This window comes from Ooceraea biroi, chromosome 4 (genome assembly GCF_003672135.1).
Source record: "Ooceraea biroi isolate clonal line C1 chromosome 4, Obir_v5.4, whole genome shotgun sequence".
In the NCBI taxonomy this organism is placed as follows: domain Eukaryota; kingdom Metazoa; phylum Arthropoda; class Insecta; order Hymenoptera; family Formicidae; genus Ooceraea; species Ooceraea biroi.
The window spans coordinates 12,598,351-12,886,708 of NC_039509.1; the positions used below are offsets into that span (position 1 = coordinate 12,598,351).

Genomic DNA, 288,358 nt, shown 5'->3' on the forward strand with positions numbered 1-288,358 from the left:
GACTTCTTCATAAGCCTTAAATGAATCTTCCGCGTCTAGGCTTCCGGCCGCCTCGCTTACTTTACGCCGCCGTATATTCTTCCAGTTGGATCTTATCGCGCGACGTAACTGGGATTACTTCCTGCGGGAAAATTCCCCGAGATCTCGCATGTCGTTGCCGGTGGATGCGCGGGATGTGGTTCGCGCGTCGGCATAATTTCGACCGTGACTATTCTGCGCTATTCGCACGTATCGCCTGCAAACGCTGATATAGGAACACGTATAAAATAGCTTCTCACCACCAGTGATGTTTGTTACCATTAAGCGAAGTCGAAGAGTCATTATTACCCTAATTATATCGTGTCTTCATCTCCGACTGACTTTCGTGGAAATAATTTGCAGAATTAAATAGATTTTATATAAATATTTCCGTGGGCAACGCGGCTAACCGGATAAAATGTGATCGACTTAAACTAGAGTGGAGAGTTATCAATTTCAAAGTTATCGAACTTAAAATTATCGACATGATTGATGTTGATACATGGATGAATGCGCTACATGCAATATTAGAAGCTGCATATACATAGAGTGATTCACGGATGAGTGCTTCATGCGCAATATTGGATCTTATATGCAGTGGTATCTAATATCGTACATCGAGTATTCACCCATGCACCAGTTTCATTAAATATTAAGCAAAATATGTATACATGTATAAATTTAAAATGTATGTATACCCAAATAGGAAATAATTTATTTTTATTTATTTTTGTTATATCTCACTGCACTGTCACGTTAATCGTCTAATATCCAAAGCGGTTACCTTGCTATTAAAATAAAGTCTCATATTTTTGTAATGTTTGGAAATTGGGAGAATTAAATTTTGGTAACTAAGCTGTAAATTAATATTTGCCTAAAATATAATGTACCCAAACATAAAAAAATGGCTACATATAATTTTACGATGTATAGTCTCATCTCCACGTGTAATTACGTAAATTACATCTATAAATTACTATTATAATCTGAAACACATTCTTCTCTTTCCTTGCCTGGCAAGCGACAGGCTAATTTCTCGGAAAAATTCCGGGCATGATATATCGTTTTAAGATACATCCGTGGAAATTGCGGCGCGACGCGTTCCGGTGCACTCGACGCATACCGAGTGAAATCAGTTGAATCCGCCATCGGAAGTCGCTAACTTTATTACTCTCCAGACAAAGGAAGATGGAACGGGTGGGAATGGATAAGTCACCGGTAAGGAAAAAGGAAAGAAAGAGAGAAAAAGATCGATTCAAGGGAGGCACGAACCAAGTCGAGGTAGGAGTCCTTCAAGAGGCGTTGATTGAAAAAAATCACTTTGAGGAAAGTTTGAATTTGCCTGAGTATCCCCGAAAGCCCCGCGCGGTTGTGGCGTCGGATTCAGCCGGAAAGCATTGCATGAGAAAGAGAGAGGAAAAAAGAAAGAGAAATAGGATAGAGAGAAGAGAAAAGGCAGCGGATAGAAGTAGGCGGAACTGAATATTATGCATAATTTTGCATCTTTACCACGCTCTATTCTCACTCCTCGTGCGTTGACTCATCGAAAAAAATACTTCTCTGTGTCGCATAAGAATCGTCACTTTGTCATCAGATTAGAAATTGAACAGTTAATTTACTTACTATTTGCGGTTTAAGACTTGACCACTGATCAGAAAAATTAAGTTCAGCACTGTTGCGGTAAAGTTTTATCGAGATAGAAATTATTTTATTTTATCACACTTTTCAGGATTATTCCTTGGTATATATTCTTTATTCTGTATAAGTGTGTGTGTGTGTGTGTGTGTGCAGCAAATATAATTACTCTTATATAATAATATAATATAATAGCTCATTACTCTTGACATAATAAGTCATAGAAAATTTATATAAATTTCTCTTTATCTGATTTTCTCTTTTTCTTAATTTTCAATTTGCAATAGATTACGACTGTGAAAGAAAAAATAATCATATTAATTACAAATTTATAATCTAAATGTTACTTTTAGAATCTTGATAAATCATCATTAATATGATTGAATGAATTACACATTCTCGGTAACGTTCTCAATTTTCCGTTAATATCAGATACGAAATTATTAATGGCTGCTGCAAACAACGACAATGATAAATGTAATCGATGTCACCGCAAACGTGTTATTCGCGTAGTATTTATCTGATCACATATCGATGACACAATTATGAGAATAAAGCAAGTGAAGGAAATCGTATTAAAGCCGAATTATCTTTGAAGAAGAAACTCCAGGAGAGAGAAAATAGAACTAAACAAACTTATTAGCTTGAGATGAGCAGTCTGAAATCTGGAACCTATATTTAATGATAAGCACCTCCGGGCAGAATCGCATATTCATCGGATCCGCGAGTAAAGTTATTCGGCGCTACCAATCGTGCACTCGGCTGCATTTCCCTCGGCTTTTTCTGTCTTGGCGTCTCTCGAGTTCCCGTCCATCCCTCGTTGCGCGTGACGTCGACAAATCCGCGGAGGACTCGTCGGGATTCGGGCTTTGCGGATTTGCGGCGCGCCACATCGAAGTGGAACACGCTCCTGAGAGGCGCGCGTGCAGTAGTCGAAACCCGCCGCGTCGGATCAGGCAGATTCGTTACTACTTCGTCTTTCCTTTCATCCCCGCGCCGCGCTTGCCAAGATTCCAAATGGGAAGGGTGAGTTCGGATGAAATCGCTGAAGGAGTTTTCTTTGATCGGCTCTTGTCCCCGCCGGAGCATGTATTTCCGGCATGCTAGAGGAGGGAAAGAAGGGATCGGGAAACGAGGGACAAAACTTTGCGAGACGACTGAAGTTCCTTTAATTTAAAACGTCGCTATCGATCGCTAAAATTGCGCGTATTAAAATATTCTCGATCTCGCTCGGTCGCCGAACGAAAGAAATTGCAGTCGACAATTAATCGCCGTCCAGTAAAGGGAGCCCTTATTTTACCCTTCCACCTCTTTACCTACTCGCCGAACGGGTCAATGCGTTCGGTGAATTAATCGCAGTTATACCGAAAGGTGAAACTCCCTGACGGCTTTCATTTTTATGGCGCGAGAAAAGCGCAGAAATGAATAAATTATTGATGGAAAAAGTATAAGTGAAAATGAAACAACTTTACTGATTGTGAGAGCAAATGCGACTCGTTTACTTTCGTAATACATTCTTTACGATACTCTCTCTCTCCTTTGTAGTATTTTTCAGTTGGTCTTTTTTCTCTCTGTCTGTATCAGTTTTAGATTATTAAAATCTGATTTATTATAATTTCATAATTGATCTGTGCACACATTAATAATAACTTAATCTTAAAGATATAATTTTCTTTTTCTTCTCTCTCTCTCTCTCTCTCTCTTTAAATTTATGATATAATTTTACAATTTTTACATCTTCAATGATACGTATGCCTTCAGACTGGATCGTAATCCGCGCTGATCGTATCATGTTTGCAAGACCAAACTTTGCCGGCAAAATTTTGCGTGCGAATTTTCTACCCAGTAGCGTGCACTAAAAATGTGATTGGTGGGCATGCAGGAGAGAATACGCTGTGTTTTCCAGATTTTTTTCTGCCGCGGCATGGCCGGTTTATTTCGGTTCGATCGAAATTCCACGCGATACTGTAGATACTCAGACAGCGGCATTCACGTTTTCGACCAAGAATTGTATCCGAAAATTTCGATACGTTTTTTTGCCCGAGATGGATAGTGGGAGGAATTTCGAGCTTTCCAACATTTTTTCAGGCGAGAGTTCAATTTCGGGCTTTAATAGCGAGAAGCAGTCGAACAATGCCGGTGCGGCGCGGTTTTTTTTGCCGGTCATTCTTGAAATAATTTCCGCATGACTGCCGCATATATCGGTTCGCATGCAAGCAAACATGCTTACGCAAATTCATCATACGCGAATTCGGCGTAAATTAGCCGATGGAAATGCAATACTTAAATACATTATGTTGCACTAAAGGCGGCACCGCAGCATCAAACTGTGTAGGGCAGAGATTTGTTTTTCCGAATCTAAACATTTTGAAAAAAACTTCGATGTCTCTATTCACGTATCAACATGCGTGGTATGTTTCCCTTCATTCGAGATAAATACCGGATGCATGCACCATTTATCCCAATAGCGACATATCGACATTCAGTGAACATGTTTATCGCAATCGTACGTAAAGAGACCGATTAAGCGTAACGTTTGAGCATTTAAAACATTACATTTCCTGTTACATAGTATACTTTTAACGTTTTCGTTATCAAAAGTTAAGTAAACTTGTTATTTTCTGATAGAGAAAGAAGTTTTCTCTTTTCCTCTTTTTCACGTATTTCATTAAAAATGTGCAACTTCTAATTAAATTAATTAGAATGAATTAGTTAAAGTTCACAAATCAAACTCTAAATTTTATGAGACTGATGTTAGTAATCTTATTTGCTTCTTATCTATCTTTGTATAGGAGAATTCTATATAGTATGTATTAGGAGTGTGATTTAGTTTTGAGGGTTTTGCAACAGATGGCTGTAGTGTCAGTTTGTTCCAATAGCTGTTTCCGATAACTGTTGTTTCTTACAGTGTTGACATTATCCATGACATTTAGTAGCATTATAGCAATAGATGCAATAACAGTCGTGTTTATATCATCGTAAAAATGCAACTTCCGAAAGAGCATTTTCGACATGCGTTGCTTTTGTTTTTTAATCAAAACAAAACTGCGGCTGACGGTTATAGAATTCTTGTGGAAACTTATGGTGATTCTGCCCCATCAATTAAGACGTGTGAAGGACAAAGAACGCTCGGGACAACCAAGAAAGCTTGAAAATGCAGATTTGCAAGCATTATTGGACGAAAATCCAACAGAATCCACTTCAGAACTTGCCAGAGCATTAAATGTTGATCGTACAACAGTTACCAAACATTTACATGAAATGGGAAAAATTCAGAAAGAAGGGAAATGGGTTCCACATCAATTATCGGAAAGTGCCATTGCGAACCGGTTGAACATTTGCATTTCGTTGATCTCCAGGCAAAAAAAAGAAGAGTCTTTTGTCTCGGATTGTTACTGGGGAAGAAAAGTGGATCTATTTTGATAATCCGAAACGCAGAAAATCATGGGTGGATCCAGGCGAACCATCAACATCCACTCCGAGACGCAATATTCACGGTTGAAAAGTAATGCTCTGTATTTGGTGGGATAGTGTACTATGAGCTGTTAAATCCGCACGAGACTGTCACGGCTGATCGTTATCGACACCAATTGTACAAGTTGAAGCAAGCATTGGACCAAAAACGACCACCAATTGCGAGTAAACGACGGAAAGTGATTCTTCTTCGTGACAACGCTCGACCTCACGTTGCGTTATCAGTGAAACAAACACTATTAGAGCTTGAATGGCAAGTCTTACCGCACCCCGCGTATTCTCCGGACATTGCTCCATGCGATTATTATTTGTTCCGGTCGATGCAACACGCTTTAGAGGATACACACTTTCATAATTTGGAAGAAGTGCGAAAATTCGTCGACGAATGGATCAACTGAAAAGAAGAGTGATTTTATCGTGGTGGAATCCATCTCTTGCCAGAAAGATGGGAAAAAGTTATAGAAAACGAAGGAAAATATTTTGATTAAGGTATTCATTCATTATCATATTTAAATACATGCGTTTTTGAGCAAAAAAACCCTCAAAACTAAATCACACCCCTAATATAATATTTTATCATTTTCTAAAAAATCTTTGCACTATAATTTATACTTTGCTATGCCTGCAACAAAGATAATACGTACATACATACAAGTACTGTAACTTGTATAAAGTTACTACTTCGAAAGAGATCCGTTATTGGTCACTTGGGCTATGTAACATATCTACCGCGGTTAATAACCTAAATGCGGTACAAGCATTTCCCTTTAATTAAACGCAGAAGCGTCTCGCAAATGAAGGATAATTATATTGTCTCGATGCACAGTGAACGATCGGCCACAAAGGCACGATCTCGGTCATGAATAATGCAGGACGCTCGGAACGGTTTTAATGAAACAGTCTTTAATTCGTCTCTAATAAGAAGAAGCTGATGATGTAACTCAAATTACGTAGCTATCTTTATTACTTGATCGCGAATACTTGAATAGAATTCATATCTAAATACGTTACATCTAGCATTTATTGTAATAAAATAGGTAGTGAGTACAAATAGATAGTCAGATTAAGTAAAATGACATTTCTTCCTCTTGAAGTTTATTTAAATGTCATAAAAAATGGATACATAAAATTAGATACTTGTATTTGTAACATAAGAAACGAAAAGATAAGAAACGAATAAGATAAAAAACAGGGATATGAAGTATGTTTCGATCTTAATTAAAGCATTTAATTAAGTTAAGTTAAAACATTTAAGTATTCCTAATTATTAATTGTGATTGACTTTATATCTTCAACTGCACTGAATAATAGTTTCTCTTAACCAAAAAGAAACCGAAAGAGAAACATTAATGAACCTTAATTAAATAATATCAAAGTAATAAATTTTTTTATGCGAATTTTTCTTTATTTTTTTAAATAATAGATTGTATAAAGGTTTTAGGCATTATCAGGGAAAATTTCGAGTGCTTAGTTACATATTAATTTCCCATGTTTTATAACAAAGTAATTCTGTTCATCGAAGTTACTGTTAGACCACGTTATAATTCTTTCAGCCCTCTGGGCGACTTACCCTCCCCCCTCCCCGTCATGTCGGAATGCTGCAGTCTGCATGTCTTGCAGATCTGCCTGGGAGCTCTTTACATATTTTAACGAAATGTCTTCCGCCATACGGCAACGCCATATGGCTCATGTATTTAATTATTTATTATCCGAGAGTACTTTTGCCTTTGAAGTTTCTCGAGGCAGAATACTCTGGCGGGTACACCGGAGGATAGAAATACTTTCGTATGCCTTATATTCCGCGGATATGTGTAGACGCTGCACCAAAATACATAATGTGTGTAATGAAAAATGCATATTGTAATTGATGAGACGTTGTCGAAGAGGACGATGCACGTGGAAAATTTGCAAAAGCTATCGTTCCTGGTATGTTATCAGGTAATTACGCACGATACCTGATATATTTCCAGATATCTCACGCAGAAGACTGCGGGATCAAATGGTATCACGTAAAATAATAATTACCACGCTAAATCGATATATATTATTTGTATGCGCGCGTGCGTCAGTGCGCTGTTAAAAAATCAATTCCATATATTTCGGTTTATAACGAAATAAAGACAGCTATGCGTTTGCTATCATTTTTCAATTACAACTCTCGTACATTGCACCGACGAATTCAACGTTAAACGAGTAAAATAAAACCATATAATTGAAATATTGATTTCCGTGAGAGAGGGAGGGAGGGAGGGAGGGAGGGAGAGAGAGAGAGAGAGAGAGAGAGAGAGAGAGAGAGAGAGAGAATTTCGTGAAAGCGGTTTTATTAATGCCTATGCGTTTATGCGAGATAAAACTAGTTGGGCAATATCAAAATATTTGGAAGTTACGTTTTATCTATCTTTCATAAAAGAATATTGATTGTTATATTTACGATTATTGATATTACAATTTCGCATTTTAAAGAAATTTCCGTTTGCCTACCGCCCTAATTTTATTATATTCGTCAGATGTATAAATTTTTGAATTAAATAATTACATAAAAAATGCTTTAAATTATTTATATTAATTGAAACCTTTACAATTTTTTTCATTTACATTGTCAAATATTTTATGTACTTTTTAACTATTTTTTTATGAATATTTCCATTAATGAAATTGAAACTTATCTATGCTTTTTTGAATTATACCATCTCTTTGGCGCAAAGTAGACACTGTAAAATAAGTACTATAATACTATACTAAAATTAAATAAGAAAATAGTTATAAGTTATTTGAAATGACGGAATGCTCTTCTCCTCTTACGAATGATAAAGTTTGGCGTATGTGAAGCTCGAAAATCCCCGACTGCGATCCCGATTTATGTGATAAGTCGTGCGCGATGGACATTTTTCTGTTATCGGCAATATCGCGGCCGGGTGTTTTAATCGACGTTCGGTGAATGCACACGCCTGTTTTCAATGTCACAATTTCACACCTTGCGCGAGAATTTTCTGAAAAACAATCGGCATGGATTTCCCGGGGACAACTGCATGAAAATCCCACATTCAACCCTCTGGCTTTTGCATGAGCAAACGTTTCATCGTGGATGTAGAATGAGTCATGGGATCGAGGGTGAGTCGTAATTCCGTTTGCATTTCGGGGCTCGTTCGGGAACGAAAACAATAAAAAAAAGGCTCCTATAAACATGGCTCCGGAAATGCGCAGCTCTGCCGGGAACAGGAGGGGTGAGGTGGATAGACAAAGAGAGTGAGAGATAAAAAATTGCTCTCGTCGCTTTTGACGTTGCGTATAATTCTCCAAAAAAAAATCCAAGCCATTATGCAATACGTATGCCTCTTAACACGTTACAGTTCGGAGTGCAGTGCCGCTCGGCATACTTTATCGTGATATATTTTTATCCGGGAACAAGAATTATGATCGTAAATAATCGTCACGTATCGTGTAAAGAGCAGTACTTGAATCCGTCGAGAGGCAAAATAATGTTTGCCTTTTAATAGCGCCCGTTGTTTATGTTTACGCTGCTGTCTAATTTAATGAATGAAAATTTTATCGAATTTCAACTAATCACACTGTTGATTTAAATCACAGGAATTTGAAATATCTTTAATGTGTGTGTATATTTTAATGCATTACGCACACATCCAACCTATCATGTTTTAACATACTTAATGCGATTATAATTAATGATGGCAATATCTTACATGAGACCGATGACATTAACAGCATTAGCATTTTATATAATGTTCTTTATTTCCGTCAAAACCGAGCACACCACGATGGGTCTCGCGATCGTTGTCCCTTGCGTGTTGCATAACCGCGGCCCTGCGATCGGCATCGCAGAAATCCCATAGCTCGCGGCAGCGATTGTACGTCAAGAACCACAGGGAGCTGTCCGTGGGAGATCGGTTGATTCCCCGGGAGGCATCCAACCCCCGGTTAGGTACCACTTCCCCGGAATAGCACGGCCCCGCAAGCCCCACTCCCGATTTCAACTTCGACTCTCCACCTTCGACGGAGGTTCTTCTTCCCTCCTGGTATCCGACCAAGAGCCATTTCCATTCTGCGAGAGCACCGCGCACCATGCACGCCACTTGCTCAGAATTTACAGTCCTACAGATTGCGGGGAAACAAACGGTGCCTCTCGGTGCTTCTCGCTCTTGCGAAGCGAACCGCTTCCGTCGAGGACCGTGCGTAGTGGAGATGCAACGTGCACGATCGAGAGAGACTCTGAAGACAAAGAGACTCGATGTGAAAGACGCCATCGAGCACGAGCCAGTAAAATTCGAAGGTCGGAGCTGACGTCTCCCAACATTCGGCGGTCGCTTCGTGTCATCGCTAGGTCGCATCGATGATACAATCTGCAGTAAAAACGGCGAAGTCGGTAACCGACTGAGTTATCTTACGGCTCTGGGATTTGTCGTGTTGCCCGAACGTTGGATCGTTCCGCCCGCCTTTCTCGTCATGGTGAAGGGAAAAATAGATCTTTCTCTTTTATTGGCGACTTCGCCTCGCTTACCCAGTGGTTGCGGGAAATCGAGAAGGAGAGCGGGAGAGAGAGAGAGAGAGAGAGGAGAAAGCGCGCGCGCACGCTGTCGGGCGGCCTTTGGGAAAAGAGCAATCTCGAGTGAAGTTGCAGGAGGGATTAGAAAGAGGGGGCGGAAGTACACGAAGAAGCTTCGCGAAATTTACAGAAACTGCCAGAGGTCCATCGAGTCGAGAGCGAACAAACGGGAGCGATTGTCAATTAAAAGGGTGGAGTTTCCGAGAGTAGCAGTCGGACGCATTTCCTATATAACGCGCGATTCCTGCAGTTACTCTTCGAGAACGGTATATTCCACCTCGAAATGGTACGGGCGAGCACGAACGAACGCTCGATTTCGTCGCGGACGGTGGAACGGGCGAGAGACGACGAGTGGAGGATGAAACGCGGCGTTTCTCCTTTTTACTGTTGAATCTCTTATATTTACCGAATTTACGGCGCTGCAGATTGCAGAAAACAAACGGTCGCTCCGCGCGCTTTCAGTGCTACAGACAGAAAGCTAACCGGGTGTCCTTTGGGAGGACTAAAACTCGATACCGGCTCGAGAAGCGAGCGCGCACGGCAGCGTCTGCGGCAGAATCGCGCGAAAAAGAGTGTAGGACCGAGATATAGATGGATGTATCGGCTTTATGGAATTCAGCGAAGAAATGGAATCAGGAACGAAGGATATCGCAGGCACCTTTCTATTTTTTCCCTTTAACGTAACTCTTCTTTGCCATCTACATTCACATAATTCACGAGACTTGTGTTCAAAATAACTTTTATCTTCAAAGACCTGTAATATGTATTTTAAATGTGCTATAAGATTAAGACAATATAAAAATCTCAACAGATTATAAAGAAAATTTTATTTTGCAGGCAGTTTTGAGTGAGACCTGCTTTAATTATTATTTGGACTCTGATGGCAGAAATAACAATCCTAAATTTAATAAAAGTTTTCTATAATGATATTATTTGTTATCGCGTATACTTTGTATTATATTTGCTTTTATTTTAACTTACGTCGCGATGAAACTGGCACTGCGTTCGTTAAATAGTATTATTTGCATTCATATCTTGAATCTTTACCCTCATTGACTCGGAGTCTGTTTCATCCTCTGTGACGCGCCCTTTAGCTTCGATCTTCCTGCACCTTTCCACCTTGAAACGAAGTTGTCGAGATAGTTCGGCCGATAAGAGTTTTAACTTCGAAGGCGAGAGTATTAAAGTATTTGGTTATCAGGCTCGTCTGGGAACTTTCGAGTACCGAAGACTTAGCCTTACCAATCTACAGTTTAGACGCCTCGCTGCCGTTTTCTCATTCGGCCGTCTCGAAAATTGTGATACGCCCGGAAGTACTCCCAGCGAACGGTCTCGTTACATTGCAGATTCGGAAGTCTTCGTTTAGCGCCCAGCCCCGGAAATTGCGCGAGCGCGGAAACGTCGTTGCATTCGAATGGTAGAATTTTCCGATCCACAAGCGAAGTATTCAGCTGACGCGAAATATATTTAACGGAATAACGAAATACGGTATGGACGGAGGAGAAAGGAGAACGCAAAATATTTCGTTGTTTTTCGACGTGTCCTAAGATCAACAGTTTTGGTCTGCAAAAGTCGAACAAAACTGCTGACGGTTCTGTGGCACATTTATCAAGCAACAAAATTAATTTCGCCGTCCGTCAAAAAGGATTGATGTATTAGCAACAAAATACGCGAGATACGAAATAAACAATTAATCATTGGCAATAACGCAGTTAGGCGTGACAATGTATTGTTTTCCAATAGCCAATCAAGCGGCGTGCAGAACGTCCGGAATTCGCTATCAGTCCATCCAATTAGCGAACAATTGCCCGACGTTTCTTGTTAACGTACCGTCACTGAAATCCTCAAAAACTGACGAGTCTGACGAGAAGCACATTTTGCTCGACGTTCAAAACCAAATCAATCCATAACGATATGCTCGCACGAACGTTCGATTTACTTACGTTATGTATATTATCATTATATTTTAAGTATCATAAATCATTAAGAACTTGTATCGATATATACACGTACATATACGTATAATACAAAATAGTATACTTTATATTTTTTTTTAAATGAGAAAAATCATGAAAAAAGTTGTATCTTCGAGATTTTAACATTTTTTTTTATTCTTCTTTAAAGTCATTTGCGTTAACGGCGTTGTTGTACTTTAGATTCGTATCCGTTTGCATACAGACGATTCGGACGCGTTATTTAATATTGCCTGAAAATGGATTTTTAAATTGCTGAAGGCGCTCGCTCCGTGCCATCTCGCGTGTGCATGCGCTCGTGCCTCTTGGGAATATAAGAATAATGTATGTACGAGGTAAGGCGGTGGATATTATGCCCGTGCACCTCCGTATTAATTCATAAATGGTCGCGGCGCGACGGAACTGCCCGGCAGTCTCGAACGAAAGAACGTACCGACGCGCTTTGTGTCTCCGCCTGTTGTATTAACCCTCCCGGTGTTATGTCACTCGAGAGTATACTTCCGGCGAGTACGGCACGATGGTGAAATTCGCGAGGATCCTCTCAACGAACCGTGTAACATTGCTCTCAGGAATGCGCGAATATTAAAGCATAAATTGTGAACCGCGTGCGAGATGCGTGAGGAAGAGAAATGCATCTCGTTACAGTGTATTCTACATTATGCAATCGCGCGTTTGCGTAATACTGTAACATTGGAACCACTCGTGACTGTAATTTCCATTTATCCTCAGAAATGATAAAGATACAATAATCTTATAATTACATGACATATCCAGTCACGAGAGTCTTTTCAACAACATTCGCAACAAAGCGAGATTTAACGTGCAATTTTATTTAGTTATTAAAGACAAAATAAATGTTTCATATGCATATGTATCTCGTGAACTCTTGGTAAATTTCTTATAAATTTATAATCAGCTTTCTTCTAACTTGTTTCTGTCTTTAATAATGAATTACTTGTGCAGTGAATGTCTTAATAACCGAAAACTCATATAATTCCGTATAGATAATACACATACGCGTTAGATCGAAGTATGAGAAGTCCGGAAGGACGGGAAACTGTCCAGATTATTACGCGAGATTGTAATATGGCTTAGCCATCACGGCTATCCTGGTGTCCGCCACAATTCCATCATATTAACTTCTATCACGATCTCAACTCACAGGTGAACTGTTGTGTCAGGTAAGAGAGATAGCAGAGCATCTGTCACGGTGTATACATGATAGTAGTGTCTTACAAACCCAGAGGGAAGTGTCACTCCCATCGCGTCAAAGGCCGATTCCTATCAGAATTTCATAATTGCATACTCAAAGTGCAATATTATTATTAACCGTATAATTGATATTGCGCAATTACGATATTGCTTTCCAACAAGACATAGATTCACTATCTAGCAACATTTTATACTCCGACATATGTATATTTATTGAAATCGTAATAATAACTCTTCCGTATAACGATAAATTTTATAACACGTTTTTTTTTATTTTTTGCAATAACCAATGTAACTTTGATTTATTTTCTAAAATTGTATTGTAAGCAAAAATTTCAAAACGCAGTGAGATATATATTTATTAACAACACAAGAGAGAGAAGGAATCTCTGATCATTATTTGTAAATTCCCGTGATCGTTAAATGTGCCGGAACTAATTATCTCCTGCCGCTAATCGTGCAAATGTTGCGAGAGGAAAAGCATCGCGAGCAGTGCATACGGAATGTACGTTACGTTGATCAACGGCAAAAGATCGGTCATTTGACGAGGAAATAACGCGCAGCTAGGTTGCGTCATCAGACAGGGCATTCGCCCGGCCGTCGTTATGGCGCATAATATTTCATCGAGCTCGTTACCTCCCAATTTGCCGTCGCAATTAATGAAATCCTACTGGCGCCGCGCCGCTTCCCAAACCAATCTAGACAATAGCGTACATCCGATCTAAATGTAAGCGAGTCACGTTTGCGGCTGACCCGCGTCTGTACATGTATATAATATTCTGGCAATTGCGACTTTGATGCATCGAGCGTCGATTAATTCCGGTACCCGTCTCGGGATAGACCACGATCTTCATACCCAGCCACTCGCTGGTACTTACCGTAAATACACGGGCGTGCTTCACAGCGTGATCGGTTGCGCGAAGAAAATTTATGTTGCTACACTTAATCATGGAAGTTAGTTAGTTAGTGCTAAAGTGAAAGCAATTTCATCACGAAAGACGTACCTAACGAAGGCGCATTTGACTTTTTGTTGTACGGGAAAATTTTCAGCTGCGCGAGATTGACGAAAATCGTGCGAAAGCGCGAAAACGATTATTTTAAATTTACTTATCGTAAATACAGCGGCGGATTATAAATTAGAAGATCGTAATGAGAAAGGTGTAAAATACGACGTTTACAAAGACGAGGCGACCGTAATTTACGATCCGGGAAATTTATCTAAATTGCTGCGCAAAGCGCGTTCTGCGTTGTGCCATTTTTCATACACACCACGGCATTATGGTAATGCGGCAATAAGCGAGCAGATTTAAACTTGGTGTAACGGGTGTAGTTCGATGCATCCGCGGATAACACGGCCAACAAAGTAACATTATCTCTAGCTTTCTTATGCTAATGAAATTTCGAGATTACAGCTGACGAAGGGAGTGGTGAGGTACTAAAAGCTCGTTAAAAACTGGTCGTATCATCGTTAATCAGGCTCTCGAGCAATGCATTAGACATGATAAACAAAGATTTAACATTATGCATATTAAGTGTATCTCACATATAATAAATAAATAATGTCCGTCAATAAAATGTCAAAATGGTCGAATAATCTTTTCTTGACGTTAATGAATAAAATTATTTACAATACCAGAGTAGATTAAACATTGCTATTTAACGTCAATAATGAATTTAACATGCAATAAATACGTACGTTAATTTCTCTGTGCATTATATAAATTGTATAATAAATTAACCGCATTAACGTCATCTCATGACGATGGTAAAAATCAGACAAGCGATCCTATTAGAAAGCCGATTTAAACTCGCGTGGTACCATAGTCGATTTACATTATTATGTAATTTTATATTGAATGTATGAATAATAAACCAATGCGGAGCAGTAGCGAATGAATTATGTAAGCCGAACAGGAATGTACAACTCAAGTATGAAGCCGAAGACCTTATATTTAAATTAAGTAACAACCCAAATATGAAGATTCCAATCATCGTGTATATCTCGGTGGTCTATGCGTTGCAACAGAAAAGAAAGCGCAGTAAAAGCGCGTCAAGTGAAGAACGCGCACTAGAAATCCGTTAATGGAAAACCGGAAGTGGAAGGGCGTAATGCACACTAGTTGACTGTAGATAGAGTAAAGGCTGTTGGACGACGTGCACCCTTTTCTAGGCGGTTTTCTCGTGGAGCAGGTACACGTTGCAGCTGCAACCATGGCGAGTACGTTGGATTAGTCGTGGCTCGCAACGAATGAGCTGTGCACAGTACGATTCATCCGTCAGCGACGGCAATACGGTCCTTCGTAAGCTTTAGATCGCTTTGTGCCATGAAATTTTTGGAATCTCGCAACGGGAATAATTTTACCGACTGAGAGGCACAGAGAGAACTGCAGCAACGTTTAAAAATTTTAAATTGCCATTAATAGATTACATAAGATGACCGGAATATAACTCGGCGTGTTTTAAGTTTATTCACGCAATATAACGTAGTATTATACTTTGAAGCCATGCCTCTGTTGCGAACTTTGTGCGCATATAGAGTTACGAGGGGCGCGCTTCCATCATCATAATTACGGTCATTAAACAGGATTATTCATAACGATGTACGCGTATATACGCTTGTAGCTTCATATCGCCGTTGAAATTCCCCAAATGCAAATTACACGATTTTATGCGCAATCTTTCCTACCTTTGACTCACTGCGCTGCCCTGACATTACGCATCCTGACGAGGTAATCGGTCATCGTGCGCGCGAGCAAATTTAGAATTTATTTTTAGTCTGAATTGCGGACTTCGTGGCTAAGCTATTAACTATTTGCGGTGGCGTGGTTAATTTATGTGTACAATACATATTAATTAGCGTATCGTGACGCGGTGGAGGCAATTAATGTAACAAAGTGAAACGTTACGTATGCGGCATTCCGAGTTAATTTCGGTGAAATTATACATTTCCTTTAAACTTTAATTAGACGCCATACAGCGACGTGGAAAATACGAGGAAGTCGGGAGTCGCACGCGCGCTTGCTCACTCGCTCTCTAGCAGAGAATTAGAGGACGAAGCCATTTCTCCCAAAATGCGATGGAGAGAAATGCTTTCGGTGAGTGGAGCCGGTGTGGCATGCCGGTAAACGAGGAGGATTCTCGAAATACACTGTACGGGAGCATTAAGAAAACTCTGGAAAGCAATAGCAAGTTGCAAACAGTTGGTCTGCGTGTACGTTTCAGAAACGTTGGAATTTGGTAAACGGTATAACACTAAATAAACAAAACATGGGAGAGAGCTCATGGTCTTTTGCACAGCGCCGCTCATTTGCAAATCTCTGCGTGGCAATGCAATTTACGAAATAGAACGGCAAAAGGAACCAAGGAGAAATTTGGAAAGAATAAAACGGATTAAAGTATTAGGTTGCGGTAAATACCTATATACAGCATTCGTTTAAGGTTTGCTAATGTAATCTACAAACATATAACACGTAGATATTTCTGATTTATTTTCAACTTATGATCACATTTCGCGCAAAATGACAATTTGTATATTCAAGGGATAAGCTACGCGTAAGCGGTCGGTTCCTTCGAAGCATCATGGATCGTGGGCTGCATGCTATTCACGTGCGAGGGGTCGATTGTTCGCGCGGACAATGCATCATGAGCGGAAAAATTGGGTCAGCTGTGTCGGAAAGAGCGCGGTTCTCGCAGACACGCTAACCCTGGGATAGGGGTTTATTCGCGTACACGTAGCCAAGAAAATAAAAGGCTTGAATGGACGGTCAGAGCGAAAACTCGCCCGGGGTGTTGCGCACAGCCCGGGCCATCGGTCCGTACGTGTGCAGTTGCTCTGCAGCCTGCAGCCCGCGCGTAGGAACAGCGCGAGTACGAAGAGGGAGGTCGGGCAATGCACAGAAGGGTGGCGTGTATAAAGTGCAATGGCCTCGTTCGGGAGTAGGCACTCGGTCGGGCCGGTTCCTCCATCTTCTTATACGGGTCCAAGAACATTTCTCCGCGATCGCGCTCCGAATCGCCGGATTCGCAAAGAGGCCTTTTCTTAAGAAACGACAGTCACTTTTAGCCTGGGAGTTGGTCTGCTGACACAAGTGGTCTTATGGAAATTTGTCGAAATAAACTTCCCCGTCGACAGCACCGAGAGGGGATTTCAAGAGGAATTGTCTCGTATCTGCACGTTACATATGCCAGGATGAAATTTTAATATCAAATTTTTTGCGTTTAGGTTCCGTGTTTTTTTATGGGAATTCCGAAAGAAAGTCCTTCCTCAAGCTTTTCCAAGCTTTGCTATTGATTATCCTTGCGATTAACATACCTTTCTATTTTCTGAAATACTTTTTCTTAGTGAAACATTGATGGTTCGTTTCCTCACGCTAGTCATTAAAATTCGGTCTAGCGATGTTAGTACTCTTTGCAGTCAATTTAGTTGGTGAGATTGAAGAAAAGATATATCAAAGAGCTATTCTACTGAAAATCCTGCGATTTTAATCGCGTCTAGGGAATTCCACATTGTTGATTTCCCTCTTCGGTTATCAGCCCCGCACGCATAAGTAATCTAATCTAGTCAGCGTGACTTTTTATTTTCGCGTGCACGTTCCGTAAAGTGGAGCATTATTTGAATATCTAGGAGACGTCTTGGGACTTAATCGCGCGAATTCTTCCACGCGCCTGTCGTAAAGCCGAGCCTTCTCCGTCACCCCTATTATTCCAGTTAATAAGGGGAATATTAAATTTTTTACTCGTCCTAGTTTTTCACGTTCGTTCCACCGAACTGAATATCGCCGCGTTAATTCTTTAGACGTTATGCCATCGACGACGCTTACAGAAAAGCTGTGCTCTTCGTTATCCACCAGCGAGATTAAATCGCGTATCAGCTATAATCTCACGTTTCGGTCAGATTCACAACGCGTTACGACATCATTTTCGGTATAGAGAAGAAATTATCTTCTATTCTGGTAGCAACGTCAAAGAAGGATTTATCTGAATGATACTATATCTATACGCACACGTAAAACGGTTGGGCTTCTTTAAAAGTCGCGCGCGATGGAGGGAAAGCCGCAAATCGTCTTTTTGTCGCGCGCAATCACGCCGCGATGGCGAGCGAACACACGCACACGTATGTGTGCATACGCGCGAGGGTAAGTGTGTGCATACTTTGTATACGTTTTCCCGCGCGAACTCACGGAAAAGTGGGAAAACGACTGCGAAAACCCGGCAGGGGACTAAGAGAGAAAGAGAAAAAAGGTGGAGGGGCTAATGCGACGAGGGATGATGGAATTTGCAAATCACCCGGCACTTCACTTTTCTCTCCCTTGGTCTCGCGATTTCCCCGACCCTCCTCCAAATCCTCATCTTCCCATTCGTCCCTCTCTCATCTGTGTAAGCCCGGTGCGCTGCACTTTCCTCGCGCCTAACTTAAGAGAACCGCGCTTTTCACACTCGCGCGAACGGTTCTTGTTAACCCCGGATTGGTTTTAATAAAAAGTTCAACAGCCGACGCGCCGCCGCTCTCAGCGCACTCGACAATCATCGATCAGCGCACTGAAGCCTACAATTTGGTATCTGTAACATGCGGCTGAAACGTGCACATAACGAGCATTCATGTTCGTGAAAACTGAATGTATGGAAAATGTATGGAATAAGGAAGTTAACTTTCATGAAAAAACAGCGGAAAATCGATATAAAATACCTGTACTGTTAATGGTTTATTTTTGCCATCAATTTGTGGTGTGTTAAACTATAACAAATTATTATCGAATCTTAAATTGTATTGCACGATATACGAAAAAAGCTAGTCTTAGTTCTTATAGCTGTCATCAATATCGGAATTTACGATAATTATTCAGAAATATTTTTTTCCGAAGGATACGTAAGAAACTGTGCGAGAATTTATCAGAGTAAGCTGTAATTCGCGGGTGATATAAGGCGTGAGTAAAATTGGTAGCTCGTAAATTACGTCTTTACAGAAAACCTGCGCGTCTTTCTACAGCGTAAGAGAAGACATGGATGAGATGTAATGACCTAAGAAATGAGGCAGCGAGGAAGTATTATACCCATCAAAGAACCTATAATCTTATCCGACCCTTTCAAGGGACTAGCCGCTATCTCCCTTAATCATTTCATACGTAGCCTATTCAAGTCTTTCTATCCTGATGCTCCTTTCAAGAGAGGATAGTTCTTGGTCGTTTTCGTTGGTTCAAGTCTTTAATAAATGGACCGATGAAGCGTGGAGTTGGCGCGAGATATATTTCGCGTAATCGACTTTTATCTGGCTACCTTAACTACGCCCGCGCGTGCATTGCTCATTCGTCTGAAAATTTAAATTTAATAAGTGTTTCCGTTCTACGGTCGATATTGACAATGATAAATATGCGTGGAAATTCGAGGAAAGCGATGGAAGAATTTCTTACGAAATCAGTGCTTTATTTACAGAATAATCGTTTTCCATCAATTTCAACGATGTCTAGCCACATTTATCTGATAGAATCCTTTTGCACTCTCTTTGCTTGTTGATTGTTTTAATCCGATGAAACAGTTAAGCATTCTTCTTCGACGTTACATGAGTCGTTACATACATGTTACATTCGTTACTTCACTCAGTTCCGCGCGGTAGTTACATTCTATTCTCATCGAGCAAAAACGGCAGAGACATTTCCAATTAACGCGGCGCTAATGATGAATTAATTCTTTCCCGCCATACGTCATCTCGGGTGGATGTTCATTAACGAAGAGCACGGGATTCTTCGACTCGCGTGAAGGAGGATCCGCCGCAAAACGCGCAAGGTGTTGACTCGGCGTTAATTCCGCACGCTCACTTCCCTGTAATAGGTCGTATGCGGGCTCGAGCACGAATTGATTTCGAGATCGCCGAATCAGCCATTAATCACGCCGTTTGCCGCAATAGCTGAAGGGAAGATAACTAGTTCACTAGTTGGCATGCAAGTCGATCGCTTACCGGTCAGTATACGTAGGTATGTTTCCGAGTGGCATTGCAATTGTAAGGCGTCGCGATAATTGGTCGCTAACCAAACTGTTTTGTCTTCGCACTTTCTCTGCACGCACTTTTTCGGTGAGAGTTGGAGTCCGCGCGATCTAAATGCAGATTCATAAAAAGTAAGGCGTACCTCGCAGGAAACTGTGTAAGATAGATAAAAGGAAATATATATAAGATAAAAAGAAGACTGAAAAGTAAAATCTTGATAGACAACTTTTTTCCGTTAAGAGGAAAAACTCTGAAGATGCAATACAACAATCCTACGAATCTTGGCTACGCAACAAGCGGAAAATGTGCGCGCAGTAAATTGCAATATGATAGAGCTGATGAAGTAAACAACTACGGAAACTTGATGAATTGCAAGGCGATTCACGTGGTTCATGTAGAGAGAGTCGCTAAAGCATGATCTCTCTCAAGGAAGAAAACAGGGTGACTTTTCCCAATTATGCATCGAGCGGGACGCAACACATCATCCCCCGCAAAGTTTCCAAGTTTCAAAGCTCGCCGACTCGGTCGTTTATTCCCTTTTTTATGCCGCATCGTCCGAGAAAAAGCACCATAAAACATCGGAAGGAAGCACTTGAAGCAAACGTTTCGCAAATGTGTCACGGTCTTTAATTCGCCGTCGCCGGGCGACGTATATATCTTCCCTTTCGAGGGAAGTCGATCGGTGTCGTTGCAAAGTCAGCCCCTTGATGGCTAAAAAGTTTATCGTTAGCACGCGATCAATTAATCGCCGCGACATCGCGGGATTTTAATGGATGCCCCTCAACAAAATACGTTACGCGTTTATTAACAAGAGAAATGGCCGTTGTATAATTATCTATTGTCTGATAATTATGAAGGAAATCTGAGATAAACTTGATTGGTTCATTGATACGAAGTATAAGGCTGCACAATTTCCATCGCATATTTATATGGGATGAGATCTCTGATGTACCGTAAAAAGAGTCAGGGGAAAATGGTGGCACTGTGTAAAAACGTGAATAATAAAGACAAAATTGGTAAGAATAACACAGTTTATTGAAATTATTTATTTTAATATCCGTGACGATTTGATAAATTATGTCATTTATTTATTGTTATATTATTTTTGCATTACATTTTACTTTGTCGTCATATTACTATTTAATGTAATATCTCTCTCATACATTGCAGATATTAATTGACTTTGCACGATGAATATTAATGGTACAATATAAAGAACAGTAATGCCAAAATACTTTCAAAAATTGTTGTTGTTATATCTACATATTTGCATTTTACAGTTTAATTATTATTATGAAATTTATTCGGATTTTAATAATATTGACAACGCGCGACAGAAAACAAAAGCTTTTAAACAATCTCATATCATAAACATTATAAAATTTATAGCAGCCTGGTTCATAATGGTATAATTAATCATTGATGCAAATGGTTTTCCATCGCATCCAGCATAATATAGCGTCGCAATATTCACGCCATTTGTCGCGTTTATATGCCGTTAATCCGATTGGTCGAGGGTCCACGACAGAACTGGGATTAAATCGCGCAACGCTCCGCGTATTTTCGTCCAAATTCGATAAAAGTTTTCCCAATCGCGAATGTGCATCGACGTCGGTTGACTCCTATCGGCACATCGAGTTTAGCTGCAATCACAGCGGATTCCGCTCGACGCTCTACACAAAGATCGCATTTAACTCTCAGGAATGCTAACATGAATTGATTGGCAATTAACAGTAATATGCTTCCACGCAGTATGAGAAGGTTGTCACTCAGTGTGCGGTGATAGTATATATTCAATATATTAATAAATATTAATGTGGATCTTACCATCACGTAAATGCGTAGATTCGCAGAACTTAATCCTCTTATATACGATTAATTTTATCTTATCCCTCTTTCGAGAAATGAATTTCATAGAAAAATCCAGGAACTGTAGCCTTGCGCGTTTATGTAGCACTCATGCAACGACTCATGAGAAATCCGGTTTTCTTTCTTAAGCAAACGCTACGCCTGGCACCGAAAGGATTAAGACGCACGACGCGCTTTCGCATTCGCGTATACAGACTTTTACTGCGCTCTCGTAATTGCCCCTCGTAATGCCTCTACGCGCACATACACACACATACGTGGTGGGTGCATTCAATAATGCCGAGCATTGAAAAGCGACTCCCCGGAGTCGCTAAGAGAACGGGGTGGTTTATTTTCGTGGCGGGCGACGCTCGTCGAGTTGCGCGGACCACGTTAAAACTTGTAATAGAGTGAAACTCGAATGCGTGTTCGCCGTGTAATACTCGAGACTGCACCCAGTTCTGCGCATTTGCAGGGCTCGCGATGTGAGAATGCGTCGTATATACAGTACGCTCGCAATGAAAGCGACCCAGGCACCAAAAACCCGCGTTCGAGATGATTTACTCTTAATTTCGCCGGCGAGTTATGTACCTCGTGTAACATACTTTGCCTGTGTCGTTGTACAGATTTCTCAGACATGGTATCAGCTCGATGGCCAACGTGTTATTGATACGAAATGCTAGTTTCGGGTAGTACTTTTATTTAAAAAAATATACTTTGCCTCCCAGCTCCACCTTGTGTGTTTGTAAGTCTGAAGCTTTTGATACGGTTGTAAAGCATCTTTACTTAACGATAACTAATGTATAGAACATTTTTAATGCATTCTATTACTGCATTGATGCGCTTATATAAATGCAGCTTTTAGGTTGATTGATTTACTTATTAACGTCACTCGATCTCGCAAGGCTGACTCTGGACGTTAACAATTGTTCGGGTTATCCTGCCGTGACCAAAATGTCATGTCACGCGAAAGCGAACTCCAGTCGGACTTTTTCGGTCGTTTTGTTCCTCGTCGCCGTCATACCGGTCATAAAACGCGCCACAGCCCGTTGAAATTGGTTTTAATAAAGAGCGCCTGGAAAACAGCGTCCGGGGGAGAGATCCATCTTCCCTATCGATAAAAGTATCAGGTTGCGAGAGCAGAGAGAGAAAAAGAGGAGAAGAGAGGCGCGTACTCGACACTCACGTTCAATCAATGCCAACCGGGATCGAAATGCAGACGATCGAGACACGTGAAGCCCGCACCTATCGTCACCCCCGAAAGAGAGGAGGCGGGATGAGCCATGGGTACAGGTGGCCGAGAATCCACGAACGGCGAAAAAATGCTAAAGTCAGCGACCGTAGTGACCGTAATAAATTCGCTTGGCGAGCCAACGAGCCAAGCCAGCCAGCCAACCAGCCAGCCGCGCTCGATCTCGCACCGTCTCCTCCGCAGCCGCAATTTCCCGTCGAGTGTACCACAGCTCCAAAGGGTAGGTACCAAGCGGAATTAGAGCAATCCTCTCTAATGGTAATTAATGCGGCGACACGGTCGACGTAACTCACGTTCGAAAGAACGTGGTTGCTGCCGGCTGGGTCCAGGTCGATCCGGGTCCGGTTCGCCTCGAATCGAAAAGGGCTCGTCGGTGGAACCGGTCCGGCGAGTAAGGGGTGAAAACCACCGCGTTCGGGCGACGGGGTGACATGCTCGCCGCTCGTTACACGGAGAATGGTACACGGTGAGCGGTGTGTGGTGGTACCACGGCTAGCACTTTTAAACAATGAAAGCTGATTGAATCGGGAGACGAGGGGGAGACAGGCTCCCCGACGACGTGTCAGCCGCGCGTTTTCGTCGGACCTCGGGGGAAACCTGAGCGTTCTACGCGGCGAGACCGTTTCACCCTCGACCGACGACGGGAACGAGGACTCTTCGAAGCTCGACGACGATGAGATTGGCGGTGGCACGAGCGAAAACACTGGCGTATATTTATCCAGCGCCGTCGCTTCACCGTTTATCTTTACCAACGAAGCGTTCGGAGAAAAGCGCATAACCGCTTGTTATCCTCCAACAGAAGGCGATGGCGAGGAGGTAGTTACCCAGTATAAAACGGTGTTACCGTTCATCGTGCGGACACGATTACGTTGGACTAGCAAACGGTTCTTTTCTTTTCGTTTTGTATCATTCGATGATATGCTTAATCTCATCATCAATGAGTATTTCGTTTTGTGTCACACGAAGTGTCGATATGTTTCGAATCCCATCGTCATAAAAGATAGATAAAACTAAGACTGTTATCAAATTTTTATTATCTGTTTATGTAACAGAATTTTATAAAAGAGACTAATCAATGATCTAGTTTTAATAGCTTTATATTATAAATAACAATAGTTCTTTATAAAGAATTAACAGTTAAAAAGAAAGGAGGAATTAGTCTCATATGTATGAAATACATCCTTTCTCGAAAGAGCGATTTAAAAAACGATATCATATCGTTGCTGGAATAATGCGACGTTAAGTGTTAATGCAATCTCGGAAACTATAGCACGCCTCGTAAGAAAGATATAGCGGGAGAATGGAATAGGTACAAACTGCGGTTCACTTAAAAGCTCTCTTTAACATCTCGCGGTGCTCAGCAACATCCCTTTCTTCTCATCGTATGCTTCTTCTAAAACACTCTGAACTTCCACCGTATTAACAGCGACCTGTACGCGGAAGCAGCGTGAACGAATTCGTAACATTTCTTCAGGTAAAACTTTACACACGGGAACGGCATGTTTCTTTCTGAAGATTCTAAACTGGTCTATCATAAAGAAATAACAACCAGAAAAAACCAGAAAGTAGGAAATGTAGCAGTCACTCATTATAAACCGGATTTAGACAAGCAAGAAAAATGTATTCTGTGGTGAAATGCCTTATTTGAGGGTATTAATTTCCGCGAGTCGACTTCTCCGTATCGGCTAATAAAGTTACATTTCAGAAGAGGCAAACGGAAAAAAAAGATCGATTAGTGATATTAAATTGATTTTTTAAGCAATTGCTCGAGAGTATATCCTGATTCCCTAAATCTCTCAAAGTTGTCAGCTATTGGCGAGTTAAAAAAATATCATAATAAGAATTATATAGTTAGCAATTTAGATAAATAATCACGCTTGTGAGAATTCGTTTCGCGCACGTGATTTCTCTACTAGCGAGTTAAATTATGACGAAATCCGGCGATCAGTATGCGTTATGCGCGTATTAATTAATGGGAAAGTGGCAGCTTTAATAGGGCGACAGCCTGATAATAATATACCACACGGCGCTTACTTGCTAATGGTTTTCTCTATCGCGAGTGAGAGAATAATTAACTCATTACAAGCGATCGCGCATTGATTAAAGTCTATAAGCAGCGGACGAATTTAAACGATACATAATTTGCAAAATTACTGGCTTATGATTGCCTTTAAAAATACAAATCAAAGGTAATAATGTGCTAAAGTTACCTGTGCCAGATGCAAAGTATTTTGTTGGATTGTTGTAATTGTTATTTGAAGCGCGAAGCTTATACTTAACGCATCATTAAATCGCGTGCTACCATAAGCAAATGCGATTATACATGAAATACATATCTGCGTAACATAATAAATAAAATGATACGATTGATTGCATACGTACAGCCCTTAGACACTGTTTAACGACTGTTTCGCGTAATTAGGAAATTTAATAAAGAATACGTAAAAAATATAGGGAATTTATATTCATGATCAATTCTCTCACTTCATAACTAACAATTCCTAAGTAAAAAATACTTGCTCTAATCACTATGCTTTACAAAGCTCTTTACATATACACAAATAAAATAAATATGTAAATCTGGTAATTAAACAATATGAAAGATACATACGTATTCTCAATGTGTAATATTTTCTGCCACTATAAATTCAAACCTGCAACACGTCTTGATTGTGAAAAATGCGATCTCGGAGGCAACAATTTCCTTTAATCGGCACGGGAGCGCGCATAATTGCGCCCGCTCACCCTCTGCACTCATATTGTATACATCCGCTCAATCGACGGCTGCATATACTAGGTGATCCAGGAGTATCATATGTGCTCCGATTATTAAATTATTAAATTATAAAAGTTAACGATAATTTCAATGTCGAAATAATATTATCAAATTTGATCAAAAACAAAGATTTTTGGCAAACAGAATCTCGTAAAGGTAAAATATTAAAATTTTGAAAAGCGTAATCTCTAATTTGTTAATTTGAATAAACTTTCAAGAGACTGAAGTTTTTAATTAAAAAAAATTAAAATTAATACGAGTTGGAATTTCTTTCAAGTCACGACACCTGTCTTTCTTAGTTGATTAACAGGTGAAGAGAAAGCGGTCTCACGTTTGACCACGAAACCGCGCGGCTACATGCCGAGCATATGACACCAAATTCCGGGACACTCCGTATACGCGCGCGTTCCGCACGAGGAGCCACGTAAATGCCTTCGCCCAGTTGATTGAAATTTATGTTTTAATTCATAGCCGAATAGACGGGAACGGCAAACAACGGAGCGCGCGCGTTCCGCGTGTCGACGATGCACGACGATGGCGAGAGGGTGCACGAGTGGTAGTCGAAGAAGGACAGAACGAGGAGGACGGTTGCGAACGAGAGGGACCGTGAATGAACGAGGAAAGGGTGCGAGGGCAGATCATTTCGTTTCTCTGTTTGCTGTTAATTTACAGTGACGCGCCGCGGCTGAGTGCGTCCGGTGCTAATAAATTTCTAGAGCCATCCTGGCAACTCTGCACTCTCCCCCATACACTTTTTTTCCGCGTGTCGCACACATACACCCCCGATACTTTTTTCCCTCCCTTTCTACCCTGCACGATCTACCGCAGCGACGAGATATCGCGGCCACATCGAACAGCCCTTCGTCGATGTAACGGCTCAGAGAAAAAGAGGCCTGTAAACGTGACGGACGATTACACGCGTAGATTTTGCGTACTTGATTAAATTGTAACCATTATTGCTCATACATTATGAGAAGCACTTTTCCTTTCATTCGCGACACATGTAACGTTGAACGTTGAAAACGCGTAAACTGAAACTGCAGGATGCGCCGCACGCCGTCTGGATTATCGATCTGTCCAAGACAAGTTGCTGTTACAGAAGAAATTATTCAGAAGAAATCAATTTTAATTATTTTAAGTCGAAGGGTACTTCAAGTCTGAGAAGTGTAAGATAAGATATCGATAGGAGTGTCCAGCAGGGAATTAATAATTTTGTACGAGTAAATAATTAAAAAGTAGAGAGAGCTCTTCGCGAGCCTGGCTGAAACGATGGAAATGCGCTCGTTCATCCTGGATGATTATAAGTTTCTAGAGTTCTCGGTGCTAAAGCGCTATCCTCGCTATAAACTTGTTTCCTGTAATTTTTCTATTCTATTTTCTTCATACGTGGTTTTAACGAGGCTCTAAAACTACGCCATTATTATTGAGATAAAGCAAAGTTATTGTTATAATTTTTGCGTAACGTAACGTAATGCAACCTGTATTTTCTCGAGAACGGATTTCGTGTGAGGAAACTGAAAATGATATACTTTTTCTCTCATAAATTCATGAATAGATTCATAGAACTTCTGCATTTCCTAATAGAGAAAAGTAAGAGAAAAGTAAGTTCAACTCAATAATTATTTCGAAATGCGTAAAATGCCTAGTAAAATACCTGTTGCGTGAAGTCGTTCGATTTACTCCGAAAATTTTCTTCTCAACGCAATTTATCGCCGCGTGAGAGTGTATGAAAACGTTCTAAAGTTTCTCTAATACGATTCTCTTACTACCTAATATCTGTGCAATTTCGCTATACTAAATCAAAGTCCCCATAAAACTTTCCACCTTATTTACTCGCGTCGTAATATCGTGTGATGATGTAAAATCTGCTGGCTTGCATAGCAGAACGTATCAGAGTTTGAGAAAGAAAAGTAGCAAAAAGGCCGACAAACAAAGTGCGAGCCGCTAAGGGACTGTAAATTTTCATCGATATACAACGCATAGCACCGTGAGAAATGGCGTTGCAAGCAAATTGTACTAGCAGTCAGTATTTTTGCGCGACAGAGATTTATGACGATCGACATGTTTCGCGAATTTCAGGCAGCCCGCTTGCGTACGCTTCGGCAGAGTCCTCGAAATGGACGTTACGGGCTCGTCTCTTCAACGCTGAGGACATTTTAAAATGGTTACAAAGTTCTATATTTTCGAATACATCGAAAATAAAATATTTCGTCATCGAGAAATATTTTATTCGGTATAGATGTAACAAAGTTACGGCGAACTTTGCGAGATTTTCGAATCGAGTTTGTTACTGAAGTTTTACAGTATCCAACAATTACCTGTGAATTAATGTAGATTATAATATACTGTTTATATCAATTGGTTAATTGATATAAATTTATTGCCATATATATATAATGCACCTTTCAAGACATAATTAAGAATCCAAGACTCTAAGTAGTTAAGAGTTTAAGACGTAGTTAAGAGTAGTAAACGTAATTTCTCGATGCAATCGTATGGAATCTCACTCAGTTTTATCGTCGGTTTAAGAGCGTTCGATCATGTTTAAATTTGCACAGGAAAGGAGCAACCGACAATTTTGCGTGGAAGTTTAACCGCTTTCAAATATCTCATTAATTTCTGCCAATGGCAGACGCAAGTTCCGCCGTTCTGCTGCAGCTTCGAAACTCCCGAGAGATCATACTCCGGGGCAAAATAAAGAAATGTCGGGAACTTTACTTGAGCCATCCCACTGCAGACCAACTCGGGACGTACAGGAAAGAAATAAGGGCAACAAGTATTTCTTGCTTCTCTTGGAACAGAGATATACACGGGCGTGTACGAATCGTCATCCACGATGAAATGAAACTAATTTTCCAGCGCAGGACTGACGTTCGACTAGCGAAATGTACGAAATACACGAAATGTGTGTCAATGAAAACATCTGTATGCTTTTCAGAAATTTAAATACGTTAGAGCCGATAAATCAATATAGTTAATAATGACTAATTAGACAAAAGTCAGTTTGTAAATTTCAAACACTACAGTCTGCTTTTGCCAAAAAGAGACAGAGATGCAGATTTCGTTTATAGAGAGCTAAATTTACTGTGAAATAGTAGCGAGCGGCACACGTTCATATACATGAAATATCATTCATGCACCTGTGTCAGTATATAACTTTCGTACATATTCTACGTGTTACTCTATACGCAGAATGCAAGGCAGGGAACGGAAGAATACGTTAGAATTGCGAATATGCCGATTTCACTTCAATACGGCTCGTATTTCATTGTATGTCGTGAAACTACCTACAAACATTGCTTCCAGTTTTTGAGACAATTGTAGTGGTTTTTGTTTGTGACTACTCGCCAAATACACACGTCGCTTCTGTTCAGTCGGTTCTCAATTTGTGCAAGCACACGTTTGTTCTAGTAAAAAGTATCTGACGAGCAAGCGGACTATGGTCTGCGCTAAAAAATCTTTCTCTTTGGTCAGCAACCAAAAATGTCACAGATTCACTGATTATGAAGGACAATATTGAAAGTGACACACCCGAAATGGTTTTCGGACGACTTTTTCTCCTCTTATTCGAAATGTCATATAATTGACTTGGAAAAAAGAAAATTACGAGACATTTCCGATCGTGCTGAGCGATCTAAATGACTCGATTCTTCCATTTCTTCATCATTCCCCCGGAGATAACGTTCGATAATAGAGTAGTCTCAAAGGACGAGTCGGAGAGCAATCGAATTGATCGAACGCTCATTACGGAAAGACAAATTTGTCCAGGAGCTATAAATTCGTGAGTCGGTCGTGCGGCGAAAAGTTCCTGGGATCGAAGTTCTACCATAGAAACGTAGGGGACCGCGCAGAATCGGAGCGGTAGATCAGCAGCGGGTACTTTATCAGCTAAAAGTCGGACATGGCTCGGTCGGAAGTGCGACAGGGAGAGGAGCAGATTTACATGCGAACGGCGCATTCGAGTCTGCGACCTCTCGCATTCGAAGGACATATCGCCCCTTATGGATACGCGCGATAACTCGCATAACTTATGCAATCTCGGCTATGCCTCACCATGCAAAGTGGGTTAGTCCGTTATTTCAATGAAAGCGACGTGGCCACCGGACCGGTGAAGCTATAAAGGATATGAGAATATGAGAGGAATCTTCATCGCGCATTACTAAAAATGACTATGTGTTAGCGAAGGACTATAATATTTCAAAAACTAAATACATATTTCTTTGTACATTATCTTACAGTAGGGATAATATATAAAGCAATATTAGATAGCAGACATCTTTCACATTTAATTCTCCTCATTATCAATTTTTAAACACAAATTTCAAAACATAGTATTACTACGACTCGATTTCCGTGCAATATTGAAACAAATAATGCGAATAAATAATAGCTATTTCTTTTCGAGCATTCTGCGCGGTCTTTCACCGTTTTAATAATGTCTTTTCCCCGACGCCTCTTAGTTCGTATCAAATGTGCGTCAGCGATTCGATCCAGGAAGACAATTAACGACGAAGATCGAAGTAGCTCGTCTTCATCGTCTCTCGCCGACATTTCCAATCGGCGGCGATGACTTCGAATCGCCTGTAGCCTTTGCGAACGGAATTTAATTAACTCTCGCTAAGGAAAGTAATAGCGCGTTTTACGTAAACTCGCAATCGGACGAGCCGAGGAGTGTCACCTGGGATCATTGATTTATCCGAGAAATGCGAATTCGTGTCGTTCCCCTGTGTGCGAGATAACAAAGCACAGCTGCGATATAACCGTCTGAAACAGTCGCGAGTTCTCTGCTGCGAGTTCTCTCGCGAGATTATCGGACGTATAATAACTCCATCGTACTCTCCCGGCGTCTACTATCTCGTCGATTGCAGGCGGCAGCGACGGTCGAAGTTTTAAGAGGGTGCCGCCAAAGTTTCGTAAAACGAAACTCGCGATCTCGTATCTGTTCCAGCTCTACCACCGCTAATATATTCGCTGATCCCTTATTGAATACAACAGTGAATTCCGCCAAGCGTGACTTTTGAATTTGCAGCACGAGCTTCCTTCTTCTTTCCCATTCCCGGGAGATGTGCTCCGATATAGTACATGTTATATATAAATATAACGTTGCTATACTGCCAGGTACTCGATTGCTGTTCAAGTAGTGGCCATTTGCTCCTCACAAGACGATGACATTAAAGAATCACGCGCGTTTTCCGTTACCGTCTTAACGATCACGTATCCGGCAATTACGGGATCCGTGTGTGGCCGAGAAAAATCTGCGCGTTCATCGACGCGCGGACGCGTCGCGGCGCGTCCAGTTTGATTAAGTGGCGGCAGTTATCCGCTCGCGCTCGCGCCAGTATTAGCGAAACTTGCCGGGAACTTGTTCATTAATGGATCGAAGCTCTCACGAACGCCTTGGGTAAATCCACGATGTAATCCGACGGGCGGGCACGTTGGACGGCAATTGAAACTGCCAGCGGTAGCCGAACTGCCCGTCCCGGGTCGCCCACAAGTAATATACGCGCGTATAATTAGTTGCGTCGCGCACTCGATAGCGCCGCTCCGTCGGAGTGATTTGTTGGACATGGTAATTTTATCGCTCGCGCATGTCCGCGCGGCGTGTTCCCGGCCTCAAAGCTGCACCGGAATTGCAAACGCTCACTACAGCTCAATACTATTTGAATTATCGATATCTCGCCTTTGATTCTTGCATTGATGCCCGATATCTCCCCCGCGCTTGATTCGTGATTAAACTCGTTTTATGCTTGAGCAAAGGAAAAATGAGCACGTTGCGTACATATCTATCATTTGTGAAGAGAATCGTTTGTTTAGAATGTTTGGAAATATTTGGAGAACTTTTAAGTAATTAACAATACATCAAGAAACAGATGTATTGGCGTCTTACGGATTATTTCATTGTAGCGTATATTGGAAAATGTTTCCTTTCGGAACATTGACATGTCGAGTAAGAAGTATCGAAAGTTCAGTACTATTGCAGTATCGTTAGTGTCGCAAACGGTACCGTCCGAAATACGGTGGGTCGGCAGCTCCAACAGGGCAGAAATTGATGATGATAGAAGAGCGAGAACTTCACCGGAAATTAGTGACTCGAAGTAGAGCGAGGAGCAGGTGCGCTTGATAAAAATATTAGGGTAAACCCTGCTGTTATTGCCTACCCGCACGGTTATCGGGCACTTAGGCTTGTGACTTTATTTGGTGCAATTTTTGAGCGTTGCAATTTTTGATACGTTAGCCTTCACTACACAGTGCATATATCTTCGTTGATCAAGTACATAATTATAAATTATGTCTAAGATAATTATGTGCATGGAGTAAAGTTGACTTACCTTTATACATATCGGATAATTCCGTGTATAGAGTAAAATTTACTTACCTTATGATTTCCGTACAGCGCGTACTTTCTTCCTTCATTAATCTCGAACGAAGCTACGTAAATCATAATAGCTACCAGAATAGCGCGTTATTAAAACTGTGCAAAATAATTCTGACAAACAAAATCGTGTGCACTGTTAAACGAGAATCAAAAACATGGCAAAAACGAAAACAGTTATGCAATCATCTCGATAATTGAGAATTTGAAATGCGTTCTGCAAACATTGATCACCGGAGCCGGGATGAGAGGAGTCAATTGATCAATTAAAAAAAAACAAACTTGTTAAAAAAACATTTACATATTTATATATATAAAATATAATACAATTTGTGTTACAGTGTAGAGATGATAGTGTAGCGTTTAGATGTTAATATCGAGTGTAAATCGGGTAGGTATAAATCTAAGAGCATTATGGGAAGGATAGGGCGCTCGGTGTGTATGTATATTATAAAGATATAAGATGCTGATCCTTTTTCAGCCACGCCTATCCGAAATAGGTATCGAAGTGTGTGTAGTAGGTGCCTACGAGGTTTCTCCCCGGACATCGTTTAAATCTAAAACTATATACAGGACATTCTATATACACGCACACGCTATATTCGCTCGATCTTCTTATGTGCACTCGCGCGCTTACACATTACTGCTCCGATCGCCACGCGCGTCTGCCTCTATTTTAACATGGAGTGCGAAATTCTCGAGCCGGGCGATCGCTAATCCTCTACGTACAGTACATACATTTTCGATTTCCCAGCCTTCACCACCATTTTCGTCGAGCCCGCGGCGACGTTGACATCGACCGACTTTCCGCGCGTTCGAAAACGCGGAGAGTCGTATCCGCTCGAATTCGGTTCCGTACTCCCGATGGAATAAACATTTTTGTTGGAAATAGCGGAAGCTGGAGGGCGTCGCCACTTGGAGACGTTACGAAATTCGATTTTCCGGCGTCGCGACGAGGATTTTGCTTCCGAGAAAAGAGGAAAGATATCCCGTTGAATTTGCAGCTATTTCGCGCACATTTCATATGACTAATTTACGTTTGCTGCTGTCGAAGGAAATAGTCATCGGTTGAATAATCAATTCTTCGTGCATTATTACAAATTAAACGAAATCTGATTTCAAGAGATTTTAATTGGTGAAAAAATATAATAGTGATAGAAACACAAAGAGAAACTGAACAATTGAACGGATATTTTTTACGGATATTTTTCTCAAATGGAAAGTATAAATCAGTTATTAAAGCGAATATACAAAAGAGAAATATTATTTTTAAATGAAAACTAATGATTAGACAAATTAATTCGCAAATTAATTAGTAGGCAAGGAATACGCGCGCCCGGCAACGCACAGAAAAGTAAAGAAATTCTTTATAAATAAACAATATTATCGTATATACATTAAATGAAAGATCGATATTGAGAACATTTCTTTTGTTACCTCGGATGTTGCGAAAGAGATGGTGAACGCCAGTAAACGTGACAAGAAAAGATGATCGCCTAACATATCTACGTACGATACATGATCATCGAGTATAAATGGCGCAGTACCACGTCGCTCTACGTTATCTATAACGTAATAATTATCCCAGTTTATCAAAGAACATTTATTCGTGACTCTTCGCTTGATTGTTCTATTCATATCACCGGCGGTTCTTTAGCACCCACCCACGTCGCCGGCAATCCATGACGGAGGATCCTTAGGATCCTCGACTGTCGTTGATCGCCGACGATGGGTATCAACTCCTCAACCACGAGGACGATACGTCGCGTCGTCCTCGCTCATCACACAACGATTATTACAAATCCGTTCGACATAGCTAAAAATCGTTCAATATTCAGCGGATTCTAACATGCGTGTTTAAGCGATGAAGAGAGAAGGAGAAGAAGAGCGAAAGAGAGATAGAATCGAAAGGGGGAAAAGAAAGCATAACGGAATTGATTGAATTGATTAGTCGGAATTTCCGAATGTGACCAATGTGCTTTATCGGGGTGATCCTGTTGCGCATGCGACTTTCTTCGAGAAGACTACACCGACGTGCCGGACAATAACACGACAAAATCAGATATCACTGGTAATCAACATTTAGCAAACTTCAATGAATATTAAATTCGCCGATAAACGCTTTACTTCGAAAGCTTTAATCCAAAGCACTTGTAACCGCGCGTTTGATCGCGAGAACGACTCTACTGTGTATTTGCATTTCTCGAATAAACGTAATAGCTGATGCTGCAAACCGTATCGTAATATTATTTAGCGTTCGTTGAATTAACGGTCGTTGCACAGAAGACTCGTTCTAGACGATCAAACACGCCGAAAATACCCGTGCAACTTCGTGGAGAAAACTCCGCGGAGAGAAAATTATCGGATTATCGAGAGGAAAAAAACGCCGTGGTACCGGTCTCTTTGCGTAATAATTGTCCAGTGCGCCGTCGTGAGTTATCGAAAATAGTTGGCCGAACAGCCACGTACAGTCGAGTACCGTTGGGAAGCAACGTCATGCACGGATTTATCGTCCGGCAATGCCGATCCTCTTTCCATCGGCGAGATATGTCTCCCGCCATTCTTGCCGTTGCACCGGGTCCAATCGGAGCACAATATTTGTAAAGCAATATATACTGGTAGTTCTCTCAACAATTTTGATTCGACAAGTATAGCGTGGTTACGAACGAATGACCAGCGCCGCTGCTCGCGACCCTTAAGTAGTCGATGGCGATCGGAATCCGCGTTTCTCATAACGCGAACATTTTTTTACAGGCTTAACATAGAAATTACATTTTAGCGAAACACGCTATAAGTGAAAAATCAGAGTAATCGCACATAAGCCGTTCATTATTAGGCAATTTTTTTGTTAATTTAATTTCAATGAGACAATTGACTATATTACGTTGCAACTAAATGGACGTGTGTGAGACTTGAGAGGGTTTTGTCGCGACTGCTTAAGGGTTAAAATACGGCCACTCGGTTGCCCTACTAATGTCTTTCCTACACACACACAGATTTCTCTATGACATTTATGAATTACCAGTTAAATTGTGAAACTCAGCTACGTGTCCGATACCGATTAGTCGCGCCTACTTTGAGATTTTGCTATACTAGAAGGGATAGCAGGTGGAGTGGAGATCTTCACTCCGATCTAACACATCAAAAAGACAAAAACGTTGTCAAAAATGTGATTTCAATGAAATAATCCGAAAGCGATTTTGTCTAACAAAGCTATCCGTTTTTTCTCTTCTGCTAATATCGGGGCAAAATTGAAGTCAGTAACAGCGCGTGTTTAGAGACATTTCCGTTTTGTTTGATTCTGTAGTGAGATAGAGGTGAAGGATAAATCCGAGTCGAGAGTCATTTAAATGGAAATTATTGGGAAAAGCTTTCGAATCGAATGCAAATCGTAATGCAGATTGTATCGATCAAATCGTTCGTTCAGTCCTTGAAAATGTTCGCGAGTTTACTAGGCACGTTATATGTATTTATTTGCATCGTGAAACTGATTAAACTATGCGATTAATAATAACGGCAATTACAATATAACGCTAATGATAAACTCATAAGCTCAGATAAACAGAACTTTGGTAGCATCGGATAGTTTCGTTTACATCGCAAACGCATTACAAGTCAAGAAATCGCCAAACAATTTACAGTACTACATTTGTTAACTTGGTTCAACATTGAGCAATCGCACATAATCGCACAATCAAGCGCATATTCCTGGCCGACGTAATAAATAAAATCAACAATGAACGTCACCTAATTTGTCGGAGAATCGAATGTCCCTACATTTCGAAATCGTTCAAAATCTTAAAAGTGCGAAAGTGTACGTGTGTATGCATGTGTATGTAATAGTGAGAGATGCATCGAATCGCAAGTAATCGCTTTATACATTAAATAAAGAATAAATAATCGCCCATGTACGATAACGAGCGTTGACAAGCGTGTGAATAACGTTACAATAATAGTAATAAACTGTACAGAATGTTACAAAGAGTTTCGTCGGGTATTTATAATATATATATCGTATCTATTTATATATATATATTTATATATATAAACGTTGGTTAAGTAACACCTTTGCGAAATGCTCAACAAAAGAGAGTATGGATACCTTCTTGTAACGAGAATAAGATTCTCGCACAAAATTGCTATCGCGTGTAAATCAACCAATGCTTATACAATCTTCATAAAAAACGCGTTTCTATCATTATGATCTAATTAACAAAATATACAGACTTTGGCGAGAACCGTGCGAGCGTGATATATCGAACACCGAAGCATTCGACTTGTTTGATAAATACCGAAACCGTTAGGATAGCATTTCCCAAGTATTACTCTAAGAAATCTCAGAGTAAACGAAAGAAAATTATTCTAAACTAAAATTCTGTAAACAATTTTCAATCAAGAAATATTAGAAGAAATGGAAACACTTCATTTCCATTTTTGCGTCCATCTTCTGTTGCAATTCTGTTGCAATTCTTAAGTGAAAAACAATCCACGTCATTCTTCTGGGATTCTCCATTAATTAATCGTTTAAACCAGTGTGAGAAGAATTAATGAAGTTTTAAATTAAAATGTCGCGGTGAAAATGTCAATCTCTCGCGACTTTACTCATTTATTCTTCTTTGTTTGATTTGATTTTGCATTTTTCACTCTACGAGAGAACAAAAGAAAATCCCGACATTTGTTACCGAATGAATTTGTGACACAATGAATTACCTTGGGAAGAACTACGCTGGCGATTTCGGGATCACGTCGTACCCTGAAAAATAGAATCCGCGAAACGTTCTTGCGCAAAGATCGCGCCACCGCGCGGTTCTCAGCCGGCAAATAAACAGCCAACAATTAAACTCTCGCTGGTATCTCAAAGGAAGCTACAAAATAATTCCGCTCTCTTAAGAACAAGAATTATGATAATATTTGAGGGTATCTCTCGTTCGGTAGCATCGGTTGACATTTATTGATGAGACAAAAAGGCGTTCAGACATTCTCTGCGCCTTCATTATCAAACGTTGCCTCGAAGTGAACCAAATAGCATTTATACTATTTAAGAACAGCTTCGATTCGCGTATTAATCGGATAGTTATCTCGAAATCAATAATGACAGAATAGCTGACACTAGAGGATGACAGTGAATGGCAGTTTTATCGGGCAGTGTAATCACGGGACGAACTAATTACCTTAAACTGTAAATGAAAAGAGAAAGCAGAATGCAGTCACCAGCAATATTATTTGCTGCACGCACATGGAACGAATCTGCGATTGTTATCACTTCAATCCAATCGCGATTCATATAACATTAAGAATTAAGGTAAGTGACCCAGTAATCGTCACGTTAAGCAAAACGCTTGACTTTACAAATTTATATCGCTCAGATTGAGAAGTGAACGACTGTTATGTTAAGTTATTCTAAATCAGTTTTTTGTTACGAATAAGAACGTCTCTGTAAAATTCTCGTACCTCTTACCTTTCTCGAGAAAATTCTTCGTAAAGGTTAGAAAGCGCAAATGTACGAGTCATCGCCATACCGCAATAATTTGCAATGTTGTACGTAAAACTGAGATCTGCCTTTATAACTTGAAGCTCAAAAATACTAAAATATCAGTGAGCCGCACGATTGACAGAAAACTTTAAAATACGTTGTTAATACGTAAACATGACGATTACTGGTATCATGACGATTACTGGGTCACTTACCTTATATAGATTATTATATAAATGATAATATTTCATTATAAAGCTTGATTCATTGATCACGGGTTAGTAAAAGTGAAATGCTATCTAATAGCAGTTTCTCTCTTAACGTTTTATTCATGATTATGATTACTCCGGATATAATAATGATAAGATTATCAAGGTTTCATATAAAAAATAATTTTGCATGGAATGAAGACTGATTTGTCCTTCCATAAATGTTTTTTAATAATTTCTTTAAATTTTTGATGAATAATCAACGCTTCAACATATCGAGATAGCGAACTACATATCAAAGAGTTCTTAACGTTATTTATTCTCATCGAGATGCAACTTGCACTGTCTTCTGTGTGTAAAGACATACATATTTGATAGCCGATGGGCTCGTATCCGAGAGATACCCTGTACGATCGTTCCGTGCGAGCACGAGGGATATTGCAGACTTTCTGCGACAGCGCGATTTTCAAACATAGTGAATGCAAATGTCGCAGGTATAAATAATAACGTAAATCTCAGGCATTGAACATTGTCATCGGCAATTTATAGGTATTTCGCGTCGAACGCCGGATTTCCGCGCGCGCGCGCGCGTTCACCGCGCTCGAAGTGCCATATCGCAAAAACCCTCTATTACATAACAATGGTGCGTACGAGCGGAAATCGAGAAAGAGGAAAGCCGATTGCGAAATGAGGACGCGAATAGATCCGATCTCCCATGCTCGGTTTCACCGCGGATGAAATTAACGCACTCTACGTCCACATCCGCTTCCGTCCAGCAAAGCGTCATTAACTCTCTCGTTCCTGGACGATTCTCAAACACCGAGACGAATATTTGATTTAGCGTCATCCCGCAAGCTCCAAGATCGCATATGCCCAAAATTATAGACGGGATTGAAGACTTGATGAACAAAGAAGCTTGCAAGTACCACAAATAAAACTAGGAGATAACTTTTCTCTAATTATGCGCAGCAAAAATATTCTGTACACACACATTCATTTGGTACTTTATGTTCTTAAAAATAGCACTTATAACTTTTATAGGATTTTCTAGCTCGATGTATGGCTAAAATGGACGATTATAGCCTTTTCTTGGATCAAGTCTTCAAATATCACAAAGGGGACAGCTATCTCCGCAAGAAATGTCTAATTCGATTAAATAATATTTTGAAAATCGAAATATTCTAAACTGTTTTATGAAATGGTTTAGTTCTATATCGTAGTTTAGACATCTCTTTCGTTATCAGCTATTAGAGACACACATGCGCTGAGAAAGAGAAAGTTAAGATTTCCTGCTGGTAAAACCGAGCACTATATATGGCAGATGAGATATTTTCAATGACGCCATCGTAAAATTATCATAATATTATTTCAACACCTATAAGTCGAGATAACGTGGATCCGGTAATTTCCATTACATTTTCTATGATATATGTATGTATATAGGTCGCATCTACACCAATCTAATGGTGATCGCAATTGTCTTTTTCCACTCGCGAAAATTCCCGACTGAAAGCTGGCGAGATTCTTCGCGATAGACGCGCGCGCGTATGTGTTTATGCGTGTGTATATGCGCAACTTGAATTTCTACGAGCTGCTCATTTTGCAAGTAACGTAAATCCGAACTGTCACAATGCATCAGTTTAATCGCCAAGATACTCGATACCAAAGTTACGCCGTTCGCAAATCGAACACCTCGTATCATTCTCCAACCGTTTCGATCACCGCGCCGTCACGTCCGAGCGTTTCATTATCCACTATCGGAATAACGAGGGTCAAAGGTGACGGCATGGGGCTCCATTATCGGATAGAAACGCGATATGGTTCACGACGAAGACCGCGTCAGCTGCCAGTTGGGAAAAAGAAAACCCAGGTCCACCCGCGTCCCGGAAAGGAAAACGAAAACCGCCGATCGAGCGATTCCTTACGAGTTCCGGGCGCGCTCGATCGGTCGGGGAACGATGATGACACCTACCTAAGCCTAAGATTTCCGCATCGCTGAGATTGGCATGTACTTACGCAAACGTACGCACGCTCCAGCTGTCGCCTCCGCTCGCTCCGTCGCGGATTCGATCGCGATCGGTAACCACTGGGACGATCCTGACGATCCGAGTGGACTCGTACGACCGGTCGACCGATGGCGACGTTCACCTGAACGCGGCACCTGCGACTACGGTGAAGGCGGCCAGGACCACTGCCGTCGATATCGTACGGCCGCAGGAGTTTCCGGCGGTGGGACCGGCGTCGCTACTGCGAGATACCTTGCTACGCACCAACTGACCCCGCTCGACCGCGTTGGACTCGTCGCTGTCGGGATCGACCGGCGCACCGATGTCGTCGTCCTCGCTGAGCAGCATCGACAGCTTGTTCCGCAGCGGTTTCTTCGCGCAGGGCATACTCGCCTCCTCGTAAGGCCTAAGGATGCGCGGATAGTGCGCCTCGAGGTTCTCCGTGCCAGGCAAGGCGCCCTTGCTGCTGCCGCAGAGCGGCTTGAATGTGCCGCTGCGGGTCGCCTCCTGGAAAGTCTGAAAGTTGGACGCCCAGTTGTAGGAAATGAGCCGTTCCTCCAGCGTCATGCCCGCCAACTCTTTTGGCTCTTGGATCAGCACTGGGCTGGAACCCCTGTAACAAAACCGCACGTTGTCATCAGGTCGTCGTGCTCGTCTCTCGTTCAAGTTTCATCTTGCATCTTTTTTGGATATATTTCGATTTCTCGTTCATTGTGGCAAACGTAGTTTCATCTCATTATTTATCTGCTTCAATATTTTTCTGTTGTTTGTTTTATGAAAGTTCTTGTGTTGTTTGCAATATAATCTGTACATTTTGATGTTATTTATTCATGAGTAATTTTTAGACACAAACAATAGGGGAATAAATCATGTCATGTTTTAACCGAAGAGAAACATACGTGCATATTTATATATACTACTTATTTATGTTAAAAAATATTAAAAAATTTTATATATTAAAGTTATTTATGATTCTGACAGTTACTATGTAATATAACAATGGATAATATATCTAATATAGCGTAATTGTTGCTCGTTGAGTTGATGATAGCCGGCGTTTTCACTTACAAATTGTTCCTAATAGCTAATTTAGAGCAATCAAAGAGCAACACGTTGGATGAGCATCGTTCGCGCGGCAGAATACAAAGCAATAATGTGCGACTTTCGTCTCATCTTGATATTTAATTATTTAATATTTCTCTTGCGGCCGTTGATCTTAGAAACACGTGTCGATGTAAAATTGATGTCAGAGATTTAAACTTACTGTACTAATTTCTGGATTCCCAAACTATGCAGTACCGTTGGTAGCGATGGTAAGGAATAGCAGAGAGATAACTCAATGCGAGGATAATACAGGGCGGACACCAGGCAAGTTTCTTCTCTCGTTGCCAAGCCGCCCAACGTAATGGCCGTGCGGGATTCGGACGAGTACGTGCATTCGGCGACCAAGTGATCACCCTGTAATACAAAAAGAATCGCCTAACGTGAGCAGCACTCAAACGGGAAACCTCAAAAGTTTGAAGAGCCGTATCAATAATTCGTAAGAGAACGCGATCCACGTTTTATCCCATTTTTTAACAACACATTGTTTTTCAATAAGTATACATCACTTATTTTTTTATAAATAAGACAATATTTATACCGTGTGTAAAAAGATACAATTTTTAAATTATGAGATGTATATTGATATTTTATTTCGAAAAATTTACGTAAATTCAATTTTCTCACTATTACGATGTATTTTTGGTCTATGCTAATACGTAAATACAACGTTTAAGCTCTCCCGTTCGAGCTGCTTCAAACAATTAAACTCAGGTTCATGCTCTGCATCTGTAGCATGTCGGCACTTTACGTGATCAAAGCTATACTTATTGCACGTTAATAAACTTTGTAACAAGCTCATAAACTTTCTGATACGTGCTACGAGTTATAATGAAACGAAAAGTACGTTCGCAGCAACACAAACGAAACGCGTGCAATGTAGCGGACGCAAAATGGAAAAATGAATATATCAAGGAGAATTCACAAAGCGTTTAAGAATAAATCTCGGATTACTTAGGAAAAACATCTTGGCGGATAGAGTGCCAGATACCTTTTACAAAGAAGAAGAAGAATCTCCGATTCTTCGCGATTCTCTTTGTGTTATCGGAAATATCTCATAATTGCGTTACCCGTCGCTACAGAGAGAAAGTGAAGCCCGATCAGAATCGACAAATAATTCAGATGCTCGATATGACGATATCGACCAACTGAAATCTAACTTAATCCCGACATTCGAAAGCTCTCCCCCGGAATAGTTATTCTGTTTCAAACTTAGTTACGTTTGAACATGCGGATAAGCTACTGAATGGGAGATATCCGTATCATATATAGTATCTTGTATTTTTATGTTATATATTCTGTACATGTATATACACAAATTTTATAGTATTTTATGATACATAATTTTATACGAGACTTACCGGGTACACTTTAATCGGCCTCTGCAGCCTCCGATATTCCTGATAATTGGGATCGTAGTTGGTGTCGGCGGCGATCGGCGGCAGCTCTTCGCCGCCGCGGATCTGCCGCAGGCGAACTTTCCTGCCGAGCTGGTGGGTGTGCATGATCACGGCGAACATGTTGATACCACTGTTTGGTACCGTTTGGCCAGTGCAATCGGCGATGCAGTGGCCCTCGGAGATCACTTCGGGCTGACCTGGTGGTATTATGTGCCGCCAATTCGGGTCGATGCCGACGCTGAGGATGCCGGCATCGTGGGCGCGCAACCGATCCGTGTAGAGGAGTCGCAAACCGCTGCTGTCACTGATGAAGGCGTCCAGCTGCGGGTTCGTGTAGTGGGTCTCCAGCATGAAGTAGCGCGGCCCTGAGTACGGATTGAGCGCGTATCCAGCCTCCGGCGGATAATTAAAGCCCTGCGCACGCAGAAGGAAGCGATGGATTATGCAGAAGTTGGCAGTAAATAAAAACAGAACCGGCAGTGAGTACGCGCGGATCCGGTCCGGTTCTGATCGGGAGAGCCGTTCTCCTCCGATCTGGTCCGACCTGATCTTTCTCATCTCCCTACCTCGGTCTACGTAATCCGGCCCGTGATCGGTGCACGCCTCGATCCATCAACGGCGGGCCCCCCGATGAAAATTGTCGCTCATGAAATTCGTTTCCTTATTGGTGGTGTATACGCGTACGACTAATTTTAATTTTTAGCTATCGAGGCAGGCGGAATAATGATCGGGCCAGATTCGAGGAAATCGCGTGGCAATTACTGCCTTAATAAGCGCACCGAATCTAGATTTATTGACGCGGCCCGAATAATCTTGATGATGTGCCTCGGACCACGCCATTTTGCATTATTAATAAGATTTTTCTTTAGCACGAGCTGCCTAATTTAGTGGAGATTCAATAAAATTTTCTCATCTCGCTGAAATTTCTACGATCTCGAATGTAAATACCATATTCTCATCATAGATTTCATTTAATATTTAATTACATTTCGTTTGACGTTCAAAATTAGAATCGTACGTGATAATAGGGATAGTGATTTAAGCATTAATATTAGTTTCTGAAAATATCCAATATTATTGACGCGCTTTAAGAGGAATAGATTAAAATCTGAAGATAAAGATATAAAAAAAGAAAATTTCAATATGCACAAATTATTATAACAAATATTTAATTATATATTATGCGCATTAATATTAACATGAATATTACTTGTTATCAAGTACTCTAGAAATTATATACGAGATCTCGACACATCTCACGATCAGTTGCAATTTCACAAGACATTCATATTACCGATAACCACGAGGAAACAAGCTTGCGGTATTCCCTCTCACATTGGTATGCATTACATCGTATTCAGAATTATCACGAAACTGCGAACATGTCTTGCGCGATCGCGCGTAATATTTGACGATGAAAAATGTGATTTACATATCGAAAATCGGTGAATAGTTCCAACAATCAAAATTGCAAACGAAGAAAAAAAACCGCGATGTCGAATTTGGGAAAAATTCGTTCGTACATCGTTCCGCAAGAGATTCCGCTAGAATATCCTTTCCAAAAAAGATAAATTGCAGTTTAACCGGTTATTGCGTTGCAATAACGTTAAAAACTTATTTTATTGATTCGTTTTACTATTTAACAATTGAAAAAACTTCTCGACGCAATAACTAAATAATTTCTTTTTTAACAGAATTGGGTATTATTAAATAGGAACTTTTAATGAATAATTAATTAACAATAAAAATAAAAAGCGTATATAATAAACAATAAATAAATTTTCAAATTTGTATGCTGTAGCATACATTCGGGATTCCGAATTTTCGAATTCTTTTGTCATTTCCCTCGAATTTGCCAATATGGAAATACTCGATGTTCACATCGAAGTCCCTCGTGTGTGTATGCGCGTGAGTGAAGTTTTCGATGTACCTCAGAACCGAGACTCCAAGTGGCCGCGATCGTGTTGCACTGGAATGCCGGTTTATCAGGGACGTAACAGACACTCCCGTCCGTTTTGGCTGCAGATTCCAATTCGGCTTGATCTCCACGGCACTCGTACAGGGTCATATGGTGCAGGTATTCGTGGCTTCCCGGCTGAATAACCGGCTCGTACTGAAATACAGAACAGTCGTAACGAGGATTAATGTCGAGCGCAATTTCAATTGTCTTCGTGGCTTGTAACTCCCGGGATTGTGCACGTCGTGATGCTCTTATTACGGAGGAATCAATGCCGAATTGATCGTGGAAGTCGGAACAGTAAATTTCGAAATGAAGATAATTCGATCATTTACGTAACACGATTAATAAAAATAAACACGTACTTTGTAACCTTCCTTGATTTTCTTGAAATTTAAACTATTTTCTTTAAAGTACATATTACTTTACGATTACTGATTTAATTATGAAACTGTCTATCTGCTGTTTCAGCCTAAAACAAAACAGAAACTTGATTGGTCACTAATTATGTGTAATATAATACCTAATAAAATATTGATATCGATAGGAAAAAGAAAACATTTCGTGTTCCGATAGGTTTCGTCGTTTCCCGCAGTTTAAAGAAAACTACTTCGGTAGGGAATTCAGAAGGCACGCTTCGAAGAGCCGATACGGTATCTCTCGCGCTCCCACGTCGGAGAGAACGTGCCGTTTCAATTCGTACTCAATAGGAACAACAAATTAAGGGTCCGCCGATACTTCGGTTAAGAGCCGTTCGCTCGACCGTTAACCACTCGGAATGCTCCGTCAGTAAAAGTTCCGTAAAACGCGAGGGGCGGTTGAGTCTGCGTTTTAAGAGCTTGAGTTATCGCAATCGGGACGCTAATCGTCTCTCTCTCTCTCTCTCTTTCTCTTCATCCTCGATGCTACTGCACCGGAGCACGGTGCAATCGCATCGTGTAGTTAGGTCACGTCCGATCGAGTTCGAGATTCAGGTGTCGGTCGGTCGAGCGATGCTAGATAGAGCGAACTATATCAGCCAGTTCTCCTCTCACGCTCTGTTCGGAAACTCCCGGGTGCGGATATGAACATCAACGTGTGTGTGATGTATTGCATCAAGAAGTGGGAAAGCAGAATACAAGGAATGAGATGCCAGATGTAACAATGTGAATAAGATGATAGGGATACAACGCAATGTTTCATTCAATATTTTTCGCCTGAATAAATCGATATGATAATCGTCACTCATTTACTTCTTTCGGTTTTCCAACAGCTGTCGCTAAGCTTCACATTGCGCTGGTCAATGAGCGAATAATTTGGGCTAAAATGAAGTTATGCGTTTAACTGTAACTTTATCGAGTTATCATAACTCGATAGTGACGTAAAACAGTAAATCACTCGCACTATCTCTCAGGTAAATTATTCGCGAACGTAAAGCTTAGGAATAAACGCTGAATGAGAAATTCAGCAAAAACTCGATAATGTAAATTTTAAAATTTTCGTTTAATATCGTGAAGTTCGTTTTATATAAAAGTTTTCCAAGAATTCATACGATATCTTTACGAAATTTTGTTCCAGTTTTTCAAAATCAAGTTTTCTTCAGCGTAAATGTGCTTTCGATGTTATTGTACTACGTCCATTAGCCGTGATCTATAGACCGTTAATATGAAGGGAATTGAATCTAGGACATCCTGTATGTGTCACATTAAATGTGCCGTAAAAGCTAAAAACTTTTAATCTCGTATAAAAGTATAATAAAGCCGGTAATGTGACAAAATGGCGTTTTATTTGCCTTAGCTTTCGTTCCTGTGACGGGAAGAGCAATATACATCGAAAAATATTAGCATATAATGTTTGATAACGCACGTTTTCGTCTATCGGTAATAAAATATTTCACGTAGCACAGGAAAAAAATCAGCAAACACATTCTATTGTTTGCTTTGTGCTTTACTGGCAATTCGGCTTCAATTTTTAGCATGCAATTGGCTGAATCGCGCATTTCTGCATCGAAATGGAACTTATTACCGACAGTGAATCGATACGCGGTAGTAATACGAGGTTTACGACCGGCTGCTTCGTCACTGTCGCATTTATCGATGATATCTCGTGCATCGATCTGTCATCGTTGGCGGCGGAAACCTGCGGCCGGAACGACGAAACGATCTCGCGTTCCGCATTGATCCTGCCGTCGTATATAGATCCGCCCAGTCATACGTTTACGATGTAATTTCATAGTCGAATTAATTAATCGACTTGTACGACGCGCAAATCGCGACGGAACGTTCCATAATCGGTCACGTAATATAATGCAGCAGCACGAGATTATCCCTTCATTTACTGCATCCGCCATAAAAAGATACGTTAAAAAATATATTTTAAGATTTCTGATCGTAATTTGCAATAATATCGCACAATTATAATACCTACTCAAAATTAATCGAATTAAAGATAGAGTCAAAAAGAGATCAAATCAGCAAGATATTAAAGTTTTTAAGAAATGTTACATCTGCGACATCAAAGTATTGTTCAAAAATCCGTTTAGGAGAATGTGAAATTGCGAATTGATACTTTCTTCCAACGGCGCCAAAACATTAGCGAGAGAGAAATCGTCGGCAATGATTAATCACTCGATATAAAACATCGTAATGTTCAGATTATCATTATGCGCGGAATATTTATCGAGCGGCTACCTGAAGACGTTGCATCTCCAGACACGAAAACACGCGAGGCAGAAGAGTACCGGAGATACTCTTCCCATATAGGAAAGAGGGGTCAGGGGGGAGGTGGAGACGAGGAGATACGAGGGACGAGTCGGCAAACTTGACGTGCAGTTTCTTCGGCATTACAAGAGCATCCACCTTCGCTTTAATCAAGTCGGAGAGCGGCGGGCGCGCGCGAGCTACCGTAAACGGGTTATATACCTGGAGGAACTCACCTTCACGACGTGGTGTTTGTGATTAATGCTCGGCATCCTCAGGACACGGCACCAGAGCAGCGTGTCTTGCCCCATGGGTAAACGAACCTGCACAGCAATTCGAATGGTACTTCGTTAAGCAAGCATAATTCCACGCGAAACTAACGGATAGAGTTACTACGTCGAGACAAAGTATCGATACTTCGTATGTCGCGAGTAAAAATCAGGACGATATCATCTCTATGTCTACAGTTGAGGAGGAAATATACGATCGGGGTACCTGCAATTATCCTCTTTGACTTATACCTAAAGTCCTTTCGCTTAAAGCTACGAGCATGATCGCTACCTAAAAAATTCGAGTTTATAACGAGAGAGTTCTTAGGACTTTAATAAGAACATTGCGGAGCGTTGAATTAAAAGCTGGCTTTCAACAGAATGTTGATTATATTATATCACTAAACACGAATTAAAATTATTATTACATTTAATCGCGATGTTGGTTTTGAACACGATTAATAGTGTCATAATATATAATATAGTATTACATTATATAATATAGTTGAACGTCAACATCTCTTGAGTTGTCTCTCAAAGAGAACTTCCCCGCGTGCGAGCGCATCTAGCACAACGCAAAATTGAATTTTATCCCGCACACGTTGCGATATGACGTAACGCCGTAATTCTCGTCCCGAAGACGGGCGCCGCCGTATCTCGAGAATAATTGCCACTTCGCAAGTATAAGGAACTCTTTCGCCGGAACGAGAGGCAAGAAGTAGAGAGCAAAATTCGGGGAACCACCGCTACTTAATGTATACGCCGGGTTAATGGTTTGTTACAGCGGCGTAAGAGCAGTTAAACGCAAATATATACGTGAAATTCATTACCATATTTTCCGACGCCGCGTGCAACTTACGTAACAAGGTTGCGAGTTGCTTTTGTGATATACGGGCACATTTCGCTCTGTCTCAAAGGGGCGGCGGCACTTTTCGACGCCACGCGATTATTTCGCGCAGTTCTCATGCACACGCCCGGCGCTGCACGAGCATGTCACAAGTTTTTCGGTACGTAACAGAATAAGAACCCCATATACACCGCTGTTAGTTGCATTACTCTCTCAGTGTTTCGCTCGATACGCGAACCGTATCGTACGTACGTGTAAACTCGTTTCGTCCGATTTCAAAACGGAGCAATATCGCAGACATTGCTCAGTCGCTGCAACATTTCAGCCCGCTGTTACGTTACGCACCAATGTTTCCCCGAGTGCCTCGATGTACGAAACAAGGCATTTCGCTGTTGAAATCTTAAATACTACCCTGGTTTCGTTTTCTTTCCCGTGCTACTTTTAGCCCTTACTCGCGCGCGTGAAGTTTTCCTGGAAATCATTAATTAATTTGAGAAAAAGGTCGCGTGTACGTGAATGAATGCTTCAATGTTGAATCTGTACGCTCTCGTATATTTCGCGAATAAACGCGAAAACAGCGCTATTGTTGTAATTTCATTCAGAATTTACAACGCTCGTACGGGCTTTGCATCCGATTTGCTCAATTAGATCTCTCGTTCTCTGCAACGGGGTAAGAATTACATGCAGCAGCTTTAGGTCATGCCACGTATATGTCTCATCTACAAGTCAGATTCATAGTTCAGCTGAATTACTCAAGGTGTGCAGGCTTTGTGCATCAACAGAGACACATCATGACGCTCGATATGTATGTATGTGTTGTTATTGTTGCAATATATCTCGATAAATATTGTAACATATATCTGTCCCGTTTTATTAGTGTTTTTAATAATGTGGATTGTAACATATATTCATTATTAAAAACACTAACAAAACAGGACTGATATATGTTACAACACAACATAAAGAACCACGCCAGAGATAGAAAAGAATGGGCAGTGGAGGATTACACGTTGAATCGTTATAAACTATTCGCCGCGGGGCGTATGGGCAATTGTACAGCTTTCGAGAAAATTGCGATTCTTTTTTCGCGTATCCGATTCGACTGTGACTATGATGATGATGACGCGATTGCTTCCATTGATCAATAGCAAATTAATCATGAAAAATTGGTAGGTATACGCACGATCTTTAATCGAAAATGTGATAATAGAGTCACAATTATGCACGTTGAATAAGAAGCATGAAAACCGTAGCGGCACTCGTAAATATACTCCGACAATGTAAAACTTAACGAAGCAGTAGCAATTTCTAATACCGGGAAATATCACAAGAAGAGCGACGTAATGCGAACCCGCTCGTTTCAACACCGGAGACTTCTTTGTGCCTATTCTATTCATATTCATCATGGCGCGATACAAAAGTTATTCGGCCGCTTGGCAACTTCCGTGTGCCAAGTTAGAGGAGGAACTTGCTCGTGATGATCGCGCGAAAAAGAAGCGAAAAATACGGAAACGCAAAGCGGCGATGGTCTGTTGCTAAAAAGGTATTCTTATTTATTATTTCAATATCTTGGAATGAACATAGAGACAGAGCCAACAATTTTTATTTAATTTTGATGATTTCGATTCGTAATATAATGAGATGTTCTCTTTATTATTTTAATTAAATATGTACATGTGTATAAATAACTAAAATAAGTAAGTTCTTCATATGCAGATAAAAGTTCTCTTTAGTCTTTCCTTACACTGTCCGAATTTAAAAGCAAACTGCAAGCATGTGCAGTTGAACGAAAAAGGGAAAGAAGCAAACGTACAACATAGCTCAAGAGAATGAGACTATTTTCCCGATTATTTCGCTACAACGATTGCATTCTTTGTAATGCAACCAGCAAGAGTTTCGTCAAAACTGAGCGAAATGTACGTGTATATTCGCCAGACTGAAAATATATTCGAAGAACGCGAAGAACGCTTTTGCTCGTTTTGAACGATATTACATCGTCAATACTTCCGGCTCGTTTCCGTTTCAGCGGCGAGTGATCTTGTACTTTTTCGCGCGAGCCAACACGCGGAATATGCGAATGCGAACGCGGATTCCAGACCCGATTCCAGCCTACGATATAAACCATAAACAGCACCGGCAGAATTAGCATTGTCCGATTCCTGGCGATAACGCTCGGTCTCGTAATCTATGAGCCGGCGACGCTAATGAACGAATAGTTTTTGCCGGATGTGACCCGGTTAGGATTTATGACGTCATAAATTCGGCACACAATGCTTCCTCTCCCTTTCTCTCGCTCTTTCTCTCGAACACGCACACGTGGTTCCGCTCGGTGCTCACGTCCGATAAAAATCCAGTCGCGCGCGACTCGCGCCGAACGGGCTGTACGCGTTCGAGCATTCATCTCACGCGCGTGTAGCACGTACACGCGATCTCATGCACGCGTGTCTGCACGCGAGTACGACAGCTACGAAACCATCCGACGAAGAGAATTTCGAAAAATCTCGCTCACGCCTCGGATAAACGAATGATCCGCCACGTCGTTCCCGTCGTTATCGAAACGCGAGATCAGGTGTCCGTTTCGCTCGTGAACATTTTCGGCTTTCTCCGTTTCTTCGTCTGCTATCTCGCGAAAACGTCGACGTGAGATAATTGCCAACACTCTGCATGCTTCTCGTATGAGAAAAAAACAAATGGCAAATTTTCCCGAGTAACTTCACGTGTTTTAGATCGGAAATTTCGAAAATTTTGCCAGTAGTTTCTGCGAATCTCTCGAGTACGAAGCCTAAAATTAATGTCGAGTTAATAATGAGTCGCAGTGCCGACGATGATTCTTCAGCAGAGCCTGAATAAAGTAACTTTGGTTACCTTAAATACTTTCGTGGGACCCAGGCTTGAATCTGCCATCCGCGCGAATCGGGTCCAATATTGCAACGTCGATGGTACTAGGCGGCAGATCCACTTTCGTGAACTCTAATTAAAACTCTTTAATCGTCTTTGTTCGCGCTCGCGAATTTCGCCGCGGTCGGGATGAATATTAACTTTGTTCTTGTTTCTTGTCACGTGCCGTCGTAATAACGTGAATCGTAATAAATGCAAGGTGCACCAACTGCTTCCTCTCTTTCTCTCGGCTTTTAATTATATCAAGCACGAAACGAAATATTTCTTTCCTCATCTAGTTGAGCTCGTTCGTTAAGTATTTATCCTGACAGCGTCCTTTTTATTTGTTGTACTTCCTATTAATTTTCCTCCCATAGTGCTCGTCTTCCGTTTTGAATACGCGAGAATTCAGAAACTGAACAGACTCGGAACTCACTTTATTCGACAATTTTTATCATCATCTTTAATATCATGTTTATTATATCTAACATCTATTATAATAGTCTATATTTATCTATTATAATATCTATTATAATAGCTTATAAATTAAAAAATAAGACACTTTTGTATTGAATGATAAAGGATAAACGTGTTACCACGTAGTGTATAATCAACTTGATTCAATCGTTCGAGTTGATTCACCTATCTCTTTATTGTTTTCTCGCAATTTGTGAAAATGCGAATGAGTGGAAGTGAGGAAAATAAAAGCGACACTTACTTGCTTGTTCAAAATATCCCAGGTCTTCAGTGGTGGCTCCGTTTCCTGATTACGCGAGTTTCGTCTGGGCTGCGCGTCTCTCTGCACCAGATACAACGGTCTCGATCCTCGTACTGCGCCATGATCAGGCAGGACTCCGGCTGCTGATACCGGCTCCTCGACGTGATATTGCCAAACCACTTGCATCGTGTCGTTCTGAAACACAAAGGGCAGCCCGAAGTCAGAACGGGTGGTCTCGTTCTCCGCTTTTTGCTGTCGAAAAATATCGATAGAGAAAACAGGGCTACAAAGGGTTATGCCTTTATGCCCGAGTCGCCATAAAAATCGCTGCTTCCCCGGGAACACAGAGGCACCTCATACGACGCGAATAAACGGGAAGGGTGCTCCGCCGAAGATTGCGCGCTCGGTTGAGCCTTTTAATGAAAGTTCTCGTAAAAATTTACGATCGGAAATAGTACCTGACGAACCGTTGCGAGTCACTTCCAAAAAAGTTCGGAAAATAGATAGAAAAATATATATTGCTTTTGATCGCTGATCAGATATCAAGAAATTTGAACCAGTATCGTTTCTGGAGGAAAGAATTTATACGATATATATATATATATATATATATATATATATATATATCCAACATGAATTATGAGACGTATAATATATTGTATATTTGTATGAGAGAATACTTCAAGGACTAGCCGAGCAGTGAGCAAAAGAATAATATGCACATATATTTCATATATTTCATATGTAATATGATATTAAAAATTTCAAATTGAATCTTTAGACTGCCTCATTTTTTCGGTTATACTGGCCTAAGCCCTTTAAGCGACGATAAGTCCGAGAATGAATTTTGCTTGGTGCGCGTCGGCGATCTACGGGAATATGCGATTCACCCTCGAGAAGAAAGGCAACCATCGAGGGTGGCCGCGCGATATACCAGATACAAGCGAGGTGTTCCCCAGTTCCGCGCTTGTCGCGGTTGCCCGCGAAGCATACACGTGTCCAACCGCACCAAACTTGGGGTCGCTTTTACACGAACAAGCCACTTATACATTTCAGGACAATCGCGCCTGATTGGGTCAAACCGGCCACGTACCGGACTCGTTAACTGATTCATTCTGAAAGAATGTCACTCATTGATATTGCTCAGACAACGTAAATGAAAATTGTGCACGGTTATCGGTCCAATCGAATTTACGATCAGGACACTTTTGCACTTCTATTAATATTTTCCCAACGTTTATTCTCTGCAGTAGCGATCGATTTTTTATTTAATTCCTAGATAATCGATCTACGTTATTAAAGAAACATTAAGTTTCGTTACTTTTATATTGCTCGATTCTGCTCATTATCAGTTATATATATAGAAGATAGAATAATATGTCTAAACGAGAATATAAGAGAATAAAACAGATCATAAGGAGAATCAGTAGCTATATCTGTATCAGTAATATGTTTAAACGTTGCAAGGACAGGTGTATACGTATATCGTGTTAGATATGCAAATCATGTATTAAAACATTTGCGACGGCAATTCGCCGAATCATTACCAAACACCGCTCCAGATCGTGCGAATTCGCATCCATCATGCCCTAGATCGCAATCGATCACTGTCCGCCACCATTAACGTATCTCGAATACCCAGATTAGGAACGTGCTTCGCCACTTTGGACACGTTTCTCCCTCTCTCTTTCTCCCTCTCTCTCTCTCTCTCTCTCTCTCTCTCTCTCTCTCTCCCCTTCTGAATTCGAAAGAAAAAAGTCGTGGCGACGGAATCACGGAAGTCTCGGCGGGCGGACGCGGATTTGCAAGCCGCTCACGTGTTAACCATTCACGTTCCTCGATAATCGCCATGTCCGCATCGTGTTTGGTCCCCTGCCTCTCTTTCTCTCGGCGAGGAGGACCCTTCAAGTTGGTTTCGCCCCGTATAATCGTCGGTACACCTACGGTTCGTACGCTGTTTCAGGAGCCTGAGACAATCGGGCGCCGTTCTCGCCCGAATCGCCGAGACGAGCGGGGATAGGTACGACGTGCCGACCCAGATCCGGCAGATCGAAAGATTCCTGGAGCCAAGATGGAAGGTCGATCGGAGGAAATGGGCACTGCGCCGCGGAGGAAGGCCAGGAGCGAGGTGGGAATTACGCGATTTACCCTCGATCGATTCTGGTGACGCCCTTCGACTACGTTATGCACTCTCGTTGTTCTCTCCTCGATCATCCGCGGTTCTTAGGGACGTTTTACATAATGTGATTTTAACGTAGAGAGTAAAATCCGAAAATGCTTAAAACTAATAGTATCTTATTCTTTATAGTTAATTTTGAATAAGGTTTATGTTGAAAGAGTCTCATTTTGGTTCCCATTATCCGATTAGGTATTATTCTGAATAATTATATGACAAAAGAGGACCATTTGATACCGATCGATTACTATGAATAAATCTAGATTAATCGGAATACTTCTGAAGCTAAATGTTCTCCTTCAAGCTTTTGTAAATTTTACGCTTTACGCTCAGTTAAGTTTCTATTGTATTATATCATTAAAGGTTCTTATCGTTGTATTTGTATTTTCTTGACCCTTGGAAACCCTGGTTGGGGAGCGATAATAAATGCGATCTCTCCCGTTCTTCCTGCTCCTGTGTTTTCTTCGTACACAAAGTTTGTAATTAATTCGAGAACTTCTGATATTTCATATTTCATTTTGACAGTTTTGACATAACTCCATATTTCATCTTTCGCAATGATGAACATCACAATTCTTCAATGCATAAATGTTTTCTTATTTTCTTGATCATTCCAAGTCTCTCTATTAGTCCTAATTAAATTCCTACATAATTAGCAGTCTAATTTAAAGTCTGATCTAATTTATCCTGCATGATGAGTATTCTCTGCTAGTCGATTTCGATAGAACTTTACTATCTTCCGTGGAAATCTTACGGAAAATAGTAACTCAGGAGAGTATTCTTGACCATTGAGTTTAAAGAATTCCGTGCTATTGCGAGATCCAAGTATACTATTTGCCATGAGACTAAGCCACGCGCGCGATCTCAGAAATCCTGATTCAAAAGCCCCATCTAACCCATTGCATCGTCAAGTAGGTCGGCAAGATAGGAACGATGTGAAAAGAAAATTCTCCCGGAAGTGAGAACGATCCCAACGCTCGTAGAGATCATTAAGAATAATTGAGGAAGAATATAATCCATAAAAAATTTAAGAATGCGTTAATTATTATGACAATGCTTATTACAAACGCTCATGAAAGACAAGAAACTGCAGCAGAATAAAAACAGGATGTGTGTAATATAATAAAATTATATTACAAGAACGTAACAAGAACGTAAAATGAGGAAGCAACATCATGAGAACTTGGAGGAATTTCTGAATAACATAGAGAATAACTGTCTGCACGCAACACGTAAGCAAGAAGACAAACCGAACGGATTGGTAGATCGAGAATATCCTCTGCTAACTCGAGCGACGCTTCTTTCGCGGCGCAACTTTGTTGTTCGTTGTTCTTCAGTCGTAAATCTCTTTCACGTGTTCGTTTTGCACGTCGATGTCTTTTCCTTCGCCTGCGTATCTATGTTGGAAAAGGTCGTAGCTCGCAATTATCCGTTCCAATAATCGTTAGGTCGAAGGCAGGAGAGACAGAAAGAGGAACGGGAGGAAGATCCCATTTCGCAAGTTAAAGATGTCAGTCGCGATGTGAGCAAATGGCGCGCGAGCGCTCCTCTGGAAACCGTAGCATAAAAGATTTGGGCCACGTGCACCGTGGAATCCCAAAGTTGAGTGCGAAGAGAAGGAGAGGGGGCCAACGGAAGGCTGGATCGAAGAGAAGGCGGTTCTATAATGGCGCCTAATAGAGTTCCCCCTATTACGCGAAAATCGGGCAAGATTATTGTTGTTGTAGACTGCGTGTTCGCGAAGCGAATCTCTCCCCCGTTTTCTTAGAACATTAAGACGAAATCTGCCGGACGACGACGATAAGCCGGGCAACGTTTATCTTTATGTGTAATCTCTGAGCAATCTCTGCACTTGACTATGATTCGGAAACTTCCAGCGGGTAAAAAAACGCAGTTATCTTCGTCTGGTCCAGTGCTAAAAATCTGGATTAAGGAGGTCGATGTCGGGAGTTTGAGAATCAATGTAATATTGACGTTTACTACAAAGGGAGTTGCAATAAAGGAATAACGAATGGGAATCATCCGCTGCGTCGCTGAGCACGCGAGCTGGTCTATCCACCGAAATTGAAAATCCACTTCTTTCTCCTGCTGGTGCCCCCTTCTCCTTCTGCCTCCGTATTACACGAGAAATCGTATCTCACACGGCTAACGTCGCGCGGCAGTCGTTGAATTTAAGGGGCGTACCCCAATTTCGGGGTTGAGAGATATCGCTTGCTATGTGAGCAAATGACGCGCTTTTCCTTCCATGGAGAATTCTCGTTTTAGGAGCTCGATAGTGCCCGTTGCCCCCGCTTTCAAATCATCGCTTAGAGCGGCAAATCACGAGAAAAAGGGATCGCAAAGGGACGACCCTTGCAAGATGGCCTCGAGTCAGATGGATTTTATAATGATACGCTAAACGTATTCGAGGAACGACATAGGATTCTTACAAAATTTATGACTCTCTCGACGATAAAGCATCTCGAGATACATCGAAGCCGTAATAATTTTCCAATAAGGAGTTGATGCAAATAACATCTAGTTCTTTGAGAACTAGTTGATTCGAACAACTTCCGTCGCTTTCCCGGAAGTGCAAAATAATCGGACGGGGGTGCACTGCTTCGTCGCAACAGATTCCAGCTAATTGCGAACGTAAACAGCCATCCTTCTCCCTTATAGAACAACTCGGGAGTCAACATTGGCGACAATCGTTCCGCTTTGACGCGGTGGAAGCAAGCGTCTCGCTTCTCCTTCGGACCAACTTTCAAGAGTGTTGAAAGTATCTTCCTTCCCGTGAAAAGAAAAGGATGAGTTGGGGTAACACCACGAAACTTCAACGAGCGGCGACCGGTTTGCTTCTCACCGAAAGAAAGGGCAAGTCTCCCCTCGGGGATACACAAACCGATACCATAGAGTAGCTTTCTCTCTCTCGAGGGCAACGTTAATTGCTCGGAGTGCAAAAACCTCGACGGCCAGTTATCGACGGCTCGCCACCCCGCGCCGTTTCCACCCTCTGCCTCTGGCGCCCGTCTTGTTCGCCTGTCGTCTTAGCCGAACGCGCGTTCACCACCCTGATAGGGAAAACTAATATTGAACATTCCTAAGTAGAATGCAAAGGGTGCGACCGAGAAGAGGGGGTGGCGACGAAGGCTACCCGTCCGTCAGGTGGGTGAGAGGGGCCCCGAACTCGAACTTGAAAGTTTTAAAAAGCAATTAAGGGCTTCAAACTCTCGACACACTCGCTTCTCGCCTGCCTACGAGCGCGTTCGTGTCGCTCAACCCCTTGCAGTTCTCTGTCTCTTCCTCTCGTCCCGTTCGCGCGTCCTTTCTCTTTCTTCCTTCCCCCATTATTCGCAGCGAGCATTCGGGGGCGAATTCGTTGTTATCAGTCAGAATTGAATTATTTTGTTACCCTTGAGGGAGATAATCTTTTTTCAGAGAGTGTTCTTCTCTTGATAAAAAAACATTTTTGATTAACCGCAATAGTAATTTGGGGAGAACGATATCATCACCCTCAATCTCGATTAAACCATACTTTCTTAAAATAAAGTTTTATTTAATGACAAGTCCAACATAGAGTTACGAAGAAATTTGTCGTTAAAGTTAAGAGTGAAATAAATGCACTTTTAAATGCTTGAGAAAAAGATCGGTCGTTTCACCAAATTCGTCGGCTTGTTACAAATACTTAAAAATACGTACTATAAATAAGCACAGTTTGCCATAAAGTAGAGTATAGGAGTTTGCCTGTGTACTCGCCACCTGGGAACGGCGGAGGTGCCGAATCGATAATCTCAGTCTCGCGAGATCCAGCCGTGGTATCTCGAATTCAAGTACTCCCGCGAGCGTGAGCGCAATTTGCAATAAAGCAATACGCGGCTTCTACATATTTATTACTGTGAAACGTAAGGAGAAATCGATAATCGCGCCGGGGCAACCGAACCAGTCGGTGGGATCGCATCGGTTTGCCAGCAGCCGACAGTCTTGATGCGTCGTAACGAACACGCGTAAATCTCGCCGGGCTCTTTACCGCAATCCTATTGGGTGTCTTAAACTTTGCAGAAAATATTAAGAGAACGTGAGGCATCGAAGCAATCGATAAATCTTTTGCAAACAATTTAAGCTTCAAAGATTTCACTTCCATTAAATTTCAAGCAATAAAGACCTAATTTCAATTAATATCTACTTCGAAATCAATTTCAAATAGCTTTAAGTGGTTCAACACAAATTTAATTTGGAGTGTACAGTAAATAATATATATCTATTAACTTTAACGAAAATCTCTCGAAAAACTGCGACGGACAATCGAATCTTCGCTAGAGAAGATCGACACTGAACACGGCGAGAAACGAGTGGAAAGCATGACGATGAAACAGGGACACCCTGTGTACGGGGTGGCATATTATCCACCTCGACTGGAACACGATATGCATGCTGTACGTGGGTGCAGTCATCTGTAACGCCAATGTCGCTGAAAGTGTCGCGAGCCCGGTTACCACAGCCTGGCACACCTACGTCGATTAGATTCAAATACGTATCAGTGTTTCGCGTGCACGCGAGAAGAATACTTTACGCGCGCATTGATTTTCCCGCGCGGTGCGTGCAGACCAAACTCCACATCCCTATCTCACGTTTAAGCGCTAAAAAAAAAGTAGTTGTTTGATCTCCTCTCGAATTGATACGGAACGTGGTGCTCGTATCGCCAGGACAAAATCAAGATCAGAAATTGAGATTGCTCTAAATTTAACTGTCAGATTTTTATATACTTCATCGGTATTAAACTTTTTGTTCAAATCAGGTGATTTATATTATATAATCTATTAAATATATTAAATATATTAAGTCTATACATAAATATAAATTGGATATGCGATAATAAAATTAGAGAATCTAAAGTTGAAGAATCGTTTCATATTTTGAGAAACGTCTAAGGAAATCCCTTTTAATACGTAATAAATTCTATCTGAGTTCTAATTGATTTTCGACAATTAAATCAAGGAGGGGAAGCGCCGCGTTAGAAGAAGTCCCTTCTTCGCATAATGTCGCTGGAGATACGGGCAAATTAAGTCAGCCGTGTCTTTCGGCTTGATAAAGGTCGCGTAACATTTTCTTTAATTGGACGGGCGCGATATTCAGGAGTCCCTGAAGATTTCTGCCGCTTCTCGCGTCGACCTGCGAACTTCGAAGGATCCCGAGTAGGGCCGCCACGTAGTGTCAAGTGCGAGTGAAATCGCTTTATCACGGCGACGCGAGGCAATTCCTTTCCCTCGGTTCCTAGTGAAGTTCCTCTACCTACGTCGGCTAGATAATTTTGGAATCGCGTGATTAAAGTTCGCGCGATTAAAGTTCCCCGTTTGAATAATGACGCGAAAACGCGCGCACGCGGCGAAGATACACAAGCCATTGGCGCTTGTTGTGTTAGTTTTCGTACCCGGACGGGCGGTGCACAGACGGCGATAAAACAAGCGCGATCTCATACGGATATCTAACTGCAACGGATAAGACGGCACGATTCTCGCGCTGAACGTTTAATGAAGTTTAACGGGATTAAAGCCGGCAGCACTTCGGATTGGCAATGCGCGTAAGACGAGTCTCTGCAGATCAATAATGGCTCTTCTAAGACACTTCCACGTTGAACTTTAAATTATTCATTCGTTATTTCATTTAAATGATAATCGCGGAAAGAGATATGAATCGTAAAGTCTATCAAAAAGTGAAAGGAGACTGAAAGGATTTACGTGAGTAATTATCGTTAGATTCTTCATTCCATGAGAAACTGATTCAGATTAAAAAAATAATTTATAGTAATGTACATTTTTTTATGTTAATAGTTACCTAATTACACATGCATACACAGACATATTTTGCAAACAAAAACGCACATTAGGAATCACGCGTTAAGAACGACAGGATGTTCGGAATTAAAATATCGGGAAAAAATATCTTCTAGTTATCTGATTCGATTCCTTCAATTACCTACTCTCTTATAGAAGCGTATTCAACACAGGTACCGGTTATTGTCGCGACGTGTTCACGACGTGCTTTATTTTTGGAAAACTCACGGAGAGGCGAATATCGAATCTTAATCACGTATACTCCAGCAGACTTGGTCCAAAAGCATTGATTGGGTGTACGTCCGCGTAGTCCGCGTTGAAAAAGGGAGGGCTTCGCTAACAAGATTCTATCACTTTGCTTGGTGTATCGTTGGTGCCCTCTTCATCAACGTGAAGCCGATGAGCCAACATCGGCGAATACGTGGCCACCGGCGTACCTGAGCACATCCTCTGGTATGTACCCAGTCATTAACGGGTAAACTCAGTCCAAACTTCCCGGCGGATCCTGTCAAGGACCCCGAGCAATACTCGCGAGCGTTGTTGCAACGTAACTAAGTGTTCGCAGAATTCGCCCACCGATGCTAAACTTCAGTGCTCGATACGCGAAGATTAATGGTCGATCGTTTCGAGTAGGTTCTGCATAAACTACGCGTTTATCCATTGCACGAGTCAAAAATGCAATTCTAAAGTATTTTTTGTCGCGCTCGATCGATGAAAAGCACGACTGATCAGTGAAAACACGTAATTACGGAAACGTATTAAAATACGTCTCTGTATGAACTATGAACCAATCTGTAGACGTATGCTTATTTCACGAAGCAATTAACTATTTTCATTGGCAAATTATTGGTCATTAATTAATGTTACGATTGTTTAATGGAGCGATGATAAATAAAACATACAACTCCGTTCTGCGTCTCCCGTATATTCGTAATTTACACATACAGACATTAAAACACCGATGTCAACTCGTGGCTCTAAATTATTGATTAGTTTATTACGCTGACCACATGGTAAACGCGTACTAAAATTTTTGTCAGGCACATTGCACATGACAATGACATATTATGATGCGATTTCATGCTAATTCATGAGCAATTGCACACAATCACGTGTATTTATGAAAGAATAAACATTTCAAAAATTACCGTGTAGTCAAAATCACAAGAATAACTTAACAGCAAATCTTAATAGTAAGAGCGTGAGACAGCGCGCGCTTCCTCAAGATGCTACAATTTCCGATCGTTTTTCACTCATTCGTCGCATAAACGCGCATCGATGAACCGGGCCGATAAAAATAGTCGATCGAGCCGATGGAGCGTCGGAATTGAAAGGCGGAAACCACCCTTATCGCTTATCGACGCGTCGGCAACAAAGCGACGCGAGCAATGCGCGAGTACTCGCGTCAGCAAGCCGCGCCGAGGTGAGCACGAACGGCGTTTGTATAATTAACGAGCCTGCGGCAGGGCTCTCTTCCGCCTCGCGGGAAGGTTCTTGCGGGTTCACCCCCCTGGCAGAATCGCATGTGTTCGTTCCGTGGCGCGCGCGCCACTTATGCCGAGAATACTGAATTATTCCACAGCCGTGCACACATGCGGAGCTACCACCCCTCGTAATTCTTCGGCCATCGATTTCGCGTTACACCCCTGACTATGTATCTCTGTTTCTTTCCCTTTTTTCTTCTCTGTCATTTCTTTTTTTATTTCACCCAACGCGGAAGATACCGCTTATCGAACTAAATGACCAAGCATCGACATTCGCATTCGCGCCGCACATCGATATGAAAATCGTCACGAGAAGACGCTAAGAATAGATGTGCTAAGTCTCGATGGCTTTTCATCCGCGCGCGTATTATGACGCACGTATACCTGCCTTCGCGGAGTACATCTCTTTTCGCTGATAGCGGGACGCGGGAAACGCGATATAAATAAGTGCGAGGCGAGGCGACGTAAGCACGAGAGATGTAGGAAAGGCTGCACCTGCGAAATCGCTCGTAATGTGAGAGTAAAGCAGCGCAACGCGATTTCCTTTAAAGAAATATGCGCCATATACCGACGAGCAATACAGTGAAGCGACGTAAGTAGAAAAATTGCTCGAAAATCCGAACGACATGTAAAACCATCCGCCAGTTCATGATTGTGCGAGTTCACCGCAGTCGTTCACAATAATCGCATTGGAAAACGCGAAGAGGATAGAAGGGACCATTGATGCATCTGTTCTCCCCGCCGTCGTACACGTGCGATATACGGAATTCTAATTTAATCCGAAGCGCACAGTACTCGGCGAGGATACTTGACATTGCTCAGCTGCATCGCGGCAGAACGAGACATCATCCCCTGGCTTATGACGCTGACTGTCGTGTCAACGAACCGGGAGATCTCTAGGGAGATCCCATCGTTGCCAGGGCAGACAGGAGGGCACTAAACTTCGCGTAATTTGGGTACGTCGCAGAGAGAACGTCTATCTGCGGCATAGCCGCGTCAATATTAATCATCGTCGTCGACGTCGGCAGCGACGACGCCGAGGCGCAGCAAAACGTCCGGCAACGCGGAAAATCAGAAACAATGAGCGGTCATATCCTCGCAAATGCCAGCGGAGAGGCACGGGCGACTGATGTTTGCCGGAAGTAAACGCTCAGGCTCAGAGTCGAACCGTTATGAATCGTCCGGATCTTCTCCGGGGGTATATATTCGACGAAGTGGATCGGTCTACATCCGCAACGCCGTTTCCTGTTTTAAGAGCGCCGTTGCTACTGATTGCACGCCGTATTGCACGTATTACTTTGCTTTAATACCACGATACTGCGTGCGTGCTCGACAAATGCGCGAGACATTCTTATAATTTCATGTAGAGATGGAAGAGATCGCGTAGAATAGAATGTACAAGCTAGCCCAAGTTATCATCTATAAAATAACTTCATTGTGAAAATATTAACGCTGCGATAAGCGTTAAATGCAACACGCTCCGTATTTGTCGTACGCGTATTGCGTGTAAGATAAAATCTTACTCGCGATTCTCTCAGTTTCGAATCAGCTTTGAATTAACGACTTTTATATGGACTTGATTAGAGAACTGTAAAAATCGTAAAGGAGATTTTACGAGGTCATACTGTAACTTCAAGTCCACTTCCTCCGTTCTGCCAAGTTTCGGCTTAATTTACGTGAATCTGAAAACAGAGATGCGTTGCCAAGAGTCTAAGGTTTATACATGTTTCTGGTGAATGAAAGACAGAGAAGGGATGGTATTCAGCTCTCGTGGTAACGGCTGGCCTCAGCGGTGGCGCGTCTTCTCACAACCCTCGCGAGCTTAATGCGCACGGAAGTAGAAAGGGTGGGACTGAAAGAGGAACTGCGGAGATAGGATTGTAAGAGAGAGATGAGACAAGCGAGACGAGATAGGAGAGACAGAGACAGAGAGAAGCGTACTATACGTCAAGACAATAAGTGCCATTAAGATAACAGCGGTGGGGATGCTTAGATAACCCGCATGAACCTGCTCCGCGAATCCGGTAATGATTCTGGAGGATTCCGTTTTATTCCGACGTTATTTTTGGCGTATCCGCCGGGAACTTACGAGTGTCCTTACTTTTCGGTAACGATCCAATCTTACTCGGCGCGCGCGATCGACCATTCGTGACTCCAGATAAACGCGATAAGCCCTCTTCATTTGATAATGTCTCCTCATCATCAATCCTCACAAATAAATCTGTTTTTCATCACGATTTCTCGCGAAATGTCATAACTTGGCGCTCAAATTTGTTTCTATCAAAATATTCTAATATATAATTATCTTAAAATACTACTCAACAGAAAGTAATGAGACATAACAACTATAAGTAGCTTCAATCACTTCATTTCTCAGTGATTTGATCTATAGCTCGGATTGTTGCTTCATAAATCAATATCATCTAGATCGAGTTCACTTCGATTCCCCTGAGATCTCGTTTTTACTGCCTGTATCTCTCTTCGTGCAATATACGTGATGTGGTTTCTGATTTAGAAGATACTTCTCCGCAGAAAGCAACAGATAGAGAAAAAAAATATTTTCTTATATAGAAATATGTCTTAAATACATCCGCATGTATTACCGCACCATACCATTTTACACGACTTGTCCTGATCAGTAATTAATTCGAACGTTTATCGGGAGTCAAGGGACCGATCGCTGATTGGTATTAAAGGTACTGCTGATTGGATGAAATCGATGCTACCACGGTGAACGGGCTTTTTCTAAGACGGGCATTATTTCCGCCCCGCCGTTTTCTTTGTCCTCATTTTGCTTCGTTCTTCCTGCTCTTCCTTCCGGAAATACGGCGGAAAATAATCTGGACGCCTTCGGCAGATTACGCGGAAATGTCGCGTGGATTACGCAATCATGTTTCATTAGACACATAAAATGAAGTTTATTAATGATATATTATGCTTTCCAATTCATTACTTCACCAGAAACATATAAATTAAATATGTTGCATAATACATTACTTATAAATTTCGTATAAAGTCTTCCGTCAGCTTTATCACATTCATTATCACTGATAAATTGTTAATTACTGTACCGTCGGCACTCGTATAAGAATATATGCTTTATTTATAGCAAGCCTTGCTCTTCTCCCATGTGCAGGAAAATCACTGATTCGAGAAACCACCTAGAAGAAAAGTACATGACTTCTCGAACGCTCCGTAGATCTTCTCCTGCATTTTCAATCCTCTCGCGGGAAACGCGTCGGGAAGAGCAAATGACGCAAGCACGCTGAATATGCTTTACGAAGCGCGAATCCGCGCATTGCACCGAGGTTTGAGGAAGGGATGATGCTTGCGAAGGGGTGACGAAACGTGCAGCCTTACAGATACTTGAGGAACGAGAGTGGGTTGCGTGCGAAGAGGGCGGACTTGACGGGACGAAGGGCGAGGAGAAAATGCCATCCGGGTTGGTGGAAAAAGAGCGCGGAATAGCGCGGATCAGGGGGGCGAAATTGAAGATCGAGTGGCGAACGCCATACGAGTGGTTGCGCCACTCGACAGCGATGCAAACCGAGGCTCATTCTATCGCGCGGGGGTGGAAAATGGAGGGACGCGTGTGCAGCCGCACGCACAGGAGAGGCCGGGAGATTGGCGCGACGAATAAGCCGCGCGCGATAGGAAGTCCCTCGAGCGCTCGCGTTCTCAGCCGCGGATTCGTCTGCTCTGGGATTCGTATATATTTCAGCCGTTGAATTCAGCCGGGTCGAGTGCGCGCGCGACTCGATCCGATAAACGGATCATCGACTTTCGATCGTCGACTGGGAGGTCCTGAGCCGACGTTCGCGCCGACGATGGATAAACCCATCCGCGATCCGCATTTTCGCGCGGATTAAGTAAATATCAACGCTCCTGCGAAGAATGGACTTGCCGCTGCAGGCGGAAAGGCGACAGAAGGTTGAAAGGGCGTCGAACTGAAAATCATGAGGCGGCGAGCCCGGCGCGCAGCCGGCTTCGTTTTAAAGCGAATTAAACAAGCATAGAGCTGTCACGGGGACAGACATTGAGAAGCAGGAGTATCGAGGAGACGTCAGCTTCGACACGGAGGGCGCGAGCCCGCGGGGATGCAAATTGGCTTTCATTTTCACACAAATTAAGGACATGCCAGGGACATGAGGAATAAGGCTCGTGCACGAGAAATTCGAAGCGCGAGGGCCAGGAGGACATTCGACGGAGATTTCTCTTCTTATTCCTGCTCATTCAATTTTATGGGCACGAACAAATGGGACCTCTCGTAAAAATGGATCAAGTATAGAGCGATCCTCGCGCAAACTTCTCTGAAAAATCTCCTCTTCAAACGCAGATTAAATCAATACCCGTTGGAACAGGAATAATCAAAGTCATTCCGCTCTGAAAAAAGGAAGGAGGCATGTACGCACGATTTGCTCTCCATCAAATATTTTTTTATAGTACCATACAAGTATCGAAAGACAGCGCTTATAAAGTAACCCTTCACGCGAAATAAAATACGAGGATTGAGGAATCTGCGAAGGGAAGATTTTTCTTCGCGCACTTCTCATTCGACTTGGCAGACACAGACAGCAAATTCATCGGAGAAATGGAGAAAAGTGGGTGCAAAATGCCGTGTGATATTCTTACAAGATCGAGCGATCGCTTGAAAATAAAATCCTGTCGAACATCGGTTATAGAAAAATGGATACATACGAGCGCTCCATTTTTCCGATCAATGCATATATGCCTACCATAACCTTTCAATGATGAAAGAGAAACTCAGAAATCAGAGAGAGATCAGTAACTATGCAAGCATATAAGATGATATTCTCGCAAAATATAAATTTACATTATCGAGAGAAGTCGCGGTAACTTGATCGGAAGGTACGTTCGCCTGTTGGCTTGCTGCGTTGTCGATCGCGTTATTAACACCCGTATTTAGTTTCTTCCGCGATGCGGAATAATCGATCCTTTTCCCCGCAACGATTTAAATGCCACGACTGCGCCAGACATCGTTCAGCTATCGGCCCTTCCAGTTTTCACGGCGTTATTTTCCGCCCAGTGTGATGCACTGCACAAAAGGTACATAAAAGGCTCGTCGCTTGTGTCGGTGCAGAGTACTGCACGGTCGAGAGACGCGTCGCACGATAACCACCGGCGTTTATAGTTTATCTGCAAAAGCGACGACGCATATTAACGTAACGTGCCGTGACGGCCTGTCCCAGATACGATTTCCACGTTTCTGTAGTTTGAGCCGCCAACGCCGTTGCTACTCTACTCGCACCGTAAAACTGCATTCGGAATTTCTGGTAACTGGTAATATCATTCGCGCGCTATTAAACCGTCACAGCACGAACGAGTTTCGAGCGAGCGTTTTCCGTAGTTCGCGCAGTCGAGAAAGTTAACGTCCACGTCGCCGGGAATGTATTATATAAACGGCGAACAATGTTAAAGCCGCGTAGCGAGAATGGATTATTATTCCGCAGTCTTTTTTTCTGTGTCTGCGGTGGCTTCGGCATTAGAGAGGGTTTTAGCGCTAAACGTGCCCTGAATGGTCTGTACAAACGCGCTAAAGTCCCGTGTCGGGTACGCGAAACGATCGTGAGGTATCACGGCAATTTTCGTCTTGAACTTACCATTATACGCGATATGAGCGCCATTTACCGTATCCGAAACACGCTCCGGCGCTCTTGGCACGCCGTTAAGTTAACAAATTCCGAAGTTCGTTGTCACGTATCGCGAGTTTCGCGCGCTCGATTAAGGATTTTAATAGCGGCGATGATGATATCGGTGAACGATCCACTTGGCGAACTTCGATTGAAACTGCACTCACCTCTGCACGAGGTGAACGTACGGTTCACATAATCCTTCCTACGTCTCGGAGACAATAGCCCGTATTCTGGCCGCACATTTAGCGTCAGACGCGGTCATCTGATTTCAAGTTTAACTCGGTCAATATGAAAGTCATATCCGATATCAACGTTCAATTAGAATCCAAGATTTGTACCCAGATTAAATTATGTTTTAATTGCATATCGCAACCAATGCGACACTTTCATTCTATCAGATTCCCAATAACGTTCAAATAATAAACTAGAAATTACAATGCTAAATCTATATTAATAAGATTTAAAATAAATACATGCGCTTCTTAGCGGTCGAAACTTAGAATTCTATCTAAATGAAACAATCATGTAACTAACAATTGTATTGATCACTCTATACTCTGTAGCTTATCGAGTAAATGATGTTCTCCATTAATCAAAAATAGAGAAACGGAGAGAGCAGCTGACGAAATTGGATTACTTCACTTTTCCAATTTTCGGCGATGCGCAAGAGACATTAGAAATCGCGTTAGGTCAATGGATTAATTATTTCACGATAGTGATCGCTCCGCGAATACTCGATATCCGGCACTTCAACTGACGTAATTTCGGATCGCAGCGCGAGATGGATTTCCCGCTACTCGTTTCCGCCGTATGGCGCGGGATTGCACGTACGGAAGATACGTAGGTCGGCTGCAGATGCAGAGAAGCACACGCGTGCACGTGCACATGCGCCGGCACGAACACGAGAAGACGCGGACACGGTATGCGATATGCAACTTGGCTGCACCATCTCTTTTCACGCGGAATCCAATCGACGGCCCAGATTTCCGAACGATATTCGTCACCAGATCACATTACACGCTCGGGAATGTACAGGATGATTCACAAAGACGCGTAATACGGATCGATCTTGGAAGTAATCTTGACTGAGGAGATCCATGTAGAATCCGCGCGATTGCGGAGCCTTATATCTGCTTAAATCTTATAAAAAAGAAGCAAAGAATTTGAACGAAATGAGAAACAAAAATGACGCGGAAATATAATTATTTAAAATGAAAATATAATTACGTTAATTTACGACAACTGCAACGACGTCGTGTCGTTACATTACGAAATTTGCGTAATTGCTCCGACTCGAAAGCACGTTTTCGCGCAGAACTTTTTATTCGCATGACAAGAATAGCGGAAGACCAAATCATAGAACTACGTCGCTGTGCATAACGCTGTATAATTTCCCTACGCTCGCTAGATACGAGCTCGTAGATGGACGAGAAAAACCTATCGGACGAGTACTGTTTGCGAAAATTTCATTCTGAACAAATTCCCACTTCTGCATATACCGCTATGTACCAATGGCGTTTTCCTTCGCAAAGTGCGTTCTCACTCGACGTTATTTCTGCGGTCTCTGTGTGCGCGCACGCCATGCATATTCGGGGGACGTAAATATTTCGTAAAAATAGGGAAGTGGCGAGTTGAGTCAACGTATCGACTACAGCCTTTAAATTCATATTTGCCTTGGACAAGCATCCTTATATGCATGCAAATGCAAGTTTTCTTAGAAATCCATATGCCGAAGATGCACAGCTTCTCTTTACATTCTCGAATCAGTTGGTTCTTTAAGTCAACATATCCCTAATTGAGCAAGCACGTATATTCTTGAAAATACATCTCTGTCATGTCTGCATAACTCTTATTTATTATGAAAATTATTTCGTTCAATTTAACATGCGAAAATATATTGTATATAAAAAATATATCGTTATCTATTTTTCAACAAATTGTCCGTGAACGTGAATGTTCTTTACGCGAAATCCGAGCTTCTCAAGGAGAACTTGTGCTCTTCTTGTTTATGCCATTTGCATCGTCCTGACTGTTCATCTGGCATCAGAGACAAAATGAGCAAATGCTTAAAGCCCGCGGATCACGGTTTTTTAAAGTGTGCACGATGGGGAAATTTTCGGCTTTGTTCCAGTTTGCGGCGCGTCGAGAGTGCGGCCGCGACACGATATTCCACTCGGCGGACAATATATTATGCGCGATAACCCGAGCGTAGAAACGAGAAAGAGTTGTTCGCCCGTAAGTTACTGGAACTATCGCTGATTCCGAGATATTTGCACGGGATTACCTCTTCGTTTAACTCCCGGGTGCAGCCGCGAAGAGATGTAGACGCGATCCGCAGCGAAATGGGGAAGAAAAGATGAGAGAAAGAACTACTCCTGTTTGAAATTAGATACAGATATTTATTTTATTTTAAAAATATATTAAATGTTTCTATGAAAACGGTAATAAATACAAAATAAACAGAAAAAGTTTATTATTATTGAGGTGAAACAATAAGAGGCATTTTAATCATTTAATAAAAAATAATTGGCAAGAAAGTAAAAGAAAACTATAAAAGAAGAAAAATATATTATCAAGAAGTTGATCAAGAAGTTGTTTGAGAGGGATCGGCAAATAACGAGTCCGTTGTGGAGGATGAGGAACAGTGCAAAGAGTCCCTTGAATACGACGTGACGTTCCACAAGTGAGCGCAGTCATACATCACGAGGCCTAGACGAGAGAAACGAGGGGGTAAATTTAAGGACACACAAAAGAGAGGAAAAGAAAGAGAGAGTCGAGAATCGAAAAGCAGCGAAACTTCAACGCAAACTCCAGAACAATGTCTCTACGGATAAGTGAGCGAAGTGCCGGCGTTTTGGAACGCGAGAGGAGGATCGAGTACAGCGATAACTCTCGCAGTCTGTTCTCCGATCAGGTGTCTCTTCTGGGGTACGTGTGTTACCTGACCGGAACTCAAACATCGGTTACAGTTCTGCTAGCGATCCCGGAATCGAGTGACGCTCCGTTATAATGGGTCAAATGTCTCGTGACGTCTCCTCTCCGTTGTCGCACTATGTGTGCCAATCGCTATTATTTGCACAGCCTCCTAACTACTAAAGATATGTACACGAGGATGCCCTAGTTACAAACTGAAAATCGAACGCTCTACCGACAGATAATTCTAAATGTGTATCTTATATATAATTCAGAAAGAATAATGATTTATTCTGCAGGATAAGTGTTGACGTTTTTATTCACGTTTAACTCCCACGTTAAAATGTGACCCAGTTCTGCGTTTTGTAGACATCTGTCAATATACATTTTTAGATTAATTAGTCCTTTTGTGATCTTACATGGAAAAATAACGACATTTCGCAGAATATCTCTGAAAGGTTGGAAGACGAGCTACAACTTTAGCAGGATTAGCGCAAGGAGGCGAAATATCGTCCTTTTCATTTCAATTAGCTTGAAAGTCGTCCGAGGATAAGTATCTGAAGAATTATGCCCGATGATACGTAGAGACGATGAACCTCCGATAGCAAGTCGGGCTAGATGCTCTATCTAGAAACACGACGCGGAGTGTCGTCACGCGAGCAGGACACGATTCTTTCAAGCAAATGAAACTCGAAGTCACTCGATGAATATAATCGAGCTTCCAGAAAGAGAAAGAGGGAAGAGAGAGAAAAAACGTGCAACGAGAAAAATGCAGCCGATTTTAATATAGCCATGACGAACATGTCGCGGCTATAGCGAGTTATAGAATTCAATCCAATTAAAAAGCAACACACTGCTATCTGGTCGACACGCTCTCAGGTAACTCTCCTGGGACGCGGGCTACCTGACCGGAACTCGAACAGCCGCGGTCGTCCCTCTGATATGACGTGGACTCGGTAATGGAAGCAAATTCCGAAAACGGAAACTCGAAACTATGCGTCGCCATGCCGATCGCGGCCCAAATTGAGCAGCATTGTATGAAGTTGCCGAACACGTTGAACGCACCACATCCGCAAATAACGCGGAAACAAAAGTCGCACACTGCGATATTATGAATCGAGAGAATCGTGTATTTGTGTTAGAAAAAACGGCAGTTAAAAAAATTAAATTGCCGACTACATGGAGACGAATTTTACGGTTACGAAACAATACTATTGTCTACGTAACGTTTTATAATAGAGTCCATGAACGACGAGGAAATTTTCGCGCAACGGTCGTGATTCGTATACGCAAGATTTTCAAGCGTTGCTCGTTCGACGGTGATAAAGTAATTTTCTCTGGGAGCTTACGACAATTCTGAGTCATCAGAGCCGGGAAACTCGGAAGCTGCTACCGCGGCGGACTTCTCCGTTACAACGTCTTCAGCACGAGCACGGTCTAGGCATAAATCTTGAGGCTTCGTCCAAGTTGGTCGTGTGCGCTTACACGAACTCGTTAAAAAGCATTATACCCGTCGGGCGAAATGAATTTAACGGAGAACGAACATACGCGTGACGCGCGAGCGAGACGGGGATATAAATCCGCTCGAGCTTTAAAAGCGTCGTGGAAATAACGCGACCAAAACCCGCTCGCTCTCGCGCGCAAGCTAGCGAGATTCTCCGCGTCGCTCGCGGTCGTACAATTTCGCATCTCTCGTTATTATGCAATAAACGCGGAATCCCGTCGAGGTATGAGGACCATAATTCAATAAACCACCCCCGAGTTCATGGCCAATAAAAGATGGCCGGTATGTAAATACGGCAATGGTCAACTAATTATTCAAATATGGTTTTTACTGATCGTGATTGATAACCGGAATGTTTATAGAGATCAAGCGCGGGTGTCTGATATGTTTAAATCATAAGCTGTCGCTGCATCATTAGTCAAATTCCGTTCGCCTAATGATGCGGTCTGATCTTATCTACTGCACGTAACGTGAGAAGAAATGTAATACTGATCGAATTAATTAATTCATTAATATTTCCCGATAAATTCTATGATAAAAATGACGTTATCATGTTCAATTTGGCGCAAGGAAATTGCACCTATTAACATCGTTCATCATGGAGAACAATCTGCGATTCCTTTGATCATATTCGTAGATTTTTAATTTGGAAAGATCTCAGAGGAGAAGTTCGTAACTTAAGAAACCGTTCGAATTTGTTTGCGTCTTTTCGCGGGTGTTCCTCGCGCGCGAAATTAATTCGTCAACTTCTCGTACCTGTTAATCGCGTCGGTTCCGATTCGAGGGATAACCGCGGACATAATAGTTGCATTATCGCCGCCGACGGGCATTTCCTGTTGGCATTCACGGCCGAGACGATCGGACAGTTTAAACGGCCGGACTGTGGCCCGATCGATACGCGCGCGCGGGCGAAGCTTATCAAAGCCGCAACTATATTCGAAGCGGGATCAAGCACGAGTTTCGTTTAGCATTTCACAACCGAGCGACACAAGGCAGGCCTCACGTGTCAAAGCCTTCGTGCATACTGTATAATCTCGCCATTAATGCGCACGTTCATCACCGCAAATGCAAACAGCGTAACCGGAGTGTGATCAGAATAATGTCGCGTGGGAATTTCGATTAAGGGAATAAAAGAAAAATAAAAAAAACGATTATTGAAAATTAAATGTATACATGTATGTATACATTTTTGCTGTAACGCAAGAATAGATTTTCTGCATATTCTTCTGAGAAATTACTGTTCCCCAATTTTTCTTACAGCATTCCTTATCTCATGCGAGCGCAATTAAATATTAATGATGAATTGACGAAAAGTCAAACATTCTAATTTTATTCACTTGAAAATATTTATCAAAAACAAGGCATTTATGTAAATCCAGTAATTGCTTAAATCAGGATAATCAAAACGGATAAGTCGTATGCATTTCATAGCTCCAGGCCTCATTTATGTCACCATTATGCATAATATGCAGTGTGTTAATGCATTTGTCATCAGTGCCGCAAATAGCGAAATTCAAACCGACGAGAGTAATCCGGATGCAGATTAATTGTAGAATCTCCGAACTTTTTCGTGACCACTTCCCTCATGAATTGTCTGAAAATCAATAATAAGGACACACACATACATACATTGTCATAATAAATGAAGAATTCGTTACATTTAGTCGCAATTGTAGTAGAATTACAACAATATCAACGTGATGAGAATAGCGATTAAACTCGCGTGCATTAACATTGCATTCGATAAATATTGCTGTACAACACGATCGCTATTATTGCCACGCGATAGATCCAAAATCCCTGGACGTGGGGCGCGGGCGTATGGCAGGTAAACGATTACACGCCATAAATTGCTGTTTGCGCAGCTGTAAAAGAAGGAAACGATTTTTGAGTATCACCTTGCCCCTGCCGTGCCATAAATCACGTGCTTATTCCGCACGTGGACGCGTATAAATCTCGTTATAAATAACTGTAAACTATCGTGCACGGCCACGATGTAATTCCGCGGAGCACGGGGTGCTCAATCGCTCGCTGAAATCGTATGTCGGATCTACTTTATTAATGGATCCCCTTGATCGCGATCGACGAGACTACGGCACACTTGTCGACTTGGGAGAGATTAATTGCACTTTGTTGCATGCGAGTGCGCGGGCGAGAGCACCCCACGCGAATCCGATACTTCACTCGGCTCTAAAAAATCTCATGATTGACATCAAATGGTAATTTCGCGTTAAAACCCTGGCACACGATATAATAGGAATAGAATGATTCTGATTACTCCCCGCGCGCGTCACATTTCTTTAATATATACATCAAATTTATTATCAATTTACTAGAACACCGCACATGGTAGAAATATTACTACAAAGTTTAGAAGTTTAGAAGACTAATAAATCACATTTTAATCCATTAAACAATTATAACGCTCTTGTTATTTCGAAGCATAGCTCGATCATCATATCGGAGATAATAATTCAATCGCATTCCCGCACTCATTAGCGAGGATCTGTATTTATCAAAGTCGATTATTATTAACGCAACTATAAATTCAAGCGTTACTACCGTGGTGCTTAATCCTTCGTTATTATAGTCGATTAATGAAATTTCGCTCATATTAAAATCTGTCCTGGTAATTCCCTTACTTACAACTTGAGCAATCTCGTTCTAAGCCTTAAGATCGCTACTTAGGACTATGTAAACGCGGCCACCTTGGATTCGACGCGCGGCTATATGCGGAGCAGTTGGTCATTAAACCCGTGTTTCGGATTACCCTTAATTCCTCGCGGGCGCCGCGCGGAGGAAGTCCGGATTAGTTAAAGATTAAACTGTTGGACACGTTACTGCCCGTGGTTCGACCTCGAGGAAGCCTCTCGACCACAAAGGTCCGCTTCCTCATCGCAAGACAAGGCTACTCACATTCGCATGTTGCTGATTACTTCTTGACAGAATTGCTCGTGACAGATACCAATGAAGAAGATATAGAAACGATATGTCCAGTTAATAATATAATGCATAAACTTAAAAGTTGATTAAGCTACATATCGATATAAAAATAGAAATAGTAAAATTGAAATTAAAGAGATATGAATAAAAAAAAGATATAAAGGTTTCACAGTTATTTCAAGATATTTAAAAATTACTATTTTACAATTTATAAATTGCGGTTTGTAGATCGATACTATATTATTACGTATCTATTTACTAGTTATCGATTTATCTGTTCATTTCTGAAAATTAAATAATTTTGTGCGAAAAATAGCGGAAACGAGTGATAGCTCGTTCATCAAAACAGGATATAAGTATTCGAGTAATGTGGAAAAGGCTGATTGACGCTCACAAATGTCGTTATGCAAGATTGCAGGAGTGAATTTGAAATGGCGGAGGTCGAATGCACTATACGCTGCAACGTATCTTGTCACTAACGTTGCGTTCCAATATATCGGAACAAACTGGCGCACGGTCTATGAAATCTCGCGCCGCACGAAATCGATTATTCCGATTTAACCGTTAACCGCATACAGGATTTTACCACATCAAACGTACCGACGCCACCGTTGATAAAAGCCATTGTTTCAATTAAACGAATTTTACTGACTCTCCATCATGTACCGTTCCTCGTAATCTAATTTATTAAAATCCGGCGTTCTCCGACGTTAATGATTTAATTCATTAACGTCCACGATGGAATGGCATTCAAGCGACACGTCGTATAGACGTAAAATTGAGCTGCTAGACTGATCTCATATTTTCAATATAAATCGTACTTTTTTTAGATTTCAAAAAAAATGAAATAAATTGCAATGTTCTTCTCTTGTGCTAGAAAAAAAGTATAAAGCAAAAATTTTAATAGTTCTTGTTGCTAAAATAATGATGTACTCCTGTGCCTTGTAAAATATGTTTGATTGGTTATTATTAAGCTGTGTATTATTAGGTCAATCAAGAGATCAATTATGATCAATAATTTCTAGCTAAGTTATATTTAATTCGCATTCGCCGGAAGCTCCATAAAAGCGTCTCTACATTTTTACGAAAGAACAATCAAGGAAAAAACGTGAAAAGAAGAAAAATGTCTGGTCACTGCACTGCAGTAGATCGATAGTGGGCACTTTCGATGTACCTATTGCATCTCGCCCATAGAGAAAATGCACGACCGATCGTGTACATGTTAGGATAGAAAAAAAACTGTTACAACTATCGAATAAATATTTCCCGATAAATGTGTAGAGTCACTATGCACACGCGTATCGGCGGTATTTGTAATTCAGGATAGCAAAGAGTGCTGTCATGCTTTTAGCAAGTGTTTATTTCAACGTGCATTGCAAAATGTTATCTTTTCACAAGGAGACTATACATTTTTCATATATCTCTGAATGTTTGAACCGTGATTTCAAAACAAATATGAGTTTTCGGGGGCGGAATACAAAATTAAGTTCTACGGTGTCAAAAAGATAAAAAAAAGATATAAATTGCACTCTAAAATAGAAAAAAAGCACATGAAACTAGATGCAGCAAAAAATTTTTTCTCAAATTTAGATATTTATTTTCTTGTCGGCGTACTGTGAATGTTTCAAATTGGAGATACCTATTTAAAAAAATCCTATGCTTGCGAAATGTTTTTAAAATGTTTTTACATTTTTAATAATTGATTCAACTGCGTGTAATACTTTTAACTATTCACCATAGCACTAGTTCTTGCATAAGAGAATACTTTCTCCACATATTTCACCCATGGTTATACACCACGTTACAAATATACACACCCGCATATACATACTTCAAGTTACACTCCGATGAAACAAATGCCGTGAAATAGGTGCCCTCATTTTCGCCGATTGACTTCCCGCGCGAGTGAGCCAATATCGATATCCTTCAAGATAACATTCGGGCGATTCCAGGCGCACGAAAACAATTTCGATCGCCGCCTTCCCACATCCTCCCGATTATTGCGAACGAGGCCGAACTGCGACCTCCCGCAGACTTTATCGTGTCGCTTTAGCTTAAAGAAAGATTCGATAAGACAGCGGAGAACGGAGTCGAACGCCCCGGGATGATTGGAAAGCGTTCCCGAACGTCGGCGGTCGCGCTAGAAAAAAGAGTCGCCGATAACAGAGATGGAACGAAGGAAAGAGAGAGAGAAAGAAGGGAGGAGAAGGCGGTTCTGGTATATCGCAAAGTAAATCCTCCTAGGTAAATGTCAGTTTGCGAGTTTTTGGCCGATTGGAAAACTTAGGAAAGGGCAGTGGTGCGAGGAGTAAGGCAAACTTCTCCGAACTGTCATTAGTTACCGAAGAGCGTATTCCAACCCCCCCCCCCCTGGGTGATCTTCTGCTTCTGCTTTTCTTCCCTCCCTCCTCTCGCTCTTAGTGTCTCTACTTTCCGCCCACTGTCTCTCTTTAACAAACATGTTGACAAGAGGTAGATTGCTCATGCGAAAAAAGCAGAGAAAAGACAGTTCCTTTCCATTCTCTTTCTCTCCCCGCCCTTCTCTCTCTTCTCTTTCTATTTCCTTCATGGCGCAGTTCGTGGTCGTTACTGCGCGCGGTTAGTTTTCCCTTTGTGCGAAGTTCCGGGTGAATTTCACGAACGAGCGCTCCCGTTACCTGTGCACCGCACCCTCTCGATCGACGCCAAGGGCACCCTTGTGCATGAACGACGCGGGATGCGGTGAAACGTACGAGCGACAACTAACATTCGAGGAATAAGGACTCCCCATGGATAATAAAGTGGAGAGACTGAAAGTTCGAATGAGGGCAAATCATTAAGAAATGCCTTCTCTCGGGTCAACCGAGAGGTATTAGCGGTTCACTTGATTAAACCGTTGATTAAATTTCTATTTCCTTCTATTTCTTCGCGATCATTTCACCTGAATGAGTTCAGCCTATTGAAAAATGAAAAGAGAGAGAGAGAGACTTTCTGCCAAGAAAAGAACTTGGTACGATTCGCTTTCTGCAAAACCAGCGGCTGTTGGCTGATATAAAACAGAATTCCGTGTAACAAGAGTGTCCTTAAGAAAATTTGGCAGTGATTGATGATTTGAGCTCGATAACATCTGCATTTAACGTTCCGATGCTCCAAATTAAAAGCAATGTCGGTGAGGCCCACTATCACTACTATAGCAGAAGTGATCCATCGAAGAGTTTAATCCTGTAATGCACTTAGCTCTGTTGTCTGCAGTAAAAAGGTTGTGAAGTACCTTTTAACAATTTAAATTGTGTGTGCCCTGCCGGCACCATTTCGCCGGAACACGGCTGGGAAAAGTGTCAAGGTACGTGCTCGAGAAAAAGTCTTATTTCCGCAGCAAATCACTTCTGTGCGCGCGCTCGCTCGCGTGGATTACGAGGCTTTACGGCGTTCTTATCGCAGCCGGCTGTGCAACAATGTCGAGGAGATCTCGCTGCGACTTTGAAGAGAGGCTTTGATCGACAAGAGCAGGCTTCCTCCCACGGGGCGTAATGGGCGAGCGGAGAATCGAATCGGCCTGTGACGATAATTGTCTTCAAACGTACGTAATCTCACCCTGCCTGTCTCCGCGCCGTGGAATTTCTCGGTCTTCGTCTCGTTGACTCGATTTTCCGTCGCGCCGAATAGTTCCTTCCTTCCTTCCTTCCGGTGAGAACCTCGCCCTTTCTCCGGTTGCCCTTATTTCCACCGACGAACAGGGTACGTATCCCCGATAAGTCCGTCGTCCGTGCCACACCTGAGCGACCACGCCACTCTCTCCTCTCTTTCTTTCTCTCTCCCTCTGTCGTTCTCTTCTTCCTTTGCGTCTTTTCTCTCCCAACGGCATCGGTCAAATTCGATTTTCCTTTTACATTCAGTCAAGCCATTCGGAATAGCGATCAGTTCTACCGCCGAGGAGGGACTCACAGTCAGACTCGAGCTGGCTGGCTTGCTCGCTCTTTTTCTCTTTCTTCTGCGCATCACACACCCTCTTCCTACATAAACCCGTCTTTCTCCTTGCAACCCTCTCCTCACGATTTCTCTGTCTGTTCGTCCCCCTTTCTCGTGTTCGTCCTCTCTATAGCGAGGCGTGCTATTCGGGAGCGAAGTAGTAAACTAGATAGGGCTATGGATAGGAGCGGAATAGAAGCAGAACCGGGTCACAGCTAGCCAATCCCCTCTGTAAGGCATCGCCAATCTATCCACTAGTCACATGTACGCACGTATGTACACATGCGCGTTGCACGTGAGGACTCTTCGCTACCATCTCTTCCTCGGATTCCTCTGATGAGAAATTTTCTCGCTTCCTCTTTTTCCTTCTCTCTATACCTGTTCTCTCTCTCTCTCTCTCTCTCTCTCTCTCTCTCTCTCTCTCCCTGCTTCTCAACCACCATTTTCGTCGTACACGAAATTTGTGATTAATACGTGATTCCTCACGCTTCATATATCATCTTTGCAATTTTCACGTAACTCCAGGTTTCATAACCCACGTTTGTTCATTATTCTTGCTTACGTTGTGCATCTCGCGTTTCCCGTTTACGTAGATTGTTTGTTATTTGTCACGATTCTTCCATGCGCAGGAAGTTCCCAAGTTAGCCGCTCCGAACTACGCACAGTTTCATTTTTAATGGTTCGTAATATTATTAACTCGATATCTCCTACTTTATATATAACTTTACACCTTTACTATTATAAAACTTTTATATTAACTGCTACTTGTTATTTTTGTAATATTGAATTGTTTATTTTAGTCTTGGCTTCTAGTTTCAAAAATACCGCGTCCGTTAACCTTATTTTCGATGAAACTTGGAAATTAATTTCCTGACATTATATGACGTTCTCTATACTTGGATAATCAAACGCACGTTTTAGATTCGAGTTACTGCCTTCATTTTCTATCTTATCCTTTTTAATTTACAAGAATATTTGCTCAATATCTGGATATTACTCTGAAGTAATTAATTAAGCACGGTAGAGTACAATAATTAAGCATGGAAATAAATCTTCTTCTTATATTTAGGCAGTTTATCTATGTTATTCTGGCTTAGAGAGCCATGAAGATAAATCGTATTATAAAATCAGATCATCGAGATATATGCAGAAATTAAGTTTTCTTTCTCTCTATCTCTTCTTTCTTTTGTGCATTCGCTTCTGAAACATCCGTTCCTAATATAGCTCTCATGTGTTCTCATCCATTCTGCGGCGCATCTTCCTCGGGAGAATTTCGCACGAGCGAGCCTCGTAAGAAACTCGTGGACCGCGGCAGCATGCATGTACGTGCGGCACCACGAGTGTCTCGCAAAGTGGAAATTCCCAGTGACGTCGATTCGGGGTTGAATAATGCCGCGCCGTCGCGTGAAATTCCCGCCCAGCCTGCACGCCAGCACCTCAAAGGAAAATCCGCGACGAGGAACTTGCTTGGCTTCCCGCGTTACAGTTCCGTACTGTTCTGAACGTGTCGAGACGCCTCGGATCGCCGAACTATTCGGACGCGGCAGAGAACAATGTTTTTCAACGCTCTTCCCTCTCGAATGATGGAATATTTTCGAATAAAGTAGGAACATGTGCGGCATGTGCAATCCGCCTCGCTATGCGAAGTGAACGCACCACGCACGCTATATGGATCCGTGATTCGTCCGTCTCTGATTTGATTCATCAGTAACTTCGAGCCACTGTTGTACAATCATTTATTATTAAATCGTCGTTTAGCTCCTCTCCGCTCTGAAAATACACGGTAACTACATCAACAGTGCGTTCTGCCAGGTTTGTTTAAAACATTCTCTTTGTCTGATTGATAAATTGTTTAAAATCGGAACACATAAATATGCAAGACTGGATCTTTTATAAATCAATTTTATAAATCAATTAGGCCAAATACCCAGACTAATATCGAAAAGTTTTATCAGTTTTGGATAATATATATATATATATATATAGTACCTATATATAAATTATATATATAAATAAATAGATAAAAAGGTACTATATATCGAAGTTATTTATGTCACAACGCGAAGAATACTCTTTCGTACATCGTCCGTATAGCACACAATCGTTTGACGATGCCTTTCGGTAACTATGTAAGTTGGAAATAGTAATTTGCAAATAATCGTGCCTAATTTAATACCCAATGCGATTAATTGAGTAAAGTTAAAAATTTTACATATTATCCCTGACAACACGCATATGTGAGAGTCGAGAAAAATATCGAGACTCCAGTAATCAAGGCCGGAAATCGAATTCAGATCTTCCGTTTGCCGGATGACTGCTCTACTTTTGACCTACTTAGATCTTTTACATCTATGATATATCTTTTCATTCGGCTAAATACATATTTATCTCCAGGCTACCTACACATACCTATAATTGCATGCTGTATCGTGGCAAAATGGGCATCAGACGTCTCTGGTATCAACGTAAAATTTATCCAACACATTGGTCTCTCTCTGTTTATTAGCGCGAAATGCAATCTATCGTTAAATGTCCCGCAGTCGTAATACGATCAAGCATATCGTGCCACTTCTGTCGTATCGAAAGTCGTGACGACCGATCGTGCGATCGACCGACAATCGCACGACGAAGGGCCAGTCCACGAATTGACACGGCAATAAAAGTAACTGAGTGCGGCGATCGCGCGGTACACTGTTCGTGAAATTCCGTCCGAACGGTGCCGGCATCGCTATAAATCCACCGGGCAGATCTATCGTCGCGATACCCAACGTAAGTGGAGTGGTCGGGGCCGAGTAACTCCATACCGTTACAAGTCGCCGCGCGATGGCCGGGTACGAAAACGTACGAGCGCCGTGAAATTGAAAAAATTGATTAATTCCGCTCGCGAGGGGAAGTTTGAATTACTGCCGCGGATCGGTGTTGTACCTATATTTGCTCGTGCGTGTCCGCGCACACGTACACGGTGCGACTCGCGGGGGGTGCGGAACGCTTTCCGTGCTTTGCGTTCAAACTTCGAAGCGTACCTATAGACAAATTCCAGACAAACTTCTTCCTCAAAAAAAAATAAATTTTTTTAAACGAACGATAATTACGGAGTTATCGAAATTTGAAGTTCCGTCAAATTAAACTTTGGCAAAATACACGCACACAGTACACGCAGTATGGAATAAATGCACGTTGATTAACTACACGACGTGAAACCTCAGAAATCTCGTTTCTGCCGGGAAAAGCATCTACTTCTGAAACTTTCAATTTACATTTTGTTCAGCACAAATGGGTTTTCTATAGCCTTTAAACATTACGCGTAAATATACAAATTTTATCCTATATATTATTAGAAAAGTATTTAAATTCACGGAATTTATTTATAATTTTATATTAATATATTTTATATTAATATATTAATAAACAGATCTTATGTTGTTATCGTTAATTTCGTTATTGTTGATTTCATCTATATTGATGGAATCTTATGAATTGACGATAAACAGTAAAGTATTTAATATCAAAACTTCAAAGGATTACACGCAATTAAATTAAAATTCTCGAGAGAGCGTCGTCTCGAAGTTAATCGGAAAACAGGCTTTTAACGTTTGATGCTACGAAGCATCCCATCGTATATACTAGAATACTGAAATACCACGATACCATCGATACATCTAATGCAGCAGCGTGGTATGTATTACGTGGTAGCATCGTATTCGCGCCGTTATATCGTAGCAAACGGTGCCGCGGGGTCACGAACCGGGGCGGTTTAACGCATCGGCCCATTGTAGCTTTCCGGCACCGACCCGCCATTGTTTCCGTTCTGTGGGTATTCGCTGATATTACTAATTAATTCATTCCCAAATACGGCAGTACTCCCAAAAACCTGTGCTTACCATGGAGAACAGCATGAACGCGTAACGAGAAGGGTGTGCTTTACCTAGAGATAAATTCATGAATTGTCTGAATAACTAGAATTAAAAATTTTCAGTTTCGCATGAGTTCACATGTAGTAAACGCCGAGCTGTACAAACGCTATTGAAGCAAATTTGATCATTTCTCTGCTGCCATTACATGAAATAGATTCTAAAAATATGGCGCTTCTTAAGAACAATGAATTTTCTTCATGACTCTTAGCACTGCGTGAAACTGCCGGAAAAATGGGGGACATTGGGGGATAAATTAGAAAAATTAATCGGGAGCACCTGCTGCGTATCCTGTTGCCAGTTGCGCTGCTATATCTTGCGGGAAGGCGCGCGGAATTGGGTTACGAGTGTAACGACGAGTTAACCCTTTATGACGCTATTCCAACTTCGCAGTTCGCACAACGGCATTGTTCTTATTTCCTATATAGTGTATATAGTGTCATGCGGTCTCCATGTCCTTCGTGGCACATGGAGCCCCGTAGTTTTAAGACGATGGAACATTAAGGATGAGATTACGGTGTGATTTTATAGTCATAGTTCTATTAAATTTAACGATGTCATTAGGGAAAATGCGAGAAATCTGCGATAATTTCTGTGAGAAAATTTAGATAAATCATCACGACGATTCCTGTCCGCTCAGTAATAAAACTTAGTATACTGTGAATATTAAATAATACTATTTCCAGCAATTAAGGTAATAGTTTATTTATTAATTATTAACTATATTAATATGTTATTATATTTATTAATAACTATTATATATATTGATAATTAATAATATTAATTATATTATATTGATAATAATAAATCAAATTGTCGTAAATATTTTTCTTGCCTTTTCCCTTATATAACAACCGGGAATATAACCATGTCAACGATACTATGCTTGAAGCGCTGAAAATACAAGCGCACAAGAAGAACCAAGAAGAACTCAAGAACCGAAAAGCTTTTCAAAGAAAACGAAGTAAAAGTTAGTACCTTAAAAAAGTACACACAACAAAAAATGAAGCAATTTATCCAAACTGTACTTGGTCTACTTGTACTTTCAGTTATTAAACTCATATAATGAACATGGCTATTTCAAGTTTCCGATACATAAGAGCTGAAAGCAAGAAGAAAGTTACATACTTTCTATGTATTCGCATATAAGCTACTGCAAGCAGTCTTTCTGTTAAAATAAGGAATATATGTGGCCAATGAAAAATTTGAGTGCTATAATCCACTTTTAAATCTAATATCTCCTAATCCTCTCCTTTGTTTATTCCCCAGTCATTTCAGATCGATGACGATTTGCATCGCTCCCTCGGTTGAGATATTACGAGCGCTATTAGAAACAGGACGCACAGAACGCATGGCGAATGTTCACTGCTCGTGCTCGGAACTGCATTGGAAATCGAGAAGAGGTGGAGAAGGAAAAAATTGCCGAACTGCACGTAAGCGATCGCAGAAATCTCCGGGCTCCTAAATTCGAGACGGGGGAAAACTCGAGATAAGCGCCGCAATAAAGCACGAGCGGGAAGACGAAACTCGAGAAGTAACAACTCCCCGAGGCGATCTCAATATTTGATTTCCATCGATGACGCAAACGCGACGGGTTTCCTGATACCGTCGGCGCTACACATCTCGCCGACGTATTTCTGGAACAAACACGTCGCTGTATATCCCGTCGTGATAGCAAGCAAGCATCCATCTTCGTATAATGTTACGATGGCGCGAGAATCGCGGATCGGGGAAAACAGCGACGCGAAAAAACACGCTTGAATTCTAATTGAGGTGTTTAAAATACGTGAAAATACGCGCGTAAGCTCGCGCGCGATATGTTCGCGTAATTCATTCCATTCTGCCGGCGCATTCCGCGATCCGATCCACGAAGTCGTTTTATGCATCGAGCGTGAAAACGCAGCGAGCTTGCTCTTGAGAAACGCAATTCAATGAGAGAGAACGCGCTCGTAAATCCGCGCGGTCTCAGCGAGAGCTATACATTCGAAATAATATCAACAATTGTCTAAACAAATGACGCGTATCATCCTGCGTTCTATCTGGACTTATTATCCTTCTCTTTCACCCTGGGATATCGGGAGTTGCAAACACGTCCCCTCGCAGCATCCTGCTGCACCCACGATTGTATTCGCTCACGGCGAGATAGACGTGGTAAAAATGTTACATCGGGTATCGATAGGTCGCACGCGATCAGATAAGGGCCCCAAGTGGTGGGCCCCGCTGACTCGGTCGTTTTTCGTCGCGATGGAATCGCGGTCCGCTTTTATTTTCGCGGCCAAGCATTTCGATGACTCAACCGTCAGACGGACAATCTCGCCGGAGAGGAAGTCGCACCGTCGTCGTTGTCGTCGTCTTTCTGCATTTACTCTCCTCTCCTTATAGAGAGGAGCGGCACTCGAGATGATCGGGACCGCGAGGAATTTCTCGGGCGTTCCCGAGGTGACGAAGTAGATCGCGCTGGCTTAGATTGGCGATTCTGCTTCCTGTTATCTCGAATTCTCATCGACATGAAACTCTTGTAGCTCGAAGAGCAATCATTGCCGCGTATATTTATACCGCGCATGTGTTTCATAATAATATTAATATAAATAAGATGCATGGATAATGCAAACGTTTGTTTCGTACTTTTAAGATGTTACTATTGTATTATAAAACTTAATTCTCTACGGATCTTTTTAAAATCAAAATAACAAACATCTGTACTTTAACAACGCGTATCTGTATTAATTATACTCCATTCTTCTGTTACATGGTACATAAAAACGGCAGATGGAAAGAAATAATCGCGTATTGAGAAAGCGGAGCTTTTTTGCTTCTTAAACGAGAATCCATTAACCGAAAATATCACTTAATTCGACATTACGTAACGCAGGGGAATTCGATTTACCGCGGGCGAATATTTATGAACACGTATGCCATTTATCCACGTGGCATCGAGCGGCAACCTCGATACCGACGTGGCTGCAGCGAATTATGCACGCGCGGGCAGACGATGAGATCGCATCGAAACGAGCCCGGCCGAAATTGATGCGCGATAATAATACGATCACGTGGAAAATCGAGCCCCGACGATTGTGTGTTAAGCGCTGATGGTCGATAACAGGCCACGCGCGATTCCGTAGACGTGATAACCAAGTGACGATAATAGAGGCTAATAAGTAGTCGGGGAAAACGTCGGTCAAGCGAAAAAATGCCTGCTTATCTTCCAAATAACTGTATACGGCATGTGCCCGAAAGGTATAGTGAATTTCAGGATCTGCAATATGTACATTGCCTCGCTTAGACGCATTTTTCACCTCTGCAAAAAGCTGAAAAGAGAATTTCTGATTTTTCATGTAAATTTATTGTCTTCTGTTAGATGATTAATCAGAAAATTCAAAGTAAACAATTACATCAAGAAAATTGTCAAAATAGTTTTTGTAATTTAAACATCAATGTGTTTCCGCGACGTCGAGAACAAACGAGACATGTTGCAGTAGCAATATTTTCAGCGTACTTCTCTCTACTGGTATCGAGCATACAAAGGGATTTCATACCGAAACGAATTTACGCCACGACTCAGAGGCTGCTCTCCTTGCGGACGAGGTAGAACTGCGCAACAATAAAATTTCTTCCTCGGAGATCCGAGCTGCTACATTTGCGAGAAGTTTAAAACCGCGCGATAAAACAATATGCTTTAATTTATTTAAATATCATGTAATTCATTTCAGTCGAAAAGAAAATAGTTATTAGCATGATTATGTGCGAAATTCCTCTTTCGACCGTTGACTTTATTCTGAGATCTAGGAGTGATATCCTGCAATAATTTAACCTTTGAAAAGCACATACAGGTTCCGTGTTTAAAAGACTTAGCTTTGTAAATCAATCACGTAAATCCAAGTTTAATTAAAAGAAATCTACCTCGTCGTAATTTGTAGTTTTATTTGAATCTTTTGATTTCTTTCTCTCAGATTATTATTGCTATTATTGTAATCTATTGTAACCTATCAGACTGCCAAATTTTATATTAATCTAGTATCTACTAATTTAATATTGTACTAGAGAGATTTTTCTCATTAAATTTTATTAAATTAAAACGATTTAAAAAATTAAATTAAAAGCTGCTCCAAGTTAAAAATGCGCAATTTTTGCGAATGCCTGCACATTTCTTATCTAACGTGAAGCGTGTGCGAGTCGCATTATTGCTTCCCTTTATCCTCCCTGGAATCGTTTCTTGCGGAATGCGTTCGGTCAGTTTGAATGCACGGATGCAGTTAAAAATCGCGCAAGTTCGCGCTGACCAGTTTCCTCTGAAACGAAGCTCTATTTCGCGGATTACCGAGGAACATAACTGCATATCGATGGTGTTATTAGTGGAAGCAAGCGGGGTTCTAACGCAGGGGCGAGCCGCGGGAGGGATGCGGGGGAGGATTTAGAATTTAGATCTTTACACGACCTCGTCGGTCGCCATAAATTTGATGTTGCACGGCTTAAAGCGGATCGCGCAACACCCGGCGCGTAATCTCTTTTCTTCTGCGGGTTAAACCCGCGCCGTGCCCCGTCGTCGCGCAGCGCGGGCACGGCTCTATCGCGCGCGATCTATTTCCGAGTTAATTACCAGCGAAATAAAGAAGTAGGTCGGCCTGTCCTCCGGCGAGCGCGATGGAATACCTCGCGCGGGTGAATCGCGATAACGAACCGCCGAATTTAATTCGTGGCCCGGCCTCAGAACGCGAGCGGTGTTCGCAACACTTTTGCTACCGCGGGTGTAATAATTAAATGAAGTAATTAACCATATACCGGTACACTGCAACTGTGCGTGCTCTTTAAAGCTGCCATGTATTATTTCGACAATCAAGTTTTAGTTTTAGTTTTAACATACGCGTACACAAAGGGGATACAGAGAAATTTTGTCTCTTTTCCGGTACAAACGAATTTCCCATCTTTGTCAAGCAAACAAAACGAGCGCGCGCGAGTATGTATGCGTTTGTGTGTGTAATCGCATTTTGATGAAATAAGCCTGGCCACCCTGGCGAGATATTTAATACGAAATTTGCACGGGGAGATAGATCCGTTTAACTGATTCCATCACTAAATAAATTCCGCATTAACCCTCCTCCAGGGAGACGCGGGTGCGTTTATCTCGGCAAAAATAGTGCAGGATAAGCGTGGCGTGTAAATCTCGCGCGCGCGCGCTTTGTGTGTACTTCGCAGGAAATTGTCCTGCGCCTTCCGTGCTGCATAAATCGCATCACCTACCGTGATCTTCAGGTCCCGCGGGTCGCATGTGTCGTATCGTCTGCTGAAGCGGAGCACTGTGTGCGTCTTGTTCTCGTAACCCAGTAACAGCCGGTAGTCCTGGCTCGAATCCATCTGCGGGTCTCTGCTGGCGTCCTTCACATGCCGGTCCTGGAAACAAGCGAAGACTTAACGTTAAACCCGCGCCAGCAGGGCCATAAAGCATAATGCATCGTCGAGATGCTCGACACACTCGCTCGCTTGCACTCGCGACACCCCTTCTCCGAAAAGCTGGGTCGATCGTTGCAGAAAGGACACATGTTAGCACAGAAAAAATCCCTAGTAACGAAGAGACGCTCTTACGGATATTTATTGTTGCGTATAAATTTTTTAAAACATTTTCGTGTTGTATGAATTAAATAATAGGTAGATAACGGGATAAAGCTACAGAGGAAGCTGATGGATATGGTTTCTCGGTGCCGATAATTCTCCGGCAAGGTAATATCGACAATATCGGATATTCCAATATTGCAGCGTTATATAACGAATGGATTAATATTGCTTGACGTTTTTCCGACGAATTTTCGTTGAAAATTTTAATATTGGACAACGTGTCAGTCGTCAGAAGGAGGAGAAAGATATTAGCCGTTACTTAACGAATCGCGACGGCGAACGTATCAGCACTCGCAGCGGGATCATCAAGCTCAATTTCAGGCGTAAGCCCGATGTATACGGGAAAAAGACAGGCTGTCCTTCCTCTCGAGATGCGAAGCCGCGCGATCGTCGACAGGCGGAAACGCGTCATCGCGCCCGCTGCGATTATCCCGTTCTATTCGTTTTAAAATCCATCCGCGATGCCGGCTCGTTACCGTTAGCAGTTAACGACTGATCGGTCGTCGACTCGTACGTACGTAAATGAATAGACCCGTGCACCGTAATTTGCCCGATAGCATCCGCGTTCGCGCACGTCTTTAACAGCTGCCTCATTCTGTCTGGCGCGCGAATGACGCGAAATTGGATACACCTCTCGTAATAATAATCGATCCTTGCGACGTACGATCGTGAGACCGGCGAGTGGCCAATTCCCATGCGTGACTTACGTGCGCACTTACAGTTAGCCCCGGAACATTTCCAAGGACCGGCAACGCGCTCCTTCCGCGAGATCTCGCGTGAAATATGAATTATTACTCGACCCTGCTCGACGACACGCGGCCACATCTGCGGTTTTTTCCTCTCCTCGCTAATTTTCGCTCCACTTCGGCGAGCGCGCGCTCGCCGCGATTAACATTCTACGGCTCGGCCAGGGGTGGCACAGCGCTAACTTGGCATTTAAATCGCTAAGTTCTTCCCGGTGATTTATATGCCAAGTTAGCACTACTACCAGCGGAATTGCAGTGCCAACGTTTTTCTCTTTTCTTTTCTTTGCCTCTTTAGATTTCTTTCGAGCAAGCCGACTGCAACAGAAGCATGGAGTCCTCGCAGCAATTTTTTCTACCTATTTAGGCACTTATCTTGATCCAACTTCCACGTTTATCTTTTCACGATTCATGCGGTCGTCTGTCTGTTTTGTCTTAGCGTCATGTCGATAAGAGATCTCGTCGGTGTGCAAAGTTCGCACGTACGTGGTTTACGTTTTACGTGTGCTGCGAAATTTTATGCATGCGTATTACCGTGCGAGACTTAACGCGCCGTGTCTAAGAAAAAACGTCAACCAGAACGCCGGTACTAGCGACGCAACGTACATTGTAAGAATATTTACTAGGTTGTCGGAACTTTACGGGGCTGCATGTACTAGATACACGACATGCTCGACTAGAGTCTAAAAGGGTGTTCAAAAATGCTTCGATAAGGAGATGCAACGAATTTATAATGACACTTTTATGGGTCTCCTTCAAGTTTAATCCGCGTTTGCGATTCTTACTTCTTTATACGCGCTTGACCTCTCTCAGGCACACTTTATTTTCCCGTGATTTTAACATTAAAAACGCTCAATGATCACAGCAGCAACTAAGTTTTTTCGTTAACTGTGTAACGTTCGTTCATTTCGCTCGGAATACGCCATCGGTCTTTTTATCGCTCGTGCGCCGATTTCTTGCACGATGCCGATATTAGAATGCCATTCTATCGCCTTACAAAGAAACAGCCCTCGCCGGCAAAAACCGGCGCCTGCTTCGCCCTTTCCCTCGCCGATCGAGTTTCTCGTTCACGACGGCCATCGTCGAACCGAGACGATCCCTCTCTTGAACGTAAGGGAGACAAAGGGCGAGGACTCGTGGAGGCACAAGTTAAGGCGAATTTGCACGGTAGATTCACGATGGTGATATTGTTTCGCAGGAATCCTTGAAAAAGCGGAAGCAGAATGAATATTATCTTCCGTGATTGGAACGATAAAAGAAACGGATGCTCTTGTCCGCTTTCGTGTTCACGTTGCATCATTAGGAAGTGAATCATGCGAAATGGAGATGGGAGAAATGGGATTCCATCCCGCTTCTGAGAACGAGACCGTAGCAGCTACCAACGTTCGAGATACTCGCACCTTGCGAGCTGCACGACGGCGTTTCCTCGTTTGAGCTTCTTTATTGCTATTTGGACTAATCACGTGCAATAACAACACAAATTGCGAGTTTCGCGTTCGAAGTGAGAAATTGCGGGTTGCGAAACGCGTGATGAGAGTTGAAAGTTGGAAGTTGAGAGAACTCGGAGCTGCGAGTTTAGACCGACAGTTTACAGCCGAGAATTGGGAGTTTATAGTTGACTGTTTACTTGCACGGACTTACATTCGATATTAGTGTACGTATTGCTGGAATAATTTGTAATTGGATTATTATCTAAATTGTAAATAATTTTTTAAATTCCCTCTACCGCTCTCTCTTTCATCTCTCTCTTTCTCTTTTTCTCTATCTCCCGCGTTGAGCTTTTCGAGGAATATCGAGCATTCGATCGGCCGCGATCAGGTAGCCCACTTTTGGCGCGATCCGCGCGATCCGCACAAAAACTCGCTCATCCAATTTATTTCGGGTGATTCATTCGAGGCAATCATTGGGAGCGAACCGTGTAAATTCGGCTTTAGCTGGGCAACTCGTCGATCCCTTAAGGATCGAAGACAAGTTTTTACTGCACGAGATTCCGCGCCGCCGCCTCGATATAATTATCGCGGCACGTCTGCTCTCCTCGGAAGAAGCGCGCCGACGCCTTCGGTCACTCTCAGAAGCCATTGTTCTATTGTAAAATATGTTTCCATCGTCCCGTAGATCCGCCGTCTTGTGCGACTTTCCGACGCAGCTTTATTAAAATTTCATTTGGTCGCGCAGCCGCGTACCTGCGCGTGCTGCGTGATTCCCGACGAGTCACGCGTGTTATGTCGCCCGCCCGGGTACCCGACACTCCTCATTCTTGTCTTTTATTCTTTGTTTCTTTTTTCCTTCCGGCTGACGTTCTCACCTGGGACGTCGCCTTTGCGGTCGTCAAGATGTGCCAAGAAAGAGAGAACAGAAACTCGACTCGCGTTCAGTTTCAGAAAAGCAAAGGCGCGAAAATACCTTATTCTAAGAAAGGGAAGCGAGGAATGAACAAAACCGGGATAAAAAAGAAAGAATAAAAGAAAGAAACCATAAAAGAAAGGTACTAAAATGATGAATCAGCGAATCAATTCAGAACGTGCACAGTGTGATATTATTAGGATCGACTTTTTTTTGTTTCTAAAACAAACATGAAGTTAATTGCTTTATTAAGAGTTAAAAAATATTTTAGCATCATTTTCACACGACCGTGCTCTTATGATTGTAATTTATTCATGTTCTTATCTGGCTTATAGACCGTGTGTGCCCGGCGGTCCAGGTTCCTTCTTGGTGCAACTGCCTGCGGATGGTATGCGGTTACTCAAAGGTAAGAAGACCGTCTCTGACGAAGGATTCGAATTCTTGCACGAGGAAGGGCTTTACCACCGGCGACGACAAGGCTTTGAACCCTAGACAAGCCGGTATTGCTTCCAAGTTTGGCGTTCTGATGAAAAATTGGAAGAGATGCGCACGCGTCCATGCTTAGATGCCTCTCTTGTCTCGTAGCCGCCATATCGAAGCCGTATTTTATCGCGATGATGGCGTACGGCAAAGAAATATGTTGTATCTCGAGAAAATTGCTGGATCGATCGAGAACAATGACGACACTGTGTAAGATCGTCACGATGATGAGCGATAACACTTTTCCAGATAAACTGCGCAAGTATCACGTCGTTCGAAAAATGTCGCTTTTCTCTTCGAGAATATCGGATATCGTTCGATATTAATTAGACTCCACCGCGTTAGCGACGTCTCGAGTTTCGCCTCGGTCTTTATTATCACGGAATTTCGTTGGAATTCCCTTGCGAGAGACAAATTCCAGCGACGCCATCCATCGGCATCGCGAATCGCGTTATCATCGATCGCGCTCGTGAAAAATTACACGAGACGGACTAGGCGCGGCGCGCGTCGCGACGCCTCGTCTCGCGTCGCGACGCGATACGCACGAACTCGCGCGAAACGATGGAGTAATAAATAATTTGCGGACTCGTCTCCCTTTTTCTCTGTCTCTTTCTTCCTTCGTTCTTGCGCGTAACTTGTTCAATTTCCGCCCCCCGCCGTCGGAAGTGGAGAGCATATTTTTTCCACCCTCCGGCGCTCTTTCCGACCCGCCCAAGACATGAGCGATCGAAAAGCCAGACCGCCCACCTACGGTAGTCCACCATCATCCACCTCCAGACTTTTCCACAGCTCTCCTTCGACACTCTTGACATCCCGCGAAAACGCTCAACCCTTTTCTATCTTTTCCATCAAGAATCACGAGAGCCAGCATGCGTCATCAATTTCGCGGGAGTCCAATGCAAGAATCGTATGTAGATAGGATCGTTCCGAGACTTGCATGAGTTCTTAAAAGCTTCGCTTGCGAAGAAATATCGGATCGATCATAGATCGTGTGAAACACATTAAACTTTTAACATCATTTAACATTTAACATTACCGAAAAAATGTTTTTCTTCGTTTTCATCAGGTTCTCTTTAACGACAAATCATCGTCGTGCTGTCAACAATTGTCTCTTGTTTTTTATTATTCACGTGTCCGTTAGAGAATGCGGAATGCAATCGGAGCGGATGAACTCTCGGGCTAGTTACGCCGGCCGAAATTGCTCGTTACTTGCGATTGGACCTCCCCTGCATGTTCGTCACGACGCGAATCCGCGGTCGACGGCCGATAAAAGGAAATCGGATCGGGACACGTACGGCTGTAAACTCGCGCAATGTACGATTCTCCATTTCGCGTCGAACGGGCACGTGGGATGCGAATTTTCGCTCGAACCAACAGCGGAGCGGTGACAGCAATCGCGTTCCCTCTCGCACCGCGTAATAGTTTCGCCGGAGCGTTATACCGTATCGAGCGGAAAGCACAGTCATATTCTATTCCATTGTCATTCGCCGAACTTGCTGGAGGAAAGCCGCGTCTCCAGGTTTGCCGATAAATATGCCGTCGTTGCAACGGCAAAGTCGCGCCAAGCTGCACTTTCGGCGGATACGATTCTCTTCAGGCGAGGCTCATACGCATCGAAGAGAGATAGAAAATGGGGCAACATTGACGATGATTATTTCGATAGAAATTTGCACGAATTTTAATACGCCGCGTCGATCGCATTCAAAGAGGTCCGCGCACAGTATACACGTGATATCGATCCTTGCTTCCATGCTCGTCCATGTACAATAATTGCGCGTGCTCGGCCAGCCGTTTATACAAATATGTGAAATAAAGAAAATAAGTATAATAACGATAATAATGGAGGATATAACATCGGCTAGCTATGCTTTATGATATCAGCTATTGATATTCATATGCCGGATTAGTCCGTAATCGCGAAACATCAGTGACATCAACAGACATTATCGGTATCCAATTACGCCGCTTTGTGCATACTGGGAGCTTTGTTTCCGCGAATGTCCGTCTTTCCGTTCTATCGAGCACACCACGCGAGCGCACGATCAATGTGTTACACAGAGGATGCAAGAGAGAGAGAGAGAGAGAGAGAGAGAGAGAAAGGGGGGAGGGAGAAATAGAGAGACAGATACCTGTACTCTCTCTATTCCACGCAGGTCATCGCACGCATGCAGCACGCACGTACGCATTCAGTAACCGATTCCGCATGCCAGACAATTATAGCAATTATGCCGACCCAATTCACCGCGCGCATTATTACTTCGCTGCGACGTCGTCGATGCCGAAGCGTCCCGTTGCGCCGATCAGACGGCTCCTTGTGCAAATGACACAAGGCTAAAAGCGAATTACACAAATCCACGACTTAATCTCCGATGATAGTCACGCTGCTGTAATCATTCATGAAAACAGACGAACGAAACTATCATTCGCGTTAAATAATTAAAAATTTTTCTTTATGCCATTTGCTTAAAATATATGCGAAACTGAATTGCCTATATATGATTAACTTGATTTCTTAGGAAATAACGTGAATATTTTCTTCTTAAGCATAACTTTGATCATTTTTATAATTTAGTCATGGAATAATGTTTCGAAAGAAACTAATTAACCTTTGATACCTCGTACATTAAAACATGTTCGGTCGAGACATAATTTCTGACAATTCTCGCATTTAATGCCTCGAATTAAAGTTACTTGAAGCGGAGGCAGTTAACGTTAAACGAGCCTGAACACAGGTTAAAACGCGAAATAGCGGATCCATATTTAACAGGAAAGCACGAAACGAGCGGGCACACGAGCCCGAGTCATACGATCCATCGTCAATCTTTCGTGCTGCCTTTCGATTGAGGTGACTATTTGATCCTGTGAGTGTGTGCACATTACAGAATTTAATAATTATAGGCGTTCCAATTCTCCAGTGACAGCCTCTAATGACGACGCTAACGACAGCACGACAGTAAAATGAATTCTCTGAAAAATCGCGCAGACGAGTAAATCGCTCGATCATAGTCCACGTCGATCGCACACGCGAGAACGCGGCTCCGTTTCTTCGGTAAACGTTACGACCATAATTAGACCGCGAATACCACGGCGAAAAATCGATTTCGCGGTGCATCACGATTCTTCCACACAAAATAGTCCTCAATTTCGTGGATATCGACATTCCAAAGGTCTGTAAATCGACTTTTATCGCGAGCGGTTGGCCTTCCGTGTCTTCGAAGTAGCGCAAGACACGAAACGTCTCGTCTATCACAGAATTCCGACTGCTGCAAACATTTTCCGATTTATTTAGCGACCCTCGTCGAAATTGGAGTGCTCGTTTAGTCCGTTGTCCTCTCTCACAGATCTCATGAATTCTCCAATGTTGCGCTTTCTCGTTCGCGACGCGAAGTACATACTTCGCTCGATAAATACGCATAACGAGAATGACAAAAATGGATGAAAAAGGTCCCATCGCCGAAGGGGAAAAGGGAGAGAACTGGTCGTGCCTTGTTAGAAAGTGCGCACAATCGCGCTCGAAAATCGCCGGGATTTCATTATCGCGCCGGGTTGACGGCGGGAAAAGAGCGGGCGAGTCTCCTCCAGTCTCCTCAGCATTTAAAAGTAATCCGAAGTCCGGAGGGCAGTGTAAATTGCTTTTCACGGCGTGAGGTTGCGGACGGCAAGGGATCGGAAGATAGATCCCGATGTGCCGCCGACTCCTTTGAGTGATGTGCAAATAGTCTGCCCCCTTCCAGGTCCCTTTCGCTCTCCTTGTCCTCCACGAGGCGGGCGCCTCGTCAATGACCGCGGCACCCGAGGAGATAAAACCTGGTTCGAGTACCCGGTCCTTGAGGAGATAAGAGCCGGAGCACTCTCGCGAACTCGCCTATACTTATATACGAGAAATTCCAGGGTTAATGACGAAATCGGGAACTAACGAGGAAAATCTTTAGGATCATCCAAGCCGACACTTGCGTGTGCAAGTCTCGTCGATATTGTAAGATTGTAAGAATGTTTCGATATTTAACAATCACTTGCGAAATCGCATTCTATTAGAGAAGCGTTTCATATAGAAATACATGAAGCGATAGGAAACATGTATCTCTTAATTGGAAACGTACATCTTGCTAGGAAAATCATATCTCTTTCCTAGCACGAATAAAAAGATGATGTCAAATACGTTCTATGTTAAATTTTTATATTAGCCGTTTCTCTCGCGCGTATTTTCGGATTAGAGTAAATCTTAGAGGAGAGGGGCTGTAGCCGACGTGCGGCCAGGAAAGATCGACGATACATTTGGAATAAATATTTTATTCAAGAAGGGCCATGTTGCCTCGGAATTTCAAGCAGCAGCTTTAGACGAACCGTTCCAACGAACGAAAACAATTACTGATACGCGAGATAAGCAGAAAATTTCATGAATATCAAGAAGCGCGTGGTTGCGAATTTCATTCAGGTTCACGCTACACTCTCGCATGAAAATGTAACTCGCCATTTATTAGAATGCCCCACGCTCTCGATCATCTCCCCGCCTTGCGTTTTTTATGAATTTCATTAAGCAGGCATATTGTACATAATACATTTTGATAAAAATCTACATAAATAATATAAAATTACGTTCCTTACGTGCATGTACGATCGACAATTAAATAGATGCTATCGTGCATTCTTGTATAAAGTTTGAATGAAAAATGTTTAATTATCGTGCGTAATGAACACGAGCAGATCTTAACTGTCGCCGGCGGCATCGAAATTTTAAGAATCAACCGGCAGCGGGAACGTATTTCTCAATAGACGGAATTTATGCTATCGCACAAATGCATTAGGCGGAAATATCGCGACAAAACACGCGATCACGAATGGCACGTGACTGCGAGAGACCGTCTCGTATTTCGCTCGCACATGTGGATAGTGCGCTTTTACAGGCCGCGAATCGAAACGGTGCGGCTTTCGAAATTTGTGCGGTGGTATAAAAAATATAAAGGGTGAAATCATGCGTTCGCGCAGCGTGTGTATCGCGACGGCTTTTTGTCTTCCGCGCTACAGTTGATTCGAGGCAGCATTCACCCGGCACCGCTCGACAAAACATGTCATGCTTCGCGGATGCAGAGTGTTCATTCAACTGGTGCACGCACGCGAATCATCTTTGTCCGTATATGATGCTGCGTATTGAAATCGCATTGCACTCGCTGGATCTTGAAGTTCGATAAATCTTGAAGGTACGAGCATGACGACGATCACAAATTGCTCCATTCGAGAAACCTTCCTCTGCGGATACGCGAAAAGCGTGTGTTCTAACAAAACAAAATTAAAATACGAACATTTTTTAGTGCTTCAGTGCGCATCATTCAGCTTGAAAAATATAGACGCGTCAGGAAAACCGCGCCAAGTATCGATGATACTCAATCCCGACCTCCGTCCAATCCGCCTCCAATTCTGACCGTATAATACGGCCTTTACATTTTCCACGTCGCTCTCGACTTTCCCACGACGAAGAATGGATGAGTGAGAGGAAGAGAGCGATGCGAGCGAGCCCGGTCGTCGCGACGCCGTGCCGCGGCTCGCCTCGAAAGAAGTCATCAGCGCGCGACGCCATTATTCTTCCCGCCCCGTGCAGCAGCCGCTTTTTCTGGATCGCGAGTCGATCCCGGGCCCCGGGGGCGTGCAACGCCCCCGCCCTTTCCCACCGCGCGCCTGCATTAATCACGAGACACCGGGGATATTATCGCGGCAATGCGAAACGTCCGTCATCCCGGGGGCCGCCTCCTGCCCCCTGTCTTTTTTTTATCCCCTGCGCCATTCTGAGAGCGCTCCGAAGCGTAATGCTGCTCTCCCTCACACACGCACGACTTTATTCCTCCTAACTCGCACCACGTGCCTCGTCATGTTAACGACCACCATGAGCCGAGCGGAGATTCGCGAAACCGCAAGCTCGACGAGTGCACCTCTTCTTTGAAATTAGGGTAACCGAATTACGATGAGTTATCATAGAGCATCGAATCTGAATAGAACGAAGATTTTCATCAACTTCGAGAGATTGCGAGAGATTGCGTGACTTGATTCATACCATTCGCTTGATTTATGCCGCTTGCAAAGCGAACGATTCGATCGTATTATTACATTGTTGGCTATTTAATAAAAAGTCACGACGATTCCTTCGGTTAAGTCACATATTCTCCTCAACGATTGTTACAAGGGTTGAAAACCGCCACGGTATCCGCTAAGTACACGGCTTAAATACACGCGGAGAAACGCGCGGGAAAGAAAAACAAAGAGAAATATGCATGCAAGATATCTCTTCGTACAACGTTGCGCCTCGCGACAGCTAACAGGATAATAGCAGCTCGGCTTTCTCCTCTTCCGGTTAAAACTTTGAAACGCGTGCTACCATTCAAAGGCAGCGCTCGCTCCCGCCTCGCCTTCGCCGTAAATGAATTCTAGAATAGAAGCATTTTCAGCTCTCGGCCGTACATAAAACCGCATGAAGTAGGTTCGCGAAGCGCTAAATGAACCAAAACGAAAGGAAAGAGGGAAGGAAGATTAATTGGATCGCCGGGAGAAACGCCGTCGTCTCTCCCATCGACTGCGCCCCCATTGAAATTCGTGGCACGCATCCGCGAGATAATCAAAAGGCCCGAGTTTTACGAGAGACCATCGTGACATCCGAGACGGTTTCGCCGATAGAGCAGTCCGCGAGGCTTCGTTACTCCATGGTCGACCACAAATTGTTCGAACGCGATATCTCGATCCGCATCTAGCGACGGGAGAGGACTCGGGGGCGAGGAGAACCCGGCGTTCTCCCCTCGCCTTTGACCGTAAATCGCGTTTCGTCGCTTTCCTGTATACGCCGTCGTGACCGAGGCAGTGTTTAATAGTATCGCGATGCGATATCGAATAACACACGGTACATAGATACCGTTGTTAACTCGATGCTCCCTCCAAAATCCTCCGTTAGTTACATTACATTAACTTTCGATTAATAAATCTCTCATTTTGTTTCTGCTTCATTACGTGCTTTTCAATAGTTATCATGAGAGCTTTGATGACGTGTTTGGATACCGTGATTTATTGATTTTTCTTCCTTTCATGTTCACGCAAACCCTCATTTGCTTGATGTCGCATCTGTATTATACATTGTCCGTTCGCTATAAAGATTTAAATTTCAGAGGATGATAAATGTGTCTGTCTACCAGAAAAACGAAAAGGAATCGATACCGTTCGATGTCTATTTTAATATTATTCTATAAATATCTGAAGGAAATATACTAGACATTATTTTCAGCGAGAAAGGAGTACTGTACATACGTATTTACAATGTTATCAGTTTCATAATTTTATATGTACCTGTGTATTGCTCTCATGCGTATCAGAGAGAGAGAGAAAGAGAGAGAGAGAGAGAGAGAGAGAGAGAGAGAGTTCAAAACGCAATAAATCGTTTATCTATCTGTCATTCTGAAACTTCATCCGACAGCGTCGGCGACGGGCTTTTTCCATTTATTCTCCCCCGGATGGAGGAGTTATACGACTGAATTAGAGCAAGTCGATCCAGCCCGTCGTCTTCGACTTTCCAATCCTGACAATCCAATGTCGCGTTTTTCTCTGCAGCGAATTTCAATCCGCGGTCTCTATCGATATTGAATATTGCGTGAAACAGGCTATTGTCGAGTCCGTAATAACCGACTGTAGCGTTCCTCGCAAAATTAACATGCACGAAATGACCCAAAAAAAAGGAAAAATGAAAAGAATAGCGCTTTACGCGTTCTACCTAAGTAATTACTGTTAACGATCTGTATCTACGATTATCTCCAACGCATTATTAGCATACGCGCAAAGTTAACAAGAATCAAAATTCAACTAGCGTGTTCTGCTGTATAAAACACTCTTACGGTACGTTTATGGAACTTGCAATGAATAATAATGGTAGAATGGTCAACGAACAATTTGCATATTCCTTTGTGTAGATAGCATCTGTAGTAATATATATTACCATCATTATTTTCGTTAATTTTCATTTTAATTTACAGCTACGGAAACTCGCGCTCTTCATCACGAACGTGATTGCAAACTATCGAATGTCGCAATATCATATTTTAAAAGCAATTACAGGAAGTTACGGCATGATAGCGGCGCGCTGTGGAAACAATAAAAGGGTCGATTAAATCACCCTGTAAGTCGAAGCAGACCTAATCTGCGGTAGGTAGCAAAGAATTCGGGAATCATTTGTCATCCGGCCGATGCCCGCGGCGGATATGATTTTGTGCGCGACACACAAACGAGGCCTTACGCATTAAGTAGCGTACTCGGGAAGAGGACGCAAGAGCGGGCCCGCGGTAGGCGGTGAAAAATCCGGGAGCCGTTCCTCATCCGCGCGGCTGCGCCCGTCATGTGGGTCCGATGCCCGGTGCCCTCCGGCGAACGCCACCCGCATCAGATAATATTGAAATTGATGATAAACATTTACGGGAGCGTTTTGTTGCCCAGAAAACATATTTGGATCATTGTGCGCGGTCGTATAACCGCGCCGACGCGCGCCAGATTATGAATTCGAGAGGGGTCCGGTCGGGCCCCCGAGTGGCATTGTCTGGTGGTCCTCTCATCTCCATAACGGGTCCGGTCTCCCCCCTTCCGTTACCTTCCTCCTCATTGCCCTTGTATTTCCTCTCTCTCCTTTTCTCTCTCTTTCTCTTTCTCTCTCGTTGTCCAAGAAGGGAACCGAGGGGCCTTAACTCGGTTCCCTTTCCAACGACGGTATCTCGCTGCGCGATGGACTCCACCCTTCCCACCACTCCTCCTTCCTGCTTGAAATCCCGGGCTACCGCAAGTTGCTCGAGTGCGATCGCGTTGCTCTTTGTGAGTCCAAACTCGACTCGATCCCGATCGCCGATTGTTTTCTCCTTGGCTTAAATCGCATCCGAAGGGACACGAAGGGGACTACTTACAGTATGTGTGTGCGCGCGCGTGTGTGTATGTGTGGCTGCACGTTAAACGTCGACGATATTAATCCTTCGGTCGCTTATTCAGGGCTACAAAAGAGACTGAAATACGTTGTAAATCACTTCGAGTTCTGAATAGAGTTTCCTGCGCCGCGCGCGTTATCCTTCATCTTTGACTTCTTCAGGAATGCATTATACATTATACATTTCTTGTCATATCGTCTAGATTTTATTCTCCGAGATTGGGTTACTCCTCTTTCTTTTTCATTAAATTTCTCACGTGTTTTCCGCCGTCGCATTTCTATCGAATTGGTTCTCACGAGAGTCTCGCGGCGCCATCGCGCCATTGTCGTGTCCGTCTTATCGCGCCATCGTTCGCGTTTTCACGGCCAACTGAGCCGGATCTCTCGCCGGGGCCGCCGCTAATATTTATCCACGGAATGACACCGAGGAACGTGTCCCTCGACAGGACGGGACTTTTATTTTCCCGTCGCGACGCGAGGTCGTATCCCAGGGTGGCCGCGCGCGCCTCCGCCTCAAATTGCTTCGACGGATGCAGTGACTCGGTCCAGCCAAATAAAACACACGAGCGGTCTCGTCCCCCGGCTAGGCCGTTCCACGTAATTCATCGGGGGTAAATCCGCCTTGTTCTCTCGCTCCCGGGCTCCGTCATCATCGAGCGATCGCAAAAACCTATCGTATCGTGGGACAGAACGGTGAGCGAGCAAGCGAGTGGAAGTCACGATCGCACAGACAGGGAGCAGGAAAATTGCCGGACAGGATAATCGAAGTGGCGAGGTGGCGAGCTCCGAGTACCTGCAAATCAGATTCGCACCCGCGCTCTGATGCTATAATGTCCGGTGCTACACTTTGTCTTATTCCCCACCGGGATACCGAATGCATCTCGTAACACCGGCGTGCTACATCATAACTACCGACTACCACCTAGGAAACAGTTACGCGTAATGGGTTCCATGACGCGCGTACCTTGTACTTTGGTGAATTTATTGCGTAACACCTCGCGCGAGAGCATCTTTCCCGCGCTCTGATGCGTTCGTCGGCAAGCTGGAAAAGGAGCAATGTGCCTCGCTCGGGTCGAGGGTTAATCGACTCGTGGACGGTGGTCCGCTTAGAAGCCGTCCAGACGATCGCAACAAATGTTTCAATCTTATTCGTCGCTGGACGATCGTATCGTATCGTCGCGAGCTATCGCGCGCCATGATCTCCCCGGACTGGTCGTAATCCTCGAGACGAAGTTCTCGGATTTCTACGCTTTTTACGGCGTCCGTGCACGCGTTCTCGCTCTTTTGACGCGCACCGATGTAGCCGCGTCGACACCTTCATGGTAGAACGTATATGTGTACATTATGTCCAGGGACATATAAAGCGGGAAGCGTGAATCCCGTTGGTTTCACTCCTCCACCATCTCTTTCTCTACTCCCTTTTTGTCCCTCTCGGCCCTCCTCCTCCTCTGCTTCAAGATCCTTGCCGTGAACCGACGCGGTGCGTCCGTGGGATTAAGGGACTTATATTCGCCGTGGCAGACCAGAAATAAGATTAATCCCTCCGCGCGGTTTAAATGCCCTGCAGCAGTGTGCGGTTTACCGTGACAACTGTAGTTCCCCCTAATGCAATGTAATTCTTGGGGCAAACTGAGAACGGTTTTTGTTCGTCATGTATTTCTTGATCGTTTTAGAAATAATTATTACTCACGCACGTGGCTGTCCCTTTAATTAAAAAATTGTTTATATAAGCATTTCACTTCATATCCAGTAATTTTAATTTTTCTAAACTTTCTTCATTTCAAAGATTATTCCAACATCGCGTTGAATTAAAGATTCAGCGTTCAGCATTAAGCTGGCATTTGTTTTAATAATAATACTACTTCAGCAGACTGAAGACCATATTATAATAATAACAACAGTATTACTCCGATATTACATTCGTCTGATTTTCGCTAAAGAAAAATTCTTTTTGCGTTAAATTCTCTTCTTGCTCCCATCTCTCATTATATTCGGCTACAAAAATAATTGACAGTGCTTCAAAGTAGCCAGCAAAAATTCCCAACAATTGTTATCGCAAAATTTCATTATAATCCCATTTTAACGGTTTGAGCTTATTTAATTATAATTTGATCCCGTGCTAATTAATACCCACTGCGTGCGGATACCGCAAGTATCCGCCGCGCGCCATATTCAGCCGGGGGAGCAAACTGCGCCGGAGGTCCCGTCGCGGGACGTTGCTCAAGCAAGCGCGCCGTACGTTATTAATAAATTACTCTACACCCGGGACGTTAATTACCGGCGCAGCCTCCGCGCATACACAGCCGAGCGCCCGGAAGAGGAGAAACGGGGGAGGATATACAATTCCTAATTACTCGCACGCCAGGCGTCGCCCGCGCGTGATTAGAAAACGACGGCGAGAGTCACGCAAAAAAAATCGCGAGCAAGCCAGAGACGTGCGTTCACAATTTGATCCCCCTTTCCGCAAATTGAGGACGCAGGAGTGCCAAGGCGAAAGCTGTACGTGCGCCATAAATCTGTGTAATAAACGTGGAGGAGAGAGAATGTTTATTGCGCTCCAGGGTGAAGTCCTTTCCGTGCAGTTAAATTAGAGCAGGATATGTAGTGTAACAGGCAGTAATGTCATGGGTAACATTTAAGATGTCGACTATCGACTAGTCGATGGGGAGAAATCTTGCAGAGGGATTTCCGAGAATATGATAGATAAATGTGGAAAAATCAATGTCGCTATAATACGTGAGAAGGTAAGGGGGAAAATTCTAAGACACTGAGACATTGACAATGTTATGCCGTAAACGCAAAATAAATTGCCAGTTAATATCAACGTCGAGTAAATATTGTGTTATTTTTATTATAAGCAAGAGAACAAAACTTCATCTCTCCCCCCCCCCCTCTCTCTCTCTCTCGAGCAAATTTAAAGCGGCCTCTCGCTAAGAATTTTAATTTCAAATTCCGCTGCTCAAATATTTAATATCGGAAAAAAACAATAAAATAGTACGCAATCAAATTTCCGCTGAAGCGCTGTTCCGTCCATGGGTTTCATCGAAGGGCCCAACGCTCGGGATGACTCGCAGGCTGGTCGCGGAGCCGCGCAGAGTCGCGCAGCGACGCGTCACCATCTTACCGTCTCGCGCGGAAAACTTTCGCCGCGCGCGGCAGGAGAAAAAGAAGACGCGACGGTACGAAGGCAATCCCTAATAACTCGCGAGACAAATCCCGCGAGACAAAGCCGACGGATGAAAAAGCGCAAGGGTCGGGACAAATCGCGTGCAACCGCACAACGCGCCTTCCCGCTTCCGATTCTCCGTCTTCCTCGCGCTGGCCGCTTTCTCTCTTTCTCCGTTCCTCTATCTTTCGCGACGTCGCTGCAGCTTCTGCAGTCGCTGACTTATCGCTTCCTGCGACATGAAGATCAACGGCCCTCGCGATGCACGAGACAAACGATTCGCGTTTCTTCTTTTTTTTTCCATACCCACTCCTACCCGCTCACCGTCGCAATTTCCTTTTTCCAGCGAAATCGTTTCCACGGCGGAGAGCAACGAACTGAATAGGGTAAACAGTATGATACCGTGCAACTCGTCTCTGTGTGACTCGAAGGGGTTGCGATAAAACGTCACGGTACGTGACGTTTCGGATAACGAAATATTTGTGCGCGCGAATGACAAAGAGTTTTAAGTCGAAATAACATTTTAAATGCTAAATCTCTCCGACAATACAATGCCATGCAACGCGACGCAACGCGATGCAACAATGCAGCTGGGCAACAGTACGAAAGAGATATTTTTATTTTCCGTTGTCATTTTCATTTATCAATCGCGCAGACATGAAAAGCTCTCTAAACGCGCGTCGCATTGTTGTTACAGATTGTTACTACGAAACAGGAATATAAAAATAGCATCGCCGGGATTCAAAAGTTCTGAAAAGCAGAGTTCTGAAAAAAAACTACTGAACAACAAGTACTAAATACTGTATATTGACTACTGCACACTAGTACTAAATACTAGATCGGGACAAGAATACGCTACGTATTCATGCGTTAATTCCGAACAAGGATTTCAATTTATTAATAACTTCGCATACATACCGCGAGAGTTTCGTTAACGTTGAATTATCCAGGACACTATTTCAGGAATAATTCCAGTCGATAACTGTAGTTATTCGTATCCAGTATCCGCGATAATAAACTTCTCGCATACTGTTTAGTCTAATTCGCGAGCAGCTCCCGCGAGAGGCACGCGGCTACAACTTGTCGACTTGGGGTATGCACCGGTTTCGAGAAACTCGATGCCTTCGCGCGCTGTTCCCGCGGGAGGAGACATACACGCGCAGAGCGTGGCACCACTGCACAAGCCCGCTGCAACGATCTTAAACTCCGCTTTAATCAACGTGCGATCGCGAATTACGAGTCCTCGGTGGGCCATGCGACGAAAATTTCTTCTGGTAATTCTCGCGCGTGCCGTTGCCCCGTGCAAACTGCCGTTTAACGATCGTTCCCTCCCTTTATAACGCGTATCCTGCCACGCGATCGGACCGAGTGCACAGCAGCACGTTTATGCTGCGACGATACGGAAAAATACATTGTATTTGTTGTATGCATTTTACCTGTTCCATATTAATTACTCTAATAATTTCGCGTGAACAACTTGCACCTTTGCGCCAGCATTGCTGGTATAATATAATTTATTATGATTTCGTATATTCGCAAATTCTTCGGACGCGAAATAATTAGCGAATTGTGAACTTTATTGTATAATATGTATTGCGAATGTGGCAGAAATGTATCATCAAAATACTGAAGCTGGTAGCGTTAAAATAATGAAGTATTTCCTTCAAGTAGAAAATTTATTATATTATAAAATAAGTGATATTTGCGACAAAAAGAATTAAACACAAATTTCGTCGGAATAATTATGATATTAATTTTTCTTTTGAATCTCATAGCGAGAGTTCTTAAAGCAAGGGAGGAATTAGGCTCGCGTTAACATTCGCCTTAACTAACAAGTATCACGATCTCGGGATATTGACGTCCAGCGCGATTGCGATACGCGTTCTGTGTCTTACGATTAAACGATCTGTTGAGCGATGGCCCGATGTCACGAATTTCCGGAGGTGAACACCCGACCAAGCATTTTTCCCTCTATCGCCTTCGCGATAGCACTTGGCGGTGCGCAGCGGCGAGCAATTATTGAAAAACGATTTGCCGGGCCGCGGAATATTCCGCAATTCCGGTATTGCTGATACGCATTTCAGGCTTCGTTTCTGCCGACTGATCGTACCTGACGGAATCGAGCTCCGGGAGATCGCGCATGACGATCGTAAAACGCTTTAACGAGAGACCGCCAGCCGGTGGGTGAAATTGGCATCTTTTTCACGATACTAATATATTTCAGATCGGTGATGTTTCACGCATGGGGCAGTGTGTTATAAAACTACGGTAAAACGCCCGAAAAGTTGGCCCTCGTGATTATCCGCAAGAATGATTGATGCAATCTTTATTTTCTTCCATTCTAAAACTGTTCACCTCAAATGATCTTATTCAGCAAATTTCAACACTTTTTCATATTACTACTTTATAGTAACAATTGCAATTATTATCAGAGCAGTTTTAGTAGACACTGAAAAATTTAATTGAAAGTTTATATTTGCGTTTTTCTTTGTCGATAGAATTCTACGATATTGATCGTAAAATTAAACGACCGATCGAGCGACAAACACGCGTTTAGAGATGTAATATCATTTCGCATAGTGAGATTGTAATATATTCAGAGACCGTAATGCGTCCAGAAATTCTATTAAGCCTTTTACCGTCGTTTAACTTTTTTTCCCGTGCTCTTATAGAAAACTTTAAATATGATGATTAAAAGTCTGATAGTCCGTGTAATTTCAGTCGGGAGCGGAGCAAATAGAAAAAAGGGCAGTACAAAACTAGAAGGATAGGCACTCATAAAAAGGGCGCTTCTTTTAGGCCTTCAAACTGGTAGGACAACCTGGCGCATTGGCTTCCCATGCGAGCCGATAAAATTAGCGGCTGGATCGACATTGCTTCTCTCGAGGCATCGTAAAGTCGCCCGTTCGTGGTCTCATCCGCATGCGGTCCATCGTCCAATGTCAAATCGATATATCGATATATCGCGGTTAAAATACAACTAGCAATCGAGATCGACAAAATGTTATACGACGTGTAGATGTACGCACGTGTATCGCGTAAGTCAACCGAACGCGTCATAAAATCATTTCTACATGACTAAATGAGAACACGTTTCTTGATGCAATACTTGATCAGCGAGCTTCTAATTGGTCCGATATCTGCGTTTTTAATATTTAATATTTCACGGAATTTTTGATAGTCGCAATATTCAGGGAAAATAAAAAATCAACGATGACGTGCAATTATTATCGTTGATATTTCAGAATCTGATCGATTAATTGATTACTTCGGTTCCTGCTCTCTTGTTGTTGTTCGATTTGGTCACCCGCTTTCACTATATTAAGAGATATCACGAGCGCAAGACTAATATGAGGATGCATTTCCTTAAAACCGCGTGTGAGTAGATATATACATATGACTAAGTCTCCCTCTTCCCCTCTTGGTACTAAAGGATGAGAGTATCATCGCGATTGCAAACTGGAATACATCCTTCAAAATATTGCCGCGATGAAATACATGTAAATGGATCGAGGACAGTATAAACTCCCAAGAGAAAAATTCCACGAGAGTTACACCACCATCGAAAACAGCAGTCAAGCAGCGGACTACGTCCGTATTTCGCGAATTAATTTTATGCCAGGAAATTACTTGGAGAATCGTTTCATCCATCTGAAGATAAGATAATTTCGATACAAAGACGTGTGATAAATCGGGCCCCGTTCCACTAATTCCTGGTCGAATGTCTGGAAGGGTTTCTTGATAACTTATTTACCCGCTTCCCAACGGTTGGACGGATGACGTCCATTTAAGCTGTTCCCCCCTTTCTCCTATCCCGTCGTTCCATCAGCCGCGTCTCTTTTTCCATCTGTCTCGGGGGAAATGCCGTTCTTCCAGTCAGTCCGACGTCCTCCCGCCAATTTCTGCCGCGCTCGAAAACGCGCGTAGGATCGCGCGAAAGTGAATTCCCCCCACGGCGGAATCCCGTCTGAATGTATTAAGGCGAATTTGCGCGGTTCACTTTGGAACGAACGAGTTCCGGATGAGCGGCCCAGAATAAGGGAAAGGTAAATGTAAAGTGAATGCAAACAATGTCTTCGCGAGAATAATTGTGGGCAAGAGGAAGTACACACCCTTTTTCTGCTTTTCGGTCTGGACTTGTAAATTGGATGTAATAAAATATATAAACAATTTCACCCTTCTCATTTATAATATTAATGAATAAATATTTTAATATTAATTAATAATATTGATATAAAATAAAATTAATAACTTGTTATATAAAATTATATAGAAGATTTTTGTATTAATTCAATATTGTCACTACTTATTGTTAGAATGTTTTCATTAATTATAGATAATCATCTATTACATTCGATTAACTTAATTAAACTGAATGACATGTACGGCATATCAAAAATATCTCTAAATATAGCAAGCAAAGTCCTTTTCTATTGAATTGAAGGAGAAAGATTCGTGTAATTCACGAGAATACAAATGTTCTGAAAAGTTCAGGTGAAACTTGTGTCTCGCGACTACGTCGAAGACATATCAGCCACCATTATTTCTCCACTCGCATTAACGGAAGAAACGACGTATTATTCGCTCGAGTGCAATTTTCCCCTGTGGGAAAGTGTACACGCGAGCGCGTAATTCGCAGTCATACGTCAAACGTAGTTCGAGCTGTCGTTCATTGTTCATCCTTTAAGGAGATGAACGTTAGAGTGGTGAAGATCAACGATCGCAGCTCAATACCTCGTTAAAGTTTCGCATCACCGTGCCATCAGTTCATGTGACTGTTTCAAAGCGAATCATTTTCACGCTTCGTGCCACAAGCATGTAAATCTCGAAAGATAACGTAAAAGTTTAGACACTGCAAAATCGTGAAAAGCTAATGCAATTTCTCAAACATAATACTTTTATGCTTGTAAAACTTTCATAAACTTTTTTTTACGTCAATTCGAGAAAATCGCTTCTGCTATTATCATTAAAATAAAATTTAAAAAATGTGTATATAATAATATGGATATAGAAAAAGATCAATTATGAAAAAGAATAATGCAGAATAAAATTCCTAATTTTTATTCTGAAATGTGTCTCCAATTTTCGTGCGGAGATGTCGATATGTTCACCATATCCTCCGCGTTCTGTCATCGCTTGCTCGGCAAGGGAGAAACAGTGTACAGGAAACGTCTCGCAGACATTCTCTTGCTTGGTTTCCATCAGCAACGAATCGGATCTCGGCGCGAAATTCGTCGAGGGTCTTTCTTTGAAAGCGGATTCGCGCTTTTCGCGAGCACACGATTGTCGTTAGAGAGAAGGAGCCCTTGTCACTTCCAGTCCTCTTCGCGCTTTATCTCGGCGCGGATACCACTACCGCGTATGTCACGCCGACTCGGTCAATGCGCGAGAGCTCCAATGCCGACGTTCGTGTAGCAAAACTGTCAGCGACACCAGAGAGAAAAACACTGCCGTCTTGCCGACTCAGAAATACACATCTTGGTACCGGGCGAGAGGGTCGGACGTGAAAAGGGGAGGAAGTGACAAAGTACCCCGGTATCACGCTACGTTTCCTCCTACGTCGCCACGGTTCGACGTTGCTCTTTTCGGCGCGCTTCTTGCCCTCGTCTTGACGTAGGGAATATAGACGAAGCTCGCTCCCTCTTTCCTCTTGCAGCTTTCGTTTTTCTTCCTCCGTCTCGTCTCCTCATCGCGGCTCATTACCGCACGCGGTATACTCTTCTCGAAAACGACGCAGCTGCCGGACACGCGGAGAGGAATCTCGGGCTCCGACCAGCATCGACCATTACGGAAACGACAAGCAGTATTTCATTTTACGGTCTCTGTCGTCAACCACGATTATTGATCTGCCAGATGATTTACAACCACGAGAGAAATGAAGAAATAATCTTGTTTTCAAAATAAACTTCGCCATGTCCGAACTGCTTGGCAAAGAAGGAAATTGAATGAAAATAACAGAAGGAGAAAACATCCACAAGGATTCATAGCAATTGTACTGTAGAGATGCACTTATTTGTAAAAACTCGTAAAATTTTATCTATGCTTGGAATCCAGTGATTAAAAAATTTCTGAAACTTGGCTTTAAATTTAAATTTCGAAAATTCAGCATTGAGAAAGAGGAAGGACTAGACATGAGAAATCGTTTATATATATTCACAAGGGTTGAGTAAGATGGATGGTGGGATCCGTAACAGGCCGCGTGTACACATCGCAATTCCGAGCCGCGATAAATCGTATCAACGATTAATCCGTGCCTTAAGAATAGCAGGGTGTTCCCCGCGGCCTAATTTCGGGCGTTAATTGGACGCGGGGGCCGGACACTGAACCGCGGGCGGAGTTCCACGGAGTTAGAAATGAAAGCGCCGTTAAAACGAGCCATTAAACGGACGGGGCCGTTACACCAATTAGCCGTAATACGAGTTAAGTAGCCGAATAGCCGGAATTTATCCCCGGGCGACGAAAACCGCTGGTCTGTGGTTTGCTGCGGGACTGATAATCTTAACAAGGCGAGAGCTCGCGCGGCCGTATCCCGTCTCAGCGCAATGTGTCCTACACACGACACTAACAGAGTGCTCGTGTGCGCGAGCGATACGCCTCGATAATTTGTCGAATTCACGAATAATTCGTTCTCGCCGCAGCACAGGAATTCAGAGATTCTTAAGATGTTATCGCGCCTGGAATTCCCCGCCGGAATCCCTCCTCCTCGCCGGAATCTCTCCTAGCCTGGACCGAGGGACGAGCGGGCGTTGAATCGATTAATTCGTGGCGCGTGTAATCACGTCCATATCGATGACATAACGAATCGAGGTGTCCACATTACGAGGAGTGACATACAGAATCTAAAGATCAATACGGATTCATGTAACTTGTGCACAGAGATTCTGATTAAACGATTTTAGTGAGACATCCTGTTTATCAGAATTACGTATGTTAAATTTCATTATGTTAAATGAGAAAGTGTGTATTCTGTTCATAGCTAGTAATTATTGCAATCCGTTATTCGCATGTCGAGTCTTCTCGTCAGCTTCTGCAGTGACGTGGAATCTAGCATGATTCTCGCATGCCATGTTGATCCCTTCTCTCCATTACGTGCTCAAAGAGAATTTCTCAAGACGTTCTTCGAACGTTCGAAAGCTAGTTAATCTTAGCTAACGCATAATTTTCTACGAGAACAAGCCACAGAATAAAATGGAGAAGTACGAATCCAATGATGCACTGAAAATCGCGTTAAACCGGTAGAACAGGTAAACGCTCTGGAATTATTGTCAATGGTATCGCCGGTGAAATCGCGGAAGCTTCCACGATTAGCTCTCATAATAATCACGGTGAAAGCGAACCAGCACTCGTCTGAACGACGATTCCTTGTTACAGATAATGCGGCGCCACTGCACGAGTTATTTAGCCTGTTTAAAGTGAGCAGCCGTCCCATTATGCGACGTATGCGCGCGCGGTCACCCGCTCGCACACAACTGCAGAGCGGAGATTGCGAGAGACGCGCGGATAACAGTCGGGTCCCGGTGAACAATAAGGCGTAAAAAGGTGCGTGAGCGGTCCCGGGGATCATCGCCATACGAAGGCAGAGCGAAGGTAGAGTCAAGCGAGACAAGAAAAGGACGATGATAGAGAAGGGCAGGGAGAAAGAGAGAAAGAGAGCGAGAGCGAAGTTGGAGCGAACGGCTGAGCTATCATTGCATCTCCTCATTACCATAACTAGTTCCTCCCCTTCGTCTCTGGAGTGCCCTTCTGGACCTCCTCCTCCGCTTCTTCCCGCACCCCGTTCTCCTTCGGCCCCCCTTCCGTCTGCCTCCTTCTGATCTCGGTCCCCATGCATCATTCCTGATACACATTTACGCACGCGGTCCTGCGGAGTGCTCCGCAGAAGAATGAGAGGCAGTCGGAGACGGGAAAGAAGGGACAGAGTGAGAGAGAGGTCCGAGGGACCCACGTTCCTCGGAAGGCCAACCGCGCCAACGTTCGTTGAAGGTCCAGAGATATGGACGTTCGCCTTATAAGATGAGACAGAACTCGAGCGGGAGAAACAGATCGAGAATGAGAAAAGAAGAAGGAGAGACGTCTCGGTCGTACGGAGAGGATTTTACGCGCGTTTTTACGCGGTTCCGTCGCGAGTCGTTCGCGATGCCGCATCACGCGATTTGCCTCGAAATGTAGGTAATGCACCGCAATGAGCGCAATCAACGACGAACGAAACATTACAACCGCATAACTGTCGGCGGGATATAATGTTGTTGAAGGTTGCGTTAATACCCGAGAGAAAGTATTGCGGACTCGTAACGAGTCCTATAATCATAAAATTGATGTTTTTACGGAATCAAAGTGCTGTATAACGTTGCGAATGTAAGTTTGCATATATGTAGGTACGTACGGGCGTATAGTCTCTCGGGCTCTCAGGTTTTATTTGAATCATGAAGCGTGCATATTTGCAGAGTCTACACAATCCAAAACTGCGATATATACATGTTACAGTATTTATTTTCTGGTCGTGATAAATCACCAAAATTCGTAAATCGTGATACACGTATTTTCACCAAAAACCACAGTAAATATATAGCTTTTACTGAGATGCGTGTGTATGTGTGTGGATCCTATCTTTATGAATGAGGATTCATCGTGCGCCGTGCTTTTCCTTCTCCGTTTCTTTTCTTCAGTTTCGTCTCATAAATGTTTGCTCCGAACTATGCGACGTACAAAGACAAACGGCGTCTTATGACCCTCCGTAACATAACTTACGATTTTATTGTGACGTTACGTATATCACGACGTACATTCCCGATCTTGACGCGGAAAGGAATATAAAGACAAGAGTCGCATCGTTTAAAAGGAAGGTAGATAATGAATGCAGATGACGAATTGACATCCATATTCTCCGAGATATCTTCCGAAAGAGAAAGAACAGAGAAAGACAGCAGGACTGAAATAAAAAATCTGAGAAAAGTGAAACGAGAATCCTCTGCGGAATTCTTCGTTAGAACTGCAAGAACGCGCAGCTGTCTCTCCGGATTTAGGACGGTCGATCGCCTCGAAAAGCGACAATTTCGCTCTATCGCTATTCATTATAACGGAATTGGTCCATAAGGCGAATATTTTGACAGGCAAGAACGCGCCGAGGAAACTGACCGGGTGAAAAGATTCGCGCGAGATTGCCGGCGTCGGCTGGCTGCAACCGCAACAACGGCAGCTACAGCCGTGCTCCGAGATATGGACGTTCGCCTTATAAGATGAGACAGAGCCCGCAGGGCGGCATGAGACGTGAGGGAGAAGCGTCGGGACGATGAGAATCGTGATACAGACGGCGCGCACATTCCGCATGACCCGCACACCTACCGCGAGTCTCATTGTCCCGGAACAATACGGCGAATTTTAACAACTTTCACCGCCTTTCTGAGAGTATGAGTTTTGTCAGACTACACCCTAAAATTCTTCGTTATTTTGTCAATTTTGCCTTCTGGTTTCGCCTGGTACCGCCTCATCTTACTACTATCATCAAATGCTGTGTTGCATTCTATTCTTTCTCTGGCTTTTTTTTCTTATTAATATCAAGTATGACTATATGCATGTTTATTTATTATTACATATTATATACACTTTTATGTTTTCAATATTAACATTTTTTGTCACTCTCTGCACTTATTAAATTTTGTTCTTACATTAAAATTGTTGTAAATTCGAATTTGCGTTTTACTTTTGGCACCGCAATCTAGAAACCCCATACCGTCAAGTTGAAATTAACTATCGACTCAAGAAGATCTTGTTTGTTTCTAGCTAGCGTGTAAATTTGATGATGTGCTTTATCTCCGGGTCTCTAAGGGAACGTCCCGGATTTCACGAATCGTATATATCTTCCCGTTTCATTCCCTGTTCCTCCAAAAATGTCTACTGAGACTGCTAAGACTACATTCTAACAATCATTAAGTATGTCCGCACGAGTGTATTCTCGATGATTACAGGGACCGCAACTGGGATAATTGGCAGAGAGAAGAGAAGGTAGAAATATGATACAACCATTACGTTTTTAACCCATAAAATTGCACGTTTGCTTTCGCGTATTATATTCATCTCTCACGTTTGAAAACGTTCCACTCATGTGGATCCAACGATGATTCTCATGTGAAAGAAGTCAAAGTCATATCTCGACGTCTCAATTTTCTTTATAATATATATTCTATGTACCTCTCTCTCCTCTATACGAAGGCCACGATATCTTCAGAAGAATATCAAAATTCTTCTCGTTCTGATTGAAAATGAACTGATGGTACGCTGATATTCCCGCGTACGCGATTCAATCAGATACTGCATCGCGCTGCGCGAGCGAGATCGGCGCGCAGTGTCAGTCTCGCAGAATGAGGAATCTCATCGTCAACCGGATCGCCGGAGGCGTAAAAACGTGTCACGCACACTTCACGCATGAGAGCAACGAGAAGAAGGTAGCCGGTTTCTGAAATCTCGCCGCGGCGATCTCGTTTCGTTCGCCAAGCGTTAACCTCGACATTACGTGGCCGCAGTTGTCCGAAGAAAAAAGAAAAGAAAGAAAAGAAGAAAAAGAAGTAAAAAAAAGAATGAAGAGAAAGGAGAGTACACCACGAGAGGAATATAATGAGCCGTACGTGACTTTAATAAGGGAACGAGGCGACTCGACCGGTTCCCCTAGTCTCGACGCAATCGTGCTACCGAGAAATATTATTTAATCTCGTCGCGGATTTAACGAGCATCGCTCATTAAGGGATTAATTAATGGAATTCGCCGCGCGCGAACGAAGGCTGCCGGGCGGAAGTTCATTCGCGAACGAAAATAATGGGGGATCGTTGAAACTTCAAACGGCGGCGGGCGTATCTGCACGGTTCCCACACGCGAAACTTGGGCGTGCGCGCGGTTTCTATCCGGCATGTGAAGTTACTCGTGCGAAGACTATAGTACACGTACATGTATATCGAGTCACGCGGTATCCGCATATTACGCTCTCTTGTTCCCTTCGATCGCCGTACGTCGCCGGATTATTAGATCGGAACGGCTAAGGGAATTAAATTTCGCCGATAACGAACCTTCCACGACTATTCTTGATTTATTTAATATCAATCAGACGCGAGTTAGCTGAGAAACGTTTGGATTTGATCAGCCTACGTCTTGTAATATAGCTAAATCCGGCACAGGAAGCTCCGTCTCAAAGCTGCGCTTCGATCACGTCGATCGCATTAGCGGCACCGACCGATCGATCCCTTTTCCGGTTCCCGAAACGAGGAACTTCGCGGACCAATTGCTCGCCAGTCGTCACCAATTGGAGAATCTCTCGGCTTCTCCTTTGGTGGAGACGAGTGCATCGCCTTTGAAGAGCGACCAAGCATTTTTGCCTGGTCTCGAGAGCGAACGAGCGAGCGACGGCTCCCGGGAATTTCGATACAATGCGAAAGTCACAGAGGATGTGGGACGGCACACGAAGCCGGCAAGAGGCGGAGAACTGGCGGGGCGGGCACGGGGGAGAACGGCAGGAAAGGGTTGCACGAAGCCGTAGGAGAGGAGGTAAAACTACACGGCTGCACCGTGGCTGAGTCAGCCGAAGTCGACTTTACACTGGCGCTTGTTACAGCCGGAGATACGGCAGACGAGCAAGGATAAGAGGGGTAGAAGGCGAGGGGGTTGACGGGGTGACGGGGATAGAAGAGAGAACGAGGTTCCCGCAATCCTTCTCTATCCGCCGACTAAAACTCTAAGTCTCTATCTATCTGTTACCTCTCGCTGCAACGACATCTTCCTTCCCCTCCCTCGCTCACCTCCCAGGAGAGATGACCCCTCTGGCCTACTCCAGCGGTGTAAGCTAGTTTCGCCCCGAGGATTCGCGTCCTAAGCCGGGGTTCGTTAAGAGCTGGCAGATTTGATCCTTTGTATCGTTCCTGCAACCCGCTCCTAGGGCCGTCCGGTAGGAAAGTCGTCCCTTGCCTCGTCCCTCTTGCTTTTCCGCGCGTCACCCACCTATCCTCCCTTCGTGGACTCTCATTCAGCCTTACGGATATAACGGAAAATAACGGAAACAATTATTAAGGATTTCCCGCCGTCGTCGTTATCCGAGTACTGGTGGAAGAGCATCGAGAGGCGAGAGAGGAAGAGGGAAGTGGAGGAAACAAATGTATGTCCTCTCATCGCGCTGGATTAAGTTCCGGGACGGTTATGGATCGCGTGAGCGCGGAACAGGACGATACCATAAAAAGGCGGATTAATCGTGACGTGCGTTTCAAGCGGCCTCTTCTTGTGCGAGCTCCTTGCCACGATGTAACAGCACGGTGCTACGATAGCTACGATTAATTTCTTTTTGTCGTGAGCTGTGCCGTGGCCGCGCCCGAAGTGTCCGAGGAGCGTCGTTCTACACGGACGACACCACGGACGCACGTAAGATTTTCCTCGAGGGCTCGATAAAACTTCCTCCTGGCGCTCTTCTTTTTCGCAAGAACCACAACCGCAATTAATTCCCCATCCGTTGGGTTCCGATAAAACCACCCTGCTAGTGCTAATAACTATTGTCCTCTAACTCGGCTCATGATTGAACGAAAAGACGAAAGAAACTCGAAATTTCTCATATTAAAACCTGAGAAATGCGATCAAAATTATTAATAATGTGTATAATTATAATCTTAAATAACTATAGTTACTCATCTCTGTCCCTTGAATCTTTCTATTTATCATTACCATACCGTATAATTTACGTTAATAAATGTGATTATGAGCAATCAATCCCCTTATCCATTATCACGCAATTACAAAAATGCCCCCGCGACTGCGTTTTTTGTTTCCGCCTGGTGATTGGCACGAGGCTACGTCGGTTTCATCGGATTCGGCCGTCATAACGAGTCTATCAATAACGATCGGAATAACTCGCGGCGATAATAGGGGGCGAGGGAGTATCTGGCTGACGGCATGGCACGATAAACGTCAGTCCCGGGCCACTTGAGCGATGTCGACACTCGCGTGGCTTCCCACACGCTAGCGTGAAAGCGACGGACAGCCACCGACGGTATTTAAAGTGCCTCGCATCGACAAGTGCAGCGGCACGGCGTCGACCGGCTGCTGCCGGGGGTTTCCTTCGATTATCGACGAGGAAACTTCACACGACCGGCGTTTCCGCTTTCTCACGGCGCGGTATTCGCCGTCGATCGCGCGGATCTCGCGCGTTTTCACTCATGCACGTGTTCGCTGCAACGTCGGGCACGCAAAGTCCCGCATCTCATAAAAGAAGAGCTATCATGATGTTATTCATAATTCATAAATATTCATAAGTACAGAAATTTCCGTAGAAATTACGCCGTACGAAAGATTAAATTAGAAATTAGAACGTTGCTCGAGAGAAAGGATCACTCGGGAGGGGATCGCAGAAATTTAGACGCGACAGAAACATCGGTAAAAGGTAATTGCGGATTTACATGATGGAATACGGTGGCGTATCTAATATCGCGCTAGAGTGAAGTAAATCAAATCTCGATGCCATAAAATGATGCCGACAGCGAAATACGAATGCGAAGCGGATTACTGCTGACGCATGATCAGCAAAAAGCGCTCGCGGTGTAGTTACCACGAAGCTCATGTTACGCCGCGACGTAGGAAGGCATACATTAAAGACCGGTTGAGCTTCTTCTAGTCAATTTATATGACGGTTAAGCTCATCACGGCGAGCCAATTATAATGTACTATTCGCATTCGGAGCATGCACTACGATCGCTCTACTGGTGGTTAAGTGTACCGGTAGACATGAGCCTGGAAGCGCATATTGAACATTCGCGCAATGCTCTTTCTACGGAACTTGAATAAATTAGCTGAATAAATTAGCTCGGATTAATCAGAATCGATCATTCTTTGCACAGAAAATAATCGCATTTAACCACGCGACAGTCCATTTACGAGTACACGTGTATTGGAGGAAGTTATTAATAATCTGGAAAATTAGTGGAAATTTTGTAAGAAGCGCACATTGCTGTGGAAACGAGATTATTGAATAAATAATCGAGTCTTCCGATTGTGGGTTGGTCCCGAAATAGACAAACGTACTTTTATTTGTATCCATCGAGAAACTTAAGAGTGCAAGAATGAATAACGACATTAAAAATTGAAAGACGATCGTCTTTATTTATCACGCCAGCCACATTAAAGGGACACCCAGCGTGGATAGAGCCGAAAGACAAAGCCGGTGTAGCGGTAATTGGCTTAGCCGCAACACGATCGATGAGTCGTACCGTCGTCGCACGAAACAGCCAATAGAAGTTGAACCCAATTTGGCGGACCTCGGTAACTTTCCCTCCCTCGCGCACCCGGCAGCCACGTTTCAGCAAATTCTCGTCTCGCCCGCGGAAACTTATCCTCTGCTGCGTCTAATTCCGATTAATTACGAATTAATGGAAACTGCGCTGCAGCTCTGGGTCTCCATAAAATATTGCTGTGCCGGCAGACCTGATTTGTCCGCGCCATATTTTAGTTAAACTTTTCTTGTCGATAGTCTACCATCAATCTAACGGTTGAACCTCGCGCTCCGTCCAAGGACGATTTGTGCGAGCAAGATGCTCATGCCGATCCAATCTCGATCGTTAACAGAAACGAATAAAATGAAAAAAAAATACTTTGGAAGTATTATCTAACATAGTAAGTGTTCTCGAATTACATTGGTTTCGATGCAAGGCAAGGCAGAATTGCAGAATCACGGCCGTCCGAATCTATCGCAATTTTCGTTCGCCTGACGATGGTCGGCGAAATATCGCGCAGCATGCAATTCCGCTCGAGCGTATTTCGCGCGTCCGCCGTCACTCTGCCGGCCATTCGCCGATTTATCGATGTCGCTCAGCCGACGTCTCGCTTTAAATTGCCATAAAGCGACAATCAATTACAGTTACGTGTTGTATCTACGTTCTCGGATGCGTGCGACCATCGGCTTGCCCCGTTTTGGCATAATCGCTAGTAGCCAGCGTTATTTATCGATAGATCGTATTTCACGGCCCAACGACTGCACTCTCGCGCGCGCTACGCTACGTGAATTTGCATGCGTATCGGATCGCTTGTCATGGACATATCAGCTCACGATAGCGGACCGGCATATTTGAAGGGATCTGCGATTTTCGCGCGACGCCTCCCACGATATTAATCTCCCTAACGAATTGATCCACCTTTCCCTCTTTTCCTCTCTTCTCTTGCTCCATCCTTCCAGGTAAATGGTTGATTTTTACGCGGGTCGCGCGCACGTGCGACTTCGGCGTGAAAGGACTCTGTTAAATAATCGTGATAATTGAGCGAAATTATGTATGCCAGAATCATTTGCCAATGCGTTGACTCACGGCTGACTGGTAATGTGCGAGTATGTTCATTTTTAATCGCGTTTCATCGGTCGCATAGACCGCTTCTCGATATTCTACGTTAAAACGGTGTCCTCACGGTTTTAAACAAGTGTTTCAATTATTTCACGGGAAAATTCTGTTATTTCAAAATGAAGATCATTAACGAAACCGTGCTGTGAAATTTAAACGATAGATATTGCACACAGATATATGCGCGCACGCGCTTTTTATAATATGCTAAATATACCATTTAATAATTACCACGCCATGTCATCGGATATGTGTGTCATTCACTAATATGATCTCTCACACAGCAAATATCAATTTTCATTTGGAAAAGATGACATCTATTCCTGGATAAACTTGTTTCCAGTAAGCCGTCATCATTCTCGCGATTTATGTTCTTCACAGGCCTGCGAACGCTTTGTCGAGCACTTGTCGCTTCACTTTCCTCTTCACACATGTGTAATCCATTAGCCTCGAAGACACCGACTAAAGAACCCGTGGTTCTTGTAGTTGACTTCAAAAAAAAAGAGTTAAGACACGGACTCTGACACGGACAGTTGTCGGTACAAAACTACCATCTGCTGTTCTCGGAGGAAGTGGTAAAGAAACGCTTCCGGCGTATTTGCATCACCGTTCATCGCAACAGCCAGGAGGAACAGGAGACGCACGCAGATCGATCGAGATTATCTGCCTTGAATCTATGTAATAACACATTCGACACTGTGAAACTTATTAGTGCTGACAGAATGAGGTGAAGACCAAGTAAAACGGAGAACGAGTAACACAAATATTATATTACATGATAATTGTTTAAAAGTCATATTAAATTATTATTATTACGCCTAGAGAAATTGACTTACTATATAAAAAGTGCTTTTAATTCTAATACAAATAGTTTGTAAAATAAAAACGCGATATCTTGTTAAAAAATTATTGAATATTTACCGAAGAAAAGATTAAAGATTCATCCTGATTAATTGACCGATTAACTGATCAAAGTTAGCAAATTACTTCTCACAATTTATTTCACCAAAGAAAACTAATTGAACAATCGATATCTTTCGCAAGTTCTCAATGTGTCTCCTCAACGTGACGCGTCTCGATTCAGGACCGAGACTGAATGAAGAGGACCTCGTTAAAAAATCTTGGAGCGCACGTGCGTCTCCCCCTCGGAGGCAATCGAGAGATAATAATTCCAGTGGTCCCAACAGAGCGCTCGTTCACGCCCCGCAGTATGGGAATTTTGACATTATCGGGCCCGCCGATCGCCGGAATCTGACCTACCGGGAAAGTAGCTCTCTCTCTCTCTGAATCTTTCTTTTTCTAGACTCGTTCAACCGACCAATGCGTTATAAGTGCCGATCTATATTCACGAAACGAGGAGCGATCTATCACCCGCGAGCACAGCTTGCTTGGCCCGCTCTGCCCGACTCGTTCTCATTCCTTTTGGTCCGCCTATTGTTTGCTCGTGTTGTTTCTCGCACGATTGCCTCCCCGGACGTCGGTTCAGCCCAGTGGTACCGGCTTCGAGAACCACCCCCCGACATTCGTCTTGATCCATTTGCGTCGCGACACAGCACGATGAATGATCAGTGATATTAATAGTGAATCGCAGAGTTCAACGAAACGGTGGATTAATCAATCTTTCCGAGAAATTATGAAAAATTATTAATCAATTAGTTTGCTCAACATGAAGACTGACTTTCTCAAATTTTTAGAAACAATAGACTATGTTCAAACTTTCAATTGCCGTGGCTTCTGTCAAGTGCGCTTTACAGTAGCTATAGCATCCAGTGGCTATACATATCATAGGTTGTATTAGGTTGGATAATAGATGATATCATTTCTGAATAGACGCAATTGTACTACTACGTCGGTAATTATCCTCCATTAAGGCTTCGAATAAAACGCGACATTACGGCAATATACGTAACTTGCGACCTGCACAGCCGCGCAATGAGGAAGACGCGATTGAACGATTCGGACTAATGGAGTATATATGCGCAATCTTGTGGAGATGCACAACTATACCGCACTCTTTAAAGAATTTTAATGGTAGTTGAAGGAAAACGTATACCACGTATGGCCGCTATAAAGCCACTCCTAGCATCGCGAAATGTGTAATGTTATTACGTGACATTAAGACATTCAGGTGCTGACGCGAATCGGCATCAGATTCTACCTGATAATACAAGGAAACAATAACGTCGTAATTGATAATTATATCAAGAAGATTCTAACTGCATATGTGCGATAAGCGACGTGTTAAAGCAGTTGTCAATGTCTCGTCGACACGTGAGAGCGCGACAACGAGAAAGAGAGGAAGAGTAACTCCAGGATGTTGTCCCGGGATTCCTTCCGGCCATACGAGGCGCGAGGCGATCACGGGAGTTCATTCCGAGTCCCATAACACCGGGAACCGAGTTCTGACCCGGTAAGTACTCGGCGCGAACTCCGACGAGGATGGAATCAACTTGGCCGGAGGCTCATCGCGGGAACGGCGATCCTCAGCCGCCGTAATTTCGCGCATTCGCTCTGCCACGGATTTCCATTGCGCCAAGCTGCGGGCGGAAGGAAGGACGACGAGTGCGCCCCGGGAGGGTACAGCGGAGGCAGAAGGGCTCAAACGGTGCCGCGACAGCGCTCGCGAACGCCCATGCATTGCACACAGACACGTATTGCATGCGCGCGTACATACACGTGACTGCATTTACGCTGAATCCTATTTGCCTCGGCTAAAATCGCATCGGGGGAAGAAAGGAAAGAGAGAAAGAGAGGCAGAGAGAGATAGAAAATCCCATGGCAGGAGTGCCTTGGGAATAGCCTTCCGCGCGCGCAGTCATTTCACCCCGCTGCGCTTTCGTCCCCCGTTACTCCGCGTTCGCTATCCTACCACTGCTTCCTCCTCCTCCTCCTCCTCCTCATCACCCCGTGGCTCCCCGCAACGGTGCATCGCCGCCGTATGCAGATGCATCGTTAGCATTTTTACGCAAGGACGTCGCGCCGGCGGGCTTTTATCGTTTCCTCGTTTTTCCTACGCCGCACGGCCCCCCTGTCGCGCCGGCAAAAGGTGATTTAACCCTTCGCGCCCCGCGGACGACGGTCTGCGGGGAGCGGATAATAATGTCCGCGGGCTCGCTCGAATTACCCAGCCTAGAGAGAGAGAGAGAGAGAGAGAGAGAGAGAGTTGGAAGGCCGGTTTTGCCGACGTTGATTGGAGTTACCACCGGTAACTTGCTAAATCCGCCGTTTCTGCGCATTGTATAATCATAAAGGCGAAAGAGTTGGAAGTGTAAGCGACTAACTGGAACTTGTTATCGCAGCTGCGATCGAAAGAGATAAGTACAGCTGACCGAACTTTGTTAGTGAGACTATGATCTGAAAGGGGAAAAGGTGAAAAGCAGAACCGAATGATGGCTTTTTATTATGGGTATAATCTAAAGAGAGAGAAAGGGAGACATTCTCTCCCTCTCGTCCGCGGCTATACTCTCGCAGCTATGATCTAGATAAGAGGGTGCGACTAAGCGCGTTTCGTTATTATAGCTATGATTCAGTATAAGAAACGGTTAACTAACGCTGCACGTTATAGCCGTGATCCACAAAGCGATAACCACAGTCATTGACCAAGCATGTGACACGCGTCCGCTGTCCAAGGCGACACGTGTCCAGCTCTGTGTCTAACTTGTAACCGTTCGCGATCTACGTCAGCTATACGCACTTCTGATGTTTTAATATAGCACAGGTGCTAGCTCTTCCGGTTGTTTTAACAAGACGCACGAGCTCGTTCAGGATAGTACGAAATACTCGAGATTTCACCTCGGCGTCATAAATCGAGCCTCAAATGATAACTCGACGTCGGAGCGGAGAACGCGGAAGAATGCATTAATCCGGCTCACGTCGATTCTTATCGGCCGGCGTTATTAAAACGCGACACGGCGGAGATCGCGCGGAGCGCGAAGATGAAGAGGGTCGTTGGCGGACTAATGCGCGTGGAGGCGGGCCCGTGAGGGAAAACCGCGCGAGATATTTTAATAAAGCCGTCGGCGAATGTCGCGCGAGCGCGTAGCCACGCGGCATTCGACAAGCCGCAAAACAATACGCGAGGAACGTAACGTATTAAACATCTCGCAATTGGACGCAATTATTTGCCCTCGTTGAAAATGCAATCTGCCGGCGCATTACGGGGGATTAGCGAGTGAGGGTCCACGCGCGCGTTCAGCGCAGCGAATGCGCAATTCGCACTTTATTTCGCGCGAGCGAGCGGTTAATCCCATGAGTCTTCTATGATTTAGCGATACCTCCCTGTTGCGCCGACTTTATTAATTCATCCAGTTGTTTGCTGCATTCTCTTCCCCCTCGTTGTCTCTCTCTCTCTCTCTCTCTCTCTCTCTCTCTCTCTCTCTTCCATCTGTTGTTATTTCTGTTATGCGCACGAATTTCACGAGTAGCGGCGCTGCGACTACTGGTATTACTGGCTGTATCATTTATTCAGCAAACAGTCAGCGCACTGGACGTATATCTGGCCGCGGTCAGAGATTTACCATGCAAAACAATACAGTTGAATAACACCATCCAATATATTCATCCGAAGGGGGATTTTCGACCTCGACGTATTCCCGATTGCGTATTCACAAGATTCCCGTTCACTCACCGCCTAGTCTTTCGTTACTGTTCTCCCGCATCTCCCGGAAGTGCAAGACGCCTACACAGGAAACGTCGCGACGATCTCGCGGCGATTAAAATTCGCGCCTCACCCGAGTGATACGCACGACCACGCGCAATCGGAGCGGTTCTGTTCATTGCCACGCCGCTCCCCCGCGAAGACCGGACCAAGACTCGATGGTGATCTCGACGCGGCGTGCATATTGAATTGCTGCAGGAGGACGTCGTCCTCCGTTGGTCGCCCACGCGAGCGGCGAATTAAAGTCGCGGTATCGACCGAAGGGTCGGCCGCGAGGCGAGTGAGAAACCGAGCGGTGCTCGGTCCGGCTGCTCCGGATGCTCGCGGCCGGTCTGGTTCTAAGATTACGATCACAACGAAAAAGCTTCGCGCTGCCATTGGACGCCAGCCTCCTTTTCTCGGTCCTTCTCCTCCTCCTCTTATTCTCTCTCTTTCTTTATCCCTCTCTTTCTCCCTACGCTGGGCTGCTCTCTGTCGGCCTCGCCTCCTTTCTCACTTTCATCCCACTCTCCCAGCCTCCTGGCTCTCTATCCGCTCCTCTCCTTTACGACATACGAGAACGTCCGGCGACGCGGCCGCATCGCATGGAGCATTGCGCGGCGGTATGCATTATGGAACGAGCGCGAGCAACGATTCCGCCGGAAAAATTGCAGACACGCGAGACGGACGCGATCTGCAGGCCGATCCTACCTCGCCCCCGGTCTCTATATGCTCAGCCGTATGTGGTGCACAGTGTTTCCCAATTTATTACACGGCGGCCGAATTCTTTGGAATGCGATCAGACGTCGTGAGGCGACTTCGTCGTCATCGAGCCGAGGTACCCGAGCAGTTCTCTCTTTTCCGATATTGTTCTCCGTGACACGTGCACGTGTTCCAAATTCATCGACTTGCGACCATTCGTATTCAAAATGTTCCTACCGTTGCAGAGGAACGACGTACTGAAAAACGCGCGAACACTAAATTTTGACAATCAATCACTCGTTAAATTCCCTTACGCGTTCATTTGACTTGATATTTTATCGATTTCTTTTGCGTGTAATAACAGTAACGTGTACCTCTGACGTTGGATCGCCATATTACTCGCTTTCCCTCTATCAGAATTCCATGTATCCAGCTTGCGAGGTGGAAGCGATATTGGAAAGTGCAAAAATAACTGGAACGAGTGATAAAAATTAGATAACTAAAATCATGATACGGAGCGATCGAATATTACATTTTCCGCTTGTATTTCATCTTGGATTCCACGGGGAGCGCCATTTGGGAAACACTGTTGCGGGGATACCTATGTAGGTGCCGATCTATGGAGGTGCGTTACCGACATAACCATCCTCGATCGACCCCCGTGGTTCTCGTCGTGGAAAATTGCTTTCCTATATCGCGTCCTCTCGGCTGTACGGCTGCTTTCCATTTTGTAAAGAACGGGTGGTCGCGGTAATGTAGACGCGATGCGATCGACCAATCACGAACGAATAAGCAACTCGTTTACAAAAGCTGGAAAATCTGAATCGCAAAATGAAGATTGTAAATTGTACTCTCTGCTAAATACTTTGTTTTAAAAAGTATTTAGATACACTTTATATTTTATAATCATTGTGTCGTTATCGTATATTAAACGCATGTTTATTCGGGTAAACATTTTCTATATTATTCGATATAAAAAATGTTTGTTAAAATCTTTTATCACAATATTCCTCGGCTTTAAAAGGATCTACTCGGTATATCCTATTATAATCCCAACGAGGAAATGAATAACTCAACGGCGTTATCAACAACGTTGCTCAAGATAAAAATGGATGGAAGCAGCGTTGGCGCGGTTTCTTTAATGCGCAGCGAAAAGCCGAGCGCAAAGTAGCCGCTGATAAATCTATGTGGGATAACTGGCGAATAATGGTGAAGCGAAATGAATGTTTCGCGACGTGGCCGTTATAAAAATACACCAAAAAGCTTGCGCGACGCGACGCAAAGCGCAGCTTGGCATCCTTCCCTCTGCCGTTGATTCACTTCGCTCGTCTCCCGAAAGAGATACTCCCGAAAGAGAACGGAAAAAGAAAGGCGAGAAAGAAACGACATACGTATCCTCCCAAAGCCGCGTTGTAAAGAACCAGGTCACAGAAACTGTCAACGGTCGCGTAACGCCGATGAAAGGGTGGATAGCGTGTAATCCCCCTTGCGTCCGGTCCCCGAGGAGGAACTCTTCCCTAGATGCGCCGCGGCTCTAACGACGTTTTAAATTTAAAAACGCTCGAAAATAACCCGCGTCTCGCCACAAAATTCCCGTGGAAATCGCGCGAACTGGATTACGATTCGGTCCGGAGGAGTCCTTTCTCTCTTCGGCGAGACCGCGTCGCGTCCCTTTTGGATGACATCTCGTTATTTCAAAGGCTCATCCCCGCGGGCAATCGCGTCGCACTCGCACATGTGCGGTGTTAACTCCGAACTATCGCGGCGGGGTTGGATCTAACCGCGATGCGGACAGTTCGTGTGATGTATCCGGCGGAAGTTCGTGGACCTCGGTTCCGCTGTCGCACGAAATTAAATGGCGGAACGAAAGTTGTAGACGCGCGATCGTTAACGCATTTTCCTCGGTAAACTCGGCGATAAATGTGTTCGTCGTAGAGGCTACGTAATGTACATTGAATTGGACAAGATCATCATAAAATAACTGAGAGTCACTATTAGTTCTCTTTCTATTGGAGTAGCGCGCTTTCATTGGACTTTCCTATTTGCCAAAGTCCATAATTTCTTCGCACGTAGCACCGTGTAATAATATTATGACTAAAAACTAAATATACCTTGGAAAAGAAAGTTAGACACACAATTAAATATGCTCGCTTTTTAGAGAAAGGGACCACGTATAGGTATAGCGTGATTAACTAATTCAAACAATGTGTGAGTAGATTTATCTTAAACTCTTCCTCATCGCGATGAAACATCGCGTTAACGAGCGAGTTACGAGTTACGAGTACGCGGAATTTTCTTGCGGAAAAATTACGTTAGGCAGTAATCGTCTCTGCAGGCGAGTCCTCGATGTACCGAGTGTCGTGCAAAATGAGAAGAACGAGTAATGACAGGTTGCCGGCTTTAGTGGGCATGATTGATAACTATCCGATGCGCCGATCGAAACGGGAGAGCCATTACTTATCTCCCGAATGACTACCATTAAGCGCGTTCCATCGCCGATGTTGGCGTGCCGGGGCGGACTTTACAATATTCAAAGAGGGAACTCCACTCGATCAGTAGCACGGAAATAATTATTCTCGATTACTCTCACTCCCCCCGGCACTTCGCACACACAAGCGGGACAAGCCGGCGCGGTTGATTTAAATATCAGCGAGCTTTAATGCGGACCGCTCTGCCCGGTAACTATTTCCATTTGTGGCTCTCTGCACATCCGAAATGACGGAACTCGGCAATAGGAAAATGCATCGCTGATGTTTTGCGTGCATCAAAATCATAAATAGCGGTGAGTAATATATTTTACCGGCGGTTTTCGTTATAAAGTATTGCTTCACGATAAACATTCAAATCTTCTCAATTGGTTTCGAACATACAAATGCATAAATAAAGTCATGTCATTTAAAAAATCATTTAATACGTAAATGATTTCTTCGCAAAGGACCATTTAACAGAAATTCAATTCCTGATTATTATCGATTATTATTACCGATGAAATTCAAACTTGATAGGTTTTAGAAGTCATAGAAATCAAAATGCACTTCTTCATGCGGTTTATCATAGAAACGTATAATGCCAAACGCTATCTCTGCGAGTGCAGTTAGTGCATTTTCGTCGTTACTAATGACGACGTGCAGGCGGGTCTACATTCTATCAGACAGACGAGACGACCGAAAGGGTTCACCGGTGACCGCAAGAAACCAGATATTACTCGGTACTCCGCTCCCAGTAAAAAGAGACTCACCTGAAGGTGGACCTGGCCGTTGTTATCGACCCAACCGATGACCATGTCAGCCCCGGCGCGGCCGTCGTCCTTCGTGAAACCGAGCCCAACATAGCCGAGGGTCTTCACTTGGATCTCGAATGTAACGTCCCTCTCGCCAGGCGTCCAGAGCACCAAGAAATTGTTGTCCAGGACGGCGCTGTGTTTCCACTCGACGGACACGGCGCCGCTGACGAGAAGGAGGAAGAGCGAACCAACCGCGATCTTCATCTTTCTTGAGCGATGCTGCTCAAAACATCTGAAACAGGAAAAGATATACGATGTCTGAAACGACTGTCTTATTTGCAAAAGTAATTTGTGCTATTTAGGCTGTCTAATAAAAAAATAAGGATAGGGGGAGTAACGTTTACTTGCATAATATATCTCACATTAGCGGGTGGAGATACTTTGGATTTCCGCGCACTCGTGCATTGAACGAACATTGAACGAACGCAAGTAACGTCGAACATATCATTTATCGATAATACGACGCTACGATCGTTACAACGTAATTTACCATAATTTATCATTGATCAAAAGATTCAACCAGCAGTTCGAGAGCCCTCGCGGTAGAACGACGGGAGATATTCGAGGTAACGCGGTGTGTTCCATCCCAGGGATATAATTTCGCAACAAGTGGACAGTCCTCTCGGAAACGGTCGCACGCGGTAACGTAATAAAACGCTAAACGGAGGAGGAGCAGGGTCCAAAGCGACTCGGCGCGGTTGGTTGCATTTTCAAAGACAACAAAACGGTTGAAGTTGGAGAGCGAGTAGCATTGAGCGCGCTGCCGATATTTTCCTTCGATATTACGACGATCGTGTGTGTTTCGCGTCACCATTGCTCGCCCATTATCCACGAAACGAGTGGTTTCGAAGCCGTACGCTGCGTTTAAAGCGCAAACGATCGCCAGTGCACACACGATCGGTCGTGTGTTTGTGCACGCATATCCACCGCTGCAATGCTCGTCCTCTCACGATTCTCGCACGACAGCCGTACGCATCGTGTTTTATCGTCCTTAAGGACCACCGGGCAACGCAACGGCTATTTACACTCGCGTTCCATTTGGAATCGTTTCAACTTCTTTACGATCGGCTCTCCGTTCTTCTCCTCGCACACAAATACCATGCATCGTGCGCCACGCGGAAAATAGAACCGCTTGAATGAATCTCGAGAATATCCGCTGCTCAGAGTACTACCTTACTTTGTGCGAAATAAATTTAATAATATTTACTTCGAGACCGAGCGCACAATCATTTCAAATGATTCCGCCAACTGCAATCACTGGTGAATAACGGAAAATAGTGAAACAGTCCAGATAAAGGTAATGGAGAACCTCCATCAATTTAGAAATGGCAAGCTGAATGATATTAAATTAAGTATAATTGAAAAAAGGTCACCAACAATATTTTACGATGTTTGGCACGTTTCAGTCGTTAAGGGAGCGATATTCGCAGCACGAAAACATATCCGACGAGCGGGCCGATCACCATCACTGCCTCTACCTTCTCGCAGGCAGAAATACTCATAAATAACGATCAACGTCACGGTTAATTTATCCTCACGCCGACGCGATAGTCGCCGCTCGCTATGCATTTTCAAGAATCAAACGGGCTTAATGGACCGCCATTCAACGAAGACATTATCGCCGATTCCCCGGCGCGAAATCGGTATTGACCTCTTTATCAGCGATAGCGCTTTGTTTCCCCGCGGGTGTAACGATGTTAGGACGGACTGAAAAAGAGCTGCGAGAAGCGTGCGGAATAACGGAGCTCTTCGAGGGGGAAACGCGGTAAAATTAAGTTTCCGGCGGGATGAATCTCGCGAACAAAGAGAAATCCCCGTTTCATGGCGCGCGTGTCTCGAAAAAGGGATGGGCCTGAATTGAGGTCGCCGGGATGGCCGCGCCACCGTTTATTTTGCATTTTCAGCAATCAGGCACGTCCCGCGCGGCGGGGGAGAAGGAGGAAAAAAAAGTCAATTTGTACTTGCGGAGTAAGCGCTTCGCGCCTCGAGCACGGCCGAGTTAAGGGCCGAGATTGCTGCGGAAGCAGCGCAACTGCGAGTGCGCCGCCGTCGTTCTACGAGATCGCAGATGTAGCTGAAATACGCGCGCCGGGATTTTTCCGCGGCGAAATTTATTCGATTGAAAATATCGGGAACGCCGGCGTGGACGTTTCAATAAATTGGTAAAAATGGGAGATACCGATGGCGCGCCCAACTCGCGCGGATGGTTCAATACAGGTTTTCGCTCCCGGCAACTGAAGAACAGAAATTCTAATGACATTTTCTTTCTAATCGCCGATTTCGATATGGAATAAAAATGGCGCTTTTTATTTGACGCAGTGAAATGAAGGATGCAAGCGATTGACTACACGAAGGATGATTGAAGTTATCATCTAGAATATTAACATAAAAGCGGAGCAAAAACCATTTCATTCAAGCTATTGATAAAAATAAACGGAATCGGTCCACGTGAAACATTTTTTTCCCATCGAGCGGCATCGCGAATGTTCTATCAATGTTTGTTACTTGTAACTCATTCTCTGCATTCAACTGTTTCAACGCTTTTTCGAGTTGCGACCGCGAGAGCGGCCGCACATGCACCATTCAAATCATCGATCAATCCAAGTGCGGTCGCGGAAATGCAGAATGCCGCTCGCGTGCACCTGCGTGTAACGACACACACGTGCGGCGGGGGTGACAGAGGAGGAGGAGGAGGAGGAGGAGAACGAGTGAAGAGAGGTAGGAGAGAGAAAGGGTTAAAGCCCCGACCAGAGATCGACCGCGGATCTGCAAACGATCGTTTCAATTAACGGCGACAATGGCGCGGCGCGCATTGGCAACCGATGCGCCGCAAATAGTAAGTCAATCCGGCGTGTACACGCGCCGAAATCATCGACGAGTTCGGCGTCAAGCATCCGGCCGTGCCGGTTTAATCCCTTGCGATCGCGCGGCCCGGAACCGATGTTTGCCGTGGCGGATGGTATTTGCGACGTATGTAATTGCGCCAATGAGATTAACAAGGTGCATTTTGCGCGCACGAATCTGCGCCCCAAACAACGCGGCTGCCCAATAATAACGATGCTCTCTTTTAATATTGCATTGCCAATGACATCACGACACACAGTGCGCAATAAGCGCTTACAGAATCCATGGTGAATCGACAGATCTGGGTCACTCAGAGCAACGATTCGTCTCTGATAACGATCATCATTTATTTCGATATCCAAACTGATGATAAATTCGTGAATAAATGTGTTCGTGGCTTAAAATTTTTGTTTACGTAATTGAAAGTGATAAATCTTGAATCTCCAAAGAAATTGCAAGATGCAATGTTCAGGTCTATTGGATTATCGTGAGGAGTATCGTGTAATTTAACAGGGGTCAAGGTGCGGCATCACAATCGGCTTGATTCACGGTATCGGCGCGGTAACCGCGAAATTAAAACCGATCGATTCAATCAGCAATAACGGGATATGCAATGCGCGGGATGCGCGTATCAGGAGCGCGACGTTACGTGGAAATAATTGGTCGGGACGAACTTGCATACAAAGGAGAAGCAGCTGAGCTAATCCCGCCGATTAACAAAACCGATGTATCCGCAATTGGATGCGTAACACAGGCTTACGCAAATTCCAACTAGCTGACATGAATTAAACATCCGCGAGCTTGCGAGATATGCATTAATTTTAAAAGCAAATCGCAAGGCACGAACGGATAAAATAAAAATTACATTGATGTGCATTATTGCAATTACAATATAATTTCAATACTAAATTACGCAATCATAACATCACAATTTATTATTCATTTTTAACAAGAGAAATTAAGATCTAAATTAATCCGGATAGCTAGAACAGCGAGATCCTTTTCCCGATAAACATTTCATGCGCTGTGCGCGCATTGTTCCACAAACCGCCGGTTAAAAAACGCTGCTGCAAAATGGCTCGCATTTATCTCCACTGTGGAGGACTGTAAACCTACGGTACAGTAACCCCGTGGTTGCGCAACTTCTCCCCTGTTTAATCCCCTTCGACTCGGCCAACGACTATTCGCTGCAGCCGAACGAGCGAATGGCAGCCGAAAACAATCGATGCAATTAACAGTAGCGGCACGTGCAACGCGCGAAACGTCCCGGCGCGCGATGATGCATCATCGGTCGCAGCAGCTGCCGGAAACCGTTCGAGCGCACCGGAGGAGCGTTGACTCAAATTGAGAGGACGGACGCAGCGGAGGTGCATCCGAAAGGGTGGCGAACACCCCCAGCTCGGGGTGAGGAGGCGGACGACACGGCGCGGACCGAGGAGGGTGGAGCTGCACGCGAGTACAGTTTGATTTGCGGCGTGTCGTTCAGTCGATTGCTCTCCAATTGCACCCCGCCACCGGTGGCATCAACCTGCCACGGTTTATCCTATACGGGGTGCCGCTTCGAGACTCGAATACGCGTGGTGGACGCGAGTTCCACGATGAATCCCCTCGCTACCTTTGAAGCTTTTTGATATCGAATGTGCGAGTTACGTTAATCGAGACTTTGTTAATGCGAATTCGAACTCAATTTAGTTCGAAATCGAGAGAGCGGCGAAGTTTGTTATCCGTTGCACTTCTGATGTTCAATTCTCATTGAAATATCTGGATTTTATATTTTAATTATCTTTTACAATCCTTTGCGCTAATTTATATATGAATTATATATGAATTAATTATTTCCTGAAATCCCTGTAATTTAATAATGTTATTTTTTATTTGATACATATAGCAATATTAAATTATTGAATTGCAATAATGACAATTATGAGATACAAATGCACAACAAGACAATTCTTCTAACTATTGTAAAAATTAATATACGAAAAGTCAAATGAATAACTCATTTCCCTATCACGTTAGTCGCCCCAGAGAGAGACAATTAATGCCGCGAATGTTGAATTTTATTTTTTTAATTCTTGTGGCGAGGAGTACGTGGCTCTAGCTTGATACGATCTGTATGAAACACCGTGCATACAACATACCGACGCCAGCGCGACGAGATACGATGGCATGGAGGGCTGGTCACACGGGGATGACAAACCGTCCTTTCAGCCGCCCCGCGGCGCGAAACTTCTCCCTAAGATAAATAAATCGAGGACCACATACACCCGCGAAAACGACGCGAATCGAAATGTTGATCGCCCGGTAAATTGACGTGTCGCGTGTACGGAGGCGTGAATAGGTGAGTTGGCAAATAATGAGCGTTCAGGCGGTTGCAGGAGACCCATGGGGGGAGATCAAGGGTCTCTAGCGTGCACAAATTTACGATGGCGATGGTCCATGCACGTTCGTAACACGCGTGTATACGTATGCGTTGGCGCACGAATGCAATACATCGATCGAATGTGCTCCAGCTTCATATCGTTTTCCCTTAGCCCCGGATCTGGAAAATGCAATGGTTCAAATTCCCATCTCTATTTTCTGGCGCGTTCTACGATGAAAGACTTTTACGCGATGAAGTTGATCCGTTTATCAGTATTTTCCCTTGAATTCTTCTAGATAAAAATTTTAAAACGCATATTATTCTCTCATTCTTTTGCTTCTGTTGCTTTCAGTTCATTCAAAATACGAAAATATAGAACACTGTGGAAAGTCATGGAGTGCTAAAAGCGAGACTGATATTAAACAATGAAGTATTTAAACCAGAAATTCTAAAACATTCATAAAAGATCTCTACGTGTATTTTTACATTACGTAACATTACTTCATCTGTCACACATGATTATTCGATTTCGGAAAAATCTCGGGTTGCCAGAATTTTATTCCAAGACGCCACCGCGTTACGGGACACGCGTATACGTTAAGCTAAATCACATTCTCACGGAACGTTCGAGGCGTGAGAGTGCAATCGACGGATCGGCGCGATTCCATGTCGCGCGTCGTTACCTCTCGTTGATTTACTTGTTTACTATCGCAGCGGCATATTGATTTAGCCGAAAGAAAGCGCATCGCGCCGTCGGTCCCCGAAGTCATCGGTACATGGAAAAACGGCGGCCGCGCGATGTATGCGGCGGCACCGGGAAACAAATAAAGCAAGATATCGCCGACAAACGTCAAAAGCAAAACTTGGACTCGGTCGCGCGTGCATGTGCCACGTACGTGTACGTATGCGGAGGAGAGAGAGACGCCTCGCTCGGAATTTCACATAAATTTCAACGCGCCCGAATCTCTCGCCCAGTCTACTACTACTGGAAATATCGTTCCGCCGACGTATTTACGCGATCGATAAGTGTCTCCAAACATTGTACGTAAGAACCGATGCATCCAACATTTTGCAATCTTCAAACAAATTTATTAATCAGTGAAGAAAATGTTAGAAATGTTTCTACGTAAGTTATAAATTTCATGGCTTGATAATTTATTGCTTAATCTCAGGTTTAAAATAATTAATTTAGCTATTACACAAACTATAATATTTTGAAGATAAGTAATTAAGTAGTAAATAAATAATTCAAATTGGATGAGAATTTCATATAAAATTTGTTCCTTTCGCTGTCAACAACATAATTGGTATGCATCGTATGGCATCGGTACCTGTAAAATTTTATTTTACACTGAGTGACCATCGATGGCTTATCGAATTTAAGTATTTCCTCGACTATCCTAAGCGGTGGATGAGGTCGACGAACTAATATCGAGCGCGTCCCCGAGCATGCACACGACTGCATCCCATCCATCAGGGCTGACATCGGTGCTCTTCAGATGTCGAGGAAAAAAAAGGGGAAAGGGAATAGGGAAGGATATACAAGCCGACATCGCAGGCACCGAACGTACCAATTAACGCCCGTAAAATCATGCGATGTGGCGTGAAGATGTCTGGGACGCGATCCAAATTGCGTTATTATCGCGAGCCGGCATCCGGAGTCTGAACAGGCGTTGTGGACGATGATTGAGGCGAACGACAAACGGAGAGATGGCGGATTAACAGAACGAACGCATATCATCATCTACGTGAATGTAACGGGATCGCGAAGAGTCGAACGCGTCTCAATACGGACGAGTGATCCAGGCATGTGATGAAGCCTCCTTTTAATTTAATTTAAGAATTGCGCGTCTGACAAGGCCCTCAATATTCATCGCTGTAGTATGTGATATAACAGCCTAATTTTAATTTCAATTGCAACGTGATGTCGCGAAATAAGGGTATCTAGAAAAAAGGATGTGCTCGCTTGATTTAAAATATCACCAACGAAACGTGGCGTTGCTGCTGCTGCTGCTGTTGAAAAATTGTTTTTCGCGGGAAGATATATCCGTTTCGCAATTACCAATTCAAATTTCTGCAACGTCAAGCTGACGAGCAAGAGAGAAAGAGAGGGAGAGGATGTACAATGTACGTTGTGGTATTTTCTTCTTTTCCTCGGGATACGCATCTCGCGCGATGAGAATGAGACATTAATTCCTGACGTGCTGATACGCGCGACACACTTCTTTTCCCGCCCGACTAGTTAACGAAAAATTCCAACAATGTCCCGAAATGCAAAAAAAGAGAAAAAGAAAAGAAAGAGAAAGAAACGAGCGGTCTTATCCGCATGGTCGGGACAGCTACAAATGAGTGTATGCACGTGAGGCTTCGCGCAAGGACCGCGCTGGAACTTCAGTGCACCGTTTAATGCCACGATACCCTCGCTAATCGCGACGGTGCACGTTACTCTAACGATGCACGCGACGTCGGAAGGAGTTACGTGAGCGATATCGCGGGACCCCGACGATCCATCGAACGCATTAATGAAATGGACTTTTTACCGTCCAAACGCACGGAAACGCCCTCAGATTCCGGGGATGAGGGTGGAGTTACCTCTAGCAGCCCTAATCAATTTCCGTCGCGACTGAAAGTCGACTCCGCCGGTGCGGCCGGTGCTGATGTAACTAGCATTAACCGATCAGTCGAATTGTTTTACTTATATTCGGAAACGAAAATTATTCTTAGCAGTAAACACTGAAATAACGCGATAATGAAGATTTCATGAAAATCTAAATCCATTTTGCTAGGAATCAAACTGCAATTTTCACATACGTATATGTATTTGTGTGTGTCTATCTATGAATATCATTGATGAAATTAGCGCTCCCAGAAAAACAGAACCGAGTCAGTTAATCCAGACAATCAGAAATATCTGTGAGCAGACGTGTGTATCAGGAAAATCCAGTGATTTCCATTCTTCACTTTTTTATCATGAATACCTTACTAAGTAAACTACGCAAAACTAAAAACGAGAAAGTAGCAGGTTTACGACAGTTCCATTAAAAAGACATTTCTGCATTATCGTTTGCATCATGCACGAAGATTAATAGTCCTGCGCAATAAATGGAAAGTTAAAAATCATGAACAAATAGATGTCATACGTCATGCACCTACAAGATAACAAGGCCGTGAGATTCCAAGAGAAATTTTGATTTTAAGAGAAAGAGATTTTCATCCATAAATTAAAAATTACGCTGAGCTGCGTATATTTATTACAATTCGTGCCAATCTGTCCGCTTAATCGTCGTGATTGTTTAAGAGACTAATGAAAGCCTGAAGTAAATATATACGAATGTTGAAATAGATCGATGTTAATACGATGCTCAACATCGTTACGCGCGATGAATAATCCACCCGGCTATTCTAATTGCAAATGAGAATGTACCTGTGTATGATCGCCGAGGCGAGTTAGTGACTTAGTTGATACAACGGTTTGTTAATTGGCCCTGAACACGTCACTGTATTGAACCAACGAATCGTGGAGTAACACGGACGACGTCGGAAAGTCAAGCTCTTTGCAAGTCTTCATCGATTGACAAGGTAACGCTTACACCTCGAATCACGTAATACTATTTAGCAATGAGATTTAGTAATTTTGGCGTCAACGATAATTTCGCGATTACGGCTGCGTCAACTGTCAAATAAAACTCTTAAGATAGACACTGTCGCTGAATTTCAAATTTCAAATTTCGGTATAAGAACAAAGTACTCTTCCAGCCGAAAATACGCCATAATGAATTAAGAATAATGACAAGTCCTGTCGTGATAAATATTGCGCCATCAATCTTCGAAGATATACTGAGAGACGGAGTCCCTTATTTCGTTCAGTTTTAAGTAAACTCCATCTCGGGCAAATTTTAATTAATCATTTTAGAATAACAAATAAGAAATTTTTGATGAGACTTAAGATCCAATCAAATTCTCGTCGAGAAAGGATTATCAGCGCGGCTGTAGAGCCAGGATTATAACACCGATAACGCAATCCGCTGTGATTTAAGGGAAGAATGGAACAGCTCGACTGTATCAATTGCGAGGAAGAACATGTATCACTTTACGATTGCTGCGACAAGTTAGTGCGGTCGTTGCAACAGTACGCCGCTAATTGCGGCTGGACACGTAATCCTATCGAGCGAAGCAATTCGCGGGGCAGGTGACCAGTCGACAACGATGTTATCATAGAATATTTCACCTAAGCTGACGTAAATAAATGCTATATATGCCTTCATCATCGATGAAAAATCAGAGATAGAAATGTTAAAAATGTCGCGCATTTATATTCGTTAATTAAAATTTGAACGCATTGTGTGTGCAATTGGAATTACCACAAAAAGTTAAAATGCCGATTGTTGATCGCGTAGTTATTTTATGTTGTGATTGTAATTCTATTTTTCTCGATCGCTTTTAGAATGTTTAATTATATTACTTATTTAAACTCAAATAAACATGATATTTTACATAATTCATAACTATAATACATTATACAAATTATAAGATTTTATATATCTTTACTGAAAATATATCTTTATTGAAATTATTCCGTATTATATTACATTCCATGTGCCCGGAAAATCCTCATTTTAATAAATCTGATAACAAATTCAGAATTTGTTTATGCAATGTAAATTCTCTCTCTCTGCAGTATCCAGCAATTTAAATAACCTTCACAGAAAAGAGAAGTAACAAACGATCAGGTCTCTTATATGATATATTCGCGTTGTTTTTTGTTCTTGTTTTAGAAATGGCTACGCCGAATAAGTTCGCGAAATTGCGGTATTCATAATGCACTAAGTGTAAAGTTTGTATCGAAGCCGCCAGTTGCCTTCATAGCAAGAGACGAGCAAGCCGAGAGCGGCGCGCGCACAGAAAGATAAACTTCGAAAGTTAAAAGTAACTCGAAGAAAGAAAGATATGAAGCATAGGAAGCTAGAAATGAGAAAAAGAATAGCGCTCCACAAAAGAAGGAGACAGAGAGAACGAAAAAAATGGAGAGTTTATGGTACCAGAAGAATACTCTTGTCCAAGACAAATAGGACCGTACAATATCGACGTAAAATAAATGAAAGAACATTTATATATATATTGTATATAAAATTGAGTGTGGTAATGTGATACATATATAGTAATAAAGCGTCAAACTCGTAGCCACAGGGAACTATATTCGAATCCACTTGATTATAGGAATTTGATTCCAAGCTACCCACTCTCTGTGTACTGATTAAAGTGAAGAGACTCGTGTATGGAAAAACTAAAAAGCCTCTATCTTTCGGAAGAAACAGTTAAACCGTTGGTCCAGCCGGTCTGTGAACCCCTCCACTATTAGATGATACTTCTTGACAATGTTAATTCAAAGAAATTTTAATCTGGATATGTTTAAAACAGTTCTGGTGATTAGGCTTATGAGCTGTGCCAGGCTTGACGTCTAAAGGGTTGCTTTAATTAAAAAAATATATATATTATAATTGAGACATGTGCATAAATAATGATCATGCTATACATTTCAATCGAAAAAGGAAGAAAATGCCAAGACGGCCCCCGCGTTCACTCACTTGTCAACTTGTCAGTTAACGCAGATGCGATAGCATATTCTACTTGTCATTTCGCATTCTGCTTGTCACTCTATATTCTACTTGTCATTCCCGGAGCGCCCGGATATCGATCGCGATATCCCCGAGGAAAATGCGATCGGCCGAGTTTCTCTTGCCGCGGTGGACTGCCAACTCGCCAATTACGGCGCTTAGCCAATTAGTCCACCCTGAAAAGTGACGAACCTCGATCTCCGGGTGGTTTTCCCTCCCATCCCCACGCGATTAGCGCGAGCTTTAAAGTGCGCGAGAATTCTGCGATCCATTTCCTCCCCCTCTTCCCTCTCAAGATCACGACTTTCCCACGACTCGCCTCACTCTGAGAATTTAATTACGTTCCTATGGACCCGCGGCAAATGAGGGAATAATGAGCGAGAGCCCGTCATCGACGATGGCTCTCTTCGGGTTTCAAGAACGTCCTCGACAACATCCGAGATCGCAGCTCGACTTGCGTCCGCAAATGCGCTTGGTTACTCGTAATTGGTTATTTCACTCGCGGAACGCCGTAAGGATAATCCAACCCTTCTTGATCTACCGAGGGACAAGACGAGAGGAGAGAGATGAATCTCGCTCATTTGCGTGCAAAATGACCAATAATTTCACAAGTGCGGAACCGCGAGTTCGAAAGTTAATCAAAAATTTTCCGAGTGTTCGTCATGCGCGCACACGAAGGCAGTTGACGAAAAATTTAGATTACTCCTAAAGTGAAGGTCCGAGGTGCCGAAACTGTTGCACGCTGCGCAGCGCCGAGTTGCAGAATGAAGCCGATAGATCCAGGTCAAAAATGTATAAAGCGAATAACGCTTGCGCTCGCGCATGCGAGAGCACATCGTCTTCGGAATGCATAATACATCGGCCGGGCGAGGAGGGACAGTGCAGAGCGGCAATGGAGGGATAATATATAGCCGTCGTAACGTCACTATAAATATATTATGAGATAAGTCTCCGAACGCGTTATCCCTTTAAAGTGAGGTCGCGAGAGCACCCTAGAACCTTGCGAAACGGCCGATGATGACGGCACTACCGGCGGACGCTGATGGCCGGAAACTTCAGCAAATATTTCTCGCACACCCTCGGTCGTATGAGATACCTTGCGACTCCAAGTTTACACGATGATTCATTCGCATCTTACGTAATATGTGGCGGAATCGTGGAAATCACATGAGATACGTGTTTTCGGGATGATCAATGCATTTTGCAAAGTGGCGTTCATCTTTTCGAAACGTGCGTGATCTCAAAGAAAAAAGATTAATTTTACGTTTAGTAAGGAGAAGTTGAAACGATGTAAATTATTTCATTTTGTCCTTGCTTCTCCCAAGTTATCATTATAGCCGTGTGAACAAACTTTATCGCCGTGAGCTGTTTCTCGTAGGATATCGTTCGCATGCACTTATGTATGATTTTTGCAGCTGTCGGCTACGTTCTCGGAAGGTCTGCCTCCACTTATGCACAATCAGCACGTGTAATGGATCTTGTCGACGTAGTAATCGTATCGCTTACGGTCATTCACCCAATGCCTGCTTTAATTTTCATTAATCATTCACTACGAGTCTCAAACAATCTAAAACTCAATTTCTTCTTTTTTACAACATAAAATCTTCACGTTGGAATTAGAATCGTAAGAATTTATTGAAAAGATCGCACAAGAAATTGAATTTTACAAAGTGAGTTCATCAGAAAAAAACAAAACCTCCCTTCAGGAGTATCATAAGAAAATCTCGCTTGCGTTTCCACTTGAAAATACCCACAGAAACTCAAATTAGCTTTTCCCTCGCAAGTGCTCAGATCACGCACATTCGTGGACGCATCGCTGTTAGTAACGCATCGCCGGCTGCGCTCCGGTGCGTGTCTGACGAAGAAATGGCGTCACGCCGAGGATCACGATTGGGCGAGGAGGCAGGCCCGGTGTGCGTGATGTCTGTGCGGGTACGCATTTTAGGCACCTTTGCCCCGTAGTACCGCGATGGCTGCTGCCGCAAGACGTGTGCGCACCTGCGGGAACGGAAGCGCAAAGTCACGCGCTCCTTCTAGTCCTCGTCGTCGTCGTCGACGACGACGAAGCATTCAACGAAGGGCGAGGTCTGCGGACGATTTATCGCTCTCTCGCGATGCTTCTCGACGATGGACACGTACGCAAGCGGCGCCGAGACAATGGGCGCAAAAAGTGCCGACGTTCCTTCGCAGGATCGGCATCGGATCGCCGGACGATTCCGGTTATGGGCGGGCGGCGGATCGCGCGAGATGATCGCGCGCGAAGAACAAATAGTCGCGTCGATTGTGAGACCGACCGATCGAACGGCCGATCGACCGGCCGGTGGAACTTGTTGCAAAGCATTGCGAAGATCCCCTTTCCTCTCCGTTACATTGCGCTGCAGCTGAACGGGGTGCGCGGGGGGTCGCCGTCTCTAAATACGCGGCATTAAACGTTGCGTCGCCGCACAATGCGCAAAGCGATGCGTTTACCATGCGTTGTACCAGACGTCTAATTATGGCCGCATTGTGCCGGAGTGTGCGAGAGAACAAAAGGCACGCTGCGATATGGAATTAACTCGTTCCCGCTCGCGTTCATTTCCTAGTCCCGTCTCTCGTGTTTGGTCTGGCGTTTTTCCCTGTACCTCCAATTTTTATTCGGCCGCTCTTATAAGCGACGTTGCTTACGCGCGTACGTACAGCAAGAATTATCGTCGTGCCGCTCCGATCCGGACACGGCATATCGCCAAACATATCGCGGCATATCAGATATACAGAATTGTGACGTTGCTGTGGAAATCAGTGAAAAATTGTTTCTCTTTTCTTTTCTGCCAATCAGTTTTCGTTCCCGACGAGGCTACCGTAAATATTTGTTTGCGAACAATTTAATATACACCGTCGAGCAGAAGCGAACAAACTTGCAGCAATTCACTCCAGACCTCGAGTACGCCTTCTGCTCTCGCTGAAGTCAAATACAGACAAATGTACATTACTTTTCAGACAATTTCGGGTAATTCTGAACTTCAGCTCGAAACGCTTCCCGACATTTTCTTCCGCAAGTTCTCTCGTTTCTCGACTTGATCGTGGGCACATTTAATTCCATTTAATTTAAGTGGATCGACTTTGTCCATAAATTCGCGAAAACCTCTCCCTAACGGCCGGGATAATTCATAGGCCAGACCCGAAGCAACTTGGCCTAGTCGAAAAAAGGTCTTGTTGGGTCCAGGCAGGAAGAAAGCATGCGGCGTAATTACTGTGGAAAAATAAACAGCAGTGAACGTGGCTCGGAGCGGTTTCATTATTGGAATTGTGAACAGCCGTAGCGACGGAGCGCATAACTTTCGATTCACATTCGGAAAATACAGCTAAAAGCGATTTTCCCTCCGCCGCGCACCCTGCGATTCGCAATCTCGCCGATCGTTTTTCTCTTGGCGGTCCGTCTCCTTCCTCTTCCTCTCTTTCTCATCACCCTCTTCTCCTACCCCTTTCTCTCTTCCGTCTCTACGCCGCGGGGCAAATTAAATTAACGGCAGCCTTCGGGGGCGAATAATTGCACGCTTAATTGTGGCGATTCGTTTCAGAAGGGCGACTGCTTCCCGCCCTTTCGCCTTCACCGAGGGCCCATTCAATGGTATCCTCATCATCGACTTCCAATCGCGTAGATGCGGAATCATTAAAGCGGCTACCCGCGATTATCGCCGGGATCTTCGATACGATTTCTCAGCGAAGCGAGATGAAGCGAGCGGCAAGCATTGGTGATGATTTTCGGTGAACTAACTTTTTCCGGAAGCGACGGACCACAAATTGAAGCAATCAAATCACACGTTATCTCGGAAACGGATGTATCGCGTATGGTATTACATGAACTGATTCTTGTTAAAACTTGAGTATCACACAAATCGATATGTTTCAGAAAAGAACACGCCACCTCTCGGAAATACATTCTGAATGCACCCTATATCATTTTAAAAGCAACGCATCCTCCATGTCTTTCCTCCCAACTGCCGCGAGGAAATCGCTCTGGGAGAGCCGAGATCGATCCATAATCGCGATCGGTGATCTATTTACGTCACTTCTGTGTAAGTACGAGGGAACTCGCACTCCGTGCGCCGATAGGGATGCATACAAAGTGCAAGCTCGCGGCGATCGGCAGCGTACGGGGATGCCGACGATTTCCTCGCTCACCGCGAGCCTCGTTATCACGTGCTTCGGGGCGAGTTGCAAATCGGCAAATAACTGCGACGGTGGACCGCGATGAAGAAGCCGCGAAGGGGGCCGGGGGGGGGGCTCGCGGGATCGGCCGAGAGAAAATCGCGCGATGTGAGCGCGTTCCTGCCGCGAACGAATCGCACGTAATGAGGGATAAACCGCAGACCACTCTCGCCGCAGATGTGGATAGATGCAGGACCGGTTCGGGACAGTTCGGAGCTCTCGGCGATGCGGGGACTTGTGGAATATTAATCCTCACGCGGAAATAAGGGCTTCATTCAGATTGGAATGTAAATTAAAATTAAGAAAGAGAGTTAGACGATAGAGTAAAATTCCAAGATTCCTTGTGCCTGATCTTTTCAAAAAGAGATATAAAATTACGCAACGATCCATACGATTTCTTTTGTGACTATGTTAATTTGTGTTTGAACATACCCGAGAATGACACGAATTTCCAAAATGCGATAAACTTCACAAATATAACTCACAAAATTCCACGTTAAATTTTGTACGTAAAAACTGTATCTTTTTTCAAATTGCACTTGCATTGCGTAATAATAACCGTAAAGTATTTCTCTCTGTACGATATTATACAATTGTATAAAATGTGCAGTTAAACATGTGTTATTCTCGAGCAGGTCTGTTATAGAAAATTATATCGTGGTCCCCACGGCTACATTATCCTTGCATCGGTCCTGGATAGATGTATCGAAGCCGGAGGTGGTTCGTTACGTACAACCAGATCCGTGCGACGTCGATCCGTCTGAGATTCTCGAAGCACTTCGAGGAACACCGTGCCCCACGATCGATGATCGGAATCGTTGCGGCGAGATGCATCCGATTACCGATGTTGAACGAGGCGGCACACGCGGAAGTGCATATACACATATATAATAACATATGTTATACGACAAATCGTTTGCTAGAAGTATATTATTTCACTACGGAATTAGCATATTTGAAAATTCATGTAAAACATGGTGGGCGTATAATAAACAGAGATTAGTAATCGTGGAGATTTATAGAAGTTCGAAGCTACATAAATACGATGTTCATTGCGCCAGCAGCGAACTGCCCGCGTGTGCGAAATTTATTTTCATTTCGCTACGTAATGGCAATATAATTTCACACACAAGCGCGTTAACATTAATTATAACTGTAAACGTAAATTCTAAACACACATGTAAAGCGATATAAACGTGACATAATAAATTATTGATAAATGCATCAAAATCAATCGAACAGGCCTGGTAAACAATTATAAAATGTTTACCGGGCTTAATGAAAAACGTGCAATAAAGCAAAATATTTGATACACGAGATAAATCCGCCGAGTAATTGATTTTATTCAATTTTATTCGGATAATTTCGGCAATATATATTGATACATGTAAAACACTTTTGCTAAATTCCCCAGAGCTTCGGAGTAATCTACCTTATAAAGCCGTAATTGAATTCAAGCGGCTTATGATCTCAAACAGCTACATCCTGCACGCTTCCGTGTTGGAAACCGTTCAACAACACCTGACCGAACAGCGGAATATGCGTATATGAGAGGCGGTATCTTCAAAGAGATTATTTCCTAACAATGATCAGGCTTTCGACAAATTTCTGCCGTAACTCGACTTAACATTGCGATTGGAAAATGCTAATGATCTGCTTCAAAACGAAGATACCTCACGTGTTATCATTCGATAACGCGGTAATTGGTAAAATAAGAAGTAGGATCTAAGCTGTAAATATTATTTATGAATTGGGAAAAATGTATGTATTCTCGAGCGTCATTAAACTTTACGCTTTCGTAGGACTTTTTAGTATTTCACATAAATTTATTTTCGCATTCATGGAAATTTTTATTTTAGCGCACGGAAATACCATCAGAAAGCTCGTAGTGACTTCTTGAAATTATCGAAGTTATGTATACATCGATTGTAATGAAAAAACCGAAAGGGAAATGACGGAAGGAATGAAGGAATAGGCGCTAATTATTAATTTAATACGCTCGCAAGTGCAAAGTGTGCAATTTGGTTACGACGAGGCTTCTCATCGGAGCAAAAGAGTACTTCACTCTTTTTTTGCTAATGATTTATAGTATAAATTTTATACTCAATATGTATCACATCGCGATAAATTCTATCATGAAATTTAGCGCGCAATGCGGAGCTCTCGTTTCCGTTTTAATCAGAATCTGTTTTATGCACGCGCGCGACACCCGAAATGCGATTGTGTATCCTTTTACGCATTCCCTCCTTTTTTGTTAATAAAGTATTCATCGCAAATTCTTCCGAGTTTTACGTTCCTGTCACACGAAACTTCTATTTTGTTTTAGGGCTGGTATCGTGCGGAATTTATAAGGAAAGTTTCGCAGTCGCTCGCTCGAGTATCGCCCCTTTAAAGATACGTCGTCAACTTTATGACGGACACCTTCGTCTTCCCCAGACACGGTCGGTTATCTATACTATCGTTCCTCGAGAAGAGAAAAGAACGGAGCAGATGTCTCATCGCCACGAAAAAGTACCCGAATGGCATTTGAAATTTTTTTTCGAGAATCAACTTTAGATATATGAGGAAAGTTGCCTCTGGAAAGATTCCTCGTGAGAGGAAGGCGGTCCCTCTTATCGTAGCGTAAATACACATTAACTCATACGCACGGGATGAATTTCTCTCTCTTTCTCTCTCTTCTTGATTCTCAGCTACACCGCATGTTTTACGCAATCCCGAGATAAAATAACAAAGCTCTACAAGTAGACGAGTTCGCGTTATCGATACCGTATTAAGACAGCAGTGGTGCACGCATAATTATTTCAATTAGTATTGAAATTCAGCCGCGGAGACCAACTCGGTACCGTGGTACCATTTGCGGGTAAACATACGTGTACACGCACACATACATGTGGAGGTACTCGCCGAGGACGGGCTACTCTCTCAAAGAGAGGTGAGACGCTTGCTCGCCGAAGGCGACATTGGCTTAATTGCTGTTGCAGCCACGACGGTAAACATTATGCTGCACTCCTCTATGTTAACGTTCATCGACGCTAAATGGGAATTCGGTCGACCGACAAAACGCGCAACGGTCAGCTATGGTTTGCATTCCCATGACAGCGACGAAGAAGACGACGACGCGACGTCGTCGACATACAGCGAGACCCGCGTCTTCTACATGTTGTTAGCAAACGGTACTTGCGCCGGGTAATTGCATAAATCACCGCCAGCGTGACAAACGACTCCGCGCGCACGCGACTCGGACAACACGCCGGGGCATTCCGCTTTTACAAGCGAAAAAGATCTCTTTCTCGCGTTCGCTGACGCGCTTAATCTCTTTGGACTCATTTTGCCGACAAGTAATTGAATATCGTTGGACGTATAAGAAAAATCACGCAATACTTTTTCCCGAGAAACTCGAGGGTTGATTTTGCTAGATCTTCTTGAAAAATCGACCGAGCGCGAGCGAATGAGCAATGGCTAAAAATTTGTACGTGTTTCAATCTGTTTGTACCACCGTTTGCTCTCATTCGAGCCTCGTAGTGTCAGGGATGTATCGAATATACGGAAAATAATAGACGGTTCCATCTGGCAGGACCATCGCAACGTCCCGAATGAGGTTCCGGCTAAACTGGATTTCGTCGCAATGTCGAGCTGCTGCCGAGGCGAGGTGGCGTATCGATCAATCGCGCTATATTATCGAGGAAATTCAATCGATAACCAGAGATTCTTTTACTGTAAAGAAAGGAAGAGAGAGAGAGAGAGAGAAAGACAGAGACAGAGAGACCTGTCGACTCTTGCGCGCCGGTATGCGCGACATGTAGCCCACGGAAAATCAATTTCCGGCAGGCGACGAGGATGCCTCGACGAACTTAGCACATCCTCGCGAGAGTGCAGCTGCTGGTTGATCGATGCTTTGATTTCACGCGCCGACTCCCAAAACATTCGTCGATATTATTTCAGAAAGACGGGGGAGGCATGTACTTTCATACAGGCGCGTCATTAAATATTATACCCATGCGAAAAAAACGTCGCATAATTTTTACGCTATAAACATTACGTGACACCGCGTGATTCTTAGCGATGCATGCGATTTTCGTATTAAGGCGGCTGCTCTAGAACGACGTCAAGCCGATACACACACCGATACTCGAATAGGGTAATTCGGATCGACGTGGTCGCATGCAGTAAAACGCGCGACCGATAGTACGTGAGGATGCAGTAAAATTCGTCGCAAATTCGGATTCGCGACACATTCGGTTTTATCGGACACAAATCGAACATTTGTATCCGAGCGGATACATCAGAATTTTATGCGTGAACGTCTCGATGTAGCGGTCAATATCATTGTAAATGCAAGACAGAATAAGAGAAGCGCGATCCATGTGTGTGAATCCTTTTAGTCCCCTAGTGATTCTCCCATTGAACAGACGGGACTCAAATCTCAAAATTTAAAAGACGATCGCGTTTAGCTCCTTGTGACGCAACGTAAGCACGAATCCTCATGCACTTCCGTATCCACGTGAGTGATGGTGATCATTAAGCTGTTGCATGCCAGCCTCGCGTTAGACAAGAAGGACTCGGAATCAGGCGATCGCATTTATCGTTAATGCGTACTCTGAACACGGATGTCTACGTGCGCTGTACTCTGCATCCACGTGACCATTTGCGATCGCATGCTGCTTTCGCATTAGATGAACGCAGAAACGGGCAATCGTGTTTAACGTTAAACGTATCGCGCGATACGCAAAGGCGAGACCTAACGTTACGCAACGCGTAAAAATCGAAAATGAAAAACCGAACAAGATAATCTAATGATCTCGCACTCCGGTTTCTACAAGACTTTTGCGCGACAATATCACTTTTATGAAACTCTCGAAAGTACTACCAAGAGTGTAATAAAATGTTCTTCAGTGATTTTCTCATCGCCGCGCATTTACTGTATAAATGATCGCTGCTCGATAACAAGTTTAACTTATTCACGGGAGTAATGGCTTTTAAATATCAGGGTAGATTAAGTGTCCCGTTCGATTAATTTTATTTTCGATTTTTATTAGGTTTTATTCACCAAGAAAAAAGCTTATAGGAGTATTATTGAAGTAATCACATTTTTTATATTCTACGTGTGACATTAATTATGCTACATTTATGTTTTGAGCGGAGAGAAAGAGAGGAAAGAGAATTTGCAAAATGATTTTAAAAGAGTAGTTGGAAAACACAGAAATCTAATTCAATAATTGTAATTCAATTTCGATAGTAAGTCCTTTTACTTTGTTTAAAATGTCCATCGTAAAAGATATAATTATCCTGCCAAGTAAAGAAAATTATAAGCACCCTCCTCTAGGTTGTCAAATTAATTAGACATGCCTTTTACCTTCAAACTACCAACGGCAGCGTATAATGTAGTCCCGGGACAACGATGCATGATAAGTAAGACACGCTAAGACGCTCGACGCGAGAATACAATGAAAATTCATGAACGCACCTTTTTTACGGCATTACTTTGCTGCCGGAAGAAGCGTTCGTAATTGCAAAATTTCTTGCGTGCCGATCATCGATGCGTCTTCCTGCGAATCTGCGAGAAGCAATTTGCCGCGCTAAAGAGACAATGAATGATGAAAAATTCATGCAAAGCCGAGGATCTACTTAACAACAAGTGGTCAAAGGAAGCTTTCCCGCGATCTCATCGTGAACTTCCGTGTCATTCTCGCGTACTCCGACCACTTCCTACATAGCTGTGAAGAATTTTGCCTGTTTGGAATGTTTAGATCGAATATTGAAACACGCATACTCACTCTCAATGTGATGCAACGTGCAAGTTTTAGCGCATCTCAGCGAATTTCATCGTAATTATCTCTTAAAAAACATTTATCTTTGTTTGTTACCTTTAACAATACTCTAACAATAATCATTCCTTTTAAAAAAGATTGAAATAAAATATGAGATTTATATGTATCATATAAATAGTAACTTTTGCGAATTCTATGTGTACTAGTAATCAATTTAGCGTTAAAATGAATAAAATAAAAAAAAATGAGACTAATTAAAATGCGTCGGTATACATCCCGTGTGAATCCCACGGACCTTCGTATCATCCTATATGTTCCGAGGGAAGCTGAAACAAAGTTGCTGGTTGCAGATATCGCCTGTCGACTATCGCGAGTCGCGGGCGTTCCCTGCAATTTTGACGCTCGTCCCTTCGGCAAGAATACCCTTCCAGTCGCAGGAATGCACGATTTACATTCGAAATCAGGCCGGCTATCGTCGACAGGGTGTCGATCGCGAAGGACCTATCCCGGTCGCGGTCCCTCAGGCGACGGTTGCGGCCGCTGCTACGAAAATTGCGAGCTACCGCTCGCGATATCTTGCGTTCGTGGTGTATTACGTGCAGCAAAAAAATAAAAAGGGAAAGAGAGAGGGAGAGAGGGAAAGAGGGGGGGGAGAGAGAGAGAGAGAGAGCAAAAGAACATCAGAGCTATAACCTGCAGCAGCAATTTCGTTCGACCGGCGGCCTCCACGCGTTGCACACAAAAATCGTATTACAAAGAGACAGGCTTCGTGACGGTTGAAAATAACGAAACGGACATGTTTGACCGAGTGAGCGCGGGATTGAAAACGTTGCCTCTTTCGGGGATTTTGTTAACAAAACTTTTCGGGACACTCCTTCGATTCTTTCACTACATTTCAAATGAAGGTACTTAATTTGTGATAATCAACGTAATCTGAGACTCACCCGGTACCGTTAGTATAGTTTTATTCAGAGAATATCTCGTTTTTCAATAAATATAAGTAAATCATAGTAGATAAATAAACCTATAACAGGAAAATATTTTTTAGATATTTTTAGCTGGTTTCTCCATTTATTATAGCAATATTCACTGTTAACGTGCATTGTATTGTAAAACAATTACGATTCCGCAAAACTACTGAAAACGAATTGTAATGCAGAGAAAAGTTAGAACATTCTATGTTTGCACACATGAGAATTGAAGGACTATTTCCTTCTCGCGAGATGGAATATTTAAAAACTCACAACTCTTCTGAAAATAAATGTGCAAGCAAAGTCAAATTATAGAAATTTTCAACTTTCTATAATTACTCTCGTTCTTTTATTCATTTAACAAAAGGAATATCTACAGTAAAAAATGTAATTTTGTAATTTGTTAGATAATTTGATATAACATACTTTGAGTCGGACAATTCCTTTGTTGAACTTAATTCGACATGTTTCTTTTTGCTGTACTTTCTTCAAGTCAAGCAGAGCGAGCAAAATGTCTCTTCTTCTTTTGAAGGTAACTCCCTAATTCGTTGTCGCTAAAGTACCTTTCATTTTTCTCAAAAAGATCTTTTTTCGAATAACAAGCCCTTCGACTGTGGTAAAGTGCCCAGCAACCCAGAAGAGCGTCGCTAATTCATTTACTTCTCCAGACCAATCTCAGCGAAATCGTGTTACACGAATGGCAGAAAGGAATTGTCGACAACGGAATCGCCGGCCATGATTATCCGTTTAGCTTGATCAAAGCAGGTTAATTGATCGCTTTTTGATCGCAGATCCGAGTTAATGTGATCCTCTAAGATCCGAAATTCGCTGTTACGCTTCACTACCAGACTTCTGTCGTCTTGCGACTGAATGAAGTACATGTTCTTCAATATGTTCAAAGCCTAGTTAAATTCATTCAATGCAATATGTTTAAACAAACGTTTGCTGTTGCTAACATCTTTGGTGACACAATTTTTGTGCACGTTGAGGAAGAGTATTCTTCTGAAAATTGTCTCATAGTATTTTGAAAAAAATAATTATCTCGATACTAATTAATAAAAATTTATTTTCCTTATCTTATTTACGTTTAAAATTTTATTTTATTATGGAAGTAAAGATTTTCGCTTATTTTACATGTATATTGAAACCTTTGAAGATTGAGTTATAAAACATAAAATATGTATTTTTTCGGGAAGATTCAACTCGAAAAATATTTTTCAATATAGAAGTAGAGTCGCGTAGTAGAGTCAATTTCCATCTTAATTTGACACATTATTGAAGACTGTCGCAATGGCACACTAAAAGCATTACTCCGTCCCATGCGAAACTATGCCCGCTCATTAGAATTTCGCCTATGAGCACTCAATATCACGACGCGCCACTCCGAGCATAGACGTTCTCTTTTGTGTAGTTCTATTTAATTAGCCTCCGTATCGACGAGCTGCGCGCGATTGATACTCCCCAGTCTCTGTCCCAGAAATTATCGTCCTAAGGAACTACGGCAACATCGGAAATGAAGTTCCGATATTCATCTCGTAACATATTATCGCAGCCGACACTATTATGATATTTAATATCTACGATTTTCTCGCACCATATAACATAACATTACGCAGTAATCTTAATTAAACAGATAAAAATGATCTTAATTGTAAAGATAAAGATACATCGCCAACGTAATCAAGCCTTAAATAATCATGATTCGAGTAACGATATTTTAGTGAATCGAATTACGCTCGCACGATTGTTGCGCACGTGAGCGAACGGAAGAATCGTTGTTTTCAGAACAAATTTCAGTGCTTCCAGTGTCTTTGAAGCTCTTTCTGATGTACGTCCGGTGCGCTCCGCAAAGGCATGCAAAACCCACGACGGCTAGCTCGCCGAAATGTTTTACATGAACGGTTTAACGCTCCACCGCCGACGCACTTTAGAAAATGGTTTCCATGGTGCACAAACTACACGTATCCCCGGGATGTGGACAGTGATGAATGGCGATTCGCTTTGTAGCGCGCGGTGCACGTGGTGCTCTCACGAAAACGGCTCATGGCTCATGGCTACACGGAGATCAGTCGCCGCGATGCACGAACCTCTTCGTGATCGGACATTAAGACATCGCTACCGTGGCGTGTCCTATTATTAGTTGCGCTAAATCAAAAATGCAGGACACTCCCGCTGAGGGAAGAAAAAAGAAGAAAACAATTACGGTCGGCTGATATGACCCATTTAAATAAAAATTCGCCGTGTGAACGAGAAACCGCGAAAGATACTGCCTCACGCGCGAATATCTGCTCTCAAGCTAATTTCGCAAAAAAGTATACGACATTTTAAACATAATAATTATAGCAATAAAAATCCAAATAAATCGCAACAAGCACAACTGTCTGCATCATAATGAAAAAATATCAATATAATAGCTATTGCAATGTAATAGCAATAACAATATTAAAAATAGCAGCGATGATACACGTCGCTAGGCATATTTACACCGAGAATCTCGTTGGTGACACGCGAGTGCGGCACCTTCGCGCGCGTTTTCATTCTGCTCCATGTTTCTTAACAAAACACTCGGCGCAGGGCAGCACGGTACCGTCGTGCAAACACGAGCGGACCTACGCGACCTCACGCGAGCCAGGTCGGGCCCCTCTTCGACGTCGACCGTGAAATGTGCATTTCATCCGACCTCACATGAGGCCCCCGGAACAAGCTCGCGCGCACTCGCTTACGTGTATGTATTCAGGAGGGGGAACGGCACTCGGTGACAAATCGTTGTCATATCCGCGAAGTAAAATCAATATTTGCCGCCGACTGATGGTATGTACATAGGGACGAGCGATCCCGTCGAGCTTAATTCCCGCGGCTTACGACGAGTTCATACGTGTGTTCCCACGGGTGTTCCCCCGCGGCTCGACGCCGTGTCTCGCGAGCGCAAATGGAACCACGAAGAAAGGGATATAGTAGCACACGCGCCTGGACCTGTGGGGGGCACGGTTTACGCATCTCCGCACACGCGTATACGAGAAAGTAATTGCAGAAATAAACCATGAATCTATGTGGGAGAGACCTTCGTAATCATTATCCTCTCTCGCTGTGACATTTACTTTTTTTCATATATAATTCCATTAATCCGTGTCGCAGCCCACGCGCATCTGGTGAAAGATATTTGCACTTTGTTCGAAGAAAATTAAATATAATATGTAAAATTCATTTTCTTATGTTATTACAGTTCAGTAATTCTATTAATCTTGCATCGTAAATGCGCCAAAAAAATTCGAGATTATTTTAGAACTTTTGTGAAAAGAAAAGAGATCGAGGAAGTGTTGATTATTTTCTCAAAAATGTTCGACTTCAAACTCTTTTCTATTCTATCGTCAGATTCGGTATTTCCATGCAATCTTGCTTCACCGTATGAAAAAAAGTATAGTACGTGAACTGTACTGCGGAGAGAAAAGAATCAACCAACCAGTCAGATCAGGATAAGGGAACAAACCTCAATACCTCGAAAACTCCGGAAGGAAATCCGCGTGAACCGCGTGGGACGCCAATATCGCGAATATGCGTGACAATGTCGCAAAGGAAACGGACGAAGGAAACCCGGAAAACAAGTTTTCCCGGGGAGAAACCATCGCTACCCTCGATCCTTCGGACGAATCGAAAAGTCGCCGGTTGATCCGCTTCCGAACCCGCTTTTACGACGTGACACCTGCGGCGAAATCGTCGATGGATCGTAGCCGCCAGGATAAATATGTGCTTGGACCTATATATATGTATATCGATTTATATAGAACATCCTTCTCTCTTCCACATTCATCGTGTAAAACCTTAAATCATAAGAAACTACATAAATGCAACAAAAAAAGTTACAGTGAAAATTAAAGTAGCAAATTAGCATTTGTATTTGCAGATATTAATGTATAATTATGTAGATTAAAGATGAAGATATATGTATATTAATTATTAAAAGTATAATATCAGGAATTGATTGTATTGGAAATAATCCTACATTGTTCCAACAGCTTAATCAATAATTTTAAATCGTTGATTTAAAATTCTGTGATTCTGCTCATAAATTTTTAAATTAATAATAAACTTTAACTTGATTATATTCTTTCTTTCTCTTTTTGCGAGTCACAATTTCATCTTTTCTTCCACTATTTATTTAAACCGCGTTTCGCCCTCCACTCTTGGGGATCAAGTTCGAAATTCATGCTCAAATAGATAAATCGATTGCCTTTAATAATCTCCTGCATCTTATCTTCAATGAGAAAACTGTAAGAAAACTGAGCAGTTTTAAGAAGGGTTTAAAAGCATTCTCTTCTCTTGCTTTCAACCTCTTCTAACTTTTTTCCTTACTTTGAGCATGGAGTTTAGGGCAAGGATTAACGGCAAAGAATAGGCCAATCTTGACGTCAAGTATCCTTACGATAAACTTCATTCCGGATTTAAGGGGAGACGCCTCTAGTTGGCTGCGAGCTTTAAATCAAGTTTCAATTGAAAACTCGGAAGAAAAATAGAAACAAAGAATTAATCGACGTGTCAAAGTTATTCTCGGACACAAACTCAGCCTTCTAAATTTTCTATTGCAGAGTGTCTTCGTGATAAAATATCCAGAGAAAATTTTCTGAGGACAGGTTGTACTTCGTACGTCAAGGAATCTTGTTCTGCTCTTGTAGATATCGCGTCGCCGACACGTCGAATCATAACTTGGAAGCACCTGCTCCCTGCATCACGGGCTTCCAGTAACCATGACGACGGCACCTCGTTCTCGGCGAACGCTATGACGGTTAGCTTCTTTCCTAACGAGGAGCACTGTTACGTAGCTGTCGCGGCAATACGTACGAAATCCCGGGATTGGCGGGGACTCCAAGTCCTGGTGGACTCACGAGAGTCAATGGTGGATGGATCTTGTGCGGTTTCAGGAAATCCTCGGCAACTACCTGGACGTGTCAAAAAATTTCTAAAAATTCCCTTTTTGAGAGATCGCTGTGATATCTCGACGTCATCTCATGTTTGAAGACACTCCCAATTTCGCAAAAGCAAAAGTAACATGCGGAAGAACTCATTTTGTTAAAGAAAAAGATAAAGAAGATATTCTCCCCTACATTTCGACGTCACTGAAGTCTATATGGTTGTTGCGGAGCTTTAGCACATCAGTCCAGGAAGCCGCCCGTACAAAATTGCAAGCGCGCTGTTTTCCCGGAGTTTCACTTCGTGAGTGGGTTTCCTCATCTAACGAGGAACCTCATCGGGCGAAAGATGCGCGAGCGGAAGGATTTACGGGGTGCGAAGAACCTAGGACACGGGGCGGGTCGAGAGCGGATGTGGCAAGGATAGGGTAGGAGGGCGAGATGCAAGACGCGGAATCGCCTCCTGGTGATCTGAAGCACGGAAGAGAACGAGGAGCGGATGATGGAGGCCGTGGGGTGAACTCGGTTTGCATAATGCCTCTGCCCGCTCAAGTGAGAGGCGCGTAAGCTGTTTTACCATTTTCCCCATCGACAATAATCCCGGTAAAATATTATTTTAAAAGCGCAGGCGCGCGCGAAAGGGTGCCTAAACTCCCATGTAAGTCGATGATGTAAATCGATGTACGTACGGGGTGCGCACTTTGAAACGCACCGCTGCTTCTCCGCGAATTATGCAGCAGTCAGCTCGGAAATTTTAATCGAAACCATCTCCTTCTCCTTCTCCTTCTCCTTCTCTCTCTCTGTCTGTCTGTCGTTGGTCTTCTCTTACCTCCCCGGACCTTGATGTTAAAACAGCATGATGGGAGAAATTTGGAATTGAGGGTAAAGTCGTTCGACTTAGTCACTTAACTGCTTCAGTTCCCTCCAAACTCATTGTTTTAAACGCTCGTAAAATCGCTCACGAGAACACGTTTACTGAAAATAAAGAACAGCTAAGATCCGCAATAAGATTTCGTAATCACGTATAAACGGAAAGATAAATCGTCAGGAATTTTTAATAAAAATATATTTAAAGTAAACATTAATTAAAGATTATTAACATAGAAATTAGCATTATTCAAATATTACTCAAATGGAACTGGAAAAATATTGTGCTGTATGGTATAAATGTATGTATAAATATACTACATAGTACATGTATATAAATGTAGAGATCACTATACAAATAGAATATTTCACCCTCTCTGAACCTAGATATTTCAAAACGTTAAGATCTCTTGCGAAATGAACCGTCCGATATCGGTTCGAACGCACTTTTGGACCAGGCGCAAGTACTGGGTGTGTGTGTGTGTGTGTGTGTGTGTGTGTGTGTACGTGCATGTATGCGCGTTTCGCAAACACCGGTCGGCGGATGCACGAGGATTGGGGAGCAGGTGCGCTAACATCACTCGCGTTAATCTTCGGCCCATAACTCCGGGATCGCCAAAGTAGCAGGCGAGATATCGCGCGTTGATCAGTAATCGAACTGTGATCGTGCGATTGAAAGTGGCAAGTGAGGATAACTGATGTAGAAAGACAGATCGGTAGGTAGAGAAGACGAGAGAGAAAGAGATCATATTATTCGCTACAGAAATGAATATTTAGATACATGCATTAAAGAGTAATCAAAAATAAATCATGAAAAATAGTATAATGCAAATATTATGGATATTATATAGAAAATAATTTTAGATATTAATTATAAGGAGAGAGAAGAGTCATTTATTTCTAGTATTGCCAATCGCTCTAGAACGACAAATGCAGAACTAATGTAAAGCCGTAAATTGGTTTCCAAAACAAACGTCACTCTCAATTATAAAAATAGATTAATCGAAAGAATATTGATAATATTGAAAAATAGATTAATCGAAGGAATATTGCAACGTCACGAAAATAATAAGAGAATAAAATAATCAGAGATTTTCGTAACGTCATCAACAATAAAAGCTCATATAATAGTAATCACAATATTAATAGCTATAATTGGTTCATGGTTATTGTTTGTGGAAAAAAGGCGCGAGAAAGGACGAGCGTGCGGAAATGCAGTTAAATTAGAAGCACGGACTGACGGATATCGAAGAACAGACACACACGAGGGATAAAAAGGCTGACGGTACGCCTGCCGTATGAAAAGGTTCTCGTAGAAAACGAGAGGGGATTTAACAGGACTCTAGAAATTGAAGTCCGTGACGCACGAGCTCGTTCAAAGGGATGTTACCAATGATGCAGCGGACATTGAGAGCGCCGAAGCAATGATAAATGGACGTTCCTTTGCGAAATCGATTAATCAATAAAATCACGAGACTGTATACATGCAGTGCGGGTAATTTCTGTGTGTGTGGTCTTTTTTACTCTGGAACATTTTAAATAAATAATTATCTCGTTGTCATGGTCTTACGGCACTTACAGCGTGACTCGATATTACGCGGCGTGGTAACGATAAAAACTTTTAAATTAATTAATTTAGTCTTGTGAAGCATTCGGAGAGTCCCCCGCGGCACTTCGACAGCCAATGACAAGCTCCGGAGAAGCGTTTAAACTGTGTCGCGTTTATGAACTCGTGGCGACATAAACTTCCGACTTCTTGCGAATTTTATGAAAAGCAAACTTCGGCTCCTTAGGAACATTGTAAATAATTACAATTGGCAAGCCAAGTTACGCCAATACATTCTGAAACATGCTCTACATTGCTACTGGTGTTTACTAAAAACTAGTGATTATACACGTATAATTAATGTATTAAAATCGTAGAACTCAAAATTGGAATGTCGAATTTGTAAATATAAAAGATTGAAAACTTGAGAAATCAGACTTCAAGAATATAGCTTGGAAAGATTTATTTTCCCTTACATTTTATATTTTGACATAAATTTCAAACTCGTGATATAGGATATAACTTTCGTGTTCAATAAGGAAGAAAGAGGGAGAGAAAGAAAAATAGAGGAAGAACGTAAATTCCGTGAAATATCGCAGGCGAGGATTTGTAATTTACGTTAGAAAAGCGATCGCATTTCATATTACTTATACATAGGGGAAGCTGAAATCTTTCGCGCAGAACCGATCTGCCTGTAAAATTCATATATTACCCCGAAATAAGTATACAAAAATCGGAGCTGACTATTTCTCCCCCAGCAGGCAATCTTCATGCATACTATACACACGGTCAAATATTTTTGCACGATCGCGTATCTGCGAGATTACGGTCCTACGATATTACCTCGACACGATGGAAAACGCATTGCAGTGTAGCAGCAAGCACTCAGTCATTTCCCCGTGGATGTGACGATATAAAAGTCGATCGTCTCGGAATGATCTCTTTCACGATATACACGATCTAACGTACGTTCAAAATATATAAATTCTCTTTTTAATCGAACATCTCTACGCGCGTGATTTTCGTAATTCTAATTGAAAGTTATGCCTTGTGCTCTCTTCAAAGTGCGCTGTTCTCTTCTTTACAGATGCGAAGAAGCAACAATAAAGAAAGAATTATTAAGAATCATTTATTGAGCTCAAAGGATCAAAAGGATCGGCGCGTTATAACGATAGGGTTAAACGAGTGAAAGACATCGTTTAACAATCCATTTTAGAGTGTAACGAAGGAGAATTCGATAACGTGCTGCTAATCGCAGTGAGGCGAGAAGCAAGTGCCGGAAGCTGCGCTCGTTGCGTCGGAATACGATCTGACCCGGTCGACAATCTGTTAAAAATTCTTCAGCGCGTAAGGAGAGTCCTTGAAATATAAACCCTCTTATAGGATAACGGAGAGTAGCGGGAGCTCTTCTCAAAGAAAACGGCGACTCTTGGGCCGTGAACGGCTGTACGGCAAAGAGAAGGAAAAGTAGAGGCAGTGAAAGAAAGAGAAACAGAAAGAGAAAGGAGGGGGAGAGAGAGAGAGAGAGAGAGAGAGAGTAAGAGCCACTGGCAGAGAAATTCTCTATCAAAGGACCTGGACACCCAGTTAGATGATGAGATCGAACGAGCAAGGAAAGGAAATGCCATCGCCATCGGTGAAAGAATGTTAAAACGGCTACGAACGGTAGCACAACGGAACCGCTTTCCTTTTTTCTCCACACTGGTAGATTGCACTTATCTGCACTATTCATCCTGTCAGTTCGAAACCTTATCGCCGGGTCCTCAATATGCCCGTAACGTTAACTCCTCGGACAGCAAACGACAACGATAGAAGGGACGACGCAAAGTGCTCGTGTAATTTCGTCTTTCGTTCGCGCGTGATTGATGAATTTAATGCAATTAATAATGCATGCTACAATAGGTGTGGTAAAACAGTATCCTGAAACTTGGGCTAAATACATGAGATGTTCGATCCACATTTCGTTGCAAGAAATTTCGTAACTATCAGTACAGAATCAGTATTATCAGAATATTATAGCAACTATCGCAATAACTATTTGGCAAAGCATCGCATGAATGGTTTCTCTATGTGATAAATTCTCGATTGGGATATTCTGGCGTTAATAACAAAATACGTAATCCAACATAAACGCTCTCTAGTCAATTCTCGATCCAATAACATTTGGAGAGACGTTTATATTGGTTCGTTATTGACTATATTCGTTATTGAAAACACTAAACAATGGCACGAATATATGTTGTAATACAATTCAATACTTATTGTTAGTTAATAGAGAAAATAATCGAATATTTCAATAAAAAAATAAAATTAATCGCGCGGTCATTATGAGATGCAGAAAAATTCTACAGGCAGCTCAACGCTAAAAGTTGCTTGTCACCGCGTTCGCAGATCTCATTCGCAGGAATTACTGATCCAGCATTGCGCCCCGTATTCTGCGACCCGTTTGCAATTATCGGTGAATCGGAAGGCGGCTTACGGCACTCAAAGGCGCATCCTGAAGACGTGCGAGCGAGGAAGTTAACGGCGCGAACCGAGGAGACGGCAGGACAGACCTCTCACGTCAAAGAAGACGCGCCGAAGAGGCCAGGATCAGAGGATTAGAGGATCGGCTGCATCGCGCATACAAATAACCGGCCGGAGAACTTCGCGCTCGGCGGAAGTGCATTAAACGAGGGTTAGCTATCTGGCGTAATAGGTGAACCTGCTTGACGAGACGTTTATTGTGCCCGGCACGTCTCCGCGACCAGCTTCTTCCTCTCTTCATCTCTCTCTCTCTATATATATATACACCTATCTATCTATCTCTCTTCCTTTCTGTCGTTCTGATGAGTTGGGGCTCAACCCTTTCAACGCCCAAGTAAATGCGACCCGTTTAGCCATCATGACGACCTTGATATCTTCGCTAGCGCTTTATGCACCGCCTCCGTGATACTGTGAGGTAAAAGCAATGATTGACTTATTAGCAGCAAGGCTCTCAGGTACGAATCGCCGGATCGTGAACTAGTTATGAAAGCGTGTCTAATCGCGTGAAATCTCGAAGGAAAATCACGGCTGCGAGCAGCGAGTTTTCCAGGAACCAGATAATTATATAAAAAGAAGAACAGAAAAGAAATTGTAGCAAGAAGTTTTTTTTTTTCATTCGTAAGATTGATCGTTGGAGAGGATGCGATATGATCTGAAAAATTACATCACCGCGGAAGTACTTTTTAAATACAACAGCTTGGCAGTGCTACTCCAGGATCTTCCTTGTTTTTTTCCATGGTGCAATTTGTCCGCACAATTACGCGAGCACCGACGCACACGCGGCGCGGATAATTTATTAATGGCTTGATTTAAAATTTAAACGCGATTTAAATTTGCATGAGTTAAAGCCGACCCGACGCATGCGAATTTTGCCGACATTGTTCGAAATTCTTTTAATTGCTCGTCTGATATGTTTATTATGCGTCTCGCCATGCATTATATGCAAATTTTAACGTGATTTAAAAAAGGAAGCGTTCACTCTGCGTGTATGCGTTGTAAAGGAATTCTCAGAAAACTGAGAAACTATAGAAAGATAGCAAAGATAGTGATATACTTTATCTACTTTTGAGATAAGCTTCTCTCTTTTTATAAATTCAATTAAATAGGATCTTTTTATAAATCAAGATATAACTTTTTGTAATTTTTCAATGTAAATATATATATGTATAAATGTATTTATTAGAAATAGATATAAAAATTCTCCTTTTTAATTTATTAAAATGAAAACTACTTTAAACGTAGAATAGACTCTTCTGTTGTTCGTATAATATTCATCCCCTTAAAATGCCTAAAAAGCCTTAATTCTTGGAAAAGATTTTCGATATCTTTTAACCGCAAGACGACTTGTACTCCGACGTCGTCGTTAAGGAGAAAATCAATCCTGTATTCGTCAAAGGATCCGTAGGTAAAAGGAAGTACATGGAACCTGGAACATCATAGTACACACCGGCATTGTAGCGGCAACGGGTTGAGCGAGAAGAACAGGTACAGCTTCTCGAGGACTATTCATGCACGGCGCTTGAATGGGGCCGCGGATCGTTTTAAGGAGGATTTAATAGAAATATTTATATTTTCCCTTCCGCCGCGGGAGACGATATAGCCGTATAGAAGTACCGATGCCGAGAGGGCATCGTCTCGCTCCACGCGGGCGCATTATTATTTATTCATGCGGTTTGACGAGGGAACAATCCTCGGTATTTACCCGGACCTTTTCACGCTCGCAGTCGCTCGAAATTGTCTCGCTTTTGTCCGCCGCACGTTCAGCGTGCGCGTGTATGCGCGCGTATTTGCCTCGGCGCAGTCTCGTTTCCACGGAAGCGTTTTCGCCGGAAAATTCGCCGGAGCGTGCATCCAGACATCTGGCGAGAGCGCCCTTAGGCATCCTCGGGAGTCTTTGCACGAAGGGCGCGTCGCCACGGGCCCTCCCCGGGCATCGAGTTTGCCCGAAATCGAATCGCACCCTCGAGCAACGCCCGAAAAATTGGGCGCATTGTTGCCGCGATACTCGGGAGACTCCTAACGATATTGTTGTTACAAGCTGTCTGCTCTTAGAATCGAACGTGAGTAAATACGATGGCATAGAACAGAAGTGTGATGCTTTTTTAGGATTAATGTCGCCTGATTCTTTATATATTAATTATTATTATCGCTGCAGCAGCATAGCGTTGGTATATCATATTTGGCCTAACGTCAATTAATATTCTCATTCATCATATATTTGTTACCATATCGGCTATGCACATTTTTATTCCGATAGTCTGACTATAGGTACTCTAATAATCAGAATCTGTTCTTCAAGAAGGAATGCTTCTGTTACAATGTGTGTCAATTAAAAAGCGATGCTCTCCGTTTCGATACTGGTAACAAATATTCTTTGTCAAGGTTGTGAATTCATTGTGCAAAGGAATGCGCGCCGGAACATCTTCGCGTCCGGCAGGCGATACAAAGCAGCACCGAGAAAAAGTTTCATTCCTCGGGCACTTGAAGTTTCTGTTAGTGAAATAAAGCGCTTCCTTCCTCGCCTTGCTAACGCCGCTCGTAGTGCCGTTCCTTCAGTTTCACCTCTTGCTCACGGCCTTTGCCTTCCTTTCATCGGCACCCGTTCCCATTTCAGAGTGGCTTTGCACTTTGCACGAATCTCGTTTCGATCGTGACCGGCGCATCAACTCTCAAGACTGTCGGCTACACGAAAAGACTTGTGAAGTCTAATCCACAGACATCTGTGAAGCCGCTATGAATCCTATTAATGCTAAGAGTGAGAAATAAAAATCAGAGCTCGACGATTGCAGAGCGATGTAATCCAAGTGAAGAGAAGAATCTAAAATGCAACTTGACAAGAAACTTTTAGATGAATTCGTATTCTCCATAGTCGAGACAGAAGTGACACTGAATTTCCTCACAGATTTATCATTAAAATAATTTTTAGCAATGCCAAGTCCGTAGAAGAGAAAGAGAAGATATAACAAAATATATTTTTTCCTGTTAAAAATATCCTTCTACTTTTAAACTAGAATCCTCCTACCACTCCCACCCTCGGTCAAACAGTGTCGAGTGCTCTTTATCAGAACGATACAATTGCTCGCGCATTGTGTCAGGCAACCGGATGTTCGCCAAGAGTCGTAGATAATCTAGCGAAACAACAACGACGGCGAGAAGGACGAGGACGACAAAGTGCACGACTGATGCCCGCATCTGCATCAGCGCTAAGAACTCGACGAGGGCTCGGCTCGGGTCGGCTCGATGGCAGATACGCGCCGGGGCGACGTTCTGTTCTCGTTCAGAACTACCGCACGGCTCTGCGGTTTCGGGATCGCGGCATATCCAGCGATCTCGAAACGCCTCGCATGCGGGCAAATGTATCATTACTCATTCCCAGACGACACCTTCTGCTCGCTCGCCGGGTTATAAATCTGCTGGAATACGCGCGTCCTCCCTCGTTCCCTATGCAGGCGCATGCAGCGCGGGAGGAATGCAAGTGTCGCGCGACGGGGTATCGATATTCCTTCATCCGATATTTCCTTCAAATCTCGGCATTTGCATTAAATATACGGAAGAGAGGATTCTGATGTTCGAAATGTTCAAACACTTTTCAAAGTTTCATCCGCTGAAGGGCTAAAATAAGAAGTAGCGAGCATCGTATACATTTTACCATACAATAATGATTGTGATAAGACAGATCACTCCTTGTATCCGAGACAAAATTTTGCATTTTTAAGCATACAAGTTTTTATTTCATAAAGGTATCGTTTCATATCGCATTTTCTTCGAAACTTTTCAATCTTCAGTGCATGAAAGCAGAAGAAGCTTATTTCAAGATTAAAGCTCGAAATTAACCGATACTAAAAGCTCGGTAAAATTATAATCATACAATTATAACTTGTAATCCACTAATGCCTCGATACTCTCTTAAAGTGTAATCGTCTCCAAATTAATCAAAAGATATGTTGATGGAAGACGTAACGTTTCCCGCGGGATGTGCTGTATATATTTTATCGCGCCCGAGGGTACGTGGTTCCGGAGAGTTAATAAATGATTCTTGGCTATCTCGCGCGTTATCTTCGCCCGGAGCATCGTTCTCGCGGGGCGACGCTTCGAGTTCTTCGAGTGCGGCGTGCATTCGAACGGCACGACACGAATTATTAATTATCAGCGGCCGATGAGAGGTCGATGCGAGAACGAGCAGCTTGCCTGTCTATTCCCGTCCTGGAAAAACTCGTTCCCGCGGAACGAACGGGGAGAACGAGCGGGCGAATAATTGCGAAAATGCGCGCGGCCGCGCCGGAGGAACGGATCCGCGTAGGAATGCGGCTTTCGTCCTGGGAAATCGCCGAAGGCGATGCGGCCAGCATGAAAAAGAGCGTGGTCGCGAAAGGATTCGATTAAAAAGCGCAACGCGACACCGTGTCGGTCACAGCGCGCGAAACTGGACGTCGGTTGCTCCGTTTTCGTAAGATGAAACAAGTCATTCGCCGCGAAGCACGATTCGACTCGAAGAAGAACGTTCCTCTTTGAAATAACTTTTAATAATCAAGCGAGATAAACTGGCTATAAAAAATCAGATTGTTCTCCGGAAGTTATATTATGTAATAATTAATTATCGCACGTACAGTAGATACAATAAAATATCTGAATAGTCTGCAATTACCGATATAACATTGCAAGCGCTCATTTCGGAGTTTCGAAAGTCGAGCTTGTTTCTTACAAGTATAGGATACTTAACATAATTAGCCACTTTGTTGTTAAGTACAGTGTATAATATGAGCAGTATTCGTTGTGTTATGGTTTCCTTTCCTCTCGTCTCCGTTGTATTCTCCTCTATCTGTTCTTCTCATATCCCATCTAAATTCAGCTTCTTCTTAAGTGCTATCGTTTAGCTCTTCCCGTATCAACTCTCTCCTCATACTTATTCTAATTATCCTAATGTCTCGCGGAGCACAATAAACCAAGTTCCGCCTACATCTATATCTCTACGCTCGTACGTAGCTGCATCCTCGACGTGTCCGCGTGGCTGAGGCGGATACGGCGCTTCTTATCGGCGATGATCTTAATAAAATTCATGAACACGGTCCGCCGGCGACGAAAACTTTTTCCGATGGTAGACTCGCGATAAAAACCGAATTACCGGTCGCCGCGCGACGCGAACGCAAACGCGAGCCTGGACGAAACTACCGACGGGAAAATGAGAAGAAACGCAGAGCTGCATAATGCAACGCGAGCAGGAACCGCTGCGGCCGCTCGTACAATAGGCAAATTGTTATTTCGAATTAGCTCGCCGTTAATGAGTCCGCGGCGGGCAATTAATGGGCGCCCCCATCGCGCATACACATCTCCCTGTAATGCACGATAATTAGAGATTGAAAGAAAGAAGCAGTTACCCGTCTCTTTCCTGCTTTCTATTTGCTCCGAGAGAATTTAATTTAATAGCTCAAATCGATTGTTGAGTATGAGGATTCGGTTTGGTATTAATGGAGATGTCGCGCGAAATTATTTTTCCCACATGAAAGCGTCTTTTACATAATCCTGCGATTAAATTACAATTATTAAAATTCGATAAGATTAGCGATTGCGCTGGCATAATTATCGACTCGTATTGTGCAATGACAAAATTGTAAGTGTTCTCGTCGTACGTGATTTTATAGTGACTCTTAAACGGTGATTCGTGAAAGAAGATTGCAGTATTGCATTTGCGTCTTGCTAGTGTTTTCCTTTTCCGACAGCTGAAATTCTCCCTCAATGAAGATAAATTGCGACAGATAAATGTTAAATAAGCCGACAAAATGCATCGAACGTATCGTAGAATAAATCGCGGCTGATTTTTTAATTGCGCGTCTGCAGTTAATTACTGACGGTTTTAAAATGTCGGAACTAATTAAGAACTGTATCTGCCAACGTTCTCGGTTCTGAAGAGAGATGCGAACATTCTCACATCAGACACTCGCACGATATGCAACTTCCGCCCACTGTTGTCTCAAAATGTGCTCCAAGATGATCGCATTTCCGATGGGTGATTCGGAAAAAAGATGTAGAATTTATTCTTTCGATGTTGGAATGTCCGAATTTATGGAGTATCCAATCTTCAACTAAAATAGAATTTAAAATATGAGAAGGCACTTGTCTCCACATATATACAACACAGTTAATAATTCGCTATGGAAAAGGTAAAAGTTCAAAAAGCAATTTTTTGTCAAAAAAATATTTATGCGCGAAAACTAACACCTTTATTAAAAAATGCAGGTTATACGTTTGTATAACATTTATAGAAATATTTGCGAGTTCTGAGCAAATAGCTTTTTGCTAGGTTTTTGAGAGTAAATAAAAATACTATTTCTGAAATTCCATTTCAATTTCATCTTTGAATTGAATTCTCCTGTGGTATCAATTTGCCAACTGCCTAGCAAAATACGAACAAAGTTTTCTATTTTCAACTATTTGATCAAACAGCTCGCATATTCACCTACGCGTTCAACGTGACTATCCAATTTTCATTAATGTAAAACGCGATTGTTATATTAGATAAAATCCGGAATCGGACGGAATCACATTCAGCGCTAAATGCCGCGCTAAATGGAAACGGGAATACCGATCAATATTCACAAGGTCGCCTTGCGATTTTACGGGTACTATGCAAGAGTGGGTAAAAAAGACGCGGTGTGGAAAGAAGACAACTGACGACAAAGAACGCGAACAGCGCGGGGAGGAAGGAGCGTCGTCCCATTTGCAAGAGGATTGCGAGTGGGGCACTTGAAGCTTTCTTCTTTAGATTTCCATGACGGCGCGCGAAGAGGGAACGGGGCGCGAGTCGTAAAAATTCGTTAACATTTTTAATTTCGAGTCGCATTAGTCGCTTGAACCGGTCTACCGGCGCGTATACGCTCGAAATTCGTTTGCGAAGTTTCCTCCGCGGAGGAAAGCGCGGAGGAGGATGCACGCGCCAAAGTTTTTACGCGTCGCGGAAACTTCCGCCGGTATTAACGTAAACTCGTTGCGCGCTCGCGGAAGCACTTAAGGACCGTATAATTCCGGAATTTTACAGGCATTAGCGAGTGCTGTCGGGATTCCGATGGAGGCGAGACGGCTCGCCGCGCGCGCAATATACTTGACGTAATATCATATACTCTAAGCGCAATTTCTCATCGATTACGTAAACTCCATTAAGCGTACGTTGCTCATGATTCTTTCTTAGCCTTGACATCTCGTGGTCGAGGCGAATCGCGCAATTCATGGTGCGGTCCATGGCGGAACACGGATATATTGACTTCAGCCAAGCTCCATCTTCGACCGACGGTCATTTATATCTGCCCGTCTCTCTTGCGACTCTCTCGTTTGCTCGCCGATTTCGTACGTGTATTACGACGCGGAGACTGCTGCTGGGATCACGTCGCACCAGATGTCGTAGATCAAAGAGATGGTTTATATAGAGCAGACGGGTCGCTGGATCGCATCGCGTCACTTCGCGCTCGTCTTCGGCAACTGGATTACGTCAGACCGAGAACCCTCGGACGTGATACGCCCGCGTGGTTCCTCGCCGCGACCACGTCGAACCACCGTTGTTCAATGGCAGCTGGGATCCCGGTTGAAGCGAGCGTAGAATAGCGGCGGGTTCCATTGGTGTCGGTGGAGGGCTCGTATTACATAAGTATAAGTCACAATACAGATACGCTGTCCGGAAGACGCCGTTCTTCTGTAAACACGTATCTCGGCTCGAATGCTCACACGGTGTACAAGGTGTCTCCAATCCTCAGCGCCCATACTTCATGAGCTTCTTTGGTTTCCTATATTGATCTCTTCTTGAAGACTTTTTATAATTTTTTCAATGACTTTGGAAATAAAAGCAGCTTGGTAATAAAATTAATTGAAAATAAATGTTTAAAATGATTTTTCCTTAAAATTTATAAATCAACAGCTCTGAAGTGACAATTTCAATGCTTCAAGTTTTGTTAACAAATAATCGATTCCTTTTCGAAAAATATGACGGAACGTAGATACGCAAAGACAGAACTACCCTATATACCTGCGCCGCGAGCGATGGGAGAAAAATACATAGAGAGGGAGAGATGCGTCCGCACAATGCAACGTTGATATTAAGCACACGCGACTTGTACGCGAAGCAGCGAAATGCACACCGAAAAGTAGAACCGACAGCCAGTGTGCCGACAGCCTTTGATCCTGACGATCTCAATGTATTACTGAGAAGTGTAACGACAGTCGACAGTCTGCGTAACTTCTGTTTTCGGAGAGGATCGATATCGCCCCTGCTCATTACGCGACATTGTTCCGTGCACCTATATAACATCAGGGGATCTCCTTTTCTCTTAGCTCCTCTTTCCTTGCTCAGTAGATGTATACATGTAAATATATCTCACAAGCGTAGAACGCGATCCAATCAAAAAGCAATCTGCAGCTGCAATCCCGGGGACGTTAAATTTTTACAGGATATCCGCGCGAATGGAATATTCTAGGATCGCGATCCGATACATCGTCGTATCCTGGAATACACCGTCGATAATCTTAGAATAATGAAGTACTCTATACATATGTGAGATTACTACCCACAATTCCTATAGGATTACTGTGAGAGTAGCTCGATATTCCAGGATTACCATCGAAATATTCCAGCCACTTCACTGGTTAATGTTATTACAGAGAGAAAGAGACAGAGAGAGACAGAGAGCGTCGAATTATTATCCCGAATATACAGGGTGTCCCGGGTTTTAACCGACAAACTGCGGGAGCATATTCTACTAGTGGAAATAAGAAAAAATTCTTATATCGAGTTTGCTTAGAAATGCTTTATTACAAAGTTATAAACCAATATTGAAAAGAAATATGAGATAAGTAACAACGGAACATAGCGTAGAATTTGGAAGGTCGAAGATGTTTATGTTATGTGTATTCACATGTATTCATGTTCACTATGTTGAAACGATTCAGTATAATTGTTACTTTCACAACAGTAGCTGTTAGATTTCAATCGTCGTGTGAACTAGCAATTACTATCAGAATGCCAAAAGTGTTTTCAAATGAGGAATACACTGATATTCATTTCGTGTACGGATTCTGTGACGGAAATACACGAGCTGCCGTACGAGAGTATCAACGTAGATTTCCTAACAGGAGAGTACCAGATAGATTTAAAGCAACGAATTACTAATTCAGTTACTGAGATGCAACAAAATTTTTAGGAATATCGTACTGTAACAAATTCTGTACTACGTCGATGTCTAGCTTGTATCGATGTGCAAGGACATTTTGAAATGCGTCACTAAATCATTGCGTAGATAATTTTTATTTTTGTGAAAAAATCCGTTGTTACTTATCTCATATTTCTTTTCAATATTGGTTTATAACTTTGTAATAAAGCATTTCTAAGCAAACTCGATATAGGAATTTTTTCTTATTTCCACTAGTAGAATATGCTCCCGCAGTTTGTCGGTTAAAACCCGGGACACCCTGTATATCACAGAAACTATCATCGCTCGATAAATCTCCAAAGTAGAAGCGCGGGGTGGCAGTGGCGGTGGCGGTGATGGCGACGAGGCTGAAATGGATACGTACGCGCGATATTTCACCCGTGCATATAATCCCGTATCGTGAACGGGGGCTTAGCTCCGACACCGCGCGGACACCATGCCCGTAATCCTCGGCTTTCTCCCGGGACCGAGGCCTCGGGACCAAAAGCGGGAAGCATGCCGTGGAGAAAAAGATTTCGGTCGGAGCCTCGCGGTACACGCGCGTGTGTGCATCTCTGTGCGTTCGTGTGTGATTCGGACGACTGAGACGGCAGAGGATCCGCTAGACGAGAGAAAGAGAAGCTATCGCGCAGAGGTAGAGAAATCCCGGATAGGCCCCGCGGGAATTATATCGGTATAATAGGCGATCCCGTAGGTAACGCCTCGCGTCGAAGGCTCTCGCTTTTTGTGCGTGAGCGAGGGAAAGAGAGGAAGGGAACGCGCACGCGAGACCAGGCGGGCAGGAAGCGACCGCTCTCAATTTATCCGCTCGGAGAGTCGCCCGTTCGTCGCGTCAGTTTTGCGGATACGCGTCGGGATTATCGCGCGGAACGTCATCGAGACCGCGCCTGGATCCGTAGCCTTCCTAAAGGACGTGTGGGATATTCCTGGGACCGGCGGTATTGAATCCATGATCGCGCGCCTTCCGCTGGCTGGATCTTTGTACGAGTATTAAGCTCGAAGGCCGGGAGGGTGATGAAGGGATGAAGAATTTTAGGGGTGAGACGTGCGTAATCTCCCGCTATAATTTCTCTATGGCATCTTTTCACTGAATTTTCTATTAAATTTTCTAAAAAAGAAAAGTTTGAGAAATTATTTTAAAATTAATTAATAAGCTAAATGTTATCGATCGAGATACGCGTGTCAAGCATTAAATCACGCGTTCAAAATTTATCGATCTCGAAATAAGTTATTTGACCTAAATTTGTGCGCTAAACTTCTACCACGTTTTATATTTCCATCTTCTCTGGTCCCTGGAACTCTCTTCATTCTTAAACAGTGGAAAAGGTTGTCTTGAGAACAGTAAACCGCTTCGCTCAGTTAATTTACTTCCCACGCGTGACGAACCCGATGTCAAGTGCTATCAGTGGCCCGGCACGATGTGCACTTTGCGCCCCCGAGCAGCGTATTGTAGGATGCAATTTTAATTAACGCCGTGAAAAGTGCCGCGTCGAGGGCCACTACTGCAACGGATACATCGATTCATCGATCAAACGGACTCGCAGAATTCCACCGCAAGGTCCCACGAGACGGGAACTTTTGTGACCGCAATAGAGGACGAAGATCAAGATACCCGTGTTCTCTTTCTATTACTTCCTACATATATATTACATGTGATAATTTTTGTATTGTCATACGATGGACGGAATTGCAACAGAAATAAATAAAGATACGTTCAAATAAATAAAGCAAGCAATCAAATATAATAGACTGATAATAAGGGATGGTAAGGTATATTTAAGCAGCGATAGTCTCTCCCGATGCAGCCGAGCTTGTATCAATAATACAACTAATCTTGTGTCGATCTCGAACCCAACCGTAACTCACACAATCGTATACATCTCCTTCTGTCAGTTCTCCACGCGTTCTTGTGTACGGGCAAAAGTACCACCGACTCCTGAGAAGGAAGATCTGGCGGCAAGGGTTCGGGGAACGGGGAGGAAAGTCGAGGGAAAAAGGAAGGTAGAGGGGAGAATGACGGTGTCGAGAGAGGCGATCATTAAAACAATTAGAGGAGAGCAGCGCAGTTTTCTCCGTTCGTCGAGGAACGACGGCCTCCGCCTCGACCGTGACGATGCAACGGAGGCCGCTTTCTCGGAGAGGAAAGAAGCGAGCGGACAAGCGCGCGCGCGTTCTTACTTATACAATCGCGCTGGCGCACGCATTACACGCGCGCGCACGAGCTCTTACCTAACGTCTCTACCTACGTATTAACGGCGCGTTAACGCCGGGCTGTCGTCACAACGGCGTAAAGTATAACGCGGAATTCGCGTAATTGGAGCAGCCATTACGCGCGAGTAAGCGCGTTACGTGCCAGTCTCGAGCGCGCGGCAGCGCGCGCACGGGAAAATTTACTTCCCCATAACGCGCGCGCGGGGTATCTACCGCTCCGGAGTCGTTATCCCGATAAATTCCGCGAGGAACGGCGCGAACGTCATAATTAAAAAGTCTACGAAGGAAGCATGCACGATTAACGCGGATGAAAAGTGAAGCCAACGAAAGCCGCCGCTTCTGAACGCTTTCCTGCATCACGTCATTATCGAAGAGATAATGTGAATTCATGTGAAAAAATGGAGAATTCACTCTTCTTCATTTTTTCACACGAACGAAAGATATTCTTGAATCGGAACATATGTTAGAAACAAATCATTTTAAAAGCGAATATTATGATTAATATGTTATCAATAGCATCATTTTCTGAAAATATTCACGTGATAAAAGTTAAAAAGAGAGAGATGTACCGCTTGAGCTGGAATATAATTCAATTGTACATATATAAATATGTACATAGATTTTACATATATTTCGCGAATCAAAATATAGCATTAGATGAGAAAAATGATATTGAATGTGTGCAATGTTGTAAAATCTATTTAAAAATAATTCGATCACATCAAAAATTCCACAATCACATTTTAAGGAAAAGAGAGAGATATATTTATTGGATCACATTTCGCGAATCAAAATATAGCATTAGATGAGAAAAATGATATTGAATGTGTGCAATGTTGTAAAATCTATTTAAAAATAATTTGATCACATCAAAAATTCCACAATCACATTTTAAGGAAAAGAGAGATATATATTTATCGGATCACATTTCGCGAAATTGAATTATTGAATGAGAAAATTAATTTTGTTGTCATGTACATGCTAATGTTGTACATATTTATATATGTACAATTTATATATGTACATATTTATATATGTACAATTGAATTATATTCCAGCTCAAGCGGTACATCTCTCTCTTTTTAACTTTTATCACGTGAATATTTTCAGAAAATGATGCTATTGATAACATATTAATCATAATATTCGCTTTTAAAATGATTTGTTTCTAACATATGTTCCGATTCAAGAATATCTTTCGTGCATTATCATGTACATGCTATTATTAGCATGTACATGACAACAAAATTAATTTTCTCATTCAATAATTCAATTTCGCGAAATGTGATCCGATAAATATATATCTCTCTTTTCCTTAAAATGTGATTGTGGAATTTTTGATGTGATCAAATTATTTTTAAATAGATTTTACAACATTGCACACATTCAATATCATTTTTCTCATCTAATGCTATATTTTGATTCGCGAAATGTGATCCAATAAATATATCTCTCTCTTTTCCTTAAAATGTGATTGTGGAATTTTTGATGTGATCGAATTATTTTTAAATAGATTTTACAACATTGCACACATTCAATATCATTTTTCTCATCTAATGCTATATTTTGATTCGCGAAATATATGTAAAATCTCAAATGCGGGAGATGAGAAATAATTTTATAATTAATACAGAAATAAATACATCTTGCTCCACAATAAATAACTAATTTGCATGGCCGGTCAATTCCCGGTTTTTCAGGCCATATTATTCCCATGGCACATTTTCCTTTCTTCTCTGCTCTTGCGAATTGCGAGAATTCGAATAGTGCTTTCATCCGCGGAGACGAAAGGTAAGGCTCAATCAGGATTCTCGGCGAGGCAAAGCGCCATATAATATGACGCATTTGAGCGTCAGCGGCATTTCAGCGTGCACTCTTTTGCGCAAGCGTTTTGATGTTGATCAAAGGGACGCGTGAAATCGCGACCTAATTCGCGAAGAGTCCATAGCCCGTGGACAGAAAGTGCGCGGGCAATATTAATGGCGTACGAGCGCGTATGAGCAAGACCCAAGGTGCGCCTCGTATAAAGTGAAATTCGCGTAATTGGAACCGGTGCCAGCGCATGGCGACGTGCAGGTAAGTGTCGTACGAAATTCAATTGAAATATTGCATTCAAAGGGCTCGCGCGAAATTAACGCTGGGCATTTACGTCACGTTTCACTGTAATTAATCATTGCGCTCCGTACGTATCGTCGGGGATTTCCGCTCGCATTCTGTGCTCCGTTAAAACGGCACGTTTAGTCGGCCGAAGAGCGCCTAATAACGCGGTTCTATCTTATTCTGGATTTTATTCGCGCATCGCGATACTTATCGAACAGCCGCATTTAACATCGAACATTAAGGATGCCGCGTGTTCTCGGCATCCTTCCTGGCATCCTCTCTAATCGCGGTATTTCTTATCGCGTCGCGTCATTCCGCGAGAAAGAATCGCCGATTGAATGTTACCGCGCGCAAAAACCCGCTCGGCGTCACGTTTCCCATCGAGTAGGGTCTTTAGAGCCGGTTTCGCCGATGTTGCTTAACGCGCCGATCGTGGTTCGATCCTTCGCTCCTTCAGATCGTAGCATGGACTATCGCAGATATCATGTCACATGGGAACACGGAAAGTCAGAATAATCGAAAAGTATTCCAGATTAACTGATATTCCGTGTTCTGGATATTTTTTTCATCAACTCACGGACGTTGATCTTGCCGCTGGAAGCAGGCGAAGGATCTTATTGAGCACGAGATTAACGTTAACCGACCTTGAACGGAACCGAGCCAACTTACAGCCGCATTAACGGACGTTAACTCAATCTCATTAGCGAGACCAGAGAGGCGCGTAACTACGTGCTATCGCGCGATGTGCAGCTGGATGTGTGTAGCGAACACTTTTTACGAGCCGACGCAAGCGGCTGATGATCGCATATTATGCGTGCATCTACATATCCCGCGGGCATGAGCGTTATCTGTGTCGTAAAATGTCGAACTGGCCATCCTCTGTTCATCGACGATCGCACTTTATACTTCTCTCGATCGCAAAATTGTAAAATTTTACAGTACTCAAATGGTATCCTGCGTCTACGTAAAAAGCGTTTCTCGAACGTATTTACCTGAACGCATTCTAGGATCCAGTTTTCTTCAATTCAGCTATTATCCTTTTTTGTGTTAAATCTTCATCTTCTTCTTTTACATGTACGCACAAATTTTAGTTTTTCTTTATTACTCTCAAAAAGTTGTGTAAATTTCTCTCAAAGAATTGTGTAAATTTGGAATTCTCGCTCTTTTGCGGTTTAAAGCCTTGACATTAAAGTCTTCGACATTCCGTCATATGACAAGATGACTGAATTGTTCTTGAAAGCGAGAATGAAAGCGAAAAAAAGAGCGACTAAACTTGTGCATGCACCGAATACTGTTTATATTGTTAATATCATTTATTGCCAAATTGATATTCCATACTGCGCGTTACTGCGATGTAATCAATTAGATATAATTAATTAGATGTAATCAGACAGTGTAATAGATTATCCCGTGTCGCGTTTTCGCGCGGGAAATGATCCCTCGCGAATGAATTTTTTCCTTCGCGTGGGAAAAGCCACGAAGGGAGAGATGCATCCTGTAAGTGCATCCTGCCACAACCCCCTTTGCGGGGCGCGCGTACATTCGCGTACGCTAATCATGCGGTCGACAAACGCGCGTTTACACCGCGCGTGACGATTATGTCTCGAAGCTTCGCGCCGAGGCTCGGACGCGCCTTCGGGACCTCTCAAAGGAAACGACGTCGATTATCATTAATGACGACCATGTGCACGTAAATGCCGGGGTGTATACCCTCCAGGAATGCTGCGCGCGCTGGTTTGAGTTCCTCGTCTAGTGTCTCGTATCGTCGTCGTCGTCATCGTCGTCGTCGTCGCTCCGCTCGCCATCCCGCTCGCGTAATGGAGCCGATTTGCATTCGCCTTGTACGGTAAATATAATTCGTACATTTAGGCGAGTATCTTCATTGATTATACACGACCTGGTAATATACGTATATTAACGCGGTCTGATGCGCCGGTTTGATAGTTACGCAGGATGCTCTCAGGCCATAGATGTTGTTTATACGGATATATTTCACTGCATAATGCGGATCGTGATATGTAATATGGGAAAATGGAATGCACGTGTGTACTCGCGTGTATTAATATATAATGCAAGAAATAATTCCAGAGAGAGATAATTTGAGAAAGCCTAATATGATACTGTCCTGAGCTTGCGTCGAATTTTCCAAATCGCGATTTTGATCATCACGATGAAGCTTGAGGGCTTTCCGCTTCCTTCACGTATCCATTATGTCCCGCTGGAATTTGTTTCTTAAATTTCTCAAGTATATTATCAGGAAAATTCCCAGAATAATTTCGTTTTACATTCCGCATGCTAAAGCGTTCATATTTCGGCGGAAGTTCCATCAGGGATCCAATCTCGGTCCAATGGAGTGAGTTTTGGGAGTGTACTATTTAATTGCGCGTGGTGCTACCAGTGAAAAGCATAAGACCAAAGTGAGTCCCCGTACAGAGAAGGGAGAGAGAGAGAGGAAGTCAGAGGGAAAGACGTTGCTGAGCAAGAATGCACTGAGATTTACAACGGGGACGCAATTCCGCTTGGCGCGTTTACAACGGGGAAACGAGCCGTATTATAAAGAGGAACGCGCGGCGGATGTCCTCGGCGTAACGCGTCTTGACGGCGGGAAATTAGATCTCCGCAGATGAAATTGGTTAACCCGAGCGTGCACTATTCCTCCCGCGAATGGTGCCCGTATGTTTCACAAGATTGTGCCGGCGTATATTAATAAAAAGAGAAAAAACTTCGCTCGTTCAGCGCTCCGGAAACCGCAATGAAAATCGCTCGGATGGATCATCGCGGAAAGAGCTGTTACACTTGCGGCGTTATACACACGCTGCTCGTAAAATGCGGAAAGTTTGTGAAAGGAGCAAACACATGCGTATATCTGTATATGAAATACTTTCCGATAAATCTGCTTCTGCTTTATAGGATCCTCGTCGTAGTTGCAATTACGATTATGCTTTATACCTCATTTGCGCGTTCATCGTCATTAGACACGCGTCACTGCGCCTATAAAGCCGCCGTAAAGATATCTATGGAAATCTTTATTGCACGTGTAATAAAATATATCTTCCATGATATTGACCGCGGTTAAACTATGTCAACACTATGTTCGAACTATGTATCAACTATGTATGAACTGTGCTTTAAAGAATATAATATACCAAAGAATAAAAGCAGAGTGTAAAGAATGTCCTGGTAGCTCAAGATTATTACCGATACCTATAAATCTTGTAAAATATCTGCAATTGTTTGCTGTTCGTTTATGCGCCGATCGCTCAATATATCAGACGTAATAATTGTCGGTAAATATCTTGAGCGCAAAATAAATAGCCTGGAAAGGGAGGATTGAGCAACGACGCGCGGAACGTCGTTAATACACGCCATTCCGTATAATCCCATGAACGCACGAGACACGCGAAAAATCCCGGCGGAATTCCCAGGGAAAATTCAAATATTAATCGCGCGAGCCGCATGCCACCGGCGACACAACCGGATCCGAGTAATCGCGCATACGACACAGCCACGCCGGCCATAAAATTCCACGACCGCGCGTAATTTCCGCCAATATCGATTAGGTAACCCGCGGACTTACGGTGGCTCGGAGGGCACTTACGAGGCTCCTCGATGGACCTTTCCCGAGACGTGGAAGCCAACCAAGACAAAAGGCCACTTACCTGAAACAGAAATGGGAGAATTACGATCACAATGAAGCACTTTTAGTAAAATATATGAGCGCGTGATTCAGGATACGTAACAATTAAGCCGATTGTAACCCTCGTTTCGAGATAATGTAATTCTAGGAGAATAATTGATTAAACTAGAGAAATTGAATGGGAAAAATGTCGTGGAATTTCCTGTATCAGTACGTACAGTGTATTAGTAAGGGTAACAGAATTTTATTATACAAATGTAATTAGTAATAATTTCGTTAATAATGTTGTAACGCTAATAATGTTGTACTAACATCAAGATCGTAACTCGACGACGCGAACAATATTAAGACCTATGCTTAGTGACATTGATTATTCCACGTAAAGTTGCACGTTACGCGAAGTCTCCTTAACTGATGAAGACCACCTCGCATAGTACGTAAAGCTCCCCGACATTCGCTGTCGAGAGAAGATAAGAGGGACGGCGAGAGACGCGAGCGCGGCGTCTCGCGAAATTATCCTCGCTCGACGGGAGCCAGGTGGTTTCGCGAGGGCCGAGAAACGGAGCATAATAGGGCAATACGGAGCCGAGAGACTTTCCATAATTGGCCGGGGCTATCGAGCCACGGTGGTCGAACAAAAGCGCGGCCACGACCGGCCTACCTAAAAGAGAATTCTCAGCGTGCTGCCGGCGTCATAAGTGCGGCGGTCGCGCCGCATGAGTCACGAAAACTTGTTCCCGGGGCGGACAATGTCGGCCATATGTTTGCCACGTATTGCGAAAGCACTGTAGCCCTGGAATCTTGCGGTAAAAGGTAAAGAAAGAGCATTCCTGCGTGACAACTTCTGTCCGAGAGGACTGCCTTCGGTGGACGTTTTAAAAGCCGCAGATTCAATCGAAACCACGACACATTGATTCCGCAGAAAGATAAAGGATACGTGGCATTGAGAAAGATGCGACTGACGCGCAGATCTTCCCCTGTGCGTGCGCAGAATCGTCGAGCTGAATTCAAATGTACAAACATCTCACATCGGTTTTTCTTTTCGAATTTTAGTCAGAATTCGTATAGATCGAATCTTTTTATCTTGTCATTTTGTTGTTCGTAAGCTTCATGCTCGTGTAAAATCTCATCTAATCTCGTCCTTGCATGCTTGCAACACGAGAATCTGTAACCGGAAGCGATTCTGCGGTTGCTACATTCCGCTCGAATTAAATCCAAGAAGTTTCGCGCCGGAGTTTTGAACTCGCCAAGTCGCGCTGCGTTCGTTTTAGAATCTCGCCCTGGATTCTGGGCCGCAACGACCCGTGTGATTCGATCATCGAACCTGCAATCAGGACGTGGATTGCGACCACGCGTTAACATTGTTGCATCACATCCGGCCAATCCTCACGCCGGATGTTATAACCGAGACAATGACGACTGCGCATGGGAATACCGACGTCCACGCCGGATTTCACGTGCGTGCATGCGTGCAATTTCCACGTAACAAAGGGAGTCAGTCGCAAGTGCGAGCTTCGCGTGACACCCTTAACGCAATCAGCATGTCGCGGTCTCATGGGAGCGCGGTTTCTCCAAGATGCCGTGACACTGCGACCCGCATAACGTGTCATTTTTCCCTTGTTTCGTAAAACTACATGGCTCGTAGCGCTGAAGCGGTACGCTTCCCAACCAGTCTTCCGTGGAATATTGTAAACACTATAAGTATTGTCTAAGCGTTTCACATGACATTCTTCCGGTGTCGCATCATCGTAGCGTGAAAAATCGTGCAGGGCACCGCATATTATTTTTCAAACGAAGATATCCTTCAAATGAACACCGTCGTTCCGACGAACTACAAATGCATGTGGACTGATTGGATAAATTTCCACAATTTTGCGACCGAAAATAGGCGGATAGAACGCGATTAAAGACTGCGAGGAGGAAGTCTCGAAGTGCCTGATAAAACTCCAGCAGCAGGAAGCAGGAGAAAGTGGAGATTCATCAGGCTCCTCCATAGCGATAAGAAACCCGCGATTTTCACGCTCGCTAATCGAGCTGCGGCCCCGCCTCGGGTGCTCACGGGATGTCCAAGATACCTTGCATCGCGATATAAGAAAGGCGTGTCCGCGTCTCTTGCGTGAATCGCGGCTTCGTGCCTCGCCTGCAAAAGTCGTCTGAATTGCATTAGTCTTCTCGTCAGCGAGAGGAAGAGAGAGACAGGAGCGAGAAAGAGGCAGTCTGTCAGTGCGTAGGATTTCCGTCATGTAACATGATAAGACACTTTGGTTTGGAGGACGGATGTCCACCGAAGAACATCGTCGTGCGAATAACGCGCAAGCACCGTGTTTGACATGCGGGTCCGCTGTCTCGAGAACTCGTTCGATCATCCACACAGGTCGGCGCGCACTCATCTCGCTTCCTGTTATCGATTTTATCTCCCCGCGACCGGCTGCCGGTTTTCTTGCAGCACTATCAAGTCTTCTCTCCCCTACCTACCCGCAAAATGCTACTTGTGCGCGTTCATCGCGGCGCCGTATCTGCACCCGGCGATTAAAACCGGTATAATCACGAGGATACGCATTTTATATCGCGTTACAATGTATATCTGCGATGAGCCTGTCGCGATAGAGTTATCGCAGAACACTGATATATTATATGGCGGTGGGAAAGATCATGAAGTATCGCGTCTTTAGAAGTTTATCATTATTTATCTCTTAAAAAGCCCGAATTTTGTTTACCGAAGATTAACAAATAGTAGTGAGTATCAACATACACAACTTTCATCGCCACATACTTTTGAATCCCTTTAAATAAAATTACAATAGTTCTTATCAAAGCACAACGTGGTTTTAAATTAATATAAATACATGTGCACGCAATTCGTATTACATTGAAATCACACGAGAAAAGGCATTATCCAAGTTGCACTCATTTTTACGTGTTTGTGCATCCTTCTTCCACTTCTTCCGCAATTTCTTCCGGACCAACATGGGCCATAACAACACCACGGTCGCGAAGGTAAGTTGAATAATATCGTTATTACTGCGCAACTGTCGTAAAACTCGCGACCAAGAGCTGCATCCGTCTCCGACGGTAATTCTCGAGGAGGACACACGCGCGTACTCCAAGAAGGATGAGAGACGTCGTGACGTACATCTCGTCGGAGTAGCTCGCGAGGGCGTAAGCCCGCACCTAATTTGCTAAGCATAGCTCACACGAGAACGAGTAGCGATAAATCTGCTAGATCTAAGGTTTGCGATGATGCGAATGATTACATTTTCCAAACGATTGCATTTTCGGTACGAAACAAAATGAGAACCACACGTAAGTGTATAAATCGCAAATTTTAGAAGCAAAGAGAAAGTCGAGACGAATGCCATAACTCGAAAAAATATTTGTCATTATTGAAATTTATATTGTTAACATGGAACAAGTTTTACTTCTTAATTACATCTTAATTACATCTCGTTTTGCTAATCCGACAAACATATACAAGTTTGTATAAAATGTATAAATTTTAAACTTCAAGATTCTTCCAACTAATACAAAATAATATTCAGAAACACATTTTACAAATAACGTATTTATATCCGGATTTACTGATGGCTTGGGAAATGCTCGATCATGAATGGCGACAAAAAAAGAGAATGTTGATCGAGAATGAGAATAGAGGAATGTGGGTCGACGGTATTTGGTCTACGAGGAGGGGTCTACGGTCTTTAAACGCCGATTACGCAGGCTTGCGAAGATTCGATTACCCAGATACGTTGGGTGGGCACATAGCCGGCGTGAAATTAGAAGCACGCGATCGTAACGGGCGATTAGGCTTTAAGCCGACTGTCGGTACCGCGATAATAAGCTTCCTGTTTGCGTATCAACGGCACACACCACCTCGTCGTTTGCTAGTGCATGCAACGCAACAAAGCTCCTGGTGCATTGCAAAAGCAATGCGATTGCTATGAGAATCGTGTATCGTTGTATAATTGACTAATTAATCGACTAAAGACTAAAGAAAAATAATAATGAAATATTAGTAATGTACACTCGACATAAAAATAAGACAAATATATTCTTGTGAAATATGTGAATAAACGATAGATGAAAAATGTGTTATTACAGAAGAATGTCTGGAGTAATCTTTAGGAAATCTTAAACATATTGTATGGTTTTCGAATTTCCAAATTAAATAAATGCACGAAACAATATTTTGTCTTTTCATTTTTCCTAACGCAATCGTTATTAAATTTATTTTTTTTTAAATAAAATCATTATTAAAAACATGAACGTTACGTTATTAAAACTGATTATTACGTGAATTTGGTTCACGCGATATAAACATTCATGCGTGTAAGGATTAACATCGCTGACTGCGCGATGCAAAGCAATCACTGCCGCTGGGCAGAGGATTGCGAGAAACGAGACGCGAAACAGTTATTGGAATATTAATTTTACCGGCGGGAAAGCATTATCTATACCGCGGCACAATGGCGACAATTAATTGTCCCCTGTAGAGGTTCAACTAATAGGATTATTATTAGTCGCACGATAACCGTTTGTGCTCCATTATTACGCTCGTGTGAAAGCGTGTTTCTGACAAATCGCGTATAAGCATTCACCGCTAAAATATTTACTTAAAAAATTGGTGATCTTAACATTTTAATTTTTTCAATTAAATCAATTTCAAGCGGCACGTAGCTCAAGTTGATCGTCTTGACGGCACCTCACTGCGCCTCAAATCAGTTTAACTACAGTACAAACAATCGTTATAACGTTCGTGTCAGAATCAGAAAATCAAAAAGACGGCAGGCAACGCATCGTAACACGCGATAACGTGACATCCCGCGGATGTGCACCGCGGGTGCGAAATTAACGAGAACGTTATGACGTACAACAGCGGAACATTCCGGTAGTCCTTGCGCAACATTCTGTGACTAATGCATCCTTCCGCGAGGCGCGATGGGGGTGCGATGCACACGAGATGCACAAGAAAATACGCGATGCCATGCGATGCGATGCGGTGCGGATACCAGCAGCTAAGCAGCGAGAAAATAGGCGGTAGAACCGGCAAAGAGCGAAGAGAGGACAGCGAGAAGGCTGAGAAGGAGCAATAAGAGGCCGAGGGAACCAGGCGGCGGAATGACCGCTTCAAGAATGTGTGTACAGCGTAACGGTACCGCACAGAGACCGCGGATGACCCCGCCTGTGTAAATGCACGACCTCAACGAAGACGGCACCCGGACCGGCTCTTGGCCCTTCTCCGCCTTGGCTGCCTCTTGCGCGTCTTTGAGATTGTCGTTGGGACCGCGTTGCATCTCGCATCGCGACCGACGATCGGAATAACACGACGCGTGGATGCCGGGACCGATGAATTTAAAAAATCGATGTCGTGATCGCGTATGTCGGAAATTATCGGCACGGATCATCGCGGGCGCATTCTGCAACGGAGTTCACGTTCGTCTCTCTCTCTCTCTTTCTCTTTCTTTTGCTTTCTTTTTCTCTTTCCGCGATTTTCTAGGATTGATTTCGCGACGTAGAAATAAAAGAGAAATAAAAGATACGTAATTCCATTACCGCGCACGATCGCGCGAATAAACAGATTCAGAAAGCGCGCGCGCTAATGACCGGCTATTAGATAATGCCTAATGATATTCCGTAATCGGCGAGGTCGTTGCGTTTACCTCTTATCCCACCGTGGTAGCATCGACGAGCCGATTTATCCGTCCGTGACCATCGCGTACGAGGGCCTGCGAACGCGGATACCGAATACATCCGCGAACACGCAACTTGTCAATCGCAGCCCGGACGTATGGCATAGGAAGGCTCCTCGATATCTCGCCTAACGGTGGCGCTTGATTAATGTTTATTCGGACGACGTGTGTGCGACGAGATTGGAATTCGATGAGCTCGCGATCCCACAGATTCACCGGTGCGAGAGGACCGGTTATTAAATGTCGATGCACGCCGTATCGAGTACCTGAGCGCGGCTCATAAATGTTACGGATATGTAAACGGCACGATATAACGAATGTAATTGGCACATATGTATAAACGGTATGATAAATGCGACCTCTATCTTGCACGTCTCTATCTTTTAATGGAAAATATTACAAATCAGAAGAAATGATGTCTTACTTTAAACGCTGGATTACTACGAGCGCGTTCATAGTTACTTTCTTAAATGATCTATAAGAAATACGACGTTATAGATATTTCGTAGCATGTATTTGATTTTCAGTTCATCACGTTTATCAGTAATATCGACGATGAAGCGTAGTTTTTCAAACGAAATTTTCATTGATGTTCTTTTACGCAACTTTTTGTGCATATATTCCTTTTGTTAACTATAAGCCTATTATAATTTACGTGCTTGTTGCACACTTGTTGCATTTTACGATAATCGTTTATGATATAGGATCGGTGATGTAAAGTATTTTAATCGGCAGTTACGTGTTGCTGCTTCTCGTCGCTGGCGAATTATTCGATTAATTACTTTTTAATAATACCGATTTTATTTATTATATCTGTTATTATAATAAATCCGATACATGTCACAGGCAAGAGATAATCAACAATTAATGCAAGCGCATTATCGTGCTACAGCATTGTCTTAGCATGTTGCCTGCACTAATTATTAACAGTGAATGTTATTAATATATCCACATTATTACTCGGATATTATAACGCAGATAAAGAAAGAGAGAGCGAGAGAGAGAAAGAGAGGGAAGGGGAAGATAGGGAGAGATTGTATTTCGTGTACCAATGTGTTTCAATTGAATATCAGTATATAATTATTAATAATATAGAATTTGCATCCAATACGTTTAATCATTTATCATTTAATATTGAAAAGATATCCCTCCAAATGGCAATCCTATTCGACATTTCTATATGAAATAATTGTGTCGTGCTCAATTATACATTGCTAGAGAAGTAAATAATATAAATAAAGCTGTTTTATCGCGCGGAGCATTATCTATAATATTACACTAATAAAATGTTAAGCGTCTATACATTTTCAAGCGAATTTAATATTGATGATATAAACTTTTCTTTTCCGAAATAACGTATCCAGATGTTCGATTAAGCGCAAAGAAATCAATCAAAAATGGAGACACCGATGAATTCTCAATAATTAAATCACTAACAGGAAAGAATAATATCCAACCAATAATGCGTGCTAGCCATTAACGATATGTCATGGACAAAAAGATTATAAAGAAAATTGGCAGCTGTTAACTGAGTTGTCCTGTCTTCCATTTAGCCAGCGGGTCCGCAGAATTAAATATCCTATTTAACCTTACGCGCGATCCCGCTCGCGGCTGCGAATTTACTTTAACGAGGGACCTCGTCGCCTGGAAAAAGCTACGTGTGTTCCGGCATTCGCGAGCGTGTTACCACGCCGAGGACGGGAACCAGGACCAGTATTCCTGACCTGCGGGTCGGCGCACGTGACCCGCGCATATAGGTACCGTATGCGGCGGAACACGCAACACGATGCACGCGCGTACACACGTATACGTACATATATACGTATATATGCGGAATGTACATGCACACGTATCTATATACGCACACACAGGTACATATTCGCGATCGCGCGAGGCATCAATTTACGGCGCACCCTCGCGCTCTTACGGTTTCGTTGGTGTTCAATCTTTACGAGCGAGCGGGAACCAGACGAGCGATTCGGCGGCGATATCGATCCGCAACGCCCGAAGAGAGTGCGCGTAACATTGATTTTATCTGTGGCTTTAAACACGAGACGCGTCGTCAAAACGTTATTTGCATCCGGGGGCGATACTTTTTTAGCACGCCGCTTGATCACTCTCGTTTTGCGAGTACGAGTAACAGGTGATTAACCGCGGCAATCTGCCTCCACCAGTTACGGATTTCCTGATGATTCTACGACCTAAATTGTATTATATATAGCTATTTTTATTTTTAACATTTAGCTACAATGAAAACTGAATTTGTGTTGAGGTCAACAAGCAGAGACTTCCCGTTGCGATTTACCGTTATAAGATTGCAGAGTATACATGGGACAATTAATTCCACAGGTTTCAGCATTCCGTGGTATTGTCGTTGAGGAGAAGCCGTCCCGAGACTCGCTTCTTCCACGATGGGAGGAAGGTGCAGTTAATCAGGGATTACATAGCCGATCTGCAAGCGCTTTTTACGTGCCTCGCGTTGCGGATTTACGCGACGGTAGTCGGCTGACCGCCGTATTTCATCGACGATGGTACCAGATGCGGCGCGGGGTTGCACCTTCTTGCAGCGACCGTTCGCAACGCCACGGTCGACTGCCCGGTAATTCGACATGCTCGCGTAATTATATGTACGCGATATGTACTTCACACGCTCGTAAAGACCATCAGAAGAAAAGCGGAGAAAAGCAGGGCGGGGCGAAGCGGCAGCGGTGCGAAGCAGAGCGGCGAGGAGACGAGTCATAAAGGCGCTTTATAAGGACACGCAAACGGAAGCGACAGCAGGGAGCGAGGGGAATAGGGTAAAGGAACACGCGGCGGAACGTGGTGAAAGCGCGAAAGAGCAGAGCTCTGCCAAGGTGAATTACTAGGGAACTCGGAAAGGCGTCGTCGATGCAGGATTGGACGCTGACATTTAGGCGCCCCTACACGACGCCGCAGTACTATCGATCAATAAAAAAATCATAACTGCAATGTACGATGCAACCTTTAAGTCAAAACTGTTGCGAACGTTTCAGATGATAATTTTTACATCGAATAAATGACCGAAGTATACGTGCTATCGCTATCAGACATCAAAGAACAGTTACGTCTTCAAGTCGAGTTCTCCAAGATGCAGTTTGTACAATTTCGTTTCCTTTTGTATTACCGCAAATCTTTCAACACCATACAAGGATCGCGCTATATCTGGAAACGCATAGAACTTCGACATTTACGGGGAAATGCTTTCCGCCTGCACGGTACCGCAGAAGTCGCGTGAAAAGGGCGGCTGAGCTGGTTCGCAACTCTGTCCGTTCCTAGGGACTAAGGTTGAGAGAGTGTACTTGACGAGAGCGACGCCCGTAAATGGCAGGCTGTCATTAAGTCGAGGGAACGCGAGTTGCCGCGTCTTCAGCAACGCTCCGTAAAATGTCTGCCCTGTTCACGCCCGGATCCGGTCGCTGTTGGCACCTCGTTCAGGTTTCAGGTTCCGCCAATAAACTGGAAAATTGATGATTCCTCAAAAGCACTCGCGGTAAACGCGACTGAAACACGGTACACGTTACAGTGTCGCACGTTTGTGTTAACATAAAGTTAACGCGAAAGCCGAAACAAGTGAGATTTCAAAAGTCTCTGGAAACTATGGAGTCTTATCTTCTAGTTAATTTAAGACAGAATTTCAGACGACGTAACGATAATTTAAAACATTGCTTGCGAAATTCTCAACTTTTTGCTTTTCCCTTAATACTGAAAATTCACAAGATGAAAAATGTATGATAAACTTGCTATCCGTGCAGGAAAATTTAGATGGCTCTTGCTGCGTCGAAGAATACGCTCCTGGAACTTGACGTAAACCTTGCGAAGCAGCCTCTGTAGAGGCAAGCCAGCTTTAATTTCTCTCTCGCATCTCAGCACTGTTATCGCATGTCTGACTTTATTTACGATTCCTGATGCCTATCGTTCTTCTCTTAAGACGCTTATCCAGACGAACAATCGCAATGCGTTTCATAGCAGTCGAACATTTTATCCGAGCGCATCGGGGAGGCTCTTTGGCTTATTGGAAGGGCTCTTATTTGAATTTTCTTAAAGTAGATTTTACTCAGCTTGATCATGCGTAAAAATTACACGCAAAATTAAAGAAATCGATAATATACTATACAAGATGATTTAGTACAAGAGATCATTAACAGTTGCACGTTGCAAATTATCGTCGAATATGTAGCGTTAAATAATTTGTCTCTAACAAGTTATTTACGACAAGTATCGCAATCTTTACGGGAATGAGTAAAAGTAAAAGATATTTTCGAACAGCTAGACATTATTAACAGATTTTTTAACATAAATGTGTAATCTCGACTTCTTACGCGGAAACTTTTACATGACAGAAAGATGCAACATTTTACGCAATCATTCTCTTTCATCTCGACGAATATGGAGCTAATTCAAGTGACTGGTAATACCACCGAGAACAGTATCGGATGGTACGAGGATGGACGCTACGATACACTTCCGTAACGGTAGAAAAAGGGAACGTAGCGAAAATCGATAGACTTTCGATGTCGAGAGTCCGACGGTGAGCCATTCTCCATGAAACGAACGGATGTATGAAAGCTCGCGCGCGGATGAAGAATCCGGCAAAAACACATTTCGACGGATTAATCCCGGTCATCGACCGCTGACGATTGCAGCGGTGATGAGAAACCTTCGTGCGTTCATGCTAGACCGGCAAAAGTCCCACCACTATCGGGAATGACACGCTGCTAATTAGGGAGCATCGAGAGGCTTAATTAGTCAACGAGACCGACAATCGCCTCGCGTGCACGAGCCGATGCACATCGCGCGTCGTGTATTCCACAACAACCACAGAATACTGACACAGATGAATGCGTGCATTTTATGCTCAAAATGCTAACAATAAGATCAAACTGGCAAATTTGATCGTAATAATAGTCGTAATAATGGTTTGTATAAAATGTGCAATCAATTAGTTAAGTGTACTGATAATTTATAAAAATTAGATAAAGAATAGAGAAATGGATTATATATGACAAGATTGTAAGAATCACAAGAATAAAAATAAATACAAAACTTAATTGGAATAACAGAAATATTTTTAATGCAGGGATATGAATATGAAGTACGAGTGTGTACTCATACGTTTGTAATTAAATTTATAATTAAATTTACATTATCGCAGTAATCGTCTAATGTAATCCTAATACACAATCTGGTGATTGAATAACAACGATTATAATTATATATTAGTTTGATTACAGCTCTGCATAAACTGTTGCCGCGGCTGCAACAATAATCTGCATAATAATTACAAAATTATTACTCTAGCCACAGTGATCATTATCCGCATTAGTCATAAATTCTGAGCGGTTTCACGTAACGCAATCTAATCTCCCGCAACGTCTAAGCTTTTATTTATTTTTCCCGTCGTATTAATTACGCTAATGCGCGATATAACTTCGGGAGAAGAAAAAGTGAGCAGATACAGGTCCTTTCGCATTCTCAACTTACGGAATAACGCTGCTCGTTTCTCGCCCTAGCGTACGCGCGAAAGGGTTAATCAGCATAAATCCGCGCGATAAATTTGCCGTGAGCTTCGCGCGCGCGTGAAAACGAAGGGGCACGGGGGAGGGTGTCGGCGCGAATCGATCACCGACCCACACAGGAGGACCCCGTGTCGAGGGAACATTTGTCCGGTGTTGTCGTCGCGACTCGCGAAATCAGGACGGGCCGATCTAACGAATATTCGGGCGAACATAACGAATCTCGCGTGACCCGGCTCTCGCGGTGTAACGCTCTTAATTAAACGACCAATTAAGGCCGACCGATAATTGATCGGCCGCTCATCGAACGGACGAAAACAGGACGCCGGAACGTCGCCTGTGCATCACCTGTATATCGAGGAACGGTGGCCGGGGGTTGCGTGGTATTTTTTTACCTTTCTCTCCCCTTCCCCTCCCTCTTCATCACTGTCTTTTATCTTGTTTTTTTTCGGCATGCTTGATCGATGGACACTCGCCGACCCGCTCGGCCCCGCGCGAGCGGGCCCTTCCTCGGCCCGCTTTGAATTATGGTCACGCCGTATATTCTCGTGCTGAAAACCGCCTTATCGGTATCATCGGTTCGCGCGCGGACGCAAATTGACCGCCGTCTCGATGTCAGCCCCGGGGATTATCTCGCTTGCTCGAGCCCGAGTTGGTTACGGCCAGGGGAGTGAAAAGGGTGGAGGAATGGAGCGAATAAGCGCGGCGACCGAGATACAGTTGATCGCGCGGGATGACGAGCGGGATTGCGCGATCGTGATCTCACGAGGAAACACATCGCCGGGATGCAATGTCGGCGATTCGCGAGTGAGGGATTACTCGAAGCGTTACGCGTGTTTTATCGAGGATGCGCGCGCGCACGGAACGATGTAATAAACGACAAACACGAAGGTACTAAAGCAACATCGTATAAATCCGCGATTGAACGGGTTTCGGAACGGAGATTTGGATTACCGCGAAGTGTCCGGCATTAAAATCGTCACGTCACGTTCTGCGCGAAGCAAGCTTCGCATGGGGAAGGGGGTTGATTAAATCCTCGGGATGAAGGTTTTCATTTGGCGCAATAACACGTGCATGTAACAGCACGTCCACTCGAGATTCGCGAGAGCGTTAATTCGCCAGTGATATTTTCGCGAATTACTGGCAGCGCGCCGGGATTCGCGGTTAAATCAATCCGCGGCAACCGTGCATAATCTGCCGGGATTGATTGTAATGCCGAAGGCCAAAAAATGATTTTCTGACACGGCTCGATAAGTGTAATCAAAGAGCACCGCGAAATCGTGCCAAATGCCGCTCCCGCTCCAACTGACTTTTTATCCGATTAACAGTAAAACTCGTTCCATGCATGGTATAGAAAAAAAGCCGCGTTACGTTTAAATTCCTTGTACTGAGAGAAATTCATGAAACACATATAATTTTGATTGACAATCCTCCATTATCTCAAACTTCATTTTCTTTCTTTCCACTTGCACAACATGAACATGGACAACAACTTCATATTTTTATCACAATTTTTTAACGTACGATAATATTGAAACATCATTCGAAACAGAGTGCTGTAAAAATTGCGCGGAAAAATCTATCGTGCACTTTTTGTCAACAAAATCTACATTTTCGATCTCTAAAACGCTTTATTATTTGTAAACGGAAATGGCAAATCTTCTGTGTCGAATTGAAATAACATGCATGGTATTAAGCACGAATGGCAATATCCGCTGCGATTTGAACGCCGATTCGATTTCAACGAGCAGTTTCACCGCAATTTAATAAGAGATATGGAGCGACACGTAACGTAGTTACGCGTATCGCGTAACGAGTGCTTCGCCCACGCTTTCTTCTCTCCTCGGGAGCTTATTAAAACAATTAGCTGCAAACTACGTTAGCGAGTTTCTTTTTTCTCTTAAACCGCTTCGCGTGCTTCACCTACCGCCCTCACGTCCCCGCTTCTTTGCATCCCCTTGCGATAAATTCGAGGCGATTCGAACAGCCACGATACTCTACGAGCCCGGATCACGACGTCCGGATTATTTACATCGATGAAAACTATTAACGCCGAACAGCACCGGTGTCGCAGCATCCGGAACAAGGAACGGGAGGCACGCAGGTACGGAAACTCGTCGAACTTCGTTGCGGTGGCAGCAAGCGTACCTAATTACGTGATACGCCGTGTTCGTTTGCTCGTTTGTCCTCCGGGTCGTTGGTCACGGCGTGCTCCTCGTAGATTCCGGAGTGTGTGCAAATATATATATATATATATATATATGCACACACTCAAGTATATACATCTCTTGGATGCACTACCCTCATATGGAATCCCACATGGTGATCTGAACAGAATCTCCAGATGCTTTCTGTAAACTGCGCGCGCGTGCACGTTATTACCGTGAAGATTAAATTGCGCGACGTCGAGCTTTTCATCTTCAAAGGGCGTGCTCATGCGTTTGATGTGGCCAGACCGCGTGCGTAGTCGCCTTCCTCAGCCGTCGTGGATCCGCATCCGAAAGGTAAGGTTGCCGGAGAAAAAGTCGACGGAAGTCGACGAGAGCGGATGCGGAGAGGCGGGTGCATGCGCCCTAAATAAAGCGCGCGACAGAAAGAGAGTAGAACGCGCGCGTGGAACGCGATTCCTGACATTCGCCGCTCGCGACTTGATAAAAAAGGGAAGTTTTATTTCGGGCCGCACTTAGCGCGCGACCCGCCAAAGACCTGCGAATGGTGATGGACCGAAATGGGTCGCACTGAAAGCAAGCGACGCAGCAACCCTTTCGAGATGCAGTTTTTATCATCTTTCATATGTGAAACTTACAAAAAGAATGCATTCCTTAAGATACGCCGTCGATTCTACGATGAAATCATTCGCGCGAAGAAACAACGAGCACAGGCATAACATTCGCTTTTAACTATCTTTAATTCTCACATTACAGATAATCGAATAGTACCTTGCAAATTATATATTCATCAATGAAGGTCTAGAAGCCTTCGATTATTATGCAACGATACATCATGATAATCGCATACTAAAAGTACACGTGAGAACTGCTGAAATTGCTTTACCTGCGTTCGGCTTCAGCTGTGCCACGTTTGCAAATATAATGGCGTAACGAGATATATGTAGCAATTGCATGCGGTTGAAAATTTGATCGCGCTTTTATGAAGGATCGGTAGAACCCCGCGAAGCAGCCGTGCTGACGACGAAGGCATTGTCCTGGGTCGCTGCAGGCGGTCAAATTCCGCGGAGATGACATAATTGTCGTTATTAGAGCTCGCCTATAATCGTAGGAACAAAACCACGAAATAATGGGGCCCCCGGCAAATTACTTACGAGTACAACGAGGAGACCGAGTCATGCACGGGGTCATCCTTACGAGCGGAAGAAGCCAAAGCAGCCTCTGCAACGAGAGTGTATCGCGGGTATTATATCTTTACCCTTCCGCTGATAACGATACGTTCCACGCGATCATGCTTTAATGTCATGTTGAGATTGCGTTTAAATAAGCTTAGGGAATACCAAGATTGACGAGTGTAACGAATTGGATTTTTAGGCCGGAAAGAAGATTAACATATAGCATAAATGTAAGTTACATCTGCGAATGAGACACGGAAGATTAAAGAATATTCGCCTGAAATGGTCGTTGCAAATATTCGGAATTATTCGAGGATGTAAAGCGATTAGAATTTCCATTTGGGGTATTACGGTTTGCCGCAATTCACAGGCGGGATCTAATAGTCAGGTAGCGCGCAAATCGAAAACGGAAACGATGCTCCAATAATTCGGAAAATGGAGCCGTTTCTACCGCTGCGGAATCGACGATGCTGCGCGCAAGATCCCATATTGAGAACAGCTGATTTCTCGTTCAGCAACTTTCGGGAGAATCGACGAATTTAATACTGATGAGCGACAAACACGCTTCGACTTATCTCGTTATGCGCATAAATATCCAGAATGAATTTTCAGTTTATCCTTGTAAAAGAGACCAGGAAATATGCAAAGACACGCGCCCGCGTATTAGCCAGTATTATCACAACTATCGAGTCTCAACTTCCTTCTATCGCGTCAATATCGAGAACTTTCGCATATTTATTGTAATTACATTACAATCACTGCAGTAATTTTGCTACAATCTACTGGAAAATGATGTTTTCCTACAATTTTTCAATCTTTAAAGATAAATACATTAACCGAATTTTATATCAAAGCTCTATTGAAATAAAAATCTTCCAGGAAATTGAATAAATTAAAACAAATCATTTGCATTTGAATTTCCATTCCATTTAAGAGATGGTAGAGTCATTTATGTTTGCTATACTAAATGTTAATTTAGAAATATACTTTTCTTCTATGTATTATGTTATTTTATTAATTTTCATGAAGAAATGAAATTTTTGAATACTGATAATCGAAAGGAAATGCATATTCTCCAAAGTTCACAACACTTCATTTTTCTTTCTTGAAAAGCATTACGTTCAAACATTCCTCTCGCCTATGTCATGAGTAATCAGTAATTTAATCTCCATTATTGCTGAGATGTAATATGCGATATTAGGCACGTCGTTAAGAAGACCCGCCTTATTTTTTCTTCCGTAATTACTGGTACTTGTATCGGTCGAGAAATCGTAAAAACCGCTTTCTTCATTCTCCGATATCGACTTACTTTTACGACACGGTCTCGTTTATATGTCCATTTATGTCTCGTTTATGTGTCCATTCTCCTAAAAACTGACAGCAACAGAGAGTAGATTTGAAACGGATACAGTAAATTATGCAGTAAAATTCTTTTCACGGATAGATAATTAGATAATTGAGTATTCTTATCATATTTCCGTCGTTTAAACTGTCGATTAAATTTCCAATTATCGAATGCCGTTAACGTTATGTATAAAATAAATCCTTTCAAAATTAGCAACATAACAACAAAATTATGCCTGCGTTCCTTTACCTAACCATGTATGGGTTTACTAAGAAATAGACATAGGCTCTCATAATTGCGTATCGGCACGCTTATGCGTTCATTTATCGCGGGTTTATAATATACAATTTGCGAAAAATCGCGAAACTATCCTGTGAGAAAGCGTCCGTGTGAAAGCAAGGCCCCAGCAATTTTTACGCGCGGCCAGACCTTGTGGGGTTAATCGGTCAAGCTCGCGCACGCTCTCCGCTCTCCGCGTTCTCCGCTTTGGATCTCGCGTGCTCCCCTCGCGCGCGCGCACCTATTAATGCCGAGCATTAGCATATATTGACCGCGAACGTAGGTCGTCGAGCGTGTCCACCGAGCGCAGTCTGTAATTACGAGTTACGCTCGGCGACGGTTAACGAACCAACAGCAGAGCCGTCCTTGTTCTCAAGCGTGTGCGCGCGCGCGTGGTTACAAAGTGTAAGCACTAGCTGTCCCTTTATCCCTCCCTTTCCCGGGCTACTCGTCGCTAACCGAGTCAAATTAAAATTTCACCTGGTTCCAAGTGAAGTCAGCGTGAGATTAATCCTAGCGTAAAAGCCTCGTCAACCATTCGCACTCGCGGCTCCTCGTTAAAACTCTTTAATTCTCAATCGACTATGCCGAGACCATCAATGCCGCGGAAAACAATCAGCCACAATTCTCTAATTGGCCCGTAATACATGAAGCCCGAATGGAGCGCGAAGCGTCGAGCAGAACTTTGCGAGAGCTTCCTGTTCAGCTCGAGCGGAACTACGTGGTCGGCCGAGATCCGCGTAAACGCGAACATACGTAAAGAGGGATCTTTTACGGTGGTTTGACGCTTCCCAGAACCTAATCCACGTCGGTGCAGCCTGGACAGGCGAGTTTTTCCACTGCCGGACTCTGCCTGCGTCCAGGAACGGCCGTGCTCTGCGATAGTTTGTTACGGTGCTGGAGGGTTTAAGGGTTTAAGGGGATTTCGCTTGCAAGGCCGGGATGCCGCGCAAAAGACTTGTTAAATTCGCACCGTCTGTCACGCTACCGCGGATATCAACCAAGTTTCAGACGCGAAACACACCTCACTTAAAATAATAGCGATTGAAGATCGCACGTCGAACGCGATGCACGTTAATTATGAGAAACGATACTCCAACGTGACACGCGAGGCGGTTAAAGTCTTCGAATTACAGATTTCGCATTGCCGACATTTTACGCTATTTTTGCGTGTAATAACGCGCGCTCAGTGCAGACGACGATCAGTTTCATCCGGTATTTCATCTCGACTCGGCGGAAAGGAAAACGGCACCTCTTGCACAGGCACTGCAAAACGAACGAAAACGAAATAAATCGTTTTGCGCGAGAAAACGAACGAGATATCGTTTTTCTTTTTTTATCTCGTTTTCAACTGCGCCGCGCCGCGCCGAGAGTACCGTGAACCACAGAGAGCGGGGAAATGATCATCGAAACTGGGTTACGAGGCACGTGAGATTGATCTTTCCACACGTGTGCGCGCGCGTGCTCTTCCAATCCTCGTGAATTTAATTAAGGCGCAAAATGTCGCTCGAGGTTAATGAACTACCGTCGAGAGTATAATGAGTCTACCTGCATAACGAGAGAGGAAGAGAGGCGGTATCAAGACCACTTTCCGCGCTATCCCCGGGTTTCAGGCACCCTTCAGCGACTTTCGAAGTGGTCGCATGAGAGATCTTCCAACATCGTCGTCATCGAACTCCCGGCGACCGTCTCCTCCCCGCTTGTCGTCGACTCGAGTAATCCGGCCGTCGCCATCGCCGCCCCGTCGTCGTTGTCGTTCCCTCCTCGGCGAGCTGCATTATTTTCACGTGCTCGACAAGCAGCGGGGTTGTTAAATGCTGACACGCGATCGCATATAATTAGTTAACGACGCGGCCGATTACCGCGGGGGAGGGTCGAAACGAGATAAAAAAAGAGAAAAAACCGTTCGATCATATCAAATGTAGCCCCTGACGTGGCTCCGTCGCGACAATTTCGTGAGCGATAATCTTAATTATGTATCTCTGAACCTTGCTCACTGTAATATCTCAAATTATCGCGCTTTTGTCTACCCAAGATAACGAGACGTCTATTTAAATGAAAAATGGTGAACGTATTTAAACTATTTTATGTATTTCTGCGAGATCTCACAAATTACTAAATAAAAATGACACAAGAGAAAATATATTTTTACCGATTGATTGCTTAATGTTAAAGAAACTTTGCGCTTGCAAAGATTGTTTTCTTCTTTACTGCCGAAAACGAAATTTCCCACGAGTGTTCAGGAATTACCAGCCTCGTGCTGTGAACGGACGGCGAGTCACGGAAACTTGGCGGCGTCGTGCAACGCGAAACTTGGAAAATTTCATGTAGATGCTCAAGAAGCGAGGAAACGTCGCTCGGCGACGAGACGCGCGGTCGGCGGATGGGAAAACCGCGTTTGTCGCTGAAAATGGGCCGGTTACGTCGTGAAACTTACGTCGACGCCGCAAAGTTCAATTTTTTAAGGCGCAAACTGAGAGAAGGTGCTTTCTCCGCGCGAGAGACGTGATGGATTTCAGCCAGCTTCCTCGACAACGACCACGACGACGAAAACGACGAAAACGACGACGATGACAACGACGACGAACGACGATGAGACGTCTCGGCTACATGCAAATGCGTCATTATAAATTCCACCTATGCTCTCCCCTTCCCCCTCGACAACGTCGCTCGGTAATTCTACACCGCAGCTCGATAGAGTCTTCCGCGACTTCGAGAGTAATTACCAGTGATGCGCCTAAACACCGCCCACGCTATCTCGCCCACACTACCTCGATGGGTATTCCGTGTGCGAGGCGTCGATGAAGAAAATCGCGAGAAGGATATAAGCCGTGCTCGAGGGATGCGCGTCCTACGTGCCTGCGCAGCCCCGCGTCTCGAGCACATCCCGTTTAAGCACGACCGAGCGAAATTTTCATGTTTGATGTAAAAGCAACGCCGCGTTCATTGACGCTATTTAATCAAATAATAAAGCTACAATGTCTATTTGAATAAATTGAGCAACTGTTAAACGATGTCAATATTGTCGGGCCAGGGACAAACGCGAATCAACAGCATGCGGTGCGCGCGGTTAATGAGATGTTAAGAGTCATTCTTCGTTTGCAAACATTTCACGGGATGATTACTTGCAAATGCCGCAGTCGCACGTCACGCGTTTTCGCTTTTGCATTTTTCGAATGCGTTAGTGACAGCTACAAACGCCGATGATTTCACGGCGAGGGAAAACGGTTTATTCGCCGAAGCACTTATTCACTGGATTAAAATCTCTCCTCTTGTATCGAAAAATTGCAACAGCGGAAATATAAGGTCTTTATACTGAAATTTACCTCGTCATTTTCCTGTTTTTGTGTATTTTTACGCTGAAATAAGCATGCTGTTAAAAAGAATCGGGGGACGCCGCAACCCTCCGTTCCACCTCGGCAATATATTCTTCCACCCGTGGTTTTCCTTCGATCCTTGGGTCCGAATAATCGACGCATCGGATGCTTGTACCTATCGACCGCATCTACAGATACGCGTGTGCGTGCCGATGCATCCATCTACAGACAGCGGCCGCCTACGCGCGCGGTATATTCGCGTCATCTGCGTGCGTTTCGTATGTGCGCACGTATGCACGCACATATGTACGAGCACGTCGCTCTTCTCTCTTTACCTTTCTCTCTCTCTCTCTCTTTCTCTCTCTGTCTCGCGGCAGGGTAGAAATTTTACGCCCGTCGGTGCGAGCCCGGCTCGCACGAGAGAGAGAATTATTGTACAACACACGATTTATCGCTTATTATAAATACGCCCACGCAGCGAGTCGGCAATTTTTAAGCATGCGATGCACGCGCGACATGAGGAACGAGTGACGATGCGAAATTTCGATAACGCACAACTGCACGCTGGTAATTTAAAAGACGCATTTCGAATTTGTGCTCGACGCGGTCGAGTTTCGAAAACAATATCGAGAGATCCCGATAGCACTCGATTCTACGCGTATTGGTGATTAGAATGTCTCGAGATAATTTTTGATCAAGAAAGAAGTATCCTATTTTATTTTCTGCTGCTTTTGTGCTTATTGTTATCCCATTTCGCGATTTATATTCGGTCAATTGGCAATTTATATTCTGTGCGAAAGTTTAGTCACGCTTCTATCGACCCGTTGCCGGTTAATTATATTTTCTTTCTATATATTCCAGCTGCGGCAGTAGCCGAGAAAGTGACAAAGGATCGCTAATTAAAGTTAATAAATCCATCAACCTTAATCTATAATAAACGCGCCACGAAAATCATAAAGAGATACCACGAGCGAGATACTCTCGGCGAAAATTTCGCCTCGATACACACATCCGCCCCAATTTCACATTATATTTTCATACATTCAATGTACAGTTCTAATATAAAAAAATGTTGAACCAGCTGTATTAGCGTTAAATGCAGCGAGAGTGCGAATCAATACTGCCCGTGCATTGTGCAGAATGCCGTGCGTTCTACGCGGACACAAAGTAAATAACGGCTGAAACAATCTTGTTTCACGGAGTGCCACCACAAACGAGAAAGCGTTCGTCGTATCGTGGAAATCGAGCGGTTGACTTTTAAGGGAAAATTTATTCTCTCGGACGAGGTACCTCCCTTGCGGGTGGATTAATATTGCAAGAGACATCCTGGGAGTCATCCCCGCATCGGCGACCCTATTACACTAATGTCGTGTACATTTGCACCCTAATGTAGTACCAGCTATTTCTCTCGTCGAGCCCGCGGGCAATCTCTTGCGAGATTCCAGATTAAAACGCATATTTCGCCCGATCGACCGACGACGTGTTCGCACTTAACCCTCCAAGTGCATTTAACATCGGGTCGTGCATGTAACATGGAAACAGATCAGTATTTTTATCCGGCTAGTAACTCGTCATATCTAAATACCTTTGATATTATCACTTATGAATATGTACATTTTGCTTATTTCGAATCGCTGGTATTTCTATTTTTAATTTAATGCTACATTGTATCATATTAAGTCTGCACAGAATCTAATAAAATATGATAATAAAGTATGACAATCACGAATTATATTTTGCTTCCAGTAGAGAAGAGACTAAATCTGATTAGGTCAGTTTAAGCTTCCTGACCAGGTTAGTTGTAAGCTTAAAACTGACAAGCAACAAGATAGAAATAGTAAGTTGTAATATTTGATGGCGAAAAAAATTCGCCGTTGAATAAATGAAAGGTTGCACTCAGCGACTGCGAATCCACATCAAATGCAGGCAAGTGACACGAATCTCGTTTACGAACATTTTGAAGTTAAAAGAGTAGAGAAAATCGAATAAATTTCTCTGGACCTCTGGTTCAGGTTCGTTTTGAACGAACGAAATTACGGACGAATTCTATTGGACAACGAAAATAAAATGAGAACGAGACAAGGGCGCAACGACGCAAGGTTTGTTCTCAGGATACGCACGTCGAAGGGGTTAACACCAGGCCCGGTTCACCGCGGTGAACGAAACGGCCCATTTGCGCCGCTCACCGAAAGGCGCGCGCACGCTCACCGGGCCGGGCGTAATTTCGCGGGTGACCCCTGAACCCTCCGGCCAACCCTTTTACGATTATGCTTTACGAGCCAACCGCACCACCACAAGCTGCAAACGGCCCTTCCGGCGTGGAAGCGCGGTGGCAACAGCAGGCGCGTAAACGCTGCGTCCGCGGAATGAATAATACCGCATGGCCGTTTCTTCAAGGGACCATCGTGGAAATGTCGCACACTAACGAGCCGTACGACGTAACGTCAAACAGGGAACGAAGCTCGGTCGCCGAAATAATGCGCAAGTCCTCCCTAGTATCACTCCCTGGGGTTGTGCTGTAATGTTTCGCGGTAGAGGTACGCGAGATCGATGAGTTAAGGCGCCGACCCGGCTATCTAACGGAGCGGAACGAAATTATTGCGGTTTTTTCTATTAATCCCATCGCGGTGCAGTTTCCTCTCTTCGTCGACCGGGCCACCACCGACCATCTCGAGATCCTCACCCCGCTATTAAGCGTCCGTGGTGTTTATCGATCTGATGTGAATCCGCAGTACGCCGTATATATCTCGTGGTGCATCTAGCATTAAATCTAGCGTGCTCGATTCTCGCCTAACGTTGACGCCGTGTATTTTTAACACGCGTCTCACGGCAAGAAATCTGGTTTTCAAATACTTTTAGATAATACTGCACAAATTAGATAATACTAACTACTTGATGAGCTAAGAGCTCCTCATATGTAAGAATGATAAAAAAGAAGAGATAAATAATTAATCTTCTTTTATTTATTCTGACGTACATTAAGCGCTATTTAATTGCCCCGTTAGCAGAGGAGCTTGAAACAAGATAAAATGAGACAAAAATGGAAGTTAACAAGATGAATCTAATGAAGAAGAAATTAGAAGCGTTTTATTCTGGAGATTTTACGGCGAGAAAATATCCGACCGCAATCTCTGCCGCGCGCGATCGCTTCGTGCCTGCGGAGCGTAAGAAGTCGAATTAAGGTGATATTAACGTCGAATGTCGTTAGTCGCGTGAGAAATAGCGGCAGGTATAATTACCTCCGTCTCTGCGTGTCTAGTCCTTTCTTATCCGCACGGAGCATCTTGCCTGTTACTTGCGGAGAGCGCGCCACGATGTACGCGATACCAGCCACGAATAGCCCAGGAGCAAACTCGACGATTACGTGTTACGACCGATCTATAACCATCCCCAATGAACACCTCCAATCGTGTTCAACAATCATTTCGTCGCAAATCCTCGCACCAATTAAACTTCTTTGCTGCACACTGAGAAAAAAATGTAATTGATCCAACGAAATGTCTTGTCACGGGGTGCCAACAAAATATATACTTATTTCGACAAGTTATATATTGAAACAAATATGTAGTTCTTGGATTACACACATGAGAATTATAATCCAACAATTATATATTTGATTCAACATATAACTTGTTGAAATAAGTATATATTTTGTTGGCACCCCGTGACAAGACATTTCGTTGGATCAATTACATTTTTTTCTCAGTGTGTTAATAAATAGTCCTTAACGAAAATTCGATATTACAAAATTAGAAATAGGAGTATCGATTCTATCGATTTTCTAAGTATAATGCTCTGCAGTCGGGTGTGCTAATTGCTTGTTGATCAAACAGAAAACTCGTACGGGGTCAAATAACTTCTGCGAGAACGGCAAAAGCCGTTCCCCAGCCAATTAACATGTCCGACCAGCTTCTCGTACGACAAATATAATATTAGCGTAGTGCGGTTTCTATATGCCGATCGATCAGGTGAAAGACTAGCGTAATAAATAGCGTCGAATTTTTCGAACCGTTCTTAGCTGTTTGCGCCGAGTTTATCAGTCGCCACGACGCGCGTAGTGGATGAAGAGTGCGCACGATGCCATCATCGGCTTGCGGTTGAAACGGATCAGCCCGACAGCTTCGATCCGCCGTCACCTCGAGGGAGTTAAAAACGTTCCATAAATCACGTAACGATGGGAAATGCCGTTTGCCATCCGCAGCGTAGCCCCCCGAACGTGTCAGCCTGGATAGCGCCGAGATATCCACGTGCCGCTAACGGAGTTGGGATATCAAAAGAGAATGTCAGTGATAGGCACGATGGTAGGTGGACACGTTAGCGTTCTCCAGTTGGAGCCCTCCGGGGAATGATCGAAGAGCGCCGCAAAAATTCCAGTTAATAAAATAGCGGTATGATAAATATTTATCGTTTTATCTCCAGGTTCCTGTCCCGGTTCCGTACTAATGCCGCAATTAAAATTCGTCACTGTCACGAGACGGACGAAGGTACACGTCCGACAGTTTTGAAAAAAAAGAAGAACGTATGCGTGCGACTCAACATTTATCTCTATATAACGGCGAAATAAATTACATTTTATGGGCGCATAAATCCCGCGGGCGCAAAATTTTTTCCGACTTATCCGCGGCAAGATAAAGTCGCGCGCGTCCGTCAGTACGGCGTCGCACGTGACGCGAGGTTAATGTCTGTCAGCGTGAATTGTCCGACTTTGAAGCGCGATCTCATAAGGGCGGCCCTTAACGAAGCTAATACGTCGCTGTAACGTGACGCGCAAAACGCATGATATAGGGCCTATCTGCCGCGTCGGGATATGGACGTTCGTAACAAAGCGCCGGTAAATCTTGACCGGGTGTCGTAAACCACCAGGCCATCGCCTAAATCTGCGCGAGAATAACGCGCGTCGAACGAGGCGCGTTAGACGCGTAAAGATGAGTTACAGCGCGAGCAAACGAGTAAGCGTGTCCCGACCCGAGAACGGCAGTCAACGAGGGAACATGGGGGACCGGAAAGAAAATCACGACGTGACTCTGGCACACGTCGGGGGATGCAAAGGGGAGAGAATCAAGCGACCGTGGTGTTGTTGCCGTGTCGCTCCAGCAGCAGATATTACGCGATATTTCTATGCACGAGGCAAGTCGCGCCTCATCGGAAGTATTCGCATTTGCGACGCAAACGTGTAATCAGCGATCAGAATTTCCAGCCTTTTTCGAGCCCTCGGAAATTCAACGTGCCGAAACGTGCACTTCTCTCGACAGAATTTCACACGAAAAGAGATTTTTGTTAAGTTGAAATCATTGCGAACATCGAGGAAACGCAATGAGCGAAATTTAGCGCGAGATAATCTGCAAAGTTCACGTGCGACCATTAAAGCCGACGGGAGTTTCAGCACGATCTCGATTTTGCGGCGAACAAACGCACGCGCGGTGTATCGGGGTGAATTTCCCTCGTCAAGTCGCCAGGATTTCGTGGAAATTACCGCGTAACATAAATCCTGACCCGGCAACCAGGGAACCGGGCTACCGGCATCCTTGCTGCTCTTAATTACGCCTTTTTTTTCTGCTGGCTGCACCATTACGTCCGGCCATTAAGTCCGTCAAGTTAAGTAGAGACGTGATACTCTGACCCGTCCTTGCCGTAATATACGCATAATATATATATATATATATATATATACACGTGCGCGCTCCTTCGTTATTCTCGTTCTTTTTCTCTCCACTTTACTTTCTTTCGCTTCCGCTCCACAATGCCCCTCGAAAATACTACGGAAGATATCTAAAATCGAGGTTCTTTTTCGCCCTCCACAAAGAGTTTTCCTTCTACTCTCAATGGCTAGCACATTTCCTCCAAAAATAATTTTCTATCGTTAACCTTTTATAAATCATTAAACCCACATTCGCGATACAATTTCATGTTACGTGACTCTGCAAGTAATTTATAGGATCGTAAACGTATGTATTTCAATTTTTGGTAGAGGTGAGCTTCTGAGATTCGGCGAATAAGGAAAAATAATTTTCATTCAAAAATAGATTTTAGGATTTTATAAAGACAAAATACATATATTTATAATATATATAAAGAAAATTTATAGCATTCTCTCTATTTATCTATAACGTAAATAATTTTGTAACTCAGACAATAATGCTTCAAAATTAAAAAAATACTCTCTTAAAATCATACACATTAGCTCAAACAGATGCAGTTATCAATGTGTATATCGTATTCTTCAGCTCTTTATATGCGTGAGTGCACTTTGAAACTGTCCGTATCACTGATTTATGAACGCTCGGATATTCACATTGCTGACTGTAAAACAGTACATTATTTTCGAGCTCGTTATGCACTCATTTGCTGCAAGCCATCCGGGCGAATCGGTGGATGAATTTCACCTGGCGCTTCTCGTATCGTCCATTTGCTCCGTTGTTACAACAACGTCGCTCGCAATGCCGGTCGGTCGGCACCCCCAGTTTTCATTTCTTACTCGAGTTGCTAATGTTATTACACTTCCATTTGTTGGCCATTCTAAAGGGACTCGCATTGCAGCACGAGTAACTTGATATTTCCCCCTTTTCCTCGCCCCCGCTTATCATTTGCTCTACGTTTCGCCAAGCACATTCACGCAGCCAGCTTCTACCTTCCGGCTCTCTCGTACACACGGGCGTATGTACATTAATGAGACACAATGTGCACGACGAAAAACGAGGGTTAATTGCTCTAGAACGACGGTTAATTCGCGCGTCATTTGTCAACGCTTGCGCTTCATCTCGTTGGACAAGAAGTTTATTTAAATCGATCATGCGAAAATATTGCATTTATTTTTTACTACACAAACAATTATCATTCTTTCGATTTCAATTTGTTGCTATAATATTGTTGCCGATGCTTTTCTCGTAATTATAACTATGTCATAAAACTAGAAGAATGATTATAAACTTTTTTCATGATCTTAAAAGAAATTGCTAATCTTGCTTGGAAACTCGTAGTTAAACTGTTCATAAACATAACATAAAAGCTAAGTGCTTTCTGCAATCAGTAATTTTCTTTGCGTATTGTCGTTACCATAAAAGTAGAAATTTTAACGTCAAAACGAAGCTTTTGGGACTCGTTCTCACACTGCTGCTGCAGAGTTAAAAAGCTCCTGTGCCAGAGTTAATCATCATGGACCGTGGTCACCGAGTGGCATTACTGAAACATCCACTCCAGGCAAGCGTGCGAGACGCACAATTTAAATTTGAATAACCGCGACGAGGCTGCGATAAAGTACAATTAAGTTCGTCGCGTAGCGACGGATGGCCCACCGAAGTGATGGAGAAACAGAGGAAGAGGAACGAGTTTCCTCAAGCGAAGAATACGAGGGGGAAAAGGGTGGAATAAAGAGTACGGTGGCAGCAGATAAAAAAACGATGTTCGCTCGTACATAGGGTGTCTCTGATTAACCGCGTTTTTTCTCAACGAGTATCAGTGATTGAAAAGAGAAACTTAACAAAATTTCATAGCCAGTGAATAAAAGAAATAACTAAATTACTGTAGTTTTCATAGATCGAATAAAAATTTAAATAAAAACATATTTGGAGAGGAACAAAATATTGAAATGTGTTCTTTGTGTAAAAGTATACAGTATAGAATGAACTTCATATAGTTAATATCTCTACAATAAATATTTATAACATAACAAAACTTTTCGAACTTTCCTATTAAAATATTAAATTAAAATATTTGAATTCAGTTAAAATATTGTCATTGCACTTTTTAAAAATCAAGCGATCAAACATTAAGCCGTATTATTCAATGCATCTCTACAACAATATTTTTAAAGTACACGACGAATGGCGGTCGATTCGACTGTACTACGCACATTTACATTCTCGGATGGAGTAAAATAGGACATCATCAGCGATTAACCTGCAATTCAAAAGCCATTGCTCTAATTTTCCGAATTCAGCACTCCTTGATAGAGAATCCATCGCTTAAAAACAAGAGCGATTAATCAAGGGCACCCTATATGCGAGGTACCGCAGCTGCGGCAACTCTTTTGACTAATGGCTCGCAGAAAATTCGTTTACTTCCGAGTCTCGTCTTCGTTGACCGACTTGAACGCTCCGCAAATACATACAATGAAAATTTATATGAAATTCTACTTAGTTATTGCGGGCGACCTTCTATTATACATTGGACGTTGGAAATGCACGAATGCATGTTCCTATTAAAAGTTGTGGATTTTCCGTTCGAGACATCGCAATAATTAAATCCCGAAGGAGCTTGAAATCCATTTTTAATGTACATGTAACACGATATTTTTCTTAATCGCAACTAGATTTCGTATAGTTATAATTGGCGCAGAGACGGGTTTAGAATTCGCGGAGCAAAGTGCACAAATAAAAATAAAAATGCGTCAGAAAATAGTATTAATAACAAAGTTGACACGAATGAATACTAGATGGGAAACCGTCGGAAGAGAGAAGGACAAGTGTGAATGCGTTTAAAGTCATTAGCGTGTTTTAAATTCGACAGGAAGCGGATTTATGAAATAAGCCGTTCACAAAGAAGAAGATGTTTGCAAAGGCAAATGCCCGAAAGGTAAACGGAAAGTAAGATTCTTCCTTCTCTTAGCCTCGCGGCGGTATCTCAATAAACGTCGTCCAACAGCGCTATTGCTCTCTCGTTGCACCTAAGCGCATCGTTGTCTTTTCCACTCGGGAAATTTCCGTACTGGGAGCTGGCGGAATAATCAGTGCATCCGTAAGAACATAAAGAGATCTTCCAAACAAGCCTGTTCCACGCATACAGATACGATTATAATCGCAAACGGCGGTGAGAAAGTCATTCACTCTCTTTTCAGATATCTCTTATAAGCAATCATAGGTGATAAAAATTTTAATGTTTTTTTTTTAATTTAGAGGTTTTAATTATGTGAAAAGTCTCATGTCAGACGAAAAAACATGAAAAATCGATAGAAATAAAGTAAAATGTTTTCTTCAATAATGATGGTTAGCAATTTGATATTTTAATCTACTATATATAAAATGTATAATTAATAATATATACAAATATTACTTGCGGTACTTTTATTTTTATTACTCAAACATGCTTCAGATGCATGCAATGACAATTTAATTTATCGCAGAATTACGTTGTTATTCCCATTTAGTGATCACTCAATGAGAACAGTGAGAATAAACAAAATCACCAAGCATTACTTAGTAACTGATGTATTTACTCTTATAATATAAAACATAATATAAAATTATTAATATTTTTTGTTTAAAGATAAACCGCAATATATCATTAAAACAATGAAACAACAAGAACTTTAAATAACGTTTCCGAGGGAGTAAAATAAAAAAGAGAAAAAGTGCAGTATTCGTCCGCCCGGCGCTTTGTCGGACCGGCGAAATATTCGCCACATGGTAATTTTCTAAGGCGCGTCCTCGTCGAATAATTATTACTCCAAGGCGGGATCGCGAAGATGATCGGTGGGCAGATTGTGGCTGTACGATTACGGAACGAACAATGTGATGTCGCGGCGACCGGCGCCGTCGCGAATTTGCATAAAATCTTTTCCGTCTTATACACTCCGATCGACAACGGCCGACATTATGGGACCAGGTCGGCCGGCCTCCGCCATGGGAAATTGCACGCACCGAGCGAGCCATTCAAGCGTATTAATAGCGTGACACAACCATCAATTCACCGTGCTCCATTCTTCTACCCTTTGCCCGCACACCATCGAGTTGACCGACGTTAATATTGGCGTTCACTCTTTGTCCAGCGTACTGTAATCCGCCGGTACGTGATCTTTGCACTTGGTCAGACAGTCCCGATACGACAATTGAATCAGGTCTGCGAGAAATTTGAAGATAATAACGATGTGGTTTGCTGTGCGCCTTATAAAAACATGCGACGCGATGCGGCGCACAGCAGCACAGTGCGACTACCAACTTCGAGATACTATGCATTACGTGGGAAGAGGACATTTTTGTAATGAAAAATTAAATTTTTCTCTAAATCTAAAAGACGATAGCAGTTTTTATATTCTAGTATTTGATAATTTGAATAGCGATTTAAGTGTGATTGTTGAGAATAATCCATCATTGTTATAAATTAACATAGAGTTAAAAAGAAAAATTAAAGAACGAGTTAGAGAAGCAACTAAGAATGTTGGGATCTTCCTCTCCTCCATTTATCCGGAACAATAGATATTATGAGTAATTACGAGCAAACTGTAATTATAGTGCTAAGAATATATGTATAATTAACAAAGGAAATTCTAACGGAACTGGAACAATGAAATTAATTGTTCTAGAATTGAAAATGTATCGGATAAAGGTCAGAGGAATCCTCTCTCGCTCTCTTTTCCTCTTTTTCTCTGTTTCTCTTTTCCTCTGGTAATTTAAAGAAAGATAATATAATTAGAGATAACGAGCAATCAACCTTAACGCTCATTACATCAGAATTCTTTGCGCAATCAGCTGATTGGAGTTAATCATCAATCATTTTCAATAATCGACAATTTGATCACCGTTGAATCGTTTCTCATTTAACAATTTAATAATTAGTGCAAGCGCTTAGAAATAACAAAATCAATAATATATTTTTAAAACTGAAGTATTCAAGAAGTATTTTCGAGGAATAAGAGCAGAAGTAAAAATTCTTACATATATATATGTGTATATATATATATATATATACAGATACGATATATGTATTTAAAATATTGATTGAAGTATAGAAGAAATTGTATATGCACGACGAGAGTTTATGTAGCAGAAAGAGTACATTGAAAATAAAAATTACGAAAGGTAATTATACGCTTAAATTGCTGACAAAGGTTCGTAAAATAATTTCGAGATTAATTGAAATATAACGTAACCAAGTTATTTGAAAAAAAACAGCTAAAACAAATATGTGTTACGAGAACTTCCTACGCGGGGCATTTCTCCATATTAACTTTGATAAACAATAACTAAAAATAAACGTACGCTCGCAACAAATAATTCATTTCATCGTACATGTATGCTGCTTACTTGGAAATATAAATACTAGTATAAATATTTCTCTAAAAATATAATCAAAAGTAATTATACGTTCCCTCCGTACATATGTGCGGAATCAAATATGAAAAAGAAGAATTTGAACATCTCGCATTTCTCCAGAATATCTTTTTCATCAACATCATGTCCATTGTGTTATAAATGTCGCGATAAAACGCGTGAGATGATTGTAAACCCCGAATTACGCGACATGGACACCTGAAGATATGCGCGTCGTGCGGAGGGAGGGAACTAGCCACGTGAGGACATAATAGCATTCAGGAAGGTAGCGTTTACGCCACAATCCGGGGCACGTAAGTGTTACATACAGGGTGATTAAAATTAATATCGAGCACGGTGGGCGGCAACTACGAGGCTATTAGAGTTGCAAATCTTACAATTACGTCTTGTATCACGCCTGAGGAGAGCAAAGGGAGAGCAAGAGAGTCAGAGAGAGAGAGAGAGAAAGGGATCGCGGACCTTTCACGGCGAACGTATTCCCGCGTTGGCGGCATTTCGAAAGCGCGCAAAATCGTTGTTGCTTTCACACACGTCGAGAGCGAACGAGCAACGACGACGGCGGCGACGGCGACGCCGTTATTTGTCCACGCGACCACTCAATTTACGTGAGTGCTTCGGGCAATATATTCCGATACATACTCCACGTAATCGACGATCCGCACGGCAATGTACGCGACATATGCAATGGCGAATATGGACAAGTCGTTCGGCCGAAACGTGTATCGACCGACGGATAAGTGGAGTGACAGGAATCGTTTCTCTTTTTCTTTTCCCGCCTTAAAATATCGGCTTATAATTATTGATATGCATATTCTTCGAATAAATTCTTTGGATAAAAAAGTATGACTAAAGCAGTTTTTGGAGTTTACGGAATGTGCACTGTGCAATCCGATAATACGCACTGAATTTCCAAAACCATTTTCTTCAAAAAGATTAAAATATTCTTATAGAAAAACTTTATGGATTCCATATTGAAAATCAGAGTTTTGATGAAATAAATTACGGTTCAAAAATAAAAATAAAAATTCACGAATGGCAATTTCAGTGACCAAAAACGTTAATGTTTTTAAATAATTTTTCAACTAAAATCAACTAAGAATCTCAATATTTTCACGTTAATCTTTTTATCTCCAGAGAAAAACACTATAAAAGGAAACTAACATATCGTGCACGTTTTCCGGCAAAAATGCAGAGTCGTTTATTCCTTGAACAGCGATTCGCAGACGCGTTTGCCCGTAAATATATGGAAAAAGAGAAGCGTGGCTGTATTAAGCCGCGCATCTCGCGATTACAGGGAAGAATGGATACGCTCGCGATCGAAAGCGCTCGCAGCGGGTAATAAACAGGCTAGCATGTAGCCGTAGGGTACTCTCACGCCAACGGAAGTCGGCGGGTGCGGAAAGCGTGCGCGGGACCGGATTCTCTCCCCCGTCGACGCAAGCTCGAATTTCCGCGTTCCGCCGCAAGGAACGATAACCCGGACAGCCGCGGCTCCCGCATGCGGATTTCCGTGCCGAGCTTTCGGAAATACGCTCATCGCCCTGTGCGCGTCGGGAGATAGCATGGCGCACCGGCATGAACAAAGGTTAAAGGGAGGCGATTGTTCATTGATAACGTGACAAGACGCAAATGGTACGGATTAGCATGGTACAAGCATCACTGACAAATTCGAAAAATCCAAAATGTTCTTGAGAGGAACTTATCCCCCCCTCCCCTCCCCATTAAATATGTGTCAGGTATTTTTCTCGTATAGCCATATGTTTGATCAGTAAAGTAGAGGACAGTGCTTTAATTAAATGCCACGTTGCTCTTCTTCATGTGAAGGAGACACATCAATACACGTTACGGTGAAACTGATCGCTTCAGTGATAGCGTACGAACCGTGCACGTCGCCGTCTGCCAGTGTTCCAGCCCGTCGTTCCGGGATCATTCGTGGAGATGACGCGTACCGGGGAAATTCAGACTCGGCCGTCTGTCGCGCTCGAGATACGAACGCGTCCGACTGTCCGGTAATCCTTCTTCGTTGCATGTGCGCCGATGGCATCCGGAAATTCGGGACAAGCGCGGTGCAAGGCTAAGCCCGCCGAGTGACACACGCGGCGCGGGTATCTTTCACAGCGCGACCGATTACGTTTCGCTCACGCCGGTGGACAGTGATCGATGACGCGCTCGTATCTCTGTCATCGGCGTCGATAAGACACAAATAAACAAGCCCCGTCGCAGCTGGCGTTATTAATTAAGCCCGCACGCAACGTTGTCTCATGTGCCCCTTGTGCTGATTGGGGTTGAGAGATAACACGTGAGTGAGAGAAAGGGAGAGAAAGAGAGAGTACAATGTGTCCTAGCAGCATTTCGATTATACCCGCAGCGAGTATCTGATCAAGTAGGGCGATCTTCGTTTGCACTTGATTACTGACACTTAATCAAAAATTGGAAGTTCAAGTGGCTGGGGTAGGTAATCGTCCAACGTACTACCTCAAATGAAGAAACCAATATCGGATACTTCAGTTGAAAAATAAAAGCAGAAAAGTTGGGACATTTAGTTAACTCCGATAACTCACGTCCCTAAACGTCTTGGTACATTTTAAAGTCTCCAGTCGCTCAATAATATCTCAATGAAATCATCCCGTTACCTAAAGTGCGTTCGAAAAGCGCTTTTTATGAGAACAGAGAGAAGCACCGCCGTCTAAGATCCGATCAACGCATTCTCTCTCGGCTTCCGAGAGCCTCGAGTCTTGAGAAGCGAGATTCCCCCGAGACCCACGATGCAGAAGCCATCCAAGGGAATCGGGGACACGCGTGCGAGCGCCTCGAGAGAGAACGAAGAGGCGAGACGAGACGGCGCGTATGTAGACACGCTCGTTCGGCAAGCCTTGTATCGCGCTCTCCCGTCCTCGTGTTCTTATTGCCCACCATTGCAGCCGCGCATCGCGCTCCACGCCGTGTCGTGTAAGCTGGCATCCGCCCACGCGCCCGGGACGACGATCGCGCCGGCAACAGCACGTGGGAGCGAGGAACCCTCGGTGTTCACCCCGACCAGGCCGGTCGTATCCCCCCACGTATTTATGGCATCCCGGCGTGGCGCGAACGGAGGCACTCTTCCTCCCGGCGATTCACGTCTCGCATGGATAGTCGTCTTCTTCTTTTTCTTATTGCTTCTTCTCCTCCTCCTTCCTCTACTTCTTCTCCTTGTCCTCTTATCCGAAGTGCCAGGAGACGTCTATATACTTATGAACGCTAACAGACTGAACAAAAGCGTAGAGCCTGGCAATTTCGAGCGTTGCGGTAGCCGTTCGCAAAGTAGGGCAGTGCGATTACGGCGCGGTGAAGTTGGTGGAATGACTCGGCTGGTGGTTCTCGCGAGGGAAAGATCTCTAATTAACTGAAAATGGGGATCCTCGCCGGAAGCGTCCGAGCGAGTCCGTCTGAACGGAGGGCCGCCGTCGGGAAAATATTACGGATTGTTAGCGGCGCGCCAGTTCTCTCCGCTCAGTGTGTTCCCATCCTGGGATCATGCAAACAAGAATCAGTTCCCGACGATCAGGTTCGCTCATTTTAACTTTACCTACCCTCGGAATTCTGGCGTCAGCGATTTCGAAAGGATTTTTATGAACCGGCAGTATACGTACACGCGAGCCGAAACTCCGTTTCCGTGATAAAAAAAGATTCTCGTACCAAGTATCGTAAATTTAAGTTTCGTTAGCCAAGATTCGACTCTGCGAAAATTCTCCGTCATAGCGAGGGATGATGCTTAACGTGCCTCATTTCTCCGTTCGATTCTTGCCGCAATGGTCCTTTCTTCATGTTATCTCGTGCGCAAGAATCACAGTAAGCGGCTACCGGTTGCGAGCGTACGCGTTCTTGAAAGTGACTTTTTGATAAGGCTATCTACGGATGTTGCGGCGCGGGGTTAAGTACATAGATATCTCCGGATAGTGCCGATGCGCGCATAAAACGGACCGTTAATTTCGAATGCTCTGCTATTCCATGGGCGATCCTGCCGCGCCACTAAAATCGCACGGCAGAACTTGGGCGCCGAATTCCGGGCCACCGCTGCTCTTGCTGCTGATGCTGTTAGCATCGTCGCTGCAGAAGAACCCGGTCGATTATTTAGACGGTGACATTCTTGTGGAATTAGCGGCGAGAAGAGAGGTGCGATTTTACTGCCGGCCGCGATCGTTACTCCCGCGCGATGTCTTACGTTGTTATAAAGAGAGTCCGACAGGCAATAGCGTTTGCCGTCCCGGACACTTTGCAAGCTTGTAAACGTATCCCCCGCCGCAATCGGCGGTCACTATTTCTCCGCAGAGAGGAAAGAGGAGAAGAGAGAAAGAGAAAGAAAGAGAGAGAGAGAGAGAGAGAGAGAGAGAGAGAGAGAGATTTATTCGATTCTGGGACCAAGTTGCCTCGAGCACTAAAGCTTTCTTGCTCAAGGATGGCAACGTGACATCGATTGCTGGGAGATTTGTCACGACCGCGTACGATCGAGATATTATTCTGAACAATTTGCAGTGCGTGCGCTACTTGCGATTTCACTAGGTTTATGAAATGGTCAGTAACGTAACAAAAAATTTAATGAAAATGTAACGCGAGAGTTATGGAATAATCTATATATGATTTCACTTTAATTTTAACTGTCATGCTAACCGTTAATAATACATCGCTCTCGTGAAAATAGAGAATTAACTTTTTTGTAGCAAAAATTTAATAATGAAAAAATACTAAAAAAATCTCCGATTACAATTTTAATTATTAATATCTTAAATATTTGGAATATAGATTTTTCTTTGTAAAAATATATAATGAGAATTTTATAATCTCTGATATAACTATACTACCTAAAGAATTAAACGTTTTTTTTCATAAAAACCTTAATTATTGATGTAACAATTCTATAAAAACAGGCGCTTCGACACTTTAGATAAAGCAAAAGCGAAATGGATCATCATTAGGCTAAAAAAACGATCATTCATTTTGCGCCATTCTTGTCTGCTAGATATCCATTCATCTGCAGCCGGCATTTTTGATCTTGCGTCGAGACGTCGCGCGGATTGCGACATTCCGCTCCAAGCGCATCGATCTGAGGGTTAAACGGCCGACATCTTCTCTGGCACAAGTCGTTGGTTTCCCGCTCACGTCCGCGTATTTATGGCATCCGAACTCGGTGCGAACGGGACCGTGCGCGTACGACGAGAGAAAATCGTGTTACCCCGTTACCACTGAAGCGAATCGCCAGCTACCGCCAGCGAGAGCGGGAAATTCGCATGCTCGCACTCCACTGGGCGCAATGGGCTCTCCTCGCCAGCCCTAAACTTAAAGAAGCTCGTACGGCGAAGAAAATCTGAAAAGACGAGCGAAACGCGCGACGGAAATGACAATATCGCTCTTCCCTCGTTCAAGATCTTCTATGCGACATTCTTGGCGCGGGAAAGAAAGGACAATCTATTTCGGGAAGAACCGAAAGCCCGCATATTCTCTTGTGCGAATTGATGAATCAGATGTAAAAGATGAAAAGCGTTATTCTTGTCAGGAAAGTACTTACTGAAAATGAAGTAAAAGCTTTTTTACTTTTTATGAGATAACTGTCATTGAAATGTTCTACTGAGAAATTTACCAGATATGAAAAGTATTTCATTTCTCTTTATTTAGATATTGTCGATACAGTGGAAAAACCGATATCAGATATTCCAGTTTAAAGACAAGCGCAGAGATATTAATAGTGTATTATATTTAATTCAATTAAATTCTTTCATGAAATGTTCACTCGCATTGTATAAAATATTACATGATATTGGAAAATTAAAGCTAAATATACATTATAAAAATAAAAGAATATTTCCATCACGTTTTCTCATGGAAGTAACGTAATGGCAGAATCGCGGGTTTTAAATCACGGTTATATTTCCTTTTCTATTATACGTATCGCTCTTTTCAATCGCGGTCATTGTTTTGACGTTGAATACCTTGATGACGAATCGATGATTTACCGCACTAGCGAGATATTACACGTAACGCAATCGCAGAAAGCGCAACGATGCGCGTGGATCGCTATCCCGCGCCCACATGGCTAACTGCATTATCGCATAAATGGTTTCACAACGAGCGTGATCGGAAGTGGAAGGAGATGAGCGATGGATCACGGCGGAAAGAGAGAGAAAGAGAGAAAGAGCAAAAGGAAAAGAGAGACAGACAGGCGCAAGTGCCGATGGATTTAGCGGCCGAGAACGAAGGCGAAGGCGAAATAGCGAAGGCGGGAGGCTCGCGCGCACGCGAGCGGAAAGCGAAAGGGAACGATGAAAGCGATCTATATACCAGTCTTCCGGCCGAGTCAATGGCATACTTGCGGGCAAGGTGGAGATTGGATCCGCACTCCGTTGAAAGTACCTTCGTTAGGCGAGACGCCGTGATACCGTAACAATCGCGGTTCAACGCGGACATCGTAGATTAATCCTGCCACCGCAGAGAGCAATATTTTATGTTTTACAGTTTAGAAAATATGTATCCTTTGCGAGATGTCACCTAATCTTCTTGCAGAAAATTATGACGTTTGTCAGCACACGTGTAAATGTGTAGATGTATAAATGCCTTGATTTTGGTCTTAGAGTGATTAATCTTACAATGTGATTCTTTTTCATACTTTTAACAGGGAGAAACGGAACAAGTTTGTAATGTAAGCGCTACGGAACAGTAGTCGGTACTGGTACTTCGTAAGCGCAAGATAATAATAGTTCTAAAATGCTTTTGAAAACGCGATCCAAATTATGTTTTCGTTGTTTTCACCGGTGAAATAAGAGCCCGGAAAATGTTTATGAAACTTTTAAATCCTTTAGCGTCGGTTACGCCTTAAAAGCTCGCCCGGTGTTGCGAGATTTTGTAAGTTAAGACTAATTATAGTCCAGTCTCCGAGCTACTCTAAAAATGCCAACTTTAGTTAGTTATTCTGCGAAAGTTAAAGCCGCAGACTAAATGCGCGCTCTGAAGACTTTTTTATAGAATTATGTGCAAGCCGCGTTCCATAATCCATTCTCGCGTTGGTTTCTTTACTTCATGTTTTATCTCTGACATTTTTATCACTAAATTTTACGAGTAACTTGTATAAACTAAAGAGAATCAAATATCTTGCGCCCACCATTGAAAAACTATAATTGCGCACAAATGTTAATCTTATTAATTTTAAAGTCGCTGCGTTTAATGTAGCAGACAAGAGATATAAATCGCCGGGTGATCTGGTACATAAAGCCGAGCTATTAACGGGAATTAACAACTATCATCTGAAACAGATATTACTCAATTGCTCTGCATATCTTCGAGCAGCGACTTACCTCTCAACATTTTCCCCGGCAGTGTGAAAACAGAATAAAATCTTATGAACATTCTCGTCGATATTCCATCTTTCTATACGCTCGCGCAATTTTCTTCGCGAAAGAACCTCATAATCCATCTACACGAGATCACGATCCGATCAACGATGCGAAACAACGCGCATTGCTTACCGCCTATGTAAGGGATCGGCGTCAGTCACCGACGAAGCGGAGGCGGAAAGCGCGGCTTTGCTTTAATTTACTTTCGCGCCCAATAGCACCGGAGATCAAAACGGAGGTAGCATGAGAGACACGGGAAACGCGTGGTCGCAGTTTCTCGCATCTAATTACTTTCTGCAAGGATCATGAAACCCAAGCAAACTCGGCGGAACTCCAACTCGCAAAAGACACAGTTCCGTCGAAACGACTTTTGCGAAGATGCTCTTTGTGCTAATTGTCATTAGCATTGTATGTCTCCTGCATACAGGGAAACGATAAATTCCGAAAGAGAGAAAGAGAGAGAAACGGAAGATAGCAAACACACGGTTCATTAATACTGACAAGCTTTTAGAGTATTGAACGTTCCCAAAAGCTTGGACGAATTATTCCAGTATCTCTGGAAGCAACGAAATTCATATTACATGATACTGTTGACGAATTAGGAGAGAAATGAACATGATGAATAATTCAATCACCAGCTATTTCTATTTTTAATCGTGACGCGCGCGAGATTAAGTGTGACAGGGACAGGGAGAAACAATTCAATTCTTACATATTCCCAGGCAGGCATTTTCTTGCTCTCGAGCGTAGAAACCGATAGGTCAAATTGCAAGATTGCGGCACGCGATCCCGTTCCACGTGAGCGAAACGACGTTCAGCCGTCGACGAATTAACGGACGCGTCGAAGCGTCGAGAATTCGCCTCGCGCGCTCGGAGGATGTTACGGGCGCGATCCGACGAATTTCGCTCGGGTTTCCGTCGACTTCTGCGGAAACGAGTGTCGACGTGGAGAGGATAACAGGCGGAAATTCTACGCGCGGCTGCGCGAATATGCGAGTCGTCGGTCGGTTACATGCACCCACCGACAGAGAAGCTGGGGGGAGGGGGGGGGGCGCGCTATCATTAGATGTCGGTCCACGGTAGCTTCACGCCGAGAGATGTAATGTTCGCCTCTCAAGGAGAAATATCTTCCGTTGTGAAATGAAGGAAGGAAGGAAGGAAGGAAGGGTGCGTCCTCGACACGTCGGTGCGACGCCTCTTTTGCTGCTGGAATTGAAGTACCTTCTGCACGAGAGCGCGGTCTAATTATCGAACCGGCTTTAACTTGCCAATTAACCCTCTCATGACTGCCACTATCGGATTCAATCCGAGTAACCACGGTAAACACCGACGTATAATTTCGATTTTTATCGGAATAATGTTGGCGCATTGACGTTAGTTGGCCACTTGCTTAAGGAACAGAAAATATTAATTAATTTTTTGCCACTCGTGTGTATTATGGCGTGCAATAACAATGCAAATTACACATGTGACAGATATAAATATAATAACGACAGAAATTGTAAACTGCAATCTGGGAGCTGAAAGTTGAGTGTCGCAAAGTTACGACTTGGCAATTCGAGAGTTTAGAGTTTAGATCGGAGAGTTAAGTGTTAATGAAAATCAAGGGTAGAAAGTTTACAGCCGAGAGTTGCGAGTATAAAGTTTACCGCCACGTTACATTCTAAATTATCTTGTTTAGATTAGTTGAGATAAATGGAAGGTTAGCAAGGTTTATTTTCCTCGTATACCGCGCATGCACAATTATCGAGTATATCGCACGTATAAAATATATTATTTTATATAATAAAACATGAAAATTAAAAATGAAAAATTATATATATATATAAAGATAGAAAAAGAGAAAGAGAATAATCAGACTTCATCAACAGATAATTATAAAGACCAAACAATTAAAGATTAAGAAATAAAGATCGAACGAGTTCAATTACATTCATTAAATATTTAGACATGCTTAAAGAGGAAGCTGTTGCACATCGTTCTTATAAATTGTCAACATTGATAAAATTCGCACTAACTGAAAGCTTGAATACGGACGATCAGTCAGGTTTGAGATCACAGTATCCGGCAACTTAATCGCAGTAGCCGGAGCATTGCACACGTAAGCGGCCGCTCTCTCTCTTCTCCGTCTGTTTGCATCGCATACTTCGAATGCCTTCCATAACCGGGTCGACACGACACGAGGACTTCGACAAATTTATTTACCCGATCTGAGCCCTCGGCCATCCATTCACTCCCAATTTGTACCGGTGTCATTCGCGCCCCACGAAATAATTAAAAAGCCACGGCCGAAACACCGAAATGAAGGAAACTCGTTTCGAGATGCGTTATCGCTGTTGCTTTTCAAGTGCGCGCGCGACCGGCTGTGATCAGAAAACCGATAACGTTTTCGTGATTAACGTAGAGATAGAAATATGCGGGAATCGTGTTCCCTCTTTTTAAAAGAAATAGTATTTTAATCTCGAGCGTGTTAATTGCATTCATATGATAATACGTGCATTAAAATTAGAACTAATTAGACTAGTGCAAGTTTGTAAATTATAATTTACAAGTGTCATTCAACGTGACATAAATGAGAGGTTTTGCGTTAAATGATCGATGGCTTGTACCGAGAATAAAAATTATTCAATAGATATATGTATAGATTGATCGTGGCCATCGTCGATGATGTAACCGTCAAAGAGAGATGAAAAAGTGGCTGCACTCGCGCAGAAGGTACAAGCGCCGCTAAGCATCATTCTCGAACGTGACACCAAAGCGACGAAAGCTTCACCTCGAAGTTTCCTCATTAAGCTCCGCGCGAGAGGCGAAAGAAGTTTTCAACGAAGAACGAGAGAGCCCGAGCACGATGTCGATGAGCATCCCGTGCCAAGTGGCGATCCGTAGTGTCCGAGGCAAATTTTCACTTTACGCGTTACCCGGCACGGCAGCGTGCCGTGAAACGGAATACCATGAATCGCTATGAAAGCTGAGCGCTCTCACAGTGACTAAAGGTCAATGCAAGCATTAAATAAACTGCCATGTAACTTCAATTGACGAATCTCGCGATACGGAAATTAGCGGAAATTACTGAAATGAGAATTCAAACTCTCCTGTCGACAATTCCAACAAGAAAATTTATTTGACATAAAATTATCATGAAATTATCGAATAAGACTGTTACCAATTTAAATCATATTCCTAACGCCATTGAAAATTGTTTAAAACTCGAGTGAAATTCTGTGAAATTCAAAGTACAATTCTTTCGACCAACCGGTTGCACCTCGCTTTAATACTTCGCATCGCGACACTGAAAATCCATTATCACTCTCACGGCGCATGGAATGGAAGCGCCGATAATATTTAATACCAGGCGAAAATGAACCCTTACACATAGAAGGGCGCTTGGCGAAAAGGAAAGGCTCGAACGTGCTCGAGGGCCCATCATCGCGGGCGCTTAAAGTCATGCTAGTCGAGCAGAGCAACGACTCGTGTGCTTCTGACGGTTTCGTTGAGAGAATTCTTTGATGGTCACAGCACAAGCCGCTCACGATTAATTCGGGCTCATGAGAACACCGTTTGCTCGCAACCACGTGAATGCACCGGCGGGCACAGGAGAATTGCATAATAGTTCTCTCTCTGCCTCCCTCTCTCCGGCTCTCTCCGTCAGCCACGAGCGGATTGTTCCTAGTTCGCATTAAGAGTCGTTTGATACTAATTCTCTCTTTTTTCGCGAGCATGTTTGAAATTGCACCGTTCCCGGATGTGCGTAAGGCAATGCATCGCAAACGTGTGTACTAAACTCCGGAATTAGCTTCTCTGCAAACTAATTATCATGAGAGAAATCCTTTCAACGTGTGTGCATATGTACGAATTGTAAATACGTATAACTGTAAATTGCGTATCCAAATCCCGGACAACATATCTCAGAGAAGTAGATATAATTGCCTCGTAAAATTAAAAATCGCTAGATGTGATTCGTACGAATTATTACAGGTGCTAAAAACGAATACATGATGCAAATCCAATAAGAAATCTCCTTAGAAAGCAGGAGCAAAGGACTTCATGGTTAATCTTTCAATCGCACAGTTTACTCCACGTACTTTCGTGAAACAAATTGGCTTTTCTATTAGCTCTTAAAAATTGGATACCGCGTCGCTCGAAGCAACCGTCATTTTTTCCAAGTTTAATCCCCAATATCCATTATTCACCGGGACTTCCCGGGGTTCTGGCGGGACCCCTGCATAAAATGACAATTCGGATAGTCTTCTACGCGTAGATTATTGTAGACGGCGATACGTAGCTGCAGCTGCGCGTCTCTCTCCTTAATGCGCGGATGCGGCACGGAGGGGACAAATGACGAACAATTTAATGTTTCACCCCTTCGCGTAACAGGATCTATTTCTGTTATCTGCGCGCGATACAAGCGTGCAGCGCCGGATGAGAGAGGGATGCGACGGTTAGGGGAGGACCACCGGTGTCCTGCGTGATACCGGCTCATGCTAGATGAGACTAAAAATATACTCGCCAGAAGCACCATAATATAATTATCTGACGTATGGAGCCGCCCATTCATTTCTTTACGGCCAACATTTGTCATCTGACGCAGATGACGATGCGACTTATCTACTGCCTTTCGTTTTTCCGCCCGCGACATCGTTGTCGAAGACAATGAAAAAATTTATTTTCAGGATCAAAATGATCTCTAATTTCGAAACTAAGAAACTTTTTCCGAGTCCAACAGTCTGTCGAGTCTGGCTTTCTTTGCCCTGTCCATTCTTCATCGTCAATTTCATGGGCGTTTCGTGTTTAACGTGATAAGTTGCCCAATAAGTTCCCATGTAATGACAGAGTGGAGCGGCGTTCTCGATTTCGAAACTCTTCAGACATGCTGCGCAAACCGTGTGTACACATAGTGTGTATCCGCAGTGAAAGCAAAACGCATCGGGTCACTTCTCAGCACGCGATAAACTGCAGTGGGACGATAATTTTTCGCGTAATGGCGCCTAAATCAGTTTATCGAAAATGCGCATCGGACAGCGCGATCGCGCGTTGCACCGAGGTTTTCCGGAAAAAACAAACTTCGTTATCCACGAGGGTCGGCGCGGTGATAGCGTCGTTTATTTGATTTCCCGTCTACAGGGTGAACGCGAAAAAATCTACATCAATTCCGACATCGATCGGCACGGCGCGTCGCGACGCGACACGATGCAACGATATACCGATACTCGATTAATCATTTCGGTTCATACCTCGGGGTTTTAGCGCGCGACAAAAGCTTGAATGGCCGGATTCCGGCGAAGCGTGACGGAACGAAACAGACAATACGTATGAAATATAACGGCGCCGATGAAAATTTCTCGGGACAAAAGCGGTCGCGCGCTTTTCCACGACGTCGCCGGCGCCGAATTCGCGAATTAGCAAGTCAAAGCGACGACGAGGATCATAGTTCGATTAATTATATCGTTTCCCGTTTTCCCCTCTATTCCCGGCGCGCTCCGTAGAGCTCTGAAATCCCAGATTTATGCTCAGTGTCAGGAATAAAGAACGGGACCTCGTTCTGCCACAGCTTTTCTCAGGATAAAATCATGACTACGGAAGAAGCGGTCGTCAAAGCTAAGAAGCAAATTAATAAATGTCGCATCGTTCGTTTCGCCGGTCCAAAAACGGGAGATGAGTTTTTAACATCTCTACGATCTACATCTTTTTCGGATTAAACACTTCTGGATAAAACAGAATATATAAAATTGTAATATTCGGAAAAAAGGGCTAATTACATTTTTTCGCAGTTTAACTAAATAAAAAATAATTATTTTATTTTAATGTTACTTTTTTTCTAAACTTCTAATTTCTAAAAACTTTTTCTACAAAAGATATCAATTCTGCAAGGAGTATCGCTAACATAATTGAGTACTTGTAATGCTCTGCGTTTCATAAACACATGTTTCGTCAAACTCATCAAGTATCATTAACTACTTAAGTGCACCTGCGCGCGTCTACACCTGCTCTGCCAATCAGAAAAGTGGCATACATTTTCATCTCCTTTCAAAGCCACGAAAATCAAGAACATTACGCCAGCTTAACGTCCGCGTCTAGTGTCGTTAATACGCGCAAAAGATCAAAGGGCGAATCATTCCGCTCGCGGGCAGTTGGGAATTAGCAAATCAAAGGGAACCGCTAATACACTTTCCTTGTGGCGAAATGACGACTCCTGCCTTAGCAGGTCTCGAAACGTCGAAAAGGGCAGACAGCGATATCGATCGTGCTGTCCACTCGACAAAGGACCTGATTTATAATTCGAGAGCTATGTCCGTCACTGATCAGCAAGATCAATCTGCCGGGGAAAAAAACACAAAAACATCTTCAACGAGAAAGAAATAACAATCAGTCTCTTTAAAATTGCATAACCCCAACATTCATAAAACACAATAAATGAACAATTAGATGATTTAATCTAGTCAAGAGTACAATCTTCATTTTAATTACAGTAGAGCTTAAAATATTCGAGAACGTGCTACTTTGTGCCTCTTCCAGCTCTGGCTTTATGGCGCCCATGTATGACAACGTACCATTTAACTCGCCGTCTAATTCAACGTTCCAAATCCGAGATAAAATGATCCCTACAGTCGTAATGAATCGATACCGGCGTCACAAATACGATACTTGTGTAATAATCGCATAGGGTGGTTCGCGCGAGACTGCCAAGGAACCCGGGATCACCACGAGCGCGCGAGACTAATTCGGCATTAGCAAGTCAAAGCGCGAGTGTCCGCTTGTCGTCGCCATGGCGTTCCTACCGCCGCGGGATAATATGTACCTCTGTCGCGACGAAATGATGGTTTTCGAGGAGCGGCTTAATCTCGTCGTCCTTCCCAAATTACCGGGTCGCCCTGGCCCCGGCAACTGCGCTCTCTTCGTAATTTGTAAGTGCGCCTCGGCCCATCGGGTCAGTCCCATCGGCCCGGTATAATCCCCCTTCATCCTTTCCCGTCATATTTCATTTAAGTTTTCCACGACAAAATTATAGATCGAACGACAAAACGTCATGGCAGCCTCCGTTTTCTCTCTCTCGCCCGCTACGTTAGCATTCCTCATGGCTATCATTATTCTCGACGACTATTCCGGTCTGGATTGGCTGTCTGATTGGGCGATTAATTCCTCGATGACACAACATGGGCGAGGCGCGAACGTGAATCTCTCGTCGGTCAATTACGACGAAGGATGACCGAGATCAGAAGAGCGGCTACCGGAAATGTAGCGTAACGTAATGAAATATCGCCGTCGTCGAGTAACTACCGTAAATCCTTCAATACATTTCGAGATAAAGGTGATAGCATAGAGAATAGAGGAATATGGAACATCAAAGTATCAGTTTTATTTAAAAAGAAAGAAAAAACCTCGAATTGAAATTCTAAATTGTGATATATTTGTACAACTTACTGTAATAATTTGTAATAAATCTGTGAAATTATATGTCAGATTTTCTTTATAATTACATGTATATAACATTTAAGAGAAGCGAGAATCTGTTTTGTTAAAGGCAATTCGAATATATTCTGGCAAGCTCAGCGTTATTTTGCAAAGTTCAAAGGTGGATTATTAATTTGATGCATCCTCAGAAGCGACGCTACAAATGCGAGAGACGAGAATAAGCAACTTTGACAAATTAAATTATCAATAACTTCTTAACGATCCAAATTCGATCAGAATTCACGAGATTCGCCATAGTCTTCGAGCGAAGCACTACGAAACTACGGGGAATAGAATTGGTACACTATTGAATAATAATCGACTGAAGGACCACATGAATAAAGATAAGAAAATATGTCAAATTTAATATACATTCGATATTCAAGCTTATCCTTTTTAAAGTGTAGATAATGCGATAGCATTATAACTCATTCCGGTCAACTTCGTTAAATATTGTCTGAAAGACCTCAAAAGAAACGGAAAGTATTATATATGCAGTAAAGAATAGATAGAAAATAATAATTTATCTCCAAGCACAAATCAGTTTTCGTAAAGATGTGGTACAATCATCTCTTCGCCCACTAGTACCTGCGATTAATCTGACATTTCGTGCAGAATGCGGATGCGAGCGCGGGCGCGCGCGCTACAACATAGAATGATTTTCCACGGTATGCCATTCGACCTTTGATCAACGTCAGATTTATCCTGTCCCATAATTATTATGCTGTGCCACTGACGCTGACAGATAATTTAAATAAAGAGTCGCGCGCGTGGAATTAACGAGGGTCGGTACAGTAATGTCGGAATGACGATCGTTAATTGTTACAGCGCGAACGAGTGTTTGGCAGCGTTACGGTAGCGCGTAGTTGTTCATTCCGGATTAGGATAATTGGGCTTGCAGAGGGTGTCAAACAGCGGGAGTCGCCACGCTCGCCCGGCTTTCGCTAATTGGTATTATCAAGCTTTGGCGACTAATGATATTAATTGACGCTCGACATCGCGTCGCGCGAGTCAACCCTTTTCAACACTGAGGTTCTATTTGATAAGAAAAAACTCAATTCTTCGTGGATTCTTGCATGGATGAAGAATTTTTTTGACCTTGTTAAATGAATTGGTTTTACATGATTCGATTCTTTCCTGACAATCACGCGATAAAATACGCGAGAAATATCGGTTTTATGTTATTTTATGCGTTTGCTTCCAGTCGTACAGAGCTCTTTTATTTGCAATGCTTAGTAAAGCAATTGTTATTGCAAATGCGAGCGTACGAAAACGGCAAACTTCCGAAGTGTGTTACGATTTTGTGAGAAAATGGTATTTTTCCCGGAGAAAGTCACACTAAAAGATCAGATCAACCAGAGAACAATGCACGTGACGATATCTCATGTTCTCAGACTGCGACGCTTGGCAGGCGTTGCATAAGGTGACAGGATGTGAGGAAAAACTTGATGCATACATACATGCGCGGGCGGAAATACGTGACAAATGCGTGATTTGCCTATAAAGTGAAAGGGTGTCAGGGGCTCATGTGGATAGCAGCCAGAGTGCAGCAGAACAAAATAAACGTATGAGCTGTTCATTTTAATAATGACGTAACTCGAATAACGCAAAACGCCGAGTTGGTTCACAGACTTGTTTTACAAATACATATACATGATTTATGAAGGATATCGCGTGCTAAAAAGGGAATGCCATGAAATGCAGCAGAAAAAGAGCGAGGCAGAGAAAACAGAACAGAGAAAAAATTGAATTACGCGTAGTGCAGGGAAAACTCGCCGTATGAGTAATCAATGTTGGAAAAGCCTTGAATTGAAAATTAGATGTAACAAATTACTGGCCACGGATTTACGACGGGTATTACGTAGGAAGGGACTACCGATTCATTTTGCGGCACGCTGCACGCTGCACGTAGTACACGTGCCCTTTAATGAACCTTTTATGAGACGGACGTGAGGTGGGCATGTGGTCGCGTCATACCCGGAAATGAAATTGCGAGATGCTAAGTAGCGCAATGTATTCTTGAGAAGTCCACGTCGTCATCGTCGTCGCCGCTGCTGTCGTATCCCTGTCATATCGCGCGTTAACTCCGCTTAATTTATAGAGGCATAAAATAAACCTGGGGGTCGATATACGCGCGCGGGGTGCGCGCGTATGCTCGCCAACGCGAAGCTCATGGTTGGAACACGTATGAGTATACGCACATACATATATACATAAATGCAAGGAAGAAAGAAAGAGAGGAAGAAAATGATTCTATCGCAACCGGCTCGCGAAACGTGAATTCGCGTGAGCGAGTCCGTTCGCTTGTCCGTCTATCCATCGAGGTCTTACAACTGGAATGCCGACCTTTACGGTCGCCTCACAGTCTTATCCGTCGAGCTATTTAAGACGTCCTACCCTCCTCCACCCCTTACTGGTCAAGAGATACGGGGGCGGCAGGGCGACAGGGAGATATCCGCGAAATCGCACGCGGATTAGCGGATAAGCGGCGGACGTGCGCGGGCACGCCAACGGCCAATCGTAAATTCAGGCGGGCGGAAGTGCCCGATTCGATGGCTTTCATTGATTCGCTCGCGGGGATTAGATAAACGCGACAAATGATGCATACTAAGGAGCCTTCTATCCGTCTGATCGATCGCGTCGTTATCGCACGCTCGCGAGAGAGAGAAAGACGGTCCCGGCGGGCGGTTTACTGATACGACAGCGAGTTCGTCGAATGTATTAACTATTCGAGAACTGGTTGGAAAGTAGGTACTATTATCATAAACGTTATGCTCGTCGGTGCAAAATTGACTGCGCGATGTACCTGACGAATTTAAAATAGTATCTGTTTGTCCCGTAAATGCTTAATTAAACCGATCGATGAGACACTCAAAACAGACTCTCTCTAGATCACACAAAACTGGTTTAGGAAAATCTGATATTCTTAAACAGAAATCTTTCTTCGGAGGACAGAAAATCGTTATCAAATTTATTCAAGATTTTGATATAAAAGTTCGCCGCATATCGTACAAACTGTTCTTTTTCTCTTTGTACTTGGTTAAATATAATATAAAGATATTATTGCAACGAGCGTTAATCTGACATTATGACCAGTAAGAGATCTGCGCGATCTGGAAATTGCACGAATACTATTTTTAACGAGACGTTAGTTATATATGCAGACTGTTTCCTGAGCACTAGTATTCTTGTATGAGATGAACGTTGCACGTTACTTGCCGATATCTTTACAATTTCAATGCAAATTGCACGCCACGGCCTGCGTGACTAATTTAATATGCCACGCTACCTTATTATCGCACGTAACGGAATAAAAAGCTACGAGGAATTTTCGTACTACAAACGCCGTGTTCTTCGCGAATTGTCAAACAAACGATCGACCCCGTAATGCACTAGAATTTTATAAAATAATAGCGCTATTTATCGCCCTAAGTGCATCAGCATCGCTTAAATTACAGTCAGCGTTTCATGACGTTCCATCATGCCAACGACTGGACATTAGTTTTCCTCGTTTCTTTTTTACACAAAAAGTATGAAATCATACATTACGATATCATCTACATATTTGCTGTATATCAATATATTAATAAGAATAATACATATGTAATGAGAATAAAATATCTCAAAAATTTCTCCACAAAAAAGAGAGCTCTAGAATTGAAAAAAAAGCCACGAAAAGAGATGCCTACACGCCGCTACTCATTTCTAATTGTAAGTTCACGTTTTCGATCATCGAACAATGTGAAATTTTATGAGTGATAAGGATCTTACAGAGAGATTAACGAGCATCGATACATGGATATCAATATCGATAATCCTCCGAGTAGAAGGTAGATTTGAAAAGGCGCTTTACGGGAGTAAAGGATTACGGGATCCGTTAACAGATTGCTTTTCCGCCGGGCGGCCGGACGGCGAGCGGGACACGGGAGAGCAATTTTCATATGGCAGTATAAGACGAGAAAGAAAGAGGGAAGGAAGTGCGGGAAACGCAAGCGGTCGCCGGAGGATCTTCCACGAGGACGGCGAGCTTAAAGGAGATAGTCGGGTAAAGATCCCGGCGCAGGACAGCCGCGTGAAACATGGCCCGACAGCCGCGGCTCGATATCCACCATTTCTCGCGGCTGCGACAATCTTTTCGCACTTCTCCCGCGAGCAGGGCCCATTCCTCAACTTATGGAAATGTGACCGTGCGAGAGTGCCGCGATCCGCTGCGATATCGACGAGATGTATCGCGTCGATTGTTCCCTCTCTTGTATATATAATCGACGCAGGAACGATTCAATCGCTCCTACGCTCGCTGAGTCCATCTTTCTTCCTCTCATCCACCCCCGCGCGTGAAATTATTTATTTCTATAAGGTCTAAAGCGTGTGTATTTTGCTTGTATTAGCGAACAGTTTCGTTTGATTATGGAAAATGTTTGGTTTTGGAAAATAATAACAAAGAAGGAAAGTAGATTTTAGTGTGTGAGCGTTATACTTGAGAGGAATTCTGTTTAGCTATTTTCTTAAAACACAATTCGGGAACTATCTCTTTGAGCGGTTTATTAATTCAAGTTTGAAAGTTACTTGATTGTAAGGAAATACTATTCGAATAATTTAGAATCACAGAGATATTAAGATTTAAAAACATATTGCAAAGAAAGGAAATGTTATAGAGAATTTAAAAACAGTTACATGTGTTTTTCTTGTGTTTCAAATTCAAATTAAATAAATTTAACAGGAAAAGATATTTCAGTGCGGCGATCAAGACAAGATATTTCGTTTGCGGTTTCTACACCATGCGCATAAAGATTACAATATAAGAATGATTCACCGCGGTCTCTAACCATTTGTTATTCCCACCACTTTTATATTTTTTAACGCGCGTTGCATTCATAAAGTCACTCATAACATAATTTATGGACCGGTAGAATCTACGCTCGTAAGATGTTAGTCGGTATTAAAGCGTTATTAGGCGCGCAACAGTTTAGGGAGCACCGTCAAGAACTGCGGTCTGTTTACGGGTTAGAAAACGTCTCGTGAGCGATTCCCGACTTAACCCTTTCAAGACTCTCAAGATAATCCCAATGTCCTAATGATCATCCTGAGAAGAATGCTCGAGGTTTTATTGAGATTATCCGTTACAAATACAATATTTTCTGATTTTATAGTTCCCAGGTAGCTGGAAGAAGTTCATATAAATACAATCACAATGATAAAAAATACACGACACTTCAAAATTTTAGAGTACTAAAGATTTAGAACAGAAAACTGAAACCATTGACGTTAGCCAAGATATATTGATCAAAACGTTCCTTCCCTTTGTGATTTTATTAATAATACCATATATTTGTATAAGGATTTGAAAAAGAAGATGAAAAAATACACATTTACCATAAATCTTAAGCAGGAATGCTTGCTTTAGAGCAATGCTGTCTCCGATGAATTAAGATTTACGGACACTCACGCGCACCTAATAGAAAGATCGTAAGAAAGGAAGAAAAATTCCTCGCGGTGGGCCACGACGTAAAGAGTTTCGTTCAAACTTCTCTTATTTTCGACTTGGTCGCGCGACACGACAATGCTCTTAAATTCACTGGCACCGATTGCGCCGTTATACTTGGGAACTTCAGTTTCAGAAAAAAAGGAACCCACGAACGTGCCGTAGAAATTAGGCCGGTCATTGTCAGGTCTCATTGAGGACTCACGGATCGACTCGGGACGTCGCTTTTGGCCCGAGATTTGCAGTCTCATCAGGCGTGAGGTCCTTCGAGTGTCATTGACTGCGACATTAAAGCGGAAGAATCGATCGTTGCCGATCTGGGTAGCGCGGAGAGTTTTCAACGTCACAAATTCCAAGGGAGCTGCGACTTCGCTTTGATTCCATCTACCTAAACCTCTGTCACTCCATTAAACAATTTACCGTTGAGCCCTCGAAGACACTTAATTAAATTAGATTAATCAGGCACCGACTTCGCGCCGCTCATTTACAGTGCTGAAACTTAATTCGACAAAACAAGTTTTGAGTGTCGAATAATTTGGTCATTATGGGCTCTGTATGTATAAATTGTTGAGCATCGATTACGTGTCCATCAAAAAACCTGTCACGAACGGGAACGATGCTAATGCAGGCTAATGAAGGCTTGCATTGTATGTTCGCGGGACATTAGTCCGCGTCGTGCGGCTGCGAAATTTCAGGGGATTTAACGCGAACTTTAAACGGGATCTGAATTTGATTCCGTCGTTTTATCGATGCACACACCGGTGACGCGTGTGCGTCACCGGTGCGTGCGTGCATTTCGCATGATCGAGAGCTTCTGTGTTTTACGATCGCGCGATTCCGTGTTTTTTTTTTCATTTTTTTTGCAGCCCGGGATCACTTTCGCATTTAACTGCATTGTGCGGAGCGACAGACTGCGCGTGACAGCCGCCACGGCATAAACATCGATCTGTGAATATTACCGTGAGGCATTACTGGCAAAATGACTTTCTCTCTCTTTCGCCCCCTCTCTCTCTCGCTGGCAACTATTCGCTAGGTGAACCAGAAACACCGATCGTTCCGGTTATCGAATCGTGGCGAGCTAACTGTTGACTTTCGCCATCCACACTGCCGACTGCGCACGGTAATAATTTTTCCCAACGAGAAATAAAAGCGATCCGTAAGTCTTCTTATTCGTGTAGAAGCGCTTTTTACGCTCGAACAAATGGTAGAAATAGTTTTTGTCCGGAATTTCAGAACTCCTGTCAAGAGAGATGCAGTGATATAATATTGAGCGCTTACAGCCATTTGAGCATCGACCTGTATTATTTTCTCAGCAAATAGACAAGTTCGGACGTTTCGCTACCTGTCACGGAGTATTTATAAAGATACAATAATTTACAGAGGATAAATTAGCATCGCGCGAGTAAATGTAATCAACGAAAGCGTCATCAGTCTTTCAGATAAAAATACTACATTTTCATATCCAGAAAGAGAATTCTTTAGATTCCCCATTTGAACAGAGCAAAAGTAGAAATACGTAACAAAGAGAAAATGATAGCAAGTATTCTCTACATAATCATATTGGAGTTTCCTCACTGTAAGACGTTCTTTCATACCGCAGGAGGATCGCCGCGTAGAAACGGTGCATAAAACTTTCAAATCTTTTGAACAACTTTTAATAATGTGCGTTGTTTAACCCGAAGGCGAGATAGTAAGATTCCTCTAGCGCGCTGAGTTAAGATACGCTGTGGGGAGCGCTTCAAAGGTAAAGTATCTCTTTTCTTGGACATTCGTATCATTGTGTCGAGTCACCGTGAGATACCATCAACGTTGATAGACCCTCCCGCCCCATCCGGTCCCATCCAAAAGTCTATGTTTCGCGATCACCCGTTAGACCGGTTCCACAAAACTTCACGGGTTGACAACGACACAAACATCGCGTCGAGGGATCGCAACAAATTCTTTTTAGCCGGAACTTCTCGCCGGCGGACCCAAAAATTGGGCCAACCATCGGAAGGACGAGGCAGTAAACAGCTTATCCCTACAAAAAGGGCATTTGCCAGTTGGTCAAAAGCATTGACCGAATTCGTCCGAGTTTCCGACGAAGACTTTTGCGAAGCAGAAACGTGATAATACCTTGGAGGAAATTCAAGCCTTGCGATAAATAGGTTAAGTTCGCGAGAGACAGATAATCGTTAATTGCGCCATTATTCTACGCCTTAAGTGTCATTCTTAATTAAGGACCGTCGTGAACGGTCCAAAGATGAACTATCTGATCTCTCGTACGCTCGCTAGACATTCCTGGGATTGTTGCGTTTTTAGGGTGCGCCGGCACTTTTCCCGATTGCTGTTGATTCGCCGAGCGGATGTATGAGTCAGAAAGGGAAACTTACCACTCGGAAACGCCGACGGCGAGACGTCTCGGAGGATCCGCGGCGATCTTGACGAGCGTCGAGAGTTCGACCCTCGCGGAAACGACGATCCTCCCTCGTTACACACGCCCGCGTCGTCAAGAATCCTCCCCTCTATCCTCCTAGCCGGTCTACTCCTGGCGCGCGCGATCACACACTTCCGCCACTGTCACTCACTCACTTTTCGAGCGCCCCGCATGCGATCACGGGCCTCTCTTGCAAACCGCAGGGCCGATAACTCTCGGCGACGAGTCGATGGACGGTGGACAGCCACTTCGCACCCTCTCGATCTGTTTATTCGCCCGTCAATCCGCTCTGTGCCCTGCTATTCGGCGTGCGTCGTCAGCGATGCTCCGAAAATCGCGCACCGATTCATTCGGACGTTTCCGACCGACGACGCGTCACCGATCGCGACCGACGGGTCTCGACGAATTTTCCAACTCGCGGGAGAGCACAAATATCTTTACGTACAAATCTCTGTGTCTTTCTCTCCGTTTCTCTCCCTCGAAAGCGTCAGGAGGGATGCGTCCGTCAGATCGGAGTCAGAAGAGTACCACTCGATGAGACGCGTAACCTCAATCTCGTCTCCGGATCGCACGGTTATTCGAATTCCCGGGGATATCACTGGCGTCGTCGTCGTCGCTTTTCGTCCTCTGTCACGTTAGACCAATCGAAACCTCTCTTCTCTTCTCTCTTTCTGTCTCGTTTTCTTACTCGGCGAAGAAGACAAACACCCCGTCAGCGCAACCGCGCAGGCCAACCGCACGTCACGGCACCAGCCTGTGAACTGAAACGCCGCCGCGACCTGAAGCCGGGACTCGACTGGTTTCTCCGGCCTAGGGAGTCCCCACCGTTCTCTCTCCCCCTCCGCATCCCTTCCGAGGCACCCGCACTCGCTGTCGCGCGCGCGACCCTACGCGCGCACCATCCCCCGTCCGAGGGAAATCCCTTCTCCGCTTTCACCTCTCGTTCTTGCCCTTACTCTTTTAACTCTCTCTCTCTCTCTCTCTCATCTCTCTTTCTCGCGTGTCCGTTTTCTCTCTTTCTCTCTCACACAATTTCTCTTTGCCCCTTCAGGAACCGTTCCTTCTTACCGTTCTCTCCTTCACTCGTTCTCTCTCCCTTCCTCTATTTCTCCTCGGCCTGTTCGCCGTCCTCGTTCCGTTCGCATTCCAGTGGTGGTCGCTCCTCCACCTCTCACGTCTCTCCGAGACCATGGGGCCTGTCCTTCCCGGCGCGCTATGCCATGTTCCGACTGCCTAACACCGACCCTTCGCGTACGTATGACCGAACCTACGTTCTCTCTTTCTCTATTTCTCTCTGTCTCCCTTTCTTTCTCTTTCCCTCTCACGAGACAGCAGCGCACACGACACGATCAACCTCCTCCATCGTTCTCCATTCTTCGCGAGCGCACGCCAGGATTGCACCCTTCGCCGAGAACCTTCTGATTCGCTTCCATGTCCTTCGTCATCCACCCGCGCGCTCTCTCTTCTTCTCTTTCCCCGATCGCCTCATCCTCCGTTCGCGTCCTGGCCAGCCGTTGCTTTCAGAAATATTTCGACGTCCGCGCGCATGTACATCCTCCTTGCACCTGACTCCGCGGGACCCAGCCCGGCCGAGGAAAGCGCGCCGGCCAATCCCGGGCACATGTTCGACACTTCCACTTGTGCCATTCTTCTCGGATCGGCAGGGGTACGGGTGGAGTTGGGGCAGAAGAGAGCGGAAATCTCTTTATCATACTGGCGAGCACGCGAGCGGGTGCTCCTCGAGGAAAGGCGTGTTACTCCCGTTTCCCTTTGACCGTCGGATCTCGACGATCGGACGACCGATAGAACCGAGAAGGAAATTTCTACCGTACGAAGCGAAGCGCAGTCATTTTCACGGTTCATCGATGCAAGACGCGGTCGAGCGACCAAGGCTGGCGCACCCCGGAAAATGTTTCGCTTAATGTCGCTGCTGTACGTTGACACGTCGCGAAAACGTCTGCCGCAATTGGAGTTACTTGAAAGAAATCGTCGAATTACGAAAAAAACGTATATCTTTTTGGCAAATTATCCCGAAGCAAATCTCCATTACGAGATCCCGATACATGCGGGAGGGATTCCCGCATCAGCGGAAATTTGCTTAGCCCGATATGCTGTAATTTTAACGCAATTCGGATTCATTTGCGGACCTGCTTATACATTCTTTTCATCGCGCGCTGAAACAGCACGGTCCGCGAGGATTATTGCATATTCACGGCGCGGGTTTCGATACGAATCGCGTAATTACATCGCCGCTATTTGCAAGACATTTTTCACAACCCTCGCAATCGGCAAGTGGCGCCGATGCGAGCGACATTTCCATTTCGACTGCGAGTAACGCGCATAAATTCGACGCGCGCAACGAGTTCTCGTGCTTCACGTGTTACGCTGATTTTCATCGTGACGCCCGCATCGCGCCGGCCACAATTAACCGCCGATTTAATTGAATATGTAGAACCCTTTACTTCGAGGCATCGCCGCGTAAGAGCGTCACACGAGCGGAAGTATCGCAAAGTAGGTCGTGCAGACGTCATTACTCATAGTCATCGACAATGCTATCTCACGCTTTGGTATACATTCTCAGTGCCTACATTTTACATGATTACATCAGCGGTGACATCGGCGGAATTGAAACACGTACGTTCTTTTCATATGAATAAATTATATTCTATCGATAAATCAAACTGTTCTTTTTATCTGCACCAAACCCTTTTAGGTTTAAAATTTAAAAATCTAGCGTTACAATTGTTTTCCATGTTACAAGCTTTATCTCCAAAGTGATTTTCCAATTCACTTTGCAGATAAATCATTTAAATAATTTTAATAATCCATACAGTTATCTATGAAACGCGCAAAACACTGATACTCTGTTTGCGGAGAATAATGCGTTTAATAGTAAATCTAACGTAATTAAAATGCCTTTTATCGATGCGGTAGCCGTTCCTCCTTGTGCATCTCCTTTCTTCAATATCAGCTCTTTACGCACTAGATGACTATCCAGGTGTCTTGGTGGGTCTCCTTTCGAGCCCATCAAATTTCGCGCTGCCGCAAGCAAAAGAAGAAGCACGCAGAATTTAATTCTTGCCCCTTGGCTTGAGCGTAGTCGCTCTTGAAAATTGGATTTTTTTAATGAAACCTCATTCGCCTGGAAGCAGCAGAAGCAGCAGCAGAAGATTAAGTTTCCCGGTAGACAATATGGGCACTTGACTTTAACGACACTTGGAAACGTATTGCGCAATAAGACTCGATATATGCAAAAATACATATCCTCATTATTCTGATACTCGTGAATGCAGAAGAATCAACGGTGACGTGTCGCTCGCTTCGAACGATGTCGAATTGATGCCAACGTCGCTTAAAAAAACTTAGCTCATGATTATTAATCGCAATATCAATCACGAAATAATGCTCAGACATGTAGTGTGTCGCATTATCGTAATAAATTATATATAGTTACTGGAAACATACTACCGCGCACATACATTCATTTAACCGTTGTTACAAATAACTTTGACATTAGTATCGAGCTCACGTCAAAGTGTCAACTCGCCTGGCACAGATATCTCTTCTTATCCTGTGGTTAAAATTTTTAGACAAGCGCCCCAGATTCTCGAAACGTGCGGGAAGCCATGGCCATAAATACGCCGATAACTTTTAACGTGTCCCGCTAGGCCATCGATGACCGAACAATGGTTTTAAACAATGACATTTTAAATGCGAAAAAATAGCAGGAAATGCACCGAATTCCAACACAAAACGATAGTGATCGAAGTTTTCAGCGGAGCACGTGGACATTCGTGAGTATTCCATATAAAATATATGTCTCGGCCTTTACCATTTAGCCGTATCGTTTGGTCCGACGGATGATTTTACCGTAACACGAACAACGGGATAGGCATAGTGATTTATAACGGATGACATTTGCCCTATTTTAGGTCGTTCCTTCGAAAAACTGATATGCCAATTTTTAAGCTGAATGGTCCTTATTCTTACAGCTAGCGCGATCGTGACCGCCATAAATTTTTGTGTGCAGTTTTGTTCCTATTTGCGTTGCGACACGCTTGTTGGGCTTGCTCATAGCTAACAAAAGGTTTTACTTTCTTCTCCACGTGAGAGAAAGGTACGTCACAAATAAAAACCATTTAACACTATCTTTGTCTATGACAGACAGGACAATGGACTAATGTATCGCGAATAAATACATCCGGTCATCCTTGGCACCCTGGGGCGGTCCTCAATTCTATTTTGCACGATTTGAAGCCACCACTTCGATCAGTCGACCGTAAAACTTCCGCTTATTGCGATTCCCCACTTTCGCTTTTACGGTGCGACAGCATCGGATTACCGAAGCGCTCTCGCGCGCAGTAAAACCGGTAATAATCGTAATTTACATCTGTTCCATAACTCGTGATTTATGAGACTTAAAATTTTCATAAGCCGCAAATAAGTATTGGCGCGAACGCCCGGGGACTGACTCGCACGCGCTCTAAACACGCCGATGCAAAACGAACATGTGTTCAGGGGGATCCTGAAAACCTGATTTTCTCCGTATGGACCGTGATTGTGTTCATCATAAAAATAACGATTTATTATGGTGTTTTATATCACGGAATCTTACCATTCTAATCGTTTAGAGAGAGGAAACATGAATGAATCACATTTAATATTACAATTCGCCATTTAACGCACTTTAGTCAAGCTTGTGAAAACCCATAACAATTATGAAATGTAACGCAAACTCTTGTTCCAGTAAAATACATTTAAATCCATACTTTTCGATTTTTCGATAGAAAATAATTTGTCAATACTTTTTAATTTTTAAATTAAGTAAATTTCACCTTTCCTCTACATTATAATTTACCACTATATCGTTATATAGCAGGTACTTCGTTCGTCAAGAATAACTATCCTTTTATTTTCTGCGGCAGCGCATTTAATTTACAAATATCTCACAGTCCGCATAGACACGCATCGTCGCGAGCACTCTATCAATTTATTACGCTACACCCTGCAACAAACGAATTTCACGAGTCCCGTGAGAGCTGTCACGCTACCATCGATCATATTTGCGCACTGTAACCAGCGCGTTCGGCTTCGGGAATAAAAAGCCAGGAAACGTCAACGATTTACACACTAATTATAGAGTCGTACCGCTCATTTCGTTTAGCAATCGGATTCTGTGGACGTGTTCACAGTTTCGCACTTAAGGAACACCTCTTGTCACACTCATTCAACCCGTTCTCAGTCGACCTTGCAACCGCGCCGTTCTTTACTAATTTTTTCCTGCCATGATGACATGAGACCAACCACGTTAGACACGGGTTGCTTGGCAGGTAGATATGAAGACTTGGGCTCCAAGAGTTGGAGAGGTCCATTTACGCCTAGTTGCGTCACACATCTTAAACGGCCTCTCGGATCTTCGACGAAAGGTCAGCGTGTTTCTCATCCGTTTTAGCGGAGGTTGAATGGAATGATTGTTATATGGCTCGGAACGAAAACTTACATGAGACACAATAGTTCCTCAATACGACAAAGATTTGACGGAGTGTTCCGCGAGGCACTCGGCATAACTTAGTTATCCTTTGTATGATTTCTTTGTAATCCAATTTTCAGCAAAGCCAAATATAATAAACTTTAAAATAATCAGAAATTAAAAATATGTAATTTGAAGCTAAATACATGATTAGAAAGCAATAATCAAATCAGTAATTACCTGTATAATTTACGTATGAAAGTAACAATCTGAAAAAACATAATTTTAAATAATTTTAATTATTATGTAATAATAACTAAATAATCTTCCTCTTATTCATTATTAAACGATATAGTTACGTTGTGCATAGTGCACTATTGATGATCGCTCAAATGAAAATTATTACAGTAATCCACGACGTTATCCCTAAATGTAATCTGCTAAATCGTTAATTATAGTCAACGAAGAGAGGTAGAGAGAGAGAGAGAGAGAGAGAGAGAGAAAAGGGGAATGGACTAAGGCTTCAATTTGATTCGATTATTCGAGCACCGCAAGTGCGATGCCTCTGCTCTGATTATACCGAGCTTGAGGTCACGTTGGAGAATATTATCCTACAGTCTACTTCAAGAGCAATTATAAACTCTACTAATATTTTTATTTCAAATATAACTTTGTTTTTGCATCAATTAAAAGCGCAAGTGCAAGCATCACATTTAATAACGAAAGTTACAAGCGATCAGAATTCTATGCGAGATAACATTGCTCGCGTAAAACCGGTGAAACGAGATTCACGTCGGGTTTCCAAACAGAGCCTAAGAATTCGCAGAACGCAAGGAGGAAACGCATAAGAAAGTAATTATTATAGCGGTAATTTAGCAAAACCGAGTCTCTCTTCTTTTTTCAGGATGTGCCAACTCGAAGGGACGTCCCCCTTTTTTTGTCGTCGGACTTTCATCTGGTCATCCTAGCATTTAACGTTCCTTTCGTGAAGGAACGGAAATACAGGCCAGCTCGTAGTGGGGCAGCTACACGTGGGTACCTTCTGGTTTCTCACCCCTGGCTAGGCCCCATCACGACCGGCGCGTCCATTAGAGTGCTCGTATATTTTTACTCGACCGATATATCGTCGCACCGACGCTGTATTGCATTAGCACGGGAGATGCGTGCCCCAGATAACGCCGGTCGAGCTGGTAACGATACCCCATTCTTGCGGAAGGTGTGAATTTTAGAGAGCCAAGCGTTATATACCGGTCGTCCTCCCTCTTGGACGTTACGCACTCTGCTTAGCGACCGTAAGCGATATCTCGATATCTCTCGCAGACCTCACCTTGATATCGTCTCGAATGCGAGTTTTAAAATATACCCGTCTTTCGTTAAATGCAATTTTCGTGTCTTTTTTCCCGATGAAGACGTTATTTCTTCTCAGAGGTGATCTTTGAATTAATCATCCTGAGACAGAAAAATTTCTGTTGCATTGCTTTTCAATCAGAGATAACGTGACGTGGAAGATGACGGCTGAATTCTTCATACGAAATTGATGTCAATAATCCGATGCTCTCAGACTTTGGATTACCTCGAGTTTGGGAATCTCGATCAGTCTGCACTCGGCGGGCACTCAATTTTTAATCACTTTCCACCGGCAGCAATCTTGATGCACCGACACGGTATTATCGAAACGTCAAAACTGGCGGACGGGGGTTGCGCGAAAAGTTTCGCCGATAGTATTCGTGAGACGCGTCTCGCAAGCTCCTAAGTCCCATCGCGAGAGATCGGCGGGGAACCGTCGTCCTATAATTCCATTAGTCGCACGAGCCGGTCGTTCCCACGTTCGTCGAATTGCCCAACCGGTCGGCGAGGGACGGGAACCGTTCAAAAAGTTTGCCGATTACGACCACTTTGCGCGATTAGTGCCTGCGAAGCTCTCAAGCTCGTCTGTAGTCCGGTGTACTTGCCTTGTGAATTCTCACACGAGTCTGCAACTATATCGCGTCAGAAAACATTCAAACAATCTTTGGAAAAATTATTGTTTTTGCGTTTCTTTAAAATTTGTCTTTATGTTAGCAAAATTAAATCTCGACGACCTCTACGCGACAAATTAACTTAATCAATTTTATCAATCTTTTCTTGACGATTATTTAAGGAAGCATGATTGCTTTAACATAAATAATTTCTCATTTTTAATAAGCGTTAGTAATAATTCATCTGATAAACAATTCATACAAGTCTTATTTTCATACATTCGATTCATACAGTCAATATTTGAGCAAGAACCGATTTAATAGGCATCGAATGTCAAATTTCCATTGAATATTAATCCCATCTATTCTACATGCTCAATCGCAGATATCGATTCATTACCGTATAACTTGATAAGCCAACGATTTCCGACTGTTAATATCATTTGAAAACTTGATTATTTGACGTAAGGAAAGAGATAGGAGTCATTAAATCGGAAAAATTTTAAAGTTAATTTACATACCTCTTTTTCGGAAAAGCTATATGTGTGTAAATTATACATACCATGAAAAGAAAAGATATCTAATAATTTAAAATTTATTTAATGGAATTTACTTCTCGTGCGCGTATTTCGCTTCTCTAATTTTTCAGAAAAGGATTAAATGTTGAGCTTTTAGTGCGTATTGTCATTTCTACAATAGTACTTTATGAGTTCGTTCTTTTAAGAGTTCGCAGATGAAACGAGGAAATGTCCGAATATAACGCGAGTGAAACTTGAAATTTACTACTTTCAAAGGATTCATAGTATTGCAGAAATTTCCGACAGTATATAGCACGCGAAGAGAAATGTTTCTTTCACTGGGTAGCGATAAAATGCCAAAAATCACTAAAAGCTAAGTTACAAAGTACTGCCGTTCAAATTCCTCAACAAAGAAGGATTGCACAAACGATTACGTTGCGAGTTCGCGTTACGTGCAATCTTTTGATTTAAAGAGTCTAAACACTGAAATGTCACTGAAACAGTCGAAGCCATTTACATTTCTTTTTCTTCTCGATCTTTTCGATAATATTTAAGCCGCTTAAAGTAAGAAAATTAACAGCGCACTTCGGAAAACAACGAAAAAAGGAATTACAATTATTGTTTCTCGCAATAATAATTCAATATCTTAAAATCGATAAAAGAGATTCTTTTCACAGAAATTCAACTGAAACTCGATTTTCTCCATATTTTTTCAGCAGAGCGGAGGCTTTCCATGAGCGATGACCATGTTCGTCGCGTAAATGTGTCTGCAAGTTGCAAAAAAACGTGCAAAAAGATGGTCGCGAGGCAACAGCAAGTGGACTGATACTTTTATGGGGACATCAGCGAGCGCGCATCCGTCCGGAGTCGCTGGAAAATGGTTGTCTTGCGGCGGAGTGTTTGTCGCACGAGCTCGCGAGGATTTGGAACGCTGCCACTTGCTCTACATACGTGAACTGCAGTGGCAAGCGAGGCAGCAGGCGGCAACAGCCGCCCTCGCTCGCGTTTCGCAACGCGAGGTCTCAGCTCCACCACCGCGATTTACACCCAGATTGCATTACACGATCTCGAACAAGCCGGAATATTGTATTTTACGCTCTCGCTCAAATCCTTCGCTTCAGCGACTCTTAAAGCGCCTGGACGCGCTGGAACATAAGAATGAGCTGCACGGCATGTCGAGGAAGATTCGTATCGATTCTTCGACGGATGGATTAGGGAGAGGGTTGCTGGCACTCTAGGAAGGAAATACAACGATGTAAAAGGTATGTAAAAAGGCACACGTAAGTAGGAACAAATATCTCTTGCGATGCGTGCAGACAATGCGACTCTTCGTCAAGCTGAAATTATTTGGTATCATAATTTACGACGATATTGTTTATGTATAAATGGCGTGGAAACGATTTCGGTACTTTTAGTGTGCTTCGATTTTCATATATAAATGCATATCGATTTAAATAGCAGATACGGAAGTTTTAGTAAAAGCGAATATCACGAAGTCGTATGCGACAAAAATATTTGTCTTCATTTTTCTATAAAAAATATTGCGATGAAATAAAGAGAGGTGACTAATATTGTGCAACTGTAGTTAAAAAATTCAGTGTATTATTATATCGATGTGGTATAAATCCTAGATACGCTATATACACAAAACAAAAGTAGTTGTTACCATCGACTCTGGCCGACGTCCCTTGAATAACCGATGAAATAATAATCGATGAAACGGATGTGCGACAATTGCATTCTTGGAAACTAGGTAAGGTATCACAACTACTAGGTAAAGTATCACGACTGAAGAAAATTAAAGAAATGATGGTCTCATTTATGCGACAGTAAATCAAACAGAAATATGGAAAATAAGACGCATATGAAAAGATTGACATAAAAAATAATATTCCAATGCTTCGACAGTACCGTAAGCACTGTATTCATCTGTAACCTGAATTATGCACTCACACAACCGATTTCTCCATCTGCAAGATATCGAAATACGGTTGATTGACAAGATGGATACAGTGTACCTTTACCCTTAATTTCGAGCGTTCGTTTCGGTTGCGAGATAAAATGGGAGCGATGAATGTATACGATACGTTTTGTGCTTTTCTTCCGTTTTACTGAAGCTGGTCAATCTGGGTTAATTGGAAGTAGAAGATTTCCAATAAAGAACCATGTTTAACTGAGTACCTGAGAACGGTTTCTTCGCGAGGAACGAGAGAGATATTCTTGTCCTCTGTAGAACAAGTCATGTGATAGAAAAAAATAAAAAGACAGAGTCGATAGGTATTTGTGCGTCGGCGGTGGAAATTATTGAAAAAACAATTCAATCATATCGTTTATCGACGCGCAGCCATCGGATTTATTGATTAGTTAGAAAATCGATCGAAATTGAGCCGCGCCAATTGTCGCATGAATATTATTATAAAACAATATATGCATGATAGTTTTTCTCGATGCACTTTAGAAATCCACTTTGAAACGGATGTGCCGGATGAGGAATGTGGGGATGATAGAATATCGTGGTTTTATCTCGCAAAAATAATTATCACTTTTAACGGTTGTCGTAATGGATATACCATTATGCGCTGGAAGTTCATATTTTCTTTCAAACGTCAGAATTATAATAGTTTTCTTTTTTCTAATAATGGTATTATATAATTTTTATCATATATTTGTGGTTATATCGCGATACATTTATCAACATTTTTGTGCCAAATAATCTAAAATCTGTTAACGTTTAATCCCGAAAACATAAACGAGCCGGAATAGTTAGTAATTGATCGCGTTGCGTATCGAATCGCGTGCGTATCGCGTGCGACCATATTAAATCGCGAATGAAACGAAACCATTCAATTAATTCTTGCGCTGTAGATTATTTACTCGATTAAAATCGTTAACTGTATTCTGCAAATTCATCCATTTATCATTTAACATATAGTAACCGCTCGTTATATATCAATTATACAGAGCCTAGTTATTCGACGTTTGCCCGTAATGCTAAAATTAGTATAAATAGTACAGAGAACACAAACGCTACGGTAATAATGATATGATAATACATAATATAATAATCATAATAAAGATAATGATGCAAATGATTCTGCTAACGATTGAATATTTTAAAGAATCAGTTAAAATATCTGATTTGTACATGATCATTCCACAATAAATTGCTATTCTGCGAATGGACATAATCGGCAGTCAGGATCGCATTCATTATCGATCAGTTGCCAGTAACGATACGCCGTACTTTACGAAGGGATCGATACGTCTATTGTGTGCTTTATAGAATGGCAATACTCGTAAACGAAGGGATTAAAGGCGTAACCCCGAAGCAACGTCCTGGCATACACGGGCGAAGTCAATAAATTTCTAATTTCCTACCAGTGCCACCGTATAACCGTATCGCGAGCTGCGGTAAGCTTATAAATGAGGGGTAGATTAATATAAAAATCGGGTCCCTTTCCTCTCACTTCTCTCTCTGTTCTTTTCCTTATCTCGAGGCTGTATATCAGTGTATTATCCGCGATGTGCGGCGTCGTTTTACGCTTTATAACATGACTGTGATATTATTTCGCGCGATATCGCTGCTATTTTCCCCTGCGATTCTTCGTGGTCAGCAATGCGAGCGAGAAGTTGGGTGAAATCGCGAAAAGCAGTACGGCAATTTGTCGGTTTCAGGCGGAAGCACCTCTATATCAAAGTAGGAAATAGGTTCTCGCGGATTTCTCAGGGAGAACATAAACATGCGATAATGTCTTAAGACGCGAGAATGATCGGTGATTACGAAACGGTTAATTTTGCTGTTAATTGAATACAAAAGAAAACGATTTCAGAAATCAAGATAATCTAATATCACGTAAAACTGTCCGTTAATTCACGATATAATAATTCTTTGCAATTCCTATTAAAAAATTTAATGTATTTTATCGAAATAAAAGAGAGCAGTAAATGGAAGTAGATTATTTAAATTTAGTTTTCTTTCTTTATTTTTTTGGCTAATTAGAAAAATATCTGTATTTAGTTTTGCACATATTAAATATAATTTTACACGCACAATGTTGTAACACAATGTACAATGTAACAATGTTGAGCTCGAACATGTTGTAATTTAAAAGTTCATTTATACTTTCATCAGTTTTATTTGACTGTATAGAAATTACTGTGCTAAACTTTGCGGGATTAAAAAAATACTCATTTTCAAAATCAACATGTGTCAAAATTCCTCTTATATAAAGATCACAAAATTGTATTTCGCGGGAAATTGACTTTACATATCGTGAATCACACTCGTTCGCACCAGACGGTTAAACAAATAGCGATAATATATTCCGTGCTATTTTACTAGAGGCCTTTGGGCCAAGCTTAGTATAGCGCGAATAGATGGGTGATTTAAAGTTTCATTTAATGTAAAAACGCCGAAATTCGGCGATAGAGCTTTCCGGTTAGATATAACTCCGGTTGATTCGTGCGGGGGCGGCGGCCATCGCGCGGCAATATTTATAGGAAAGTATTTATGCGATAAAAGTGCGATTTATGTTGAACGCGCGATATCGAATGCGCACAAGTCATTTATCCCGAGCTCGCTACGTTTCGATCCCGTCGCTGTGCATTAATTATATCGTAATGCATTGTCCAAAGTGATGAATTTTGAAATTGTTTGTTAGCCGTTGCCTTCGCACAATTATTTACCATGGCCTTTAAATATTTCAACGAGACGACATCGTATTCGTGAAATTGTCGCGAGTGCAAGGCCGACCAAATCCAATCTGCCGACTAGCAACGCGAGCGCAATATTGATTATTAACTGCGATGGATGTTCTGGCTTGATTCGGGCAGATCACGTAACACGCACATAAAAACAGCCAGTGCAATATTGGCGAGTTTGTCACGCAAAAAACAAACGTTCGTTATTTTCCCCCACTGCAATCCGAATTTTATCATCAATGTGAAAGAAAACAAGCTCTGTAGAAGATTAACTCTCAAGCAGGATCCGTTTATCTCTAAAAGCTTAATCACATGACGCTTATATCCGCGATACGACGACGTAACGAGATCAATTGCAGACAGTCTTGCTTTTACTGCGTGACGGCCAGATATCGATTCTTTAGCAATCACTTCATATAGCTGCCCGATGCAATTGATTGCAACGGACCTTCATCCATATTAATGCAGCAGCCACGATGTACGTCCGATAATTGATTTTTCGGGTAATCGATCGACCGCACGTATTCTTCGACGTATTTCGATAACATATAATTCACATTAAAAAAAGCAAAACGGATACAGATATCTCTAAATAAAGACATTATCGAATTTCGCCCGAGCACACGCGCACGAGATGCGCCATGTATCATTTTATTGTCAGCGATATAAATAAATAATCCAATGGCGACCCACTGAGATATCACGAATAGAGCGCGCGCTTCAATTAAAAATTCAAACATATAAACTCGCGTACAACAAATTAATATAAAAGATACATGGAATTTAATACGCAGTCTGTCTCGTCCGATACATTTGTAAAATTTCGCGAAAAAGTAGTCTTGAACGCGATTGCATCGCATTTGCATTGACGAGCTCACGTTCACGGATCATCATAAGCACGGATGCTAATCTTCTACGAGGATGGATAACCGATAAAAAATCGTTTTTACGTTGATTAATAGCTGCCTTTAGGTCGTCGGTGCAGAGCGTCGCGGCGCGGCGCGTCGAAAGCAAAAAGACGATCCGCGCTCTTAATTAATGGAATCGCTGCTCGAGGCGCAGCAATACGATGCATGGTTGTTGCGTAGCGATGCCGCGTGATTAAATAGGCAATCTAATACGAATAGCAATAAACCGACATGTCGTGGCAGAGGCAGAGAAAGAGAGAAAGAAAGAAAAATCGTCCGCTCTTGATTAATTTTTAATGGACCGACATTAGTCTCTTCGCATAGAATAAAATGTTCCTCAACTACCACGAGTGTACGCAAACAACGCTGTAAATGTATGGCTCGTTAAAATTGATTAAAATCTTTTGCATAAGTAAACGTGTAAATTGTCAAAGTTTGTTGAAGTCTTCCGTATTAAAAATCCCAAGCGCGCATGAATCATCGTACTGATAACACAGATTATCCTGCAAACGTGTGCGACGGATATGTTTGCATTTGTTATAGCACCATTTGTGTGCGATAATATTAAGTAAATGTACAGTTGGGCAAGCTTTAAAAAGGCAAATATAAGTTATGCGTTTCGGGCGGGGCGTCCCACAACGCTTTACGCGCTGCAATAGGTTCTACAATTGCGTATTGATATGGAAGATAATTGAACTTTTGATTTCTACGAGCGGCCGTGGAATTTCAGGATGGAATTCCCAATAACGTGAAGCGAACGACATGCAAATAAATTTGATATTTGTCGTATGTCGCGGCTCATATAAGGGACCAAGTTATCCAGATAGTAAGGAGAGACATAAACGGACGAGTGTGGGCACGAAACGCATAATCCTTTCTTTAAGTACGCCATATCCCTTTTTTTATTAAGACAGGTATAAAGTCAGATTTATAGCTCGCGTTACATGACGCGCGATAGCGGTAGTTCCTATTTACATTTGTGTGTAATCCCGTCTTAAAATGTCATGTAAGTGATTTAATGATCGAGATGTATGTAATATTAACAGCGTCACCTTTATCTAAAAATCGTCGTCATCTCTGCCAAACGACGTGCCGATATTATCACCGCGAATTTACGAGCTCAAAATAAGAACTTATGACTGTCGCGTATTACATATTGCGTCATATTCATTGTGATAACAGAATTCAGTACTGTAATATTAACATCGAGTTGATTTAATAATTACGATACTTGTCTGTGAATTAAATGTACCTTCTGTTAACAAGCTATCTATAATGTTTTTTATATTTATATTAATCAAGAACGTAGATTTTAAATAATAAAAATTAAATATATTTAAATATATACATTAACGCAAGTTGTACATATTTTTTTCTATTAATAACCTTTCAATCTTTTTTAAATGGACAATTATTATATATATATTTCTTCCACTTTTTTAAGAATATAAAAATATATAAAATATTTTTAAAATATTCTTGTGGTGAAATATTTCGGAAAATATAAAATCGCTGAAACTGTTTTGATAAAACGTAAAATTGCGTACACGTATAAACTTTAATCTTCGCTTGGTTAAATTAACGTTTAGACCTCTGTTGGAGAACATTTCTTGTAATCGTTTAAAATATACGAGACAGCTTTTTTTGTTAATAGAATTATTATTATGTCTATGCATTGTATGAAAATCTGACTTGGTCTAATTGGTCATGTGTGTAATCGAAACAAATGAAATAAACTCGAATAAATGCAAAAACATAGCGGAGTATTAAACGTTCTCGACAATTGTTACATCATGATGGTCTCCCTAGAGGAAGAGTCACGAAAAGCATGGACTTGGGGGTAGCAACGAAAATACGGGATATCCGATACAAATTTGCACGCAAATCTGCTCGGCGCGCACAGGTAAGTACTCGGCGAGAGGTTACTCGCACTTATCCCGATCGCTCTTCATCGATATTCCTGACTTTGCTCTGCCGGATAAAAGGTCGAAACTTCCCTATCCTTTCAGGGGAGCGAATCTACATGTACGTAGGTAGATAGGCGGAGGTATGTACGTACGTATGCACAGGCGCGTATAAATTTCGCCAGATACGCGCGGGAGAGGAGCGGTGCCCCGACGGAACGAGGCAACCTACCACCACTCCCCCGATGAGAAAGACCCGGGGGTGGATACTGAAGAGTCTCCAATCGAGGGCGAAGAATCGAGCGAGAACGAGTGGCTGACTCGGCGCTGACTCGCGCTTAGGAAGATTCCAATTACTCGCTCGGCGACGCAATATCGACCAACATAAATATCGCATTGACAGGCTCGTAAATAGGGATTCATTGTAAAAACGTCTAATGGTGAGAGAGAGAGAAACCTAGTTGCTCGTTCAAGGGGGAGGAAAGTAGCAGGGGTTATTTTTCGTCTGTATATGGGTCGCGCGGTTTAACGCCCATGATATTCTGAGGTCTCCCTACTCCGAGCATCGCGAACTAGAAGCGAGAAAACGGAGCGGAACAAATGGAGAACGCGCAGAACGACTTCATATAGGTAGACCATAGGTAACAGTAAGTTAACTACATAATCCGCCGTCTTATACATAATCTTTATACATAAAATGTCGGTATTATTTTCTGTCAATTATTTCAAATTGGCTTCTTGGCTTATGTTATAATAACGCAATTAAATGTATAATCATGAAAAATTGATGAAAATCGCGAAAATAATGAACGTTTTCTTGCACATATTGTTTTCTAACTTTGTCTGAGCTTTAGTTAATTTAAAAATAATCTATCCGATTCTATTACTGCGTCCATGCTTAATGCACTCAATATGCTTACTTCTTACAAACTGCTCGTCTGACCATCTTCTATTATTATTTCAGAGTCGAGCAGGTTATTTGGCTTCCATTTGCATAGCTGTTTTCATTTGTATTCTGTGATGGTTTTAATATTGATTTCTGCGGATCGATTTGCCCACTGCAATTTCTATGTTTATTAAATTATTATCGTAACTGTACTGGATTAATAAAACTCGGATTAATCTCAATCCGATGTACAGTTCACGTCATAACGTTTTCACCAAATTACATTCATGATATCATAGAAATATCAATATTGCTTTTTTCGTTGCTGTACAAGCTTTATGAATTTCGATTTTTACATTCGAAAAATAATATAGAACTATAAAAATAATAGAAAAATAAAATTTTGAGATAATTTAAATAACTTGCGCATGCATCATGTCCATGACATTTGCAGTGAAAAAAGATGATAATGTTTTCAGATCATATCACACGAAAATCACATATAACATATAATAAACGTTAACGTCGAATATCGATCTTTCCTATTCGGTGTCGCGTGATATCCGCTGAAATAAGTTTAAAAAAACACTTTGGTACCAATGCATGTTTTGAATTATGAAATACGAAATACGGAAAAATTACGAAGTCGTAGCTTTTGCGAAAATCCAATTCGTTTGTTCCCCAGGAGATGTTTCACGTTTCTTTGATTATGCATTGCAACTTTTGATGTTATAATAATTAAATAGAGATCGATCTATCTATTTCTTTACGATATAATATAATTATGTGCGTTCCAATTCTAGGTTTTTCCAAGAAGCTCGCGAAATGTTTCAGTTTCATCCAGCATTGTGTTCCGTTAGTGCGTAAAAACTGTAAGACCTCGTTCGCATGTTTGGTACCCTGTTATGGGTTACCATTTTACACACAAAGCCCTGGCGCGTCACTGCCGACACTTGGACGTACGCGACGTATCGACTCCGCGTCGAAGAACCGCGTCCATTGTAAAAGCCACGGGCGAGAGCCGGGAGCAGCTCGTGGATTGATTTCCATTTGGTTTCATAGTGTGTGACGGGGTAACCCCAAAGTACCCCGGGGTGTCTTCCCTCGCGCCGGAACGACCTCGGGGAACCGGCCGGGAACCAATCCCGGCGCTGCCTGGTCCTGTTAAAACTACCGGAATGGTTTGAGCGGTACTTGGAAATCAGGGCTGCGACGAAGGGCAGAGTGCTGCGCAGAGCAGTTCGCTGCGTAGCGTAGGGTTACTCGGGGTAAACTCCGCCCGTGTTACACGAATGCGTTACAACACGCTCGCGGAGGTGTTGGTTCGGTCCATACCGAGGGTAGGATAGTGGTAGGTACGGTAAGTAGTTTACACAGCGAAGTGTTTGTCTTCCAGGATTTATCGATCGTTCCGCGTCCCTTCTTCTCTGTCATTTTAATTAAATGCCTTTGTTAACGCGTTATCGGCTGCTTACTTCGAAAGCAACGGAAATCCGGATACTGGTAGCTGGCTAGCGGTGACATGATATGTTACGACAAAAAAAGCTTTTCCAGCTGTTCACGAAGACTATTTTTAACTCTGATATTCCGAATAACCAAATGAAATGAAATGAAATGAATTTAATTTGGTATTACTTTCGGATGTTGGAAATTTTAAATAATTTCTTTGAATAATTGAGAGTATCTTTATTAGCGTATTATTCATTTATATATAAATTTTAATTAGGAATAATAAAGAGTATGCTCTATACATAAGTTTTTTATATGACATTCCAAAAATAAAATAATATAGAAGATAATTGTAAATATTTGATAGCTATTATCGATGAAAATAAAATTAACTTCTTATCGATTACATGTCTGATCATGTTTTGATTATACTTTCGGAAAAAGAAGAAATTTATCTCTAAATATCAATAAAGATTGATAAACATATTTTCTACAGATATCTATTTACTCGAATGCAAAAATAAGATAGAATTGTCGCCCAGACTTATACATGTATCTGTACATAAAGTGATACGTACAAATTAAATATGAAATGTTGAAATTCTATTTCAATATTTCATATTTAATTAAACATACTTGGTATTACATGCTATTTCGTAAAATTTAAATTATGAACCAAGTTACGAATTACGAAGGGCTAGACCAAGAGACGAATGTCATCGACGTTTAACTTGATTAATCAAACTTTCTCAAGACGTGATGCGTTAACGCCAAATGGTAAGGAGGAGAGTCATCGCGGAGACGAAAAAAGAAAAAAATAATCATGCAACGGTAGATCGAGGGGGGTCAGTCAGTATTTCGACAACTGTAGCGTGAAAACGGACGAGGCCGTGGCGAATCGTCGGCGGGCACAGTCACGCCCAGACTATATTCGCTTTTGTATTCAATCCCTCCGTCGCCCCTCGGCAATTTCGTTTACGTGGCCCAGTGGTTCACAATGCCCGACTCACAAAGGGATGATCGGGCCGCCGCCAATAAACCGGGGGTTACAGGGGAAATCGGACTCGTGCGCCGGATTCTATCGCGAGGATGAGTGGGTCAACCGATAAATGGCACGCCGACGGCGACGACGGCGACATCGTCGTCGTCATCCTTGTCGGCGGCGTCGCGGCTGCGAACAACGTCGTCTGCGTCGCCGACACCGGATATCGGTGATACTGACCACTCATAGAACGAGGATAAGATAACGAATCATTTATTTGAGGATTCTCGTGGCCGCAGAATTTCCACAGGATTTTTTATAGAGCGATTGATGCTCTTTTAATAACAATTATTGAAAAACAAACTAAGAAAAACAACAATCGTTTTATTGTCGAGATGTTAAATGATATTGCAATATTGAAATGCGATATTGAAATTAAAACTTCTTGTCTCGATTTAAAACTCAAATATAAAATAATAGAATTTCGTCTATGCGTTAGTTTGTTAATTTCATCTGCAAGAAGGCAAATCAATAGGCTTCAAATCAATATTTAACTGTTAAAATTTATTGTCGCAAAATGAAAGATAACAGAAGTATGTTTTATTATAAAAGTGATCAAAACCATTCATGAAACATTCCTATTTTGTTCTTTATAAATGCAAGGCTGGATGCAAGCTGAAAGGGGATTACTTCTCATTTTAATCTCTTAGTAATTGGGAATACATGCATCGGAATCAAAGAATTCGCTATGTGATTACTGATTAGAGTAACAGCGAGGACCAAATAATCCGTGCGTAATCTTATCCTCGCACAGATATTGCCGCACAGTTGCATCGCGATCACAAATTAACGAAGCGACGAAGTCATCTTTCTCCTGGAGACTCAACGAGGCGCTTAATGCGAGGTGAATCTACGCGATTCGCGGAATATTGCAATATTACGGTGGAATTAATTCCTCTTAAAGGTCACTGAGTCGCGTATGCATAGGTGAATTACCCCTGAGAGGATTTAAAATTTTTATCGGAAAGCGCGTGGTTCAGGATTAGGACGGACGAATTAACTTTGTTAAAGATGCTTTTCGGATCACGTGTATGCGATAGCGCTGAATGATAGGTGAACTGTAAATTTAAAACACGCTAATCCATCAGGCGCATACAGAGGGCGGCGGTCGACTCAAAGGGCGTCAAGCTTATCTTATATTTAATCGTGATTCATAACAGCGTGTTATGAAATACAAAGGCGGGGAGAGCTTTGAACCTTACGCGTGAAATTTTCAGGATTGCATCACGGCGCTTGCATCACCAACGATTATTGCTTAAAACTACATATCCGACATTCGTCCATAATTAATGAGACATGTATTTACAATTAAAGGACTTAAAAGGTACTTGAAGCGTGGAAGAGATCACGAAAAAGTTACTTTTTAGATCAATAAATTGTAGAATGGATCATTGAGATCTCAAAGTAGCAAACTAAAAAAGAATATATATGACATGATAACAATAACTATGTATATGTGAGAAAAAGCTTGGTAAATAAATAAAAAAACGCAGATGCATTAATAGAATATTCATCAGAAAGATAATAAAAAGCGTTTTTGCCTTTTAAATTATTGTTTAATTATAAGTATTTAATCAATAAACTATTTTAATTAACATGCATTAATAAATTCGTATTTATTTTAAGAATAATTTGGAATTTCTTTACGTTTGAAGGAATACCTTATATCAATTAATATTAATGGAACATGACTTTTTCCCCAACAATCATCTCAGTATGCGCAATTGCAGTTCGAATGCGTCATGTCTGACGTGTACGAGGGAAAATTATTTCCGCTATCCGAGGAGTTAATCAGCGTAACGGACTTCAGACGCCCAATCGTTGCCACAGGGATGTTCTTAACGATTCCTTGTTATCGAGAGTAATCTCGCCGCGATATATGGAAGGATCAAGTCCACGATCAAGCTTTCGGTTCCAATGAATCAAATTATCCTCGGGATTATATATATGCGCCTGGTCTGGTATACGTACGTGTCCATGGAATATTACAGTGGCATCTATCGCTAGGAAAGCACGAAGGGAACCATGAATCAATCTGGATCTAGTTGATCCTCTATACGATTTGATCAAAGAAACTGTCAAGAGTCTAGCCGTATCTAATGCGAATAACGTCGGGAAAGAAATTGTTTTACAGTTATGCCATGAAAAAAGAAAGGAAACAAGATGATGGAAGTGAGATAGAAATCCAGTCGCTACTGATCCGAGCGGATACAACTCTTATTAAAGCATCTAACAATAAATACTTTTCTAGACAGTCGAAGGAAATTAAAAAATATGTGATGAGCGAGTCGGTGGTTTGAACTAATTCACCGGAATCCCTTTTCTTAATTCGACGGGAATAATTCGACTGAGGCGGTACCGCGGATGCATTAACAATTATTTATGTTTGTGGATTTATCCCTATAAGACGGGCGAGGGCCTTTACACGGACAGCCTTATAAATACACCCGCATAAAACTTCCAGCTTCAGCTGCAGCGACGCGAAACTTCCCGAGCAGCATCCCCGACAAACGCAAATTCGCCCGCGGTTCTATACAAACGCGAAACTTATTCCTAACTAACAATGAATTATACAGAGCCCCTCCGGCCGGCTTGACGCGATCAATAAAAAAAGGACTTTCTCAACCATTGCGCAACGCTTTCATTAATGGCTTGCGTTAATTATAACGACACTCATGTACACACACAACGCGCGCATGCACCCCCGTGTAATAACCGCGCGGCAAACTGCGTGGCGAAAAGCAAATTCATTATATCTTGCGTTATTCTGGAATAAATATTCATTAAAAAAAAAAAGAAAAAGAGTCGTAAATTATCGCGGCGGAATATGCATATATTTGAGTAGCGTGTGCGACGCGCGATTTTGCAGACACTATTTAAATCGTAATTGATGCACGGATAAATGCGGCCCGGTCGTATTTAGAGCCGCGCCAGAGCAAGTCTCCAATTAAAACATCGTTCGCGAAATTTTCGACATTTAGGTAGCGTCAGGAAATTGCGGCGTCGAGCAACGCACAGACGCTCCCATCAGCAAATTCACTAAATGCACCGAATTATTTACATTCAAGGATATTTACTGCGTATTGAACGCTCCGTCGACAATGCACCTCATCCCATGTTGCACGAGCTAGACAGTATAGATCCGAAATTTAAATAAATTTAATTAAAACTTCGTTGCGTACATTTGCGATGCGTAAATATCAATCGCGATACATATTAAGCATTTTCCCGAAACGAGAACGAAAGGGATAAACAATCCTTGCTTATTCTGCTTATTTTCCTGAAATCATGAATATAAAAATGTTTATAAAAATGTTTTTAATATTTTATATTTAATTTTGATATTTCGAGATACGAATGTTTTCAAATTATGCAGTTGTTCCCCTTTTCTAAGAATTAAATAATAAGTGAAAAATGAATTGTGACAATAGATGCGCCGCGCGATATTTGCGTTTGACAGTAATGCAACATCCGACGGAGATTCTTCAGCCTTCACATTACGTCCATACCATACATGATCAGACACGAGTATCGTACGAGGACATCAGAAACCCGTCGTACGACCATCACGTCGCATCGAAGCCCGACTTCTTACGTCGGAAAAGAACGTCGGAGTCGCGCGAGTGCACGAGAATAAGACAACCCGATGAAGAACGACGCGCTATAAGAAATTAAAACGATAAGGTCGTCAAGCGAGTCGTGGTTTTGTTCATACGACGCGACGGTCGCTTCCTCCGCGTGAGTAATACGAAACGGCGGGAGGCATGAATCAGAATCAGGGGAAGCCAGCGCAAAATGAATGACAACCCATTTGTACGACGTGCTTCCCTCGTCCTTCCCCTCCCCCTTTAACCTCCTCTCTCCCGTTGACCCCCCGCGAATATCGTCTCCCTCCCCCATTCGTGTAACCGTCGTGTCTTCTTCCCTGGCCGTGTCATAGGCAGGTAAAATATCGCGCGCGCACAAAACACGATTCTGGTTACCACCCGGTGTTACAACGACATGCACGCGCGCGCAAGAGAGAGAGAAAGAGCGAGCGAGCGAGCGCGTGGGATAAGAAACCGGAAATCCCCGTTGTAACGCGACCTATACGTACGGTATGAGGCTCGGCGACGCGATTGCCGCGAGGTTCCAGTTTATGCACTGGCAGTGAATTATGAGGCGGACACGAGCCGCACGAAGGAAAGCGCGGGCGCCACGTCGACGAGGCGTTAGACTCGTGCCGGGGTTACGATCTCGCGGAGGGGATTCCCCGGGTTCCATAAACCCTGGAACGAGAACAGCCGGTGTCATTCCGCGACTCGGAGGCGGAATGAAATAAATGTTGTTTGCGTACGGGGTGTTCTCCGCAGTCTGCGGTTTGCGCAGTCTCGCGAGATGACATTTGATGATCATGCTCGGCGGTACCAGACTTACGTTGCTTACGTGAACTTACTTATTGTACAATTTGCGATTAATGAATGCCATGCCTGTTAATCTTGTTTTTTAATCTTACGATGGAAACGCGCAGAGCATTGTTAGAAACTAATTAATTTCGTCGTGACTTCAACTCTCGAAATTAAAAACAATTTCGCGAAGCAGTTTACGTCGAGGTACAAAAGAGTCAGATACGTCGAGCGAAGTTCGTTTATTAGCAAAAAATGAAAAGATTTAAGACCGCCGCCGATGTCTCCCGTGAACTCTGCAGATTTAAAAGTATTATTTCTCTTGGAATCAATGGAGGAGAAAGAATGTATTACATTAGACGCGAGATGGAACTGAGAAGGGTTTGAGGAATGCTTGCTCATGGAAAATGCGGCAAATAACTGCACACTGCACACTCGACTTGCCGCCGTATTGGCTTCGCGTAAACCAGATATTACTGCCAATGCGCGGATCTTTCTCTCTCTTTTTCCCCTCAGGCGCCTTGTTTTTCCGGCATAAACTGGATGTCTCGATTTACGATGCGACTCTCCCCTTTCCTTCCCCTTCCCGATATAGATATAATTTTTACCGCAGGAAATTGTCATTGAAGAACGTACGCCATTGCACGTCGGGTATGTCGCTTCGTGTTCCACAAGTCGGTTAAGAGACCAAAAGCATCCCCAGAAGGAGCTGTCTCGCAACATTCCCCGGGAGGGTTGAAATGCGTTCCTCGAGAAATATCCCCGCGCTTCTCCGTTTCTAATTTCGAGTATCACACATACCTCCTCCGTTCCTTGTCCTATTGGCGTACAAGGGACGACTAATTTATAAACTGTCCGCAGATTCATCTATTCGCGGCGACTGATTGCCGCAGTATCTTGACGAAAATCTATACGCTCATTTTCGAAACGGAACGGCCAAGCAATAAGGGTTTGCTAGGGTGTTCTCCAAATTGGCGTATCTCGACATGCAATTAGGTAATCTCCGTGCAATTAGGTAATCTCTGTTTATTTAGGAAATCAGATGTAACATCATAAAACTGATCTAATAATAAGAGCATTTTAGAAAAGGAACATTTATAAGTAATTCTGAAAATGGAAGTAAATAATTTGTAGTACGCTGAGCGTTTAAGAAATCAAAGTCTCTTTTTCTAAGATTTCCTACGATTTTTGATAGATGTAACAGTGACATGAAATTAAGGAAACGCTATCATGAAAATACTAGTCGAATATCTGCTGATTATTAATATACACAGAGAAATATTACAAGAACTGTAGACAGTTGATGGTAAGCGAGAAAACGTCCGATTGATTTAGCGTTGTAGATTTGCTTTAGATTTATGGATTCTCGTATAAATAGCCGAGTCAAGTTTATATGTGCTCGAAATACTCGAACGAAAATATATATATACTCGGAACGTATAAATCAATTCGACCTGCACATTAAATTAATGGATGTTCTCTCATGGCGTCCAAGATAAAATGAGCATTCGCTACTTTGTAGCGTACGCGGTAAACATTTATATCCGGAAAACTACATATTCTTAACTTGATTAATATTTCCCTGCTCACACATGCACTCGCCAATTTACACGTTTTAAATAATCATGTTCGATAATATTATAATAATCAGGAAAGAGCTCTGCGATTTTAATGAGATAGCGAAAGCAAAATATTTGTTGAGTTATTAATTTAATTTATTACGCACTAGCTATTAAGTGGCAACATTTAATTTGTATATGCTAAGATGATAAAACTAAAATCAAATAACAATAAAGTTTTATTTGCGTTGTTGGCGTTTCTAGTGATAATCGGGAGCTTTGTTTCGCGAGTTTTCTAATTAACAAAAGGCAAAAGCTGCTAATTAGCAAGCGCTTTCGTGTGTTAAGATACGTCTGTATTTTCCATGCAGTTACGTAGTTTTATTATAAAATGTATAAAACATAATTTTATTCTCTTATTATTCCGTATTCCACTCTTCTATTATCGTCTACGTTATTCCTTGTGCATCTACGTGATATTGTCATAAACAGCTATAATGTTATTTACGGGAAAACATTTGACATATAGTTTTATTAATCTTTTATCCCAATTACCCTCACTTTTTTTTAACGTAACGTATTCAGCTGTAACACATTGAGAAATAGATACGATGCATCTTCGAACAGCACGTTCCAATTACTTTGCGGGTTTCGCCTCGTTCTCACGTCAGGAACTTTATGGCAACTTTGGCACGCGACCATTTACGACCGAAAACATGGTAACGGCGGCATACTGCGATCAAGTTTGAAAACCAAAGCGAGGGGGACGTATAATTCCAGCGAGCCCTCGGTCGTATCCCGATTTTACGACCATTTCTCACCTTGAAAAACGCGCACGAGCGAGTAAGGAGAGGAAAACTGTTATAAAAGACATATAAAGAACGTAAATGCCGACATGCGCGCGAGGGTGGTTTGCGCGTTGTACGTACAAGCTGGGAAGGGCTTATTGCCACCAGTTAGTAGCTTGAAGCGAGCTACAGACGATTCGGATAAACTGCGTTTCAAATTATCGCTCTTCTTCCGGAGCGGCGAACGCCAGTCCCACGAAGACGTTTATTTCCCTCGCGACACGAGTTACGTAATCTTATATCCGTTCCCTTTTATGTAACATAGCGAGACGCGAATCCGTGTACGAGGCATCCCGGGGACGAAGTCAGCAATAGTCACGCGTTTTCCTTTAGGAAATTCGGAGGCATTTTTCCACAGGGAATTTAAAAGGAAACCTCCACTTGTACTCGTTGTGGAAAATTAGTTGATCTCTCTAATGTGAACCGCAATCTCTCTAGCTTTTACTGATTATAACGAATCTCTCAAGTGATACCGTTGTTTATCGATAAAATAGAAATATAATGTACAAGTGTTTTCTGTTAAAAACGAGTTTACTCATTTGTTCCAAATATAGTAAGTGGCTAACTCGATTATCGATATGTATCAAGAAGATGAAGAAAGAATACGTATAATTTATTGTTTCTGATATCGTGATGTAGCATCACCGCAGTTTCGGATCGAGAGATTCTAACGAGATTGGCAACCGAGGAGAGCTGTTATTCAGAAACCCATTATGATTGCACAACATTCGCGAACTAATTTTCGTCACAAGTTCCTCGAGCGAAAACTGATTTGAAATTGAAATACTGTCAAAGACGCAGGGGACATGCGAATAAATAGATATGCATATATATGAGTGTATTCAGTGCAAATTCGATCCCCCAATCTGATAAGAATAAAATCACTTCGGGGGGTTGCTAGAGTCGTGTTCTTGCTTAGCCACTTACGATATTTGGAACATGACACATGTACAATTTTAATGTTTATATATTATTTAATGTTTATTAAATAAATATATTCCTTGTTTCTCGCATTGCTTTGAATTATTATAATTAAATTGGTTCGTAAAAATATAATTGAAATCTTGCGCTGATTTGAAAACTGCGAGTATAATGTATTTACATCATATTTTTATGATGGCTCATTTCCTTAATAGAAAATGTAAATTAACCATATCGATTCATTTTAACCTATTTCACTTCGCAAATTGCTCGCCTAATAATGGAACGGTTTCCGTGTTGCGCATCAGAGTTCCGATTGAACTCGCAATATCTCGAATTCTGACATCTCTATCATTATTTTAATCCAATTTCAATAATCCCGCCGTTTTACATAACAGAGATAATATATCGCAATTGCACAGTGCCAGAGCTGGACTCCTGATAAATAATCAAGGATAACAACGAACTTCAGTTCCGATATTATCAGACTGCATATGCAAAATTGTATTGTTAGAACAATTATTAATGCAAATAGTTGTAATGAAATTGTCCAAATTAACACCTAAAATATATCTTTCGGTCGCAATGCGGGTTTATGAAATACATATTGCAATTAAAACATTTAGCGGGACAACAAATACAAAAGATGTATCGATGTTTTGATCAAGTTTATATGTTTCTTTCGAAAATTTTTAGGTTGCACAGTTTGAAATAACCCAAAGCAGGAGCACGAGCGAGAATGCATCAAAAAATTTAGAAAACCTTTACGTGGCATCTGATTTTTTGATTGGTGCCTTAGTTTGCCTGAAATATCTCTCTCTCTCTCTCTCTCTCTCTCTCTCTCTAAAGATATTGTTTAAATTTATATTAAATATAAACAATTTAAAATAAAATTTCTCGGACCAAAATCTTTAATCGTATTTTTTTTCCACTGCAAAATTATTCAAAACAACAGCGCAATAAATTCCGTTAGGTGCGTTCAAACTAAAATCAATAGTTCGAAAATTGAGAGATAGCTTTTAGCGAGTCTTCGTAAAATCGCGTGTTACGTTTCAACGGTGAACAACAGGCTTCCGACTCTTCTCGCGACAGCTGTCTAAAGTACCGATCTGCGCCGGAGTAATTTAATAGTACTCGACGAAGTAAAAGCCTTCGCACAACGCTCGCGCCCAAAACTGCGAGCGAGATTCGGCGTTCTCCTCTTCGACGAAGTTCGGAACCTTTTAGTGCTTTGTTGAACCCTCCGGTCTCTCGACTCGCCCTCAATCCCGTCCCTTGCCCGGTACGGATTCACCGCTGTTATCCGGTACATTTAAGTAACTTTAACTCCTGCTTGGGAACGTCGAAGGGCGCCTCATCGATCGAACACGTCAAGTCGCTTAATATTCGGCTCCCCGTTCGGGCTTTACGCCCAAATGATAACAGACGCTGCAACGATGTTAAATGTACTGTGTTGTTTAATCAAACAAGAAGGGAAAAACGGAATTTCTTTATATGTTGGAGAATCGCAAGATATTTTGCGATGTGATCAAATTCTATGCAAAATCAGCTTCAGTTATAATTGCAATATACAGTTTTGTATAAAAGTTTAATGTTTGTATTAAAGTTTAATTATCTTTGCCAGATCTAAATAAGAGAAACGAATATGGCAAGTTGCTTAATTTTTATAATTCAGAAATGTTTCTTGAGAATTCAGAGTAAAAACAACTTAACTAAGGTTCTATGTTGCTACTGTGAAAATATTGACCAGATAAGAATCGTTTTGCACGGAGAAATTTGATTAATCAATTCCATTCCATAGCTTCTTTCACATCTCTCGCCTGTAAATATAATGGCGCGAGACACTACCGTGTCTCTTGATTAGAGAACAAGTAAGAAGTAGATTATTCACTATCATCCACACATATGCAATCGCACTGTTCTGAAGATCCGAGTTGAAAATTATTTTCCGCGACATAATGTAACAGCTCAACTCTCCTCGACCCACATGCACTTTCCGTTCTTCCATATCAGAGCTCTTTAATTGTGATGTGGACTAGGGAAAAAAGTATTCGGTTAATCATCGTCACCGCTGACCGGAACAATCATCCCCCGAAGATGTAATTTCCTCTCGAACGTATTTTCAAAATCCTTTCGCGCGTACAATCCGACTATACGCCGGCTTGTCAACCGTTCCAGCCCGACTATCCCTCGTCCCTCTTCCTCGCCCCCTTTGAACCATCCATCCCTTCAAAAAGCTTCGTCGCGCGACACGGTCCCATCGTAGTTATCCGGTACATTTAAATAATTGCAAATCCCGCGCGCCGTTTTAGCGACGATAATTTATTGGAGCGATTCGCCCCGCTCGCTCAAGCGACTCGCCCCGTGGCGAATTCCGGCATGGCTCCACCCCGCTGCCTCCCGTAATCGTCGTCGCGGTGTATCCACGTGGATTCATCCCCCGTGTAGCCTTCTTTCATTGACGGTGGTACCGAGCCACGAACTAGGGGGGTAGTCCATGGGAGGCGGTTGAACTTAAGCCCGCCGGTGTTACATCCAACAATCCTACAATGTTCTCTCTCTTTCTCTCATTTGCTCTTTTTCTTTCTCTCTCGTTTCTCGCTTCGGCGAGCCGCTTGTTATGATTGTCTCGCGTAGAGAATTCGTCTTGCCAACTTTTGCAAACGAAACTCTGCTACGACGGGAGCGGAATAGCAATATTTCGCAGTTGGTTCACGGTACGTCAAGAAGTAAGGAGAAAGAAGTATTTAATCCAAGTTTTCAAAAAATATTCCTTCGAGAATTTGCGTGAAACGCGTTAGTGAAAATTAATCATTCTTGCCAGGATGATTGCATATGACAGTCACGAGAAACGAAAAGAAAAATCAATTAATAATCAAGAAATTAACAATCAATGGCGGTCAATACGTAATAAATTATAAAGGTATCTTTTGCATAAAAGAGAATACCGCTTTGAAAAATATTAAATTATGCTTCAAGCACATCACGTAACTCATAAAAGAGTAAATAATGCGCGAGATTTACGGCACAGGGTACCGTAATTACGGTTGGCAACGTTGTATATTCACGTGCTTCGTTCAACCCTCCCCCCGAGTTAAACGACCTTCGAATCCTGCGAGTGAGGAAAGAACATTAAGCGGGAAGGAATATCGTGAAGAATGGAAAAGCGGCGTTATAAAGTCACCCTCGTGAAATATGTTCGTGATGCAGCGGGCTGTGGAGTCGATCAGGGCTAGCGTCGTTTTTCATTCGACACGATGGTAAGCGGAGCGAGCCGCGTCGCGAAACATCGGCCATTTGCAAGCGATGTCGATCAGAATGCATCGACTCGAAGATCCATCAGATTTATGTATATCTCGGTATTTTTAGTCCCGACAGACTGGATGGCGCGGAACACAGGAATGATCCCCCATATCTTTCAAAGGATCGACACCGAAAATTAGAGAAAATAATTTTCAAATTTTTCTACTCCATAAATTGTCCATTTTTCACTTTCTCGTTAATTTATTATTTATCAAAAGCATTTACGAAGCAAGTTTGATAAATAGTAATCATTTTTTCGAATGCATCTTTTTTATCTACGTCCTAGCAAAATTAACAAGGAGATTCTCTTCATAAATATTTGAAGAATAAATTGAAATGGTAATATATAATTCTTTTCTATTCTATTCCTTTTATTGAACACTTAAGGAAGTATCAGAGAGGCGAAGAGAGCATAATGGCTATTTGCGATTGTCAATTATTCCTGATAAAATACGAATCTGATGCAAGCGCATCCTTCAATGCAACCCTCGGTCTTTCGCTTTTGCCAACTGACGCAATTTGACTGCATCTACTATAGCACTATGAAAGATCTCGTCTCGGGGGAGCAACGCGTGTATTTCAATGCATCCGAGTATTAGCAATCAGACGTAAAAGCCCTGACAAAAATCAATACCTACAGGGATACAAAGTAACGCATTCGCATTATCGAGCTTGTCTTCACTAGACGAGATCTCGTGACAAGTATTTGGAGGCCGACGTAACTTTTTACCTCGCGCATGCATGGAGATCCGCTATTACGATGGAGCGAGCATAAAGAACTTTAATTAACCTTAATTCGCCGTTGCATTATCGCTCCTCCGGCAGCCCATTAGCGATCGAGTTAATTCACGCACTGTGTGTAATTCGATAAAAATGCCCGAGCTGATAGTATGCGGCACGACGGATTCGATTATCGCGAACGGTCTCATGGTGTGCGTACGCGCTCGCGAACGCGCGACGCGACTTCGAAAATGTAAATGGACGGAAATTAATAAAAATAGATTTTTCCGGCGAAACGCGCGCGCCGCGGCGAATTAAATATCTACACGCACGCGGAATTTCTGTCGGCCGGGCCGGCGACGTGTGCGAAATACAAAGTGTCATTGCGGTGCTCAGCGACTACTCAGCGACAGAGTTCTTCAGAGATGTTATCGAAATGATGAAAAAAAAGTCCGTATCTATGTGCGAAATGTGCCTTTCGAATAGCACGCAACTATTTAGTGATGAAAATTTAATACTATTGAGTAATCATAAAGAGGAGGCACGGATAAACGAATAAAATAAGTTCATAACAACCAACTTGTTATGAGTTTTTCAATATTTTATTGATAAATATATTTCACATGCATTTGCGCGATGCGTTGAATTTCCAAAAGAATTCGGTGTTAATTAATTTCCCTTCTTTATTCCCATCCTTGTCAAAATCAATCAATACCATCAATTTTATTGACATTTATTCTTTCACGCGCATTTCCGCTCTTTAAACAAGAATTAAAAATTATTGTGAATCAAATAAATAATAATAAATAATTGTTTTCATCGTTTTGGAGAGAGCGCGATCCTATATATAATTCCCATGGATGCACTCTGACCAACATCCGCAATATTTTTTGATCCTTAAAATAAGCGTCAAACAGCGGCATGTGCGTCGACAAACAATTCACAACAATTTCTGTAATCGGCAGCAATCGAGACCGCGAAGCAAATGTTGCGCGTTTTAATGAATTCGAGTATCATTTATCCGTTTCAGGTTCAGAAATCAATTACAGAAGTGCGCGGCAACATATAACGAGCAAAAAATAAATATGTATATATATATATATTTTTCGTAATTTTTTAATGCGTCCACTCGAACACTGCGATCCGGCAAGTGCAACGTGCCGGCAATTTAAATTGATTCGCACGTGCGAGTGTTTCCCGCCGCACGATATTGAATAAAAAAAAGCCGAAATAAAAGGGGAATAAAATAAAACGCATTTTTTTATAAGCAATCTTTCACGATCAGTCTTTCTCGATCCACGTAAATCTTCGAAACTTCTTACGCACTTTACGCACAGTTTGGCTCGCTATTTGGGTCAAGCAGAAATAACGACACGGTTCCGATAAGGGATATTGGCCATCGATTTATCTTCTATCACCCGATACCCACTTGCCTTGCCTTTGAATCTCTCTGTGTTACTGTTACGCAACGCGCTAGGATGAATTCACGATCGTTTATTTGCGGAGCGTAATCAGCTAGATTGTGGGCGTAAATTAATGTAACCAACTAAGTAGCTTGTGCCATTTCCAGCGCAAAGTAGCTTTATTATTTAATCACATGTGATTCTATCATATAAATATTAAATATTTTAATATCATGTTGTCTTGATTAATAATTTATTAATTTGTTTATATGAATTACTTGCTGTCGGTGACAATACACGGTAAAACAATTTGTTATGAATTTTGATAACGCGGAATGCTGTTAAACAGATTTTTTCGTCTTTGTGCTGTTAAATGATACAATGTTTATGTACGGTATATACAAAGTAATGAATACTGATGAAATTTAAATTTTAATTATAATATCAAATTACAGTTTAATTAGATTTTCAGCAGACGGTGGCAACGCATCTGTCAACAAAAAGCTATCAACTGATTAATGTCATATTTGTAGCAGTGGTAATGTGAGTAGTTTGATATTCATTTTGTCATATTCTCGCGATTATAAATATACACAAATTAATACATACACAAATTACTCATGAAAAAAAGATTTAAAAATTAAGCGCATTGCGTATTTTAGATTATTGCTGAGGTTTGCGTAATTTCATATTCTTTAATCGATTTGCCAAAAATCCTAGCAAAGTGCATTTATTATCATATCTGTACAAAGCAGAAATAAATTAATTTCTGCTTTAAATAAATAACAACAGTTATCGAGTAATGTTCTGTGTAATAAAGTCACTATTCTTTCTTCCACGCTAAGTAAATCCGCAAATAAATCCAATTCGCAAAGAATCTTGCGACAACGATCGCTCACTGAAGCAAATCAGGAAGATAGCGCGATTAAAGGACATGCGTAGTCGCGAAATATTGATAGTCAGCAGCGCTTCAGCATATTCTTTCTCTTCCGTTCCCTCCGTTGTCGCACACAATTCAACTTGCTCCAATAAACTGTTGTGCGATACAAACTGCATCCCTCGGGACAACTCGGGAATAACGTTTCAATCAATTGCATCGATACTGCACTAGGACATATAGCCAGTCCGAAAATCGATTTCGCGATCGCGGTGCCGCGAATTGAAAATTAGTAATATCGTTGTTGCTAACAAATGCTCTTCGTCCTCAAAATAAACGCGGCGGAAAAACACGCGATTAATTAAGCAGCAGCTTGTACTATACACCATACCAATAGTGTTTGATACTAGTCCTTTACGCAGAATCTGACTAGCAACCCTTCGCTACCGCGAACAATTCCATGGGAACCCCTTGGGAGTGCACAAACGTATATGACGGTGTTTCCATAAATTTAACAATTTCCCGTCTGTCATTCCGTTGCGAATTGCAGAAACGAGACTTTCATCGGCGCCATCAAAAAAATAAAAACGTAAATATTGTTTGTTCGAAAACATCCGCATGATTGGGCGTATTAATATCGGGTGGCTCTGTTCCGTTAATTGAAAGCGCCCACGCTAACGAATACGTGTAATATTTGGGATTTTAATCGAAATAAAAATCTTTGACAATATAAATCTGTTATCAGTAGGTCAAAAGTCGCTAATATGATTATCAAAATAACTTCTTTTTACTTTGCTTCATAATCGTTGTAATAACAACCGGTGATCAGAGATGTTATAGATGACTCGCATTAATTCGAAATGAATAATGATGATGCTCGATCGGATTTTTACAATTTAGTTTCAAAATATCGGCGAATATTAATATATTAAGAGAGGAATTGAGAGCGCTCGTACTGGACATAAAACGGATAGATGGTACAGCGCGGGGCGGAAAGAGAGAAAAAAGGGGACTGGAGGAGGATAGGAAAGAGGAGCGAAAGAGAAGCAGAGAGAGAGAGAGAGAGAGAGAGAGAGAGAAAGAAAGTACGGACTCTCGAAACCATATGCGCGAGCTATACGGCGCACGTCCGAACGATATCCGGGAACTCTTTTTATCTGCGTTGTAAACTTTTGTGTCTACCATCCCGCGCAATTCAACTTCATCGGATAAACCGCTCTGCCATACGCGCGGTGCGGCAGTCTACGGGGACGAGTGAAGAATAGCATACGTTTCAATAAATTTTGCCCGGCGAGAGCCACCCACGAGCCACCACCTGCAACCCCGGGAAATCCATTAAAAACGAATCACTCGAATCAACGTAACGCGATTTCGGCGGTCCACCTCTGTAAAATATGCGGAATTGCGCCGCGATATTAGTTTATTCTTGCCTTCGTCGGCGGCATCGATGTTTTCCATTTCCATATTTTGAAGGAACCCTCTCTCCCTCCTTTCTCGTTCGTATGGATTGCGTTGCGTTTTATCTCGCCTCTCGTATCGAGGATACACACCGATAGTTTCATCGTCGAGGTATACTTTAATGAAAAAAGCACACATCATTCAAGTTTGCGTGATTTAGTCTACGTATTATATTATATTCGGCGCGATACCAGTGCAATTTTCTGTTCGCGCGATAATTATATCTGACACTTTACTTTCAGGCTCATAATTTCACATTTCTGTAATTCATGAAATTATTTGCATCATGAATACGACGCCTCAGGGATAACGATTGTAGAACGGTATTACCTAACAGAATTTTCCTCTTCCCAGATTTTTCGTTAGCAAACATTCAAGTGAACAATAATTTTCTCTTTTCAGAATTCTTACTCGCGTTCGCCACTTTTTGCCACACGGGGATTTTGGCACAGTCACGCTTGGTTCCCTTTTAGGCAAGATTCATCCAATTAACCGAGGCGAATTCAAGACCGAGCACAGCTACACAAAGTTACACCGCAACCATTCGAGGGTAACCGTTCCTTCGCCGCCATCGCGCTCGCTTCGGCCGTATCGGGCAAACTGTTATGTGCGATACAGGATCTGGTCCCGAGGGAGGCTCGCGGGGTGTAGCATGCGTTTCAATAAATTTCACTACGATACCCCATCCTTTCCGTTCGCAGCCGACTCTCCATCCTCGGCGTTCCTCCCCGACACCCCCCTGCACACCCTCGCGCACACGCTGCTGTACTACAAATTAAACCGGCGTGTACTTCGCTCATCGAACAAAATTTCAACACCGGCTCGACTCGCAACTCGGCGCCGTGGGTGACGAAGCATCGCGTTAACACGATGGTACATCCGGGCCCTCGTTGTAAGCGTGAATCGTCGCCGGTAATCGCGAGCGGGATGCAACGGGGACGGGAGAGGAACGGCGGCGGGTGAGCAAAGAGTTTCATGCTTCTATCTTTGTTTAAAACGCAAGCACGACAACGCACGAACGGTTTTGCCGCTCTGGCATCCACCTTCGATTAGACGGGCGAGCCAGACTCGGAGCTTTTCCGAGCCCGATTAATCCGCCAGCTAGCTCGCCGAAGCAAACGTAATGGAGAACAGAACGCTCCACAGCTAATTGAATGGTGTTATGCGTCCAATAGATAGAAAAAAACTAGGACAAAGCTCGGACTCTTTCTACGAATAACAGAACGGACTTCCAGCCGTCTGGACGTGGTTACCTCTTATCCTTTTATTTCCTTTTGCTTCCTTTTTTTCTAGGTCTTCGTATGACGCTATTCAGCTGGCGGTGAAACATTTCAATCGCGTTAAACATTGGAATTAATCTTGTACGTTCAAAATTATCAGCCGTTTAACGCCGTAATAAATATCTTTTCAACTTTGAATAACAAATATTTTATGATGTATTAGAGGAGCCGCGGAATGAAAATTTTATAATTTATTAGAGGAACAAAATAACTCAAGGATAACTCCGGAAATATCAACGGCTTTTATTATGTTCCGTGCAACACGTGAAACATTCGTACGGAAATGTTAGACGCGAGTTTCGCGATCAAGGAAGATTTAACTATTTAACCGTTTTCGCATACATAATATCGTTCGCAAAGCATTGCGCATTAAAACACTAAATATTCCTCTTTATAAATACTGCAGGCGCGTATCCCGGAATATCGCTACAAGCTTCGGATGATGTTAATTCGAGCCGGCACTCGCAAATACATTGTACGCGTGTGCCGTTAAGTGTACCGCAGCGCGAGCACTCGTAAAAGCCTATTTGTGTTTCCGCGGATATAAAAGCAATTGCTTTGAAAGCCCCGAAAGCACGGAGGCAAGCACGTTATTTACCCCCGAGCATTCGCCGTGCGCCTAATAAGGGAACGCTTAAGCGTCGGACGAATCTTGTGCATTTCCGCTCTTCAATTACATTTCAACCGGACTCGGTGTCGACACGTCGTCGTCGACGTCGGAGTGCAATTGCACATTGAATTGCTCGATGGAGAGATCGAAGCGTTAAGCTCTCACGTCCGCTTGATGCTGCACGCGTCATTACAAATCATTTGCAGATGAAATTTCCAGATTGAAACTTCACGTAAAATTTCTTCTGTTCCCACATCTTTTTATTGTGCGTCGATTTTATGCATATGTATGTATGTACGTATGCAGCATATTCATTAATATGTATTATCGTCTGGATAAATTTTCGAGACGTTTGCGTGGTATTTACGAACGGAATATCCGCGCGCCTCGCAAAATTGAGAGAGAATACGCAGAGCGGTTTATAACGTTTCGCGTGCACCGCGCCGAGATATTTATTAAAAGCATTAATAATATAACTTCTTCGTGTCCCGCAGCAAGGAGAATTACCGTGAGATCCGTGGTAACCGTTCGAAATAGAATGCTCTAATATTGTTGCCAATAACGCGATCAGAATTTTAAATAATCATAGAATACATCGCAATGCCGGAACGTGGAAATACATTATCTTTTTCCGACGAATGCTGCGCTTGCAAGTCTCCTTTTTTTAACGATGAGTCGTTCGTGTATAATAATTGCAAATATGTGATAATCAACAATACAACAACAGGCACTCGAGATGCGAAAGAATAAATGCGTACGGTGCAATAAAACTGTTTTGTGCGCTTGAATCCGCGGTCAGCGCGCGCAAAGCCGTTTTAATCTTGACGCGAAATTGAAAAGTCTCTTGAATGTTTATACGCATCACTCGTTAATAAATTGTCCGTATCAATTTGCGAGGCTCTCCGGCCGCGCCAGAGAGGGATTCGCACTTCTCGCGCGATTCGCAACTCGTGCGCTTGCCGCACTCGAGCGACTTATCCAGTTTCCCCTCATTTTAATCAGATCCGGTGGAAATTATAATTTATCCCATTCAACGTTGTGTCAGGATCACTCGTATCGTCGTTCGAAATTGTCCAAACGTATTAAACGCGCATGAATTGCATATGGCAAAAGAAGCGAGATAATGGAGTAAATATTCGTTTTGGTCCTCTAGGGCCAGACAAGAGGTGTCCCTTTCGGTTTTCTCTCTGTTCTTCTCTCAACGTCTCCTCTCGTTGTTTTCGTAACGTGTGCGCGCAAATGGACGAATCTGTACGGGCATTTGCCTCGAAAATTTCCCGAACAACAAACACCGCAACGCGCGTTCGTTTACGGAACGTGCCAGGCGCGCTCTTCAAATATCGAACACCATTGAACGCACGTCTGGCGCGCTTTAATCTTAATGGATGACATTCCACTCCATGAATTTCCCTCAAGATCCGACGCCAGTGATTTATTATCTCACGTGCGTATTTCTTTTTTCTCTCTCTGTCTTTTCTTTCTTTTCCGAGCGGAGAGAGAACGAGTTCGGCAGCGCGCTGCAAGGACCTTTGTTCTCTGAGCGTCCCGGGGGGTAGAGAAACTCGTCCTCTGTGGACTCCTTTCTTGAAACTATCCTCGTCTCCAGAAGGCGAATGAGCCCGTCCGCCCTCCGAGGAATATCCTAATTTATTCCGTGACCGCCCCCGCGCCCAGGGAAAGTCGGAAGATCCAAAGGATTTCTTCTCTGCATGCCGTGTAGGATAGCAAAACGCTTTTGTCGGCAGAATGTACTGTGGCAATAATACAATGACAACTACTAGTAGTAATAAATGAAGTGACAGATGACTGAGTAGAAAACACAATTGTATTCTTTGTTCTTGTAAAAGCTGGGAAACCGATACTCGTGTTAATGGAAGAATTAGCATAAAAAGTTTACAAAAGCTGGAAAATCGATACACGTGTTAATGAAAGAATTAACATAAAGAGATCTGCGTGAAATTGTTCTAATAGATTAGCAGCACAAAATTGCATAAATAATTACTAAAAATATTTTAATTATCAATGATTTCTAATTTCTTGCTGTCATTTTAAAAATATTATGTAAAAGTAATGAAGAATACATAAACATTGAATACATAACGTGTAGTCAAAGAGGAACGCTAATTTACAGAAAGATATCGACTGTGAATTTCTGAAAGAGACGGAAAGCACACCGTGACGTCTCGCGCATCTCTGGAGATTTTATCATGCAGTGAACCACGCTCAATAGGCAGGAAATATTGCGTTTAACAAAAAAGTCGTGCACAATCGCAAGAGTTAAAGAGGCGCCCGGGAAAAGAAAAGCGATAGTGGATTAAGCGCGTGAAATGAACGCGCCCGAACGCGGAATTATTAAAGTCGACAAGGGAGAAAAAGAGAGAGAGAGAGAGGAAGAGGCGTATTGTTGCAATAAATTATACAGTAGGCAGCGCGCGCCCACGAAACGAGGTAGACGAAGAACGACTCCCTCTGGGAGATGTAAAATAATACACGCTATACTACCTTTATGCGATGCGTCGCGGTGTCTGCCTCGGCGTTTCGCCGACTGGCGGATTTTAGCATCGCCGCAGCGCGGCCGTCGTAATTTCGTTTTCGGCGAGACAAGTGAATTATCCGACTATCTGTGTGTATTATCCAAACAGGACTGCGGCGGCAACAGCAACATTGTGCTACCAGTGGCGCGGATTTATCCATTCTGACGAGTGGTGCCAGAGGTACGTTATTTCGCGTTACGTTTTACTAATTTTTCCAATATCAAGAAAGATAACGAGATTATCGCAGGACAGTTCTCCCGTCGTTTCTCAATCTGGAGTGGATGAAATCTACTTGCGCGTTAGAATGTGTAAGGTGAGAATAAGATGATAATAAGAATTATCTGACACTAAAATGCAATTTTCTCATCAAAAATAATAATTTTCTCTACTTCTGGTATCTAAAATAATATTTTTAAAATATCGCAGAATATTACTTGCCTCTTTAATGGCCATTAATAATTACCAATTTAAGATTTTACTTTACTTTTGTTATATTATTCCAGCCACAAATATTTCTTTTTTTAGAATTTTAAATAAAATAGACAAAAAAAAGACGATATATGCGTCACGTGTTTAAGCCTAAATCCCGAACTGGTTTCGTTCGCGTTGATACCTATTTTGTCGCTTCCTCGTCGCTTGTATTCATCGAGAGTGGATGCTGCGGGCTTGGATTATTTCGTCGAGTACTGAATCCGTGTTCTGATGTTTGCCCGTGTTTAGAGGATGAAACGGAACGCGGTATAACGAAAAATCCGTTTTTGATGGGTACACCGAACCGTTTGTATTTCGCGCGTCATTTTATTATCTCGAGTCTCTATATGCGGATTGCGGTGTTCAGCATGGAGCGTTCATTAATGCAGCGGCAGCTATTAGCAAAAAACGAGAATTGCAAACAACGTTCTTCATGTGACAACTTAGCAGATATTATATACATCATTCCATACAAATTAGAGAGTCATTATCATTTTATTTTAATACCTTTCGAAATTTTCTTTTCTAAATACGTCACATGTGAATCAAAATGTTAAGTATTAGTGACGAAGTAGTTTTAATGGAATATAATAATTACACTTTACACGTATTTGTCTTGGTCGCGTGCAAACTTTATAATTCTTATTATACATACATAGGGAGGAAGTTGTCTTCTAGAATATAATTTATCATAATTTCTTCTCGTTGCTTTACTACGTGTCATGTTTTGCAAATAAGATTGCTATTAACGACCGGCGTGAACGCCCAGGTAATCGCAGCTCCGAACTTCAGCTTTATCGATCTCGAGAATGTCTCCAAGTGTGACGTCAACAGCGATAATCATCGTGCCACCCAAATTGTCTACCTGCTAGCTCCGAATTTAACTTGTAAATCCGGAAAGCAAACCAATGAGCGAATGAGAGTGAGAGAAAAAGAGAGAGTACGAGAGACAGAAAAAGTCCCGGAAGATTTTATCACCGAAACGCAAGGCATTTTCCATGAAACGACACGGAAATAAGATATCTCCTGTTTAGGCGCGATACCAACACCAGTCGGTGGACAAACACAATCGCCGCGACTACAAAGATCTAGGCGCGAGGGGAAAATACACACGCGGGACCACTTTGGATCTTGCTTCGGTCCCCCGAGTGCAATCGAGCGGTTCCCTACGATTTTCTACCTGCGACGAGGGTCGAGAAAACGAACGGCGATACTTTTCTTTGTCATCCTCTTCTTCGGCAAGTCCGCACGAATACCGGACCTGCCGAAAATATTGACGATACGGAAAACCCGCGGGCTCGGCGAACTGCCAAGGTGTACAAACCCAGTTCGATCCACGCAGCAAAAGAGCAACAGTTACGAGCTGACACGGCTGCGCGAAAAGCAATCTGCTCCCTCCATCGACGAGTTTATGCTCGACATAATCCCGTGAGAACCGCGAGATTTCGACTTCCGCCTCGCAAGGTCCGCCCGAGGTGCTTGCGAAAGAATTCGGACTACGTCGCGGATTTCTCGGGTCGTAGATTTCTCCCGACGAGAACGCTCGTTCGATTTTATGCAAAGCCAAATATCGCCTACATATGGAATAGCGACGCATCTAAGGTGCAGAATCGAGGAAAGGTACTTGGGAGTCCGAGGAAAGTTCTGAAAATTCGTCCGTGCTGTAGTCTACGCTTCGCAACGTAATAGCCTCGTAAAGTAAACCTGCGAGGACTCGTTTGACCCTTTCCCCAGAGAATAAGTCACTTCGTTGGGACAGTGACGTATGTCAGGAGCCCAGGGAAGTTTTTTAGGACACCGATAGCGGAATACCGCTGTCCGTAGGCATGAGAAATAAACCGATGAATAGCCAGCTAAAGTTTTACGCGTTGTTCCGCGATAGCGGAGATAGCAAGTATGATTCCACGAAGTTTAAGGTGAAAGATAGATCTTTGCCAAGCTGTCTGTGTGTTTATGGTTTGCACTATATATTTAATAGCTACTAAACGATTTCCAAAGAATTGACGACATGCGTGTCACGTTTTATCACGGAACTGTTAAAAAGAAACTGTTGCAAACCGTGATTCAAGTAAATCCTCCTATCCACTCTTAAAAAAGCCGTGTTAAATCAAATCTAAATCATTGTTGCCTCTTTTCCGCGACGCTGATTGGTTATCTCGATTCGCGTTGTGCGTTATGTTCAGTTTAAATAAACATCGCGTGGCTGTGTTCACGTGGAGGTTAACAATTTGGTAGAGTGTGATAATTGTGCGTATAATAAATAATAGATATAAGATATTATTATTCGAAAACACTATTAATATTGAAAAATAACAATATAAATAGCACAGAACTCCTCGGCAAAGAAAAAAATTTTAATGGCTAGAACTTTTTCATTTATTGTTTTAACAAAATTTAAATCATCGAGAACTCTAGGCAATATGCCAATTAACAATATAAATAGCACAGAACTCCTCGGCAAAGAAAAAAATTTTAATGGCTAGAACTTTTTCATTTATTGTTTTAACGAATTTTAAACTATCGAGAACTCTAGGCAATATGCCAAATAACAATATAAATAGCACAGAACTCCTCGGAAAAGAAAAAGATTTTAATGGCTAGAACTTTTTCATTTCTAAATCTAAAGGATTTTCAATCGTCAAGACCTCTTCGCAATATGCCAAATAACAATATAATTGAAAAATAAAATAGCGCGCGCCTGTGTTGTACTAGTTCTAAAAAAGGCGTGTTAACATCGTGAAGTTCTTTTTTATCGAATATTGAGGCCTCTTTTCCGCGACGCTGATTGGTTCTCTCGCTTGGCTCGAACTTCGTGTGACTTAAACTTCGTGTTGCGAATGTCAGAATGTCATAGAGTGGCTGTTAATGCGGTTATATTAATTTATTATTTCTTAGGAACGCGAAAACGGCAGCTGTCAATTCTGTCAAATTTGTATTGATGAAACATGATGAAATAAATAACACCTTTAACGCCTTTTTTAGAATAGGGCTATGGGCTAGAACTTTTTCATTTCCGAGTTTACGGTATTTTCAATTCTGAGAAGAAAAAATTTTAAACTCGAGAACTTTTTCATTTCTGAATTTACGGTATTTTCAATAGCAGAGAACTCTAGGCAATATAATAAATAATGATATCATCAACTCAGAACTTCTGGGAAAAGAAAAACTTTCTACAGGCTAGAACTTTTTCATTTCCGAGTATACGGTATTTTCAATAGCAGAGAACTCTAGGCAATATAAAAAATAATGATTTCAACAACTCAGAACTACTCGGAAAAAGAAAATATTTCTAAGGGTAGAACTTTTTCATTTCTGAGTTTACGGTATTTTCAATAGCAGAGAACTCTAGGCAATATGCCAATTAATAATATAAACATCTCAGAACTCCTCGGAAAAAGAAAAAAGTTTTTAATAAATAATAGATGAATATTATTATTCGAAAACATTATTAACATTGAAAAATAAAATAGCGCGCGCATAGCGTGCGCCTGTGTTGTACTAGTTATCTTAAAAAATAGGAAACCGAAATAAAAGAAAGAAGACTGTCTTGTTCTTATTTTAATTAATTTATAATATTTTAATTAATTTATAATATTCTCTGTAGTCTTAAAATAAATTGTATTATTCCTTACGCGTAATCAAGTAGGTGGTATCCTGATTAGTCAATAAAAAAAGAAACATAAGAAACATTAAAAAATGAAGAGATCAGGACGAGTTGACGGCTTGCACCGAACGAATGGAACGCTGGAACTTCTCTTTCTTTGAGAGAAAAAAAGGGCTGGTCACGCTCGCTTACGAGCTGGCGGCGTAAACACGCAAACCAATTTTCCGGGAGGAGCACACCCTTCATCATTGTTCTTGATATAATCTCGCGGAAATCATATTGTCCCGCCGCCGACGACTTATTACAGCTGTCAGCGGGAAATTGCTGACGCACGGGGTTTAATCCGCCGCCTGGTTTTCGGAGGGTTGATAAAACACCGCGCGCGCCGAAGAGAAGCAACGAAATATTAAACCACCAGCAACAGCATCGCCACCAGCCGAAAGCCACCACGACCACCATCGCCGTCGGCCTCGGTTTCACGCACGAAGGCATAATAGAGCGATACCATTGGAAATCACGACGGGGCGAATGGCATTTAAGAGCGCTGGAGGATGTATGAATTATGGATCCGGTTAGGAGGGGTGGAATCCGGGGAGGCGGGTGTTTTTGCCGATTCCTGTATATAAAGGGACGCGACGCGTGGAAAAACTTTTGCCTCGATAGACTGCGTTCTCTCCGAGAAAAACGCGTTAAAGGGCACCGATGGATAGCGCACAGGAGTCGCGCGAAGGGAGGATGTTTTCTTCTCTCTAAAGAAGTCCTCCGACGGCGGGTGAGGGTGGCACGAGAATAAATAAGGATTTTCGATCAAGTTGCAAAAAGAGGCGAAGCGCGAGGGTACTTGGACTACCGTCAATTTTACAAAGACTGAATACATCATTGAACGACGCTTGCAACCAGTTGCTTTCGAATTGAAGCCGAATTCGCGATTGAACGTTATTTCCTGTCGCCTTAACTTTTGACAGGCCGATTATATAGGGGTAGAATAAATACAAATAGCGGATTAATTCCTATTTTTTTTCCATACCAAAAAAAATGTCATTCTTGAAACACCCTTTAATATTTAAAATTAATGAAAAGCTTATTGTTACTAAATAGTAATTTGTTAGCCATCTAGTTATCATCTGTGTCTATTTCCAAATCTTTTGTAAAATCTAGTATAATACTAAAATAAAATAGTAAAATTTTGCTTATAATTAAAAAATGATTGTAATAAAAATATTAGTAATAAAAAAGTTTAAATTTACATTTGGATTTGTATCACTTAAGCTTCAATATTCTCTCTCTTTCTTGTTATTAATTTTTTTCTATATATTAAAATAATTGGACAGGGAACATCTGATAGAGGCATTAACACGTGCAGTGTAAACCGCGAAACGATCTCCCCGTGTTATTGGAACTTAAAATTCGGACTAATGGCCGTAACCGCGATGACTAATGGCAATGCGCTGCTATAAAGTTTTGTAACTACACAGTAAAATCCGATTGCGTGCGTGTTCATGCCGTATTCTTCGCATTTACCAACTGGCAAATGCGATGAATCACATGTGCTTTCAGTTTAATCGTTCGCCGGTTTAATCGCTAAAAAGCATACATACATTCCCCGATAAGAAAAATAATGCCGCATCATGTTTCTATAACCGCGCAATTTTATATAATAAAATATCATATAGCTGCAATTAGGATTAAAAAAAACATACAACCCATATTAAAGAAGCAAAATTTTCTAATTAAATTTAAAGCTGGAGATAAATTAAATTAAAAACGGGGTGATTAAGTGGAAAGAGTGGAAAAAGTACAGATTAAACTCCCTGCAACATGTCTCATGACGTAAGAAGGCTAAGCTCGCAATTTCAGAGCACCGAACTGAAACGTAACGGACAGGGAGCATACAGTATTCACGCGATGAAGCGACTTTAATCGTACGGTAAAAAGCACGGAGGGAAATGTCACCGCTCGTCCCCGCGCGCGCGCGTTCAACGTAATGAATTCGCGACAATCGCGAACGGCGTTTTTCCCCGCGCTCGGCCGGCGTCGCGTAGCACCCTCGCGCGCGCATGGGGTGCACTCGGATGCAACGATGCACGGTATACGATATACCGCACGCACACTCTTCTCATGAGTGCTCACTTCCGCCAGCACATCTGCGGCGCAATCGGGGTGCGCTCGAAAGGCGCGCTCTCGCCCCGATAACGATCCTCATTAAATTTATGTACTCGCAATAAATAATAAACTGGCGTACCAGCGCGCTCCCCCGAGTGTACATTAAATCGACGATACGTGTACCATTCGACATTATACCGCAGCGGGGCGGAGGTGCAAAGTTCTCATTACTTTCCTGGTCCGGCGCGCGTGGGGGCGCGCCGGGGGCTCGGGCACCATCACCGTTATTTATCGCCGCGATGGTTTGCCAGGCTTCTCCGCCTCGCAAGAGAGCGAGAGTGAGATATAGAAAGGGGTTGCTCGGGGTTGACGCTGAATTTAAGCAAGTCCATTTTTTATCGCTCGCGCAGAGAGAGAGAGAAGGAGGGATTTCTCTTGGTCTGTTGAGTCCGCAAACTCGGTGACGACAACCCCTGACGACATGGACTACGGCTCAACTCTTGCTCCCTCCTCCGGAAAGAAATAACTCCGTTTGCCCTGCCACTTCGCATTGACAAGTATATCACTTCGCGCTAATGTATCGCCGGACGTCTCTTTCCTTCAAGGTATCCTTGAAGGGGATAATTTAAAAAAAATGGGATAAGAAGGAAAGAAATTGAAAACGGGAGGCTGAATTCGAGAGAGATACATTTAATCGAAGAAGAAAGATAAAAGGGATTTTATATACATGACTTTTACATTATTATATTAAATTATACAATTTCACGATCGCATAATTCTTTTCAGGAATTCATTCATCTTTTTATTTTATTTCTTGCAAGCTGTTAAAATGCCAATAACGCGGCTCAATATCCTGCAAGATTTATCTTACTTACTCGCAATGGGGTTGGATACGTCCAATTGAGCGCCGCGCCACCGCAATCTTTTTTTTGCCACGTGGGGGGCCAGTCACGCTTCTCGTTCCCGACTTTGTTTATTGCGCGGCTAGCTAAATTTCATCGGGGGTGGAGTCTCGCCTAGCGGGCGCCAACGAATTCAAGACAAGCCATTTTTTATGCGGGCACGCACAAAGAAAGAGGAAGAACAAGAGAGAGGGAGAGTCACGGTTTTGGTCCAGCGAGTATTCGGTCGACGACACCCTCCCGCGGGGCTCGGCAAATCCCGATAAAGTGCTTGGGAATTCTCGCAGGAAGTGCACTTCTCCAACAACTTCTCACTTGACGTGTTCGTCGATCCAGTAGACAATTGCGCCAGCCGGCCAGCAATATTTCATACACCTATCGCAATCGGGGTCAGAGGGGCGCCGAATATGAAAAAAAACGCCATTGACTTTTAATGCACGTATCGTGTCGATCTTTTTTTGCCGTGGCTCCGAAATTTCCTACCCTCTCGATTCGCCCAAGAAGGCATTTTTCCGAGCACGGAATAGTCCTCTCGATTTTTTTATATTTACTGTAATCGCATGTATCGCAATCTCAATCTGTATTTTTAGCACGTGGAAGATTCTGTGCAGTAAATTATTACCTACGGCGTCGTGTTTTTATTATAATATCGCAACATTTACGTAAATCTACGTGGCCGCATTAAATGCTTCCGAATAATCCGGACATTATCGAGCGTGTACTATTCCTTGCATCGCTGCCGGTCGTTAGGATGCGATTAACATTTCGATTCGCACTGCAAATTTACTCGCGCAAAACCGTGGAAACGCGCGCGCGCGCGCCAGGATTCCGCTTAACTCTCTTCGCGCTCGAGCGCCCGGCAAAAGCGGAAGCCGAGCGTGCGGTTATTGATTTCGTTTCACCGACGCGCGCGGTGACGCCGCTGCGGAAGTGCAATAATTTCGACGGACATTTCAGCGGAATTTACGAGTACTTCGGGAGGAAAAATACAAAGCCTCCGATGGCTCTTCACTTGATTGGAAAGCCTCGTGTTTTGGAAACGGACACGCGCGCCCGTTCCCGCTCGTTCCACTCGCTGGTATTTACTGTATCTCGCTTTTCCGTTCTCTCCGCGCCGGCATGGTTAGTTATCGAACATCGCTCTGATCCGATTAATCGAGGAACGATCCCGACCAATTATCAGTAAGGGATCTCCACAGGCACGTTAAATCCGGGTACAAGTCTTACGTTCATTATTGTGCTTCCGCGGAGGACTTCGCGAGATCGCATTTTGCTCCTTAATTCGCGAACAAGAGGTGGAGATGCCGACGTTCCTCATACTCGATCTCTCAATTATTATAATTCAAGTCCCGTGTAGCACGCGCACCCATGTGGCGAACGATATATCGCTCTTATTACCCCGATGATCCTCCGCAGCAGCGCCGTTATTTCGCTCTTTCGTGGCGCAACATTCACGCAGTCACCCCTGTACGCCACTCGCGGAGGATACAGGGTATCCCAGGGGGGATATGTCAGAGCCTGGCAGTGTATTATCTCAACAATTTTCAGCAGGGAAAGGTCGTATAAAGGTTCGTTTCGGAATACCGAGTGGATTATGAGCGAGGGTTGTAAACCGTTGACCAAAAATTTGTACGTTAAATCTGTTTATATCAGAAATAATAGTAATCTTTTGCTCTCACTTTTTTAATTTGCATCATTTTAGAGAAATATTTCAGGTATTAATAATTTACTAATCGGCACCACTGATGTCTAAATCTTGTTAGCGTAATTTGTAATATTAATAAAAATAAAATATCCAAGTCCTGTTATGCTCAGGATTTCCAAAATTTAGTGGTCTTCTTCTGGAAGTTCCAGACATAATTACGTAAAAATTGTAATGAAAAAGTTGATTCGCACGTACCAGCGCGATTATACGCAAGGAGGAGAGAAAGGTTTAATGCAGTGGCAAATTATAAATCGTCTTAACGAGCTTTTGATTACCCGGCGTGCTTTTTGCACACAGCACGAGCGTAGAAATGTCAGCACCGATCGAAATGACACGAACATTTCGCTTATCCGTCTTATCCGTGGCGCACGTTACTTCGTCCCGTGCGGAATTGCGCAAACAATTTCTGGCACGCTACGTGGACACGATACTTTAACAGATACAACACGTGTCTACTGCTACTATCGATCAATTGGTAGAATTTTCGCGTTATCCCGTGCTCGCCATTCTTTGTACAAGAAATAATGTGCTGACTTGTTCAATTTTATCACACCTTTCTTCAACTAATCACATAACATTTACGCTTTTATAACAATAATAATTATTATAATAATATAAGTATATAAATTTAACAATATAAATTATAAGCATACAGTAAATCATGCGATCGATAATTTAACAATAATCTCCAGACAACAAGCGAGAAAATATTACACGAGGGACCAAGATGATCTCTCAACAAAAAAATTATAACCGAAAGCTCTCACGTCAATGGGTCGACATCAAGGCAACACTGATTGTGCTCAGACAATTTGTAACGATACAAGAAGCAATATCGTCTACTATTGTTTGCATTCTGGACTAATTAATAGCGAGCATGCTAGATTACGGCAGGACAAAGGAAGCAGGGACTCTACAACTTATTATTTCGTTTATCAATAATACGACACGTTTTTAGAAAGCACAGAAACATGAGCGAAGGAACGAAAGCGCCCGCGCCCCATTTCCGTTGCCAATGTTGCCATTGCGCAAGAAACCAACGAGGACTCGTTAGTTTCTTTGAAAGAATAGCCTTTGTAAGACAGGGAGACTTACTGTTAGTCGTCGACCGCGTAACGAATAAAATTGTATCCAATCCGGTATGCGGGATGGGGTTGGTCCATTTACTTTCCTTGCGGCGTCTCCGCAAAAAGTCACGCTAGAGAGAGAAGAAAGAGGAAAGAATTTATTACAGGAAGCGCGATAACAATAGAACTTTAATTGTGATCAAACTTTAATAAGTCCGCCACGAGGTGCGAGAAAAACATAATTCATTTCCGAAACGTGTGTAAAACGAGTCGAGATGTTAAAAAGATCCTCCATGCTAAACTAAAAAATAGAGCAACTCACACTTCGATCTCTTGCAGCAATTATTTTAAGCGAGATTTTTTACATCAGCAATCCAGGTCATATTAATTTATTATTTTCATTGAACATTGATTGTCTCCTAATAGCAGATATAACAGCTAAAACATACGTACTATCTTTATAGATATCAGATTTTTTAAAATAAAGTATTATGTTTTATACTTTTCAGAGATACTTTTTATGCTGGCACAATAAAAAGTAACTGTTAACAGTGCTTATTTTGATGAAATGTCGTCAAAAACATATATAAGCGTCAAAAGTATTAGCAGTACGGATTTACTAAAAGGAACAAATAAACCGATGGACCAAAGCCAAGATGGCAATCTATATTTTTTACCAGAAAACTATATTTATATTCGAAAGATATTTCTTTCGCAGCATGTAATTTGACACATTAAAGATTTGACACATTAAAGTCTTGAATTATTTCACGTAATAAAAATAATATCTAGGTCGGCGTTAAATATTTCTCATGTGACGGCGAGACGCGCGAGACGGCTTTTTTCACGGGAATTACGGTTATCTTTGCCCTATCGTGGCCCGTACGTGTCCCCGAAAGTCGTTTCAACCCCCGACAGGAAGTGACGTAACGGCGGGGGGAGGCCAGAAATAAGCCGTTTTTATCCTGGAACTGGTCGAGTTGCGCCCACCGGCTAACGAAGAGAGAAGAGAAACGAGACATCGAGAGAAAGAGAGAATGTGGCTTCGCGCCATTCCTCGCGGTAATTAAATCGAATGTCCCTGAAATGAAGAAAGTGCGCCGTTTCGAGAACGGCTGAATCGAACGGCCGAAGCGAGGGATTCGCCGTGAAAGGAGCTGATTGCTCGCTAATCTTCGCGAAATTACGCCCCGCACGAGCGCGCGCTAGTTGAACGTCGTCGATTAGTTGAAGATCTCCAAGTTCGGCGGCATTGTTTCACAATTCACACGGCAAAGTCGCGCGAGAGCGATTAACGTGTAGGAAGCTGCTACTTCGTGTCTCCGGCGAGGGTGGAAAAGGGACAAAGGCGCGAGTAACGGAAAGTGCCTTTCATCATTAATGCTGGGATAACGGCATCGGTATGCTCCGGTTATCGCCCCGCTCGATTATGTATGTTAATAGAATCGACTTCGGTGCGAAGAAGTTGAAAAGTATCGAAAAAGTTGGAATATCAAAAAGCTAGAATATTAAAAAAGATGCACTTGTCCTATGCTTTCTGAGAAAGAAAAATCATTTTATATTAGAGCTAGAGCGCACGCGCGCAAATACATGTATAATTAATTCTGCATTAAAATATTTATAGTTAAAATACGACGTTTTCTCTCTGTCTGTCAGCGCTTTTTATTTTCGAGTCCAATCACACTCGCTCGCATTAAGTCCCTCTTATCATCCTCGTGCTCCCAACACTTTCCGTTTCCGCGTTATCTCCGTCATGGAAAAACTCCTCGCACATTACCGCGTGAATAATCCGTGGCTGAAGTGAGAACCTAAATTAGAATCTGGCTTCACATTCACAGACGCGCGAAGTGCTCGCGTGAATTACAGCGTGCGTACGAGATTCGAGTCCGAAACAAAGGCTCATCGAGAGCTACTGGTACGAGAGTGGCTTTGAACATTAGGAACGGATATACTTATTTATGTCATGGCCCCAATAGAGTAGATGATACCGTAGGGACCTGGGATTATATTATCTCTCTGTCTCTCCTCTTTCTGCCGCGGGGGACTAACCGAAATTCCATAAACCATAGCCATAAACACGACACCCTACTGCACGTACATACATCCGTGTTCAAAACGCGCGTTAGTCGGACGCTGGTTCTGTCTCGTTCACGATCCGGACCCCATGAGTTCTCTCCTGATGACTCGCGTCGTGAACGGGATGAAAAACGTCGGCTAAAAATGTTCATGTATATTACGTTTAATGGTAATAAATTGTTCCCGAGACAGAGGGGATATAGTTGCCCATCATTGATCGAAGCTAAAAAGTAACGGGATAAACTGAAAACTTGATACGAGACTATCTTGAAGCGCCATATTTTATAAAAGCTATTCTGAAGGCAATGGCAAAAATGCTGTAAGAAACTATGTACAAACTTTTTATAAAGTTTTATAAAGTTATTTACGATATCAGGCACATAAAAAAGCGATATTCTCTATTTTTATTTTTATGAAATAAATAGATTACTTGAGAAAGTATAGCTTACATGAACTTTAACATGAGATGCAATATTTCTCAAGAAATTCTACAACGTAAAATTAAATAAAATTAAATCATATTTAAATATAAGAAAACATGCGATACATTAAATTATCGATACATTTAATTTAATATCAATTATTCTAAAAAATTATTTTCTTATAATTATTATTTATTTAATGTTTTGTACATATATAACTATTAGAAACGGCGTAAGAACTATTCAAAACTTCGTAAAAAGTAGATATGCAACATAAATCTGATAATTTTCGATGAAAATGACGATAAAAGTTCCTATTAAATTTCGTTTTTCAGCCGAAATGTATAATGCTCATTACTCGTTTATCAGCCGAAATGTATGATGCTCATTACTCGCGTCAGTTAGAGAGTCGAGAAACCCTTCTCACATAAGTAACATGTAAGCTCCCTATTAAGGTCAAGTGTTAGGTGCTAGACTACTTCCTTCATTCGCTTCATAGTTCTCTCTTTTATTCGCGCCAGTATAAGAATACGGTCTTAGTCCGGTGGGCACGGAAACTGCGAGGAAAGGGCTTCCAGCTCTCTAACAATGGAGGAAATTAACCGTCACGCGTCAGGTAGTTCCGTCATTACTGTCCCTCAATCATCCCGCTTCATTCGCAGCTACACCGGCTCCTTTTTTTAATCCATCTCTGTGCACGACTCTACTCTCAATCCTTCCTGGCTAAAAATTATTTATCCTTTTATTATTTTTCTTTAGCATTAGTAGGTAGAATATTCATTTATAATTATTCATTTAAAATATTTATTTATAATTTTTTCAGATCATCTTTCTGCTGGATAACTAGATAGACATATATATATATATGAAATATGCAACGATAAATTCAATAGTGAATTTTAGTGCAATATTGTGTATGTGTGTAATGGATCAATATTGATATAAAAGCATAAATATTACTTTTTATTAAAGAACTATTGAATATAGATTCGTATCGCTTTTTTTATCACAATTTAGTTGCTCACGGTGAGCGATTATCGTCAGAAAACATTCTGCTAAAAGTTTGTATAGTGTCTTCTGGAAATATTTGAAACGTGTCCCAGAGCAAAAGTATCGAAGATACGGTATCTAACAGTTAAAAGTTCCAAGAAATCATTTCGCTTTGAGAAACTTTGAGATAATAGAGAAATGCGTTTTTTCAACATGATTTTTCCGCCAGCATGAAAGAATAATAAATGTTTGCCCTGGAAATGGTAAATATCATCTCGATACTGTCATTCTTCCTTAGTAACGTCATTTCTCTTGCGTTTTCCGTCCCGTTTGCTTCCTTCGTATCTCACGTCGCTTCAAAAAGTCAGGCTCGATTTAAACGCGCGAACAGAAACGGAAAACCAAGAGATGCTCGATATTTTTACGAATAATGGAAAAAATTTTTGCGTACAATTTTCGCACGATAAATGAAATTTTTCAATAAGATGGTAATTCTTGACATGCTTTCTTTGTAGCCGTATATAGAGACATAGCTGATTATAACAACAAATCATATTATAGTTAGGAACGCGGAGACTCCATGAGTCTTTTTAATCTCTTAAAATTGTTTAGAATCTAAAATCGTGTTTTCTATTAACTTTAAATGTATATTTTAATGTGTATATCTGTAGCAATTATACTTTTTTTATTGTAAGAACATGCGATCGCATGCTGCGTTAATAAAAATAAAAAAGAAGCTCGTTAGTAGAGTAGAAATTCTTTGCAAAAAGTTCTAACTGCATCACTCGTCTCCTATCTCTACGAGATTGTCTCCTGCATTATACATCAGTCAAGAATCGTGTCATTTAAGCCACCGGCTACCGGAAGATCCGGTGAAAAAGATGCGATCAAAGAAACTCCATGTTTCTTCTTATGTGGTGAGTAGTCTTTATAAAATTGCGTTTCTACTGGAGTATTGTTGTCACACTGTTCTTTGATTATTCGATGGAGCGAATACTACCGGCGCGCAGTCATCAACCGTTGCGAGATCTCTCAAAAGAGTTTTCGTGTTATGTTGTATATTATGTTGTGACACTGTAATAAAGGAACGACGTCGCGTTACTCAAAGTAAGGGAAATAAAATCAGCGCGTGGCAAATAATTGCAACTCTTGCTGCATAAAGGTAAATATGATGTAAATATAAAATATGTAAAACGGGAAGAGAGTGTGCATAATAAATACAATATAATAAAAATCTATAAAATGATAAAAATATAACGACAACTAACGTAAGAAATAAGTGTGCTTATATTGACAAATTTATGTTGACAGAACAAAAGAGACGTAAGAGAAACAATTTTCTACGACGAAAGTCGAATCTATTTAAATGTCTAAATATCTTAACTGTAGAAATACAGCGTCACATGTCTCAAGCATCGAATAATTTCTTCTCCATTAATAACCTCTCCTATTTTCATCTCTATTAATTAACCATTCGTTGATGATGCTATTTACCAAATTTACAGACTACAGCTTGGTAACCAGAAAGGAACGAAGGATCTCCGTCACAATCTCATCTACGAATTTCTCCTTCTCTCGCCAATATCATCCACATATACGGGCTTCAGTCGAGAGCAGGAGAGGACATGGGGAAAGAGGAGCAGCAGGAGAAGCAGAAAGGGGCCCCCCGTCTTGTCTCGTCACAATGCCCAACTGACCTGGGCCGGACGGCCCGTCGTTATTAAACCTAAATCATTTGCGTCAGCCACGACTGCCATAACTCACAGCCGCCTTAGTGAAATATGACCGCCGTTCAAATTATTGTGCCTCGAAATCTGCCTTGGCCCCCTACGCCCGCTCACCCCCGGCCGCCCTTCGGCAGTGTTTCTCGCCGGGACGAGAGTCATCCTGACCCTTCTTCTCGTTCTTTCTCTTTATCCCAATCGTCCCGCCGAAGTCCTCATCTCTCCAACGCGTCATCTGGAGATGTCTTGCAGTCGAGACGATTCCGTAACGTGGCTATGATTTACTACGCGTGTCCGGGGGGCCTTACGAGTCTAGGGTCTCGCGGCGCTCGATTCCGCGACTTCGAAAGGGTACGTCACGCTCCTCGATCTCGCATTCGCCTCCCACGGGACCCGTATTCCAGGAACCTTCCGTTTTTTTTTCTGACTCCTATTAATTCCCGTGTAATTTCGTGCCCGAAATTTCACGCAGGTTGGGACGAAAAGTCCTTGGCTCGCGTTGTAATTCGTCGAGGTTCAGGTTCAGCCCACCCTTTTAAACACTCGGCTGCAAGGCGAAAACACGACGTAAGCAGATTTCGTTTTAACACGCGACGCGCTTTGGCCGCGCTGCAGAAGGAAGCATTAAAAGCTGTCAGCGAATTATTATAATCCCGCAGAGCGTAAAATTCATTATACAGTGCCACGTGTTTCGTGGCGTACATTAATTATCGCCACTACGCGCGCGGAATCCTCGCACGTCAATTATTATATCTCCAATATAATACTACAATATACTACGAATTTACTTACGTAACGCTCGTCCGCAAGGTAATGGTACAAGAATATGTATAATGTATAGGAATATGTACGTGTATGAGAATATTCGTCTCGCATGGAGAGGGCATGTATTTATTCATTTTGTCGAACATGCGCGACCACAAAATTGCATCGTTTATACACGACAAGCCGCGTTCGGCAAAGCGCGGCCTTGTAGTCGAAATATCGTGGCATGTATCGCATAATATTAAGGCTCGCCGGCTCGAGCGGCCGGCTGAAATCGTTCAGGCCGCGTACATCTTATTTATTAGTCATGTAACCGCGTCGCTCGTACCTTACAAGGCCGAGACGCGGCCAGGCTAAAGGACAGTTTGATGAATAGCCGCTGCTTGTGTATTCACTTAAGGCCGAATAATGGCTTTATAAAACATGCTCCGATATTCGGCCACTTGTTATCATTCGTCTCTCCTGGCCCTAATAGCTAATTGGAATGAAAAAGAGATCAAGACGGCGCGCTCGGGGGACCCTTAATTGCATCAAACTCTCAACTTCATAAATAAATTAATATCACCGCACCGAGACTGTAGATACGGCGGCAGCCATATCTCATAGCGATGAATTTAATTAGCTGCAATTAATCCTAAGCTGGCTCGCTTCATCAATCATAATTGCGTCCCAATTAATTGACGCGGCACATCTCGATCCTGCTTTTCGATTGAAAGTTTTACTCATCATTCCGAGTATTCTCCAGCGGAAAAGCGGCTAGAGTCAGCTGTTTAACGATTGCATGTGCGACGATGAGTATCGCGGTATCGTGGTATTACGGGACGATCATTAAGGACGCGTGCATTATGCAGGACGCGTGCGTAAATCGGCGGACGGACGTAGCCGCGTTTCGCAAAAAGCAGCACTGCTAATTACGAAATTCGATTGTCGGAACGGGACGCGCGTACCTGGAATTCGCGCAAGAGTCTCTTTATGCCATTTGCGTTTTTACGAGATTACGCGCGTACGTTCATTCTCCGCGGAAGGTGACGACTGCGAGCACGTAGCGCAGTCAGGATACACTTGCAGCACAGGTGAAATGCGGCGAAAGCCTGATTACTCGGAATTAGATTCCCGATGAGTTTAATTTCTGGAAAGGTCTCCTCGCAATTGACGTCGTCGTCGCGGCTCGCACATCAAGCCGTGGATACTTGCGCCGGCCTTTAAATGACAAAGGGTGCGTTGTAAATGTACGTGACTGGTGGACCGTGCGCTCAAAGAGAATTAGCCGGGAACGGCGCGCGCGTTTCTCCTTTACGGGAAATGAGGCGTGATAAACGTTACAGAAATACTTTTTTTCAACGTGGCACGAATAAACGTTTAATGGATCGATTGGCGATTGATGTTACAACGTTCTCGATTGATTATTCACAGGGTATTTGTATCTTGTTAATGTACAGCATTGTGCGATTATGCGAATACCTTTTAACTTTTCGATTTCCGACGTTAACTGTCAACATTAAATTTTCAGTCTTTCCAAGTTCGTTCTCTCGTATTCGCGGCCGAAAGGCAGAACGATACCCCCGAGAGGGATTCTGCATAATATATCATACGCTTTTACATTTGTAATGCGCGGGAATCTCAGTAAAAAGAGTCAACTGTCACATAAAGCGCGTAAGTCCTTCGAAATTAAAAAAGGAGAAAGGACAGCTCGTAACTGGCAAGTGATCGCGGTGGTATAATTCTGAAATATATCTCGGACGAGACGTAGGGCCACTTATGCATTCTCCGTGCACACCGCACTATGACCGCAAGGGGCGAAAGGGATTAGTCAACTGCCCGTTATATATCACGGACTTAGGCCGCAGAGTGGTGGACAGGTAAAGTATCCGTGAGGTATAAACATTCCGAGCTGTCGGCCGCTTCAAATTATGGTGAAACTAACGCGCCGGAGACGGTGCACTCCGGAGAATATCGTGTCACACGGATGCGATGCCGGGAACGCGCTCCGACATCCGACGCGTTACGTCACGAGCTGTTTTACGCTCTTCTTCAGATCTCGCGTTTAGTGTCACGCGCGATCGCATCAATCTCGGTCTGGAATAACGCCGGATATCCGCTCTGGTATCCACACTTGTATTAACAACGCGCAAAAGCCGCAAAATCGGGCGAGCGTATTTAGCGTGAAATATGCAGCGCGATAGCGAATCTTGGATTATCACAACGATCGTCCATTACGTGGCTGTGCTGTAACGGGAAATTAATTGAGAATCAGTTCGACTACATCGAAGAGCAGATTAATGCACATTAAAGATAAACGATAAAAGGCACGATTTTATCTCACGGCCGCGTGAAATATTGACACGGCACGTATCCAAAGAGAGAGTCATAAAAGATCAATGGACCGGCACTAAAGTGAGCAAACGAAAACAGATGCGCTATTAATTCTACATCGAAACCTCGCGATCCGACTTCGCAAATCCAACCCCCGCTCTTTTACCTGCCGAAGTCCCCCGCACCTCTCCGTCTGTCCGACAGGAAGAGGGAGGAAGAGGCCGGTGTCCTTATCGGAACTAAAATTAATCCCTTAGCGAGATGACTCGCGCCAAACTTGGGACCCGCTTGCCGCCCGCTGCCGCACAAAGGGGAAGATGCTCGTGAAGATAAAACGCGACGGGCCGTCGCCAATCAGTGAGAGATCTTTCGTCCCGACAGTGTTTTCGGCCGCGAAAGGGTCCGTTTGTGTACGTGTCTGTGTCCAAAATGCGGGATGTGGAAATGTAATTGTAGCCGATGGGGAAATCGGGGGTGGTGGCTTGGCTTCTCTTCCTCTTCTTCAGTAAGAGAAGCGACGGAGGACGCTTTCCACGAGAGAATACAATGGACGTAATGGGCGGTTGCCGCGGGCAGACGTCTCGGCGGGCCCGGGTCCTCCGGGCTTCTGCCCGAGGCTTCTGCCCGAGGCTTCTGTCCGAAGTGGAGCGCGCCGGGAGGTCCTTCGATATTTCCTCCCTGCACGCCGCGCCGCCACCCGCTCGCCGATACATCATTCTCCTCACAATTTGTCCGAAAGCCGTGAAAGCTGCGGGTTTTCCGGGAAGCGACGCGGAAGCACGGCAACGGAAGCGACAGCCACTCCGTCCCCGGAGGTCGGGTCCTGTTGCGGTCGAAATTTTCCACGGATGACCTTTTCCTCTCGTGACAGTCTGCGCACGGGCACTTTGCGATTAGGAGCGAGCGAGCGAGTGACCGGCCTTGGATCAGTGCCGGTACTGTCGTGGGAATCGACCGGAGACACGCACGTTTGCCTGTAATGATCCTGACAGGTGTTAATGTGTGTTATTTCACGTTACGTTTACTGAGAAGAATGACAAACAATATGCAAACGCGTCGCGGGTTTAATTTTGTTAAATGGAGCAGCATTGATTCGTTTTGGTAATAAATTTGGTAAATCGTAATGAAACGTGATTGTTACTTGTGAATACGTAATGGGACGTAACGCGATTACTTGAACCGAGCATTTTAACTAAACATTTTAGCATCTGTGCACTGGGTTACCGGGACACCGAGGCTAAACAATGTTAAATGATACCGGTGTTTATCCGTGACACGTTGCTAATGCATTTGCCTGTAACGTCGGGCTCATTTCACGCGCGCGCTTGTGTTTCAATTTACATTAAAAAAGTCGCGGGCACGTCGAGTGCGAATATCCACTTTGGTTTACGTATAACATCGATGTTCCTGTAGAATATCGATGAATTTTACATACTCGACACGGATGACAGCTTCGAATGCCATCAATTACTCGACGTTACTGGCGTTTCATCTGACGGGAAAAGTAAAATGAAATAAGTACAGAAATAAAAGCAGGGCTGCGTTCGATGGTCGCGCGTAATATCGAGGTATAAATTAATCTCGGCAGGTCGCGGGATTAATTTACAATTTGGGATTACCGTCGGACGCGCTCGCCCGCTCTCTTTTTCACCGGTTAGATACGTCTGGAGCGTAGAGGCTATATAATAGGGAGGACGGCAGTGGTTGAAGGGTGGATCGCGGATGACAGAGAGAACGGGCGAGAGAGCGAGCGAGACGGAGTGAAAGACGCCGGGGAGAACTGCAGGAGAGGGTGGTTGTATATCGCGTGTCGGGTCGAGTCTCATTGTCTTCCTGTCAGAACCGCGCAAATATTGCCACCATCTCCAGAACGACGAGCACCGCCGTATACCTATGCAAACAACCGGATAATATGCGCAGGGGTAGAGGTAGGTAGGTAGGTAGGTAGGTAGGTAGGTAAGTGGAGGGTCGGTATTTCTGACAAAGCTTCCCGTGTGCGTCACTCCTTTGACACGAGCCGGTCGTATAAGAGATGACAAATCTCGCGCGAGGGATTTTCTGTGATCCCCCATGGACGCGGACGTTCCCTGTTTCCGTGAGAGACCTCGATAATCGCACGCTTCCGAGAGCTCGAGAACTCGCCCCATTTCGGCGGTTAGTGAGACCGTCCGTCAGAAAATTCCGCGGGCCTTGCATATTTGATGAGACGTCTGTGCTGAAGCCGGCGCACGTCGCGACGGCTTCGACGACCGACAGCGACATACCGC

The 288,358-nt window shown here is 42.9% G+C and overlaps 1 protein-coding gene across 1 annotated transcript; it reads right to left on the reverse strand.

The window, feature by feature from the left end:
* Nucleotides 1-38,018: 38,018 nt before the first annotated feature.
* LOC105278587 (MOXD1 homolog 2) lies at nucleotides 38,019-230,031 on the reverse strand. The gene is made up of 9 exons (XM_011337793.3): nucleotides 229,172-230,031; nucleotides 127,183-127,459; nucleotides 87,218-87,367; nucleotides 51,637-51,831; nucleotides 47,162-47,248; nucleotides 44,221-44,403; nucleotides 42,252-42,704; nucleotides 41,054-41,247; nucleotides 38,019-40,402 (listed from the first exon to the last, which is right to left on the reverse strand). Exons 2-9 carry the CDS (start codon nucleotides 127,429-127,431, stop codon nucleotides 39,928-39,930), a joined length of 1,986 nt encoding a protein of 661 aa, XP_011336095.1. The 5' UTR covers nucleotides 127,432-127,459; nucleotides 229,172-230,031; the 3' UTR covers nucleotides 38,019-39,927.
* Between the last annotated feature and the right edge of the window lie 58,327 nt (nucleotides 230,032-288,358).

Excerpts from the sequence above, each read along its gene's own strand:
- LOC105278587 (XM_011337793.3), bottom strand. The coding sequence starts at position 127,431 with ATGAAGATCGCGGTTGGTTCGCTCTTCCTCCTTCTCGTCAGCGGCGCC. Across the intron at positions 87,368-127,182 it reads ACGGCCAGGTCCACCTTCAG|GACCGGCATGTGAAGGACGC; the intron begins GTGAGTCTCTTT and ends GCTTGTTTCCAG. Across the intron at positions 44,404-47,161 it reads ACAAACACCACGTCGTGAAG|TACGAGCCGGTTATTCAGCC; the intron begins GTGAGTTCCTCC and ends TCTGTATTTCAG.